This window comes from Aquarana catesbeiana, linkage group LG04, assembly GCF_042186555.1.
Source record: "Aquarana catesbeiana isolate 2022-GZ linkage group LG04, ASM4218655v1, whole genome shotgun sequence".
In the NCBI taxonomy this organism is placed as follows: domain Eukaryota; kingdom Metazoa; phylum Chordata; class Amphibia; order Anura; family Ranidae; genus Aquarana; species Aquarana catesbeiana.
In genome coordinates this window covers 671,807,801-672,096,158 of record NC_133327.1, presented here as the reverse complement: position 1 = coordinate 672,096,158, position 288,358 = coordinate 671,807,801, and the positions used below count along the sequence as shown (strand labels likewise).

Here is a 288,358-nt window from a genome sequence, read left to right as displayed (position 1 = left end):
TTATTTTTCTTTTAAAAAAAAAACGAGCCTTTACAATCACTTTAAGGTTAAACCGCTTCTCTTCCAGTCTCATCGTGTGGCCCTGTGTTCTCTTATACTCCCTGAGACTGAAAAGTTTCATACTTATGCTGGGATCACCGTTGAGATATTTGTATAACGCTATCATATCTCCTCTCAAGCGTCTCTTCTCCAGGGAGAATAACTTTAGCACTTGTAGTCGTTCCTCATAATTGAAGTGCTCCAGTCCCAATATTAAGTTAGTTGTCCTTCGGCAAGTTTATGGCAATGCTGCAATGAGTCATTTGAGGTGTTTTGAGTGGCGCCTGTCCTTCAAGAGCAGAAGAACATCACTGGAAGACAACCAGAGATCGGAAAGACCTTCATCAAGCTCAACCCCTGTGAGTTTCTCACCAGAAACAACATGATCTCACTTCCGCACCTACCCTACTCGCCAGATTTGGCTCCCGCGGACTTCGCCCTCGGGATAAAGACCCAGCTCAAAGGTCGCTGTTTTGACACCATTGCTGAGATCCAGTGTGGAGATCGCAGAAGGGGCTTGACACGCTTCGAAAACGGAAAATTGTATACTCACCTTTCCGTAATTTTCCTTTCCTGACGCATCTTCATGGCAGCACACACTGGGTTGTGACTCCGCCCCCACAACCTGACAGGATTGGTCTATCTATAAAAGTTGAAGAGAGATGACCCCCACCATTCTCTGTATATATCATTTAAAACAGGGTGGGAATCTGTGTGCTGCCATGAAGATGCGTCAGGAAAGGAAAATTACGGAAAGGTGAGTATACAATTTTCCGTTTTCCTGACGCCTTCATGGCAGCACACACTGGGAAATAACTCGCCAGTCGGGAGGGTGCAAATTAAAGTTTTATTATTCTAAAGAGCTGAGGAATTGGCTGTAATAATGGCTCTGCCAAAGTCCGCTGTAGTTAGTTGTGCAGAGTCAATTTTATAGTGAGAAGTAAACGTATGTGTTGACGACCAGGTAGCTGCCCTACAGATCGTTTCCGGTGAAACTCTGCAATATGCTGCCCATGAAGTTGCCACTGCCCTGGTTGAGTGTGCCTTGATGCCTTCTGGGATGGCTAGCTGCTGAGATGAATATGTCTTTTTAATGGTGTTGACTAGCCAGGATGCGATTGTTCGGGAAGTTGCTGGATGACCTTTCCTAGGACCGTGAGGAATTATGAGAAGAGTATCTGATTTTCTGAAAGAGGCTGTAGCTTCCAAATAGCTGGTAATGATAGTTTTAACGTCCAATGCATGAGGTTCACCTTGGTTATTAATAAAGGATGGAAGGTTGATATCTTGATTATAATGAAAAGAAGATGATACCTTGGGAGTGAAACGTTCCGAAGGCCTCAATACCACTCTATCAGGATAGAAGACTAGGTAAGGTTCTGTTATCAGAAATGCTTTAAGTTCTGAAACTCTTCTCGCAGATGTAATGGCGATAAGGAAGGTTACCTTCAGAGTCAGGTTCCAAAGTGAAATTGTTTCAGTCGGCCAAAAAGGAGGTTTGGATAATGCATCGAGTACTGTAGAGAGATTCCATGGTGGAAATGTGGGTTTCTTTGGAGGTCTGATTTTTAAGCAGGCTCTCATGAACTGAATCACTAGAGGATGTAGTGCCCATCTAATGCCTGTTTTAGCTGAAAGAGCCGAAATCTGGACTTTAAGGGTACTAGAGCTTAAGCCTTTGGTAATACCTAACTGAAGAAATTCTAGAACTTGAGGAGGTTCTGGTGATACTGGGTTCCATTTTTTTTGTCGAGCCAGCGAACAAAACCTATTCCATACTTGTGAGTAGGTCCTGTTGGTGGTGCTTCCTCTAGCTTGAAGAAGAGTAGAAATGACCTCCTGTGAGCATCCTTGCTCTAACAGCCGAGTCCTTTCAATTTCCATGCTGTCAGGTGTAACTTCTCTGGAGCTAGATGTAGAAATTGACCCTGGGACAGAAGGTCCGATGTTACTGGGAGAGAAAGCGGTTGTTGTAGGCTGAGTTGTAGTAGGGTTGTGAACCACGGCCTCCTCGGCCAGAAAGGAATTATGGCTATTACAGTTGCTGATGATTTCCGAAGCCTGGATAGGAACCTCGCAATTAAGGGTACTGGGGGAAAAATGTAACCCAGCTTGAAATTCCACGGATGGGTTAGACAATCCATCCCTTCGGCTGATGGGAAGGCTGCTCTTGACAGGAATCTCCGACATTTGGCATTCGCAGGTGTGGCTGCTAGGTCGATCTCTGGTGTTCCCCAAGTTGTTGCAAGAAGGGAAAAAACCCGTTGGCTCAATGACCACTCGTTGTTGGAGAGAAGTTCCCTGCTCAAAGTGTCGGCCAGCATGTTCTGGGCTGCTGGGACATATACTGCTTTTAGGTCTATTAGGTGTACTTGAGCCCACTCCATAATAGGGCGTACCTCCTGCATCAGAGTGTGACTCCTCGTACCCCCTTGCCTCTGGATATATGCTACAGCGACTCTGTTGTCCATCCGTATCACCACGTTCTTCCCTATCAGGTATGGAGTGAAGGCTAGAAGTGCCTGAAAGGCCGCTCTGAGCTCTAGTATGTTGGATACTATTCCCTGGGCTTGAAACTTCCATTGCCCTTGTGCTGCTAGATTTTGGTAATGAGCTCCCCATCCTAGCTGGCTGACATCTGAAGTGACCACCTCTGGCTGTGGAGAAACTAGAGATTTGTATCTCTTGAGATTCCTGGGTCGTGTCCACCACCACATCGATTGTTTCACACCCCTGTGTATGTAGATCTTCTGAAGCATTGATACTCCATTCCACTGCCTCAGAAAAGAATTCTGCAAGATTCTTGTGTGCCATTGGGACCACTGAATCATGGGCAGAGTCGCAGACATGGAGCCCAGGATGCTCATACATACTCTGGCTGGCAAGTGTGTAACCGAGATTAGCCTCTGAACTTTCTGAATCAGAGGCATGATTTTCTCCTGAGGAAGCTGTACTCTGTTCAGGATGGTATCTAGCTCCGAACCGAGAAAAATCATCTTCTGAGTGGGCTGAAGCTTGCTCTTTTGCCAGTTCACCAGCCAACCAAAGTTTTGCAGAGTTGATAATAGGATCTCTCGGTGTTGTATCAAGACCTGGCGACTTTCTGCTAGAAGAAGTATATCGTCCAGATAATGATGTACTCTCAGACCTCTTTCTCTGAGGTATGCGATGAGAGGCAGAAGAACCTTGGTGAAGGTTCTGGGAGCTGATGAGATGCCGAAGGGTAGGCACTGGAACTGGAAGTGGTGTTGATTGATTGAAAAGCGGAGAAATCTTTGAAAAGCAGGATGTATTGGGATGTGAAGATAGGCGTCTGATAAGTCTATGGACAGCATCCAATCTTCTAGATTCACTGCTAATAGTATGGACTGTAGGCTCTCCATCTTGAAGGTTTCTAACTTGATATTTTTGTTTAGTCTTTTTAAGTCCAGCACTGGCCGTAAATCCCCCGTTTTCTTTTTTACTAAAAACAGAGGGGAGTAGAAACCTCTGCCTCTTTGACATAGTGGAACCTCCAAAATTGCCTCCTTTTGTTTTAGCTCCATTATGTATTGCAGAAGGATTCTTCTCTTTTGTTGAGAAGCCGGGAGTTTTGTTGGCAAAAAATGGTCTCTGGGGATCTTGTTCAGGAATCTCCACCTGTGGCCGTACTTGATCGTAGAATTGGTCCAATGATCCCTGATGTTTTCTGACCATATTTGTGTGAATCTTTTTAGTCTGGCGCCCACCCTCGGGGGATGGGCGGGCGTACCTTCAAAAGGACTTCTGTTGTTCGGTACCAGGGGTGGCCTTGGTTTTCCGCATCCTCAGGAAAGAAGACTGTGTGTTCTTCCAGTTTCTTTTAAACTCTCTGCCTGGTCTGTATGTTTTTGCTTCTCTGTACCTTTCTGGAAGGTTACCTTTGTAAACGGGACCTCTTGGTCTCTTTGGTCTCCTGTCAGAGGGAATGAGCCCAGATTTTCCCCCTGTCACCTTGGAAATTGCCGTATCTAATTTGGAGCCGAAGAGGTTGGAACCATCGTAGGGAATTCTGCACCAATTAGTTTTTGATGCTGCGTCTGCTACCCAGGGTTTTAGCCACAGAGCTCGTCTTGCCATAACCGAGGCTAACATTGCCCGGGCCGAGCACCTAATCATGTCCACGGAGGCTTCTGCGATAAAATCGCCTGCTAATTTAAGTTCCTGTAGAGACGTAATTACTTTCTCCAAGTCTATCTCTCCCTGAAGAGATTTTTCAATATTTACAGTCCAGCCTGAAATGGCTCTACCAACTGCTGCTGTGGTGACTGCTGGTCTGCAAGCGCCCCCTGCTGTGGAATAGGCTTTTTTGAGTTCTAGGTCTATCTTCCGATCTAGGACGTCACGGAAGGAGACGGCATCTTCAATGGGTAGGGTGACATGCCTTGCCAAACGCATCAAAGAGGCATCCACAACCGGGGCATTAATTAAGGAGGAGACCTTGGGTTCTCTTAAAGGGTACATTTTTGCAAGTCTGTTGTTTAGGTTAGGTCTCTTGTCGGCTCTCTCCCATTCATCTTTGATCAAATCATTTAATTCCTCGATGAAAGGGAAGGTTTCTGGATCCCTTTTCAGGTTCGGAAAATATTTCCGCGTTTTTTGAGGTGTTTCCTTAGATTCTTCCCAACCTATGGCCTCTTTAACAGATTTTGCAAATGGTTCGACCAAGGTGAAGTCAAAACCTGTTGGCACTTCCGAGTCTTCGCTCTCTGAAGGGGATTCTGGATCTGCCCTTACTTCGATTGCTGAGCGAGGAGGAGCCATGGAGGTACCTGGTTCTGACCTGGCCGGCAGGGGTGCAGTTGACTCCATTATAGATTCTCTGACTGATTCCCGAATCAGGTCAGTTACTTCTCTGACGTCCGATTCTCTATCTTTCGTAGCTTCATTGAAGCACGAGCGACATACTAATTTATCTGGCAAAGCCGTGGCGCCACATACCCAGCAGCAATTTGCTGCGGGACGGGTGTGCTGGGTTTGCTTGCGACGTGATGAAGGCGATCTTCTATGATGAGATCGGCTACGTCGAGAACGACTGTGGCGTGAGTGACCACGACGAGAATGGCTACGGTGAGAGTGTCTGTGACGAGATGAGGAGCGTGATCGGCTTCTGCGGGATCTTCTGCTTGAGGCATGGCTTGATTTCTCCCTGCGTCTTGATTTAGACCTGGACGGACTGATAGAAGAAGTCTTGTCAGAAGATGTGCGCTCTTTTTTTCTCTCTTCAATACTTACCATATGGACAGCCCCTTACCTTACAGGACGTGGGTGGTCTGCTTGGGCAGTGGTCTCCATGAGCAGAGAAGAAGAATGTAGGCAGAAATAAAGGTCTGGAATGTGGTTAAAGAGGAAAACAAAAATATACATATATATCTATGCCAAGATAATAATAACAATAATACATTTCTTATTTCTTATTTCTTTTTTTTCTTTTTTTTTTAAATTATTATATATTTTTTTTTTTTTAAATAAAAAATACCCTTGTAACGATGAATCAGGAAGGATCAAATGACTTACCAGTTTCCAGAGGGAATTTCAGTTTCAGGATGCCAAGAAGAGTCAGCCAAAACGAGCAGAATAGCAAGCTGCTGTATTGAAAGCCAGAGCCCTTTTTTAAATAATACCGCCGCCGTCGCGCCAAAAATGACGCTTCGCGCATGCGCAGAAGCGCCGCGACGGCTCCAGCGCCATGTTGGAAGCTGGCAAACGTGAAGGCTGTCTCTATTCGATTCTCCCGCGCATGCGCAATGCGGAGCGGGACGCGCCGGCGGCCATCATCCATGCCTAGAGCGCTGAGGGACTACAGGTACCAGAGGGAGAAAGAATTAGGAAAATTGAAAAAGAAAGAAAAAGAAAAAGAAGTGGAGACCACTGCAATACTTCAGCTTCTTTAAAGCCTACTATGTGCCAGATAATCCACGATGCTGCCCCTGAGACCACCAGAGTGGGGGCTCCCTCCATAGAAGCTCCTTTAGAGACTGTACAAGAGGGACTTCCAAACAGGAGAGGCTTGAACCTGCTGGGGTGATGCGGTAAGAGGCTCTTGCGATGTCCAACCATCTTGTCAGGTGAGGATAAAAAAGAGAATGGTGGGGGTCATCTCTCTTCAACTTTTATAGATAGACCAATCCTGTCAGGTTGTGGGGGCGGAGTCACAACCCAGTGTGTGCTGCCATGAAGGCGTCAGGAAAAGAAGACTTCCAGGACACAGAAGTGGCAGGAATACAGGGAGCGCTGTACGGCTGTGCAAGGGGACTATTTTGAAAATCATAGTGGGCTTGATTTACTAAAACGAGAGAGTGCAAAGTCTGGTGCAGCTGTGCATGGCAGTCAATCAGCTTCTAATGTCAGCTTGTTCAATTAAAGGAGTTGTAAAGGCAGAAGTTTTTTTTTATCTTAATACATTCTATGTATAGCAGCCTCCCCAGCACCCCTAATTACTTACCTGAACCCCATCTCTCTCCAGTGATGCCCACGAATGTCTAAGTCACCTGGGACACTCCACCTGATTGACTGAGACACAGCAGCAGCGCCATTGGCTCCTGCTGCTGTCAATCAAAGTCAGTCAGCCAATCAGGGGAGAGAGGGGGCGGTGCCGGGTCGGGGCTCCTTGTCTGAATGGACACACAAAGCTGTGACTCGGCTCAAATGCCCCCATAGAAAGCTGCTGGCTGAAGGGGCACTCGATAGGAAGAAGGGGCCAGGAGTAGCAAAGAGGGACCGGAGAAGAGGAGGATCCGGCCTGCTCTGTGCAAAACCAACTGCACAGAGGAGGTAAGTAGAACTTGTTTATTTTTTTTATTTATTTTTTAAACGAGACTTTAGTATCATTTTAAGCTTTGACAAAAGAAAAAAGTTGATTGGTTTTCAGGCAAAGCTGCACCGGATTTTGCACTCTCCAGCTTTAGTAAATCACCCCCAGTGTGTAAACGTAGATAAATACATTTCTTGTAAACAGAGCTAATCTTAAAACTGTTTGATACCACCTCATATGGATTCAATTTGTTGAAGGAGGTGAAGGAAATCTCCCCAATGAGACAAAAAAAAACTGACATTGGTTTTACCTAAAAAAAAATGATGGCTTTAAACTTACTTTAAAAGAACAAATCATTGAACATTTGTTTTAATTTAGTTAAAAACTTGTGCAACTCAATCTCTTTTGAGAACACCAAAGGAAAATGAATTAAACTGAAACAATTAATCAAGTAATTTAAATGATTGCTGTGGGGGACAGCTCTAATTTTGATAAAGCATCATCACCCTGATCCTTATTTATCAACCTGTATCAAGCCAAAACATCTTAATTGCTCTATATCAGTAATGATTTATAATATTGCAAACTTACAGTACATAATATACTGTACGAATAGGACATTAGATTTGTATCTTTTATCTCTTTATTTCATAGCGAAAAGAGAAGTAATTCACCCAACGCAAGCGGTTAGAAAGCAGACTAATGTGGAAGAACTGGATCAAATAAACCTGAAGCCAAATAGAGCTTCTGCACATCAAACTGATTATTTGTCTTATTGAAAAGATGAAAATGATTGCTAGCCGTGGGCAATAGCTTTTGTTCCGGTGCTTTGCTTAGAATTTCTTAAATTGGCCCCCGTATCATTTTAATTTCGCTTTATTTTCTAGCAAGAAAACAGATCAAAAATGAGACAGGACCAAAATTTGAAGGTCCAACATACAGTATCTCACAAAAATGAGTACACCCCTCACATTTCTGTAAATATTTTATTCTATCTTTTCATGTGACAACACTGAAGAAATGACACTTTGCTACAATGTAAAGTAGTGAGTGTACAGCTTGTATAACAGTGTAAATTTGCTGTCCCCTCAAAATAACTCAACACACAGCCATTAATGTCTAAACCCCTGGCAACAAAAGTGAGTACACCCCTAAGTGAAAATGTCCAAATTGGGCCCAATTAGCCATTTTCCCTCCCTGATGTCATGTGACTCGTTAGTGTTACAAGGTCTCAGGTGTGAATGGGGAGCAGGTGTGTTAAATTTGGTGTTATCGCTCTCACTCTCTCATACTGGTCACTGGAAGATCAACATGGCACCTCATGCCAAAGAACTCTCTGAGGATCTGAAAAAAAAGAATTGTTGCTCTACATAAGGATGGTCTAGGCCAGTGGTGGCAAACCTTGGCACCCCAGTTGTTTTGGAACTACATTTCCCATGATGCTCAACTACACTGCAGAGTGCATGAGCATCATGGGGAATGTAGTTCCAAAACATCTGGAGTGCCAAGGTTCACCATCACTGGTCTAGGCTATAAAAAGATTGCTAAGCCCCCGAAACTGAGCTGGCCAAGACCATACAGTGGTTTAACTGGACAGGTTCCACTCATTTGGTGGAGGGGGGATTATGGTGTGAGGTTGTTTTTCAGGGTTTGGACCTGGCCCCTCAAACCAATGCTGCATCCACATAGGTAATTATGATTCCCAAAAATAAAACATTGCCATACTTCTCTTTAAAGCCCTCCAGCGTACAGACTGTACCGCCTTCTCACTTTGTTTAGAGCTTACTTATAAGGCATCAGTGGTTGCTGTGTGCATACAGATGCTATTTCCATAAAGGATTGGAGGTTATGTTGAAGTGCCAGGAATCATCTGTCTATACATTACTTATAAATTGGTTGAGCATGTTTATAGCTGCAGGTTTCTCTATTCTAACAACATAGCTACTGATCTGTGAAATCTCACATACCCAAAAATGTATAAGTGACAGTTTACCTAATTGCATGAGCCTGGACAGAATGGGTGACGAAGGGTAGACCTGTGCAGTGCTGCTAGGGATTACTCAGAGATGTCTCGGAGACATCATCAACAATAAAAATGGCCTCTAGTGTATAAATAATTTGATGAACGTATATATGTATTATGCTAGCATGTATAGCCTGTTGTGCCTGATTCACAGGCTGATAATTTAATGATTGTTAGTATTGCAGATCATACTAGAAACAAAAAGTTTACCTCTTCCTCAGTTAAAGGCGTCTCTCTGAATCTCCCTCTCTCATCGTAGTGGCGCTTTTTTATCTCTTCTGAGTCATAGAAATCTGGAAACTCGACAGACCTTTTCTTGTAATTTAGAAGCTGAGCCAATTCATCCATCCTGTCATACTCTCTTTTTTCTTCCAATTTGGGCATTTTAGCGGCGCCTCTGTTCCCACCATACCGACGTCTCAAATCTTCAAGAAATTTCTTTTTTCCCCATAAACATGTATACGTGTCAATGTCCGGGATATTCGATTCCTCTCTGTCTTCTCTGATATGGCGATTTTTACTTTCCTCATATTGTCTCAAGTCTTCTTGAGGCAGCTTTGGGTAGTATCTTTTCATCCCATCCACCATTTCTTCACCAATGTAGTACCTCTTTTCATCTTGTTTCTTTTCTTGTCTAAATGGCTCAGCCTCTTCACTCCCTTGGAGATGATTTTTTAGTTTTCTGTAGAAATTTTCTTTCTCTTGTTCATGCTCATGACGCTTATCAATACCTTCCTCGCTCTCTTCACTATCTTCATTGCTTTCTTCGTAGTTTAGTCTGGAGTTTTGTTGACTTGGCCACCTCTTTCTTTCTTCTTGTCGTCTTTTCTCTTCATGGTGGTGATCAGTCAGTTCTTTCTCATTGCTTTCTTCACTGCTATCATGGTGATCTCCCTCTTCCTCGCTGTCTTCATGGTGGTGTTTCTTCTCTCTTGCTTCTTCCAAACTTTCTTTGTCATAATGGGACCTCTTGTCAAAGTAGTTTTTAATCAAGTGGTTTTCCAAGGAGGTTTCTCCAAAGTGTGGCCTTTGTCCCCTTGGGTCTGCAAAATTGTTTCTTGGCTCTTCGTGATGACCTTGCCTTTCCTCATAACCAAAGAGCCTCTTTATAAGTTCTTCATGATTTGGTTTATAGCTTATTTTTTCTTTTTCTTCTTCCCATCCATCGTTTTCTTCTGGAACTTTACTGGAGTGAATGGAATGGAATTTCTCTGGCTGCAAAAGTTGTTCCTTCCCGTTTTTGCTTAAAGCATGCCTCTTTAGGATTTCCTCTAAATTCTTGACATCATCCTCATTTTCTTCTTCTGGTAATTCCTTTGTATGTTTATCTGTGTGATGAGCTCTTTTGTCTAAAATGTCATGGGCAGACTCTTGTGAGTCCTCATGGTATTTATTTCTTTTTTCCATGTCTTCTTTCTCATAATGTTTTTTGTGATCTCTTTCTTCATCATCATCCTCACCTTCGGCAAAGTCTCTTTCTTTAGAATGCCCTGTGCTTTCCTCTTTTTCATCAAATTGTTCTGTTTCTTTTAATTTTTCCTCCTCCTTTTCCTCTCTGCTTTCAGATTCTGCATGATGCCGCTTCTCTTCGTATTCTTCTTTTGGTAAATCTGGACTCTGTTTAGCTTCTTCCTTACTGTCATGTTGGTGATTATCTAGGCCTACAGGGTCCTTTAGAGTTCTTGTTTCATACTGTTTCAGTTCACCCTCTTCTTCATCCGGATTATGTCTATTGCCTAAAAGACATTATTACAGATCATGAAATGAGTAAGGACTCCATCCCTACATGAAATGAAGTCAAACATAACAAAGCCCACTACAGACAAGGCAATACACCAAAAACAACAAATGATGGTACAAAATAAAGAAGTACCCATTGCAGTGTGGGATGTATATTGCCTTTTCTGCACACAGTATTTTCAAAAGCCTCTCCAGACAACAAGAAAAAACATTATTTTTCTACCATTTTACAAAACTCTGGTTCAGCCATATCTTGAGTATGCCACCCAGTTCTGGATACCAGTCTTCAGGAAGGATGTGTGTCATTTAGAGCAGGGGTCTCCAAACTTTCTAAACAAAGGGCCAGTTTACTGTCCTTCAGACTTTAAGGGGGCCGTACTGTAGCCAGCCAAAGTAGAAAATGTTTTGGTGTCACTGGAAGTAAACAATGTCCCTCTTTGGCATTAGAGGGAGGAATAGTGCCCCATCGCTGGTGTCATTGGGAGGAATAGTGCCCGGTCACTGGTGTCATTGAGAGGAATAGTGCCCCATTGCTGGTGTTATTGGGAGGAATAGTGCCCCATCATTGGTGTCAGTGGGAGAAATAGTGCCTCATCATTGGTGTCAGTGGGAGGAATAGTGCCCCAATGTTGTGTCATTGAGAGGAATAGTGCCCCATCACTGGTGTCATTGAGAGGAATAGTGCCCCATCACTGGTGTCATTGGGAGGAATAGTGCCCCAATGTTGTGTTATTGGGAGAAATAGTGCCTCGTCACTGGTATCAGTGGGAGGAACAGTGCCCTGTTGTTGGTGTCAATGGCAGGAACTATGCCCCACTGTTGCTGACAGTGGGGGGAATAATGCTTTCGAGGACCAGATAAAATCAAGCAAAGGGCCACAGTTTGAAGACCACTGATCTAGAGAGTCCAGAGAAAGGCAACAAAGCTACAAATGGGCTGTAGGAACGACTACAAACATTAAAATTATTCTCCCTGGAGAAGACACTTAAGAGGGGATATGATCGTAATATACAAAATGTTTAACCACTTTTTGACTGCCTACAGTATTTTTACTGCAAGCGGGTGGCACAGGCAGGCTGTATCACGTATATGTACATGATCCAGATTGTTCTGGGTTAGGGGAATGCGCATGCTGCTTTCGTAACCGATATGTCCATCGAACACTGCGGATTGCAGGGCCCGGTACCTGCAGGCCGGTCATCATTTGATCGCTATGCGCTGTGCACATGATCACAATGTCAACAAAGCTGTTATGAATGAATTAATTCACACCAGCTGTGTTTCCTATGCTGTGATTGGCTCACAGCTATCACACTGTATCTGGGCCAATCACAGGACCCTGTACCATGTGATTAGCTGTAGCCAATCACAGATCACTGGTAATAACAGCTGTTATGAATGTAACCCATTCATGAAAGTAAAAAGCATTGTTACAATGATAATTATTCTAACAGCAATCAAAGTGTAAAAAAACAAAACAAAACCCCTGATCACCCCCCCCCATGTAAAAAAAAAATGTAAAGAAAAATTTAAAAAAAAGGGTAAAAAAGACAACAAACAATGTATAAAAAAATGTAATTTAAAAATGTATTTATTTATTTATTTTCACATACTGTCACCAATCAGTGTAACTGATCACTGCCACACCAGTTATTTGATGACGCTCTACTGCACTGGTGACATTATGTAAAAAGAAAGCGTTTGAAAAAAAAAAATGTATTCAATTTCTTAATTTTCAAAAAAATTGTGACAAAATATAACAACTTCAAAAAACTCGCCTTGCCTCTTACTGAATGCCCCAGATTGTCTACTTTACAAAAAGGGGTCATTTGGGTGGGGGTAATTAAAAGGGGTAGTTTGGGGGATATTTGTACTGTCCTGGCATTTTAAGGGCCTCAAAATATGAAACAGGCCATTGGTACATCAGGACTGATCAATTTTCTTATATATAGTTTGTAGACACTATAACTTTTATACAAACTAACTTATTGTTATTTTTTTTTATTTTGTTTTTACCAAAGACATACATTTTGGTCTAAATAACATTGATGTCCTTTTTCCCTCCACAAATAGAGCTTTCTTTTGGTGGTATTTGATCACCTTTACGGTTTTAAATTTTTGCACTATAAACAAAAAAAGAGCGTCAATTTTGAAAAAATATATATATTTTTTAATTTCTGCTATAAAACATATTCAATAATAAAAAAAAAAGTGTAAAAAAAAAAAACACATTTCTTCATCAGATTAGGCCAATATGTATTCTACTACATATCTATGGTAAAAAAACATCCAATAAGCGTATATTGATTGGTTTGCGCAAAAGTTATAGCGTCTACAAACTAGGCGATAGATTTATGGAATTTTTATTTTTAATTAGTTTTAATTTTTATTTTATTTATTTATTTTTAAAAATTTTTACCTAGTAATGGCGATCAGCTACTTTTAGTGAGACTGCAACATTGCGGCGAACAAATCTGATGCTAAGTGACACTTTTTGGAGACCAGTGACACCAATATAGTGGTCAGTGCTAAAAAAAAAAAGCGCTATCACTGTACTAATGACACTGGCAGGGAAGGGGTTAATATCAGGCAATTCGATATTCCAGTCGTACACGTTCCCGGACAAATGGCAAAAACATTAATGGGTGCTGTAACGATTACCAGTTGGGTTCTGGAAGCATCAGACAGAAGTACATCTTCGCCAGCACACCATGGATCAGCAAACAGAATTGTCCAAAAAAGGTTTTTTAATCGAAAACGGTCACATCACAAGGGAGGTGCAACGTTTTGGGGGCCGCGCAGGACCACTTCGTCAGGCAAGTGATCAGGAGCGATCAAAGGGTTAAATGTGTTCCCTGGGAATATTTTCTAACGTTACGGGGGGGGGGGTGCATTTACTTCGGGAAGACAGAGATACGTGTTCCTGCTTAGCAGAAACACATGATCTCTGTCTTCCCTTCTAAAAGAACAGCGATCTGCCTTGTTTACTGCCATCCTGCTGATCTCCGGAATTATCGGGACATTGGGTCCGCTGGACGCGCTGATTGGCTCCCCCCCCCCCCGTGTTCAATCACAGCGGGAGCCAGTCGCCGGCGGCACGTGTGCGCCCCAGACCCGGAAGTGTTAGAACACGTACTAGGTACGTGATCTGGCACAGAGCGTCCTCCATGCTGCAGTATATCCGCGTGGGGCGGTCACTATGTGGTTAAGCTGCATAGGGGTTTCTTTACTGTTAGAGCAGTAAGGATGTGGAACTCCCTTCCACAGTCAGTGGTGTCAGTGGGGAGTGTAGATAAATTTAAAAAACGTTAGATGTGTTTTTTAGCAAACGCAATATACGGGAAAAATTGTAGTGACATAAACACACACACATATACATATTTATGTATTTTTTTCAACCTTACCACTAACTGAGCTGCTGTTGCTATGCGGGAAACACTGTTACTGTGTTTAGTCAATGTGTGTACCAATTAACCAGCAGCATTTTATATAACTCTTTATGAGCTTTTGAAGCCAAATTAAGTCCAGGGCCTTGGCAAATCTTCTTGGCTGTTATATTCGGCTGGGCAACCTTTTTTTTCACTGCACTGTCAGGGCCATGTGTAATTAGAATTTAATTATTTAATTAAGTAATAAATGACCACACAGATGTGGGCTGTGGAGCAAGAATTTTCAGGAAATCAACGTAATTCATTTTAAATCAGTACAGGAAACTTTTTGCAGAGAACTTCCAAATCAGAGATTGTTTTCTTATCCTAAGGACCCCTCAAACGAACCATCTTGGTAACACTAACCATCACACTATGGGGAAGACACATATAAAGAGAGGTACTAGTGCTGCACACCCCAAATAGCACAAAATGGGAAGGCTCCCCCAAGGGGTTTTTTTTGGCAGCAAGGTAAGTAATTCAATAGAGTAATATATGTAGAAAAGATATTTTATTATACAAAAGATAATACCATGGTGGTTAAAATATGAGCTCTGGTAGGACAATAAAAACTATTCCAAATACAAAGATTGCAAACAAAGAATTATACATAACATTACATATCAGAATGTCAGTTGTATAAAAGACTGACGCGTTTTGACCCGTGTCATTGGGGTCTTCTTCAGAGGATTAGTTTGCTGTAAAAGATATTACAGGTACACATGTCAAATTTTAACAGGTAATTCATAAAGCATAATGTGTATGAGATACAAATATATCATATATTCACCTAATGAGAAGTGTATTCGGAAAAAAAAAACCTCCTACATAGAAATCCCTTAAAACCTGTCAAGAATAATCCTGCACGCTTCCCGGTCAGACGGCAACCAGGAGGGAGATAGCACCTCAGCAAACTATCCCTCTGAAGAAGACCCCAATGACACGGGTCGAAACGCGTGAGTCTTTTATACAACTGACATTCCGATATGTAATGTTATGTATAATTCTTTGTTTGCAATCTTTGTATTTGGAATAGTTTTTATCCTCCTACCAGAGCTCATATTTTAACTACCTTGGTAATATCTTTTGTATAATAAAATATCTTTTCTACATATATTACTCTATTGAGTTACTTACCTTGCTGCCAAAAAAACCCCTTTCACATTATGCAAAGAAATTGGGCTATCTTTGCTGTTTTTTTTTTTTTTTTTTTTAAAGCACGAAACTGTTTTTTTTTTTTTTTTTTTAAAGCGTTCGAAAAATTGCTGCGCAAATACCGTGCGAGAGAAAAAGTTGCAACAACTGCCATTGTATTCTCTAGGGTTTTTGCAAAAAAAAAAACATATATAATATTTGGGGGTTCTATGTAATTTTTTAGCAAAAAAAAATATGATTTTTACATGTAGGAGAGAAATGTCAGAATTGGCCTGGGTGGCAAGTGGTTAATTACATTTTTCTCTGTTTATCTCCTTATTAACCCTTAATTTACTCTAATCAGCCTTAATTAACTCCTTATTCTCCTTCTCCGTTTTATTATTGTTTTATAAACTTTTGATAATTACAATTTTTTTTTTTGGTTTGCTTTGTTCGTTATTTTTACACCTTTGACATATATTTACACATTTCACATTAAAAAGACGCAAAATTAAAAAAAAAAAAATTTATTTCATTGGTAAATAACTTTTCAATGCTTTGTACCATTGCTGACAGCTGAAGTGTAAACAAAACAGTTGAGGTAGGTATCGGTAAATGGTAACGGTGAGTACTCGGTCCGTCGGAACAGTCCAGTCGAAAAGTCCGCTTGTGTGTGTATAGATCAATATTTGGCATGTCTTTAAAACAGCATCAATTCTCCGATTTATTTTTGCATACAGATGTTACAGGCATATATATATGGTCAACTGCATGATTTAACACTTATACCAAACAGGGGCTAATCAACAAGATAACACGTGCGTTAAATTACAGACATTAAATTAAAATAAATCAACTCTGTGTGCCCACACATATAGGTATCATGCTGCCCAGTAGCTAAGCCTATAAACAGTAGTGTACATTGACCAAGGGTGTGTGAACATCAACCTAACAATCTGCCCAGGACCAGATCAGTAGGAGCCAAGCCAGGTATATCCAGTCATCCCCCAATTTAGCCGGGCATCGACTATACCAGTGGTGGAGAACCTTGGCACTCCAGATGTTTTGGAACTACATTTCCCATGATGCTCATGCACTCTGCAGTGTAGCTGAGCATCATGGGGAATGTAGTTCCAAAACATCTGGGGTGCCAAGGTTCGCCATCACTGCCCTATACTCATAAATGACCTGTTCAAATCTGAGGGTAATTCCCATATGTTCCACCCACTCTATAAGAGAAGGAGGAGAGGAGCTCTTTTAGTGTAGCAACACTACTTTGCGTGTCTGAAAACAAAGTCAAAGAGACCACTTCCCTAATAAACTGATTTGCCACCACGTCGTATACAATACCTAAAATACAACTTTTGGGGTCAGGAGTAAGAGTAGTTTGAAATGTCTGATTGATAGTGTTGATGATGGACTCCCCAATATCTATGTAGTTTTGGGCAGTGCCACAGCATATCACAGGTACAATTTTTGATTAAAACAGATGTTTTTAAGTTACCGTATGCTATCCAAACTCTTCTGCAGAAGCCCAAAGAAACAGGCATCAATGAGGACTAAAAACGCAGCGGTCAGCTAGGAATATGGCACCAGATAAAAAAGGCACAATATTCTGGCTTCTTTTTGCAATGGGAAGATGTCCGTTGGCACCTTAAACTCAGACCTAGCAGCAGGGGTGGAGTGACAACTCATGGGGCCCCCGGGCAATAGGAGATTATGGGGCCCCCAGGCAATCAGAGATTATGGGGCCACATAGTATACACACACACAGTATACACATACATGTACACACAGTATAAACAGACATGTTTATATTGGCTGTCCCTGGTCCATACTGTTTATTGGCTGTCCCTGGTCCATACTGTCCCTGGTTTTACTGAGGCTGGCAACCCTGATGGGGCCCCCTAGTGGCCCAGGGTCCTCGGGCAGTGCCCGAGTGGCTCAATGGTCAGTCCGTCCCTGTCTAGCAGTAACCAGTGGGAGCTTGGTACATCCATCTACAGTCCAGAGAAGTCTAGTCAGAAGTGGTCTTCATGGAACCAGTAAACAATGCCAAGTGACTCACCTATACAAAAAAAACACAAGAACTGGGATGCAGAAAAATGTCAGCAGGCGCTCTGGACTGATGAGTCCAAATTTCAAATATATGGCTGCAACAGAAGGCAGTTTATTCACCAAAGGCCTGGAGTGTGGTACAAGAATACGAGTAAGTGTCTGCAGGCACCAGTGAAGCATAATGGAGGTTCTGTGCAGGTCTGGCGCTGCATTTCTGCATGCGGATTTGGGGATTTAGTCAGAATTAACTTTCTCCTCAATGTTGAAAAGTACAGGCAGATACTTATCCATTATAGTCCTAAAGTCATTCTGCAGCAGGACAATGACCCCTGGAACACAGCCAAACTCATACAGCAACAAGAAGAACAAGGAGTTCTGAAAGGGATGGTATCGTTCCCTTCATCTCAGACACTTATTCATCATTCAGTACCACAAGGGAGGCATTTAATCAGTTCCAAAGTCATTATGCAAAAAAATAATGACCCTAAATGTATGTCCAACTCATAAAGAACTTTCTTCAGCAAAAAGAAGAACAAGGAGTTCTGGAAGAAATGTTATGGTTCCCAGTGAGCCTTCTTCTCAACTGACAAATACTTATCCATCATGCAGTACCACCAGAGAGGCGTTCAATTGTAGACAGGTGCTTCGCTAGAGACAGAAAACGATTAAGGCACAATGTGCTGCAGTGCTTTCTGTGTCTGCCAATAGACTTCTGCTGAATGGCTTAACACAACCTCACCTCCATTCACCAGAGGGAGCTGGCAAGCAGAAGGAACTTAAAAGACTTGATGGTTGCCAGCATTGAATCCATGGGAGAGGAGGAATTTCAGGAAAGAAACTTTACTATGGCAATTAATGGACTACTGGACAACAATTCTCAATGCGAGCCCGGGATAAAGAAAGAGAGAGCTGTATTTTCACAGGCTGAATACTGAGGGATTTTCACTTTACTGTAAGGAGACCGAGGTGTGCACATCACTGCTCCTGTTTGCATATTAACCTGCTACAAACCTGCAGCTGTGTGCTGGGGACCAGAGTTGCTCCAGACAGATCCAGAAGTAAGTTGACATCTGAAAAGCAAGACTCCTGTTGCTGTATCACTGGGACTAGTGAGAGGACACTGATGTCTTTAACCTGTTGCTGCTAGCAGACACCAAGCACATAGGGATTGGCCATCTAACTAGCAGCATTATTTACTGCATGCAGACTTTAATGGGAGTCATGTGCACCACTGTAAAGACTGGGCCCGAACGCTAGCCAGCTGAAGAACTAGGGCTAGGGCTAACGACTGCTCGATCAGATAGCTGCTTCATATGAACTTTGCCTACTCTCCATAGTATGAAGTACCTCTTTAGGGAGTCTTAAATTTCATCACTTCAATTCAAAGAGTACACTCTAAAGTGGATAAAGTCTACTGTTTACAGAGGAATTATCGCTGTATTGATTATCATTGCTGTTACTGTTTTCTAATGCCATTACTTATTGTTCATTTTGTGGATTACCAGGTGTGCTCTAATTTAGCAGCATAGAGCCCCATTCTATGCTGCTATAGTCTAGTGAACTGTGATTGATCTAATCCTTTACTTATTCATTTATGTGCATACTGCTACTTACTGCAACCCGTGACAATATATTGGGTTACCCTTAACCAGTCTGATGTTTGCTTTTTGATACTGAACCTTAGTTGTGTGCAGGGTATCTATATCTGGGCTCCCAGTAGCAGTGCAGTATCAATTTTGTCTTAACCTGGTGTGTCAGTGGGGCTGAGGTTGTTCTCACAGTTGAGGCAGAAGAACAGGGAAACCAATCTACCAAGGGGCTCCTGCAGGGGTAGCACTACATAATTGATTCCAAAGTCATTCTGCAGCAGAACAATGACTCCCAAATGTACAGCCAAACTCATAAAGAACTATCTTCAGCAAAAAGAAAGAACAAGGAGTTATGGAAGAGATGGTATGATTCCCAGTGAGCCTTCATCCCAACAGGCAGATACCTATCTTTCATGCAATACCACCAGGGAGGTGTCCGGTCAGTTCTAAAGTCATTCTGCATCAGGACAATGACCCCAAACATACAGACAAACTCATAAAGAACTATCTTCAGCAAAAAGAAGAACAAGGAGTTATGAAGGGGGTAGCATGGTTCCTACTGAGCCCTGATCTCAACATCATTGAGTCTGTCTGGGATTAAATCAAGAGATAGAAACAACTGAGCCTGTCTAAATTCACAGAAAAACTGTTGCAGTTAGTTCTCCTTTTTTTTTTTTTTTCCTTTTTTTCTTTTTTCTTGCCACATCAGCGAGAAGGTAAACCATGGGAGTAGCTTTTTCAAATTAAAATTCAAAAAATACTTCCCTTTTTTTTTTTTCGTCACATCATTATGGCTTTTGATCTATTTCATTGATTGGGATATTTCTTAACACAAAGATACGGGAGTAACACCCCCCCCCCACTATTTCCAAAATAAACCATTAATTACTTACTCCCTACCCTCCGCCCCCACCTACCTATTCCCACCCTACCCGAGACCGTACTCCCTCCCGTCTCCTGTTTCTTTTTTTTTTCCCTTCTCTTTTTTTGTTGATTTCCCCTTGCTCCCCCTAACTCAGGGTCTGCCCCCTTCGCTGCTCAAGTTAACCATATCTCAGCTGCTCTTATGGATTTTTTAAATTTCTCCCACTCTCCCCACTTTATCCTATATGCCTCCATTTTCATCCCTTCACTGAACCTTAGATACTCCAAGTCCTGTATCTCATTTATTTTATTAATCCAATCCCTCATGGTTGGCCTTTCTTTTCTATTCCAGTTTTTGGGGATTAGGCTCTTAGCTGCATCTATAAGGTGGGGCAGGAGTGTTCTGAGGTAGGCCCCAGTGGGCATCTCGCTCAAATGAAACAGAAGAGCCCTGGGATCCCTTGGCACATCATAGCTTGTAATCTCTTTAATATATTTTCTGATCTCGTCCCAGAAGATCCCTATCTCAGGACACGACCACCACACATGGGCCATCGTCCCGATTTCACCACATCCCCTCCAACATAACCGAGATTTGTCCTTATCGATTTTATGCATCTTATCCGGGGTCATGTACATTCTTGTTAAACACTTATAGTTTAACTCTAGCAGTTTATAATTAACTGACGTGGTCGAAAGACGCTTTAATATCAGATCTACTTCTGCCTCAGCCAGTGTTAAACCTAACTCCTTCTCCCATTTACTTATAAAAGCCAAGGTATCTACCCTCTTCAGCTCTACCAGTATTTTATATATTCTAGAAAAAACACTTTTTTCGTCTGATTCTATACATATTTTTTCTAGTGGGAGTAGATTTTTCATTGTTCTAATTGGTTGCGGCAAAGATTCTACAAAATGTTTTAATTGAGCGTAGCGCCATGGATTGATATTTATCTTGTCTCCTCTTTTCTTAAGCTCCTGGATTGAACATATTTTCCCCCTGTCTGTTACGTCCTTTAAATGCAAATTCTCGTCTAGGAGCCATTTCCCGAACCACTCTTCCTTCCCCGGTGGAAAATATTCTACTTCCTTCAATGACATTAGCGGTGAATTGTATTCCCAATGTTCCCTTTTATGGATCCAATCCCATATTCTAAGTGCGTGACTAGTGATTTCGTGCATTTTTATATCTTGTTTTCTTAATTTTGGTGGGCACCATATTATTTTGTGAAGTTTTAACTTACTAACATTGTTTTCAATTTCTACCCAGTTTTTACCTTTGTTTTTATCCCAATCTACTACCCTCCCCAGGGCGATGGCTTCATAATATTTACAGATGTCAGGTGCTCCCCATCCCCCTTTACTTTTAGTGTTTATAAATTGATTATATTTTATCCGTGGTGTTTTCCCTTTCCATATAAACTTTAATATCATTGAATGCAGCCTTTTGAGATAACCAGGTGGAAGAGTAACTGGGAGCATTTGCAATTTATATGTTATTTTTGGTAATAAAACCATTTTAAATATATTAATTCTTCCCGACCACGACAGTTGCCCCTGCTGTATTCTATTTAGTTCTAATTTAACCTCGTTTATAAGCGGGATGAAATTCGCCTGGTATAGATCTTCTACAGACGTTGTAATTTTAATTCCTAGATAGTTTAGAGCTTGCTTCTCCCACCTAAAAGGAAAATGTTTTTGGTAAGCGAAATCTCTTGTCTTATTTGGGTTGATATCTAGTACTTCTGACTTGGTAGTGTTTACTTTTAAATTAGACAGCTTCCCGTACTCTTCTAGTGTAGCCAGGACATTCGGAAGGGAAATTCTTGGATTTGTTATGTAGAGGAGAATATCATCCGCAAAAGCGGCGAGCTTGTACTCAATTCCCCCTATTTTAATTCCTCCAATGTCTGGATTCTGTCTTATCCTAATAAGGAGGGGTTCCAATACTATCAGGAAGAGCATTGGGGAGATTGGGCACCCCTGTCTTGTTCCGTTATACATATTGAAAGGCTCGGACAAAGTCCCGTTTATTTTAACTCTCGCTGATGGTTTTGTATAGAGCGCCCTTATCCAACTGCAAATCCTCTCCCCATAGCCCACTTCTTTGAGTGTTTCTATCATGAAGTCCCAGTCTACTCTATCAAATGCTTTTTCAGCATCTATTGATAGCAGTAGTCCTGGGACCACACTCTTTTTAATTTCCTGGGTTATCAAGAGCGTTTTAATACTGTTGTCCCTTCCTTGTCTACCTGGTATGAACCCCACTTGGTCGGGGTGGATGATATTTTTAATCGTTTGCTTTACTCTACCCGCAATAACTTTTGCGAAGATTTTTGTGTCATTATTTAAGAGGCAAATGGGCCTAAAACTAGAGCACAGTGTGTTGTCCTTTCCCTCCTTGTGAATGATTGCTATAGTAGCTGCCAATGCTCTACTCATTTCCCCTCTCTCTCCTATCTCATTCATGTAGGTACATAATTTTGGCACTAAACGCTCTTGGTATTTCTTATAGTATAGTACCGTCAGTCCATCTGGACCCGGGCTCTTTCCTGTCTGGATCTCCTTGATAGCTTTCCTTACCTCGGCCTCTGTAATGGGGACTTCTAACACAAGACTCTCCTCTTTTGATATCTTAATCATCCCAGTATCTTTTAGATAGTTTTTAATTTTTTCTCGTTTTTGCTCCCTCACTTTGTCCTTATCCTTTGTATTTATTGAGTAGAGTTCCCCATAGAATTCCTGAAAGGTTTTTGCTATGTCCTTATCCTTATATTTAAATTCTCCTGATTTCGTCTTTATCTTGTCGATGTAATTATTACTTTTCTTTTTGCTTAGTGCCCTAGCTAGGAGTCGACCCGGTTTATTGCCAGAAATATATCTTTCTTTTTTGACTAAATTATATTTTTTACGATTTTCTGCCTCTATCTGCTGTCTCAAGGCCTCTCTAGCCCCATATAGTTTTCCCAAAATCCCTCTTTCCCCCGTTTCCTTATGCTGCCTTTCTAATTTTTTAACTTCTTCCTGAAGTGTACACAAGACTTTAATTTGCCTTCTTTCTTTCTCCGCTCCCGCCTTTATTATTATCCCCCTGATATAAGCCTTGTGGGCCTCCCAAACTATTGCTTCTGATATTTCTTCAGAGGAATTGGTTCTAAAATAGAATTCCAGTTCTTCATTTATTAATTTGTCAATTTCCTTATCATGAAGGAGATCTTCTTCGTTTAGTCTCCAATTATAAAACGGGGGTGTTTGATTGTTTTGTTTTATTCGTAATGTCACCGGGGCGTGGTCCGAGAATGTTATAGATCCTATATTTGTATTTTCAACCTCTTCTAAAAACCTATGATCTACAAAAAAATAGTCAAGTCTTGAATACGTCGCGTGCACGGGGGAGTAGTAAGTGTAATCCATTATTTTTTGATGTTGCATCCTCCAAACATCGACTAGTTGAAACTGGTGCAATTTTTTTTTAAGTTTATTCAACCATACCCCTCCGGTCCCCCGAGCACGCGACGCATTGTCTCTGCCTGGCTCTAGGCATAGATTCAGGTCTCCTGCCACAATAATCCTCCCTCTCCTGAAACCCTCTAACTTTAATAGAACTCCAATTAGATATTTACTTGGATTGTTATTAGGGCAGTAGATGTTGGCTAATGTGTATTCCTCACCGTTTAGTTTTCCCCTCAGGAACAAAAATCGGCCCTCAGGGTCAGTTATTCTCTCCTCTATCTGGAAACGAGTTTCCTTAGCAAAACCAATCGCCACCCCTTTTGCTCCCCTTATCGGGGAGTCGCTAAAAAACCAAAACGGGTAGTCCCTTGACAAAATCCACTGATTTCTCCCCAGGTATAGATGTGTCTCCTGGAGGAAGACCACCTCGGCTTTATTGGATCTCAGCTCGCCCATCACGTTCGCACACTTTATGGGCGAGTTGAGCCCCCTCACATTATATGTTACCAAGTTAATTCCAACCATTTATTCTTCTTTTCAAGACCCAACCGCAACCACAACAGGAGACAATGAGGTTTGTACTGGTCTCGCCCCTCCCTTACCCCCCCACCCCCCCTCCCCTACTCCCCCCCTACTCTTGGAGGCATCAGGCCACCCCATGGCCCTATTAACCGTGGCCACACCTTCTCCACCCGGCCCTACGGTTGGCCCCTTGAGGGTTGAGCTCAGTGCGGGAACCTTGCTTCGCCCATCCCGCCCCAGGAGCTATCAGACCTCCCCCTCCCCCCCATTCCCCCATCACCCTCCCCCCCCCCCCCGGAGCACACCCCCCTCCCCCCCCAAGACTCCGGGCTCTAGGCCCCTTGTCACCCACTCCCCCCCACCCCCGCCCCCAGCCGCACAGATCTCTGACCTGCTGGTAAAGGTTTAACTACCTATTATTTCTCATCTATACTCCTCTCCTTTTATATACTGGTTTCCAAATTTGTACATCTTCAGCGATATTCTGTCCTCTCCCTCTCTCCCACCATCCCGGGATTTCTACAGGTGGAATGTCCAGCTTGCGGCAGAAGTTTTGGGTCTCCTCTGGGAACCTTAATATCGCTGAGCGCCCATCTTTTCTTCCAATCAGACATGCTGGGAAACCCCAGGAATAGTGCACCTCCCGCGCTTTGAGTTGTTCCAGTAGAGGTCTGAGGACTCTTTTTCTTGCCCGTGTCTCTTTCGCCAAGTCTGGGTAAATTTGTAGGTTGGATTCACCGTATTTCACTGATTGATTGTTTCTCAGACTCGCCCTGATTTTTTCTTTGTCTTGATAGTTATGGAACCTCACTATCACATCACGAGGAGTTTCCCTGCTAATCTCAGCTGGTTTCTTAAGTCTTATCACTCTATCCAGTTTGATTGACTTGTCATCAGGTTTGATAAGGCCTCCAAAAATTTGATCTATCTTTTCCTGCAGATTTTCACCCTCCCCTTGTGGCTCTGGGAGACCTCTGATTCTCAGATTTTTTCTTCTGCTTCGGTTTTCCTGATCTTCTAATTTATATCTTAAGTCTCTTTGTTCACGTTGCATCTCCTCTATCTGAGATCTCAGGTTTCCCATCTCCGTCCTCTGGCTTTCGGCTACCATCTCAGCCTCTTCCACTCTTCTCAGAATGTGACCCATATCCCCCCGTATAGCTTCAGTTTCAGCTCTAATAAAAGTTTCTAGCCTGGCAAACATCTCCGCTATTTCATTCTTCGTTGGCATAACTCCTTCCCTTTGGCTCTCCATAGGGGCTTCTTCTAAAGTTGCCAAAGTCGCTGAGTTTAAACCTAGGGAATCTGCTTCTGCCGCCTGCCTCCTTGTATTAACTTTGGGCGGACCGTCAAAGGTTTTACTTTTGGATCCCGGAACCTTCCCTGGGCTTATATTTGTGTTATCCTGTACCATGTACCTCCTTATTGTTCCTGGACTAGTGCTTAATCTGGCGGACATCCCTGTTGGATTAGTTGTTGCAGTTGTTCCCCCAGGGGAACACCAATAGTGTCTTCATTTGCCTTTTTAGGCTAGTCCCATCCTTTGTGTGTTTTAAAGATATTTCTCAAGTCCCAAGATAGATATCCGCAGTTCAACAAGAAAGGGGCGGTATTATTCTTACTGGCGGTACTACGTCCCTCAAAATGCTGTTATGTAGCCCTTAACATAGAACTGATCCTAGAATCCTGGGACAGCGGGTTTTTGGATTTTTGCAATTAGATTATATAGACAGGAAAACCGTTTTCACAAGTTATCCGGATGAGGATTAGATTGTTCCATATATTACTATAGCCATTAGATTCAGGAAAGTCGGACCCAACATAACCTTCACAGACAGTTCAAACTGAACCCATCTATAGTAGTACACTCACTGTATATGCCAGGTCCCCACAGAAACATCCGCTACTCAAGAAGCACACAGATAAGAGAGGGGAGACCTGATCCTGAAAACAGTCCCACACGTCTTCTCCTTTAACTGGATGATACTTTAGAATAAAGCCTTACAAACAACCTTGGGAAAGAAAATTCAAACCACTATCGACAGTTTTGTGCACTTTAAAGTATCCTTTTTGGGAGAGATCTGAATATGTTATACACATCATTGTCCATGCATAGTCTGCCTGAGTTTTACCTTTATCTCTCCAGTGACATTTCAGATTTCATGTTAATACTCCCACCGAGTTGATATGTGTAAGGCACTTACCCTCTCCCTTCCTTCAAGGTAACTTGTCACTTATCTGAGGGTTGCCTGTCTCCACTATCTCCAGCTGCTTTTGTGTCCCTTGGGAGCTGTCAGCTGCTCCGTCTGTGTCCGCACCTTCGGATCCCTCTCCCAGAGCTTCTTCACTCCATAAACTTATGCCGGTATTACCCGGCGCTGCCTCAAGGCTCCCCTTGATTGTTGTTTCCACTCCCACCTCCTCGGTTACTGCTCAGCCTGGGTACCGAGGAGAGGGGATATAACGAAGATGTGGCGGAGGGGGGGAGGAACGGGGAGGAAAGGGGGGAGGAAGGGGAGCTGCGGCCGCGATCGTACTGGGACCTAAGTCCCGCGGCGTATCCCGGAGGTAAAGGGCTAGGAGGCGGCCGCCCGCATCAGAGATACGGGAGCCGTTGTCAGCGTCCCTGCCCCGCCGCTGACCACGAGGAGGGAGGAGAGACCCGGCATCCCAGAGCGATCGATGAGGTCAGCCCGACATCCGCATCCGGCCCCTCCCCTGCAGTTAGTTCTCCTAGATGTTTGGAACAACCTACCCGCAAAGTTCTTAAAAAGGTTCTTAAGTGATAAATTTCTTAATTGATGCAATTTTTTTGAAGCATCCTCACTTTACAGCACTTTTCAATTTATTATAACATGACCTCCTCACCATCTATTTTAGCTCCATAAATGCTGAACTACTGCATCGCAAACATGTGCATGCATTTGCGGGCAGTTGCAGCGGCGCCATATTTGTCTGAATGGGCCGCATTTGTCAGACGTACTGCATGTGAACTGCCGGCTGACTTTGCAGCTTAAGGGGCTTAATGCGGCTAAACCGTGTTTTTTTTATTCCCCCCAAGCCCTTAAGAAAGCCCTTAAAGTGATCCTGGTAATATGTGGATATTACATTTGATATATTTGTGTTGCTTTGATAGTTGGGTCCTTCATTTTAAAGCAAGTATATGTATTTTTTGGGAGGTAAAAAATACATGGATTTACTAATGATTATGATTATTCTCCCCTTCAATTCTACATTCTGTTTCGTGAACTTTGGTGCTCTTTATGTTCTAGAAATAGTAGAAAATACATATATCAAATGTAACGAGCTTACATCCCTACGACTGAAACAATTTCAAACGCCAAAACGGAATAAAAAAGACATATAAACCTGAACTATCGCTAGATGTGACTATCGTTAGATGTAAAAGGGCATTTCCTGCATTTATTTTGTGTTCCACCTCACATAAACCAATGCTCAGCTGCAAGGGATTATGGGAAGTTAATAAACCATTCTGTCAATAAAATGTAATAGACTGGTGACTCAGCCCTGTTCTGCACATCTGTGATATACACATTGTGGAAAAATATCAATCCACTAGACAAAAGCACTGTCGAATGTAATGAAAAACATTATCAAATACTTCTCCCACCTCCAGTCGTAGCTCAGAAAAGACAATCTTTTGATGGGGTTTTATTATTTTGGATTGTTTTTTTTGTTTTTTTTTTACCATTTCCATTACCATTATTTGTGCTGGACAAGCTGTGATTTGGAGTTTTTGGTTTAACACGTAGTAACAACTGTTAGCATGCAATAAACCTTTGTCGTTCATTATGAGACACTGCGGTGTAGATTCAGCAACCTGCGGGTATACTACTGCCTACAGGAGGCTTGGCCACTAAGTAAAAAAGAAGGGCCGGCTCCCTCTAGTGACTATACCACCATACCTGCTGTATCAGTTAGTTTTAGCTTAGTGTCCTTTCCCACCCCTTTAGTTTTTAAGAATGCTTTAAGATTGTCCAATAGGGAGGACCATGCTGGGGGCCTCAGAGCCATCCCCATCATGCCTCTATGAGCAACTCAATTGGACTCATTGACGGCATGGCCCTGCACACAGGTAACAGTATCTATAGTTTTGTGTCACTCATTAAAAGGAGAAAGGATTTTTTTTCTGAATCATCCATTTTTTTTCCAGCTGTCGCCCCTTTTAGGTGCTCATTTTTGGTTGGCCTATTGTCACAGTTGCATGGTGGCATGTTAAGAAAGGTTTGTTACCTTCTACTTTTTTTACTGCTTTTACTACAACTGCGCTTATAAAGAAAGGATAGCTGTACAGCCTCTAGAGCAGTGGTGGTCAACTTTCTTGATATATGGGGGGGCCTCAAGTGCGGCCCCTGACATCAACAAAGGGCCAGACATAAAAATTCAGTGAATATTCAGTGTCAAAACAGCAGATACACAACAGGATATGGTCAAAGGCTAGATGCATGACACAAGAGATGGTCAAAAACTGTAGACATGCTACAGAACATGATCAGAGATTACGGGCATGCTAAAGAACATGGTCAGAGACTATGGGCATGCTACAAGACATGGTTAGAATCTACGGGCATACTACAGGACATGGCCTTGTCCACAACCGTTGCTACCTCACTGACAACAACCTTCTCAATCCCCTTCAGTCCGGCTTCTGCCCACAACATTCCACTGAATCTGCCCTACTAAAACTCACGACCTTCTAACTGCTAAAACCAATGGCCAGTACTCTATACTCATACTCTTAGACCTTTCTGCTGCCCGTGACACAGCTGACCACCCACTCCTCCTCAATAAACTCCACTCCCTTGGCCTCCGTGACTCTGCTCTTTCCTGGTTCTCCTCCTACATATCCCAGCGCACTTTCAATGTCACATACAACAACATCTCCTCCACTCCTCTTCCTCTTTCTGTTGGGGTACCCCAGGGCTCTGTCCTTGGGCCCCTCCTATTCTCTCTCTATACCTCTTCCCTGGGCCAGTTGATAAGTTCCCATGGCATATCTCTCGACTCCTCAACTCAGCACCTCAATCTTCTTACGCATCACAATCTTACTGAGCGAAATATCAGTATGGATGTCACACCACTTCCTCAAACTCAATCTTTCTAAAACTGAGCTTGTAATATTTCCTCCTCCCCGATCCCATCCCCATGACAACCATTGGTCCCTCCACACATGCCAGGGTGCTGGGTATGATCCTAGACTCTGACCTCTCCTTCAGCCCCCACATCCAATCATTGGCTAAATCTTGCCCCTTCCTAACTAACGACACCACAAAACAACGTATTCACTCCTTGGTTATTTCCCGCCTTGACTACTGCAACTCCCTCCTCACTGACCTACAAAGGCTATCCCCTCCTTCAGTCTATAATTAATTCTGCTGCCAGACTAATACACTTTACTAACCGATCCGTGACTGCTGCCCCTTTCTGCCAATCTCTCCACTGGCTTAACCTACCCCACAGTATAAAATTCAAAATACTAACCACAACTTGAAGGCCATCCACAACATCGCCCCCAGCTACATCTTCAATCTCATCTGCAGATATCGCCCAAATCGTCCTTCCCGCTCCTCCCAGGACCTCCTGCTCTTTAGCTCCCTTGTTACCTCCTCCCATGCTCGCCTACAGGACTTCTCCAGAGCCTCTGCCATCCTCTGGAACTCCCTGCCCCGGTATGTCCAGTCAGCTCCTACCTAAGAACTGTACTTGAATCCCCTCCACCAGATCATCCCCTGCAGCCATTACCGTTTGTACCACCTCCGCCTCCTTTAAATTGTAAGCTCCACGAGCAGGGCCCTCCTATGCCTTCTATATTGAACTGTATTGTAATTGTACTGTCCCCCTTTTTATTGTAAAGCTCTGTGTAAACTGTTGGCGCTATATAAATCCTGTATAAGAAATAATGCTAAAGGACATGGTCAGAGACTACGGGCATGCTACAGGACATGGTCAGAGACTACGGGCAAGCTAAAAGACATGGTCAGAGACAATGGGCATGCTACAGGATATGGCCAGAAACTACGGGCATACTACAGGACATGGCCAGAGACTACAGGCATGCTACAGGACATGGTCAGAGACTATGGGCATGCTACAAGACATGGCCAGAGACTTCAGGCTTGCTGAAGGACATGGCCAGGGACAACACAGACATGCTACAGGATATGGCCAGAGACTACGGGCATGCTACAGGACATGGCCAGAGACTACGGGCATGCTACAGGACATGGCCAGAGACTACGGGCATGCTACAGGACATGGCCAGAGACTACGGGCATGCTACAGGACATGCCCAGAGACTAAAAGTATGCTACAGGACATGGCCAGAGACTACAGGCATACTACAGGACATGGCTAGAGACTACGGGCATGCTACAGGACATGGTCACAGACTACCAGCATGCTACAGGACATGGTCAGAGGCTACCGGCATGCTACAGAAGAATGTCAGAGAGAACTACAGGAGGAGGCAGAGACAAGACCAGTCATCCTGCACAAGGAGAGAGGGAAGCAGTGACTGGTCTTTACTACAAGAAGCTCCTGCAATGTTTTAGACTGGATTACTGCACAGATCTGCAAGAAATACACAAAGCACACCAAGATTCAAGAAGAATACATATGACAAATGTATTTAGACAACATTTTCTTATCCCCGGGTTCAGCTTTAAACATCTATAAAATCAGCTTGTTAAATGGTGACACTAATTCTATAATTCCACGTTTGAAAACATTTTCCAGCTCTTTAATTATTTCAGCGTGCTTGTTTATTAAGAAGGCTGGTAATGACTTGGTTAGACTCTCTGCGCATTTAATCGCAGCTAATTATTTTAACATTTGAAAAGTCACTTGAACAAAGTTGATTATTGCACGTCAACTAAATTTCACGGTGAGGGTGCATGTTTGATTATGAAGGCAGCAACGTAACCTGGATACTGGGTAATCTTCGGCTCATCGTTTTACGGAGCTGCATAGTGGATACCATGTGGAAAATGAAAACATCTTATTATAAGTAAGGTCGATGTGGGATATTCAGCAGTATGAACTTATGCTCTATTGTGAAATGCTATGATATTGTTTTAAAGTCCAACTGAATTTTTAGTTTAAATCAGCTAAATACAATAGAGGTAAGTTCAAAGGTTTGGGGGCATATCTATTGTAGCACTGCCCCCGTAGGAGCCAAATAAGACTGGTTCCCTTATTTCCACAGCAGTGCAGAGGCAGCCATGCAAAAGGCAAAAGTCCATTCAATCCACCTCAGAAATCAGTCTAGGGGATGTCTTTCTGTAGTTTTATTGCTCAATGAACTTGGAGACGGTATGGGATGTTCTAAACATCAAGCACAACTTGTAAAGGACATTGATTCCAGGAGACACTAGCATAGTCTATTTTCACTCGGGATGGTGGACCAGGAGAATATTAGGCACAGTTCGCAGAGGCACATCGTCACTTGACAGTAGCAAGACATTGTTTTAATCCCAGTGTAGACCAGGAGAATAACAGAGCATGAGTACGACCAGTATATAGACTTGGACAGTCTAAGTTTCCTACAGCGGACAACCTCAGAATAGAGAGAGAGCAAACTTAGCTAACTGGAGCAGTCTATTATATTCAAAACTGAGGACCATGCATAAAACTGCAGCTCAGGAGAGGAAGTTCTACTCATAAATCCCAGTAGATACCAGGCCATGGGCTTGCTTCAGGGGGAGATGAGTAGTCCAGCAGCCAGTCCAAGAAAGCCTCAGGGTCTAATAACCCCTCAAAGGGCACGACCCCCCTTCCCCTTCTTCCAGGGGAAAAAACACACTTCTCTCCTTCCTCCATTCGGCCTATTTAACCCCCCCCCGCTTTCTGACCACCTATTGGGCACACCTCCCCAGGGGTTGGCCAGAGGGTAACAAATGTTCGGGTGAGAGATTTGCTTTTTCCTCCCTAAACCCTGGAAGTTTTTCAACAGAGCTGGGGAAAAATAATCAGTCTTATTACCCAGGAAACCACCAACGGACCCTGCCTAGGAGGGTGCTGCTAAAGCAGTGAACATGACATTCACCAAACATTCACTGCAAGTAAATTAATCACTGTAGTTAAAATTGGTTGTAAAGGCTCAAGGTTTTTTTTACCTTCATGCATTCTATGCATGAAGGTAAAAAACCTTCTGTGTGCAGAGCCCCCCCTCCCTGCCCCCCTAATAGTCACCTAAGCTCCCTCTTGATCCAGTGATCCAGTCATACCCAGAGCTCTGCGGTCAGCAAAGCATGAACAGGACCTCTGCAGAGGTACCACTACTCCTAGACAAGGGCAATGCTCTGCAGCAAGTAGGCAGGGGAAGGTGTCATTACTTAGGATGTGCCCATTTTCTATATAAAAAAACTGTAAGACTTTTGCTTTGATGCAAATGTATTTAGCTGATTGTGAGCATTCAGTTGGAGGGGTCAGACACACCCCCTGTTGAGTCATACCTATAGCTCTGCAATCAGCAAAGCATAAGCCGGACTTCTGCAGAAAGACCACTGCTTCCATGCAGAGATCAAGGGTCTATCTCTGTAGCAAGCTGCCAGGAGACAGTCTTTTTTACTCAGGATGTGTCTGCTTTCTATGGAAAGAACTGTAAGACTTTGCAAACCTTTTGTTCTTATGTATTTAGCTGATTTAAACTGTTTATTGGGTTTCAGTTAACCTTTAGATTATTGTATGTAAATATATTATTAAACTTCTGTTGCCTATGCCTAAATTTAGTACTTTGTAGTCCATTTAGTATTGATAAGCAGTCCACCACATGGAGATGTATATGAAAGAATTCTACATTAAGAACCTCTGTAATGCAATTGCCAGCCATCATTTGTCACGTCTGAAGCCAACCAAACATAGATCATAGAATGTGGTCCTAAATGAGATTCTTGTGTTGTCTGTGGCCTCTGGCATCAGCAAAAAGGATAATATCAATCCTTATTGTTAGTTATTGTATAATGCCAAGCTTTGATGGTTGGGAAAATATAATGCCAGGCTCTGTCATCAAAGGACACTGACTTCTTAAAGATTGCTGCAAAAACCCATGCAAATGGACTTTTCAGTTTTCATCTTTGCTAATCCTAGTTCCTCAGGCGTCCGTTCCAAGGCTACACTGATGGGCTAAAAGCTTTTGTATATCACCAACCAGTCTTGTAGCTCTTGCTAATACTTTAAAGTCTCTGAGCAACATGTGCTCACAAACAGAATATAAATTCTTTTCATGGTCCTGCTAAACTTAAAGTCTAAGGTGACTGTTTAAGTTGAGTTGCCCTTGAAGTGAACTTCAGCTATAGGTAATACGGCAACAACATGCTCCATAACAGCCATTCTCAACCAGGGTACCGTGGAACACTAGGGTTCCTCCAGAGATTGCTAGGGGTTCCTTGAGCTATGGCTTATTAACCTCCGACTTGGTGGTGCCTGCATAGTCCCAGGACCAATGTCCTTGGCAAAGGCAGCAGCAAGACACCAATTGTGTTTTTGGCTTTCTGTAATGGTGGCATTCTGGCAGGCCACTACTGCAGGCCATTTTCCCATTGCCTCCAGAAGAAGTGATTCCGTATAGGTTCCAGTTTCAGTAAGGATCTGAAAATTATTTTAGGGGTTCCTCTGGGGTAAAAAAAAGTTGAGAAATGCTGCTCTGTAATCTTGTTACCTTCAGAAAGCAGAAATAAGCAGATGCAGTTGCATCACTGACCGTCAGACAGGGATAGCATTCCCATTGCATGTTGTTCTACATATGGTCACTTGGGATCATGGCACTGCAAATGTCACCTACAAAGCAGTACTACAACAAATGGAGAAGGTGAACTCTTCTTCTCTATGGTTAAGCTGAGATGGGCATGAAAACTGAGAGTAATTTTTTAATAGTATGGTACTCCTATAATACAGCTCTTCTGTCTTCTTGAATCTCCAGTCAGCAATAGTTACAAGCAGTTAGTTAAAAAATTGGGTTGCGACTGGGTCTAGATTGTGTGTTGGAAATTGGAAGTGAAGTAAATTACATTGATCTTCATGCTAGAGACCTATTTTTATAAGATGTAGGTCATATGGGTGATGGAACCCCTTTTCCTGTCATCTACAATGCTAACATTTTTTCCAACTATCATTGAATACAAAAAGTGTTCTTACTTGGCCAGTAGTAATTGGACTTGCACCTGGGCACCTTAGTGACTCTATCCCAGTGGTTCTCAACTACTGGGCCATGGCCCAATGCCAAGCCGCAGTATTCCTCATCCAGCTGCAGATCCCCTAACCTACCATAGTGCCTCCCAGCTTCCATAGTGCCCCCAACCTCCCAATTTTGCATGCAGTGCCCCGCAACATCCCCCCACAGTGCCCCCTAGCCTGCTGCAGAGCCTCCGGACCCCTGCCTATAGTGCTCCCAACCTCCAATGGTGTCAAACAGTGTGTCCCACAGTTCCTCCTAGCTTCCACGGTTCCCTTCAGTCTCTGATAGTGCCCTTGCAAATCCCCCAGCCTCCTGGAGGAACCCCGGCCAACTTCAAAAACCTTATCTCCTACAGGGCCACCAAGTCTCTTACAGAGTATCCTAACCCACCTTCAAAACCCTCATTATCTACACAGTGATACCCATCCCATCTTGAGCCTTCCAGCATTTCAATACATGTTTTGCATTCCAATACTTTTATTGTGTGAGTATAAACCTTTTTATATGTAGTAGGGGCATGAAAGGTTTTGGAAGAATTTACTGGGCCTTGGCCTCAATAAGGTTGAGATCCACTGCTCTATCCATCAGTGATAGACAAAGTGGTAGCTTATAGGAATATAGGACCTGTGCACCCCTGCATGTAGTAACAGGCTCAGGGATAGTGCTTAGCCCCTTTTATGTTTAATTCAATAATTCAATCAAGTAAACATCATTATAGTTTTATTATTTTTGCTTTAAAATAGCCCTGAAGTGCTATTGGCTTCAGGGGAAATGGAGGCTAAGCAGGACTCGAGTTCTAGTGCGTGTTTAAATATATAAAATATTCCAATATGTACAGATTGTAATAAATCAATAGGGATGGGCCAATCACCCCCCTTTTTGGTTCGCAGCAGAACTCCCGAACACGGGAAATGTTCTAACTCGAACGGCAAACCCCATTGAAGTAAATTTTTTAATAAAGCATTTGTCAAAACTGTCTCGTGTGGTTGTTTCTTTTGTACACTATTTTTGTGAATGGGTAGGGGTACTATGTACCCGATACCCATTCACATTGGGGGGTGGGCAGGATCTGGGGGCCCCCTTGTTAAAGGGGGCTTCCAGATTCAGATAAGCCCCCACCCGCGGACACCCAACAACCACAGCCCAGGGTTGTCGGGAGGAGGCCCTTGTCCCCATCACATGTTGAGGGCATGGGGCCTGGTATGGTTCAAAAGGGGGGTACTCGTTCACCCCTCCCCTTTTCAGACCTGCCAGGCTGCATGCCCAGATAAGGGTCTGGCATGGATTTTGGGGGGGGACCCCACACTTTATTTTTCTTTATTATTTTTTTTACTGGCACTCTTTTTTTTTATTCAGCTGTCAGCAGGGAAACCCATTGACAGCTGATGATTCATTGGTTGTTAAGGACGCAACGGCTGGCTTCCCGGCCCCGCTCCTTAACAACCAGCTTACACTGCGCCCTGATTGTGCAAAGCTTTGCCCAATCAGGGCGCAGAATGCACTGTGCAGCGCTCAGTGTTTTGCAGGGTGTTCGTCTGGGTGAACACCCTGCAGATTCGGGTGTTCAGCCCAAACTCATGCTTGGTCCTAACCGTTCGCCCATCCCTATAAATCAAACATGCAAATATTATAAATTGACCTTGGTCATACGCATTATATATTTCATCTTGAACAATGGTGACCTTTAAATGCACACAGTAGTATCCAACCTGAGTTTTGGTCCTGAAGACAGCGTGTGGTAAGTAGGTCAGTACTATCTAAAATTGTCCAATTTATTTCATCAATGTCAGTTTTGATACTTACTCTTCCTAAGGATTTCCTTACATTCTTGGTCAATGGGTGGTGCATTGGGTTTAGCCAAAGCATTGGACAGAACTTCTATGATGCATCGTGTCATCTAGAGAGAAAATAACAGTTCAACAAAAATAATGAGTAGAAATCTATATTTCATAAACAAAAAATCTGCACATAATGATCTTTTTAAATGACATCTTTGCCAACGGCAAGAAAAAAAAAAACAATGGGCAAAATGCAGTAGTTCATAACAGCCAATAAAAATTCATATTCATTAGTCTACCCAATCAGAGTCTAACGTGACTAGTTAGAATGGGTGACTCCCACTGATATTTTCCCATGTATGGTTATTCACACCATATGAAGTGGGCTGCAGTGGGCAGCCTTGCCCCAACGCCATCCCAACACTTAGACAAGGCAATTTGCCTTAAAGCGGACCTGCCCCATAAGGGTAATGTTGTGCCACCCTGCCTCCTCCCCCCACCTTCTCTTACAAAAGGACATTTTTTTTTTTTTTTAGCAAAGCAACTTATTTGAGTTATATTGAGTTTTCTTGCTGAGGAAAGAAGTTCTTCTCACCCCTGTGGCACATCTGCATATGTGCTGGTTTACCCGGTTATCTGTGCACACATGGAGTTTCCCATGCACGCTAAAAGACTGTTAGCAGGGAAGGTCAAAATCATCCCTGTCTTTGTGCATGCGCTGAAAATCACCTGTGTGTGCGCAGATGTGCCAACAGGCTTTGACAGGACCCCGAAGGGTGGGGTGGAGTGGACTGAAGCATTGTGCTGCAGTATTGTGCAATGGATAACCAAGGACATGCCGGGTTATGTGACATTTCAATATAGTTGAGAAAAACATAGTAAACAGGATGGGTCATTATGCCTTTGGGGTTGGAAGGAAACCAAAGCTAGCACGGGAAGAACATGCAGGTATTGTCCTGGTAGGGATTCAAACTGTGGACCCCAGTAACCTCTTCTGCAAGGCAGAAGAGCTAACCATTAGGCTGCCCACGCCAATAAACAATCAAGCTTTCTGTGTCATATCTTATTGACTTTAGGCAATGCAAGTGCCATATTGCAATTTATATGCTACTATCTAAATGAAGTTAAAGGGGTTGTAAAGATGTTTTTTTTTTTTTTTTTAAAATAACAAACATGTTATACTTACCTTCACTGTGCAGCTCGTTCTGCACAGAGTGGCCCCGAACCTGGTCTTCTGGGGTCCCTCGGCGGCTGCTTCAGCTCCTCCCCGCAAGCATTTACCACCTTCATGCGAGCTCCCTCGCACGGTGGTGAGTGCTTGCGGGCGCGCTCCCGTGATACAGCCGGCGGCTATAGCCGCTCGCTGTATCACTCGGCCCCGCCCCCCGGCGCGCCGCGTCATCGGATGTGATTGACAGCAGCGCGAGCCAATGGCTGCGCTGCTTTCAATCCATCCACTGCAGCCAATCAGCGACCAGGCTGAGCTGCAATGAAGCTGACGAGGACGAGGAGCGAAGATTCGAGGCGTCAGGTAAGTAAAACGGGGGGGCTGGGGGCGGCGGTACTGTCAAAAGTTTTTTCACCTTAATGCATAGAATGCATTAAGGTGAAAAAATTTTTACCTTTACAACCCCTTTAAATAAGAACATAAGATGAACAGCACACTGGAGACCAATCTGTATTGTTAGCTGCAGCCTCGCAACTGTTGTTTGAAGCCCTACTCCATAAGGCCTTGGTACATTGATTATTACTATTATGTAACAGATAATACAAGCTATAAGATAAGGTCTGTACTCTTTAGCAAGTGTGAACACTCTGAGAAAAGAGGAGGCAGATCTTTGATCTGTCAGTTAGGTCATATAGGATAAGTGTAACCATGAAAGCCGGGATGTGGCAGAAATAAGCACCTCCCACTTCTCGCCCATCCATCACCCACCAACATTAAAAGGGCACCCTGTACAGCTACATAGTATGCCTGCCTCTGGATACACAGAGTGAAGGATCGGAGCGGCAAACTTCTCTCAAGAGGCGAAACAGATTCACTTGGTTTTCATTATGCAACCCCAACAACTTCCCCTTTTGTTAAGCTTATATTGCTGACTGTGCCCCTGCTGGGGGGATTCACCCTCTTATTTGTCCCTGTGTCCGTCACTGAAACAGAAACCAAGGAGAGATCCAAAAAGATGTTGTTACCCGAGAGTATAAATCTCTCTAACTGAGCCCCAGATACAGGGGTGTGCCGCCAATGAGGCAAAATGAGGCAACCGTCTTAGGCAGCATTGAGTGTTGGGTGATAATAAGGACAGAATGTCCACACCGGACACACTGTTCCCTCTGTAACTCGCACAGCCGCATGGCATCATTGGTTTTGCACACTGTCTTGACCTGGTGGATTATGAACAGAACAGGAGGGCCTTTACACACTGTGTTGGCCTGGTGGACTACAAACAGTACAGGAGGACATCTACACACTGTGTTGACTTGGCGAACTATGGACAGAACAGGAGGGCAGATACACACTGTGTGCCCCTGGTGGATTATGAACGGAACAGGAGGGCCTTTACACACTGTGTTGGCCTGGTGGACTACAAACAGTACAGGAGGACATCTACACACTGTGTTGATTGGCGAACTATGGACAGAACAGGAGGGCAGATACACACTGTGTGCCCCTGGTGGATAGAACAGGAGGGCCTTTACATAATGTGTGCCCCTGGTGATCTACAGAAAGAACAAGAGGGCCTTTACATAATGTGTGCCCCTGGTGATCTACAGAAAGAACAAGAGGGCCTTTACATCATGTGTGCCCCTGGTGATCTATGGAAAGAACAGAAGGGCATTTACATAATGTGTGCCCCTGGTGATCTATGGAAAGAACAGAAGGGCATTTACACACTCTATTGACCTGGTGGACTAGGGACAGAGTAGGAGGGCTTTTACACATTGTGTTGACCTGGTGGACAGAATGGGAGGGCAGTTCCACACCGGTATCTACAGTTTCTTTACTTTGAGCCTAACTTGCTCTTTTAGCTGGATATGCATTACACATGGGAAGATAACACAGATGCTATACTAAGTATTTGGTGTAATAATGGAGAATGCAGTTTATGTATACCACTTACATTAATTTCTCATCTCTCAGGCTCTAAAACATTATGGATTTCAATCATTTCTGTCTCAATTTTCTGCTTTTAATTAAAATACCATTTTCCGTGCTGATTTCCAGATATAAACATCTGCCATCTAGATGGGAATATACTGTACATTTGAATAAAGCAAAGACTTGTCAGTTCTATTAACCCCATGTCACTACATCACTATTGTTCGATTTGAAAGAGTAATATATGTGAGGCTCACACAGATAATTCAATAGCGTAGCAGCAGTAGCGCAATTTAAGTGTAATTTAAACCCCAGGCAACGGACAGCGGTGGCTAAAATCTATTTCAAGTAACTAGAACCTATATCAAGCTTGCTTTAGCTCTGGGGGAAATCTCCAATATCTTATAGTTTAAAAAATTGGGACCAACCAATAAAACCCTGGCCCAAATCTAACCATGTTTCCTAAACAGTGAAACCTTTAATTGGCTCAAAATTCTTACAGTTCCACCATAATGAGTTTAGTGAGTGAGAAGAGTATGTTCTAAGCCATCACTGTGAACTGGCATTGACTGGTAACACATCTATCCTATTACTATAGCTATAACCTATAGCAAGCATGCTTTAGCCCTTGGGGGGAAATCTCCAATATCTTATAGTTAAAAAAATTGGGACCAGCCAATAAAACCCTAGCCCAAATCTAACCATTTTTCCTAAACAGTGAAGCCTTAATGGCCTTACAATTCTAATGCCGCGTACAGACGATCAGAATTTCCGTCAACAAATGTTCGATGTGAGCTTGTTGTCGGAAATTCCGACCGTGTGTAGGCTCCATCGGACATTTGTTGTTGGAATTTCTGACAACAAAAATTTGAGAGCCGGTTCTCAAATCTTCCAACAACAAAATCCGTTGTCGGAAATTCCGATCGTGTGTACACAATTCAGACGCATAAAATTCCACGCATGCTCGGAATCAAGCAGAAGAGCCTCACTGGCTATAGAACTTAATTTTTCTCAGCTCGTCGTACATGTTGTACGTCACCGTGTTCTTGACATTCGGAATTTCCGACAACATTTGTGCGGCCGTGTGTATGCAAGACAAGTTTCAGCCAACATGCGTCGGAAATAAATCCATGGTTTTGTTGTCGGAAAATCCTATCGTGTGTACATAGCATTACGGTTCCACCATAATGTATTATAGTGAGAAGTGTATGTAATAAGCCATCACTGTGAACTGGCAACACATCTATCCTTATTCTCTTGCAGTATAGTCATGTTTAAGATTATTTCTTTCCCCAACTTCCATGTTTATAGATAGGATGCACCATGATCGCACCATGTCAAGCTACTATGGCGAGTGGAAAATGGAGAAGAGGAGACCTGGTAAGAGAAGAACAAGTCTCTACTCATTTTTAGCTTTGTTAGCTCTAGGAACCTTACAGTTTTCCAAATGGGAATCATTCACCTGTTTATGCACCCCAGCAATCCCTCATACTGCTATCAGGCTCGGTTCACACAGCAGGGGTCCTGTGCGTCCTGGTTCACCATTTCAGGTGCGGTTTCAGCCCGAATTTCGGGCTGAATTCGGACCAAAAGATGCACAGGGCTCCTGTACAAATTTGCACCAGAGATATGTGAACCGGCTCCATAGAGAGCCGGTTACAATCTTCTGCTATTGCGAATTGGATGAGGAAATCCCGCATCCAATTCCCTATAGTGTGAACCCGGCCTAAGAGCAGTATGGTGGCTCGTGATTAGCAATCTAGATTTAACTCATACTGATCCATTCCACCTGAAATTTCCCCTAGAACTTATGGGCATGGGTTTTTGCACTGCACTTGGGTAATATGCTGATATTATCAGAGCAGTATGGTGGCTCATGGTTAGCACCCTTGCTACCTGCACTATTATAGTCATGGTGTTTTCCATTTCTCATTGTATTCTTTTCTGTTTTTCTGCTATAACCTATTAATGTATTTATTACAGGTACTTAGCACCGTCAATTTTACACAGCGCTTTATACATATGCAGTATGTTGTAAATTCAAATCAGTCCCTGCTCTCAAGAAGCTTACAATCTAAGGTCCCTAACTCACATTCATACATACTAGGGACAATTTAGACAGGATCCAATTAACCTACCAGCATGTCTTTGGAGTGTAGGAGGAAACTGGAGGCACAGGGAGAACATGCAAACTCCAGGCAGCTAGGGCCACCGTTGGGATTCGAACCGATGACCATAGTGCTTAGGGTTGCCACATTATCCCTTTAATCCAGGATACACATTCATTACACAGGTTCTGTGACTAATTAAGGTGGTAATTAAACTCAGGATCAGAACCTGTCTAATTAATATGTGTCCTGGATTAAAGGGATGATGTGGCAACCCTAATAGAGCTGCTAGGCAGAAATGCTAACCACATAGCCACTGTGCTGATATTTCACCTAAAAGGTATGGCAGTGGGTTTATGCACTGCAATCGGGTAATATGCTAACAATATCAAAAGCACGCCTACAAATCAGGGGAGTGGATTTACATTGTTGGACAACCTGCAAAATATAAAAATGTGTTTGCTTTGCCACTTTATGCCAGTAACCAATCAGAAATAAATTGTCTTTAGTTTGCTGAAGCTGAAAAAAGTTGATTCTGGAACTTTAGTAAAAAATTGTAATCCTCTTTTCACTTTCAAATTCCCCTTACTCTGCGGTCAAGCAGACCCAATCCCAAACCCATTCACCGCAGACAAAACCTGTTACCATCTCATCATGCTTTCTAAAACCAATATTAGAATTAACTAAGCTACGCAACCACCAAATCATTGCTACAATTCTAAACAATTTCCATCTTCACAGCTGTAAAACCAATAAGTGGCCAATGACTGGCTCCAGGGCCCTGTGGTGTGATTAACTGCTGAACTGGTCATGATTTATTGCTGGAATTTAATAATGGATTCTTGTTAATGAGAAGTTATAACAGATCTTCTATTGCATTTTAGCTTTCTATTAGAAATAAAGATTTCACATTTTTACACAGTCTGTTAATATGTACCATATTGCACTGAAAAGGCAAATTACATTTTACTCAGACATGTCCCTTAATAACTTTTGTTACACACTTGTCTAAAAATCAATCTGAAATTAAGGTGAGGGTTCAATTGATTGTACTGTGTACTTGTTTCCACAGGCTGTCTATTCGTAGATGATGAGGGTCTGTTGCTAATAGAAGTCCAATTCCTTTTTGTCTTCTTCAGGGAACTTCAAGATTTGTACAGATACAATTATGTTCCTGTCAAGAGCAATTGATTTATTATTGGGTGTGTAAATCGGATAATTTGCATTGTCAAATATGCCAGCCAGCAGATGGAAGAGCATATAACGTGCCTAGTGAGAGTTTCTATTGTGACAGGTTGACCCTTTAATACCATCGTGGGACCCTTTATTACGGTTTCCGAGCAGGTCACCTTCATGCCGTCTTAGGTTCCCGCCGACGGTGGCGGAACGCCAGAGCACAGTTGCAAGTGTGACCTTTGCAACCCTGGTAGTTCCGCCACTGGTGTCAGTAGTTTATTTTTATTGTTTTTTTTTTTTGTTATTTTTTACCATTTTATTTTATTTTTTTACAATTTTATTTTTTATAATTTTTTACATATTTTTTAGGACCCCCATTGTGGTGCTTTGGTGAAATATCAGGGGTCTAGACAGTCCCCTGATGTCTCACTTTGAGTCCCACCTCCCGCCGCAGCAGCCAGTGGGAAGGGGAAACCCAGCAGCGCTGCAGAGGGGCCAGGGAGGCACACAGGGGCCCGAGACAGCAGGACAGGGATAGGGAGGCGACAGAGAGCAGCATGTGGAGGAATCAATGCCCTCCATTTCTCTCCTGCAGCCACTGCATGGAGGAATTGGTTCCTCTACATGCTGCAGGCCCCACCGCCCTCCTATGCAGGCATGCAGGGGGCCGGGTCACAATAGTGACCCCTGCAACCCCTGTACGTACGCCCCCGGTATGTATGAAGGCCGGTGTGCTGCTATGAGCATCATTGGTCTGCACAACTTAAATTTAGCTCAATAAAAATATCCATTGCAGCACATCCATTGTCCTCTATTACTGGCACACATACATTATTCCATTGAGTTTAGTAAGTTTGGTGTCATACAAAATCTTACAGCAAACCTTTGCCAGATCATTGACATTTTGACATTAAAATATTCCCAACGAGCAGTAAAAAACAATGCCCTCACTGACCTCTGAAGCTGCAGACACTGTGGAGTAATTCATCCTCAAAGTTCACAGCAGAAGTTCTGATATAGTTTCTCTTCTGCCCTTATTTTATCTTACAACAGGCAAATGGGAGCCTGCCAGCCTTCTAATTTAAACATTTAACTATTTAAAATGTTTATGCTGCTATCATTAGTAAATAGATAGGAAGGTATATTATAGTTACTTGTTTTGATTTTTTTTACAATTTTTAAAAATTTTTTCATTTGCTTCCTGGTTTCTGGCCTAGGTTAAAATTATGTCATACATCCCAGGAGTCTTCTTGGTGTAGCGTTAACTCCCGAAGGGGCCGCTGAAAATAACCCCGGTCTACCTGGCCTGTCCAGAGGCTACCAGCCCCGGCACCAGCTCCAGAGCACACAGACAAACCTCAGGCTCAGTCTAGGGGTGTCCATTTATTGCAGTACTTGAGCAAAGACAGGTAGGGGGATGAGGGTGCAGGATATCCCAAAACACAAACAGGTACAGGAATACAAATTCTCAAGAAAAGTTCCTCAATAGCAGCCTTAGGAATTGCTGGAGGTGGAGGGGGCAGCCAGCTTAGCTGAGACTCTGTAAGAGCAGCCACAGTCCGGCAACTTCTGCAGCTCTAGGCAAGGTCCTACTCCAGAGAAAGGGTCCCTTCTTCCAGCCGAGATTTTAGAGACAGCATCCTCCAGCAAGCTCTCTTTAAGTCCAAGTTCCTCCAAGGCCCTGAGTCAAGCACTTGCTGAGGCCTGATAACAACAGCTCTTCAGTAACACAGGCTGCCTCCAAGGGGTAGAGGCCCAAGGAGAGGTAGAGCTCTGAACAGACCCTCCGAAACATTTACCTTCTTCCCGGCTACACCTTCTGGGTCTACCTCCCATGGACTGGCTGAAGTCAAATAAATATTCATAAACCGGCCTTCTTGTCCAACATCAGTGCCTGACCTCTCAAATGTGCTTCTGGAAGAATGGTCAAACATTCCCATATACACACTCCTAAACCTTGTGGACAGCCTTCCCAGAAAAGTTGAAGCTGTTATAGCTGCAAAGTGTGGCCAACTCAATTTTGAACTCTATGGGCTAAGACTGGTATGCCACATTTACATTTACATTGTGCGTGTAAAGACAGGTGTCACAATACTTTTGACAATATAGTGTAGCTTCCTTAGCACAAGGTTCCCATTTTGTACGTTTTTATTTAGAAACATGAATATATGCTTTGCTTTCAAAGATTGTAATAAGTTTCAGGTCAGGGTCCTTTCCTGTCCATATCTCATATGGAGTCTCTGTTGCTTTTCCACATAAGCGGTTTTGGAGATAGCAGGCGATCACAACTGCCTCTCCCAGTATGTTGGCATCTCCACACCAGGAAACTTGTTTTTGACACTTTCATATAAAGTGTGGTTCCTTCTCTCTGCAACACCATTTTGTTCTGGATTCTATGGTACAGTAGTATGGCATATAATTCCATTCTTCCTCAGAATAGCTTGTGTTTTATCACTTGTCTACTCGTGCCATTATCTTTGCAGTGTATTTTAGGCATTTTGCCAAAACTTGTTGCTTACACGGGCAGGTATTCTTTCAGATTAAATGCAATCATTGTTGTGTAACAGCAAAGTATAACCTTGAGTATTCATCAATGAATATAAGAAAATACCTTTTTCTTTTAGGAGTCTGAGCTTCCATGGGACTAGATAGGTTTATGTGAATTAAAAGAGAAGTATGGCCAGAGTTTTTCTGACCATACATCTCTCGTGGGTCACAGGATTGCACCTAATTCTGCTCTCCTGTGACCTGGATTTTCCTTCCTTCCTTATTTCCTTCCTTCCTCCCTTCCTTCCTCCCTCCCTTCCTCTCCCTTCCTTCCTTCCTTTCCATTCCTCCCTGCCTCTCCCTCCCTCCCTTTCCATTCCTCCCTCCCTCTCCCTCCCTTCCTTTCCATTCCTCCCTCCCTCCCTCACCCTCCCTTTCTTGCCATTCCTCCCTCCTTCTCCCCCCTCTCCCTCCCTTCCTTTCCATTCCTCCCTCCCTCTCCCTCCCTTCCTTTCCATTCCTCCCCCCTCTCCCTCCCTTTCTTGCCATTCCTCCCTCCCTCTCCCTCCCTCTCCCTCCCTCTCCCTTCCTCTCCCTCCCTTTCCCTCCCTTCCTTTCCATTCCTCCCTCCCTCTCCCTCCCTTCCTTTCCATTCCTCCCTCCCTCTCCCTCCCTTCCTTTCCATTCCTCCCTCCCTCTCCCTCCCTTCCTTTCCATTCCTCCCCCCTCTCCCTCCCTTTCTTGCCATTCCTCCCTCCCTCTCCCTCCCTCTCCCTCCCTCTCCCTTCCTCTCCCTCCCTTTCCCTCCCTTCCTTTCCATTCCTCCCTCCCTCTCCCTCCCTTCCCTTCCCTTCCCTTCCCTTCCCTTCCCCTCCCTTCCTTCCTTCCTTCCTTCCTTCCTTCCTTCCTTCCTTCCTTCCTTCCTTCCTTCCTTCCTTCCTTCCTTCCTTCCTTCCTTCCTTCCTTTCTCTGGCTTTCTCTCTGTTCTCTGCTCTTTCTTTCTCCCCACCTCTCTCTCTCTCTGTCCTTCTCTCTCTATGTACCCCTCCTTTTCTCTTCCCCTTCTCCTCTCCCTCTTTTCCAGGGCTTTTTTTCACAGAGAATAGGTGCGGGTACTCCCCCATTCGGAAATTACCCCTTGTCTCCACCCCCTACCTACCTCCTTGTACCGCTCCTTTTAGAGAATACAGACCCAAGTATCTTTTTTTGGTACTAAATAATTTGTATGGAATTTGTTAACGATAACAAGAAAATCAGTATAATAGATCCCCTGCAGCTAGGTACAATAGATCCCCCCAGCTACAATAGACCCCCCACAACAAAATACCCCCATTCAACAATAGATCCACTCCAGCAAAAATATACCCCCTCCTCCCACCAGCAAGAATAGATCCTTCACTTAACAGTAGGTTAGTCCCAGCAATAACTGACTCCCCAACGATAAAAGGCCTCCCCCCATAACAATATTCCCCCCCACAGGCAACAATAGACCCCCTGCAACAATAGATCCCCACCAGCAACAACAGATTCCCCAGCAGCCAGCAACAAAATACCCCCAAGCAACAATAGATCCACTCCAGCAACAATAGACCCCCCCCCACCACCACCAGCAAGAATAGATCCTTCACTTATCAGTAGATGAGTCTCAGCAACAACTGACCCCCCAACAACATAAGGCCTCCCCTCCCCCCCAACAACAATGTACCCCCCGGCAGGCAACAATAGATCCCCACTAGCAACAATAGTTCCCCCAGCAGCCAGCATTAATAGACCCTCCAGCACACCCCAACACCCCTTGCCATTATTACATTCAGTGCCGGTGTTCTGACGAGAACTGTCCTCCTATCAGATAGTGTCCGCCCCGTACTGCGCGGGCGCAGCGCCTGCGCAGTACGGAGGAGAAGGAGATGCCGAAAGTCTCCGAAGTTGATCAGCTGACCATCAGCTGTACACGGCGCTTGGGCACTTATTAGTGATGGCTGTGTAAGAGGGCCCCTCGCGGGCTCGCTTCGCTCGCCACACTTCGCTCGCCACGCTTCGGGCACGGCCTCGCTGCGCTCGGCATCTATTTATTCTTACTCTATGTCCACTTGGATAGGGAATGAACCTGGACACAGGGTAAGAATAAAAGTGCAGGCGCTGTGTACAGCTGACGATCAGCTGTTGAACTTCGGAGACTTTCTGCTCTCGTTTGTCCTCTGTACTGCGCCTGCGCAGTACAGGGCGGACGCCATCCGATGGGGGACAGTTTTCGACAAGACACCGGAACTGCGTTCCCGCTGAAAAAATGTCCTGCTCTTTTCACCTCCCTCTTTTAATCTCTCTCTCATATTCTCTCTCTCCTTCTCTATTTCTCTCTCTCTTTTATTCTCTCTCTCCGGTGACTCATCCAGCCCCAGTGACTTCTTAACCTCTGGAAGAGAGAATACAATTATATGACAGTAATTGGTCCGTTTGTCATCAACATTTTAATTATCTCCAGCATCAGATGTGTAAAGAAAAACAGTGCACAGCACGTCACATGCAGCAACCATGCTGTCTTGTACAATTATCAGTTAGACCCCTTTTACACTGGGGCGATTTTCAGGCGCTTTGGCGCTGGAAATGGCATCTGCTAAGCACCTGAAAACCGCGTCCCATTCATTCTAGTGTGACTTTTCACACCCGGGAGTTGCGCTTGCGGGATGTTCCGAAAAGTCCTGCAAACAGCATCTTTGGGGCGGGTTGGTTGCGCTGTATTAAGCGCTCCCTAAACGCCCTGCCCATTGGAATGAATGAATGGGCAGCGCTTTCAAAGCGTCTGAAAAGCGATTTGAAAGCGCCGCAAAACGGGAGTTTTAACCCTTTTTTTGGGGTTAAAAGCGCCCCGCTGGTGGCCGAAAAGCGACGCAAAAGCACCGCTTAAACAATGCAAAGGCGCCGCTAAGGCGCTTTAGTGCTAACGGCCGGCGCTTTCAGTGTGAAAGCAGTCTTATTTTCTCAAAGATTTTATTTTCCTTTCCAGTGATACATTTTCCTACATTGATTTGAAACAAAAGACTTCTGAAACTCAACGGGAATCTCTGAGACTTTGAAAAATTCAAATGTGTGGAAAAAATTTATCTAAAATGGGGAGATAATGGTGGTGTGCAAAGTGTGGATACCTCTGGCTACCAATCACACTTCACTTTACTGAAACTTGAACAATTATTCTGATGAAGTGCTATGGGAGATGGGATATGGGGGGGTCCCTGCACTTTACACATGGCTCTTTGCTTGAATAAATAAATAAGATTCTGCTATATATCTGAATGATCCGTAGGTACAAGTGTACTCTGCTATAAATATGATGCTGAAAGCTGTGCAAATATAACTGCCCATTACTGGCTCTGTACAGATTTCTAACTTTTTTTGTTTTCTAACTTTTTGACCATAGCTGCCATCTGGAAAATTTATTAGCAGCATATAAACTATGTGAGAGTTTATGAGACAACCTTTGGACTCAAGTTACACAAAAAAAAGGACTGTTCATAAGATGGTTCATGGCCATGCCTCATCCAGGTCAGCCATAGGCGTGCGAAGGGGGTGTGCCAGGTGTCCCTAATCACTATGTGCATTGTTGAATCCCCCTACTAACCGGGCTTACCCCCTCTTGTAGGCCCCACCCCACCCTACGGTGCTGCAGGCTTCCCTCTTCTTCCCCCAACCCCCCCCCCCGGCTGCTGTTGGGGATGTTTCGGGATGGAGAGCAGGGGAAGGGGCCAGTAAATAGTTCTTTTTCTAAATGAACACAGTGAACACACACACACTGTCCATTCATAACTGAAGTATAGTAAACTGTGTTTACTATGCTTCAGTTTGTGAATGAACAGGAAGCCGCTCAGCACAGAGCACTTCCCATTTATTCGCTGTGCAGTGACCTCTGAGGTCAGCGTATTTCTGCAACGTGTACAGCTAGTTGTTTCCATTTGTCCCCTCAGCCTGATCCCATTTTTGTTCTATGACTCAGGTCTTTTACATCACAGCCCCCCCCTTTACATCACAACCATTCATACTAACATAACCCCCCCCCTCACATCACAGGCCCCCCCAAAATCATAGTCCCCCTTGGGGTCCGATCACGTCCACCTTAAAAAACGGACAGGCGGACCTGATCGATCCGCTGGAGTGAAAGGGGCCTTACAACTTGTTTTGTTTAGAAAGCACCAACGGAATGAGTAGAAAAGCTCATGGTTCCATGGTGAACTTTGGTAGGGAGACCAGTGCTTCCACAAAGGGGGCAAGGGCCCTCCTCTGCAGCATGGTAACAGGGGACTGGTTTTTCTACTCAAGCTGTCACTGCTTTCTAAAGAAAAACACAAAAAGGTTTTGCATACTTTTTGTTTTGCTGTACCTAAATTGCATAGGTACTTATACCTGAACTGCATAGGTACACATGTAAAGTTGAGTTGAATTTTCAGTGACAGGGTCAGCAGAAAATTTAAAATCAACTGATCATTGGTCTAGGGGTCTCAAACTGGTGGCCTTCCAGATGTTGGGAAACTACAAGTCCCATCATGCCTCTGCCTGTGGGAGTCATACTTGTAACCGTCAGCCTTGCAATGCCTCATGGGACTTGTAGTTTTGCAACAGCTAGAGGGCCGCCAGTTTGAGACCCCTGTAAATCTGGCATTTATTTCATGACCTCCCACAGGTTTTGTTTCTGTAAGATGCAGTCATAGCACAAACCAAAGCAAACAAGCAATAAACGGTTGCATTAGAAGTCTATTTAAGGTTCCACAAGGGAAAAGAGAATTGACAATATTTCACTCTGACATGTATTGGACCTCATTTACTAAGCTACACAGAACACTCATTCATCTGACAGCCTGAGGACCTAATTGAGGAGATGATGCAGGTAATAGCAGGCAATGTGTTGTCAGAGTGTACTCAGGAGCCAAAATATTCCCTTCCGAGGATAGCTACCAATCATATGTATTACCGAGCTGTCCAAATAATAATATCTCACAATAAGTCTGACTAGGAAATTGCTCTGACTTGGCAGATAGGGAAATATCTACTAACACAGGAGGAAATTAATATCTCTGAGTTCTCACCATCAGAGCTGTGTTTATCATAGAGCAGTCGTTGTGGGCCAGTGTCTAGACCAGTAGGGTAAAGGCAGCGGCTTCCCTTACCCTGCAACAGTTCCCTTCTTCAGTAGACTAGAGTAGCTACATTCGGCAAGAACAATGCAGAGTAGCTACATTTGGCGAGAACAATGCAGAGTAGCTACATTCGGCAAGAGGCATGCAGGCAGCAGCGTTCCCCTGCGTTCCCGTTGAAAAAAGTCCTGCTCTTTTCACCTCCCTCTTTTAATCTCTCTCTCTGTTTCTCTCTCTCTCTCCTTCTCTATTTCTCTCTCTCTTTTATTCTCTCTCTCTCCTTCTCTATTTCTCTCTCTCATATTCTCTCTCTCCTTCTCTATTTCTCTCTCTCATATTCTCTCTCTCCTTCTCTATTTCTCTCTCTCTTTTATTCTCTCTCTCCGGTGACTCATCCAGCCCCAGTGACTTCTTAACCTCTGGAAGAGAGAATACAATTATATGACAGTAATTGGTCCATTTGTCATCAACATTTTAATTATCTACAGCATCAGATGTGTAAAGAAAAACAGTGCACAGCACGTGCAGCAGCCATGCTGTCTTGTACAATTATCAGTTAGACCCCTTTTACACTGGGGCGATTTTCAGGCGCTTTGGCGCTGGAAATGGCATCTGGTAAGCACCTGAAAACTGCGTCCCATTCATTCCAGTGTGACTTTTCACACCCGGGTGATGCGCTTGCGGGACGTTCCGAAAAGTCCTGCAAACAGCTTCTTTGGGGAGGGTTAGGAGCGCTGTATTTAGCGCTCCCAAAATGCCCTGCTGATTGGAATGAATGAATGGGCAGCGCTTTCAAAGCGTCTGAAAAGCGATTTGAAAGCACCGCAAAACGGGAGTTTTAACCCTTTTTTTGGGGTTAAAAGCACCCCGCTGGCGGCCGAAAAGCGACGCAAAAGCACCGCTTAAACAATGCAAAGGCGCCGCTAAGGCGCTTTAGTGCTAACGGCCGGGGCGTTCAGTGTGAAAGCAGTCTTATTTTCTCAAAGATTTTATTTTCCTTTCCAGTGATACATTTTCCTACATTGATTTGAAACAAAAGACTTCTGAAACTCAAGGGGAATCTCTGAGACTTTGAAAAATTCAAATGTGTGGAAAAAAATTAAAAAAATTTCTAAAATAGGGAGATAATGGTGGTGTGCAAAGTGTGGATACCTCTGGCTACCAATCACACTTCACTTTACTGAAACTTGAACAATTATTCTGATGAAGTGCTATGGGAGATGGGGGGGGGGGTCCCTGCACTTTACACATGGCTCTTTGCTTGAATAAATGAATCAGATTCTGCTATACGAATGATCAGTAGGTGCAAGTGTACTCTGGTATAAATACGATACTGAAAGGTGTGCAAATATAACTGCCCATTACTGGCTCTGTACAGATTTCTAACTTTTTTTGTTTTCTTACTTTTTGGCCATAGCTGCCATTTGGAAAATGTATTAGCAGCATATAAACTATGTGAGGGGTTATGAGACAACCTTTGGACTCAAGTTACACAAAAAAAGGACTGTTTATAAGATGGCTCATGGCCATGCATCATCCAGGTCAGCCATAGGCGTGCGCAGGGGGTGTGCCAGGTGTGCCTGGGCACACCCTAATCACTATGTGCATTGCTGAATCCCCCTACTACCCGTGCTAGGCCCCGGGGATGAAGAGCCAGTAAATAGTTCCTTTTCTAAATGAACACAGTGAACACACACACACTGTCCATTCATAACCGAAGTATAGTAAACTGTTTACTATGCTTCAGTTTGTGAATGAACAGGCGGCCCTCCAGCCGGTGTGAAACTACAAGTCCCATGAGGCATTGCAAGGCTGACAGTTACAAGTATGACACCTACAGACAGAAGCATGATGGGACTTGTAGTTTCCCAACAGCTGGAAGGCCGCCAGTTTGAGACCCCTGTAATCAGTTGTTTTTACATTTTCAGAGTAGCTAAATTCAGCAATAACAATGCAGAGCAGCTACATTCGGCAAGAGGCATGCAGAGTAGCAACATTTGGCAAGAATAATGCAGAGTAGCTACATTTGGCAAGAACAATGCAGAGTAGCTACATTCGGAAAGAGGCATGCAGAGTAGCTAAATTCGGCAAGAACAATGCAGAGTAGCTAAATTCAGCAAGAGGCATGCAGAGTAGCTAAATTTGGCAAGAACAATGCAGAGTAGCTAGATTTGGCAAGACGCATGCAGAGTAGCTACATTGGCAAGAACAATGCAGAGTAGCTAAATTCAGCAAGAGGCATGCAGAGTAGCTACATTTGGCAAGAACAATGCAGAGTAGCTACATTCGGCAAGAACAATGCAGAGTAGCTAAATTCAGCAAGAGGCATGCAGAGTAGCTACATTTGGCAAGAACAATTCAGAGTAGCTACATTCGGCAAGAACAATGCAGAGTAGCTAAATTCAGCAAGAGGCATGCAGAGTAGCTACATTTGGCAAGAACAATGCAGAGTAGCTACATTCGGCAAGAGGCATGCAGAGTAGCTAATTTCGGCAAGAACAATGCAGAGTAGCTACATTCGGCAAGAGGCATGCAGTATATAAGTATATAAGGCAGTGGCGGCCCGTCCATTAGAGGTACCTGGGCACCACCCCCTCTATCACACCACCCCCTATATGAATAATGCATAGATTCATGCATAGCATGAATCTAACCATGGCTGCCGCAGCCAACCACCTATTCAGGCGTCCAGCCCCCTTCAGGATGCCAGGCGCCTGAATTACAACAGCTGGGGGTGTTTTTTGGGAGCACCTGATTAGAGCCATAGACTCTAAAAGGGTTCAAAATAGGGTGGCCCCCTGGAGCGCAGAGCATTGCGCCATGAGCCCACACAAGTGTTACATCAGCGAATGAATATTCGCCGTTGTAACACTGATCCTCAATCCGCCCAATCAGAAGCAGGTGTGAGACTTTTCTGACTGGCCGAAAAGAGAGGACCCCCGATTGGCCGCCAAGAAGGAGAGAGGAAGCAGCCGCGGAGAGCTGGGGAACGGGAGGCCGCCGCTGAGCATGGGAAACCGCGATGGTGTCCGACTGGGGGGGGGGGGTTGGGGCTCTTCGGTGGCATACTTCACGCCCCCCCGAAAAAAAAAAATTCCACCGGCCGCCACCACTCATATAAGGGGAAGGGGGTGCAAGGGAAGCTAACAGGAGTCAGAAAGATCTTTACAGTTTAAATAATTAGAAACCAGGTCTTCTTTATCTTGTAGGGGGTCTTTAAAGTGACTTTGCATATATAAGAGACCACATGTGGCCTCCAACAACACAATCCAACAGTTTTGAACTAATATAATAACATGACATCAGAAGCAGAGCTCTACAGAAGCCTCACATCATTTGGGTGTGCCTAGGGCAGCAGGTTGTCTAATTACAGTCTGATAACTCACCAAATGCATTTAAAAAGGTGTGCGTTTTTGCATTCTGTGTTGTGTTGTGTTGCCATGCATTTCAGACACTTTGGGGGTCTATTTATAGACGGCTGTCACGAACAATCCCTGTAATGTGTCTAATATGTGTATATCCTTTGATCTTCAGCGCCATCTAGCGGCCACAATGCAGTATTTTCCAGACATATCGCAATTAGGATAATATGGCCCACCAGATGGAGATGACGATCAAAGGAAATGCACATATTAGACACATTACGGGGGATTGTGTAAATGCTGGGGCATCTGCAGAGTGGGATGTTTATCAAGGCCACACTTTAAAAGTGAAACAAATCTCAGTTTAACAAAAATGCAGAATCTGAAAATTTTTTCAATTGCACCTTGACATAACATATTACTACTCCTACTACTACTGAAAGAATTAATTTTCTGTTCTACACCCACTATGCCTGCATTGGAAAATTGGCAAAATGCACAGCAGCATGTGCAGTGGGAACCCTCAGTCACAGGTCTCATATACCTATGAAAAATGTATGTTGGTTATAAATAATATCTCCAGGTGTTCCACTTTTCAGAGCGAGGCTAAGCGTCTGCTGTCAGGTGTTCAGGAGGTGATCCTGCCCGTGGGGTGCAATTTTACAGCCCATTCATTTGACTGGGCTAAAAACACACCGGAATGCAGAGAAAGTAGTGCATCCGCTATTTTTAAAAAACTCACTGTACCATGTTATTTGGTGCCCGCGAGCGCTCCGTGTTTGTAATCTGTGTTTGAGGTGCTATTAAAGAGGAAGTAAACCCTGATGGGTTTTACTTCCTCTTTTGTTCCCTGCAAAGTAAAAGTATAGTGGGCTAGCATGCATCGCATCGCATACTAGCCCATTATGTGCCACTTACCTGCGTCCATCTTCACCCCTTTTCCTTCCGGAGCCGTGGGCTCTGTGACTGGCACGTGACGTCGCTCCCGCGCATGGGAGCCGGCGGTCACGGCATGAGCCCTGTAGAAACGGCATGGGGGGCCATTTCTTCAGTGCGCATGCGCACGATAACAGCGCAAGCGTATATGGTAAATATCTCCTAAACCGTGCAGGTTTAGGAGATATTTCCAGTACCTACAGGTAAACCTTATTATAGGCTTACCTGTAGGGAAAAGTGGTCTGTAAGTGTTTACAACCACTTTAACATTACATTGGAAGATCGCCAAGGCGGTGCGTTTTGAGCAAGGAAACGCGTATGGAACGCACCTTTCTTACAACACATTTTGGTGTGAATTGTCCCTGAAAGTTTTCTAAAGGAAACCTGTAGTATGAAAAATATGGGGGGCTCCTGGGAATTCTAGTTCTATGGCTGTCCCTGACTTCAGTAGTTTGGGTAACTGAGGTGGAACAACCTCAAGTCAGAATCCTCCCGTGGTTCCTGCGCTCTTCCGCGTTTACTGGAGCCTGGGAACACAACTACTGGCTAGGGGAGGAAGATCGATGCGAGACCGAGAAAAATCCATGCCTCGACCTCACATGCAAACAATGACCCCGGAAGTGATATCACTTCCGGTTTCAGATCCACCATTTCCTTGCCAGTACAGCCAGGAGACACATCTAACCAAGCTGATCTGTGTTTGGTTAGATGGTGTGAAGAGCAGGGGAGACATTGGGGTCTATTAGACCCCTAATGTCTCCGTAAAGAGTACCTGTCACCTGCATACCTCCCAACTTTTTGAGATGGGAATGAGGGACACCTATCAGCAAAAGCATAGGACACACCCCTTGCCACGCCCCCTTAAAGGAGAATTATACAAAAAAACAAGATTCGTTAAACCCACAAGTGCTTTTTTTTTACCACTACTATTCCTTTATATTGGCTTTTGGAATTTACAAATGCAGCAATTTAGAAATCCGATGAAAGGTTTAGCTCTGGAATACACTTTTTGATAGATAAAAAGTGCATTTTATATACATCTATATAGATCAGACCAAAATGAGGAACAAATGAGGAGGAATGAGGGACAGAGGGACATTGCTCCAAATCAGGGACAGTCACTCAGTTATGCCCAATGCTATCACATTGGGGTTTATTAACCCCTTGTGATAGCAATCAAGTAAAAACAAATAAAAAAAAAATTAAGAAAAAAGTAAAAAGAAAAAAAAAATTATATAAAAATTGACGAAACCTCCTTTGCCCCGCCCATCTGTGCAAACGCAAACGTAAGCCGAGGGCGTGCACGCATATGTAAACCAAGGTCACACCACATGTGTGACATATTGCCGTGAACGTCAGAGTGAGAACAATGATTCTAGCACAAGAGCTCCAAGTTAAAGAGGAACTGCAGTCTGCTCACATAATTTGTAATAAAAACATCTTTGGAATTCTGAAGCTTCCCTCCAACCACTTTGCATATTATTTTATATATACTGTGATTCTGTACTTGCCAAATATGCTGCAGAAATCTCCCTCCACTGAGTCTGGCTGCAGCCATTTTAACTGTGGGCAGCTGAAGCTGCTGCCTGTTCACTTCCTGGATTTACACAGAGGCACAGAGGCACACCTCCAGTTGTGCAGCTGTCATTGGCCCTCTTATGACTCCCCCCTTCCTTCCTTCCTGGCAAACTCTCATGAGCTGTGCATGATGTCATAAGCCTAGGCTTTTCACCAGACAAGAAACAGGAAGTGGTGGGCTGTATAAGGTATTTACTGGCAGAAAAAAAAATGTTTTACTATCCAAAGTTAAAAAAACAACAAGGGCAGAATATTTAATAGATGGAAAGATGAAAAAATTACTGAAGTTCCGCTTTAACTCTAAACTGATGAGCTGTAAAGGCTTTTAAAGCGTCACCTATGGTGATTTTTGGGCACCATAGTTTTTGGCGATATCGCAGGCACATGCAATTTTAAGGCATGAAATGTTTGGTATCTATATAGAATGATTAAGATAAAAAATGAGGCCCCCTTGAGCCAAATGGCTCAAACCATAGGGAGCACCAGCCCAATATATAGTAGAGGAACATAAAAACATTTGTAGGTGGTGGGCCTTTAGACGGTTGTTCCCATGGGTACATTAGAGTACATCACAAAAATACATATCAGTATTAGAAAAGTTTTTTTTATTATTTGTACATATAATATATCATATCAGAACACAAGGGCAACAAAAAAAGCCCACAAAGATAAAAACATTTACATATATCAGACATAATGTAAACACATGTCATATGGAAACTGCCAACATGTTTTGCGGTGCAGACCGCTTCTTCAAGGCTTCATTATCCGTGTCTGACTCAAAGTATCTTAAAACTCTGCATTGACTGTGCGGCCGGATTAGTGGGTGCTCAGGAGACCCAGACACCACCTTTTTTTAATACTGATATGTATTTTTGTGATATACCATACCTCCCAACTTTTTGAGATGGGAATGAGGGACACCTATCAGCAAAAGTATGCAGGCACAGGACACACCCCTTGCCACGCCCCCTTAAAGGAGATTTATACAAAAAAACATGATTGGTTAAACCCACAAGTGCTTTTTTTTACCACTATTATTCCTTTATATTGGCTTTTGGAATTTACAAATGCAGCAATTTAGAAATCAGATGAAAGGTTTAACGCTGGAAAACCCTTTTTGATAGATAAAAAGTGCATTTTATATACGTTTATATAGATCGGACCAAAATGAGGGACAAATGAGGCGGAATGAGAGACATTGCTCCAAACCAGGGACAGTCCCTCGAAATCAGGGACAGTTGGGAGCTATGGATATACTCTAATGTACCCATGGGAACAACCGTCAAAAGGCCCACCACCTACAAACTTTTTTATGTTGCTCATGTTTGGTATCTATTTACTCGATGCAGCCTCATCTTTTTTTTTTTTTACTCAAAAATGGGTATTATATGGTGTGTTTTTGCACTAAAATTTATTTTATTATATTTTTTCCTGAACATTTGCATTTAATAAACAGTTGCGCAAATATCATGTGACATAAAAATCTGCAACTATCACCTTTTTTTATTCTACAGGGCCTCTGCTTTCAGAAAAAATATATAATGTTCTGGGGGATTTATACATGTATTCGACTAATAAAAAAAAAAATTGCTCTTGAGCCGAACTGAATATACATTAAAACACATTGGAATTATTGGAATCATATAAAATTATAAATGAATAAGATAAACAATGATTTAATGGTAACAGCACAGGAACCTTTACTTCCCACAACATCTCTCTTTATATCTCATATATCAGCCATGTTATCGGATCTTTCCTCTCTAATCTTTAGACGTTGCCCCCCCCCAAAGTGTAACATCACAATATCAGCAGGACATAAACCTGAAGAAGTCTGATTACATACCATTTCTTCCTGTCTGCTTCCTTTATCGAACGGGGCGGCATTAACTGAAATGAGAAAAAAAATAAATTGTTACACAGTATATATATTACAGAATACAAATGAAAAGATATCAACATGTTGGTCTACCTTGTATTTATTTATTTTTTTAATCTGATCCAGTATTCAGGCAAGAGCTGGATTTTAATAGCCAATTCATACAGTCCTGTTTATAATAACTATGGTTCATATGAATCCTGCCCAAGGCTGGAGAACAAATCGCCTTGTTCCAGTACACATCCCCCCTGCCAGCTCAAAATTCTCTCCCTCCCCCAACTCCCCCCTTCTAGCACAATTTCTCTGCCCCTCAAATCCCCTCTCACACCACTTATCCTCCCCTCCAAATTTCCCCTCCTAGCACAAATCCCTTTGATCATCCCTTCTAGCACAAATCCCCCCTTCCTAACAAAAATCAACTCTCTTGGTACAAATCCCTCCCTCCAAATCACCCATTCTAGCACAGCCCTCCAAAATCCCCACTGCGCCCAGGGCAGCCGCCCCTCCTGCCCACCCCTTGTCCCGGGCCCTGGACCCCATAACCACATCTTAGATCTAAAACTAAAAAACAGGCAACCATCCTATATTGCTACTGCAATTTGAGACTTGTTTGCCAAGATATAGGCTGTACAATGTAGTAAGAAAATTGACACTTCCTGGAGTGTCAGATTTGGAGACTTCGAGGCTGCCTGCAATGACCCAGCCCCTGCATCATCAGTGTGTTTCTGCTGGAAGTACAAGAGGTAATCTACAGAAGAATAGATTTTCTTGCTCAATTTTTGGCCGAGGTCTAACATTGCTGCAACAGACAAGGTTTTTTGTAAATATACCTAATACAGATTACGTGTGAGTTTTGAGTTGTTATTATAGGATGTTGCTGTAGGGTCGCTTTAAGGAGACCATAGACATTAGATAACTGGCTCCTGATCTAGATAGTTTTGGCCACAAAGTCCATAAGCTGCTCACCAATATTACCAGGCAAGGCTTCCTTGGGGTATAATGATTGGACGGGATTGAAAATGTTTTGGATTATGTAACTCAAGTGCTGGATTTGAATCATGGGTGGATCATAGTTTGAGGAGGTCAAACAAATTCCCATGAGGCACAATGACTACAGTGAGGCTGCTCTCAAAACACAAAACAGGGTGCCCCTTACACTGGGAAACCCTAACTTTGGAAACCATGTGTACAAAGCCCAGAGAGAACGCCAGACCAATAAAATGAGAGTCCAAACACTTTTAATGTTGGTGTTTGATTAGTCGGTCAATACAAAACATCCAAACGCCTTTCAGAGACCCCCTTCTTCAGAGCTCCAATATTACATAACTTGAGAGAACTCAAGAATCACCACAATTAATTGGTTTTAAAAATGACACAAAACAGTGCCCAGGAGCAAAACGGCAGCAGCACTCTTTAGGGTAGCATTTCTCAACCTTTTTACTCCAGAGGAACCCTTTAAATCATTTCCAGGTCTCTGGGAACCCCTGCTAAAACCAATTCAATGAGGGTCAGTGGGGGGGGGGGGGGGGGGTGTTCATTGCATTGGTGGCCAGTGGGAAGAATGCATGTATTGCAGAGAGCAAACAAATATCATTAGTATAATGCTGCACGCTCTGCCAAATGACTATGGCCCCAGAACTATACAGGTACCATCAAATGGGAGGTCAATCAGCCACAATTCAAGGACCCCCTAGCAAACTCTGGAGGAACCCTGGTTGAGAACGACTCCTCTAAGGCCTAGGAAAAGGTATCTCCCTATCCCTGAATGCTTCCATAGGCCTAACACAAATGGTGACATCATTTGGATCATGTCTCCACATTTATCATTCTCTAGTTGTAGGTTTAAGCCACTTAACATTTGTAAAGAATTTGTTGAAATGAAGACAATTTAAATCTCTTGTGGAGATTGTGAGTAATATCAGCCAACTCTATTCTAGACACATGGTCATACCAGTCAATTTTATGGGCCAAGGGCCATGTGTGGGCAGTACCACACTGACACGTCACTGCTTAGCAAAATACTGTTCAGTGCTTTACAGATACAGGTGTCTGCATCTGAAGGCATATTGAAGGGGATGGAGCAAAGCATTTCTAAAGTCACAAAATAAATTACACTTTCGACTTTCCCCACTCAAGACAAGGAAACAAGGTCATTTATTTTTCCACCTCCCAGCAGAACTTTTCCCTCCTTCCTCTGCTATTCTGTTTGGCTGTTGAGAGCAGTAAAAAGAAATCCTGGTGTCAGAGCTTACACAGGGCTCACCCCAGGGTCACCCCAGTGCTGACGGAGAGGGGCAGGGAGGGGCAATCAAGGATGATCTTGTTAGGGCGCTTTCAGCTAGAAGGTTTTAATGGTGCACAATGAAAACCTGTGGCTTTGTGTAACTAAAAGGCTTCATCCTCCCAACGGCTTGTATACAGTTTATGGGCAATTTTTAGGCATTTTGCCAAGGCGCCCCTGAAGAAACCTGAAGGCACCCTGGTTGAACCCTGTGAGACATGTCCCTCTGCACCACCATGTTTTCATGCTACATTTGTATCATACAGCTTATCTCCTCCTGATGAAGCTGATCCACGAACCGGTGAAATGTGTTGAGGATTATGTACCCCAAACTTTTTTAATATGTGTCTCTTTGTGCTGTAAGATTATCATTGTATGAATTAAACTGGTGTAATATTTTATGAGATACACTATATTAACAAAAGTATTGGGACACCTGCCTTTACATGGACATGAACTTTAATGGCATCCCAGTATTAGTCTGAAGGGTTCAATACTGAGTTGGCCCACCCTTTGCAGCTATAACAGCTTCAACTCTTATTGGAAGACTGTCCACAGGGTTTAGGAGTGTGTCTATGGGAATGTTTGACCATTCTTCCAGAAGCGCATTTGTGAGGTCAGGCACTGATGTTGGACGAAAAAAACCTGGCTCGCAGTCTCTAATTCATCCCAAAGGTGTTCCATCAGGTTGGGGCAGGCCAGTTAAGTTCCTCCACCCTAAACTCGCTCATCCATGTCTTTATGGACCTTGCTTTGTGCACTGGTGCACAGTCATGTTGGAACAGGAAGGGGCCATCACCAAACTGTTCCCACAAAGTTGGGAGCATGAAATTGTCCAAAATGTCTTGGTATGCTTGACGCCTTTAGAATTCCCTTCACTGGAACTGAGGGGCCAAGCCCAACCCCTGAAATACAACCCCACACCATAATGATTTGGACCAGTGCACAAAGCAAGGTCCATAAAAGACATGGGGTGGAGGAACTTGACTGGCCTGCAGAGAGTCCTGGCCTCAACCCGGTAGAACACCTTTGGGAAAAATTAGAGCGGAGACTGCAAACCAGGGCCTGAAAAGTCCCCATTAGTTTTAAATTTACTTCTGTTAGGGAGACTGAAACAGAGCAAAAGAGTAGAAGGGATAAACCAAAATAGGAAGTGTAGACTGCCCACTTGGCCAACTGTTTCTAAGCTGTTGGCACATAACATGCACTGAGGAATGCACCAAGTTACATAAATTCTATCAAACCTAATGATGCTTAAGCTCATCTACAAGACACAGATCCTCTTTAATATGAGTTCTGTTTCAAATTAAAATAAAATAAAAGAAATAAAAAAAAAAAAAGTAACTGCATAAAAACAAGTTATTCTTAATATCTCAGAAAAGCAGTACTGCTTTGATGTCTTAGTAATATAAATGTTGTGCCGTGTAGAGGATGTAATCATTGCAGTATAAGGATATGAACGATCCCCTACGGTTTACTTAATCTGCTCATGTGTACACACAGCAACTGGCCGGCCAGCAATTATTTACAGCCCATCAAACAACATCTGTACATGTTCCAGGGAGTAGTTATTTAATTATAATAAGCAGAAAGGCAGCCATGTATTATACGCACCTTAGATCTGACTGATGTGAGGTTATATAAACCCCCCCGTACGTTACTGAGTCATGGTGGCTTAAAGTAACAGATGATCTATCACTGAAAATCACACTTCACAGCAATCAAGAGGCATGTATCTGCATGATCAAATCACATAGTTAAATCTAAAAGCAAAAAACTTATTTTTTTCAGTTTTGAAAAGGATAGGAATGAGTTAAAACCTTGTTAAAGTTTTTTTTTTTTTTCCCTTTTTTTTTTGTCTGTACTGGGTATAATGTCCTGCACTTATGCAAGCCATACACTGGTTAAATTCCAAACGATTTGTCGATTCAAAATCAGAAATTTTGTGTGTTTTGTGATCCGATAGCACCACCATTGATTTTTAAATTTGACAAAGCCTTTCATTTCACCTCACGTTCCAACAGAAAATAAATTTTGTGTCCGGGAATCTTTTCTTTCCCGATCACAGCTTATGCGCAGTTATTTTCGATTATATTTCTCCCATCATTGATGAAAAAATTGTTAATTTTTCCAAAAAATTTCCAACATGCCCGGTCACTCAAATTCAAAGGCGGCATGAAAATTGACTGTTGATACAGCCAATAATTTGAACGAAAATTCATAATTCAGATTTTCGAAAGAAAAAATTTGTTCCCAATTTGACCCATGTATGGGCCGGCTTTAGGTCTGATTCACACCTATGGGTTTTTTAGTGCTTTTTGCAGAAAAGCACTACAGTTCATTTAACATGGTTTCCTATGGGACATGTTCACATCTATGCTTTTTTTTTCAGCCACTGCATTTTTGGAAAGGGACAGGGACTTTATTAAACGCAAAGCGTTTTTGGTTCAATAGCCTTTAATGGAGACGCTGCAGAAAAGCACGTAGTGCATTTTTGATGTGTTTTTGACATGTCTTGCATTTTTTAATCTGCCCAACAAATGGCCAAAAAAAAAAGCATAAAGAATGCAAAACACGTGCAAAAACACAAAACGCACCGCAAAAAGAACTGCAGAAATGGAAACTGCATAGGTGTGGACAAGACCTTACCCTAGATTCACATCTCTGCGTGTTTGTGAGCTGCGTTTGCACGAGCATGGCAGCCCATTTATTTCAATGGGCCTGCCGTGCTTGCGTTTCCTAAAAAAAAAAAAAAAAAAAAGGTGCATGCACCTTTTCAAAAAACGCAGCCGCAGGGAAATCGCATGGTCTTTTTGACCATGCGATTTCCCTGCGGTTCCCGCACAAGCAGTGCGATTTTACATGCGTGGGGCTGCCAATGAATGAATGAATTACAGCCCCGCGAGTTTCTGCAGAGCAGTACGTTTTCACTGCGGGTGGGGGAATCACTGCGATTCCCGCAGCCACACGCAGAAGTGTGTACCTAGAGTTAGGGCTCTATCACAGGCAGCTGAGCTGCAGTTTTATCACCCCCTCCCCAGCACCCTACCTCCAAATGCTAACATTACAGCCTGACAGGGATGTACACATGCTGTGGCCGTGGCATTTTTATCTCGGGCTGCAGAGTTTGACAGGCGCCACCCCCTGTCAAGCTCGCCCTTTGAGTTCAATGGGAGCATACCACAACCATGAGCTAAATGTTCAGCCTGTGGTTACAGTATGATTTCTTTAAATCCCCCTTGGAAAAAAAAACATGACCTCCTGTACACCACTATTTTACTGGCCGTGGATCATTTTTTAGAGGGCAGTAAGCATTGCCACCTGTCTGAAAGAAGCCTTCCTATCTTAACCCCTTCCTTCCCAGCCTCAGCCTCAGTGTGCCTTTAACTGGACTCTTATGTCCAGGGGGTAGGAAGGCCTGCCTAATCTCGTGACCGCTGTGGTTGGCTCTCATAGTGGTCACATGATTGGGAGTCGGTCTCGCTGTTTCCGGTTCAACTAAAGATTGGGGGCTTTCTTTGAAAGTGCACCCTGAGCAAAGAAATGCATGGGCACATATATGCAGAGTATGCATGTTAAAGCTGGTATGCACAGCATGGCATATGAAGATAAGCCAAGCATGACCAGGAATCAGGGTCTGCATACAGAAGAAAAAGAAGCAGCAAGAATTGCACAGATAGTGCTGGGCTTTCTCCTTAAAGATTAACAAAAGCATGTAGACGTTTATTTTAAGAATAAAGGTTTCACATAGTAAAAAAAAATAAAAAATATCAATTTTGCAAAAATTCTTCTGCTTGCAAAGAGAGGACCACCTTGATCTTCAGTCTGCAGAGGCAACAAGTACAAAGGTGGTGCTGGTCTTTCTCTTTAGAAAGCCATGTATGCTTTTCAAGCTGAATCTCACAAAAGCATCTACATTTTTATTTCTAAATTGAAAATTTGACACAGGGATGAAAAATAAAAGTTACATTTTCTAGACTTTTAACCCCCTCCCTGTCTCCTGCTGCAGAGAGAGAGAGGACCATCTTGATCTTTAGTCGACAGAAGCAACGAGAAATGCACATGTGGTACCCTGTTCTCTCTTTAGAGCCAAATCTCACAAAAATATTTACATGTTTTTTTGTAAAATAAAACTTTGATATTGTCATGAAGAATAAAACATTTGTTTTGTGAACTTTTACATACCAACTTTTGGTAGACTTTGGAAGACTTCTCGGCTTATCAATCTGCAATAACAGTTAACAGGGGTGCAGGTAGTGCTGGGCTTTCTCTTTAAAAAACCAAGCATACTTTGCAAGCCAAATCTCACATAAGCATTTGCATATATAATAACAGAGAATAAAACACAAAAATTGACCAGATACCATCATGCTTTCTCTTTAAAAGAAAGCCGACCAAGTATTAAACCTGTGGCTGCATGAGCACAAAAATTTGATCTGTTGGCGGCCACTGAGATGCAGAGCAAGAGATACCCTGCTTTAACATTCTGAGATTCCTCATTATGGAATATATCTTTTTAGTGGTTCTGATGTGGTTATTTCATCTGGATTAAAAATAAATGAGCATTCTATTCTGAGGCTGAGCTCTCCGATAATGATTCCAGTTTCTAGAACATACAATTAATGCGTGGTGTAGGATCTAGCAGAAACACATTAAATTATCCGCTACTTTTTAACTTTGATATAAGGAACGCTGAAAACCACCATTACAGATTCAGAAACTCATTATAAAACATTTTTTACATCAAACTGCATTATATCTATGAAGTCTAAGAAAGCATTGAAACCATTGTGTACACCCACACAAATATAATGCAAAATCTGCTTTTGGGATTAAACCATGCCAGAAGTAATGAGGATGTGCAAATAGCAGTAACCTCTAGGCACCAATGAGTTTTATTTATTACAGGTATTTATATAGTACTGACAGTTTATGCAGCTCTTTACATACTCGGGACCATAGATATTGTTTTCCTGAGAGAGGGGGCGCTCAACCTGGAGTACCTAGATAAAAAAACAACTGTCTCTAAGTCAAATATCCCCATGATTCCTTTCCCCCAGTACAGATCTCCATCTTCCACTAAAAATGATTGCCTTCCCCCAGTACAGATCTCCCCCTTCCACTAATAAAGATTCCCTTCCCCCAGTACAGATCTCCCCCTTCCACTAATAATGATTGCCTTCCCCCAGTACAGATCTCCCCCTTCCACTAATAAAGATTCCCTTCCCCCAGTACAGATCTCCTCCTTCCACTAATAATGATTCCCTTCCCCAAGTACAGATTTCCCCCTTCCACTAATAACGATTCCCTTCCCGCAGTACAGATCTCCCCCTTCCACTAACAACGATTCATTTCCCCCAGTACAGATCTCCCCCTTCCACTAATAATGATTCCTTTCCCCCAGTACAGATCTCACCCTTCCACTAATAATGATTCCCTTTCCCCAGTACAGATCTCCCCCTTCCACTAATAATGATTCCCTTCCCCAAGTACACATCTCCCCCTTCCACTAATAATGATTCCTTTCCCCAAGTACACATCTCCCACTTCCACTAATAATGATTCTCTTCTCCCAGTACAGATCTCCTACTTCCACTAATAATGATTCTCTTCCCCCAGTACAGATCTCCCCCTTCCACTAATAATGATTTCCTTACCCCAGTACAGATCTCCCCCTTCCACTAATAATGATTCCCTTTCCCCAGTAGAGATCTTCAACTTCCACTAATAATGATTTCCTTACCCCAGTACAGATCTCCCACTTCCAGTAATAATGATTCCCTTCCCCCATTACAGATCTCCCCCTTCCACTAATAATGATTTCCTTACCCCAGTACAGATCTCCCCCTTCCACTAATAATGATTCCCTTTCCCCAGTACAGATCTCCCCCTTTCACTAATAATGATTCCTTTCCCCCAGTACAGATCTCCCACTTCCACTAATAATGATTCCCTTCCCCCAGTACAGATCTCCCCCTTCCACTAATAATGATTTTCTTACCCCAGTACAGATCTCCCCCTTCCACTAATAACGATTCCCTTCCCCCAGTACAGATCTCTCTTTGCAGTACAGATCCTCCCCACAGTACAGATCTCCCCCTGTATAGAGCCCTAGACCGATGCTGCATCCACCTAGGTAAGTATGATTCTTACCAAAAAATCCCAAACTTCTCTTTTAAGTGTTAGTTCACCTTTACAGAAAATCTGTAAAGCTGACCTAACACCAGACCCCTCCTCACCCCCCCCCCCGGTCCCCACTGTACTTACCTCCCACAATCCTGAGCGGTCAAGGCTTCCACAGGCTGCTCCACTGGTCCAAGGATTTGATATCCCAGCTGTTTTCTCTCCTTTCTGTCCAACGCTGCCAGTATAGACCAGATAGATTCTGATTGGTCAGCTCTGTCCATGAGTGCTGCCTGTCTGCTGGCTATCTCTTTGCACAACTTCCTGGATTCCCAGCATGCTTTGCAGCTTCTCCTCCATTTCTAAGGACTACATATCCCATGGTACCTTGCTGCCTGCAAGCAGCGATTCCTGTACTGACTCCACCTCCTGTAACTCCCCCTCTCAGCACCTCTGCAGTTCAGAAGGCAGGCTCTCGGAAATGTGTGACACAGCAGTGCCTACACACAGGACATAGTGATTTCGTGTCACAGGGATCAAGGAGGTAAATATATGAGGATCTTCACAAAGTCACAAAGTAAGTTTAAAAATTTCAAGATTGTTCAGAATGATAGCTGCAGGCTAGAAATAATTGAAATACAATGTGGAAATCAATAAAAACATTTGGAACAAAAATATAAATAATTACACGGCAGATTTTTTTAAATTTTATTTTTATTTATTATTATTTAAAAAAAATTTTTTTTGTTATCATTTTAAATTAAATATATATATAAATATATATATATATTTTTTTAAGTATAGCAATGTTATGTTATAGTTTAAGACTAGGGATGAGCTTCGTGTTCGAGTCGAACCCATGTTCGACTCGAACATCGGCTGTTCGATCGTTCGCCGAATTGCGAACGTTATGGGCCGTTCGCGCTAAATTCGTGTGGCGCGTCACGGCCCATAATTCACTGCGGCATCGCAGTGCATTGCTGGCTGATGATTGGCCAAGCATGCACTATGACCCGCATGCTTGGCCAATCACAGCGCCGTCAGTAGAGAGAGCTGTAATTGGCCAAAGCCAGGGTGGCTTTGGCCAATTATGGCTCAGGGGATTTAGTACACACCCCACACTATATAAGGCCGCCTGCACGGCGGCCCTGTGTAGTGTGTGTTCCGGTGTGCTGAGAGATAGAGAGAGAGAGAGAGAGTGTCATTTGATTTGAGTTAGATAGATTAGGCAGAACAGTCAGTCAGTTAGCTGCACTTACAGTGTATTGTGTATATATATGCATCCCAGGTGTTGCATATATATATATACACTGTATTCAGTTTAGCTAGATCCGTTCCTGTTATCTTCTATCTAGACTATTTACATTTAATGCAGTGCGTCCTGCTCACAGTGTTCAGCTAGATCCGTTCCTGCTATTTACATTTAGTGCAGTGCGTCCTGCTCACAGTGTTCAGCTAGATCCGTTCCTGTTATCTTCTAGACTATTTACATTTAGTGCAGTGCGTCCTGCTCACAGTGTTCAGCTAGATCCGTTCCTGCAATTTACATTTAGTGCAGTGCGTCCTGCTCACAGTGTTCAGCTAGATCCGTTCCTGCTATTTACATTTAGTGCAGTGCGTCCTGCTCACAGTGTTCAGCTAGATCCGTTCCTGCTATTTACATTTAGTGCAGTGCGTCCTGCTCACAGTGTTCAGCTAGATCCGTTCCTGCTATTTACATTTAGTGCAGTGCGTCCTGCTCACAGTGTTCAGCTAGATCCGTTCCTGTTATCTTCTAGACTATTTACATTTAGTGCAGTGCGTCCTGCTCACAGTGTTCAGCTAGATCCGTTCCTGCAATTTACATTTAGTGCAGTGCGTCCTGCTCACAGTGTTCAGCTAGATCCGTTCCTGCTATTTACATTTAGTGCAGTGCGTCCTGCTCACAGTGTTCAGCTAGATCCGTTCCTGCTATTTACATTTAGTGCAGTGCGTCCTGCTCACAGTGTTCAGCTAGATCCGTTCCTGCTATTTACATTTAGTGCAGTGCGTCCTGCTCACAGTGTTCAGCTAGATCCGTTCCTGCTATTTACATTTAGTGCAGTGCGTCCTGCGCACAGTGTTCAGCTAGAGCCGTTCCTGCTATTTACATTTAGTGCAGTGCGTCCTGCTCACAGTGTTCAGCTAGATCCGTTCCTGTTATCTTCTAGACTATTTACATTTAGTGCAGTGCGTCCTGCTCACAGTGTTCAGCTAGATCCGTTCCTGCTATTTACATTTAGTGCAGTGCGTCCTGCTCACAGTGTTCAGCTAGATCCGTTCCTGTTATCTTCTAGACTATTTACATTTAGTGCAGTGCGTCCTGCTCACAGTGTTCAGCTAGATCCGTTCCTGTTATCTTCTAGACTATTTACATTTAGTGCAGTGCGTCCTGCTCACAGTGTTCAGCTAGATCCGTTCCTGCTATTTACATTTAGTGCAGTGCGTCCTGCTCACAGTGTTCAGCTAGATCCGTTCCTGTTAAATTCCTACTGACCGGCAGGCTTGTCTGGTTACAGTATATAAAGCTACCTGAAGAAAATTACAGGTGTTCTATTTGATCCTATTAGTACCACGGTCAGGCAGCTAGACTATTTACATTTAGTACAGTGCGTCCTGCTCACAGTGTTCAGCTAGATCCGTTCCTGTTATCTTCCTACTGACAGGCAGGCTTGTCTGGTTACAGTATATAAAGCTACTTGAAGAAAATTACAGGTGTTCTATCCCAGCTTAGTGCAGCTACAGGCCATTAGTATGTCTGGAAGGCCAAGAAGGAGAGGCAGACAGTCACAAGCCAATAAGAGAGGGCAAGCAGGCTCTGTGTCTAGTGCTGGTCGTGGAGACGGTGCATCCTCATCAGCACGTGGCCATGGGACACGCTTGGCCTTTTTTTCGGCAGCTGGCCATGTTGAGCCGCAACATGCGGAAGACTTGGTCGAGTGGATGACCAAGCCGTCCTCATCCTCCTCATCCTCTCTCACCCATGCCCAGGGTGCTTTGTCTGGCAAAGCAGCGGCCTCTTCCCTCAGCTCAATGTCATCAGTGACTCCTTCCCTAGCTCCACCATGTCCTCATGAGGATTCCCTCGAACTGTTTGACCACAGTGTTGGGTACATGCTCCAGGAGGATGCCCAGCGTTTGGAAGGCTCTGATGACGATACTGAGCTCGATGAAGGCAGTAACATGAGCGCGGACAGAGGGGGTGCCCAAGAAGGACAGCAATCTGGCAGTCATGCTCCCCCTGCTGCAGCATACTGCCAGGTTTGCTCCAGTGATGAGGAGGGAGGGGATGATGAGGTCACTGACTCAACGTGGGTGCCTGATAGGAGAGAGGAGGAGGAGGAGGAGGAGGAGGAGGAGGAGGAGGCGGCAGCACATCACCAACGAGGCAGGATGCCCTCCAGGGGCCAGCCTAAGGGCAGCACATTGACTGCATCACACCCCAAAGCTCCACATGTGCAGGGCGCTGCAGTCTCTGCGCGTTATTCAAAAAGTTCTTTGGTGTGGGCCTTTTTTGAGACGAGTGCATCAGATCGCACCGCTGCTATTTGCAACATATGTCTCAAGCGTATCTCGCGTGGCCAAAATATCTCCCGCTTGGGTACCACATGCTTGACCAGACATATGTTGACCTGCCATGCAGTTCGTGGGCAAGCGTATCTAAAAGACCCACACCAAAGAACAAAGAGGATCTCTCCTTGCTCCTCATCAGCTGAGATTTCCAACCCCACTAGACCTTCAGTCCTCTCTGAGACCTGCAGTGAGAGGAATGAAGGTGTAAAATTAGGTGTGTCACAGCCAAGTACTTGTGGGCAATCTGCTTTTGGTACACCGACGTCAGATTGTACCAGGCAAATTTCCCTGCCCCAGCTGCTGCACCGCCGAAAGAAGTTTGCTCCCAGCCATCCACATGCCCAGCGGTTGAATGCTAGCTTGGCAAAATTGCTAGCACTTCAACTGCTGCCTTTTCAGTTGGTAGACTCTGCCCCCTTCCGTGAGTTTGTGGAATGTGCGGTTCCTCAGTGGCAGGTACCCAAACGCCACTTTTTCTCACGGAAGGCGATTCCGGCTCTCTACCGGCATGTGGAAGGCAATGTCCATGCCTCGCTGGACAGGGCGGTCAGCGGTAAGGTGCATATTACCGCTGACTCATGGTCCAGCAGGCATGGACAGGGACGTTACCTAAGCTTCACGGCGCATTGGGTGACTCTGCTGGCAGCTGGGAAGGATGCAGGACAAGGTGCAGTAGTGTTGGAGGTTGTTCCGCCACCACGCCTCCAAAATGCTGATTGTGACACACCTCTCTCCTCCACCCCCTCCTCTTCTTCTTCCTCCATGGCCTCTTCCTCGGAACCAGCGGTGCTCCGTAGGCGTTCAAGGGGCTACGCAAGTACGCAGGCCAAAAGATGCCATGCGGTGCTTGAGCTGGTGTGCTTGGGGGACAGGAGCCACACTGGGGCAGAGGTTCTGTCAGCTCTGCAGGGGCAGGTTCAGAGGTGGTTGACGCCACGCCAACTTAAGGCAGGAATGGTGGTTTGCGACAATGGCACCAACCTCCTCTCTGCCCTCCGACAGGGACAAATGACCCATGTGCCCTGTTTGGCTCACGTCCTTAACTTGGTGGTGCAGCGGTTCTTGGGCAGGTACCCGGGCTTACAGGATGTCCTGAGGCAGGCCAGGAAAAACTGTGTGCATTTCCGCCGGTCATATAATGCCAGTGCTCGGCTGACGGACCTCCAAAAGGAGTTTAACCTGCCCAAGAACCGCCTAATCTGTGACATGCCCACCAGGTGGAACTCAACGTTGGCCATGCTGCAGCGGCTGCACACGCAGCAGAGGGCCATCAATGAGTACCTGTGCGACTATGGCACCAGGACAGGGTCAGGGGAGCTTGGTTTTTTTTCCCCACGCCAGTGGGCCATGATCAGGGATGCATGCACTGTCCTGTCACCATTCGAGGAGGCCACGAGGATGGTGAGTAGTGACAGTGCATGCATCAGTGACACTGTCCCCCTTGTCCACCTGTTGGAGCACACGCTGCGTGGAATAATGGACAGGGCACTTGAGGCAGAACAGAGGCAGGAAGAGGAGGACTTCCTTAGCTCTCAAGGCCCCCTTTATCCAGACAGTGTTCCTGCGTGCCCGCCGATCACACAGGAAGAGGACGAGGAGGAAGAGGAGGAGGAGGAAGATTGTGTCAGTATGGAGGTGGAGCCTGGCACTCAGCATCAGCAGCAGTCTTTAAGGGATCAGTCCCAAGAAACACATGGACTTGTACGTGGCTGGGAGGAGGTGGCTGCGGACCATGTCGTTCTTAGTGACCCAGAGGACTCCGGACCGAATGCCTCAGCAAACCTACGCTGCATGGCCTCCCTGATCCTGCAAAGCCTGCGTAAGGATCTTCGTATTCGTGGTATCAAGGAGAAGGACCAATACTGGCTGGCAACCCTCCTTGATCCACGTTACAAGGGTAAGGTTGCGGACCTTATCTTGCCATCGCAGAGGGAGCAGAGGATGAAACATCTTCGGGAGGCCTTGCAGAAAGGTCTGTGCAACGCGTTCCCAGAGACTGGGAGGTTACAAACTCCTGTTTCTGGACAACGTGTTGCTGAGGCTTCGGTCAGTCAAAGAAGGAGCGGTGGAGAAGGTGGCCGTCTGACCGATGCGTTCAGACAATTTTTTGGTCCGCAGCCCCAAGGTATGATCGGTTCCAGCAACCATCGCCAGCGTCTGTTTTACATGGTGCAGGAATACCTAGGGGCAAGATCAGACTTGGACACCTTTCCCACCGAAAATCCTCTGGGTTACTGGGTCTTGAGGATGGATCACTGGCCAGAGCTTGCACAGTATGCAATTGAGCTACTGGCCTGTCCTGCATCCAGCGTTCTTTCGGAACGCACATTCAGTGCTGCTGGAGGCGTGGTAACCGATCACAGGGTGCGTCTGTCCACCGACTCGGTCGATCGGCTGACCTTCATAAAAATGAATGAGTCTTGGATCACCACCAGCTACCAAGCACCTGATGCTGATGTAACCGAATAATTTTTTTTGAAATCTCAGATCCCTTCAAAGACTGCCTATGCTGATGCTGAGTGACTATCCCTGAGTAATTATCCTCTTCCTCCTCAATCATCACGCTGATAGCTTGTAAGAACATTTTTGGTTCTGGGCGCCACCACCAGTGCCTAAGGCACAATTTTTCAGCCCCTGTTTAACAGGGGCGTGTAATTACAATTTTTGATGTAATACTTTGCAGCAGGGCTCGTTCCTGCATTCCAACTAGAGTGTCTGTGAGGGGTTGCAGTGTTGTGGCACCAGCACCAGTGCCTAGGGCCCAATTTTTCTGCCCCTGTCTAACAGGGGCGTGTAATTACAATTTTTGATGCAATACTTTGCAGCAGGGCTCGTTCCTGCGTTCCAACTAGAGTGTCTGTGAGGGGTTGCAGTGTTGTGGCACCAGCACCAGTGCCTAAGGCCCAATTTTTCTGCCCCTGTCTAACAGGGGCGTGTAATTACAATTTTTGATGCAATACTTTGCAGCAGGGCTCGTTCCTGCATTCCAACTAGAGTGTCTGTGAGGGGTTGCAGTGTTGTGGCACCAGCACCAGTGCCTAAGGCCCAATTTTTCTGCCCCTGTCTAACAGGGGCGTGTAATTACAATTTTTGAAGCAATAATTTGCAGCAGGGCTCGTTCCTGCGTTCCAACTAGAGTGTCTGTGAGGGGTTGCAGTGTTGTGGCACCAGCACCAGTGCCTAAGGCCTAATTTTTCAGCTCCTGTTCAACAGGGGCATGTAATTACAATTCTTGATCTAATATTTCACAGCAGGGCCCTGTGAGGGCTTACAGTGTTGTGGCCACAGCAACACCTAAGGCCCAAATTTCTGCTGAGTATATAGGGCAGGACCCTACTTTCAAACATCTAACTTACAAACGACTCCTACTTGCAAACGGAAGGAGACAACAGGAAGTGAGATGAAATCTACCCCTAGGAAGGGAAATTCTCTCCTGTAAGAGTTAATATGGGAAAACAATTTCTCCTTTCCACTGATGCTTTCCAATCCTTGTTCCACAAAAAAACCCAAATTTTCAAAAAACATTTTTCATTGGGACAAAAAAGTGAGGTGAAATCTTCTGAAGAGGAGGAAAGACAGCAAAACAAATGTCACAGGGGTGATAACCCTTCCCTATGTTTTCCAAAAAGCTTAGAAAAGATTTTTTGGCTGGAGCTAAACACGTTAAAAATGTTCAAAATTACAAACAGATTCTACTTAACAACAAACCTACAGTCCCTGTCTTGTTTGCACCGCCTGTATACTGCTGTTCAGAGTATATAGGGCCTGGTGGCCCCACACCTTTCCTTATTTTAATTTGGGTGCGGGGTTCCCCTTAATATCCATACAAGACCCAAAGGGCCTGGTAATGGACTGGGGGGTACCCATGCCGTTTGTCTCACTGATTTTCATCCATATTGCCATGACCCGACATGACATTAAACCCGCAAGCAGTTTTAAATGAGATTTTTTCCTTTAAAAATGACATTTGGTGCAGGGACTGTTCTAAACATGGGAAACACGCGTCACTTTACAGGCATACTATAGACACCCCCCAGGTACGATATTTAAAGGAATATTTCACTTTTTTTTTTTTACTTTAAGCATCATTAAAATCACTGCTCCCGAAAAAACGGCCGTTTTTAAAAGTTTTTTTTGCATTGATACATGTCCCCTGGGGTAGGACCCGGGTCCCCAAACCCTTTTTAGGACAATACCATGCAAATTAGCCTTTAAAATGAGCACTTTTGATTTCGAACGTTCGAGTCCCATAGACGTCAATGGGGTTCTAACGTTCGTGCGAACTTTCGGTCCGTTCGCGGGTTCTGGTGCGAACCGAACCGGGGGGTGTTCGGCTCATCCCTATTTAAGACAATGGCTGAGTTGTTCTTTATCTCATCAGAGAAGAGAATGCACAGCTAGACCATAATGCTGCTAGAATTTGTACATTTAATTGGAGGAATTGTGTTTTGCAGAAAGAGATGAGTATAGAAAACACAATGTATCTCTGTACAGAGGAGATGACGGCTTTTGGACAGCGGCCAACATAGTAATAGCGGTGGTGATGGAATGTGGACACACATGGAAACATATGTGAACAATGATGGAGGGCTAGGTATGCCAGGGGTAATGTGCAGTTTCTAACCACCTCCTACATGAAAGATGGCACAGAGTGAATTCTATTAATCGTGAGCCACCTACCTACCTAAAGTGCATGTCAGGGCAAAATTTTATTTTTTTAAATGTATATATATATATATATATATATAAACAGTATCTCACAAAAGTGAGTGCACCCCTCACATTATTGTAAATATTTATTATATCTTTTCATGTGACAACACTGAAGAAATGACACTTTGCTACAATGTAAAGTAGTGAGTGTACAGCTTGTATAACAGTGTAAATTTGCTGTCCCCTCAAAATAACTCAACACACAGCCATTAATGTCTAAACCGCTGGCAACAAAAGTGAGTACACCCCTAAGTGAAAATGTCCAAATTGTGCCCACTTAGCCATTTTCCCTCACCGGTGTCATGTGACTCGTTAGTGTTACAAGGTCTCAGGTGTGAATGGGGAGCAGGTGTGTTAAATTTGGTGTTATCGCTCTCACTCTCTCATACTGGTCACTGGAAGTTCAACATGGCACCTCATGTCAAAGAACTCAGAGGATCTAAAAAAAATAATTGTTGCTCTACATAAAGATGACCTAGGCTATAAGAAGATTTAGGACATGGATTACTGGAACCATGTCCTGTGGTCTGATGAGACCAAGATAAACTTATTTGGTTCAGATGGTGTCAAGCGTGTGTGGCGGCAACCAGATGAGGAGTGCAAAGACAAGTGAGTCTTGCCTACAGTCAAGCATGGTGGTGGGAGTCTCATGGTCTGGGGCTAGATGAGTGCTGCCGGCACTGGGGAGCTACAGTTCATTGAGGGAACCATGAATGCCAACCTGTACTGTGACATACTAAAGCACAGCATGATCCCTTCTCTTCAGAGACTGGGCCGCAGGGCAGTATTCCAACATGATAAGGACCCCAAACACACCTCCGAGATGACCACTGAATTGCTAAAGAAGCTGAGGGTAAAGGTGATGGACTGACCAAGCATGTCTCCAAACCTAAACCCTGTTGAGCATCTGTGGGGCATCCTCAAACGGAAGGTGGAGGAGCGCAAGTTCTCTGAAATCCACCTTCTCTGTTATGTCATCATGGAGGAGTGGAAGAGGATTCCAGTGGCAACCTATGAAGCTCTGGTGAACTAAATGCCCAAGAGGATTAAGGCAGTGGGGGAAAATAATGGTGGCCACACAAAATATTGACACTTTGGGCCCAATTTGGAGATTTTCAAATCATCACTGACTGTAGAAAATTTTGCATTTCATTTGGAAATCAAGGTCCCAGAGTCTGGAGGAGGAGTGGAGAGGCACAGAATCCAAGTTGCCTGAGGTCTAGTGTGAAGTTTCCACAGTCAGTGATGATTTGGGGAGCCCTGTCATCTGCTGGTGTTAGTTCACTGTGTTTTATCAAGTCCAAAGTCAGCACAGCCCTCTACCAGGAGATTCTAGAGCACTTCATGCTTCTTCTGACCAGCTTTATGGAGATGCTGATTTCATTTTCCAGCAGGACTTGGCACCTGTCCTGCCCACACTGCCAAAAAGTACCAATACCTGGTTTAATGATCATGGTACCACTGTGCTTGATTGGCCAGCAAACTCGCCTGACCTAAACCCCATAGAGAATCTGTGGGAAATATACAAGCTGTCATTTCTGATGGATATTCTTTTGAAAGCACCAATTATCCTTCTCCCATCCTGATCCATTGGCATACATGTCATCTGAGCCACTGATCTACAGAAAATATACGGTACAGGAGTGCAGAAGACCTTGACGCACATTCTGTGCAACTGAGGAATATTATTATGTAGATAAACAAAAAAAAGAACCGCTCTAATGCTCCTATCACTGATATCAGCCAACATGACATGTAATGAACGGGTGCAGATCATATAAAACAGCTTGTCGGGCGACAATATGCTACAGAAAAATGGCAACCGATCGCGCACAGGGCGCCGACTCACTGTGACCAAAACTAAACCAGGTAGTGCAAAATTTAGCACTGCTCTCCACCTGCAGGAGAGGCCCCTCGGACGTGTTTCACCCCCCAGTGGGATTAATCGATCAATGAATAAGACCACTAGGGGGCAATTTGTATTAAATTTTTGTATTTTTTTCAATACAAAAAGGAGAATAACAAGTACTGGAAATCTTACAAGCAGTGGTGGCCCGTCCATATGGGGCGCAGGGGCTTCCCCCCTCCAATCCATGCGCCCGGCCCCTAATCTACATGCAGGGGGCCGGATGCATGGTTTCCAATGGGTTTTTTTTTTTCAGAAGCATGTGATTAGAGCCAGAGGCTTTCATTGGCTTCAAAAAAGGGTGGGCTCATAACCTTATTGAGACCAGGGCCGGGTAAGTTCTTCCAAAATCCTCCATGCCCCAATAGTAAAAAAAAGTTTATTCTCACACAATAAAAGTATGGGGGGGGGGGGGGCGGGGAATGTGGGTTCTTCAAGGGGATTAGGAGACTCTGTAGCAGAGTTGCTGGCCCTGTATAGGATGAGGTCTCTGGAGGGGGCTAGGGGCTTTGTAGGGGTACTGTGTTAGACTGAAGGGTACTGCAGGGGCTGGGTGGGGATGGCGGGCACTGTGAGAGGTTGGGAGGCAGTGTGGAACACTGTTGAGGTTGGGTGCACTATGGAGAAGCTGGATGGCTCTGCAGTAGGCTGGGTGGCACTGTGGGAGGTTGGAGAGCACTGTGGGGGCTTAAGGGCACTGCCATCCATTATAGAAGTTTGGGGGACACCGTGGGAGGTGATACTGTGGCAGTTTGAACAGTACGGTGGAGGAGGAGGGGTACTGCTGTCCACTATGGAAGGTTGGGGGACACTGTGGAAGGCTTGGTGGCACTGTGGGAGGTTGGAGAGCACTGTGTGGTCCCTACAGGGGGCTAGGGACTTTAAAGGGGCACTGTGTTAGACAGGAGGGTAATGCAGGGGCTGGGGGGGGGGGTGCATTTTGGGAGGTTGAGGCAATGTAGGATAAGTGGACGTTGAAGGCATTATGGGTGGCTGGAGGCTCTGCAGTAGGCTGGGTAGCACTGGGGGAGGTTGGAGAGCACTGTGGGGGCTTAAGGGCACCGTGGTCCATTATAGACATTTTAGGGACACTGTGGGAGGCTGAGCTGCACTGTAGCAGGTTGATCAACACTGTGGAGGCTGAGGTCCACCATGGAAGGTTGGAGGGGCACTATGGGAGGTTGGGGGGCAGTGTAGAATACTGTTTAGGTTGGGGGTGCTATGGGTGACTGGAGGCTCTGCAGTAGGTTGGAGGACACTGTGGGAAGTTGGGGAGCACTGTGGGGGCTGAAGGGCACTGTGGTCCACTATGGAAGCTTGGGGGACACTGTGGGAGGCTGAGTAGCACGGTGGCAGGTTGGAGAGCACTCTGGGAGCTGAGGGGCACTGCGGTCCACTATGGAAGATTGGGGGACACTGTGGGAGGCTGGGTGGCCCTGTGGGAGGGTGGAGAGCATTGTGGGGGCTGAGAGGCATTGTGGTCCACTATCGAAGGTTGGGGGCCACTATGGGAGGCTCAGTGGTACTGTGGGAGGTTGGAGAGCACTGTCGGGGCTGATGGGGCACTGTGGTCCACTATGGAAGGTTGGGGCTGGGGCACTGTGGGATGCTGAGTGGCACTGTGGGAGGTTGGAGAGTACACAGTGGGGGCTGAGGGGCACTGTGGTTTACTATGGAAGGTTGGGGGACACTGTGGTGGGAGACTGAGTTGCACTGTGGGAGGTTGGAGAACACTGTGGGGGCTGAGGGGCACTGTGGTCCACTATGGAAGGTTGGGGGACACTGTGGGAGGCTGGGTGGCACTGTGGGAGGGTGGAGAGCATTGTGGGGGCTGAGAGGCACTGTGGTTCACTATAGAAGGTTGGGGGGCACCATGGGAGGCTCAGTGGTACTGTGGGAGGTTGGAGAGCACTGTCGGAGCTGATGGGGCACTGTGGTCCACTATGGAAGGTTGGGGCACTCTGGGATGCTGAGTGGCACTGTGGGAGGTTGGAGTGTACACAGTGGGGGCTGAGGGGCACTGTGGTCCACTATGGAAGGTTGGGGGACACTGGCTGGGGGCCTGGTGGGAGGCAGCCTGCAGCCCATCTCTAGGCGCTCATTTTTTTTATTTGCTTTTTTTTTCAGTTTTAATGAAGCCCCCGGGGGTCACACTGGAATTCTCCAACAAATTGGAAAATCTTCTGTGATCAATAGCAAGCGGTTATGATGGTAGAAGCGCTCTTTATCATTCCTTAGGGAACCCCTACACAGCCCCATCCATGCAGACTGTAAAGCTTACTAACGAAGGTCATGTCACCAGGCCATGGATGGGCATCCAAGCTGCGGGAAGGTGCTGTCTTCTTTTAATTTTTTTGCTGTATCATTAAATAAACTAAAATGAACATGAGATGAAATAAAATATATAGGATATGTTGAAATTAGGACTACTACTACTTTTTTTCCTAAGACCTAAATAAAACTGTCCAATGCTCGCACTGACAATGAAGCGAATGAAGCTACGCATTATATTATGCCTTTGGCGACAAATTTATTTTTTCTTTCATTTTTTTTTTTTTAAACATAGCGATGCTTAGCTAATGGTTATCTCGGCTACACCAACAGTCCTGCTTCACAATGTACAAAATAGCTGCCACAAACCAAAAGACGATAATGCGCTTATTTCAGTCGGATTAAAAAATAAATGAGAATTCCATTGCGACATTGAATACTCTGGTAATAATGGCTTCTGTTTCCGACCAGCAAACGCAATTAAAGAACGGTCTGGGGTTTAGCGACATTATATTGAATCATTCGCCGGCTTTGATAGAAAAATGCTGTAGAATTGCAATTACAGATTCAGGGGCTACCTATATAATAATAATTACATTGTATCAAGCTGTATTATATACACATTATATGTAAAAAAGAATAGAATAGAATACAGTCATTATGTAATAGCAGCATAATCATATAATTATATTAAAATACATACTGTAGCAGTCATACAGTAGCACTGCCAGTGTGTAGAAAATGGAAAATGAACTATTATTAATAAAAAAAAAACTAGCTCCACTTTTTTGCCAAACTATAAAAAATGCACCCATATGATCTAATATAATATTGGGCATTTATTATTCTCTGTATTTAAAGTGTTTTTGAACCCAAAACCAAGTATTGAATATATTGCACCTTACCAATCATTAGATGTGGTGGCTGCATTAGTGTTCTTTTTTAACCGCTTGCCGACCAGCCGCTGTCATTATACAGCTCCTTTAAGCGGGATAGCACGTGCACGCGCCTGCTGCACTCGGGGGGGTGCTGATGCTCGTGGCCAACGGTCGCGATGACCGCCGGCCACAAGCGATCGCGGGCACGAGAGGCAGAACAGGGACGCATGTGTGTAAAAACACAAATCCCTGTTCTGTACTGTGAGGAGAGACAGATTGTGAGTTCCTAATAGCTAGGAATCACGATCTGTCATTTCCTCTAGGTCAGTCCCCTCCCCCTATAGTTAGAACACACAGTCAGGGAACACAATTAACCCCTTGATCGCCCCCTAGTGTTAACCCCTTCCCTGCCAGTGACATTTTTATAGTAATCAGTGCTTTTTTTTATAGCACTGATCGCTGTATAAATGTCAATGGTCTAAAAAATGTGTCACGTGTCCGATGTGTCCGCCATAATGTCGCAGTCCCAATAAAAATTGCAGATCACCAACATTACTAGTAAAAAAAAAAAAATAATAATAAAAATGCTATAAATCTATCCCCTATTTTGTAGATGCTATAACTTTTGCGCAAACCAATCAATATAAGCTGATTGCGATTTTTTTTTTTAACCAAAAATAAGTAGAAGAATACATATCGGCCTAAACTGAGAAAAAAATAGCTTTTTTTAAAAAAAAAGGGGATATTTATTATAGCAAATATATTGTGTTTTTTTCAAAATTGTCGCTCTTTTTTTGTTTATAGCGCAAAAAATAAAAACCGCAGAGATGATCAAATACCACCAAAAGAAAGCTCTGTTTGTGGGAAAAAAAGGACGTCAATTTCGCTTGGGTACAACGTCGCATGACCACGCAATTGCCAGTTAAAGCGACGCAGTGCCGAATCTCAAAAAAATGGCCTGGTCATTGAGCAGCCAAATCTTCTGGGGCTGAAGTGGTTGAAGGCAACTCGCTCCCGCTGTGATTGGGCACAGTGGGAGCCAATGAGTGGGTCCAGCGGACCCCATGTTCGCGGCACCCCACGATTATTCTCAGGAGAGGCAGAAGGGCGGTCTGCCTATGTAAAACAAGCCAGACCACCGTTCTGTGAGAGGGGAAGATGGAGATCTTGTGTTTCTGCTAAGCAGGAACACAGATCTCTGTCCTCACCCCAGTCAAAGCAACCCCTCCCCCTCCCCACAAAGTTAGAAAGCACCCCCTAGGATCACTTTTAACCCTTTCATTGCCCCTGATGTTAACCCCTTCCCTGCCAGTGTCATTAGTACAGTAACATTGCATCTTTTTTGCACTGACCACTGTATTGGTGTGACTGGTTCCCCCCCCAAAAAAAAATCCATAAAAATATCCCATGGTTTGTAGATGCAATAACTTTTGCGCAAACCAATCAATATACACTTGTTGTTTTTGTTTTTTTTTTACCATAAACATGTAGCAGAATACATCATATAGGCCTAAACTGATGAAGAAATTGGATTTTTAAAAAAAAAATTTATTTGATGTTTTATAGCAGAAAGTAAACTTTTTTTTTTTTTTTTTTAATTGTCTGTCTTCTTTTTGTTTATAGCGCAAAAAAGAAAACCCACAGAGGTGATCAAACACCACCAAAAGAAAGCTCTATTTGTGGGAAAAAAAGGACATCAATTTTATTTGTGTACAACGTCACACGACCGCGCAATTGTCAGTGAAAGTAACGCAGTGCGCAATGGCCTGGTCATTAAGGAGGGGGGTAAACCTTCTGGGGCTGAAGAGGTTAAGCACCTCTGTCAGTGTTAAATGTTTTTTTCTAATCTCTGTAACTGCAAGAGAGCTGAAAAACAGCAGACGTACTGGCTGTATCACCAGAACATGGAAGAAAGAAAGTCTAAAAATGAAAACGAATGCAGCCGTCACATCTAAGAAATTGTAAGCTGCAATATAATAAATGTTTGCTTTTGGGTTTAATACCACTTTAAGAACGCAAAGCATTGCAACTGTGATCAGTGGATGGCGGGGGGTGCAATGCTCAGGCTCCTGTAGACTATTCCTCCAGCTGTATATCTGTACTGCAGAGCAGACCTTCAGTTACAGAGCTGCTCTGTTGAGAATTGAAACGCGGCGGCGGATGGGACTTGTAGTTTTCACATTCATAGATTCCTGTGAATAAATAACCAGAGACGCGGCACATTCAAATGATGAAGGGAGCCAGAGGGGAGAAGAACCCCCAGATTCTGGAAGTAGGGGGAGGTGGCCGTTTTAGGGTGGGGGGAGCTGTGACCATGTTTCATGTTACACCCTAAATTTGGTCATAAAGATGGACTTAGCTTTTAACCACTTGACGACCGCCCACAGCACATTTACGCCATTACTTTGACGTTCAATACCATTTTTATCGAAGCAGCTAGCTGCCATAACCCCAGTATCCTTTTCTACTGTGGGCGATTCTCTTTCAGATAAATGTGGTCTCAGCGGCGGATTCACCATGAGATAACTTTTAGAGGCGGCGGGAGGGGTCCCCCCTCCGCCGCTTCCTTGGTCATCTCTAAGCTTACCGGATCCGTCGGTAAGCCCGGAGCTCATTCAATCCATCAGATGCCTGGGCAGGAAGCCAAGTGAAGGCAAGATGGCCCCCTCCACTCGACTCTATGCCCTTGAAGGACCCGGAGTGACGTCTGACATCACCTCTGCCTCTTGGCCTTAAAGGCATGATTTTTTTTTGTCCCTTAACCACTTCCGGACCGTCCCACGCAGACATACTGCGGTGGGGCGGCCTGGCTGTGCGAAATCACGTATCTGTACATGATTTCGTGCAGAAGGCCTGGGGAGCGAGCACGCACTGCCCGGTGACCCGCTCCCGCCGATCGTTCACAGGAAAGGTGGAACAGCGGTCTGCCTATGTAAACAAAGCAGATCACCATTCTGTGAGAGGGAAAGAGAGAGATCTTGTGTTTCACGGATCTCTTTCTTTCCCCAGTCAAAGCACCCCCCCCCCCCACAGTTAGAAAGCATCCCTTATGGACACACTTAACCCTTTGATCGCCCCTGATGTTAACCCCTTCCCTGCAAGTGTCAATAGTACAGTGACAGTCCTTTTTTTTTTTAGCACTGATCACTGTATTAGTGTCACTGGTGCCCAAAAAGTATCAGTTAGGTGTCCGATTTGTCCTCCGCAATGTCGCAGTCCTGCAAAAAATCGCTGATCGCTGCCATTACTAGTAAAAAAAATTAAAAAAACCAAAAATAATTCCATAAAAATATCCCAATGTTTGTAGACGCTATAACTTTTGCACAAAGTGTGCCCCTAGCAAGAACCCCCTAGGGACACACTTAACCCTTTGATCTCCCCTGATGTTAACCCCCATCCAATTCGGAAATTGGAAAATGCGAAATTTCGGAAATTCAGAAATTCCACAATTTGGAAATTCGAAATTCGGAAATCCAAAAATAAGAATGAAAATCCGAAAATTCAAAAGACCAAAAACCTGAAAAACAGAAAACAAAAACCAGAAAATTCAAAAAACCAAAAATTCAAAAATCTGAAATAATAACTAACTAATAATAACTTAACCATTACTAACTATTAAATTATGGGTATTGGAATACGAATGTATCCGAAGTTACGAATTATCTGTAATAACGAATGCCATATCTAAACGAATGAAACATAACGAATTATTAATAATGAACAACAATAGTAATAATAATAATAACGTATTATTATTATTATTATTTCATTCTGTTCGAATTGTTTAGATGCAGGATTCGTTATTTCGCTTAATTCGTAACTTTAAATAAATTTGTATTAGTTACATTCACCAACAGCCAAATTTGAAAGGGAATTCCAATACCTATAATTTAATAGTTAGTTAGTTATTATTTCAAATTTTTGGATTTTCGTTCTTTTGAATTTTCGGATTTTCCTTTCTTATTTTCGGATTTTTGAATTTCTGAATTCTCAAATTTCAGAATTTTTAAATTTCAGAATTTCCGCAAAAAAACGAATGAAATGAAAAAAAACAAATTTTTCGACAGTGCACATGTCTAGTAATTTCCATCTTCCAGGGGGATCGCACAGATATGACACATACATATGTACATTGATCCAAGCTGGACCAATGTAACAATGTAACAATGTAAAAATATCCATAGCTGGAATCCTTCTTTACATTGCTACATGTATGGTGAGCATTATCCTCCCTCTACCTCCCCACTCTTTTGTTCTCTTCTCTCCACCCACAGATCCAACCCCTCTAATGCAGGCCATATACGTAATGAGAAACTAAAAAAATCGATCCCAAATTTGATTGTTTCAAGCGGTCTTTTGCTCAAGGCAAATGTTCGCTACAACAAAGAAAAAGATCAATTTGGTTGTATTGGAGAGGATTTACTGAGTATAAAGCTTCTTTTTCTAAATAAATCACATATTCAGGAAGTACAGGAAATACCTTTTGATTTTCCTAGAATGTCAGTGTCCTTGTCATCCCTCTACACATAATACAATGTTATCTTTCCTCTTTAAACCATTAATCTCCCCATCTCTGTGTAAAAGAGATGAACCGAAACAGACATATACTATATTACCAAAAGTATTGGGACACCCGCCTTTATACACACACATAAACTTTATTGGCATCCCAGTCTTAGTCCGTAGGGTTCAATATTGAGTTGGCCCACCCTTTGCAGCTATAACAGGTTCAATTCTTCTGGGAAGGCCGTCCACAAGGTTTAGGAGTGTGTCTATGGGAATGTTTGACCATTCTTCCAGAAGAGCATTTGTGAGGTCAGGCACTGATGTTGGATGAGAAGGCCTGGCTCGCAGTCTCCACTCTAATTCATCCCAAAGGTGTTCTATCGGGTTGAGGTCAGGACTCTGTGCAGGCCAGTGAAGTTCCTCCACCCCAAACTTGCTCATCCATGTCTTTATGGACCTTGCTTTGTGCACTGGTGTGCAGTCATGTTGGAACAGGAAGGGGCCATCCCCAAACTGTTCCCACAAAGTTGGGGGTATGAAATTGTCCAAAATGTCTTGGTATGGTGACGCCTTAAGAGTTCCCTTCACTGGAACTAAGGGGCCAAGCCCAACCCCTGAAAAACAACCCCCACACCATAATCCCCCCTCCACCAAATGATTTGGACCAGTGCACAAAGCAAGGTCCATAAAGACATGGATGAGCGAGTTTGGGGTGGAGGAACTTGACTGGCCTGCACAGAGTCCTGACCTCAACCCAATAGAACACCTTTGGGATGAAATAGAGTGGAGACTGCGAGCCAGGCCTTCTCATCCAACATCAGTGCCTGACCTCACAAATGCCCTTCTAGAAGAGCGGTCAAACATTCCCATAGACACACTCCTATACCTTGTGGACAGTCTTCCCAGAAGAGTTGAAGCTGTTATAGCTGCAAAGGGTGGGCCAACTCAATATTGAACCCTACGGACTAAGACTGGGATATCATTAAAGTTCATGCGTATGTAAAGGCAGGTGTCCCAATACTTTTGGTCATGTAGTGTATTTGAGTGACAACAGTAGCTCCCTGCATAGATACAGTGGATGAGTGAGCCTAGCTACTCAGGGACAAGAAGTGTGTTATATGGAGGATTAGACCTCATGCACACTGGGTGTTTAGCTCCAGTATTTCGGTGTGTGTGGAAGGTACAGCCTTGCGGCAGGCAGTCTGGCAAACTCCGTGATAGGCTGTGGTTGGGCGGGGGAGTAAAAATTAATTGTGTTTAATGCAGTATGCACCCAGGGACAAATGCCTGGAATGCAAGCAGTCTGGTGAAAAAAATAAATAAAACGAATGCATCCACCACATATTAGAATGGTACTTTAAGCTGCAATTTGGTTTTGGTTTAGATATGTCTTATTATCACTCTAACAATACAATTAGGGTAAATAGTATAATTCATTTGGGTGTGTAAATGGTTGCTATTTTATTAGTCAATCCAGATGACTAAATATTCACTGAATATATTTGCTTTATTAGCTTATTCTATGACCTGACATTCTTGTGTAAAAGAAAAAAACTGAGATAAAACGAACAGGCAAGTAAACTTTTCTTATAGTTAAAGCATATTATAACTCAAAAACAAAAATGCTACCTATTGTGACCTATCAGCTTATAGATGTAGTGGCTGCATTTGTTTTCTTTTTTGTTTTTCATTATTTTCACCTTGTGATACTGTCAGTACCACACTTCCTGTCCCAGGGTGACAACACTCATTCTCCATACTGTGTCAGCAATGGCATCCCTAGGGGGGGGGGGGGCAGAGGGGACCCTAACCCCCCCAACATTATGCTGTGGCCCACAATGTGCCCCCCCCCCCCATTAAATTTTTTTTTTTTCTTAAATAAAAAGGCAATGTCTTTTTGTTTGCATCCGTAGCGGATGCGCCACGTCTTACTCGGGCTGCCGCTGGAGTAACACAGTCTCTTTTGAGAGGGAGAGCGTCCCCAGTCAGCTGGGCAGTGCACATATCTAGTAATTTTGATCTTCCAGGGGGATCGCACAGATATGACACATACAGACAGGTCTACAAAATTCCGCTTCTCTCCAACTGGACATAATCACCAATGTAAGGAGTATTCTTCCCACTGATCACCAATGTAAGGAACATTCTTCTCACTGATCACCAATGTAAGGAAAATTCTTCCCACTGATCACCAATGTAAGGAACATTCTTCTCACTGATCACCAATGTAAGGAAAATTCTTCCCACTGATCACCAATGTAAGGAACATTCTTCTCACTGATCACCAATGTAGGGAACATTCTTCTCACTGATCACCAATGTAGGGAACATTCTTCTCACTGACCACCAATGTAAGGAACATTCTTCTCACTGACCACCAATGTAAGGAACATTCTTCTCACTGATCACCAATGTAAGGAACATTCTTCCCACTGACCACCAATGTAAGGACGGTCTGCCTATGTAAACAAGGCAGATCGCTGTTCTGTCACAGAGGGAGAGAGAGATCTGTGATTCCCGCTAATCAGGAACACAGATGTCTCTCTTTCTCCAGTCAGTCCACCCCCCAGACAGTAAGAAAGCACACCCAGGGAACACACTTAACCCTTTGATCGCCCCCTAGTGTTAACACCTTCCCTACCAGCGTCATTTATACAGTGATCAGTGCATTTTTATAGCACTGATCACTGTATTGGTGCCACTGGTCCCCAAAAAGTGTCACTTAGTGTCAGATTTGTCCGCCACAATGTCGCAGTCCTGTTAAAAATCACAGATCGCCACCGTTACTAGTAAAAACAATTAAAAAAATAAAAAGTCCCTAAATATATCTCATGGTTTGTAGATGCTATAACTTTTGCGCAAATCAATCAATATACGCTTTTTGGGATTTTTTTTTTTACCAAAGATATACAGTATCACAGAATACAAATTGACCTAAATTGATGAAGAAATTTTCTTATTTTTTTTTTTTTTTCAAAATTGTCGCTCTTTTTTGTTTATAGCGCAAAAAAAAAACAAAAACACAGAAGTGATCAAATACCACCAAAAGAAAACTCTATTTGAGGGGAAAAAGGGACGTCAATTTTATTTGGGTACAGCATCGTACAGCCGTGCAATGCAGTGCCGTATCGCAAAAAATGGCCTGGTCAGGAAGGGGGTAAAACCTTCCAGAGCTGAAGTGGTTAACAGATCAAAGGGACTTTTTAAAAAAATTTTATATAGGGATGTAGTAATTGACAGCAGCCACTAGATGTCACTCATGTTAACTTTAACCTTCATCTATGTAGCCCTTTACACTCCCCTTGCCTGAAAGCATATTTCCACTTATGCGGTCCAATTTGAGATGAACACTAATAGACACATTAAAAAAAAAAAAAGAAATAAGCAAAAAAGCAAAAAAAAAAAATTAAAAAAAAGTTTAATTTTCATCTGAAATACTTTAGAAAAATCACCTGTTTGCCAGGGTAGCCTTATTTCTAACAGCCTACACACAAGGGCTAACACAAAGTGAATAATGTATGTTATGAAGATAGGGTCATCTTAGGGAATACACCAAAAAAAGACAAAACAGTACCCTGCATGCATTAATTGCTACCGTTATGATTCAAATATGTTCTGCATAACCCCAATACACTTCATCAATGTTCCATAGTTACATAGTTAGTCAGGTTGAAAAAAGACACAAATCCATCTAGTTCAACCAATAAAAATAAATTAATTAAAAAATAAAAAATAATATCATACAATCCCATTTATTCAATCCTATACCCACAGTTGATCCAGAGGAAGGCAAAAAACCCCAGAAAAGCATGACCCTATTTGCTCCAGCAGGGGAAAAAATTCCTTCCTGATTCCAGAGAGGCAATCAGATTTTCCCTGGATCAACTTTATCTATAAATGTCAGTACCCAATTATATTCTGTACATTTAGGAAATAATCCAGACCTTTCTTAAAGCAATCTACAGAGCTGACCAGAACCACCTCTGGAGGGAGTCTATTCCACATTTTCACAGCTCTTACTGTGAAGAAACCTTTCCGTGTTTGGAGGTGACATCTTTTTTTCCTCTAGACGTAAAGAGTGCCCCCTTGTCCTCTGTGATGACCTTAAAGTGAATAACTTAACACCAAGTTCACTATATGGACCCCTTATATATTTGTACACGTTGATCATATCCCCCCTTAATCTCCTCTTCTCAAGAGAGAATAAATTCAGTTCCTCTAATCTTTCCTCATAGCTGAGCTCCTCCATGCCTCTTATCAGTTTGGTTGCTCTTCTCTGCACTTTCTCCAGTTCCCTGATATCCTTTTTATGAACTGGTGCCCAAAACTGAACTGCATATTCCAGATGAGGTCTTACTAATGATTTGTACAGGGGGGGGGCAAGATGATATCTCTCTCTCTGGAGTCCATACCTCTCCTAATACAAGAAAGGACTTTACTCTCTTTGGAAACTGCAGCTTTGGCATTGCATGTTATTATTGAGCTTATGATCTACCAAAACCCTCAGATCCTTCTCCACTACGGATTCCCGAGCTCATGCATTTTAATAATAGATCTGATGTGGGATAAGGCCAATATGTCAGCCTTTATGGTCTGCAACTAGGACAGCCAGTCATTTCCATGTCCCAATGATCAGCAACAGTTTTCTCTCTCTTCTGAGCTCCGCACAAAACACTCTGCAAAAGTGTCAGAAAATTGCCTCTCGTTGAATATTTTATGACTTTTTTTTTCGCAGCAACACAGCCGTGAAAAACCCCTCAGACTGGAATACAACAAGCAGTGCGGTCAGGAATGTTACTTAAAGCACTATACAGGGTTGTGCCACATCTATTATATCTGTCCCTGAACTATGAGACTTCAGATCCTCACCATTCAGAATGGTGCTATGTAACAAATCAGTGAGTCACACTTACAGCTATGAGTAAAGAAAACCTTTACTGGCAGAATCATGTAGGTTGTTTTTGCCCACATGCTTTTGAGGATGTGCGTTGCCTTTACTTTTTTTTTTTTCTGGCTTTCGTGCTTTCTGGTCAGGTCAGTGACCTTCAAAAAGCATCCAGCATACTTACAAGGCATACAGGACTGCACCGTGGCTTAGTGGTTAACACTTATGCCTTGCACCACTGGGGTCCTCAGTTTAAATCCCAGTGACCAGGGGCGGACTGACCATTCGACCACTCGGGCACTGCCCGAGGGCCCCGGGCCACTAGGGGGCCCCATCAGGGTTGCCAGCCTCAGTAAAACCAGGGACAGTATGTAGAAATCTGTATTTTTTTTACATCTGTCTCTGAAATGTCGCTTACCGACATCCATTTGGTCTAAAAATCCCGAGATTATAGCTGCCCCACTTCTCCAGTACCTTCTCAGCCAATAGAAACATGTCTGTGTATACTGTGTGTACATGTATGTGTATACTGTGCGATTGTATACTGTGTGTGTATACTGTGTGGCCCCATAATCTCTGATTACCTGGGGGCCCCATAATCTCCTATTGCCCGGGGGCCCCATGAGTTGTCAGTCCGCCCCTGCCAGTGACACTATCTGCATGGAGTTTCTATGTCCTCCCTCTGCATGTGTGAGCTTCCTCTCACATTGGTCCAAGTACGTGAGATAGGGACCTTATGCCGTGTAAATAAAAGCGGGCGGACTTTTCGGCATCAAAGGTCCGATGGTCTTTCCGACAGACTTTCGACTGACTTTTGACGGACTTCCGACAGACTGTCGAAAGAACAGACTTGCCTACACACAATCACACCAAAGTCCGACGGATTCGTACGTTATGACGTATGACTAAAATAAGGGAGTTGATAGCCAGTAGCCAATAGCTGCCCTTGCGTCAGTTTTTGTCCGACGGACTAGCATACAGACGACCGTTTTTTTCGACCGGACTCGAGTCCATCGGAAAGATTTGAAACATGTTCCAAATCTAAGGTCCGTCTGATTTTTGACCGAAAAAGTCCACTGCAGGTCCGATGAAGCCCACACACGGTCGGATTGTCCGATGGATTCGTCCCGTCGGACCAGTCCGGTCGAAAAGTCCGCCCGTGTGTACACGGCATTAGATTGTAAGCTCCTGGAGGACAGGTACTTAGGTGAATATAAAAATAGAGAGAGAGAAATGGGGTGGGATTATAAAGGTGCCAACAGATAACAATGGAAACCAAAATGATTTAAAAAATAAGCCATAGCAGTCAATAAGGGTATGCCTATATAGCAAGAATAATGTACAAGTGAATGTGAGAGATGACATCACTGAGGGAGCTAGGGAGGAGGTGGAATCCTTATGGGTAGAGCTCCAAAGGGATGAAGCTAAGGGGAAAATAATACTGGGAGTATGCTATAGGCTCCCTAACCTGAGGGAGGAGGGGGGGGCAGACGGATCTCCTATCACAAGTTGCATTAGCAGCAAGGATGGGAAGTGTTATCATAATGGGGGATTTTAATTATCCAGACATAGACTGGGCGGAGGGAACAGCGCATTCATCTAAGGCTTGCCAGTTCCTAAATGTCTTGCAGGACAATTTCATGGTTCAGACGGTAGATACACCAACTAGAAATAAAGCGTTACTGGATCTACTGATTACCAACAATACAGATCTGATCACGGATGTGGAAATACGGAGCAATTTAGGTAACAGCGATCACAGGTCAATTGGCTACAGTATAAATTACACAAAAAGGAAACATAAGGGGAATACAAAGACACTGATTTTCAAAAGAGCCAACTTCCCTAAACTACAAACCTTGCTAGAAGGCGTAAATTGGGATAAAATCTTAGGAACAAAGAATACGGAGGAGAGATGGGTTTGCTTTAAGAGCATATTAAATAAGGGCATTAGCCAATGGGTAATAAATTTAAAAGAGCAAACAAAAGTCCTGGATGGCTTAACTCCAATGTAAAAATGCATATAAAAGCAAAGGAGAAGGCCTTCAAAAAATACAAGGTTGAGGGATCATCATCATCAGCATTCAGACTTTATAAAGAAATGTATGGGTGCAATAAGAATGGCTAAGATAGGACAAGAAAGACACATAGCGGAGGAGAGCAAAAAAATCCCAAGAAAATCTTTAAGTATGTAAACAGTAAAAAAGGGAGGACAGACCATATTGGCCCCATAAAGAATGAGGAAGGACATCTGGTTACAAAGGATGGGGAGATGGCGAAGGTATTGACTTTATTCTTCTCTTCAGTCTTCATGAGGGAATCGGGGGGCTTCAGTAACCAAAACTGCAGTGTTTATCCTCATGACACAACACAAGAAGCACCTCCATGGTTAACAGAGGACAGAATTAAAATTAGACTTGGGAAACTTAACATTAATAAATCACCGGGACCAGATGGCTTGCACCCAAGGGTACTTAGGGAACTCAGTCAAGTGATTGCCAGACCATTGTTCCTAATTTTTACTGACAGTCTACTGACTGGAATGATACCAGGTGATTGGAGAAAAGCCAATGTAGCACCAATATTTAAAAAGGACCCAAAATACATTCCTGGGAATTACAGACCAGTTAGCCTAACATCAATAGTATGCAAGCTCTTGGAGGGGATGATAAGGGACTATATACAAGATTTTAGTAATGAGAACGGTATCATTAGCAGTAATCAGCATGGATTCATGAAGAATTTTTCTTGCCAAACAATCTATTAACCTTCCATGCAATCTAGATAAAGGAAGGCCCGTAGACGTGGTGTATCTGGATTTTGCAAAAACATTTGACACAGTTCCCCACAAACGTTTACTGTACAAAATAAGGTTGGTTGGCATGGACCATTGGGTGAATACATGGATTGAAACCTGGCTACAAGGGCGAGTTTAGAGGGTGGTGATAAATGGGAAGTACTCAGAATGGTCAGGGGTGGGTAGTGGGGTCCCCCAGGGTTCTGTGATGGGACCAATCCTATTGATTTTGTTCATAAACGACCTGGAGGATGGGATAAACAGTTCAATCTCTGTATTTGCGGACGATACTAAGCTAAGCAGGGCAATAACTTCTCCGCAGGATGTGGAAACCTTGCAAGAAGATCTGAACAAATTAATGGGGTGGGAGACTACATGGCAAATGAGGTTTAACGTAGAAAAATGTAAAATAATGCATTTAGGTGGCAAAAATATGAATGCAATCTATACACTGGGGGGAGAACCTCTGGGGGAATCTAGGATGGAAAAGGACCTGGGGGTCCTAGTAGATGATAGGCTCAGCAATGGCATGCAATGCCAAGCTGCTGCTAACAAAGCAAACAGAATATTGGCATTAAAAGGGGATCAACTCCAGAGATAAAATGATAATTCTCCCGCTCTACAAGACTCTGGTCTGGCCGCACCTGGAGTATGCTGTCCAGTTCTGGGCACCAGTCCTCAGGAAGGATGTACTGGAAATGGAGCGAGTACAAAGAAGGGCAACAAAGCTAATAAAGGGTCTGGAGGATCTTAGTTATGAGGAAAGGTTGTGAGCACTGAACTTATTCTCTCTGGAGAAGAGACGCTTGAGAGGGGATATGATTTCAATTTATAAATATCGTACTGGTGACGGAAGGGAGTTTAAAAAGACTCATGGCCACTCATTAAAATTAGAAGAAAAGAGGTTTAACCTTAAACTACATAGAGGGTTCTTTACTGTAAGAGCAGCAAAGATGTGGAATTCCCTTCCACAGGTGGTGGTCTCAGCGGGGAGCATCGATAGTTTCAAAAAACTAAGCACCTGAATGACCACAACATACAGAGATATACAATGTAATACTGACATATAATCACACACATAGGTTGGACTTGATAGACTTGTGTCTTTTTTCAACCTCACCTACTATGTAAATTTGTACATCCTTCATGTACTTCAAGACACTGATACTGAGAGGTGCTACTTCTTATTTTGCAACATCATTGACATTTGTGCTTGTTTAATGAATGTAAGTAGACAACCCAGATACCATTATGGTTTAAAACTATACTGACACACATTACATGATCCCTCCCTGGTTCCTTGCCTATGGGATCTATGGGATCTATATCATTATAAACCCACAATCATAGCACTATCTTACCAGCTGATGTATACTGGAGGTGGACTATGGCAGGTGTCACCCAACACAAATGTTTCATATGTAAAGGTTTTATATGTAAAGGTGATACTTATAGGCATCAGCTCACATATAACTCATACTTCCTTCTCTGTACTTGATATAAATCAGCCCAGTTTGTCTCCTGACAGACCTGTTCAGGGAAACTTTCCCAGGTGAGAGCAGAAGCTAATGTCCATGGTACTAAAGTGGCTGCTGTCCATGGTACTGAATGTAGCTGTGGCACTGATATCTCTGACCATGGTACTGAATGTAGCTGTGGCACTGACATCTCTGACCATGGTACTGAATGTAGCTGTGGCACTGACATCTCTGACCATGGTGCTGAATGTAGCTGTGGCACTGACATCTCTGACCATGGTGCTGAATGTAGCTGTGGCACTGACATCTCTGACCATGGTGCTGAATGTAGCTGTGGCACTGACATCTCTGACCATGGTGCTGAATGTAGCTGTGGCACTGACATCTCTGACCATGGTGCTGAATGTAGCTGTGGCACTGACATCTCTGACCATGGTGCTGAATGTAGCTGTGGCACTGACATCTCTGACCATGGTGCTGAATGTAGCTGTGGCACTGACATCTCTGACCATAGTGCTGAATGTAGCTGTGGCACTGACATCTCTGGCCATGGTGCTGAATGTAGCTGTAGTACTGACATCTCTGACCATGGTGTTGAATGTAGCTGTAGCACTGACATCTCTGACCATGGTACTGAATGTAGCTGTAGCACTGACATCCCTGACCATGGTACTGAATGTAGCTGTGGCACTGATATCTTTGACCATGGTACTGAATGTAGCTGTGGAACTGACATCTCTGACCATGGTACTGAATGCATCTATAGCACAGTTGTGTTAGTGCTACAGCATTATTTTAGCACCATAAACAGAGCTGTAAGTGCTACAGTATCATATCAGTACATGATGCTGAATGCTGCTGTAGCACTGACAGCACTGCTCATGATGCTATAGCCCTGACAGCTTAGTCTATGGTGTTACATTCATGATGTAGTACTGAAAATGCTGTCCATGATGCTGTAGCACTGACAGCACTGTCTATAGTGCTAAAACAACAAATGGTGCTGTAGCACTGACAGTGCTGTCCATGGTGCTGTTGCTTGTGATAGTGCTGACCATGAAGTTTCATGGTGCTATAGTACAGACTATTGTGACTGTTGTACTGAAATGATGCTTTAGCGCTGACAGTACTGTCCATGGTGCTGAATGGTGCTTTACCACTGCCGATGCTGTCCATGTTGCTAGAATAATGCTGTAGTACTGACAGTTCTGTCCATGGCACTAAATGCATATGTAGGACTGACAGTTTGTTCTGTCCATGGCACTGAATGCATATATAGCACTGACAGTTCTGTCCATGGCACTGAATGCATATGTAGAACTGACAGTTTTATCCATGGGACTGAATGCATATGTAGTACTGACAGTTCTGTCCATGGGACTGAATGCATATGTAGTACTGACAGTTCTGTCCATGGCACTGGATGCATATGTAGCACTGACAGTTCTGTCCATGGCACTGAATGCATATATAGCACTGACAGTTCTATCCATGACACTGAATGCATATGTAGCACTGACAGTTCTGTCAATGGGACCGAATGCATATGTAGCACTGACAGTTAAGTCCATGGAAACTAATGTATATGTAGCACTGACAGTTCTGTCTATGGGACTGAATGCATATGTAGCACTGACAGTTCTGTCCATGGAAATGCATATGTAGCACTGACAGTTCTGTCCAGGGAAATGCATATGTAGCACTGACAGTTCTGTCCATGGAAATGCATATGTAGCACTGACAGTTCTGTCCATGGAAATGCATATGTAGCACTGACAGTTCTGTCCAGGGAAATGCATATGTAGCCCTGACAGTTCTGTCCATGGAAATGCATATGTAGCACTGACAGTTCTGTCCAGGGAAATGCATATGTAGCACTGACAGTTCTGTCCATGGAAATGTATATGTAGCACTGACAGTTCTGTCCATGGAAATGCATATGTAGCACTGACAGTTCTGTCCAGGGAAATGCATATGTAGCACTGACAGTTCTGTCCAGGGAAATGCATATGTAGCACTGACAGTTCTGTCCATGGAAATGCATATGTAGCACTGACAGTTCTGTCCATGGAAATGTATATGTAGCACTGACAGTTCTGTCCATGGAAATGCATATGTAGCACTGACAGTTCTGTCCATGGAAATGCATATGTAGCACTGACAGTTCTGTCCATGGAAATGTATATGTAGCACTGACAGTTCTGTCCATGGAAATGCATATGTAGCACTGACAGTTCTGTCCATGGAAATGCATATGTAGCACTGACAGTTCTGTCCATGGTGCTGAATGTCTCCGCTCTGTGCGGTCCCATTCCCGACCCACCATCCGCTGCCACTTACCTTCCACAGAGCCCATCAACAGGCTCATCAGCAGCAATACCGGCAGCATCCTTCCCCCGACAATTTCCCGACACTCCTCGTCTGTCTTCAGCAACAATACTGAGGATTTCTCCCTCAATCCCAACCCCCCGGTGACTTCTCCTTCCCCGCTCCCGATGTGTACAGATCCGCCCTGTCGGTGCTGACTGCTGGAGATCCTCAGGAAGATCGGAGTGTGTGTGCTGCAGCCGCTGAGCCCGGCTCTATATAAAGACAAGGTGCGGGCGTGGGAGGCTGGGCTCCTCTCCATCCAGGAACGTGCGTCACCAGATCCCCCCAAACACTTCTCTCCAATCTTCACAGCCATCAATTATTCATCCCAGGGATGTCTGACAATTCACATCAAAAACATATTCATAGTAGAAAAACAAACACTGTCTACTCTCAGTGCAGATATATTGATTTATATACTAAATATAGTTTATTTGAGATAAATATATAAATATAAATATATATATATATATATATATATATATATATATATATATATATATATATATATATATATATATATATATATATATACACACACATATATATATACATACATATATATATATATATATATATATATATATATATATATATATACACATATATATATATATACACACACACACATATATATATATATATATATATATATATATATATATATATATATATATATATACACACACATATATATATATATATATATATATACATATATACATACACATATACATATATATATATTTACTGTATATGTATGTGTGTGTATATTTATATATATATATATATATATATATATATATATATATATATTAAAGCTGCATGATTCTGGATAAAATGAGAATCGCAATTTTTTTGTTTAGAATAAAAAACAGGATTCTCTCAAGATTCTCAGTGTAACATCTTCATTTACATTATACAATAAAATTGAGCTAACTTTACTGTTTAGTTTTCTTTTTTATTTTATTGAAGTGTAAAATTGCATTTAAAAGACCACTGCACAAATAGAGTGTGACATAAAATATTGCAACGACCGCCATTTTATTCTCTAGGGTCTCTGCAATAAATAAATAAATTATATATATATATATATATATATATATATATATATATATATATATATATATATATATAATGTTTTGGAGTTCTAAGTAATTTTCTATCAAAATTACTGGTTTTAACTTGTAAGCAACATGTGTCAGAAAAAGGCTTATGGCTTGTACACACGATCCGAATATCGCACAACCTTTTTCGCTTAATAGTCGCAAGTAGAAATTGAATAGGTAAATAAAGTCACAAAAATTCTCGTACGACAGAAAAAAAAAAAAATCAGAAATCAGAAGTGATGTCATGTGTTGTAATGTATTTGTATTGTATTTTCTGACGACAACTATGCTGACTAAACGAAAATCGCACGATCTGGTATCGTACGAGGAAAATTTTCGTGCATGTGCGTTCGAATAATATTGGATGAACTGTGGTGATCGGCTCTCGAAAATAGTGTACACACGATTCGAAAATCGTACGATTCTTCCTCGGACAACAGTTTTGGTACAATATTCGGATCCTGAGTACGGGCCATTAGTCTTTAAAGTGGTTGTACAGTCAGAAGGTTTTTTTATCTTAATGCATTTAGATAAAAAGCCTTCTGTGTGCAGCAGCCCTCCTCGGTCTAATACTTACCTGAGCCCCAATCTCTGTCCTGCGATGTCCACGAGTGTCTGGGCTGTCCGAGACTTTACCTCCTGATTGGCTGAGACACATCAGTGGCGCCAATGGCTCCCGCTGCTCTCAATCAAAGTCAGTCAGCCAATCAGAAGAGAGAGTGGCCTGGCCACGGCTCCGTGTCTGAATGGACACATGGAAATGTGACTCGGCTTGGGTGCCCCCATAGCAAGCTGCTTGCTGTGCGGACACTCGACAGGAGGGAGGGGCCAGGAGCACTAAAGAGGAACCTGAGAAGAGGAGGATTGGGGCTGCTCTGTGCAAAACCATTACACAGAGCAGGTAGGTATAACATGTTTGTTACTTTTATGGAAAAAAAACAAGACTTTACAATCAGGTGGTTAAACTGACCTCATTTGCAGACCGAAGTTCATCCCTTTGATCTGATAAATGATTAGGAAGATACAATGTTTCTTTTTATCTCTCTTTCAGCCCTGGCTCACATTGATGCTACTTTAAAAACGTGCTACTTTACTTGATGTAGCGCAATTTCAGGTGCTACATTTTTGTAAATATTTTATTATGTCTTTTCATGTGACAACACTGAAGAAATGACACTTTGCTACAATGTAAAGTAGTGAGTGCACAGCTTGTATAACAGTGTAAATTTGCTGTCCCCTCAAAATAACTCAACACACAGCCATTAATGTCTAAACCACTGGCAACAAAAGTGAGTACACCCCTAAGTGAAAATGTCCAAATTGGGCCCAATTAGCCATTTTCTCTCCCCGGTGTCAAGTGAGTCATTAGTGTTACAAGGTCTCAGGTGTGAATGGGGAGCAGGTGTGTTAAATTTGGTGTTATCGCTCTCACTCTCTCATACTAGTCACTGGAAGTTCAACATGGCACCTCATGGCAAAGAACTCTCCGAGGATCTGAAAAAAAGAATTGTTGCTCTACATAAAGATGACCTAGGCTATAAGAAGATTGCCAAGACCCTGAAACTGAGCTGCAGCATGGTGGCTAAGAACATACAGCGGTTTAACAGGACAGGTTCCACTCAGAACAGGCCTCGCCATGGTCTACCAAAGAAGTTGAGTGCACGTGCCCAGGGTCATATCCAGAGGTTGTCTTTGGGAAATAGAAGTATGAGTGCTGCCAGCATTGCTGCAGAGGTTGAAGGGGTGGGGGGTCAGCCTGTCAGTGCTCAGACCATACGCCACACACTGCATCAAATTGGTCTGCATGGCTGTCATCCCAGAAGGAAGCCTCTTCTAAAGATGATGCATAATGCCCCGTACACACGAGCGGAATTTCCGTCGGAAAAACCTTGGATGATTTTTCTGACGGAATTCCGCTCAAGCTTGGCTTGCATACACACAGTCACACAAAAGTTCTCTGAACTTTCGATCGTCAAGAACGCGGTGACGTACAACACTACAACGAGCCGAGAATATGAAGTTCAATGCTTCTGAGCATGCGTCGAATTGTTTCCGAGCATGCTTGATTTTTGGCGCGTCCAAATTGCATACAGACGATCGCATTTTCGGATAGGAACTTTTCCCGAGCGAAAAATAGAGAACATGCTTCCAAACTTTTGCTGGAATTCTGCAAAAGTCCGATGGAGCATACACACGGTCGTGTTTTCCGATCAAAAGCTCTCATCGTAGTTTTGCTGGCGGCATTTCCGATCATGTGTACGCGGCATTAGAAAGTCTGCAAACAGTTTGCTGAAGACAAGCAGACTAAGGACATGGATTACTGGAACCATGTCCTGTGGTCTGATGAGACCAAGATAAACTTATTTGGTTCAGATGGTGTCAAGCGTGTGTGGGGGCAACCAGGTGAGGAGTACAAAGACAAGTGTGTCTTGCCTACATCAAGCATGGTGGTGGGAGTGTCATGGTCTGGGGCTGCATGAGTGCTGCCGGCACTGGGGAGCTACAGTTCATTGAGGGAACCATGAATGCCAACATGTACTGTGACATACTGAAGCAGAGCATGATCCCCTCCCTTCGGAGACTGGTGCCGCAGGGCAGTATTCCAACATGATAACGACCCCAAACACACCTCCAAGATGACCACTGCCTAGTTAAAGAAGCTGAGGGTAAAGGTGATGGGCTGGCCAAGCATGTCTCCAGACCTAAACCCTATTGAGCATCTGTGGGACATCCTCAAACAGAAGGTGGAGGAGCGCAAGGTCTCTAACATCCACCAGCTCCGTAATGTTGTCATGGTGGGGTGTTAGAGGACTGCAGTGGCAACATGTGAAGCTCTGGTGAACTCCATGCCCAAGAGGGTTAAGGCAGTGCTGGAAAATAATGGTGGCCACACAAAATATTGACACTTTGGGCCCAATTTGGACATTTTCACTTAGGGGTGTACTCACTTTTGTTGCCAGCGGTTTAGACATTAATGGCTGTGTGTTATGTTATTTTGAGGGGACAGCAAATTTACACTGTTATACAAGCTGTACACTCACTACTTTACATTGTAGCAAAGTGTCATTTCTTCAGTGTTGTCACATGAAAAGATAGAATAAAATATTTACAAAAATGGAAGGGGTGTATTCACCTTTGTGAGATACTGTATATATATATTACTAAAAGTACTGGGACACCTGCCTTTACACACACATGAGTCAAGTTCCTCCACCCCAAACTCGCTCATCCATGTCTTTATGGGCCTTGCTTTGTGCACTGGAGGAACTTGACTGGTCTGCACCGAGTCCTGCCCTTAACCCAATAGAATACCTTTGGGATGAATTAGAGCGGAGACTGCGAGCCAGGCCTTCTCGTCCAACATCAGTGCCTGACCTCACAAATGCTCTTCTGGAAGAATGGTCAAACAGTCCCATAGACACACTCCTAAATCTTGTGGACGGCCTTCCCAGAAGAGTTGAAGCTGTTATAGCTCCAAAGGGTGGGCTAACTCAATATTGAACCCTACAGACTAATGCCCCGTACACACGGTCGGACATTGATCGGACATTCCGACAACAAAATCCTCGGATTTTTTCCTACGGATGTTGGCTCAAACTTGTTTTGCCTACACACGGTCGCACAAAGTTGTCGGAATTTCCGATCGCCAAGAACGCGGTGACGTCAAGCACGTATAACGAGACTAGAAAAGGCCAGTTCAGAACCAAGCGCGGCACCCTTTGGGCTCCTTTTGCTAATCTCGTGTTAGTAAAAGTTTGGTGAGAGACGATTCGCGCTTTTTCAGACTCGTGGCTTTCAGATCGTTTTCTGCCTTTCAGTTTGTGCTTGTGGGTTTGTATCTGCTCTTCAGTGCGTGCAGTCAGTTCGTATCGGAGTTTTCTGTGCGATCTTGTCCGCTCGTTGCTGTTTTTCAGGTCGCTCTTCACAGGCCTTGCTGTTCTTCAGTGCGTTCTGTTACTTCGTTCTGAGCAGCCGACCGTTTTCTAGCCATGTTTCGTATGCGTACTCCTCGTACAGTTCGTGCTGTGCGGGGGCTTGGTGTTGGGGTCCTGACCTTGACACAAGTCCAGTCCATGAACAGGGTGGGGAGGAGTTCATGGACCAAGAATTGGTTGCTTCAGCGTGACCAGTTCTGTCATATGCCTTTGCTCCATGAGATCCGTGAGAAGAATCCTGAGGATTTCAGGAACTTTCTCAGGATGACGGACCCCGTATTTCACCGTTTGTTGGCTTCGCTGACCCCTTATATCAGCAGGCAGGATACCTGCATGAGGCAAGCCATCACTGCGGAGCAGAGGCTGGTCGCTACCCTGCGGTATTTGGCAACAGGGAGAAGCCTGCAGGACCTCAAGTTCTCGACAGGCATCTCCCCCCAGGCTCTTCTTTGTGGACATTTACTGCTTGTGTTTGTTTTAGCTGACCCTGACAGAAATGTGTGGAGTCCAGAAAATGGCGTGATTGTGTAACCTTATACAAAGCACTGTTGGCTGTTATTTACTAAATGCAAAGACACTTTTCACTACAAGTGCACTTGCAACTGCACTGAAACTGCACTTGTAGTGCAAAGTGGATTTGCCCTTAGGAAATTACCCCCATTTTCTCATCAAACAACAATTACATCACCCCAAAAGTGTTGTAGCGTTGAGACAATAATCCACACATTCTTGATGAACAATCTTTTTAATACCTGCACAATCACATGTGCATTTACCAAAGGTTTTTCTGACAAACCAACATGTTTATTGTATAACATATTTTGTGGTGTCATTATCCAAAATCAAAATGTCCATTTTATAGAAAACAGGCCTGTGTAAAACCCACAAGAAAGACACAAATCTTGATCTTACAAAGTTCACATTTGGTAGAACTGGAAGGCAATATCAGACATGAGTATTTAGGAACTGTGTTTGATATTGCGTTCAGATGGGGGGAAATCACCCCTGGAAAAGCCAAATTTGGAAGATGCACACAAATTTCCCAATGTCAACATGTGCTAGCTGCCATCACGGGGGATGAAGGGACGTGTTTTGGGGGAGAAAGCCCTTCCTCACCGCTACTTTATTATTGAGGAAGGGGTTGCACCCCCAAAACGCGTCCATTGATCTCCCGTGATGGCAGATAGCACATGTTGACACACTGTGTGCATCCTCCAAATTTGGCTTTGGGAAAAATCACAAAAACATTTCGCACATTGTAGCAGACAAAAGAAGAAAGTGATTTGGAGGGGTTTTAAACTCGCCCCAAAACATCAATGATGTTTTTATATTTTGGAATAACATCATTGATGTTTTGCTTGATGTTTTCCAATTGTAAATTACACCCCATGATCTTCCCGATCAGGATCTGGGCACTTTCGGATGTGAAAGGATCTTCATCCACAACCTCACGATCACCTAAAAAGAAAGGAAACCCAAAATAAATTAGGTCAAAAAAAAATGCCGCAATCCATCTCTTATCTGAGCCTGTGGTTGCAGACACTCACCTGTTGTGGTGACTAGTTCCACCACGTCTTCATCCTCCTGCTCAGCTTGTGTTGGGGGGATTTCCCCTTCTTCCAGAGGGGGGGGGGGGCTCTGGTCTCCTCGGATGAGGGGTGTCCTCCGAGTCTTTTCTCCCCTATGTAAAACAAAAATGGTATAATTATCACACAGATATTTGATGGCAGAACTCTAAAGATGAAACATTGCTTGGAAGTGGGGTACAATTATCTATTTTAGCAGAGTTCCAAGATGTTGCTTTTTTAGTGTCCTTTGTCAAGCTGCAATACTTTACCTGTTTTGTACAAGCTTCACAGATGGAGACCCCCCTATAGTATACACTGGAGCACCTGTGTGGCCCCCCTAATAAAAATGGTGTTCTGGGGTCCCACACTAGTGCTCCAGTGTTCAGATGTGAAAACAGCTGCTCAGTGTCCTCTCCTTACACACAATCTAGTTTGCATTTCATTCTAGTAACAAAGCCATCTCCACAACCCAATTCTTTGAAGACAAGTATAGGGCCTCAAAATGGTGGCCAAATGCATATGGGCTAAACAATGGTATTTTATAGTCCGAAAAAAAAATGTGTGATCCGAACGAATAATGTGCCCATGAACATGAAAGTTGCCATTTTAAACTGTACAACAGTTCCTAAAAGCACATGGAGCAGCACGAACGTAATAAACACAAGAACAATAGGAACACAGCACAACTACTTACTTTTTTGCAGCACTCTCCGGATCTTTCTGTACTGCTCATGTTCTCGTAATTTCAGGTCCGACCACCGGTTCCTGAGCTGATCTTTCGATCGTCGTACCCCGAATTTCCGGTGCAGACTCCTGACCACTTTCGCTATGATCTTGGCCTTTCGGACATTGGGGTTGGGGTAAGGCCCATACTTTCCATCATAGTCGGCCTTCTTCAGGATGTCCACCATTTCCAACATCTCCCCAAAGGACATATTTGAGTCCTTTAATCTCCTTCTGGATCGGGACGTTTCAGGCTCCAGCCTTTCCTCCTCCTCCTCCTCCTCGTTGCTGTAAATAGCACGATCCTGCTGTCTCTCCGCCATGTGCTCTTCCTCCACTGCGCCAAACAAAAAGGGGCGGGGAATAGAATAGAAAGAACGTCAGGGGCGGGCGGAGTTATACCCATGCGCAGTGTGTATAAATCGTAACGCACGCGTCTTACGTACGATCTGTGAGCGGAGGAAGGAGCATCGGAGACGCCGATCGTGCTAACGAAGGTAGGATCTAAACTTGGGCCTATACTGCTTCGAAATGGAAGCCTATATTGTAACAAGATTAGGGGAGATTGGCCTGACATTAGGGTTTGTCTTGTGTTGTGTCTTACAGAGAAAATGGATGGGTTCAACGACCACAATTTCCTGCCCCTGTTCATAGACAAGTACAGGGAGCTGCCCTGTCTGTGGCAAGTGAGACACCCCCACTATAATCACAAACAGAAGAGGCAGGCAGCGCTGGAGAAACTGCTGGAGTTGGTGAAGCCGGTGGTCCCCACAGCAACCATCCCTTATTTAAAAGCTAAAATTGGTGGCCTGAGGAGCACTTATCTTAGGGAGCGCAAGAAGGTCACAGATTCCCAGAGGTCCGGAGCTGCAGCAGATGATGTTTATGTCCCCAGGCTCTGGTACTATGAGAGACTGCGATTTCTGTCAGACCACACTGAAGTCAGGGAATCCCTCTCCACTCTTCCTTCCACTCTTCCTTCCACCCCAGCTGAGGCTTCCGATGTCCAACCTGGGCCTTCCAGCCAGGAAGAAGTGGAGGAGCCCAGCTGGAGTCAGGTATAGCATTCTTCTACAGATTTCTGGTCAATAAAGAAATTATGTTTACTAGATGTTATTATTGATCACTAATTGCTGCTTGAAAGTGTTTTACATATCAATAGACAGTAGTGGGCACCCAAAATTGGGACAAGAATGAAAAATGCTGGGCTCAGAAGGATAGTCTGTTATATTTGTTAACATTTAATTTGCAGCAGTCAGGAGGTGAAAATTGTGTGTGATTGATGAAAACAATACTAAAACTATGTCCCTTTTTCATACACAGGAAGACCTCAGCCAGGAGGAGGCTGTGGAATGTGGCAGTCAGGAGGAGGCGGGGATTAGTGGCAGCCAGGAGGAGGCGGGGATTAGTGGCAGCCAGGAGGAGGCGGGGCTAAGTGTCAGCCAAGAGAAGCCAGGGACAAGTCGCAGCCTGACTGAGTCTCAGGTCCCTCCCCTCCGCCTGCCATATAAAAGGGCCAGGAAGGCCACTCCCAGTCCTGTGCAGGATTCAGCGTACAGGCTGATCCAGGAGGCTTCTGCGTCCCTCAGAGCCTTCCCCAGTCCTGAAGAGGCCTTTGCCTGCATGGCTGCCACAAAATTGCAGGGCATGCAGGAGGGCCAACGCAAGATCTCTGAGGACCTGATTTATAAAGTCCTTCGTAAGGGGTTGAGTGGGGAACTGACACACAAGACGGATGTCATGGAGAGGGACGATCCTCCTCCTCCTCCTCCTCCTCCTCCTCCTGCTGCCACAACTCCACCACCACAGCCAAAGGCTGGAAGGAAGCGTGGAAGGAAGACCTGAGAGTGATTGCCCTGGGTTCAGTCTGGTCTGACAAAAGCTGCAGTCTCTTGTATGACCACAGCCTGGGGACACAGATGTCATCTGCTGCTTTCCGGATCTCTGGGACTTCTGGACCAGACTGCCCTCCATTAGATATGGACTCCTCAGGCCACCAATTTTGCTTTTAAATAATTGATGTGTGCCCTGGGGGTCCAAGGCTTCGCCCACTTCTGCAGTTTCTCCAGCGTTGCCTCCCTCTTTGTTTATAGTTGTGACCCCTTAATAAAATATTTTTAGGTAAATTCTACTCTCCTGTGTGTGTTTTCATCCAAAAAGGACAGTTTGTTGGTGACGATTCAGGTACATTTCTAAAGTACAATGTAAAGTACAACACCAAACAATCTCCTCCTACAGATTAAATAGAACAACATATTAATGGTGTTGTGGGAACTTGTCACAAAAAACACACAAACATTTTCGGGAGTACAAATCAAAATCACCAACAAAAAAAAATAAATAAAAAGAGAAACACAAAAAAAGATTCTACATTAAAGTAAAAAAAAAAAAAAAAAATAAAAAATATGTTGTCAGATGTGAGAAATCAAAATATATTGAGGGAATCCCGATAAATAGTAACGAAAAAAGTTTGTGAGAAGTGTGTGTGAATATGAGCATCAAAACGACTTAATTCTTGTCACATTATAAAGAAGAAGAGAGTGCGCTGTATTAAACCATCTTTTACATTGCAGCGTGACGAAAGTGCTTTATCCATTACGAACGCTAAGTTTACCAGAACGAGCTGTCCCGTGTCGGAATTTCTTCTGAGCATGCGTGGCACTTTGTGCGTCGGAACAGGCCACACACGGTCGGAATTGACGCGATCGGATTTTGTTGTTGGAAAATTTTATCTCCTGCTGTCCAACTTTGTGTGTCGGAAAATCCGATGGAAAATGTCCGATGGAGCCCACACACGGTCGGAATTTCCGACAACACGCTCCGATCGGACATTTTCCATCGGAAAATCCGACCGTGTGTACCGGGCATAAGACTGGGATGTTGAAAGAGAGTGCCAGCTTTAAAAACACATGGAAATGGTACATACGTCCTATCAAATGGAAGGGAGAGTAAGACTGGGATACCATTAAAGTTCATGTGTGTGTAAAGGCAGGCGTCACAATACTTTTGGTAATATAGCGTATCTTTGGGTGTTTACTTTCCAAAAAGGGGTCATTTGGGGGGTATTTGTACTGTTGTGGCATTTTATGGCCTCAAGAAATTAGATAGGCCGTCAGTACATCAGGATTGATCAACTTTCAAATAGCTATACCATAGTTTGTGGACTCTATAACTTTCACACAGACACTGATTTGGGTCATTTTTACCAAAGATATGTAGCAGAATACATTTTGGTCTAAATTTATGGGAAAAAAAGATTATTTGTTTGAAAAATGTTATAACTGAAGATAAGAAAAACGTTTTATTTTTTTAATTTTTTTAATTTCCAGTATTTTTTCTTTTATATAGCAAAAAAAAAAAAAAAAAAAACAGTGGTGATTAAATACCACCAAAAGAAAGCTCTATCTGTCTAAAAAAAAATGTAAAAAAGTAAGAATTTCATTTGGGTACAGTATTTTCTGACTAAGTAATTGTCATTCAAAGTGTGACAGCGCTGAAATCTGACAATACAAATAAATATATAATAATGTATAATAATAATAATATATACAGTAACTGCAATCAGTCTATTCCAAAACGCCTAAAGCATTCAAGCGTCGTACAGAGCGAGGGAAGAAGTTATTCCACAACCTTGAGGTATGGGAACAAATACTTCAATACCATCCACCAGAAGGTAGCAATGTATACAGATCATTACCAGAATGCAAAATATCTTCTGAGGGCAACCCCCCCCCCCCCCCAGTTTATCAATTCTCAGTGAGTCACCGGTAATTCTCACAAAAATATTGCTTTAAGGAGTGGAAAACTGTAATATATTAAATTTTTATGTTTGGGGTTCCATACACTTTAAATCTCAGACACATTTGTGCAAATCTTCATAGAAGCTCCATGAGGTCAGAACGCTCAATACTACTGAAATGTAGCCAAGATGATCACACCCAAGTCATTTAAGTATCCATTAACATTAACCAGACATTGGCAGACTCAAGAAATATACTTTGTCTACTTCTTGAGCTGCTGTATATCAAAGTACTCTTTACTGATATTACATATACCCAGGGAAGCAACTGACCAAGGTTTACACAACCAAAAATAATAAACTGGCCCAGCAGCACTGGGGTCTTCGGTTCAAATCCCAAACACGGCACTGTGTGTTTCTGTGTCAGCAGTGGGGTCCTCCTGGGTCTCCTACCAAGGACTCCCTGTACATTCTCATGGCAATGTATAGTGCGAGCTGACACAGTCTTACCCTGTGCCAGAAGGTCAACTTAAATTTGTCTGGAACTTGATCATGGTTCTTTATCCACCATTCGAACAATCCTTTGTTGCAATCTTTCAATTAATTTATATCTTTCGTCCACGTCCAGGGAGATTAGCTACAGTGCCATGGACTGTAAACTTCTTGACAATGTTGCGCACAGTGGACACGGAAACATTAAGATCTCTGGAGATGGACTTGTAACCTTGAGATTGACCATGCTTTTCTGCAATTTTTTTCTCAAATCCTCAGACAAATCTTTGCTGCTCTTTCTCTTCTCCATGCTCCGTGTGGCACACAAAGACACACAACTGAAAGGTTAAATCAATTTTTTCCACCATTTTAACTGGTTGCCAGCGTGATTTCTATATTGTCAGCACTTGTTAATTAATACAGGTCAGTATAATTACAAATTACAGGAGCATCACAAACTTGGAATGCAATTACTTCCTACAATTTTGAGAAGGTGCCAATAATTTTGTCCAGTCCATTAATTGGAGTTGGGTGTGCAGTGTAATATAACTGGGTACTGACCTTTATAGGTAAAGCTGATCCAGGGAAAATCCGATTGCCTCTCGGGGGATCAGGAGGGAATTTTTTCCCCTGCTGTAGCAATTTGGATCATACTTTGCTGGGGGGTTTCGCCTTCTCCTGGGTCAACTGTGGGTGAAGGATTGTGTGTATGGGATTGTATTTTTTTTTTTTTTTAACTAGATGGACTTGTGTCTTTTTTCAACCTGACTAGTTATGTAACTTTGTAACTATGTGTCAGATTTGGCTTTTTTTTCTCCACTGTGGGTGAAGGATTGTGTGTATGGGATTGTATTTTTTTTTTTTTTAACTAGATGGACTTGTGTCTTTTTTCAACCTGACTAGTTATGTAACTTTGTAACTATGTGTCAGATTTGGCTTTTTTTTTTCTCCACTTTTTTGTGTCATATCAATACAAACAAAAGAAATAAACATGCAAATGCCTAAACATTTGTAATTGCAACAATTTTACTGGGAGAAGTGGTGCATTATCTGACAGAAATGCAGGGGTGACAATATTTTTGGCCATAACTGTATATGTACAGCATAAATTGATAGCACTACATAAGTACCTGTAATAATAATAATAATCATAATAATAATAATAATCATGACTTGGAAATTTTATAGATAGGCAACTCCTATTTGTATTCTATTTTGTATGTATTGTGCACTGCACTAATAATGTTTTCAATACATGTTTGCATTCTTTCGAGTCCTGATTAGAATTAACCTGCCTATGTTACGCCCCTTGTTACAATAAGGGTACAATTGTAATATTATTGTGAATGTGATGCCTACGTAATCTTGTGTATAAAAACCTTCAATTGTGTCAAATAAAACCGGACAGTTATTTTGGAAAGATGCGGAGTGTATCCTTTTGTGTCTGTTCTCTGCCGCAGTAGTTATTATTAATTTGGAACCGCTAATCAATATGAGGATAGGAGTTGCCTATCTCTAAAATTTTGAGAACAAGTAATAATAAACAGAACAGAGGAACCTGACCGGCTTTAATATTTCCTATAGGCGCTTTCATTAATCAGTACAGCGGTGTCACATTTGCATTTACCGACAATTGTACCATAAAATGATACCTTAAAAAGATTAAACCAGAGGCTTGTGAATTATTAGAAAATGCAAATATGATTATTTTCCTGCAATTTTTGAAACTTTTGAGAAGCTCAGCAAGGGGAACACGACATTTACATAATCAATTCCTCAAAGGACGTCTCGCTGTGTACAATCTACAACATTAAAGGAACAGAGAGAGGAAACCGCTCATTTTAAATCGAATTCTTGTTTGAATTCTCAATTCAGAATGCTTACGTTGTTGAACAAAATAATTTATCACGGATGAACAAAAGCTTTACTTCTTCTTTTATAGTTTGAATTATGATTTCATTATATTACTACACATGTATGATGAACCTTATTGGCACCTGTGATTTAGTGGTATACCATTCAAGGCTAGAATAAACATAAATTTAAGCTTACGCAAAACTACTTGCAGTGAACCAACGCCCACACACACACACACACACTACAAGGGTTAAATGCTCATTAGGTTTTTGGGTTAGAGCAGTGGTCTCCCAACTGCGGCCCAGGGGCCACATGCAGCCCTTTGATTGCTTTTATATGGCACTTGGGGCATTATTCCCTCCACTGTCAGCAACAGTAGGTCATAGTTTCTGCCACCGACATTGGGGCACTATTCCTCCCATCGAAACCAAAGATGGGCACTATTCCTCACACTGATACCAATGATGGGGCACTATTCCTCTCACTGATACCAATGATGGGGCACTATTCCTCCCACTGATACCAATGATGGCGCACTATTCCTGGCACTCCATTCTGCATTGTTATGTTTTAACCACTTGACCTCCGGAAGGTTTTACCCCCTTCATGACCAGAGCATTTTTTTTAGCTATTCAGCACTGCACTACTTTAACTGCCAACTGCATGGTCAGGCAATACATTACACAAACAAAATTTATATAGCAAATGGAGCTTTCTTTTGGTGGTATTTGATTACTACTGTGATTTTTTTTATTTTTTGCGATATAAATGAAAGAAAATGAAAATTTTGAAAAACAAAAAAAAAAAACACTATTTTTTACTTTCTGTTATAAAATTTATCCCCAAAAAAATAATTGAATTTCTTCATAAATTTAGTCCAAAATATATTTTGCTACAAGTCTTTGGTAAAAAAAAAAAAAAATCCCAATAAGTGTATATTAATTGGTTTGTGCAAATATAGTATATATACTGGAATTTATGCAGCTATAGACGCTATATTGTAATGGTGATGATCAGAGACTTATAGTGTGACTGTAATAGGGTGGCGGGAAATATGGCACTAACTGACACTGACATCGCTAGTGACACTAATACAGTGATCAGTGATAATACTGACACTGGCTGGGAAGGGCTTAACATCTAGGAGCAATTAAGGGGTTAACTGTGTGCCTAACAATGTGTAATGTGTGATGCTTTTACTTTACTATCTAGCTGTTTTTTCTCCCAGCCTTGCAGGGAGAAGAAACAGCCAGATCGCTGTTCACAGTACACTCTGGGTGTAATTGGTCACATCCGGTCAGCTGACTTCAGCCAAAATCATTGGCTATAATCAGCTGCCAAACTCGTGCTGTGTCCAATCACAGCACGGGTCAGCAGGGAGCACGCACGTGCGCGCTCCAAACCCAGAAGCCAGCTGGTGACTACAGATACATTGTCCAGCCTGCCTGTGCCACTCGTCTGCAATATAACTATACTGTAGGTAGATAAGCTACTGTTGGGTGCCCATTAAACGAAGCGTAGCTGAGTGGAAGCCGCCTCACCAGAGATATTGAGCTTGTTTGAAGTTTTCCTTCATCTGACTGGGGGAGCCCCACTAGAATTCCCAGAATTCGGCTTTAATATTTGCTATGTACAGTATATAAAATGTTTTAATGACATCCATATGTAAGTACATCCGGGGAGGAGTGATGGCATGTATAGACAGACCTGCAGACCTGTGACAACTATTAGATATGTGCAATTCGTTTAGTCCCGAATTAGTTTTTTAACAAATTTTGACAAATTAGTTAATTCCGAAATTTCCGATTTCCGAATTTTTCAATTTCCGAAATTTACGATTTTCCAAAATTTCGGAATTTCCAAAAACTCTAAATTTCGGAAATTCAGAATTTCGGAAATTCGGAAGTTCAGAAATTCAAAATTTCAGAAATTTGGAATTTCCGAATTTCTGGATTTTAGAATTTCCGAATTTTGCAATTTCTGAAAAAAGCAAAAAAACAAATGAAACAAAAACTAACACATTTTTTGTCAGTGCACATGTCTAACAACTACAGCACAAGTAATAAAGTATTGTGTTCTGTGGGTGATGGCTTTAGGTTGGGTTGATGAATCCTCTGATTTGTATGCTTAGGCCAGCAGGAGTAGGCCGAGGCAGCTGCTGACCAGCAAAGACCAGTGACCCCTGCACTGTACACAAACTCAGTGTGTGCTGAGGAGATAACTGTAGAGGGAAGCTTTTATAAAAAAGAAGGTCCACCTAAACTTGGATAGGAGAAATATCTAGTCTTGTCTTTTACTTATTAGGATGGAAATTGAATGGTGGATGGTGATAGGGTTGTGTGAAAGAGAACGAGCAAAGACAGATAGATGTGGTTTGAAGTAATAAGTACCACTTTGTCTGTAAAGGTTCTCATAGATCAATGTACCCTATAGTACCAAAAGTATTGGGACACCTGCCTTTACACGCACATTAACTTTAATGGCAGCCCAGTCTTAGTCCGTAGGGTTCAATATTGAGTTGGCCCATCCTTTGCAGCTATAACAGCTTCAACTCTTCTGGGAAGGCTGTCCACAAGGTTTAGGAGTGTGTCTATGGGAATGTTTGGCCATTCTTCCAGGAACGCACTTGTGAGGTCAGGCACTGATGTTGGACAAGAAGGTCTGGCTCACAGTCTCTGCTCGAATTCATCCCAAAGGTGTTCTATTGGGTTGAGGTCAGGACTGCAGGACAGTCAAGTTTCTCCACCCCAAACTCACTCATCGATGTCTATATGGACCTTGCTTTGTGCACTGGTGAGCAGTCATGTTGGAACAGGAAGGGGCCATCCCCAAACTGTTCCCACAAGGTTGGGAGCATGAAATTGTCCAAAATGTCTTGGTATGCTGAAACCTTAAGAGTAACCTTCACTGGAACTAAGAGGCCAAGCCTAACCCCTGAAACAAAAGCCCCACACCATAATCCCCCCTCCACCAAATGATTTGGACCAGTGCACAAAGCAAGGTCCATAAAGACATGGATGAGCGAGTTTGGGGTGGAGGAACTTGACTGGCCTGCACCTTAACCCGATAGAACACCTTTGGGATAAATTAGAGTGGAGACTGTGAGCCAGGTCTTCTTATCCAACATCAGTGCCTGACCTCACAAGTGCGCCCCTGGAAGAATGATCAAACATTCCCATAGACACACTCCTAAACCTTGTGGACATCCTTCCCAGAAGAGCTCAAGCTGTTATAGCTGCAAAGCGTGGGCCAACCTAATATTGAAACCTACGGACTAAGACTGGGATGCCATTAAAGTCAGGTCTTCTCGTCCAACATCAGTGCCTGACCTCACAAATGCGCTTCTGTAAGAATGGTCAAACATTAATTTTGTTTGGGTACAACGTCACACGACCGCACAATTGTCAGTTAAAGCGACGCAGTGCCTTATTGCAAAAAATGGCCTTATCAGGAAGTGGGTAAAACCTTCTGAAGAAGTGAGCTGAAGTGGTTAAAGGAACAGTCCACCAATAGTGATGATTCCGTTCTGGTGGTGTGAGTTACCCGCCATCATATTTTTCATCATCTCAGCTTACAAGGTGCTTGCCTTCTCAGGTCAGCTTTCGCTCTCATTGCCAGATTCTTCTAGAAAATACAGCATGAAAGTTGTCCGAAATCAATAAACTGAAACTGTATTCTAAAAACGTACATTTAGCCACTAGTATCGGATCTTACCCTGTTTCCCTGAAAATAAGACCTAACGTGATTGTCGGTGATGGCTGCAATATAAATCCTACCCCCTAAATAAGCCCTAGTTAAAGTCCTTGTAGGTCTTATTTTCAGGGAAGGGCTTATTTTCGGGGAAACAGGGTAGGGCTTATTTGGGGGGTAGGGCTTATATTGCAGCCATCACCGGCAATCACGCTAGGTCTTATTTTCGGGGAAACAGGGTAGCAGAACTTTGCACTGAATTTGGCTAAAACAACAAAATAGCCTGTAAAGTATTTTTTGTAAGGAAGATTTCCAGTCTATATGTTCTGTGATGCATTTGGTGTGATTAAATTATTTAATTTTTTTTTTGCTTTTCTAATCTTTGACTTCCTGCTGTTAAGAAAAATATTATCTGTAATACAGAACTGAGCCAATGCTAAGATAAGGAATTAATTTGCAAAAAAGTCAAAGCACAGAAATCAAAAGCAGAAGAGGAAATGTTGCTGGGAGCATCTAATTCGATTCCCATTACCATGTCCTGAAGAAAATGAAAGAGGAACGCCAACTGGTTGGGGCTATTTTTTCACATTTTATTAAATATTACATTCTTATAGAAAAACGGTAAAAGAATTCTGGGCCCTCCGATGCCAATTTACTTGCTAATGCAAAGCTATTAGTCGTTTAGGGGGTTTATTGATCAGCTATTTATCCTGCAAAACTGAACGTACATATACAGTATTCTGTGCGAATGAGACAAAATGGAATGTTACCACATATTATTCTCTCCAGGTTGGATGATCTTTTGTTCATAAATAGTGTATCAGGAAAATATCACACTGTGGCCACTTGGTGGAGGTGATGATCTTACGAAATAAATACTTATTTACTATGATTATCAACTCCATCCAGTGGCTATAATGCAGCATTTTTCTGATGCACGCTATTATGAATAAAGAACATTTGGCCTGGAGAAAAAATAGTCTGGTAACATTGCATTCTGCCTCATTCACACAGAATGTACTGTATGTACTTGCAGTTTCGCGGATGGAGGATGGGATAAACAGTTCAATCTCTGTATTTGCAGACAATACTAAGCTAAGAAGGGCAATAACTTCTCCGCAGGATGTGGAAACCTTGCAAGAAGATCTGAACAAATTAATGGGGTGGGCGACTACATGGCAAATGAGGTTCAATGTAGAAAAATGTAAAATAATGCATTTGGGTGGCAAAAATATGAATGCAATCTATACACTGGGGGGAGAACCTCTGGGGGGATCTAGGATGGAAAAAGACCTGGGGGCCCTAGTGGATGATAGGCTCAGCAATGGCATGCAATGCCAAGCTACTGCTAACAAAGCAAACAGAATATTGGCATTAAAAACGGGATCAACTCCAGAGATAAAACAATAATTCTCCCGCTCTACAAGACTCTGGTCTGTCTGCACCTGGAGTATGATGTCCAGTTCTGGGCACCAGTCCTCAGGAAGGATGTACTGGAAATGGAGCGAGTACAAAGAAGGGCAACAAAGCTAATAAAGGGTCTGGAGGATATTAGTTATGAGGAAAGGTTGTGAGCACTGAACTTATTCTCTCTGGAGAAGAGACGCTTGAGAGGGGATATGATTTCAATATACAAATACCATACTGGTGACCCCACAATAGGGATAAAACTTTTTTGCAGAAGGGAGTTTAACAAGACACATGGCCACTTATTAAAATTTGAAGAAAAGAGGTTTAACCTTAAACTACGTAGAGGGTTCTTTACTGTAAGAGCGGCAAGGATGTGGAATTCCCTTCCACAGGCGGTGGTCTCAGCGGGGAGCATCGATAGTTTCAAGAACCTGAACGACCACAACATACAGGGATATACAATGTAATACTGACATATAATAGGTTGGACTTGATGGACTTGTGTCTTTTTTCGACCTCAACTACTATGTATGTATAGGATGAATAGCTCTGCATCTGTTTTTAAATGAACCCCCATAGTGTCCACATTTCCTAGGGTAGGGTAGTTATCATCCCAGAAATATGCATAGGACCTTTGGGATTTCCGGTATCGCACATAGATATGAAATATTTCTTCATTGTTAATCTGATTTTAATTATCAATAGAAAGAGAGAAAAAATGAAGAGTTGGGGGGTAGTGGTGTAGAACAGTGGTCTCCAAACTGCGGCCCAGGGTCCAGATGTGGCCCTTTGCTTGCTTTTATCCCAGCCTTTGGGGCACTATTTTATCCACTGATACCTAAAATGGGTCATAATTCTCCCCATTGACACCAAAGAAGGGGCTCTGTTCCTCCCAGTGACACTAATGATCGGGCACAATTTCTCCCAATGACACCAACAATAGGGCTCAATTACACCAACGATGGGGCACGATTTCTTCTAATGACACCAACAATGACACCCAATGATGGGGCACAATTTCTCCCAATGACACTAACAATGGCGCCCAATAACACCAATTATGGGGCACAATTCCTGCCAGTGACACCAACGATGGGGCACAATTATTCCCCCTGAAACAAATGATAGGGAAATATTTTTTCCCACTGATTTTGGGACTTTTTCTACTCCCAACGGCCACAGTCCTGTCCCCTTAAAGTCGGAAGAACAGTAAACGGGCCCTTCTTTAAACAGTTTGGAGACCCCTGGTGTAGAGTAAGGATGTTGGCGGGACCTTGAACTGGGAGTGTAGTGAGTGAACCACTGTTAAATGGAAACACTTAAGGAGTCAAAGGCATGAGACACCCCAGCACAGCCCTAAAGACTTTGCCATGCATTAAAAAGGGAACGCTATCCATCTAATGCCTGTTATGTTGCCATGTGATTGCTGGAACCAAATGTTTGGAAATAAGTTGTACAATCACGCCATTTATTCAGTAAATGGAATTGTTGGTTATTTATTCAGTAAATGGAATTGTTGGTTAGGTGAATCGTCTGATCTGATTCATGGGAATGTAAAGTGAGTGAAATCCTATAGTGTATGGGAATGAGGAACAAAGTGAAACCTCCATGTTAATCTTCTGGGTAATGGAGAGTAACAAATATTCAAAGAAGGAGAAGCAGCCAGTTGGAGAAATGAAACAAGGGTGGCCAGGGATGGAGGTTCTCCTGGAGGGATTGTTTAGATGGCTGTATGATCTACCCATCTAATGGCAGGGACCCTCAAGTTGGGGCCCACTGCGTAGTAGAGCTCTCCTGGACTATGTGTGTGCTAGGCCTCATAAAGTATACAGCAGATTCCCTCAATGCTTTCGGGTTGAAGTAAAGCGTATCCGGTTAAAGAACTGGTGGAGGAAAATCAGTGTTTCACGCTATTTCTCTCAAAATAGCTTTGTAGTCAGTCGTGGGACAGGTGTCACTGGTGGGAGAAAAGACGCTATCCCTCTGGTGTGAAGCCGAGTATAACAGATTGACCCATGGCCATTTGGGTTCCTAATTCACACATAAAAGTAACGTGTTCATGCAGACACTAAATGTGAAACTAAAGTCATGAAACTTACCTCCTTTCGAACGGCCTGGGTCCCTTGCCAGCGATAGCATCTACTCCCCTGTTGCAGGTTTTCTGGCATCTCATTTGGCCAGCTCGGGATGATGCAACTCCTGGGCATGTGCAGGAGCCAGTCATCCCAGCACACAGGGACAGGGGGGGCGGCAATGTAAGCCAAGCTGCATATGCGCATCTCAGTTTACATGTCATACAACACTGCGAGCAGGCAGGTATGGATTTTTTTTATCCCAAAAGAGACATTGCATGTCTATCCTATGATAATAGCCTGCCTGCTTGCTGTCTACTAGTAGAAGACATCAGACCTGCTTTAAATTCAAAGCGGTTCTAAAGGCTCAATTTTTATACGCATGAAGGTAAAAAACCTTCTCTGTGCAGAAGCCCCCCCAATACTTGCCTAAGCCCCATCGCGATCCAGTGGTGTGCACGAGAGCCTCGTCTCTCCAGGGACTCTCCCTCCTCATTGGCTGAGACAGCAGCAGGAGGTATTGGCTCTCGCTGCTGTCAATCACAGCCAGTGAGCCAATGAGGAGAGAGAGGGGGGCAGGGCCGAGCTACGGCTCTGTGTATGAACGGACACCCAGAGCAGCGGCTCGGAAAGGGGCCAGGAGCGCCAGCGGGGGGATCCGAGAAGAAGTGGATTGGGGCTGCTCTGTGCAAAACCGTTGCACATAGCAGGTAAGTATAACATGTAAGTATAACATGTTGGTTATTTTTTTTTTTATTATTGCCTTTAATATCACTTTAATAATTAAATAAATTGTTCCCCATGCGGACCAACAACTAGAGCAGACAGTCCAGAGGGGAAGCCCACTTTCAGTTGTGTCATGTGACTGGAGCTGAGGAGGAGCTCAGAACCCTCCTCAATCTGAACTGCCGCTTCCTGTCACTGAAGTCTGACAGGCAGCAGGAATGCGGTTGCAATGCTACAGTGCTAGCTGCGGTGCTGCAGACATTCCGGTTGAGGGTTTGGACCCCCCTATCCCCCCCATTATCTATGCCCCTGCATCAACTGTACACATCTTATGATTTAGAAAACACTGATATAAGGTTAAATAAAAGCCATAGGGTTGGGAAAGATTAGCATGTTGTATGTTCATTGCACATTCAGGGCAAGCTCTGCAGGACACAGTGAGATCCCTATCATAGGTTTCTAATGTCTGTTTGGTGCAGGCTGAAAAACAATTATATTTAACTGAATTACAGCTACCTGTTAGTAACAAAAACTGGGATTGTTGCAGGCAGCTGGTGCCCATATTTTGTGCCCTAAAGGAAACATGTTGATTCGTAACTAAGTTTCTTCGGCAATCCACCAGAACATTTAAGTACTCAGGATCAATTAGAGCCATACAGACTTACTGCAGGGAGAATGTACGTGGTTCTATTGCAACATAAATCCCACAATTTCCTCTTTGAAGACTAAAACAAAACGAGCCGCTGTAATTGAGATCAGCAGATGACATCCACCTCTGGGCTACCTTTGCTATCTGTATATATAAGTGTACACCTGCTGATCAGATGAGATTGTACTAAACCTGCATTCAAAACAAAATGTTCCAGATGTAGATTAAAGGCAATTATTTTAATCGATCAGCATATTCTAAAACTATGCTTTACGACCATGATCCTTTTGGAAGAGACAAATACAGGTCAGATAAGACTATATAAATCCGTTGTAGTAGAAAGCAAGATTTACAGAAATACGTATAGATTTTTGTTGTATGAAATGTTTCTTGTCAACGATGGAATCGATAACCTGCGTTTAAAGGCCGATGCAAACTTCTAATAATAATTTCTTTTTAATTATCCCCAAAATAATCTTTTTTTAATTCTTTATTTTGATTTGAAAAAATTACAGGATACACAGAGAAAAGAAATACAATTATTACAGAGATCCAGTTGGTTAAAAAGGAACGTTAGTCCGCTTGAGTTTCACACCTTCTCCTTCCGCCATTTTTTTTTAAAGAATAGATTTAAAGTGGTTGTAAACCTCAGACATGAAATATGAACAAATCATATCCCTCTATAGTGTGTACTTGTCTCACTTGGGAGAACACCAGTGGGGAAAATAACTATTGGATCCCCTGCAAATTTCGTAAGTTTGCCCATTTACGAAGAAATGAAGGGTCTATCATTTTTATCATAGGTGTATTTTAAATGATAGAGACAGAATATCAACCATAAATCCATAAAAAATCCATAAAAAACACGATACAAATGTTATAAATAGAGTTACAGTTCAGCGACTAAAAAAGTATTTGATCGCCAAGCAAAACATGACTTAGTACTTGGCGGAGAAACTCTTGCTGACAAGCACAGAGGTAAGACGTTTCCTATAGTTAGTGACCAGGTTTGCACACATCTCAGGAGGGATTTTGGTCCACTCTTTTGTACAGATCTTCTCTAAATCCTTAAGCTTTCTTGGAGGTCGATTGGCAATTCAAAGTTTCAGATCCCTTCATAAATTTTCTAGAGGACTAAGGTCTGAAGACTGGCTAGGCCACTCCATAACCTTAATGTGCTTCTTTTTGAGCCACTCCTTTGTTGCCTTGGCAGTATGTTTTGGGTCATTGTCATGCTGAAAGACCCATCCATGACCCATCATCAGTGTTCTGGCTGAGGGACGAAGGTTCTCATCCAAGATTTTACAATACATAGCCCCATCCATTGGACCCTCTAAGTAGGAAAGTTGGTCTGTACCTTTAGCAGAGAAACAGCCCCAAAGCATAATGTTTCCACCTCCGTGCTTGACTGTAGGGATGGTGTTCTTAGGTCATAGTCAACAGTTTTCTACCTCCAAACACGGCGAATCTTCCTCCTCAAGAAGGCACATGTACAGTCAAGCCAATGAACATTTAAATTATTCAAAAAAGGATTGGGAGAAAGTGCCGTGGTCCAAAAATTAAGCTTTTTGGCATTAACTAAACTCGCCATGTTTGGAGGAAGAAAAATGCTGACTATGACCCTAAGAACACCATCACTACAGTCAAGCACAGAGGTGGAAACATTATGCTTTAGGACTGTTTCTTGGCAAAAGTCTAGGCCGACTTTGCCGCATTGAGGGATCAACGGACGGTGGGCTACTATTGTAAAATCTTGGATGAGAACCTTCTTCCCTAAGCCAAAACACTGAAGATGGGTCATGGATGGGTCTTCTAGCATGACAATGACTCAAAACATACCGCCAAGGCAACTAAGGAGTGGCTCAAGAAGAAGCCCATTAAGGTCATGGAGTGGCCTAGTCAGTCTCCATATTTTAATCCTATGTATGAAGGGAGCTGAAACTTCGAGTTGCCAGGCGACAGCCAAGAAACCTTAAGGATTTAGAGAAGATCTGTAAAGAAGAGTGGACCAAAATCCCTTCTGATATGTGTGCAAACCTGGTCACCAACTTCAGGAAACGTCTTACCTCTGTGCTTGCCAACAAGGGTTTCTCCACCAAGTACTTAATCATGTTTTGCTTAGGGATCAAATACTTATTTTACTCACTGAACTTCAACTTAATTTATAACACTTGTTTTATGTATTTTTTTCTGGGTTTTTGGTTGATATTCTGTCTCTATCATTTAAAATACATGATAAAAATTATAGACCCTTCATTTCTTTCTAAGTGGGCAAACTTACAAAATCTGCAAGGGGTTAAATAATTATTTCCCCCGCTGTAAGTGTCATTTCTGTCTGCTGCTCTGTTCCTTTGCTATCAGCATGAGTTACTTCTGACAAATTTTCCCGACACCAAGAGAAAAAATGATGACCCATCAGAGCTCTACACACTGCAGTGTGTAATTTCAGCTCTCTGCCCCCTTTTTTCTGAACTCAAAGTGCTGTATAAATTCAGCACTTTGAACGGGTATAGAGAAGAGAAGACTGCAGATAGACAGGTACAAATTACGTAGGAGGATTTGTTTCATCTCATCATTGTGTATCACTTGAGGCCAGTCACTTCACTGGGTACTGTATATGTGAAGGTTTACAACCACTTTAAGTTTTCAAACATAGAAAGACATCCAGTAAAGAAAAGTTAACAAACATTGTATGGTTAGGAAGGTACATCGACAGTGGCGTCTCCAGCTTTCATATTTAGGGGGGGCACATGGGGGGGACAGGGACAAAAGTAGGGGGGGCCAACTATAATGCCCCGTACACACGATTAGAAATTCCGCCAGCAAAAGTCAGATATGAGCTTTTGGTCAGAAATTCTGACCGTGTGTGTGCTCCATCGGACTTTTGCTGGCAGAATAACAGCCAGCAATAGATTGAGAGCAGGTTCTCTATTTTTCGGTCGAAAAAAGTTCCTATCCGAAAATGCGATAGTCTGTATGCAATTCGGACGCGCAAAAAATCATGCATGCTCGGAAACAATTCGACGCATGCTCGCAAGCATTGAACTTCATTTTCTGGGCTCGTCGTAGTGTTGTATGCCACCGCGTTCTTGATGGTCGAAAGTTCAGAGAACTTTTGTGTGACCGTGTGTATACAAGGCAACCTTGAGCGGAATTCCGTCGGAAAGACCATCCAAGATTTTCCTGACGGAATTTCTGATCGTGTGTATGGGGCATTAAACGCACCCAGACGCCTGGGTGCAGAAAAAGGTTCTGGCGCCCCCACATGGGTGTGGTCATCTTACTAACTCCTTCCCTTTACAAATGCTTTGCCACTGTACATCGAGACAAGCATACATCTCAACATAACAAATCATATAGAACAAAATGCTGAATGTTGTCCTCCTACTTTGTTCAGTGGCCAAGTCCCCATTTTTTTTTCTCCACCCTCTTTTTCTTTTCTCTCTCTCTCTCTCTCTCTCTCTCTCTCTCTCTCTCCCTCTCTTCTTTCGATACTCTTTTCTTTTTTGGGTTGTCCCCTTTTTTGGGTTCATCACTCAATTATAGCATCCTAGACGTAGAGGTGGTTCTCCGAATCGACATCCACATACTGTATGTAGAGGTTATCTCCTCTATATTATTATTGGGAACCCTATTTTTTTTTTGTGTGTTTGGCTTATGTTACCATACCTAGTATGTATTTAGTTAGATTCTGCTATGAAGATGTTTGTCCTTCCGCTTTCTTTGGTATAATATGATCAAATTGTTATGGTTTCTACTGATCTCACTGTAAAGCACTTATACAGTGCCTTGAAAAAGTATTCATACCCCTTGACATTTTTCACATTTTGTCATGTTACAACCAAAAACATAAATGTATTTTATTGGGGTTTTATGTGATAGACCAACACAAAGTTGCAAATAATTGTGAAGTGGAAGGAAAATGATAAATGATTTTCAAAATGTTTTACAAATAAATATGTGCATTTGTATTCAGTCAGTCAATACTTTGTAGAACCACCTTTCGCTGCAAGTCTTTTTGGGGATGTCTCTACCAGCTTTGCAAATCTAGAGAGAGAAATTTTTGCCCATTCTTCTTTGCAAAATAGCTCAAGCTCTGTCATATTGGATGCAGTGTCTCTGTGAACAGCAATTTTCAAGTCTTGCCACAGATTCTCAATAGGATTTAGGTCTGGACTTTGACTGGGTCATTCTAACACATGAATATGCTTTGATCTAAATCATTCAATTGTAGCTCTCACTGTATGTTTAGGGTCGTTGTCCTGCTGGAAGGTGAACCTCCGGCCCAGTCTCAAGTCTTTTGCAGACTCTAACAGGTTTTCCTCTAAGATTGCCCTGTATTTGGCTCCATCCATCTTCCCATCAACTCTGACCAGCTTCCCTGTCCCTGCTGAAGAAAAGCATCCCCACAAGATGATGCTGCCACCACCATGTTTTACGGTGGGGATGGTGTGTTCAGGTATGTACAGGTATGTCTATGTTTTCCTATTATGGATAGGTTTGTACCTTTCTGGTCCATCATGGACATTTGTCTTTTGTACTTTAGCTGCAAAAATTAACAACATAGAGATCAAACTAAAATCCTGTTATGTACGAATAAAACTTGAAGGACACTTGAAGCCGCCATGATGCCAAGGAGGAGGAGACGCAGGGGAAGCAGCTGCCCGCCACCCTAAGAAAGCTTTGCCCGTGACATAGATGGGGTAAGTGCAGGGCTGGTGAGCAACCGACCGACCAGGGGGTGGGGAGCATTGTTTGCCACCCCCCCAAAAATGTAATCACCAGCCGCCACTACTGGCAGATGACAGGTTGTTCATGCTGAGCAAGCTGGCGGAGATCAGGTAGATAGTACACCAGTTGGGAAGCACTTGGCAGACAGGACAAGGCAGGATGCTTAGTCAGGCACACCGAACAGAACAGAAGTTCGATCAAGCATATGCGGCAGTGATAAGAGTAACCAAGACAAAGGCCGAGGTCAGCAGTGGTGGAGCAAAATCAGGTAAGGCAGGAGGTGAAGGGAGATTCCAGCCAGCTTAGGCTCCGAGGAAAGAGGTTCTCCCCAGAAACGCATCAGACATTGCTCTATCTACTTGACATCAGGTGCTGACCTGTTGATGTTCAGAACTGCGAACCTGTAACATTGCTAATGCCTGTTATTAATGCTCGTTTGTGAGTATACACTTTGCTGTTTTATGCTTTAATAAAGCTTTACCAGTTGTAATGCACTAGGTCTGTGCGCCTTCCTTTTTTCTTTAACAGGTTATGTGAGAACACTGTAGATCAGATAGTAATGAGCCAGTGCAGCAATCCCATTTAAATAGTACATTTAGTGCCAGTGTTAGTGACAGATGCAGGCACATATCTGTACTAGTACTTGCTGGTGGCGCTGGCGCACACGTATGCCACGCATCATCATACAAAGGCAAGCCTTCCCTGAAATAGGCATAGAAGAGTGCACTAGCCCCCCTCCTCCTGATTGCTACTTTGCTCTCAGATATCCAACATCCAGGATAGTAAATCTTCAGTACATCTACACAATAATGGTTTGTGATCGTCATGGGGCAATGGGTCAACATGATGCAGACATAGGGTGCTGCTCAGCATCCAGCAAGGAATTCAGCCTGATCATGAAAATGATTGTGGGACAGGCTCATTTCAGAAAGTAACTGACCCCAAACTCTTCCACAGCTGAGTTTTCCTATATTTAGAAAACAGAAGTTCTAATCATTAAGAAAGAACGTAATATCACTCTTCCAAAATATCCTAATAAGCCAATTGGATTAAAAAGCAAGGGCAATGGTCTGGAATAGCTGGCATCCTCTTACACTGGTTTGCTTCATTTTAGGCTAGAGACACACTTTAGAATTAATTAGATACTTTCAGCATCCCAATATTTAAAAATAAAATAATATAAAAAAATATATAAAAATACAATATAAAACTCTCATTATGTTGTAATCAATGTACTACAAGCAAGAGTTTGTTTAAAAAATTGTCTTTATTGTAACTTGTTTTCAAAGATAAAATATCAATAAAATCAGAATCAACAAAATACAATCAACAATAGAGATATTTAGTATCAAATAGAATGCAAAGTGTTATATCAGCAACCAGGCCTATTATACGTCCTTTATGGTGCCGGGTCTATAGCAGAGCCGTTGCTGGTTACAATGGTAATTCAGAGTCATATCTGAAACTAGACATGTGCAATTTGGTTTGTAATGATTAGATTTTAGTGCAAATTTGTTAGTATTTGTACATTCGGATCAATTCAAACATCCGAATAGCTGAAACAACCAAAATACGAAAATTCAGAATAAGCAAAATAACGAACACACGAAAATACGACCTTACGAACGGACAAACTTACAAAAATATGAAACTCCGAAACAGTAAAAGAAAGAAGATGACATCTATAACGAATGATTTACATTTCGTATTTTAAATCCTTTGTGTGTTCATAATTTCGTATGTTCGTATTTTCATTTGTGTGTTTGTAATTTAGTTTCTTCCTCTGTTCGTAATTTCGTTTGTTTGTGTTCTCAAATCATTCTTTTGAATGAACAGTGTGTGTCATAATATGTATGTTCGTAATTTCGTAATTTCCTGTTCTCGAATTGTTCTTTCCAATGGGCAGTGTATTAGTGAGTGATGTATCAAACTTAATATCTTACCCAATCAGGTTATCCCTTTTGTGTCAGAGTCACACGGCATTCCTGAATCTTTTTACGTTCAGTTGAGGAGACTGAGTCCGGTCTGGTGAGGGAGTAGACTGGAGGAAGTACAGGACTTATTAGAAAAGCAAGCATAGGATTATCATTCTTTATTTCCTATGAAAGTACAAATCAACAAAAAAGGCAAATCTCACAAAAGTAACAAATACTAAATTACGAGTAGTGTACCGAATAAACGAAAATTATCTAACAAAATTACGAATTTCGAATCAAAGAAAATTAGACTAATGGAATTACGAATCATTATGTACCAACGAAAAAATATCTGTTATGTAAATACGAACGAGTCCGAATATGAAAACTCGCGTCTTACGAAATTACGAATCGTTACGAATCAACGGAAACGTAAAGAAACTAAACAAATTTTTTTGTTGTGTACATGTCTGAAACCATTGCTAGTGCGGATATGTAGAGCAGTGCTTCACAACCTCTTTTTAGTCATGGCACCCTTTGAAAGTAGGCAAAATCTGGAGGCACCCCAATCTAAAATGGGGTCCCCGTCACATCAGAATCACCTCTTTCACATCAGAGTCCTCATTTTCTTTCACCTCCCCCATCTCTTTACCTAATTTCCCCCCTCCTCTTTTACATTGAATTCCCAAATAGCCCACCCCTTTCATATCAGAGTCCTTAGTCCCCCCTTATAAAAATCCTTTACAGCCCCCACTTTCATATTAGAGTCCTCAATTTCCCAGCCCCTTCACATCAGAGTCCTCATTTCCATTCACCTCCTGGTATCTCTGTAGATAAGGGAAGGTTGGAGAGAGCGCCCTTTCCCTGGGGGAATCCCATTATGCGCACGTGACCAATCTTGGATGGAGGGTCGCAATATTTGGTAAGCCTTAGTTGTGACCAATGACACCTGGGAGACCTTACAAGTGTTTGATAGTGACGGCTTGAGGAGCTCATTCTATTTTCCCATCACTACTTGTGGGACTTTTTTCATTCTGTCCTAAGTGTCTTTTCCAGTGTATATGCCTCTACATGAATACATGAATTCCTGGATTTACGGTAAGCATTTTGCTGATTTATGTTTTTGTATATTATCACAATATCAAGGTATATATAATGCATTTAGATTACACACCATTGCTATTAACAATAGGCATTGGGGTAAGATTTTGGTGATTCATAGAATTTTTAAATTTATTTTCATTATTTTAGTTTTGGGTTTTTAGGCGCTGCACTTGTTATCCATTTGCTGACTGCATAACTTAGTTATATGGAGGCAGAGTGGCTCTCCTGCGCTGGATCACATACCTAGTACGTGTAGCGCTGGTAGATTTTGCAATCTACCGCTTATATGTAAATTTAGTGGGTCATCTGTTTTGTATATAGTTCAGATTCAATCTATTGTTAATTTAGCCTCTGTTCCAGTTTGGCTGTGTTGCGTGCAGTAACATAATTTTGCCTGTGGGTGTCGTTGTCACCATAGGTCGGTGTTGGAAAGCAACAAGCTGAAGTATATGAGTGCTCTTCTTTCCCGGAGACGAATTGGTGGAGGTGGTCCTCTGTGTTGCATTCTGGGAGAGAGTATTTATGGGACAGACGCCATGTTTCTAGAGAGTCTTTGCCTCGTGGCCCTCCTGGCCTAAAGGTATGGGCTAGTCAGTCCTACCTCGTAGCCCTCCAGGCTGGAGGGCTGCGTTGCTGCAGCCGTGCAGGTAGGCCCAGAAGCCTGTCTGGGGCCTGCTACTGGTGGGATGGGTCTGTGCTGTCTGTCCTGTGGGAAGAAGCCGGACAATTGAGAAGAATCCAGGGGAGGACCCGTCTTGGAAGGGACCATGCGGAGCGCTGGTCTGGAGAAGGGCCTGGTGACTCAATTGGAGGATGCATCTTAATCTAATCTACCGCATAAGTACTGCCGGGTTGGCTTAAAGGTTCTGGTACTGTGTTTGCTGTTCATCTAAAACTACTACGTCCTGTGGCAGAGGATCGTACAGTTTGTTCTACTCAAGTCTGTGGCAGAGACTTTTTGTCCGTGTTGCGCTCGGGTTACTAGATTAGTGAGAGAGACCTATCCGGGCGGGCAAAGATTTAATCCTGAACGGAGGATACATTCATCCCTGAGATTTCAATTCCTTAGTGCTACACCGAGAAAAGGTATTTGAACTTCCCTGCAACTCTTCTTCTACCTCTTTCCTGCTACTTCTTCCAGTTATCTCCCATTAAAGCACTGGAAAAGTACTAAAGTGACTGGTGCCTACATTGTCAGATAATATGTTCAATGTGGACTCTGAGTCTGGTATTGGTGAAACTACAGGTAAAAAGGTGACGGTAACAACCCGCTTTAAATCAGCAGCTCCACTGTGAGTTAGTGCTACATACGTGATCTGGCACTTCCAGGTAGGGGGGCGCGCTTGCCATTTCTGCTGTAATTAAACACAGCAGAAGCTGATCAGTGGGTGCCGGCTAATGGATGTCCGCTGGCACCCACTGGTTGACAAGGAGAATGGTAGAACAGAGCCCAGCCTATGTAAACGATGCAGAGCTTTGTCCTGTTAGCGAGGTTGTGCTTGATTTTGTTTCCCCCCCAAAAAAATCCAGCACATCCCTTAGTAAAAGCACCACATAGTAAACACAAAAACACTGGTTAGGCACACATTTAACCCTTTGATCGCCCCAATGGTAACCCCGGTGTATATTTTTAGCACTGATCACTGTATTAGTGTCACAGGTTCAAAAGTGTCAGATTGTCTGCTGCAATATCGCAGTCCCGCTAAAGGTTGCTGATCACCTCCATTATTAGTAAAAAATAAATAAATAAAAAATTCCAGTATACAGTATATACCATGAATATACGCTTATTGGAATTTTTTTACCAAAAATATGTAGCAGAATACATATTGGCCTAAAGTTATGAAGAAATTTGATTTTTAAAATTTTTTTTATTGGATATGTTTTTTAGCAGAAAGTAAAAAATATTGTTTTTTTTTTTTTCAAAATTGTCGCTCTTTTTTTTGTTTATAGCGCAAAAACGAAAAACCGCAGAGGTGATCAAATACCACCGAAAGAAAGCTCTATTTGTGGGGAAAAAAAGAAAAGAAATTTTATTGCATGACCGTGCAATTGTCAGTTAAAGTAGCGCATGCCATATAGCAAAAAATGGGCTGGTCATGAAGGGGGGTAAATCTTCTGGATGTCAAGTGGTTATATACATGTAACATGTTTATTATTTTAAGAAAATAAAAATCTATCCTTTATGTTGAAAAAAAATGCTAACGCTCCTAAAAACTACTAAAATGCTACTAAAAAAAACCCTATTAAAAGCATTTTTTTAGCTTATAGTGTGCATGGAGCCTTACAATCACTTTACATACAGTAGTTGTTTTTTGTCCTGCTGGCTATGCAGAGGAGTGGCTGAACAGAATTACAATAGAAGTATTTTTACAGGGGTATTAGCTGCTTGCTTGGAGTTTAATGTTTGATGAGTTGGTGGTGATGTCATATCCGTCATTTAGATAGAACAATTCTATGGCTACCAAAGAGAAGTTAAATGACTATTCAGCTGCTTGGTATTTACCTTTTCTTTTATGCTCTCTCTCACGCAAGTAGTTTGTTTTGTATTGTACACAGACTTTATTTCCAGTACAATTACATTGAGCTCCTTGTGACATTCCATGCAAAACGGCAACAATAGACCGATCCATGTCCATGAAAATGAGATGGAGGAATAATTGATCCACTTAGAGATGACGGGTACCCTACATGACTCAGCTGACTGACAACAGATGGAACAACACAGGTTTCCCTAAATGATTCATGGAACTGCTCCGGTTACAAAAAGCAAGTTTTTTTTTTTTTAAATTAAAATAATTTTCATCTGCCAAAGATTAAAAAAAAAACAAGTTACGTAATCCTTCCATGGATGTGCCCAGTTTAGATTTAAAAATAGTAAAAACATAAACCTTCAGCCGAATAATTTTAATGCAACAACATAGAAATTAAGTAATGCAGTGGCTGAACAATCTGATACATAATAGTGTTGGCAGTCCGCCCAGGTGTCTTATTTGTGTGCAGTTTTAAATGACCTGCCATTCTGTCTTCCAGCCAAATCCTCCGAGATATTTTATTAATCTATTATCTTAAAAAGCAATGATGGTAAAAGTAGCATAACTCAGATTCTGTGCATGTGTATAATATATATACACTATATTGTCAAAACTTTAGAGATCCACCTCCGTAGCTTTCATCATAGGCCTTATTGACTAAATTTTAGTCTCATCACTCCAAATGACTTTGTGCCAGAAGGTTTGAGGCTTGTCTCCGTGCTGTTTGGCATATTGTAAGCGGGGTACTTGGTGGCATTTGCGTAGTAATGGCTTTCTTTTGGCGACTCGACCATGCAGCCCATCTTTCTTCAAGTGCCTCTTTATTGAAACAGCCACACCACATGTTTTCAGAGAGTTCTGTTTTTCACCTGAAGTTATTTGTGGGTTTTTCTTTGCATCCCGAACAATTTTCCTGGCATTTGTGGCTGAAATTTTAGTTGGTCTACCTGACCATGGTTTGGTTTCAACAGAACCCTTCATTTTCCACTTCTTGATTAGAGTTTGAACACTGCTGATTGGCATTCTCAATTCCTTGGATATCTTTTTATATCCCTTTCCTGTTTTATACAGTTCAACTACCTTTTCCCGCAGATCCTTTGACAATTCTTTTGCTTTCCCCATGACTCAGATTCCAGAAACATCAGTGCAGAACTGGATGAAAGATGCAAGGGTCTGCCAGGAGTCCAGAAACTCATTGACCTTTTATACACACACACACTAATTACAAGCAAACAGATCACAGGTGAGGATGGTTACCTTTAATAGCCATTCGAACCCCTTTGTGTCAACTAGTGTGCATGTTATCCGGCCAAAATCACCAGGGTATGTAAACTTTTGATCAGGGTAATTTGCATAGTCTCTGTTGTCATTATTTATTTATTTTTATTTATTTCAGGTACTTATATAGCGCCGTCAATTTACGCAGCGCTTTACATATACATTATACATTCACATCAGTCCCTACACCCTCAAGGAGCTTACAATCTAGGGTCCCTAACTCACATTCATACATGCTAGGGCCAATTTAGAGAGGATCCAATTAACCTACCAGCATGTCTTTGGAGTGTGGGAGGAAACCGGAGTACCCGGAGGAAACTAACGCAGACACAGGGAGAACATGCAAACTCCAGGCAGGTAGTGTCATGGTCGGGATATTATGATTTAAAAAGAGTACACAGAGTTGATTGATAATAAATGGCTTCAGCCAAACACTATAAGTGACAGAAATGTTTTTGTGTTATCATTCATTCTCTGAAAAATGGCCAAGAAATCTAAAATTCTGCCAGGGTAAATTTATGAGCACAACTGTATTACCTGTTTACTGTAGCTATAGAGACAATAGACTGCTGAAACCGTCAACTGAAATGCGCAACATGTAGAGCAAATTTTCTCTTTTTTTGAACATCTACTTACCGCTTCCCTGTTATTCAACCATACTCCTGGATTCGTACCATTTGGAAAGACCTTTATTCATTTACTAGTCTCCTTATAGTTACATTATGGTTCTATACAGTAGCGGTATTGTATCAATTATGTGCTGATAGATCAATGTGGGTTTTTTAGACATCATGTAATTATTTTTTTTTTATATGTTTCTAATAAAAATATATTTTTGTATAATCGTTTGGTTGTGCTTAAAAAGTCTAAGGCCCATTTCTTTTGATATTCCAGTCAACTGAAATGCAACAATAGTATCTATGTTCCCATTGTTTGAGGGCAGTCTGTGTACTTGTTACTAAGGCATTAATTTGAGAAGAATCCACAAACAAACCTGATCTCTGTTAAAACTTGTCTGATGGAGAAAGTCTTTCGTTTTAAAATAATATATATATATATAATCTATGTACATTTATATCCAACTCAACACATTCCGCCCTTGATTTTTTTCATCTCAGAACACACAGAAATTCTCTTCATTACTAACAACTCACTCTAAACATTAATTTGCCTTGAATGCAACCCCTCCCATATTTCTGTTACTGAGAAGGTGTTTCAGTCTTTGGCTAAAAGTTCATTAGACGCCCGTCTGTCATGCTCACAGACCTGATCCTATATGGTACCCTAATGTCGTTATATGACATCCTGGCCTCCCCATGACCCCTGATGTAATGTGCTGTTTACACATATCTACATAGAATTTTATACCCTTCTGCTCCTATGTTATTTTTGTAATGCTTTTGATGCATATCATTGTCATTTTTTCCCATAACATGTTCTCTTCCTTTTACCCCCGCCCACCCTCCTGCCCTGTGGAGCCCGGGTCCTCGGGACCTCTCCATGCCCTCCTTGGACCCCCCCCCAGGTATACTCGGTGCCAATCCCAGGCACTGTCCCTAAACTAGAAATGTCTTTTGCAAAAAAAGTTATGTCTTCTTATTTATGATTCTATGGTGCCATCTAGTGGCCTATTCTTGTAATCCCTCCTTCCCTCTCTGGTCTCTACCCCCAGCAGTCAGGTGCTCCTTGTTCTTTCCTGTTATAGCAACTCTGACGCTGGGACCTGAGACGCTGTCCTTTTTCCTACATCTGCACACTTCCTTTTTCTTCCTCCATCCCCCCTCTTTACTCTTTTTCCTTTGCGTCCCACATCCCTCCCTGCTCCTTCTGCTGGGAGATAATGGTTTAGAGTTGACCTATAGTAGATGTATGGCTCATTAACTATCCCACAGAGAAGGACTACATCTACTTCTTTGCAGCCCACAACTCATACAGCAGACTAGATTACTTCCTGATCTCTCACCCCATTAAGAGCCTCTTTGTGAAATACCCTCTGGTCTGTCCACTCCCCTATCTACTTGTCTTTCGCTCGCCCACCGCCATCCCACAGAGGTGCATCCTGGCACCTCAATGACAATCTTCTAAGGGACTCAGTGTGTGTGGCTGACGTTACCAAAGCAATTCGTAACTTTATATCTGATCATGCCTCAGACACTACGACCCCTCTTACCCAATGGAAGGCTCTGAAATGTGTGATCAGGGGAGTCCCTATACAAAATGGATCTCGCTTGAAAAAAGATTAGAACTGACGACATACGTCGCTTTCTGACCACCATCTCGGACCTTGAAGCCCTCCATAAGACGCACGCTAGAACCCTCCACCTTTGTCACCCTATCCAATGCTCGCCGTGATCTCCAATTGTTAGACTCCCATTCCTTGATAGCCCATGATAGGGCCCGTAATTACCACTATTCTGTGGCCAACAAATGCGGTCAACATCTAGCACGCATTATCCATCCTAGGACCCCCGCCACTCTATCCCATTCATTACAATGCCTGGCCAGGCCAAGGTCTTTAACACGAATGGTATCTCCTCTTCTTTCAGACAATTCTATTCCCAGTTATATAACCTAACGGCTAATAAACCTGCACCCCCCTCACTGGACTCCATGCAGGCCTACATTAAAGAAACTGACCCCCAAGATTCCACCGAACTAGACAAACCCCTGGCGGTGTCTGAATTCATGGACACTATCAAGGGCTTGAAACTCGGTAAATGCACAGGACCAGATTGGTACACCCCTCAATTCTACAAAAATTTTGGACCTTATTGACGCCACTCCTGACTCGGGCCTTCGATGCAATTGACAACTTCACTCTCCCTTCCCATGACCTCCTAACAGCAAACGTTTCTATCCTTCTGAAACCCGGCAAAGACCCTTCCCAATGCAGTAGTTACTGCCCAATCTCCCTATTAAATATAGATCTAAAACTATTCACGACGGTCCTTGCGACTTGCCTATCACCACTACTCCTGGGGATCAACCATAGAGACCAGAGTTGGATTTGTCCCTGGCCGAGAGGCCTGGGACAACACAACCAAGACGATACACCTCATCTCCTATGTCCAACGCCATCGCTTACAGGCCTGCCTTTTGTTGATTTATGCCGAAAAGGCATTTAACTGGCGATTTCTGCGCCTCTCCCTGGAACAATTAGGCCTGGGCTCCCCTTTCATATTCAAAATCATGTCCCTCTACTCCCATCCCTCCGCCTCTGTCTTGGTGAATGATACCTCTTCAGAGGCATTCGACATCTCGAATGGCACGCGCCAGGTTTGCCCCCTTTCCCCGCTACTATTTGTCATAGTGCTTGAACACTTGGCGTGTGCCATTTGCCAGAACGCCTCCATACAAGGAGTCCAGACCCCCTCGGCCCACCATAGATTGTCTCTTTATGTGGACGATCTGTTGATTCATGCCCAAACAACCCCATAGGACCCTGCCATCACTTTTCTCTGAGTTCTGGCTCCTTAAGCAACTTCAAGCTCAATATCTCCATGACAGAGGCCCTCAATGTCGCCCCATCATCCCCCACAATGGCGTCCCTTCGCTCCAACTATTCCTTCCAATGGCAGACCAAGGGTATCTCCTACTTGGGCGTCACAATACCAGTCAACCTCTCCAACCTATTCTCACTAAATTACGCCCCCCTTCTCACCCGTCTACGGAAGGACATGGCAGAATGGGGGGGCTCTGGACACCCTCCCCAAGCTGCTATATCTCTTCCAAACCATATCCGTACTGATCCCCAAAGCCTTCTTTGCTACCCTACGTTCACTTTCCATTTGTTTTATCTGGAACCAGGGCCTATCTAGAGTCAAACATAAGCTACTCACTCGTCCATAGCTTCAAGGTGGTGCAGGACTACCAGACTTTGAACTATATTACAAAGCTACTGTTATGGCACGCGCTCTTGAATGGTTCCCACGTCCCTTTCAAAAAGCCTCTGTCATGATCGAGCAGGATTTTGCCCCTGTAGACCTACGTGCCCTTCTATGGGGACACAAATGTATTTATTTTGGAGGTATTTTCACTATTAAAGAGTGAACCGTAAAGATTCCTAATACTACTACTTGTTGACAAGGACTGTGAGTTTCAATGAGTTGCCTATTGAGAGCAGTTCAAGGCACATTCCAGGCCAGACTGTACTTCCTACCTGCAGTGTTATCTACAGGGAGGCCCATAAGCTGACTATGCTGTCTGGCTGTTCATGCATATATCAAAAAATTGGCTGCACAGAATTACAAATTATTTGTCATGCAGCATGATTCTTATATACTGCATGTATTTTGCCTAGAGTAAGCTTAAATTAGAATTCCACGTATGGATATTTTTTTATATAGTTACATTGGCTCAGCATGGACCAGTGTAATTATGTATATACCATACCTGACTGAAGTCCCTGGAAGCTGGAAATCACTACTTCAGTGACCTCTACTTTCTTTTGAGTCCAGTGCCAGTGACCCACCAATCAGAGAATTTCTTTTCATTTTCTCAAGGCAAATCACTCTCTGATCGGTCGAGGCGAGGCGGTGACCGCTCCACGTTCTGTGCTCTAATTCATCCCAAAGGTGTTCTATCGGGTTGAGGTCAGAACTCTGTGCAGGCCAGTCAAGTTCCTCCACCCCAAACTCGCTCATCCATGTCTTTATGGACCTTGCTTTGCGCACTGGTGCACAGTCATGTTTAAACATGTACAAAGTAAGGTCCATAAAGACATGGATGAGTCCTGATCCCAACCTGATAGAACACCTTTGGGATGAATTAGAGTGGTACCAAGCCTTCTCGTCCAACATCATTACCTGACCTCACAAATGCGCTTCTGGAAGAATGGTCCAACATTCCCATAGACACACTCCTAAACCTTGTGGACAGCCTTTCCAGAAGAGTTGAAGCTGTTATAGCTGCAAAGGGTGGGCCAACTCAATATTGAACCCTACAGACTAATGCCCCGTACACACGATCGGACTTTCTGACAACAAAACCGTGAAATTTTGTTCGAAGGTTGTTGGCTCCAACTTTTCTTGCATACACACGGTCACACAAATGTTGGCCAACAATTACAAACGTGGGAACGTGGTGACGTACAAGACGTACGACAAGCCGAGAAAAGGGAAGTTCAATAGCCAGTGCGGCTCCTTCTGCTTGATTCCGAGCATTCCGAGCAACTTCTGTGCGTCAGTTTTGTTAGCGGAAAATTTGAGAACCTGCTAGCCAACATTTGTTGGCGGAAAGTCCGACAACAAATGTTCGATGGAGCGTGCACACAGTCGTACTTTCAGCCAACAAGCTCACATCCAACATTTGCTGTTGGAAAATCCGATCGTGTGTACGGGGCATTAGACTGGGATGCCATTAAAGGGGTTGTAAAGGTAAAAATTTTTTCACCTTAATGCATTCTATGCATTAAGGTGAAAAAACTTCTGACAGAACCGCCGCCCCCAGCCCCCCCGTTTTACTTACCTGACGCCTCGAAAGTCAGCTTCGCGTTCCCGACATCTGTTCCTCCGCTCACCCTGGCCGCTGATTGGCTGCAGTGGATGGATTGAAAGCAGCGCAGCCATTGGCTCGCGCTGCTGTCAATCACATCCGATGACGCGGCGCGCCGGGGGGCGGGGCCGAGTGATACAGTGAGCGGCTATAGCCGCCGGCTGTATCACGGGAGCGCGCCCGCAAGCACTCACCACCGTGCGAGGGAGCTCGCATTAAGGTGGTGAATGCTTGCGGGGAGGAGCTGAAACAGCCGCCGAGGGACCCCAGAAGACGAGGTTCGGGGCCACTCTGTGCAGAACGAGCTGCACAGTGAAGGTAAGTATAACATGTTTGTTATTTTAAAAAAAAAAAAAAAAACACCTTTACAAACGCTTTAAAGTGTGTGCATCAAGGCAAGCGTCACAATACTTTTGGCAATATAGTGTGTCATAGTTTGTAGACTCTTTTCAACCTCACCAACTATGTAACTATAACTTTCTAACTATAACTTTCGCACAAACCTCAATTAATATACACTTATTGGGATTTTTTTTTTTTTGACCAAAGACATGAAGCAGAATACATTTTTGGCCTAAATTTATGAAGAAATTCGATTTTTTGATTGTTTTTATTGGATATGTTTTATAACAGAAAGTACAAAATATTTTCTTTTTTATTTATTTTTTTTAAATTTCAGTCTGTTTATATTGAAAAAAAAAAACCCTAAATGGTGATCAAATACTATCACAAGAATGCTCTATTTATGTGAAAAAAAATGATATAAATCCAATTTGCATGCAGTTTTGCATAACCGCACAATTACCAGTTAAAGTAGCACAGTGCTGGATAGCAAAAAAATGCCCTGGTCATGAAGGGGGTAAAACCTTCCGGAAGTCAAGTGGCTAAGGTCCCTTTTTTGTGGAATTCCTATCCTTTAGAAACCTGATGACATCATCGGAAAGCCCTGCCACTGGTTTTATATTCAGGGTCTCTCCAGTGGAAGAAAAGACATTATCAGAGCTCTGTAAAACGTTTGTTCCTTCCTGACGTAAAATAATCTTTCCCATCTGGAAGCTACGTAGAGCATATAGATGGTTCTTCTGCTTTAATTCCAATATTTTCTCGGTAAGCTGGTGTGAAAACTCGTCATCTCCAGGCAGGGAGCTTAGTTCATAAAATGCATCTAAATTTGCCCGAAGTTGGGCCTCATCGATGTCTTCATTGGTTTCTTGTCTGGATGAAGAGGTGATGGTGGAGCTCCTTTGTTCTCTCACAATGTAAGAACTGCTGCTGGGTGACAATGCAGACAATCTTTCATCATCTTCTGGTCTCATTTTTTCACTGTCTTCACAATCGCTTGTTCTGTAACCTAAAGAAAAATGTAAAATAATTAATGGGGGGGAAGTAATTTATCATCATTCAGAAATATCCACTTACATTATAAAAGTGCGTGTAACGCTTTGCACATCCATGAGCATCGCAATATGGCTGATATTAATAGAATATTGAGTCAAGCCCCAGGGAACTCAATAGACTTTTCACCCTTCCGAGCGGCTTGCAGGATGCCGGCAGACCTTGCAGCGTGCCTTTGTGTAGCATGCGTGATGACGTCACATCCCACCTTATGTGTTTCAACGTCACCATCAGAAATAATTAAGCACAAGCAGACTACAGGCAAATTCTACTGCACAGTCCTGCAACCAATATCTTACACACCAAAGCAGTTAGAATAATTCTAAGGCCACAATAGGGAAAGGAAGTGGTCGGGCAGGGGTCTCCAAACTTTCTAAACAAAGGGCCAGCTTACTGTCCTTCATTCTTTAGGGGACTGTGACTAGTGGGAGTAGAAAATGTACTGGTGTCAGTGGGAGTAAACAATGCCCCATCATTGGTATTATGGGGAGGAATAGTGCAACATAATTGGTATCAATGGGAGGAATCACTGGTATCAGGGGGAGAAATAGTGCCCCATCATTGGTTTCAGTGGAAGGAATAGTTCCCCATCATTGGTATTAGTGGAAGGAATAGTGCCCCGTCATTTGGTAGCAATGGGAGGAATAATGCCCCATCATTGGTAGCAATGGGATGAATAGTGCCCCATCATTGGTGTCAGTGGTAGGAATATTGCCCCATCATTCGCATTAGTGGGAGGAATATTGCCTCATCATTGGTAATAGTGAAAGAAATCAATTGTATCAATGGGAGGAATAGTGCCCGATCATTCGTGTCAGTGGGAGGAATAGTGCCCCATCATTGGTAGCAATGGGAGGAATAGTGCCCCATCATTGGTAGCAATGGGATGAATAGTGCCCCATCATTGGTGTCAGTGTGAGGAATAGTGCCCCATCATTGGTGTCAGTGGTAGGAATATTGCCCCATCATTGGCATTATTGGGAGGAATATTGCCTCATCATTGGTAATAGTGAAAGAAATCAATTGTATCAATGGGAGGAATAGTGCCCAATCATTCGTGTTAGTGGGAGGAATAGTGCCCCATTATTGGCATTAGTGGGAGGAATAGTGCCCCATCATTGGCATTAGTGGGAGGAATATTGCCTCATCATTGGTAATAGTGAAATAAATCAGTGGTATCAATGGGAGGGATAGTGCCCCATCGTTGGTATCAGTGGCGGGAACTATGTCCCAATGTTGCTGCCATTGGGGGGAATAATGCCCAAGGGCTGGATAAAAGTATGCAAGGGCCACATCTGGTCACCGGGCCGCGGTTTGGAGACCACCGTGGTGGGCATAGATATGAAAAATAGAGAGCAGAGGACATATTGAAATCTCCACCTTGAGTGCCAAAGTACTATGTATGTGCAGTGGGGAGATAGGCTTATGAGAAATACAAGTATTCCAAGAGGAAACGGATTCTAGGATGTATCACTAGAGGGATCACCAGCAGGAGGAAGGAAGTTCCGATTCCCCAATATAGATCTTTAGTGAGACCACATTTAGAATACTGTGTCCAATTCGAGACCTCACCTACAGAAGGATATTGATAAAATAGAACGAGTCCAGAGACGGGTAACAAAAATGGTGAAACATCTGGGGGATAAAATTAATAGAGAGCGACCTGAGGAACTTAATATGTACAGTCTGGTGGAAAGAAGGGAAAGGGGAGACATGATTGAAACCTTTAAATACATCAAGGGGGTGAATAAGGTTCAGGAAGGCGGTCTTTTCAATATGAAACCAAAATCAACACGGGGACATGACCTCAAACTAACTGGGAGGAAATTTCAAAACGAATCTTAGAAAGTATTATTTTACTGAAAGGGTAGTTGATGATTGGAATAAAACTACCAACAGAGGTAGTGAGACAGTCAACAGTAAATGGCTTCAAACATGCATAGGATAAACATATATCTAATCTATAAAAGGTTAATGAAACCCCCCCCCCCCCCCAAAAAAAAAAAAAAAAAAAAGGGCTGACTCGATGTTTGATGGATTACTTTTTCTGCCGTGCCTTTGCATAGTGGGTAAAATATAGAAAATTTGGGGGTTTACAAAAACTGGAGTCCGCAAAATCTGGTGCAGCTGTCCATGGTAGCCAATCAGCTTCTGACTTCAGCTTGTTCAATTAACCACTTCCCGACCGGCGCATGCCGATGTACGTCGGCAGAATGGCATGGACAGGCAAATGGGCGTACAGGTACGTCCCTTTAAATTTGCCGCTGTGCCATCGTGTGCGCGCCGGCCAGGACCTCTGTGAGTGTGATCGCGGGTCCCGCGGACTCCATCGCCGTGGGGATACCCGCGATCGTCTCACAGGGAGGAAGAACGGGGAGATGCTAATGTAAAAAAGCATCTCCCCGTTCTGCCTAGTGACAGTGTCACTGATCTCTGCTCCCTGTGATCGGAGGAGAAATCAGTGATGTGTCACACACAGCCCAGCCCCCCCACAGTTAGAAACACGCCCCCAGGACACACTTAACCCCTACACTGCCACCTGGTGGTTAATCCCTTCACTGCCAGTGTCATTTACACAGGAATCAGTGCATTTGTATAGCACTGATTGCTGTATAAATGACAATGGTCCCAAAAATGTGTCAAAATTGTTCGATATAATGTCGCAGTCACGATAAAAATCGCTGATCGCCGCCATTACTAGTAAAAAAAATAAATTATTAATAAAAATGCCATAAAACGATCCCCTATTTTGTAAACACTATAACTTTTGCGCAAACCAATCAATAATCGCTTATTGCGATTTTTTTACCAAAAATATGTATCGGCCTAAACTGAGGAAAAAAATGTTTTTTTATATATTTTTGGGGGATATTTATTATAGCAAAATGTAAAAAATAATGCGTTTTTTTCAAAATTGTTGCTCTATTTTTGTTTATAGCGCAAAAAATAAAAACCGCAGAGGTGATCAAATACCACCAAAAGAAAGCTCTATTTGTGGGAAAAAAAGGACGTCAATTTTGTTTGGGAGCCACGTTGCACGACCGCGCAATTGTCAGTTAAAGCGACGCAGTGCCGAATTCCAAAAAGTGCTCTGGTCATTGGCCAGCAAAATGGTCCGGGGCTTAAGTGGTTAAGCTTTGACAATAAAACCTGGAAGCTGATTGGCTACCATGCACAGCTGCACCAGATTTCGCACTCTCCAGTTTTAGTAAATCAACCCCTTGGCATCAAGAGCAATCTGCCTACTAGCAACAATGAACCCTAGGTGGCAAAAGCCACTTGTATTCTAGGCGTCAAGAGCTACCTGCATCCTAACAACGAAAAACCCTAAGAGCCCTTGCACACTGGGGCGGTTTGCAGGCGCTATTGCGCTAATAATAGTGCCTGCAAACCGCCCCGAAAGTGCCGCTGCTTTCATTCCAGTGTGAAAGCCCCGAGGGCTTGCACACTGGAGCGATGCGCTGGCAGGACGGTAAAAAAAGTCCTGCTAGCAGCATCTTCGGAGCGGTGAAGGAGCGGTGTGTATACCGCTCCCTTACCGCTTCTGCCCATTGAAATCAATGGGACGGCGCGGTTATACCGCCGGCAAAGCGCCTCTGCAGAGGAGCTTTGCGGTGGTATTTAACCCTTTCTCGGCCGCTAGCGGGGGGTAAAACCGCCCCGCTAGCGGCCGCATACCGACGGTAAAACGCCGCTAATAATAGCAGCGTTTTACCGCCGACGCCGCCCCCCGCCCCAGTGTGCAAGGGCTCTTAGATGGAAGAAACACTGGCGTCCTAGCAATGAAGGCCCCTAGGTGACAGGAGCCTCCTGCATCCTAGAAATGAGTGATGCTAGGCAGCAAGAACCACCTGCATCCTAGCAATAATCGACACTAGGCAACAAGAACCACTTGTGTCCTAGCAACAAGTCCACACTAATGAAGTGTGTCCTTTGTGTCTAGGCTGCAGCATTATGTACAACCTCGACTTTTACTCACTCTTGTACAGTGCAGTCAATGACGAACATCCAGTGCTGAGAGTTACTGGTGGGGTACCCAGATCACAGTAGGTCACTTCAGCTCCTCCATTCAGTAAATGCCTTGCATTCTTTTCAGTGAATGCATGCATTGATTGGAGGCGGGGAGTGAAAGGAAATAGATGGTATTCTTGATGACCACCCGTCTATCAGGTACACCAACAGGGCCATCAGATATCTGGAGATACCGAATGAAACGAGAGGCAGGTTCTGCATTCGTAAAATGTCTGCCTTTATTAGGTGTGTTACAGCTTATATATGGTTCAACATACCAATAGAAAGAGGGGGGGTTAGTAAATGATGTATTGGTATAAAATATATGGTTATACAAGTCAATGACTCCTAAAATACATTTATCATGAGGTTACAAGAGACAACAGGCCACCTGGTTATGAGTCATAAGTCATGCATCCTGTCCCATGGCCTACAGAACAGAGAACAGGAAAGGAAAACCAACCCACAATGATTACACATATCTATCTATATATATATATATATATATATATATATAAATAGATAGAGAGATAGAGAGATAGATAGATAGAGAGATAGATAGATAGATAGATAGATAGATAGATAGATAGATAGATAGATAGATAGATAGATAGATAGATAGATAGATAGATAAAGAAAGTGCTTGTGCAAGCATTTTTCTAAGCATTCTTTCATAATTGAACTGGCAAAGCATATCAAAATGGAGTCACAATGGTTTGGGCATATTATTACAGGGAGATTGTGGCATTCATCCACACCTCCTCCAATCGCAGAGTGTCTTGCATTTGATGAAAAGTATGCAAGACATTTAATGAATAAAGGTGTTGATCTAAATACTCCAGCCAGAACTCTAATGCTCTGTACACACGGGCGGACTTTTCGACCGGACTGGTCCGACGGACCGAATCCGGCGGACAATCCGACCTTGTGTGGGCTTCATCGGACTTTCAGCGGACTGTTTCTGTCGAAAATCTGACGGACTTTAGATTTGGAACATGTTTCAAATCTTTCCGCCGGAACTCTGCCGGACCCAGTTCCTATCGAGAAATCCGCTCGTCTGTATGCTAGTCCGATGGACAAAAACTGACGCTAGGGCAGCTTTTGGCTACTGGCTACGAACTTCCTTATTTCAGTCCGGTCGTACGTCATCACGTACGAATCCGTCGGACTTTGGTGTGATCGTGTGTAGGCAAGTCCGTTCCTTCGAAAGTCCGTCGGAAGTCCGTCGGAAAGACTGTCGGACCTTTGATGCCGAAAAGTCCTCCCATGTGTACAGGGCATTACTCTCAGCACCAGAAGTTGGCTGAATGCACTGTACAGGATTGACATAATGCTGCAGCTTAGACACATGGAACATAACTCATTGGGGTGGGTTTATGTTTATATTGCATATGTCCAAAAAGAAAAGGCTTTGTTTAGAGTTTAGCTTTAACCCCTTAACATCACCTCCTGGTGGCCCTTTAAATGGGCTTTAGTGCCGGTGCCGAGAAAGTTCCCCTCGGCGGATAAGGACCCCCCTGTACTGTGCAGGCGCAGCGCTTGCGCAGTACGAGCCGCCGGAAATATCCGAAGCTGAATAGCTGTAAGTCAGCTGTACACGGCGCCTGTAACAGGGCCCCTCGCGGGCTCGCTTCGCTCACCACGCTTTGGGCACGGACTTGCTTTTCTCGGCACTTTTTTATTCTACCTCTATGTCCACTTGGATGGTGGGGCTTGAACCTGGACTCAGAGCGCAGGCACAGTGTACAGCTGACTCAAGGTTTTCAGCTTCGGCTATTTTCGGCGGCTCCGTAGTCCTTCGTACTGCGCAAGTGATGCGCCTGCGCAGTACAGGGGGGTCCTTATCCGCTGGGGGAACTTTCTCGGCAAGACACCGGGAAGTGGTGCGGGTTCTGTATCATGTGACTGCTGTTATTGGCTCTTACAGTGGAAACATGATAGGGAGCCCACCCCGCTGTCTCATGGTCAGAAGCCTTGATCAGATGTCATTGACAGCTCAGTCAGTGTGCTGGGAGCCACCTGTATCCCCAAGACCCTGCACCCACCATTCCAAATGCATCTTTATATCTTTCAAAACTTGTTTTGGCAAAGTCTTATTATTTAGAGTGCTGAATAAATTGGCAAAACAAAATAGCTGCATAGCTGTTAAAGGATCAGAACGACCTTGGACTAATGATTTGATGATGAGAAGAAATGTCCTTTGTACGAGAACTCACATTTGCCGTCACTGAAGCAAAACAAAAGCGGGTGCGCTCCGTAATTTCATCTCATTTTGCAGAAATTGTCAGAACATGAAAAAGGATTCAAGAGCACTACAGGGCATTTCAAAGTGAATTTGCTTCCTGCGATATTTGATAGAAAGTGAACATACATATGCAAAGGCCATTTTGCTTTTTATATGTAAATAAGAAACATGCAAACATAAGATATCTTCAGAAGATAACATTTTCCCCATCTGCCTCCGACTTCTTGCACTTGTTGTGGTCATCGAGTTGGATGTTTTAATCTTTGTTCACATGGGCCTCAGCTTGTAAAAGAGCTTTGGGAACTTTTACAAAGACTAAACCCCGGACCCGGCATTCACTATATCTGGTCTCCCAGAGTACACAGAAATGCAATTATTTTAGTAAATCTAAACTGTTAAAAATCCTTTTCTCATCAGCAGTATATAGCAGTCTTATGACTTCTATCAGTTTCCGAAAACTGAGCATGTGCAGAGTGCCCCCATGGCTCTGTACTATCAGGAGATAGATCGGGGACAGTAAAAGAAGGGGAGGATCAGATGTTTACACAATGTGGAGGATTAACCCCTTAGGTTCCCAACTGAGTATAACAGGCATGCTTTACTGTATATACAGACTGATTTTACTCCTGTGGTTTTAGAAACACTTTAAATATGGCAAAGGTGCAAGGTGACAAAACAAGGTGAAGATACAGTGCAACAAGACAGACATCCCAACCTGCCAAAACCCAATTCAGGGAGGTGGTGCTGCGTGGCGTTTTGCGCTACCCCCCCCCTCCCCCCCCCCCCCCCCCCATGAGGAGATGATCAGAGACTGCAGACATAATACAGGAGATTAGACCCGTTTCACACTGGATGCATTTTTCAGGCACATTAGCGTTAAAAATAGCACCTGAAAAAAGCCTCATCTGCAAGCCCAGTGTGAGAGCCCGAATGCTTTCACACTGGAGCGGTGCTCCATTCTATTAAAGTCATCATTTTAATACTACACTCAGGTCGGCGCCTCCCCCTCCCTGTTTTTTTTTTTTCCCTTACATGTCTTGCAGAGTTCTGGACACACTCTGAAGAATGGCTGCCTTCCTTTTTAAACCCCTAATACCCCTTTCTTTTCCAACCACCCAACCTATGGATACATCACCATCCAGCTATTACAGCCACAGACTATACCCCTAAGGATTACTCCATTTGGAGCACCATATAACACTGACTATACTGCTAGATGGTAGGATGCAGGTGGCCAGCTAGGGGCCTTTGTTGCTAGGAAGCAGGTGGCTCCTGCCATCTATGGTCCTTCATTGCTAGATCATAGGTGGCTCTTAGCGCTTAGTGTCATTTATTGGTAGGACACAGGCAGCTCCTGCCAGCTAGGGGCCTTTGTTGCTAGGATGCAGGTGGCTCCTTCCACCTAGGGGCCTTTGTTGCTAGGATGCAGGTGGCTCCTTCCACCTAGAGGCCTTTGTTGCTAGGATGCAGGTGGCTCCTTCCACCTAGGGGCCTTTGTTGCTAGGATGCAGGTGGCTCCTTCCACCTAGGGGCCTTTGTTGCTAGGATGCAGGTGGCTCCTGCCGTCTATGGTACTTCTTTGCTAGGACATAGGTAGTGTCATTCATTGCTAGGATGCAGAAGCCTCCTGCCAGCTAGGGTTCTTTGATGCTAGAATGCAGGTGGCTCCCACCACTTAGGGGCCTTCGTTGTTAGAGAGCTCTTGATGCCTAACATCATTTATTGGTAGGATGCAAGCGGCCATTAAGAACCAACATGTCAACTCAAAAGTGTTTAATCATGCAGATTACAAATTATTAAAATTTACATGTTAGCCCCAAGCAGGCCAAAAGAGTATATTTGCACTGTGTGCGTGGGAACCCTTAGAGCCAGTCCCATGAGACACTGCAAGACTCTAATAATCACAGGAATGACTCCTGGAGGCAGAGGCATGATGGGATTTGTAGTTTCACCTCAGATGGAGGGCCAAGGTTGCCTACCCCTGCCTTTAAGAGCTCATGCAGCTCCAAAACAAAAAAAAACCAAAAGCTGCTTTTACAGGCATTTGAGCTTTTATTTCACTTGAAGAAGCTTGTGCTTTTTTTGTGCTCTTGTACATGTTTTTATTGAGCTTCTTCAAGCTCCTTTAAGCTTTTTTGAGCATAAGCGTTTTTTTTTTCCCCCCACAAAGCCTCCTAGATAGTATTTTCTCAACCACTTTTACTGTGTAAACAAAACAGAAAGCTGGAACAAACGTTTTTTTGTACGTTTTCGAGCTTCTTTGAGCTTTTTTAGCTCTTTGGGGCATCAGCTTCTCTCAAAAACGCGAGTCTAGTGTTTTTTTTTTTTTCTCTTCTGCCTGTAGAAGCATACGCCTGAATAAGCCATAGTGTGCATTGGACACGTTGGCTAACATGGAGGGGAGTTTCTAGGCAGGAAAAAATGAGAGCTGAAAAGCCTGTAGAAGCCGCTTCTTTGAGCTCCTTTGAGCTGCAGTGTGCATGAGCCCTTATTTGTGTACAGTGTAATACACAGTCCATACACAGGATCACAGAGGTTTCCATTTTGAGTTTATGGAAATGAACGCAGTGCAAGTTTACAAATCTTTACACAACTTTGTGCACAGGGCCATAGAAAATAATAATTGTAAAACAAAAAAAAGATGAACTCCTGCGCTCATGGGGGCGTTGTTGGTATGGGTACGTAGTGCTGTTATGATGGCCAAACTGGAGAAAGTGGTCATGTATGTCCCGCTGCCTGGACTGACCCGGGGTGGTCTGAAGAAGATAGCGTGGGAAGGATGGACGGAAGGCGCGTGATCAGACACTTCATACAGTTTATTCATAAGCAATCTATACACAGGGGGGAGAACCTCTGGGGGAATCTAGGATGGAAAAGGACCTGGGGGTCCTAGTAGATGATCGGCTCAGCAATGGCATGCAATGCCAAGCTGCTGCTAACAAAGCAAACAGAATATTGGCATGCATTAAAAGGGGGATCAACTCCAGAGATAAAACGATAATTCTCCCGCTCTACAAGACTCTGGTCCGGCCGCACCTGGAGTATGCGGTCCAGTTCTGGGCACCAGTCCTCAGGAAGGATGTACTGGAAATGGAGCGAGTACAAAGAAGGGCAACAAAGCTAATAAAGGGTCTGGAGGATCTTAGTTATGAGGAAAGGTTGCAAGCACTGAACTTATTCTCTCTGGAGAAGAGACGCTTGAGAGGGGATATGATTTCAATTTACAAATACCGGACTGGTGACCCCACAATAGGGATAAAACTTTTTCACAGAAGAGAGTTTAATAAGACTCGTGGCCACTCATTAAAATTAGAAGAAAAGAGGTTTAACCTTAAACTACGTAGAGGGTTCTTTACTGTAAGAGCGGCAAGGATGTGGAATTCCCTTCCACAGGCGGTGGTCTCAGCGGGGAGCATTGATAGCTTCAAGAAACTATTAGATAAGCACCTGAATGACCGCAACATACAGGGATATACAATGTAATACTGACACATAATCACACACATAGGTTGGACTTGATGGACTTGTGTCTTTTTTCAACCTCACCTACTATGTAACTATGTAAATACATTCATGTAAGAAATATAAACATACTACGTTTTGTGAAGGGGGGGGGGGGGGTTACAAAATGTACATTAGTAGTGTTACAAGTGAGACACGCCCAAACAGGGGCAAGTGCTAAAAGAATGGCTGACGCGTTTCGAGGATAACCTCTTCATCAGAGCTTTAAAAGGTGAAACAGTCTGTACAAACACATATGCACATGGAAAGCGGTGGCTAGTGGAGAGACATATCATGTGAAGGATAGTTGGTTCTCCTTAGCTCCAATGTAGGCCCACATTAGAGCGTTCTATAGCGGCAGAAATGATAAGTGTGCAAGGTGATCCTTCTTGTGGGGGTGGTACTGTCTGGTGAACCTGTTTCAGGAGCTTGTAAGAAAACTGCAGCCTGCGTGCGTCCTTTGGGGGGGCTCTGATGAAGAGGTTATCCTCGAAACGCGTCACGTAGTATGTTTATATTTCTTACATGTATGTATTTTATTGCTTATGAATAAACTGTATGATATAATGCCAGTGTCTGATCACGCGCCTTCCATCCATCCCTCCCATAGAAAACAATACGTCTTGAGATCCATAAACAAGCGCCCTATGGAGCTTATGTGGATGAGTCTTTATTTCCTTTCACAGAAACTGCTATAACTTTTCTGAAATTTCCCTGGGCTCCCGGCAATGGTCAGGGCTGTCTTTAACACAGGGCAAAAGGGGCAGCTGCTCTGGGCCCAGTCATTCTTGTGGGGCCCAAAGCAGCTGCCCCTTGAGCCCACAAATATTTGATAAGTGGATTCGGGAGGGCCTAGGAAAATGTTTGCTCAAGGTCCAATCAATATTAAAGATGGCCCTGTTGATGGTACATTGCGGATTTCACCTTTACAAGTCATGGCGGGGTTATCCGGCATTCTGCCGATTACCGCTTTGTTAAACAGGAATCGTGTTAACATTTTACAACACACACAATGCTAATGTGTCAGCGACTGCTATACAATTAGGAACATTACCATTCTCCCACACCTTCCTGAAAAGTGCAACAGGCAGCATTTAATTAAAGCGTGTGTGTTTATTTTCCAGCGGATGATCTATGAGTATAATGAAGATGATGATGGAGCGGACGTGCAGAAGACGAGAATCCATCCATTGCACACACAGTACAATCAGGCTGCGTCCTAAGAGGCAGCACAGCGCACAGCTTTTTTATGAAAGCGATAATAACCTTTCTTCCTCTATGATGATTTCTTCTGGAATGGAGAGGTCATATGAAAGAAGGAAATCCTTAACTCGCCGCGTGAGCCTGCTGGAGGTGATCCATTGATTGACGCACTTAAAATTAATAATCCAATTCCAATTCCCACACGTCTGGCAAGCCGTAGACATTGACCCTGCCAGGTTTAGAGCTGAGCTGCAGCGCGCTCGATAATGTCATATTTCTATTTATGACCAATTATGATGTGAAATTTATTTGTTAGAAGTGAACTCTGAGGCATTGCATTAGATATCCTCTTGCAGATTCCCCCATTGGCAGCCCACGTGGGGAGCAAAGGTACCATCCATGACCAGCTCTTGTGAGACCGAGCAGCAGGGTGGATAAAAAATGCCGATTTAAAAAAAAAAAAAAAAAAAATCAGATTTTTTTTTTTTTTTTATTTAAATCATTTTTTTTATTTTTTATCAAATTTATTTTAGTAAGATGCTTTTGGAGTAAAAATGTATCTAAAAATAGTTTTCTATGTAATCACTTCAATACCGGGCACCCCCCCCCCCCCTTCTGCCCAGGACAATTTTCAGCTTTCAGCGCTGTCACACTTTGAATGACAATTGCGCGGTCATACAACACTGTGATCAAACAAAATTTTTATCATTTTCTTCCCACAAATAGAGCTTTCTTTTGGTGGTATTTGATCACCCCTGGGGTTTCTATTTTTTGCTAAACAAAATAAAAAAGACTGGAATTTAAAAAACAAAACAAAAAACAAAACAAAAACAGTTTTTCTTTGTTTATGTTTTAACCCTTTCATGACTAAGCCTATTTTTGAAATTTGGTGTTTACAAGTTAAAATCCATATTTTTTGCTAGAAAATTACTTAGAACCCCCAAACATTATATATATTTTTTTAGCAGAGAATCTAGAGAATAAAATGGAGATTGTTGCAATATTTTTTATCACACGGTATTTGTGCAGCGGTGTTTTAAACGCAAATTTTTGGAAAAGTGACACTTTCATGAATTTTAAAAAATCCAAACAGTAAAGTTACCCCAATTTTTTTGTATAATGTGAAAGATGATGTTACGCCGAGTAAATAGATACCAAACATGTCACCCTTTATAATTGCACGCACTCGTGGAATGGCGACGAACTACGGTACCTTTGAATTTCCATAGGCGACGCTTTAAAAAATTTTTACGGTTACCAGGTTTGAGCTACAGAGGAGGTCTAGGGCTAGAATTATTGCTCTCGCTCTGACAATCGCGGCGATACCTCACATGTGTGGTTTGAACACCGTTTACATATGCGGGCGCGACTTCCGTATGCGTTTTCTTCGCTGCGCGAGCTCGCGGGGACAGGGGCACTTTAAAAAAAATTTTTTTTTTTTTTAATTTATTTTTGTACTTTATAAATTGTGTTTAAAATTTTATTTTATTTTTTTTTTACTTTTATTGCTGTCACAAGCAATGTAAACATCCCTTGTGACAGTAATAGGTGGTGACAGGTACTCTTTATGGAGGGATGGGGGGTCTAAAAGACCCCCCATCCCTCCTTTACACTTCAAAGTATTGTACTGTGTACTTTTTTAAATTCGGCGCCATTGGCAGCCGAGTAAACGGGAAGTGACGTCATGACGTCGCTTCCGCGTTTACAGCAAGAAGGCTGGAACGAAGCCGCTCGCAGCTTCCTTCCAGTCCGCCCCCAGCCGCCGAAGGCAGCGGAACGGACACCGGGCCTCCCGATCGCACGGGAGGCCCGGTAACAGCGGCGGGAGGCGGCGGGAGGGGGGGGATGTCCCCTCCCGCTCCTCCGGTATAACAACCGAGCGGCTTTTAGCCGCATCGGTTGTTATACACGGGTAACCGATCGCCCGCTGAAAACAACGGTACCGGGATGATGCCTGCAGCTGCGGGCATCATCCCGGTATAACCCCGGAAAGCCGAGTACGCATATATGCGTTCGGTCGGCGGGAAGGGGTTAACATTTAGTTTTCTCCTTCACTGACGGGCACTGATTAGGAGGCACTAATATGTACAATTGATGGGCACTGATAAGGAGGCACTAATATGTAGAACTGATGGGCACTGATATGCTGGACTGGTATGCGGCCCCGATGGGCAATGATAGGTGGCACTGATGGGCACTGACAAGCAGGACTGAAGGGCACTAATGCTGTAGATGGCACTGATGATGATAGGCATTACCGATGAGCACTGATTGGCATTTGACATGGGCACTGATTGGTACTTTGATGGGCACTGACTGGCAGCTGATGAGTACTGATTGGCAGATGTGGTGGGCACCTCTGATGGGTGCTGCACTGATTATCAGTGCAGACCCCCCTCTAACAGGAGGGCTCTCCCTGTCGGCGCGAACCGAGGAAAGCCGCTTACCGGCACTTCCTGGTTCACGATGTGATCAGCTGTGATTGGTCACAGCTGATCGAGTGGTAAAGAGCCCACGTCATAGGCTCGTTACCCTGATCGGAGTTGCGGTGTGTCAGAGTTGCACACCACCGATCGTGTCCCCCGTGGATGTCATATGACGTCCAGTCAGGATAACGCAACCACCGCCCGCCCGTCATTCTGCTATAGGCCGGGCGGGAAGCGGTTAAGATACATTAAGAATTTTGTTTATTCAGCATGGAATGGAGCTTAGTTGTGTAGCATGAGGCTGTATATTCTGCAATATTTAAATTTTTGGTAAACTCATTCAATGAATCCAAGCTCTGCAAGCTGAGAGAACATGCACTGCATTGATGCATTCACACAATTTCACAGTACCAGCAAGAATGAGTCCTTACATTTTAAAGAGCACCGGTCATTTCAGATCGATCATGGCAGCGCCCGTTAGCGGGCATCCACTCACCTGCTGCTGCCACGTCCCTCACCTTGTTGTGTCACTGCCGCATCACCAGACGTCCCATTAAAGTGAATGGAATTGTCGGTGAGTCAACAGCGGGTCAGAGGAGGAGCCCCTGCGGGACAGAGATGACAGTTGCTCTTTAAAAATTATCATTTAAATCAAACACACCCTGCAAAGCAGTGCAGCCATCTACATGCCCCCCCCCCCCCCCCCCCAGTTCTAATAATCATCGTTGTAGACCCTTCCATATACCCAGTGAAGTGACTGGCCTCAGGTGGTACACAGATATGAAATAAATCCTCCTACATAAGTTGTACCTGTTTATCTGCAGCAGTGGCGGCCCATCCATTAGGGGTGCAGGAGCTCCGCCTCCCCTAATCCATGCCATGGGCTCCTTATACACATGCAGGGCGCCAGACGCATGGATTCCAACGGGTTTTTTAAGTACATGATCAGCGGCTCTAATTGGCTAATTGTTTGCCGCCCCTCCAAAAAAAATAGGCAGCACCAGCCGCCACTGCAGCCCTCTCTCCTCTACATCCATTCAAAGGTCAGAATTTGTGACCTTCAGAATTCCCGCCAGCAAAAGATTGAGAGCATGTTCTCTATTTTTCGGTCGGAAAAAGTTCCTATCCGAAAATGCGTTAGTCTGTATGCAATTCCGACGCGCAAAAAAACACGCATGCTCGGAAGCATTGAACTTCATTTTCTCGGCTCGTCGTAGTGTTGTACGTCACCGCGTTCTTGGCGGTCGAAAGTTCAGAGAACTTTTGTGTGACCCGTGTGTATGCAAGCCAAGCTTGAGCGGAATTCTGTCGGAAAAAAAATCCAAGATTTTGGAAATTTCGGAAAATTTCGGAAATTTCACTCGTGTGTACGGGGCATAAGTGCTCTGGATTGAGACAAGTACACACTATAGAGGGATAGGCTTTGTTCATATTTCATGTCTGAGGTTTACAACCACTGTAGGGGTAGGGAGGAAGGAAGGCAGTGTAGCACACATTTCAGGGGCAGAACAGTAATAAAACGGGGCTCTATTTTGGCTCTGGGCCCTGACGCATGCCTTAATTGTTTCCACATAAAAATAAAATAAAAATAGAAAAAACAAAAAAAATTGAATAGTTACTTTTCAAAGAATAATCCTATAGTATAAAAGGTAAGCAGCTGCATGTTTAAAAAAAAAAAAAAAAAAAAAAAAAAGATTTAAAATGCGCACAGACGACACTAACAGCGATTCCACACATCTAAGAATACGCTGAATCTTCATGAGAATAATTTATCACTATAACACCGCCGCGTTTGTCTCTCTGGCACAAGAAAAAAACAAAATTCACTCCGAAAAAATGTAATTATAATGTCATCCCAGCTGTGTATTATTATCAGAGATTTAACCCATAAAGCCTTCTGTAAGGAAGGATTGTTTCACCTTCCTGTATATATCATTTCTATTATTTTCTCTGCAAATAATTGTCACATTATTCCAAAGATCTTACTTTAATTATTCATAACAAATGTGGGATTTATCTTCCTGTAAATCATATTCATAACCTGCCTTCCTCCTCGTCTCTATTGCTGTAATCACACAAAAAAGGGAGAATTTCTCTTTGCTTATTAAAGAGGAACTGCAGTCTGCTCACATAATTTGTAATTAAAAACATCTTTGCCATTCTGAAGCTTCCCTCCAACCACTTTGCATATTATTATATATATATATATATACTGTGATTATGTACTTGCCAAATACGCTACAGAAATCTCCCTCCACTGAGTCTGTCACTCTCGTGAGAGTTTGCCTGGAAGGGAGGGGGGGATGAGTCATAAGAGGGCCAATCAGAGCTGCAGAGCTGGAGGTGTGCCGCTGTGTAAATCCAGGAAGTGAACAGGCAGCAGCTTCAGCTGCCCACAGTTAAAATGGCTGCAGCCAGACTCAGTGGAGGGAGATTTCTACAGCCTATTTGGCAAATACGGAATCACAGTATATATAAAATAATATGCAAAGTGGTTGGAGGGAAGCTTCAGAATGGCAAAGATATTTTTATTACAAATTATGTGAGCAGACTGCAGTTCCTCTTTAAAGTGATACTAAGCCCTGGTTCGCAGCTGAACTCGCACCATTTAATTCCCGCATGTCAGTCCCGATTTCGGCGGCGATTTCAGAGACATCTGTGCGGGTTTCTGCAGAGATGTCAATGGAAATCGCACCCCGAAATCGCAAAAAGTAGTACAGAAAGCACTTTTTGAAATCGGTGCGGCGCCGCAAATTAGGACGGTGCCATTGCCGGCAATTGCCACCGATATGACATGTCAAATCACACCAATGTGATCCAGGGCTAAAAGGTGGTTTCTTTTTTGTTGTTTTTTTTGTGAAAAAAAAAAAAAGAAGAAGAAGTGGTAATACCTGCTCTGTGCAATAATATTGCACAGAGAGGTCTCTTACCTTCTCTTCTGGCAGTTCTCTGCTAGTGCTGCATTCTTCTCCCTCCTCCAGTCGCCTCCTTAGCAAGCCAAGTGCTAAAGGTCAGTGTCTCCTGTCTAGCCTGCCACAGTGCCCTGCAGGGCACACCCACCACCGCCCCCCCCCATCCCTGTCACAGATGGGGGTGGGGGGTGGCGACACCATAGTGGTCGGATATCACTACTTACTACTTGATGGTGTCACTCGTCACTCCTCTGGCGGGTGTCACCTGGGTGCAATCTGCACCCCCATAGTGACTCCATTGGTAAGGATGTACCCATGTGCGCTCTTGAGCCAGGTTGTGTGTGTCCATATAAACACGCAGCGCTGGTAAGCCACGCCCCTGCTCCCTCCTCACAAAAGTTTGACTGACAGCATATGGCTCCTGCTGTCCTTAGGGCTAGTTTACACTTGCTTCAAAACAAGGCTTCGGACAGGCTTTCTTAAAGCTCTCTGAATGCCAGTCAAAGCTCCTATCACTAAATAAAATGGTTAACTTACAGTCCTGTTTACACCTGCTATTGCTTTGGCTTTGCTTCAAAAATAATACCCCATGCAGCTTTAGTGGTGCTTCAAAGTGTCTTCAAAGCCTCCATAGAAGTCTATAGCAAAGCTCGCTTGAAGCCCCACTGAAGCTCCACCGAAGCCTCACCAAAGCCCCACCAAAGGCTCACCGAAGCCTCACCAAAGGCTCCCCGAAGGCTCACCGAAGCCTCATCGAAGCACCAAGTAAAAGCAAGGTGTAATCAGGACTGTAAGTTAACCATTTTATTTAGTGACAGGAGCTTTGACTGGCGTTCAGAGAGCTTTAACAAAGCCTGTCCGAAGCCTTGTTCTGGAGCAAGCGTAAACTAGCCCTTACAGTCCTGTTTACACCTTAGCGTTAGCTTGGTGCTTCAGTGGGGCTTCGATGAGGCTTTGGTGGAGCTTCAAGCAAGCTTTGCCATAGACTTCTATGGAGGCTTTGAAGACGCTTTGAAGCACCACTAAACTGTCTTGGGGTATAATTTTTGAAGCAAAGCAATGCAAAAAGCAAGGTGTAAACAGGACTATAAGCTAACCACTTTATTTATTGACAGGAGGTTTGACTGGTGTTCAGAGAGCTTTAACAAAGCCTGTCCGAAGCCTTGTTCTGGAGCAAGCGTAAACTAGCCCTTACAGTCCTGTTTACACCTTAGCGTTAGCTTGGTGCTTCAGTGGGGCTTCGATGAGGCTTTGGTGGAGCTTCAAGCAAGCTTTGCCATAGACTTCTATGGAGGCTTTGAAGACGCTTTGAAGCACCACTAAACTGTCTTGGGGTATAATTTTTGAAGCAAAGCAATGCAAAAAGCAAGGTGTAAACAGGACTATAAGCTAACCACTTTATTTATTGACAGGAGGTTTGACTGGTGTTCAGAGAGCTTTAACAAAGCGTGTCCAAAGCCTTGTTTTGAAGCAAGTGTAAACTAGCCGTTATTGTGTGTTGAAGCCGAAGCAAGTGTAAATGAGCCCTTAGTGTCTCCTGTGAAAACAGAAAGTGAGGAGAGTATTGCTGCAGCTGAAACAGAGCTGGATGAATGACAGGAACTGGGTAAGTCTTTATGGATGAGATTGGGTAGAAAAAGTAGTGTTTTTTTTACCTTAAAAGAGAAGTTAGGGTTTTTTTTTTTTTTAAAAAAAGGTAATTCATACATACCTAGGTGAATGCAGCATCGGTCCCACGCCGGCTCTAAAGGCCCGTACACACGATCGGACTTTCCGATGGGAAATGTTCGATGACAGGCTGTTGGCGGAAAAATCCGACCGTGTGTACACTCCATCGGACAATTGTTTTCGGACTTTCCGACAACAAATGTTTGTTGTCGGATTTTCCAATCGTGTGTACACAAGTCTGTCGGACAAAAGTCCAAAGTACGAACACGCATGCTCAGAAGCAAGGACGAGCCAGAAGCGGTCGGTCGGTCTTGTAAACTCGCGTTCGTAATGGAGAATTAACATTCGTGACGCGGCAAATTATGAAATCTGGAAATGCAGCGCACAATTCTCTTCTTCTTTAATGGGATAATAATGAAGCTGCTTTGCTGGTGATACTGATGGAGTTATTGCAAACGAATTTTCAAAGGCTTTTTTTTTTTTCCTAGTGATATAAAGAATAATATTATGTTTGTTTTTTTTTTATTTGGGCAAGTTACCACAACACCATTATCCTATCCTGTAGTTTTTAAGATCAAAGATACAACTATGTTGGTGTCCCTTGTTAATTTTACATTGTATTTTTTTAAATGTAACTGCCGACTCCCAAACTGTCATTTGAAGTAAAACACATAGCCAAGTATTATTCTACACAATTGTTTTATTGTGCAAAAATAATAATAATAAAATAAAATTAGACATGCTACCTGCCAATAGAACTTAACCAAAAAGTGCATTCTATCCATCCAAAAATATAGAAAATTTACCAAATCAAAATTCAACCAAAAAAATAATGTCAAAGCAATAACTCCAAGGCCAATAATAAATAACACGTTATCTCCTCCGATTCCGCAACGTGGCTGGTTGACGAACGGCCGTTTTGAAACAAACTGAAAAGCACAAAATGAAAAGCGCGAGTCAACACTCACCAAACTTCTACTAACACGAAATTAGCAGAGGGAGCCCAAAGGGTGGTGCTAAAGAGCTGAAAAACCACATAGTACGTCACTACGTTCGTAATTGTTGGCCAACATTTGTGTGGCCGTGTATATGCAAGACAAGTTTGAGCCAACACCCTTTGGACAAAATTCCACGGTTTTGTTGGCCAACAATCCGATCGCGTGTACGAGGCATAAGACTGAGAACACCGCTGATCGCTCGGTTGTCAGTACTCCGTGAAAAGAGAGCTGGTGACTGTCAGTGTCGGTGCTGCCAATCAAAACTGGGGGGGGGGGGGGGGGGGGCAGGTCTGAGTCCCGCTGTCCGTGTCAATGGATGCAGCAGTGGTTTCCCGTGGGGTACTGAACAGAGAGTGCTGGTGGGGGACCAGAGAAGAGGAGGTTTAGGGTCGCTCTGTGCAATTCCATTGCACAGAGCAGGTAAGTATAGAGACGTTTGCTATTTTGTTTTCCTTTACAATCGCTTTATTGTTGATTAAGAGAGATTAGTTCCACTATAAACTCAAGTACATCCGAACAGCTATATTCCAATGTATTCCCTATTTGATTGCCTTTGATAAAATATCATTGTTAGTTCCAGATATTTCCAGACAAGACTGACAGAGTAACACCTGGGGGGGGGGGGGGGGGAATACATGCTTGGTATAATTAACCTGAGAAAATGGTAAGCTTGTTAATGCATGTCACTATATACTTTTACACGCTCGTTATCACATTTCCTCTCGGACCGCGCTCTTGTGTTTGAATGCCAATAGAATATCATACAATAAAATATTGCCGTCACGTCTATTCTATCTTTAGACAGTGTGCAGCTGCATTTCTGTTAAATAATGAGTGAAAACAAACACGGGAGGCATGACAGTTAGATAAAAATAGACCAGCGCTGTTTCTTGTTTTCTTATTTGATTTCAATGTGACGTGAGCGACGCGGAATTAGAATGAAGACGTCGGTACACAGGCTCATTGGACAAGGCTATTAATAAATCACTGCACTGTCTATGGGAGGAAAATGTCACCACAATCCATCAATACCTAATGACTGCCTATTGAAAGGCTAGGCCGGCTCACGTCGCAGGTGATTTGATAGGCTATGAAGGGTATTTAATGAAGGCCCATGAGGACAGCCAAACCCCAGATCCTTGGCATGCCATAAAGCCATTCAGAAAAGTTTAGAATGGCTGACAATCTGCACAAGGCCAAATCAGGAATGGGCATTTGTAAGAATCCCAAATCTCCACTCTTGAAGACCTGTACTGTGGTAGCTATGCCTCAATGCGCATTTGACCTTCCATAATAGAGGGTCCACCCATTGCGGTAAGAGCACATCCTGACTTCAATGTTGGTGACGTCACATGGTGGAGGATTGCTTTAGATTTGCTTCCCAAAGCACTTTATTTTGATGTCCGTATTCATTATTTATTTTTATTCAATCCATATTTATTATTTGGACTGATCACAATTTTGGACTTTTATGTTATTTAATCCATATTCATCCATCTATATATTTTTTGAATTTTTTGTTGTTTATATCTCACATTTAGTGTTGCTGCTATTTATGATACTTTACTATACAAGCGCCGTATTGTTTGTTGTTTTTTTCCTTATGCCTCAAAAAGGCAAGCAGAGAGCAAAAAACTACTCACCAGAAATGTCTGTAGGTTCCTTGCAACTGATTTTTTTTCCAGAAGACTTCAACAAAATGGTGGACATCTGCATGAGGACACCAACTCCCTGGTGCATAAATGTGCATGAGATGGGTAAAAGGTAGCTTCAGCTCCTGTTCTCCAACTGTAGAGAACTCCTCTCCACCTGTAGAGAACTTAGGAGACTCTAAAGGTGGAAAACAGTAGATGAAGCCATCTTTTACCCAACTCATTACATTTATGCAACAGGTAGTCGGTGTCTGCGTGCACAGGTCACCATTTTGTTGAATTCTACTGGAGCCTGACAAGCCTATTCTGTCGGTCTTGCACCAGTCTCTTTACATGCTGATCCAACTGACACAGGTTTGCAGGAGCATTCGAGCGGTACTATTTTTATTGATTTTTTTTCCAGGTTATTGAGTTACCATACGATGAGGCACTGCGTCATTTTAACTAACAATTGCGCGGTCGTGTGACGTTGTACCTAAATAAAATTGATGTCCTTTTTTTCCCCACAAATAGAGCTTTCTTTTTGTGGTATTTGATTACCTCTGCGATTTTTATTTTTTGCGCTATAAACAAAAAAAGTGCAACAATTTTGAGGAAAAAAAAAAACAATTTTTTTACTTTCTGCTATCATACATATCCAAAAAAATATATATAAAAAAACAAATTTATTCATCAGTTCAGGCCAATATGTATTCTGCTACATATTTTTGGTAAAAAAAAAAAATAAAAAATTGCAATAGGTGTATATTGATTGGTTTGCGCAAAAGTTATAGCATCTACAAAATAGGGGAAAGATTTAGGGACTTTTTATTTCTTTTATTGTTTTTACTGGTAATGGCGGCGTACAGCGACATTACGGAAGACAAATCTGACCCCAAGTGACACTTTTTGGTGACCAGTGACGCCAATACAGTGATCAGTGCTATAAAAATGCACTGATCACTGTATAAATGGCACAGGCAGGGAAGGGGTTAACACTAGGGGGCTATCAAGGGGTTAACTGTGTTCCCTGGGAGGTGTTTCTAACTGTCAGGGGGACAGACTGACTGGGAGAGGAGAGAGATCGCTGTTCCTGATAACTAGGAACAGCTGATCTCTCTCTCCTCCCCTGTCAGAATGGGGGATCTGTTTGATTACATTGACAGATCTCTGTTCTGCCTCGGGTGGCCGGCGGTCATCACACGCCCGCAGAACCACATGCACAGACCGACATACGATGGGTACGTCGGTTTGCGCAGCTGAGCCGCGTTGCCGCAGTATACGGAAGGAAGGCGGTCGGCATGTGGTTAAGCTCCCTGAGAATTAATAATTTCCTCCCTATGCTAGAATCACCATTGAGATATTTGTATAAATCGCTATCACATCTACTCTTAAGCGTATCTTCTTGAGGGAGAATAAGTTTAATGCTTGTAGCAGTTCCTCATAACTAAGGTCATCCAGCCCCCTTATTAGCTTTGTTGCACTTCTCTGGACTCTCTCCTGTTTCAGCACATTCCTGAGGACTGGAGACCAGAACTGGATAGCATAGTCAAGAAGTGACAGAATTATAGTCTCTATAGCAGCCTTTCTCAACCTTTTTACCTCAAAGGAACCCTTGCAATCATTTTCAGGTCTCAGGGAAACCCTGCTTAAAGTAGTCCATTAGTGGTCTTTAGGAAATCGCCCCTTCCATTGGTGGTGGACAGTGGGAAGAATGTTCCCTTTACAGACATAGTTCTGGCTCTGCCAAGTGGTGTTGAACCTGGAACTAAGGAGGCATCATCACATGGGAGGTCAGTTAACCACAGCTCAAGGAACCCGTAGCCACCTCTGGAGGAATCCTAGGGTTCCATGGAACCCTGGTTGAAAATGGCCGCTCTATAGTAAATACCCCTTTAAATGCGGGCTAATAGTCTGCTGTTTTTTCTTGCTGCAGTTTAACATTGCATGCCAGTATTGAGCCTGTGATCAACTAGGACCGCCAGATCTTTTTCCATCCTGGACCCCCACAAAGGTTTCCCCCAAGCAAGTAATTTGCGTTCATATTTTTAGCCCATAAGAAGAAAAAAAAAAGGAACCTAATGGCCTGAATTTGGTAGCTCTCCACAAAAAAGGGGGAACCCCCCCCACCCAAAATAAAAGGGTCACCCAAATTGAGAATTTGTCATATAAGTCAACCAAAAAAAGAGCACCAAACAATTGTCTGGAGAGTCCAAAAATCCTTTATTCTTGTCGCAAATAGCAAAAGCAAAAGGAGTTCTGAAGGTATGTTGGGGTACCAATGAAGGGAACCACAGCAATAACAGCTGAATGGGCCCTAATAGTTTGTCTCAACTGTCAGGAGCTCAATCCTTGCCTGTCCTAGCAACTACTGCATGACTTCCTATAAGCATGACAAGCACGACAAGAAGCAGAAGTTTCCTAATCTGTATTTTCAAGAAACGGACTAACAATATCAAAATGCTTATCAGGAGCACTTTAGGAGTACTATTTATATTCATAGACCTGAGCTTAACCTATTAGGAGCAATGGAGATGTGGAAAGCAAGATAATCTGTTGCAAACAGATTTTAATATATTGCTAAACGCTGGGCCTATGGGGAAAAAATAAGAGCTCAACCAGAGTCCAGATCTTGCAAGTGAAATCATATGATAGCTAGTTTGGCCTTTCAGGGGTCCCATTTACCCCACCAGAATCCAGGAGTTTCCATAATGTAAATTATGCTGGGGCAGAATGAAAAAAAACCCCAAAGAGCTAGGGAGGAGATCCTGTACTATCACTGTTCAATATTAGTACAGCAATCTTCCCGACTGAGCTATTGTGTTCTGACAGGGGGATGCCCCCCGCTAGAAAACACCGGTCATCGCTCTCAGTCATTGGCCAAGAGCGCTGATCGGATGCCGATCGGCAGACCATTTTCAGTCATGCCCCTTAAACAGAAGTTGGACATTCGGCTGACTTCTGGAGGACCGGCTGCCGCACACATGGGCCAAATGTCAGCCGGATTTTTTGAACCGCCTGATATTCGGCCCGTGTGTATGGCCCTTTAATCTCCTTTTCAGGGTTTACAGATTTTCCACTTGCTATTTACAGGACTCAAAGGGAGGAATAAGGGAGCCTTATCAGAGGCTCAGTCCAAAGTTTAAAATCATATAAGTTGTGCCTTCAAGTAGAAAGCATGCTGTCATTTTAGCTAACCAGTGGCGCTCTGGGAATCCTTTGTCATGCTGTAAATCAAAGACTGTATACACATAGGTAAAGTGGAACTTCACGCTCCCAATCAACATTGATTATTTTTAATCTCCATGCTGCTAGAATTAGTAAATAGATAAAAAAGTAAATATGATATACTTTCCTATTTTGTTGTGATGTCATATGTCCCAGGAGTCTTCAGGAGGAGAGGAGAGCATGCATGCTTGAGTTAAGGGCAGATGGAGTCCAGGAAGTAAATGCTACATTAAAGGGTAACTCCACTTTCGTGGAGAAAAAAAACTAGCAAACAAAGAAAAATAATATAGCACATATAATTGGGACACTAACCATATTGTAATTGAATGTTATTAAAAATTACTGTATTTATTGGCGTATAACACACACTTTTTCACCCTGAAAATCAGGTGCAAATAGCGTGTGCGTGTTATATGCCGATACTTCAATTTTAGCTGCCTCGGAGTTGACAGGGAGGGGGGTGGGACGAGCGCCGTCAGATTACATACAGTGAGAATCTCCTTCAATGAGGGATAAATGGTTAGTGAGAATCTCCTGTTTACTTGGCGGCCTCTGTATTAGGAAGTCCCGTCTCCTGGGTCGCCATTGGACCACTGTTCTGTCTATCATAGGAGATTCTCACAATCTGTCAGCGCTGGTCCCCCTCCCTGTCCCCTCTAGGCTGCAGATGGGCATTGATCAGACTGCACTGATGGCAATGGTGAGGCTGCTGCATTGATGGCAATGGTGAGGCTGCTGCACTGAGGCAATGGTGAGGCTGCTGCACTGATGGCAATGTTGAGGCTGCTGCACTGATGGCAATGTTGAGGCTGCTGCACTGATGGCAATGTTGAGGCTGCTGCATTGAAGGCAATGGTGAGGCTGCTGCATTGGAGGCACTTGTGAGGCTGCATTGATGTGGACTGATGAGGCTGCATTGATGGCACTTGTGAGGCTGCAGATGGGCACTGACCCTTATTTTGCTTCAAAGTTCCTTATTTAAAGTTTAAGTTTTTTTCCTGAAACTTCCCTTAAAATGAATGAATGTAATATGCCGATAAATACGGTACCTTTCCTTTTCAATCTGCAGCCACTGTAATTTTCTGAGAATGCATTGCAATATGGCTACATGGAGGTGTTCTGTATACAGAGTGTGTACTGACCACTCCCCAGAAACATAATTTCCTGCTTGTGTGATTGGCTCACCAATTTTCCCAGAAGTCTGCCTAAGATACAAGTTAGATTTCAGGCATCCCCTGCAAAAAAAAAGTCATTTTTGGAGAGATACTTTCAATATGAAATCACGTCTAAAGGGATGCAGGCCCAGCAGATTTCCTCATTAGTGCTCTGCAGCTGCCCCAGCTGACAGTTAATTATGAGACCACTCCCATTAGACCCACTCAGAACAGAGGCACAGACAAACGCATATGGATTTCTTCAGAATAACAAAAGAGTAGGAATCTGCCACAAAGGTTGTTATAATCCTTGCAATGTACATAGATCACCCAGAGGGGAATGTTTTTTTCTCAACAAAAGAGGAGTTATGCTTTAATCATTTGCCCTTACTCAAGATGGCCACGGCCAGAAATGCTAGGGGCTCGTTTTTCAAATTGATTTCTCCACAAAATAAAGCCGGGAGACATGGATGAATGGCGGAGTTTTCTTTGAATATTAAAAATTTATATAACTAGTGTTTTTGGTTTGTGGTGCTCTGTGTTCCGGGCTCTGCTCCTTACGAGCGCCACATGGGGGCGGAGCTCAGCAGCAAATTCAAAAGTACAAAAAACACATACAGTACAGTGTAATCTTACAGATTACATTACTGTATCAAATCATTTCACCTCCCTTTTGTCCCCAGTGCTTTGTCTAGTGTCCTGCGTGCACTTTTATATTATATATACTGTTCTTTCTGCCTGGAAATTTGAGATAGTCTATGGCAACCAAAAAGTGGTTTTAGACCAGTTAGAAAACAGCGATAGTAAATTAGAACACTTGCAGAATTGAGCGATAGCGGTTCGTGGGGAAATTCATTTTTTTATTATTATATTATTATTTTTTATAGTTATTGATTATATTATAATTTATGATTTTGTGTTTCAAACGTTATCATACCCGGGATGTCTACTAGACTCTTGTTGGACAGATTTAAGTGTGTTATTACTAAGAATTACAGGCCTACAATATAAAACGCCAAATTTCTATGCAAAACAGTGTACCGCTTTGAGATTCAAAAATCTGACATAATCATACCGCCAGGGGGGTTAAAGTGACAAGCTCACATTTGTTATAAAATATATTAAATGCAATATGTTTAAAAAGAAGTAGAGTGTACCTTCTCTCTCTTCCTTTATTTCATCTCTCAAATGCAAGCTTTTTCTGCCATTCTCAGATTTTCTGTTCTATGGTGGCTACATTTGTTCTCCATGCAAAGCTTGTGTATGTGAACATAGCCACCCTTTCCCATTTGTTCCCAAGATGGACTACACATCTATGTGCAGACACATTCAGCTCTATGGGAACTGTAGTACTCATAGAGAGGAGCATTTGACCAGAAATAATAGCACTGCTGCTCTACACTACTACTAGTAGCTGTAAAGTACATCAGTGGAGGATAGGGAGCGTGCATAGGACAAAAAGCCTACAAAAATGTTAAGAGACTTAAAAAAAATTAAAAAAAATAAACCACAGAGCCATGGTGTTCGGATCTTGATATTTTAGAAAGATTGATGTAAAAAAATGTTTTGAGTTTAGGGTCACTTTAAGAAAAATGGTTATGAAACTGAAAAGTATGGAAGCTGTGTCCAAAATGGCAAACAGAGGACAAAGGATGGGTCATCAGTACTGTGTATAGGTTTCCTGCAACTGATCTTTTCCTCATTACTGACTGACCATGTCTTGTTCTGCACTGTGTCTATGTGTTGAGGAAGCTATCTTGGTAGAGGCAGGGTTTTGCTTCCTCATGTCACATCCAGGACCCTGATGACTGGTGATCTGATGTCCGATTGAGGAATAATCAAGCAGAAACAGGAGGAGGAGGAGGAAGCATTAATCCATAGAATGAAGGAAGTAGAAACATGGAGATGCATGCAGTGCAGGTCCTTAAGTACAGATTTCTCTCCAGCAAGCAGCACAATAGTGGCATCACCAAATCTGGGGAGACTAGCATTCACAGGCTTAGAGGTGCTCACACTGTAGATAAAGAGTTGCAACAAGGTCTCCGGCCTCCTTCAGCCTAATGAGAACCTCCAGAGACAGATTACATCCTTCTACATGTGGTGGGTTGTGAGGCATAGTGGGTGCAAGGTGGATAAAGTTATTGGGCACCAGACACTTCTTGAATGCAAAAGAGATGTTTATTTTTCTTACAAACTTTTTTGGGGGAAAGAGGGTTAGTGCCAGGATACCCTTGTGTAGTTGTAAGTTCAATTAGTAGACTTCGAGACTTCAATAAGGAGGACAGCCGTGTAGGGAAAGGCCTCCAGCAAGGAGCCACATCTGCATGTGCAGGAATGCTGTCTCCTATGGTAGTAGTCCTTAACAGTTCCTAACATAAAGCGTAACAGTTCTTTCACCTTCACTACAACTTGTAGTTCTTCAACACACTGAGCTCCCGGTCTCTCACTAGACCCTCTGATTCACTGGCACTGAATCCCTTGAGCTCCTCCAATCTTCACAGTGGTATCTTCCTCAAGCGTCACCCCCGCCTCTCTGCTGGGTTCCTAGCTTGGCACTCCCGATACTTCTCAAGCTTCACCCAACTGGCCTGCTAAGTCCCTGGCTTGACACACAAGGCTGCTCTGCAAGCGTCACTTTCGCTGGCTGGGTCCCTGACTTTATCACCGCCTGAAGAAGTTTCCCGATTCTCCGCCGTGCCCGTTCGGTAAGAATACTGCTCCGGTACTTGCTTCAGTTACTCCCTGTGGTCCCTGGTAATAAGGTGATTGGCTCCTTAGTGGCGACAGCTTCCCTTTTACCTGCAACCACTGACAAGCTCTCCGGCCGGCAGAACCATCACTTCTGGTTGGACTGCAAACCACAGTCCCAACCCTGCGCTGCTCTCTTGTTTCTGGATAGGCCCTCAGACAGCCTAGCAGCCAGACACCCCCGGGATAGGCCCAACCTCTGGCCTAGCAGCCCCGGGCACACGACACACGTCTACCCAGACAGCCGTCCAGGTGGCACAAAACACAGATCACATGACTCCACCCGAATATATAGGCTCTCCCAGCAGGCCAAGGGATTCAAGAAAACCCCTGCTGAGATACACCATATACCCATAACCTGACCCTGGGTTGCCCTTCTCATATCTAGTACCACCAAGTATCCGGCTACCTAGTGGTAGAAGAGAAAAGTGCAACAAGGCCAAACTTAGGGAGAAATCAATGGATCTCTAACAATCAACCAGGATAACTACTCTTGGCAAGTAAATTTGTGAGGAGCATCCCTGCCTAAACTCCAGGGTGCTACAGAGTTATGAGACTGTAGGCACAAGAGCGCCTAGGCACACTCCCATGTGATCATGCACACTGCTATTTGTCAGGAGGAATTTAAGACAAAAATGTTGATTATTCAGGGTACTGATAAGGCACATTTCTTGATGTTCCCTATAACAGCCTTTTTCAACCAGGGTGCTCAGGCAACCCTGGGCTGCTTTGAGGTTTCTTCAGGGGTACCTTGGCAAAATGCCTAAAAATTGTATACAGGCCGGTGTATGGATGAAGCCTGCCTTTTAGTTACACAAAGCCACAGGTTTTCATTGTGAAACACTGCCTGGCGTTCTAACGACCAATGGCATGATCATCCTTGTTTGACCATCCCCTGCATCTCGCCATCAGCAATGGGGTCACATTAGCTGAGTGCTGGAGAAAAACTGTGGGAGAAGAGAAACACGGGAATACTAGTCAGCACCAGTTTGCAAAAGTGTATTTGCTTTGGAAGAATAAATCACCTCTAATGTTGGGTGTCCTACCTGTATGGATGTTGCTGCATTATGTAAAGCTATTAGAATAGTTAAAATGGGGTGCGTCGAGACTGTCCTTAATTTTTATGGGGTGCCTCGAGACTGTCCATAATTTTTATAGGGTGCCTCAAGACGGTCCATAATTTTTAAAGGGTGCCTTGACTGAAAAAAGGTTGAGAAACACTGCCCTATAAAACAGAAAATCTTCACTTTTTGAGTTCAGGCCAACTAAAAAATAAAATAAAATACTCAAATCGATTACAGTTTGCCTTTAAAGGGCTGCCTGCCTTGGATTTGTAGGATGTGTATTTGGAGCATGGCTCGATTAATATATTTGAATAGCAGTAGCTCAGAATTGCAGAGGTTTCTATGGTATCAGAGCTGGAAGTAAAGAGCAGCATTTAGCTACTAGTAATGGAAGATCTCCCATTTTAATGTTAGCTTGTAGGGTCAGGGCAAGTAACAAGTTTACTTAAACTATTAAACATTTATACAGAACTCAGTTGCCCTATACAAGTTTGCTCTGTCTATAAAAAGGTCAGTAAAAACAGCAGTATAGATTGAGCAGCCTTTAGCACAGAAAGCAGTTCATGTTGACGTGCCCTCATCATACTAAGTGTAATCCAATTTGCTTTTACACAAGAATCTAAATTTCCTTCTAGAAAATGTAATTTGCTATTTATTCTCTAGGTACAGTCAGTACTCACTGAGGAACTCTGTCACCGTCTTACCCATCCCATGGAGACTCAAAGGCCAAGTGTACAAATAAGATGTCCACCTGGACATTTTTGTAACACTGTAAATCCCAGCCAACAACCGGATTGATGGTTATTTTATTAATATTCTCCCTACCAAAAAAGGGAGGGGGGTAGGCTTCCCAGACCCAACTAAGTATCATGAGGCAATCCACCTGACCAGATGGCTTGATTGGTGCACCCAAGCCAACTATAAACTATGGGTTTATTGGGCGTACTCTGATTGACTATCCTCTATCCGGACTCCCGTGGCTTTCTAACGCTTTGGATCCCTTGATAACTAACACACACTCACTTGTTGCGGCAACTATACAGCCAATTCGCAATAAGTTGCGTAATACATCTCTTTCACCATTGCCTAGCCACATGGTCCCTTATCCTGGAAACTAGAGAATTGGGACATTGATCTGACCCTCAATTTACTGCTCTTGTTCAATGGGGGATTTTTCACCTGTTTTCATTTCTCTGCAGGCTATTGCCACCTGAGAGGTAAAGATTTAGAGACCACCTTTGCGTCTCAATTGGACTTTTTACATACAGTTGTTACCATCACGACTTCCTGTAGGTCTACAAACATATACGCAACCCCAAAAACTCTGTCTGGACAGGGTTCTCATAAGATATTCTTTGTCACTTTTCTATAATGCCTTGACTGACACTGAAAACCCTCATGATTTACCTTTCCTGAAACACTGGGAGAAAGGGGTTAAATTCTTTGACACTCAAAGAGATCGAATACTACTTTTCGCACAGAAAGCATCCATTGCCTGTAAATACCAGGAAAGCAGATACCAGATACCATTCCAAAATCCTTCATCATATGTTCCTGCAGGGCTCCAATTGCTGTTGGAGATGTCTGGACGCTGAAGGACCTCTTCTATGTATTTTTTGGGAGTGCCCTAGGCAGCAGCAATTTTGGAAGTCTGTAGAACAATCAATAAAGACTGTTACAGGTAGGTCTCTAAATAGGAATCCTGCCACATACCTATTACATGATACCTCGCTTCCACTCAAAAAGTACATAAATTACTCAAATACCTCCTTAACGTTGCTAAAGCTTGCATCTAAACGATGTGGAAACAAACTACACCACCTACTATTTCAAAATGGTCTACTAGGATCTCAGAGATTCAACAGTTGGAGCAACTTCAGAAAATGCAAAGCATTCTGGGAATTGTGTCCTTGCCGAGCTGCTGACCCATGTTCAGGATGCAGCGGGGCAGCCACTCAGCACGGGACACGGAAGCAAGCAGAGATCATCATAGTAGCCATGTCTGCTTCAGAGATTTCCAGCTTCCAGGGGCATCAGACACGTAGAATATATGCATACATTGGTCCATACTTGGAATTCTTTTTTTAAGAGCACCAAGTGATTTTCGACTTAAAGCAAACCTTAAGGTTAAAGTGGTTCTAAAGACCTAAGGTTTTTCCCCTTAATGCATTATGCATTAAGGGGAAAAACCTTCTCTACTGCAGCTCCCCCCCTGACTTAAGGCTGGGTGATTTAAGGAAAAAAAAAAAAAAAAACTCAATTCACAGTTCGAATTGAGTTTTTTTTTTTTTTTTGGACACCGCGCCGGTCCTGAGGAGTTGCGAGTAAGCACTTAGCATAAGTGCAAAACGCGTTAGCTGATTGCCTGTACCCCCTGCCACAGTGTCTTGTACGCCATATGCTTTTAAAATTTACAATAAATGGTCTTTGAATTATATCTTCCTGGAGTGCGGCTGCCTGGATTTTCTCATCTACTTTCAACCTGAGGAGCTGCGGGCAGGAGTTTTTAGGCGAGGCCGCGGCTTCGGCCTAGTCCGCGGCGTCCGGCCTTGCGGACTAGGCCGAAGCCATGGCCTCGCCTAAAAACTCCTTCCCTGCAGCTCCTCAGGACCGGCGTGGTGAAAAAAAAAAAAATCTAAAAAAAATCGATTTGCTTAAATTTTGAATCGATTTGACCTCTCAACTCGATTCAAGATTTAAATCGATTTTTTTCCCCAGCCCTACCCTGACTCCCCCTTTTCCTTACCTGAGCCCATCCGACCTAGCGATGTCCACGAGCTCAGCGGCTCCAACCACTGTCGCTCCCCTCATTGGACAGACTGATAGCAGCGGGAGTGATTGGCTTCCACTGCTGTCAATCAAATCCGGTGACACGAGAGTGGGGGACGGGACCGAGTACCACTTTCTGTGTCAATGGTCGCAGCAGCGGGACTCAGGAGCGAGCATGCACGGGTGCCACCAGGGAAAGCGGCTTTCCCTGGGGATACCTGGTGAAGATGAGGGGCCTGGAGCGCCATTGGGGGACCCCAGAAGAAGAGGCTGCCCTGTGCAAAACCATTACACACTGCAGGTAAGTATAGGTATGATTGTTATTTAAAAGAAACCCTGAAGCTTTACAACCACATTAAGTTCACCCTTTTCAGAAAATAGCCTATAGAATCAAGGGGCCCCAGTAGCTATTAGCAACTCTATGATCAAGCAATCTGCAGCAATAGAGCGACCAGATAAAAATAAAATCAGTCATAACTGGAAACCTTATGATGACATTACAATGTGTGTTGCCACACGATTTTGCTCTAGCTGCAGAGGCCTGTCTTGTCTGGCCAAAATCCCTCTTGGGACACATTTATTCTTTGACAACCATCAGCATGGCTCCGCTAAACTCTCCCTGGATCTGTTTTATGAATGGTTGTCAGGCACAAAATGATAAAGCAATGAAAAGGAGATGAGTTCTCATATCCATTGCTCAGTCTAGGAGATAGCTGTAAGTGTCCAAATTTCAGGAGGAGGCTAATAAATCCTTCGAGTCACATCAGAGCTGAAAATTCTTACTGTAATGCCATTAAAGGTTTTCGGCTGTCCTACATTTGCCGACACTTATGCCCTCCTCAGCATAAAGAGGTTATTGTGCCTATATTGAAGCTGTTGTGCCCATATAGATGCACAATAGCAGCCATATGGGCAAAACAGCAGCTAGATGGGCACAACAGCAGCTAGATGGGCACAACAGCAGCTAGATGGGCACAACAGCAGCTAGATGGGCACAACAGCAGCTAGATGGGCACAACAGCAGCTAGATGGACACAACCGCAGCTAGATGGACACAACCGCAGCTAGATGGACACAACCGCAGCTAGATGGGCACAACAGCAGCTAGATGGGCCCAACAGCAGCTAGATGGGCACAACCGCAGCTAGATGGGCACAATAGCAGCAATATGGGTACAATGTCATAAAGATGCTATTGTGCCCATGTAGATGCTAGTGTGCCCATATAACTGCTAGTGTGCCCATATAGATGCTCTTGTGCCCTTATAGATGCACAACAGCAGCTATATGGGCATAACAGCATCTATATGAGCACAATAGCACCTATAACAGGGGGTTAGCTGCTCTTTAGCAATAGACTATTATATCCTGCGGGTTTGGTGAGCTCTCTGAAAGCACGCCAAAACTCCTGAACACCTTGCTAGGTTATGTCGCTAACAACAGGACCCTGTGCCCGGTAATCTTTGATTTCTCCCATGTTGTACAGGTAGATCTCCACCTCTTGAAGGTCGCTTACCCCTGATCTAATGCTAGGTATACACAGGGAGGTTTTTTTTGTTCAACCCAGCGGGCTGAATGAAAAAAAACCTTGAGGTCGCCGTACTAAGTAATGTTAATGCGGTCATCTCCCCCACTGAGCTATTGTGATATGACCCCCCCCCACTCAAAAACATACTGTTCAGTGCTCACAGCCATTGGCTGCAAGTGGTGATTGGATGCTGGTTTTCCAGCATTAAACTGGCAACCACCCCAATCTATACCTGGCCCATGCAGCAAGGTACACATTGAGGGAAATGCACATCGCAAAGATTTCCCAGGACACTTACCAGCCAGCCTGCAAAACAACCACATTATAGGTTGGGGTGGTCGCCATTTTTTTGTGCAATTGGATGAATTGGGTGCAGGGGTGCACTGGATGCCTTCGCTGGCACTGTGCTCTTTGCTGGGCGTCACGTGAGCCCCTGTGCCTTTATGGAGTGGTGGGCTCCCTCCATGAAAACTTGCCCTTAATCTATACATTTTTATATGGGCTCCTACTATGGAGGTTCTGGAAATGTAGAGTTAAGACCACAGTATATACAGAGGTCCCTTAGTGTGGGCACTGTAGTTTACGCACATATTTGCAAATGTGTGCAAACAAAATCCTCTGTTTTTAACGTAAACTTTTAGATGGACATCTTGATTGTTTTGCAGGCTGGCTGGTAAGTGTGCTGGGAAATATTTTTTTTGTGATGGTTTTCCCAGCATGCATATTCAATAAAAGCCTGTCTTTAGACCGGCTTCTTTGCGGACAGGCTGCTGTACACACAGGCTGAATGTTGGCCAGTTTCTGTTGAACCGGCCGATATCTGGCTCATGTGTACCAGCCTTCAAAGGTGTACCAATCTTGATTTTCATTATCATTATACAGGATTCATTTATTGCCAACATTTTGAGCAGCGTTTTACAATATCAAGGCAAACAGTACAGTCACAATACAATTCAAAACAAGAGGCTTAGGAGGCCCTACTGGTGGGAGTTTACAATCTAATGCAGGCATGCTCAACCCATGACCCGCAACCTATGGCAACCTGCACAGTCTCCTTCGGGGTCCTCCATAATCCCAGCGGCTGTCATACACAAGCCGCTATTGTGGCCGGCTACCTGCTCTTCCCTTTCCTTCCTAACACACAGACACGGGGAGAGGAGCCTTTAGCAGAGTGGGTTACATCTAGTGGCATCCATACAAGGGTTCTGAAGGTGGGTTCTCACAGTTGTGTGATGAACTTGGTGTCATTCCAGGAGCATGTGAGTGCATTATGTGTTATTTTATCTTTGCTTAATAAAGAAGTTGATTAAACTACCTGGGCATGCACTTCTTTGGTCTGTTTTTTTACTTGGATTGCCCATAGTCCTCAGCTTTAAGGTTAAATCTTCTGATTGCTGCATTACAAAAATAGTGAACAAATACGAGTGCTACCAAAGCAAAAAGTAATTGAATTTTTTTTTTTTTACAAATCTAACAATATTTTTCTAGTCTAGATCGATAAAACCTAAAATACTGTAAATACGATCTAAAAAAAAAAAAAAAAAAAAAAAAGTCTGTGCTTTAAAGTGGAACCAACTCACCTCCACAAAGAAACAACAACTCTCAGTTCTCCTCCATTGTGATATTCCCACCAATTTATATGCTACACTCAACACCACTGGTGACTCCTTGACCTGTATGACAAGACACTCAACAAAAAGAGACAAACCCTGAGATTATGAAAGGTAATTTGCACTCTTTGCTGGAAATAGCTTGGAAGCTGTCTTGTGTTCATGGATAATGCTTCTAATGTGACATAAGATGTGACCCAATGTACTATTCGGTATAGATCAATATCATGTCTTGTGTATGGAGAATGCCTGCAGTATTACACAGGATTTAAACCAATGTAGTGCAACAAAACAAGAACTATGGTTCACATTGCGTAGGAGGAAGATTTTGTTTTGTTGCATTATATTGGGTTATGTCCTGTGTAATACTGGAGGCATTATCCAAAGTCAAGACATTAAATTGGGCAACACCACATAGTAGACTGGGTTACATCCTGTATGATACTGGAAGCCTTATCCACTGACCCATGGCAGTTTCAAGAAATTCGGAGCAAAGTGTGCAGATGACCTTTTACCATTTTAAGGTCTCTCCCTTTTATTGAGTGTCCTTTCATACGAGTAATGGAATCACAAGTGGTATCGAGTGGAGCTAGAGTTGGCTGGAGCATTATAGTGAAAGAGAATTTTTGATGCGAACAAGAGAGGGCTTCACTTTTAAACATGGATTTTCATTTGAAATTGTATTTATTTTTGGCGTTATTGGTCAAGAGACATATTGTTATACTCTATTTTATTTTTATTATTGATGTTTCCAGCAATGTATACACTAAAGCAGTGTTCTCCAATGTGCAGCCCAGGGGCCCTTTGCTTGCCTTCATCTGGCCCTTGGAGCATATTCCTCCCACTGACACCAATGATAGAGCACTATTCCTCCCACTGACACCAATAAGGGGGTACTATTCCTCCTTCTGACACCAATGATGGGGCACTATTCCTCCCACTGACATCAATGATGGGGCACTATTTCTCCCACTGACACCAAAGATGGAGCACTATTCCTCCCACTGACACCAATGATGGGGCACTATACCTCCCACCGACACCAATGATGGAGCACTATTCCTCCCACCGACACCAATGATGGGGCACTATTCCTCTCACTGACACCAATGATGGGGCACTATTCCTCCCACCGACACCAATGATGGGGCACTATTCCTCCCACTGACACCAATGGTGGGGCACTATTCCTCCCACTGACACCAATAGTGGGGCACTATTCCTTCCACTGACACCAATGATGGGGCATAATTCCTCCCACTTACTCAAATGATGGGGCATAATTCCTCACATTGACACCAATGATGGGGCATAATTCCTCCCACTGACACCAATGATGGGGCATAATTCCTTCCACGGATACCAATGATGAGGCACTATTCCTTCCAGTGATACAAAAAATGGGGCACTATTCCTCCCATTGACCCCAGGGCATTTTCTACTCACACTAGCCACACTCTGGCCCCCCTCAAAGTCTGAACTGGCTCTTTGTTTAGAAAGTTCGGAGACCCCTGCACTACAGTCAACAATTATGGGGGGGGGGGGGGCTGTATGTATGCTGTCATGCAAGTTGCTGACTTTGTTTTTGGAACAGGCTCCTGGATTTTGAGATTAAATGTTGAGGTCTGGTATAATCTTTTTATAGCTATATCTTTCTTTAAAAAGCCCTTTACCTTCACCATTTGAAAAACTGCTGCCAGATCAGTTTACCTGTACACATATATATAGTGGAAAAATGATTCCACCATCTACCACATTGACCTGATTCTACCACCTTCATTTCCTATGATTGGGGGAATTCTATGGCGCTGGCTAATTTCTCTTGCAGAATTATTATACTTTTGAGTATATTTTTTGGGGAAACTAGTGGCCATTTCTATATACATTACTGTATATTACCAAAAGTATTGGGACACCTGCCTTTACACGCACATGAATTTTAATGGCATCCCAGTCTTATGCCGCGTACACACAATTGGACTTTCCGACGGGAAATGTTCGATGTGAGTTTGTTGTCGGAAAGTCCGACCGTGTGTATGCTCCATTGAACATTTGCTGTCGGAAATTTCCGCACATAAATGTTTGAGCGCAGGCAAGCTGTCCCCTTTCCCTGGGGACACCTACCTCTAAGGTTTAGAGGCCCCTAGTGGTGATAAAAAAAGAGGTAAAAAGTTTTTCTATTTAAATTTGATAAAGTCAAATCAAGAAGCCATCAAATTTACACGGAAGAGAGCGAAATACTTTCCCTTACCTCTTTTTTATCACCACTAGGGGCCGCTAAACCTTAGAGGTAGGTGTCCCCAGGGAAAGGATTCAGTTCTCTTCCGTGTAAATTTGATAGCTTCTTGATTTAATTTTAAAAAAAAGTTTTTTAGATACATATAGAAAAGCTTTTTAGATCCACTTGCCTTAGGTGGTAAGGTTACGTTCTTAGAGATAAATTATCTCAATCCAAACGGAAATTATGATTAGAACATCTTAATCTTTAGGATTATGTCAGAGATGTTTGGGAAATTATGTTACCAGCATGTTTATATGTTTTCATGCAATCTTTATACATATATTCTGGCAAATCTCTAAACCAAGTCTTATAACAAGGCTATTCCGTGGATTGTGGGCATTTGCCCTCTTTTAAGATGGTGGATTCAGAAAAATGTAATTCAAAGCTCACAGCGAGGGGTGGCTTTTTAGATTGATGGATGAATAAAAAGCGGTGAGTCAGCACGCCACCTGTGCCCCAGGACGACGTCAATTGTGACAAAACGCGTAGGGAGGAGCGACGCGCTGACGTCACCGCGTTCACGCAAGTCCCGGAATAACGGGCTGCAATCGAGAGCCGGCCGGCTCAGAGTTTTACTGCATGAATTTGTTTGTCTAAATGTAAGTGCAATACTTTTTATACTTAATAAAGTCACCTAAGGACTTTATACTATGAAATCTTTTATTTTCTCATGGGGATTATCTGGCAACGTTTACCCGTGAATGATAAACATCTTGGAAGACGCTGTGACCTTTGCTGCATATTTAAAAGTCCTGGGCTGGGCATTAAGCCAGAAGCGAATGTGATCTCCTGTAATAGGAGATTAATAGGAGTCGGTAAGCGGCAGTGTGTGTGGAGGTGGAAGTCACATCTTTTCTCATCACTATTCCTGGGTATATTGCGTGCCGATTTAACATTGGAGATCTACCACCAATTGAATGGACTGTTTATAGTGTGCTGATTGATCAATTTTTATTCATGATATTCACTTCATAAGGGTTGAATAAGATTAATTCATATTGCACAGATTCACTTTTTATGGAAAATATAGCGCAACTTGATATTGGAAATTGTTGATTAATGTGTGTATCTCACAGGAAGTTGCAGCTGCTTTTCCATACGTATTCCAATTGCACTCTAATGATCCGGCGCAAAGGTGCCGCCCTGTAGCAGTAAAAGTGCTATGGGTGGACCTGAAGTGGATAATGCAATTACCGACGCTTATCTTTTTGAAACAAGAGGAGCTGCAATGGAGTCATCATAGCAAATCTTGTGTTACAATGGTTTCAAACCCTTACATAAACCCCATTGTACTGACTGGCCTCAGGTGATACACAGAGATTAAACAAATCCTCCTACATAAGTTGAACCTTTTCTGCAGCCCTCTCTTCTCTACATTCATTCGAAATTCCAAAATGTATACAGCATTTCTGAACCTCAGGGGGCAGGGGACAGGAATGCGATGTCGCATACTGCACAGTGTAGAGCAGAGAGCTGAGTGTAATCTGAGACCTGAGTGGAGGGAATGGGAACCCCCTCTACACATAAGAAAGCATGGACAGCTGAGGTTGTCAATCATTCGCTGTGTGCTGAAAGGAGTCATGACCATCTCCCAAGATCTGGTGTCAACACAGACTGTCAGAAGTGATTCATGCGGATAACAGAGGAATGAAAGAGGAGACAGAAATCACACTCGGTGCTTTGGATAGAGGCAAGTGCCCACTATAGAAGGATATGCTTTGTTCATTTAAAATTTCAGAAATTTACAACCACTTAAAGAACAAATGTTCATTCCTAGTATACAGAACAATAAAAGTGCTACTGGGCACCTGGTCCCTTTATTTCATACATAAATAAAATGGACAGATGCTGTAAATGATATTCAGCCTTCAAAACAATTAAAGATCTTACTCCGCAGCAACCATATGAAATAAATGATAACAGATGCTGAGAATTACACTCAGCACAGGAGTGATACTGAGTAGAGGCTGCTAAAAAAAAAAAAAAGAAGAAAGAAAGAAATAGATGCTAAGAATTTTACGGATTGTATAGAATAATAAAGATGCCACCGACAAGACAAGTACTACTGTGCAGTGTCCATACAGAACAATAAACCAAGAATAACACCAAACATACAGACCAAGTAAAGTGTTCCTGTGCAGGAACATGCAAACAAGAACAATAGCAGATACAGAGAATTACTGTATGGTGGCAGGTGACAGGGGCTCACCTGAGGAATGGGTCTATGTGACAGATGGTCTTCAAGAGAGCTCCTGAAGGTTGTGATAAGCTGGAGACTCATGGTTAGGTGTAGTCCTGGTTTGCTTTTCTGCAACTCTCACCAGGTTGCTGCCCCCAGGATTGCCTCCATCAAGGGTTAGTAGGTACATGGACAGCTAAGGTGTGGAAATTGCATTAAAGGACAGTAAGCAGAGGAGTAGTCATGTCCAGGCAGGGGTCTTGGCAAGCAGCAGGCTGAAAATAGTTGGGGTTAATCTGGGCCAGTGATGGTCAGTAATCTTGCAGGTAACGATTATAGCTCTTACAACATGGGGTAGCTGGCGAGAAGACTCAGCACCAGCCACTTCAGATGTTGAAGGTTAAATACCTTTTTGGTTAGAGTGCACATCCAACATTGTTTCAGGAATCTTTGGAAGTCCTGGCAGGGATTTTGTGAGTACCATTGGAAGTGCTGGTGGGGATTCCAGAAGTCTCGGCATGGATACTTTGGGTATCATTGGAAGGCATGGATCCTGCGAGTGCCATTAGAAGACCTGGCAAGGGATCGTAGAAGTGCCAACAGGGACTCTACAAGTACTACTTGAAATGCTTACAGGAATTCTGAGAGTGCCATTGGAAGTGCTGGCAGGGATTCTAGAAATCTCAGCTGGGATTCTACGAGTACCATTGGAAGTCCTGGCAAGGATTCTGCAAGTATCATTGGAAGTCCTGGCATGGATCTTGTGAGTGCCATTGGAAGACCTGGCAAAGGGATTGTGGAAGTGCCAACAGGGACTCTACAAGTGACACTGGAAATCCTTACAGGGATTCTTTGAGTGCCATTGGAAGTGTTGGCAGGGATTCTGGAAATCCCAGTTGGGATTGTGTGAGTACCATTGGAAGTCCTGACAGAGATTGTGCGAGTACGATTGGAAGTGCTGGCAGGGATCCTGGAAGTCCTGGCTGGAATTGTGTGTGAGTACCACTGGAAGCCTTGGCAAGGATTCTGCATGTACCATTGGAAGTGCTGGCATGGATTTTGTGAGTGCCATTGGAAGAACTGGCAGGGATTCTGGAAGTCCCACTGGAAATCTTTACAGGGATTCTTTGAGTGCCATTGGAAGTGCTGGCAGGGATTCTGGAAGTCGCAGCAGTGATTCTGTGATGCCACGTACACACGACCGGTTTAGCCGTCGGAATAAACTCCGAAGGTTACTCCGATGGAATTCCATTCAAGCGGTCTTGCCTACACGCAGGCAATGCAAAGTCCGACCGTCCAGAACGCGGTGACTTACAGCACGTATGATGGGACTAGAAAAAGGAAGTTCAATAGCCAGTAGCCAATAGCTTCCGTCTCGTACTTGCTTCAGAGCATGCGTCGTTTTTGGTCCGTCGGAACAGCATACAGGCAAGCGGTTTTCCTGATAGGAATTGGTTCCGTCGGAAATATTTATGTTCTATTTCTAGGTCCGTCAGGATTTTCGAAAAAAGAAGTCCGATGAGGCATACACACGATCAGAATATACAAATAAATATGTGAAAAGTGTGGGTGGCATTTGTATGGCGCCCCCCTGAGTCAATACTTTGTAGAACCCCCTTTCTCTGCAATTACGGCTGCAAGTCTTTTTTTGGGGATGTCTCTACCAGCTTTGCACATCTAAAAGAGAGAAATTTTTGCCCAATCTTCTTTGCAAAATAGCTCAAGCTCTGTCAGATTGGATGGAGAGCGTCTGTTAACAGCAATTTTCAAGTCTTGCCACAGATTCTCAACTGGATTTAGGTCTGGACTATGACTGGGCCATTCTAACACATGATAAAGAAGAAGGCCAAATTTAACAACATTTAAATGGGGTACCTGCGTCCTATCAGATTAGAAAGAAGAATGGAAAGGAGGCTATTGTGGACTTTCATGGTACAGTACAAAAGGCTTAACATACACAAAATAGATAAAATATCAATTTTATTACAGCACTGTATTAAAACATTTCAAAATAGGCACATTATCTTGTGTCCTAAATATTCTGCTCTAAAAGACCACAGATGGAGTGACCTCTGGACATAAACCATTGTCAACTTTAACAAATACCATCTGTGTGTATTGAACTCTCAACATGTTTTGCGGGGAGGACCACTGCTTCTTCAGGAGCTTGTTATATGGAATTATAGAGCAGTCATCACATTCAATACTATAACAGAGTGTGGAGAGAGAGAGTAATTAGTTATATCAACATTTAGATACAGATTTATGATATACTATGCATATACAGCGAGATCCCATGCATGCCGTCTTACCCAGGATATAGTCAAAAGGCACAGACCCAAGATTAGGTCTGCACCGGCGAATGCGGGAGCCCCACATACACAGGGAAAGCCCCTATCTCCATCTGGCAAAAAATATATAGTATAAATAAAATAATTTTCTCAGATAACATGCGCACCGGTGAAACACACAGTGTTCACAGAGATGTACATTCTTGATAACGCACCTAATGACAGGTGCAGTAAGTCTAGGTCAGAGCCTCTCAAAATTAACACTGGATCATGGCAGGGAGGCTCTCTTTTAAAACCGATAAACCACTGCAAGAAACAACAAAGAGAGGGACATGCTAATCAGCAATCCACACCCCTAGAGCACAAAACCCCGGATGACAGAAGGGTGCTGTGGATCTCTGCAGCTCCTCCAGAGTTACCATGGGCCTCTTGGCTGCTTCTCTGATTAATGCTCTCCTAGACTGGCCAAAAAGTTCAATTTTGGTCTCATCTGACCAGAGAACCTTCTTGTTTCTGTGTCCCCCAGATGGCTTCTCGAAATGGGACTTCTAACGGCTTTCTTTCAACAATGGCTTTCTTCTTGTCACTCTTCCATAAAGACCAGATTTATGGAGAGCACTAATAATAGTTGTCCTGTGGACAGATTCTCCCTCCTGAGCTGTGGATCTCTGCAGCTCCTCCAGAGTTACCATGGGCCTCTTGGCTGCTTCTCTGATGAATTCTCTTCTAGCCCGGCCTATCAGTTTAGGTGGACGGCCATGTCTTGGTGGGTTCGCAGTTGTGGCATATTCTTTCCATTTTCGGATGATGGGTGAAGAGTGCTCCATGAGATATTCAAAGCTTGGGATTTTTTTTTAGAACCTATCTCCACTTTAAACTTCTCCACAACTTTATCCTTGACCTGTCTGGTGTGTTCCTAAGGTTCTCTAACAAACCTCTGAGGGCTTCAGAGAACAGCTGTATTTATACTGAGTTTAAATTACACACAGGTGGACTCTATTTACTAATTAGGTGACTTCTGAAGACAATTGGTTCCACTAGATTTTAATTAGGGGCATCAGAGTAAAGGAGGCTGAATACAAATGCACCCCACACTTTTCACATATTTATTTTTTAAAGCAATTTGAAAACCATTTATCATTTTCTATCCACTTCACAATTATGTGCCACTTTGTGTTGGTCCATCACATAAAATCCCAATAAAATACATTTATATAAGATTTAATTGTATACTGGCAGCCATATGTACGATATGAAACAGCCCAAATAGAATAAGTAAGCTTGGCAGTATAATCGGTTTATTTTTAGACTATTTATTACTCATATACTTGCTAAATCAATCTATTTTCCAAAATCCCTCTCCTCTTTGTTTTATGATTTCCCGATGTTATTGAGCTCTTCAACTGTCAATTTGCTTGACAAGTAGTGAGATCTTTGGAGATTTGGGATTAGTGCCTGGAATAAAAAGAGAGAGAGAGAGAGCTGCCTCTTGTTTGCGATCTTGTCGTTGTCTGATGAGCTCTCGTACAGGCAGTCGAGCATGATCCAATATTCTATTTTGATTGACAGACTGTAGCACAGGGGGTGTCGTCTTATAATAAAAAGTGTCAGGAGTTTCTGCATCTCTTGAGCGCTGAACCATTACAACAAAAGACAAGATCAACTCTAAAATCCCTTATACTCTATGTACAGTGTAATTGGGATCATATACTTAAAGCAAGACTATACTATCTCAAGCATGGGAACATCAAACTGATCTCACGCTTTAACCAATTTATACCAGGCACTTTCGCACCTTTCTGCCCAGGCCAATTTTCAGCTTTCAGCGCTGTCACTTTTTAAATGACAATTGCGCGGTCATGCTACACTGTATCCAAACTATATTTTTATCGTTTTATCTCCCACAAATAGAGCTTTCTTTTGGTGGGATTTGATCACCTCTGCGGTTTTTATTTCTTGCTAAACGAATAAAAAAAAAGACCGAAAATTTTGAAAAAAAAAAAAGTTTTTCTTTGTTTTTGTTATACAATTTTGTAAATAAGTTTTCTCCTTCACTGATGGGCACCGATAAGGTGGCACCAATGAGATGGCACCGATAGGCAGCACTGATAGGTGGCACTGATAGGCTGCACTGGTGGGTACTTATGGGTGGCACTAATAGGCGGCACTGATGGGCATCAATGGGCACTGATGGCTGGCACTGATATATTTCACTGATAGGCATCACTGGTAGGCATTTTTCATTGGCACCGATTGGCAGCTGCCTGGTGGTCTAGGGTGGCATACCTGGTGGTGCAGTGTGGTGGCCATCCCTGGTGGTCATGGTGGCATCCTCGTGATCCTGGGCAGGCATCTGAGGGGGGGGCTGCACTGATAAGCATGATGTCACACATCCCAGGAATCTTCATGGCATTTTTTTTCTTTCATCTGAAGGAGGGGAGGAGAGGCTTTCTCAGCTAAGCAAACCCTCCTGCCTGCATGCCTGGGTTAGGGTTGCCACCTTTTCTTCAAGTCAAACCCGAACACCTTAGCGGCACAGGGCCACATTTGTTTTTCGTAGTATACACTATAGGATTATAAAAGACCTATAACACCTTTGGGTGCCCCAAAGAGAGCAGTAATGTGGCGTGCTGCGTTGAACAGTGGGTGTGGTTAAACTGCTTTTGCTGACATTATCCCCCCCCATCCCCCCCCCCCCAATGATGCCAAACCTGCCCCCAGACAGCCACCCGCAGCTCCTGGACGGCAACAGATTTGTGTGCGACCATCTCGGTTACTTGGGGAGCCACAGCCTGGTCTGAATAATGTGTTTGGTTTTCAGGCAGACTGAAACCCGGACACATGATTCCAAAACCGGGACTGTCCGGGTAAATTCTGGACAGGTGGCAACCCTAGGTGGATTCCAGGAAGTAAATGCTATATAAATCATCTGCCCTTACTCAAGATGTCTGCAACTATAAATGCTGGGGGGGGGGGGTTTCAAAGTGATTTGGGTGGATGGGTGAGTTTACTTTGAGCACTAAAAATGAAATAGCGTTTTAAGTTTGTGGCGCTCAGATACGGTTTAGTTCTGCTCTAAACCCACAGTGATATTCTACTTTACATTACAATCCACTCAAATAGTAGATACATTTTTGTTTTTTCTTTCTTCTGTCCAAATTTTTTTTTTTTTTTTTGCTGTTACAGTTTTCCCCTTCCTGTGTGCCTCTGCTCAGTGCTTCCCTGAACTTCTGGTCAGGAGCATGCCCTGAGCACATTAGAACATGTTCCATGAATTCACTGCCTGACACATTCGCAGTATAGGCTGCTAGCTCTCTAGAGCGGTGTTTGTCATACACATGCATCCACCCCAGTGGTGGCTGGTGCTCATTTGTTTTTTTTGGGGGGGGGGCAGCAAACAAACCTGGCCCCCTCACTACCCCCACCCACATCAATCAATCGATCGCCCGCCAGCCATGCACCTACCTCATCCAGGTCGCTGCTTTCACCCCTGCATCTCCTTCTGAGTCCCGGCGGTCGCTTCTCCTCCCGGCCAATCGAGTCTCAGGACCCGCTTTCTGATTGGCTGGGAGGAGAAGCAGGAAGACATTAGCGAATATTCATTTGCTAATGTCACACAAATGACACCCTTCTTGAAGCCAATTAGAGTCTCAGGCTCTAATCATGTGCTTAAAAAAAACAAAAAAAAAAAAACAAAAGCACAACAGCCCATTGAAATCCATGCATCCGGCACCCTGTATGGAGATTAGGGGCCAGGCGCATGGATTAGGGGGATGGCGCCCCTTATGAGTGGCCACCACTGATCCCTTCCTCAGCAGCGTGTGTATTTTCAGTGGCATGTGTAGCAAGGGTCGACGACCATACTGTGCTTTGGCGCCGGGTCCAGGTGAAGCCATGTGCAGTGGCCCCTATTGCCCACGCATCAGTCAAACACAGCCCATACAACACACGCACCCAATCCCCAGTGGTGTGTGCATATTCAGCACTAAGAGCTGACATCCTTACATCAGGGTGGCTCGAGGGACCCTGCAAGGCAAAGATTCCACCCTGTGGATGGAAGCTCCACGCTCAAAGACTGTTTATGCGCTACCCTTCCCTGTGACAGCGGGCAAGGTTTCTTCTACCCACACCCACTGTCACTTTTTGAAAACAACGCACCTGTTGTAGTTGTTGTAGAATGCTAACATGAACTGTGACATACTGAAGCAGAGCATGATCCCCTCCCTTCGGAGACTGGGCCGCCGGGAAGTATTCCAACATGGTAATGACCCCAAATACACCTCCAAGATGACCACTGCCTTGCTAAAGAAGCTGAGGGTAAAGGTGATGGACTGGTCAATCATGTCTCCAGACCTAAACCCTATTGAGCATCTGTGGGGCATCCTCAAACGGAAGGTGGAGAAACGCAAGGTCTCTAACATCCACCAGCTCCGTGATGTTGTCATGGAGAAGTGGAAGAGGACTCCAGTGGCAACCTGTGAAGCTCTGGTGAACTCCATGCTCAAAAGGGTTAAGGCAGTGCTGGAAAATAATGGTGGCCACACAAAATATTGACACTTTGGGCCCAATTTGGACATTTACACTTAGGGGTGTACTCACTTTTGTTGCCAGCGGTTTAGACATTAATGGCTATGTGTTGAGTTATTTTGAGGGGACAGCAAATTTATACTGTTATACAAGCTGTACACTCACTACTTTACATTGTAGCAAAGTGTCATTTCTTCAGTGTTGTCACATGAAAAGATAGAAGAAAATATTTACAAAAATGTGAGGGGTGTACTCATGAACTTTAATGGCATCCCAGTATTAGTCCATAGGGTTCCATTGGCCCACCCTTTGCAGCAATAACCGCTTCCAACTCTTCTGGGAAGGCTGTCCACAAGGATTAGAAGTGTGCGTCTATAGGAATGTTTGACCATTCTTCCAGAAGCGAATTTGTGAGGGGAGGTATTGATGTTGGAGAGAAGGCCTGGCTCGCAGTCTCTACTCTAATTCATCCCAAAGGTGTTCAGTCAGGTTTAGGTCAAGTTCCTCCACCCCAAACTCACTAATCCATGTCTTTATGGACCTTGCTTTGTGCACTGGTGCACAGTCATGTGGAAACAGGAAGGGACCATCCCCAAATTGTCCAAAATGTCTTATGCCGCGTACACACGGTCGGACTTTTCGTCTACAAAAGTCCAACGGACGCCGACGGACTAAAGCTGGCTGGTAATCCGTTCGTGTGTGGGCTTCTCCGGACTTTCAGCAGACTTTTTCAGCCTCAAATCCGACGGACTTTAGATTTGAAACATGCTTCAAATCTTTACGTCGTAACTACGACGGACCCGAAATCCGCTCGTCTGTGTGCTAGTCCGACGGACAAAAACCCATGCTAGGGCAGCTATTGGCTACTGGCTATGAACTTCCTTATTTTAGTCCGGTGTACGTCATCACGTACGAATCCGTCGGACTTTTGTGTGGTCGTGTGTAGGCAAGTCCGTTCGTTAGAAAGTCTGCTGCAAGTCCGCCGAAAGTCCGCCGGAAGTCTGTCGGACAGGCTGTCGGACTTTTGTAGACGAAAAGTCAGACCGTGTGTACGCGGCATAAGTATGCTGATGTCCTAAGAGTTCCCTCTTAAGGCATCAGCATACAAGACATTTTGGACAACCGGGGGCCAACTAAGGGGCCAAGCCCAAGCCCAACCCCTGAAAAATAACCCCACACCATGATCCCTCTTCCACCAAATGATTTGAACCAGTGCACAAAGCAAGGTCCATAAAGACATGGATTAGTGAGTTTGGGGTGGAGGCACTTAACTGGCCTGACCTCAACCTAACAGAATACCTTTGGGATGGATTAGAGTGGAGACTGCGAGCCAGGCTTTCTTGTCCACATCAGTGCCTGACCCCACAAATAAGCTTCTGGAAGAATTGTCAAACATTCCCATAGACACACTCCTAAACCTTGTGGACAGCCTTCCCAGAAGAGTTGCTGTTATAGCTGCAAAGGGTTGGCCAACTCAATATTTAACCCTATGGACTAAGACTGTATATATATATATGCACTGGATGTCAGTGTTGTGGAAGCTTTTGCAAAGTGGGCTTTTGTGTGTTTTGCACTAAAGAGAGGCTTTAGTCTAGGCATTCTGCCATAAAGCCCAGATCGGTGGAGGGCTGCAGTGATGGTTGACCTTCTGGAACATTGTCCCATCTCTACACATGATCTCTGGAGCTCAGTTACAGTGATCATCGGGTTCTTGGCCACCTCTTGTACTAAGGCCCTTCACCCCTGATTGCTCAGTTTGGTTGGGCGACCAGCCCTTGGAGGAGTCCTGGTTGTGACAAACTTCTTCATATTGATAATTATGGAGGCCACTGTGCACTTGGGAACCTTCAGTGCAACAGAATTTTTTTGTAGCTTTCCCCAGATCTATTCTTTGCAATAATCCTGTCTCTGAGCTCTGCGAGCAGTTCGTTTGGCCCCACGGTTTTTGCTCTGACACAGTATGCATTGTCGGCTGTGAGACCTTATAGAGCAGGGATATGCAATTAGCGGACCTCCAGATGTTGCAAAACTACAAGTCCCATCATGCCTCTGCCTCTAGGTGTCATGCTTGTGGCTCTCAGATTCTTGCTATGCCTCATGGGACTTGTAGTTCTGCAACAGCTGGAGGACCGCTAATTGCATATCCCTGTTATAGAGAGAGTTATATGGGTGTAGCATAATGAGAAAAAAAATGAATTTAAACAACTGTAGTATCAGGTTGCAACATAACAAAAGTGAAGGGTTCTGAATACTTTATGAATGTTCTCTATGTTACCTAGGTTTCTCACCTCCCCATGGTGAGGATCTCCAAGGTCGATAAATGATATGGAGAAAACAATCTTGCAGTATGTCAGACACACAATGAGTAAATCATTATTAAAAAAAGTAACATCCTACGCTGGTACTAGGTAACACTACCTTCAATGCAAATAAAGAATATACAATATGCAAAGTAAGCATACTTTGCAAACATGCTCTGCTATCGAATGAAAAAGACACCTCGACAGGAAATTACCCTGTGCTTATCAGGGTTATAAGGAAAAGAGAGCGTCCAAAAAAAATGATGTTTTCTCAAGCCCCCTCTGCTTCAAAAGGTATCCAGATGCCAATAAAGACCTGAAAGTAGATCAATTCCAAGACACAACATTTGAATTGTATTTACACTTATATATCCATCTTGGGTGCAGTTACTTTTTTTTTTTTTGGGTGGTTGCCTCAACCCCAGCCCCCGACAGACTTGCACTCACCTGTGTGGATCCTTTGAGATATTGGCTGTGTGGTTTCACAGACGATTTCTAGATTGTGCCCATGAATGCGTTCTGCCATTTTATTCAATCCTATGGAGAGATAGTCCAAAGTAGGAGCTTGTACTCCAAGGTTATCCATAGAAGCTCCTTCCATCTCCACCATCAGGAGCTCTGGTGAATACCACATACACTCCCCAGCTACTTTATTAGGTACACCTTGCTAGTATCGGGTTGGACCCGCTTTTGCCTTAAGAACTGCCTTAAATCCTTGTGGCATAGATTCAACAAGGTGTTGGAAACGTTCCTCAGAGACTTTGGTTTTTATTGACATGATAGCATCACGCAGTGGCTGCAGATTTGTCAGCTGCACATCCATGATGCCAATCTCGGGTTCCACCACATCAAAAAGGTGCTCTACTGGATGAAGATGTGGTGAGTGTGGAGGCCATTGGAGTACAGTGACCTCATTGTCCAGTGGTGAGATGATTGGAGCTTTGTGACATCATCATATCATCCTGCTGGAAGGAGCCATCAGAAGATGGGGACACTGTAGTCATAAAGGGATGGACATGGTCACCAACGATACTCAGGTAGGTCGTGGCATTTAAATGATGCTCAATTGGTACTAAGGGGCCCAAAGTGTGCCAAAAAAATATCCCCTCACACCATTACACCATCACCACCAGCCTGAACCGGTGATACAAGGCAGGATCGATCCATACTTTCATGCTGTTTACACCAAATTCTGATCCAACTATCTGAATGTCGCAGCTGAAATGTGTGCGAATCGTAGCCTCAGTTTCCTGTTCTTAGATGACAGGAGTGGCACCCGGTGTGGTCTTCTGCTGTTGTAGCCCTTATGCATCAAGGTTCGATGTGTTGTGCGTTCAGAGATGGCAGTCTGCATATCTTGGTTATAACGAGTGGTTATTACTGTTGCCTTTCTATCATCTCAAACCAGTCTGCCCATTCACCTCTGACATCAACAAGCATTTTTTGTCCACGCAACTTCCGCTCACTGGATATTTTCTCTTTTTACGGATCATTCTCTGTAAACCCGATTTGTTACAATCCTCGCAATGTACAAAGATCACCCGGAGGGGAATGTTTTTTTTCTTGACAAAATTGGAGTTACGCTTTAAATCCCCTTTCTTCCCCATTCTGATGCTTGGTTTGAATTTCAGCAAGTCATCCTCACCAAGTCTAGATGCATAAATGCATTGAGTTGCTGCCATGTGATTGGCTGATTAGCAATTTGTGTTACCAAGCAATTGAACAGTTGTAACTAATAAAGATGTCGGTAAGTGTATTTTTTAAAAAAAGGCCAAAGTTTTACTTTAACCACTTACCGACCGGCTCACGCCGATATATGTCGGCAGAATGGCACCACTATGCGAACCACCGTACCCGTACGGCGGCTCCTTTAGGAGCCGTTGCAGGCACGTGCCCGCTGCACAGTGGGGGACTCGCTGCTCGTGGCCGGCGAGCGTGATCACCTACAGCCACCTGTGATCGCGGGCACGAGAGCCAGAACCGGTTCTGACAGGGGAGGAGAGACAGATCGTCTGTTCCTACTAAGTAGGAACAACGATCTGGCTTCTCCTCTAGTCAGTCCTATCCCCTCACAGTTAGAAGCACACACAGGGGACACAGTTATACCCTTGATCGCCCCCTAGTGTTAACCCCTTACCTACCAGTGACATTTATACAGTAAATAAGTACAGTAGGGCATTTTTTTATTTTTATCTCTCTGTATAAATGTCAATGGTTCCAAAAAAGTGTCAAAAGAGTCCGATCTGTCTGCCGCAATGTCGCAGTCCCGATAAAAGAAAAAAGAAAAAAAAAAGATCGCTGCCATTACTAGTAAAAAAAAAAAAAAAAAAAAAATGCCATAAATCTATTCCCCATTTTGTAGACGCTATAACTTTTGTGCAAACCAATCAATATTCGCTTATTGCAATTTTTTTTAACCAAAAATATGTAGACGAATACATATTGGCCTAAACTGATGAAGAAATGTAAAAAAAATATATATATATTTATTATAGCAAAAAGTAAAAAATATTGTTATAAAATTATATAAAAATTATATTTATTATAGCAAAAAGTAAAAAATATTGTTTTTTTTTCCTAAATTGTCTGTCTTTTTTTGTTTCTAGCGCAAAAAATAAAAACCGCAGAGGTGATCAAATACCACCAAAAGAAAGCTCTATTTGTGGGAAAAAAAAGGACGTCAATTTTATTTGGTTACAGCGTCGCATGACCGCGTAATTGTCATTTAAAGCGACGTAGTGCCGTATTTGGTTTGCACAAAAAAGGCCTGGTCATTAAGGGGGTAAATCCTTCGGGGGCTAAAGTGGTTAAGGGGCCATAATTTGTGTTTTGTGTCTCAGATTTTTAACCATTTGGATTATTTATCTTTAAATTGAACCAAGGGAAGCATGCGAACTACAAAAAAAAAGAATACCTGACTAAACATAAAATAGATATGATTGGCTGCTCAGTAGCACATCACCACGCCAAGGAAAAAAAAGTTATTAATAGTCTTAGGTTGGATACACAAAGCGACATCCTATAATAAACAGTTATCATATTAAAAATCTCAGTATATTAGTGGATAATATCAACAGTTCCCCTGCAGTAACAACATTGGGTTTTAATCCAACTCTTCCTTGTATTTTATTTTATTTTTTTTTTAAATTGATTTTACACCTATCTCCCTCATCTTTTAATATTTAGCACAAAACTTACCAAAGGAAATTAAAGCCTGCATGTGACTGCGGGGAGATCCAGTGACATATGCTAGTCCCGGGAACAACAGGATATTGATATATGAAAAAAAAGGTAATTAGATTCTGCTTTTCCCCCTGGTTGAACAGGCCGTGTCTGAAGACCTAGACCTGACAGCAAACGTGTACAGATGGTCTTTCTAAAACGTGGAAAGATAAAATCTGGAGTTCTGTCTCTGAGCCGTATTGCTGCTGCTCCTACATCTGCTGCAAGCTAATTGCCTTTTTTTTTTTTTGTTTTTTTTTTTTTCCTATCCCACCTTTTTTCCTGCAAAGCCTCAATGTTTTCTCTTTTCTATAATTGTACAAGTGGGTGATTAAACGCTGACTCTAATGTGATTTACTGTGATGTTTATTGTAGCCAAAAGTCCTTTTAAACAGCTTGCATTTGTAATAAATTGTATCACAGGTTACTTCAATCCAGAACCAGGAGCTTTACCCAACGCCGATGGGGGGCGGGGGGGGGTACCAACCAATACGAGAAATTAAATCTGTGGATTAAAGGGGTATTCCAGCATTTATTAGATGTCCATAAAATACAACTAACTCTTCTTTTTCTTTTACAAAGGTTTATTAGCATACAAACCAACATTTCAGGTCTACAATAAGATGGTTACAGTATATGGTAGACATACCGAAGCAAAAAAAAAAAAACAAAGACCTATAACAATATAAAGGAGACAGGAGCAGTAAAATTGTACAGGATTCGAACGGGAAGGTCCAATGAGCCAGATAGTTAAATGGAAGTCCAGAAATAGGTGTTCTAGAGGTCATTAGGATGTTTGCAATGTCCTCGTAACACACTTGACATTTCCAGATGAAAGTTTGTGATCAAAACAAATCTCCTTATTGAGGTGGATGCTATTTTTTAAAATGAACTAAATAAGGCACTATAGTAAGCATAGTATTTGAAGTATAAGTATAACCATTCCAACCAGGGTAGTGCCTGGTGTCCTTCTAAACCTGTGGAATGAGTGCAACCTGTGGTTGGTCAGAGACTCTATTTGCATGTAACTGCTCAGATGGTGTCAGTGGGAGGAACAGTGCCCTATGGTTGGTGTCAGTGGGAGGAATAGTTCCCTATGGTTGGGGTCAGTGGGAGGAATAGTTCCCTATGGTTGGGGTCAGTGGGAGGAATAGTTCCCTATGGTTGGTGTCAATGGGAGGAATAGTTCCCTATGGTTGGGGTCAGTGGGCGAAATAGTTCCCTATGGTTGGGGTCAGTGGGAGGAATAGTTCCCTATGGTTGGGGTCAGTGGGAGGAATAGTTCCCTATGGTTGGGGTCAGTGGGAGGAATAGTTCCCTATGGTTGGGGTCAGTAGGAGGAATAGTTCCCTATGGTTGGGGTCAGTGGGAGGAATAGTGCTCTATGGTTGGTGTCAGTGGGAGGAATAGTTCCCTATGGTTGGTGTCAGTGGGAGGAATAGTTCCCTATGGTTGGGGTCAGTGGGCGAAATAGTTCCCTATGGTTGGGGTCAGTGGGAGGAATAGTTCCCTATGGTTGGGGTCAGTGGGAGAAATAGTTCCCTATGGTTGGGGTCAGTGGGAGGAATAGTTCCCTATGGTTGGGGTCAGTGGGAGGAATAGTTCCCTATGGTTGGGGTCAGTGGGAGGAATAGTTCCCTATGGTTGGGGTCAGTGGGAGGAATAGTGCTCTATGGTTGGTGTCAGTGGGAGGAATAGTTCCCTATGGTTGGGGTCAGTGGGAGGAATAGTTCCCTATGGTTGGGATCTGTGGGAGGAATAGTACCCCATGGTTGGGGTCAGTGGGAGGAATAGTTCCCTATGGTTGGTGTGTGTGGGAGGAATAGTGCCCCATGGTTGGTGTCAGTGGGAGGAATAGTTCCCTATGGTTGGGGTCAGTGGGAGGAATAGTTCCCTATGGTTGGTGTCAGTGGCAGGAATAGTTCCCTATGGTTGGGGTTAGTGGGAGGAATAGTTCCCTATGGTTGGGGTTAGTGGGAGGAATAGTTCCCTATGGTTGGGGTTAGTGGGAGGAATAGTTCCCTATGTTTGGGATCTGTGGGAGGAATAGTGCCCCATGGTTGGGGTCAGTGGGAGGAATAGTTCCCTATGGTTGGTGTGTGTGGGAGGAATAGTGCCCCATGGTTGGTGTCAGTGGGAGGAATAGTTCCCTATGGTTGGGGTCAGTGGGAGGAATAGTTCCCTATGGTTGGTGTCAGTGGCAGGAATAGTTCCCCATGGTTGGGGTTAGTGGGAGGAATAGTTCCCTATGGTTGGGGTTAGTGGGAGGAATAGTTCCCTATGGTTGGGGTTAGTGGGAGGAATAGTTCCCTATGGTGGTGTCAGTGCCAACAAAGCCTTAAAAAAAAAAAAAAAAAAAAAAATTCTAGTCCCAAAAACAAGGGAAGAGAAATCTGCCGGCCAAGTGTGATTATCCTTCATCTTGTTCGGTGACATTGAGACAGGTACACTACTCTTATCAAAGGACCATCTTGAGTTTTAAGCTGGGGCTGGGAGCAATTTGGGAGAAGAGGAAAACGATCCTTTGATGCCTGTTGACTGTGCGCACCCTGGGAACACAGTGTCCCACCGCTGGGCAGAGAAACACAGCGAATATGTAAATTCACACAACATCAAACACTTGTTAGGATGGTTGCGCTCCCAGTGCACAGAGGAAAATATGCCGTCATTGCAGCTTTCATCTAGACTGCTTTTATTATCATCGTGATTATGATCTAACTTATCTCATATACGTATTTGTTTTATTACTCTAGCCATTTCCCATTACTGTCTGACTTTAAACAGAAAAAGGTACAAGCAAAAGTGTTTTCAGTAGTTAAGAAAAGTCAGAGTCTAAAATATCGAATCTTCTTCTTTTCTAAGTAGTGGAACCATTTATCCCTCTTAAAACTTTTGTCTCCTATTTTTCACCATTAGCCCAATTTAAAGTGGTTGTAAACCCTCCCATGTACCCAGTGAAGGGACTGTCCTCGGGTGATACACAGAGATGAAACAAATCCTCCTTCATAAGTTGTACCTGTTTATCTGCAGTCTTCCCCTCATCCATTCAAATTCCAGAATTTATGCAACTTGTCTGGGCTTTCAGAAAGCAGGGGGCAGGGAGCTGCAGTTAGAGCTGATTGGAGGGAAGTGACACACCCCTCTTTACACAGGAACAGAGCTGATGCTGTCAATCACAGGGTGTGTGCTGGAGCTCGTCCCATATCATCTTTTTATCTACATAGAAAGGGGATGGCAGAAAAAGACCAAGTGGTCTATCGAATCTTTTTTACTATTTTTAATTATTATTTCTACTTATACATAGTTTTGTATTTTTTTGTTAACTTTTAGTATAGATCTAGGGTATGTTTGTCCCAAGCATGTTTGAATCCACTTACTGTTGACCGACTCACTACCTATTCTGGAATCCTATTCCAAGCTTCAACTACCCTTTTCAGTAAAAAAAAAAAAACATACTTCCTAAGATTAGTTTTAAACTTTCCTCAAGTTAGTTTGAGGTCATGTCCCCGTGTTCTTGATTTTGGTTTCATATTGAAAAAACTGCCCTCCTGAATCTTATTTACCCCCTTGATGTATTTAAAGGTTTCAATCATATCTTCCCTGACCCTTCTTTCCTCCAGAGACAGTACATAGTAGAGTGTTACGCATGCTTGTTATACTCACTTTGGAACCTAAGAGGTTAATCCTCTGCATTGTGTAAAAACGCTGTTTGATCCTGTCTTCTCTGATCCCCCCCTCTTCCACAGTCCCCAATCCATTTTCTGATAAAACAGAGCCTTGTGGACAGGCTGCACATGCTCAGTTTGGTGTGTATTGCTACAGAGTTTTGTTTTTTTCTTGGGAGGGTGCACGTGATCAGCACAGGGCCAATCAGCACTGTCCAGACAGAGGGTCAGGGGTCCTGCAGTCTCAGGCCGGGTTCACACCTATGCGAATTAGATGCGGGTTCCCCCGCATCCAATTCGCATAGCAGGAGATTGTGACTGGCTCCCTGTGGAGCCAGTTCACATATCTCTGTTGCGGCTGCGGAGCGCACTGCACAGAAATGCTGTGCGTCTTTGGCTCCGTTTCAGGGCCGAATTCAGGCATAGATTCGGCCCGGATTCATCCCTGAAATGGGGAACAGGGACGCACAGCGCTCCTGTGCGATCTGCAGCCGGTTCCAGTGTGAACCTGGCCTTAGTCAGAGGAGATTGAAAGCTCCTCCCACAAGCTTTAACCAGACACTGATAGAAGTCATAAGACTGCTATGTACTGCTGATGAGAAAAGGTATTTAGCAGTTTATATTTACTAAAATATAATTGCATTTTCATGTTCTGTGTACTGTGGGAGACCAGATATTTTCTCTATAAGTCTCTTGATATGTTTTCACTATTTTTGTTACCCGTCTTTGGATTTGCCCTATCTTATCAATATCTTTTTGTAAGTGGGGTCTCCAGAACTGGACACAATGTGGTTAATTTACTAAAACTGAAAAGTGAAAAATCTGGCGTAGCTGTGCATGGTAGCCAATCAGCTTCTGAATTCAGTTTGTTCAATTAGAGTGTTACTAAACCCAGGACTCTGCATTCACTATATCTGGTCTCCCACAGTACACAGAACATGGAAATGCAAGATTTTGCACTCTCCAGTTTTAGTAAATCAACACCTGTATTCTAAATGAGATCTCACTAAAAATCTATATAGGGGAATCAGGACCTCCTTCCTCCCGTTGGTGATCCTGTGAAGGAATGTGATGTAAATAATAATAATAATCTGAAAATGTCTATTTTCTTATGTGTATACATATTTTTCTCCTTACTCATTATATAAGTATACAGATTTGCTCTGTTCCTATATTTTCTCAAAATGGCGGGTACCCCCTACATCCCACACATCAGAAGAACGCGGAACTGAAGATAAAACCAAGGACAGCCAAATCTCGTTATGAAGATTCTCCATCTTCTTTTCTATCCTAACCAATGAGATGTACCTATTAGACTAACATATCAATGACGTATTTGTGTGTATAAAACATTAGCACCGCCTTGAATAAATTAGAAGTGTAAGAAGTAACGGAGCTGAGCGTGTCTCAGAGTGTTTACTTTTATATGCATGCATATCCACACTTTTAAATTAGAGACAGCAGCAGATAACCTTGGGCTTGATTGGAGCTCTTAATCATTTCCACAACAGATTGTGCCGAAACCCGGGACCTCAGGCTACAGTCGAAGTCATACCGCGATAAGCATTCGGGCGTTAATTGATTGATAAGATGGGGGATTGCGCAGCCCTAACAGTACCGGTAAGTCTTATTTATATTCTTACCACTTTCTTATCTTTCGGTTAACGGCTGGATTCTGTCGGTATGCTGAGACTGTCTTAGAGGCAGGTATTTCCTCGCCTGAGGTTGTTTTAACGAACCTGTCAATGGGTTTCTGCTGACTGTATTTGTTCACTGTCTGCCATTCTTTGGGCTACGAAACTCAGCAGTCTAAAAGTGCTACATGTGTGTTCTCATCTCCAGATGAGCTGTCGGCCTCTGGAGTGAGATGGGTTATTGTAGTAGTCTGTTATAGGACGGTTTACTCTGGGTTTTAACGAATCTTTGAGGGTTATCTCAGCTGCTGGTGTTGCAGTCTGAAAGCATTACAGATGTATCACCCCCAGATGAGCTGTCGGCCTCTGGGAGTAACTGTAATGACGGCCTTTAACTGGGTTTAAGGGGAGTTGTCTGCCCCTGGGGTTATCTTAGCCTGCTGAAATTTTGCAGTTTGAAGAGTGGCAGGTGTAATGTCCTGTCGTGAGTGTATTTGTGGTTTACTGTTTGCTATACACGAGAGGGGTTGGGGACTGGTTAAGGTCGGAGGGGGGGCTGCCCGGGGGATCTGTTGGGTTGCGGGCCGTTGCTCCTCACTACCCCTGACGTGTTTGTTCTTGTTCTGAGATTAACCGTACATTACAGGGTTATAGAAGACAGTAGAAGCTAGGAGCGCAGTCTCATGTGCTCCCACCCAAGGAATTTGTTGATAAGAACACTGAGAAAGAATATTAACCCCTTGGTTGTATGTATTCTCCTCTCAAGCCGTTAGCCAAGAAACAGAGAGAGAAAAGAATGTGATAGTGAAGAGGAGATAAGATGTTGAAATAGTTAACAAAGTTGAAAGAAGTGGCAAAAGTTATGTTGCTGAAGAAACAGGGAGAAAAATCCTGTGTGATAAAGAAAATTGGATAAAGGAAGTTAAGAAAGATGGCGATTGTATTATGTATGTGTATCACAGAGCTGATGATATGTTGGAACTTGAAACAAAGGAGGGGAGGGACAGCACTGCCCTCCGTCTAACAACCACTCCTTTCTCACCACCCAAGCACAACCCACTGTGACAACTCAGTCCGGCGGCCATCTTAGTGCACCCATGCCTTCACTTTCTACCCAGTCCAGTGCACTTCCTGCCGGCGGCCATCTTGGTACACCCAGTAAGCTTAAACAGCCTGTACCCAGCCCTCCCTGATGGTTCATACCACACACCTGTCTTCCCCAATACGGGAGCATCACATTCCCAGGCCGGATATGTTAATGATGAAGAAGCATCTGAGTGGGAAGCCCAACAGCAGGCAGCAAAGCCACCCACTGATTTAACCCCCAATCCGGCTCCAGACTCTCAGTTCCGAGAGGATCTCAAACACATGCTGGCAACCGTAAGGAACAGTGCCTCTTGCCAGCCCCCGCCCCAACAACAGTCTCGGTTACCAGAAGGGGCACCAGTGATGTATGTCGCTTTTACTCTATCACAAGCAGCGGCCTTAGTGACAAGTCTGCCTGACCCAGAGAAGCAGCCAATTCCCTTCTACCACATAATAGTGCAGGTACAAGAAACTTACTCAGCTGCATGGAGAGACTTGATCAGCCTATGCCGAATCAAAGCAGGACATGTCTTTTGGCCAGTCATGCAGACGGCCTTCAATGATGCCAGCCTGACAAGTGCCACTTCCTACACCTCAGGCGTGGAGTACTGTACTCAACTCCACGACTGGGCAAAGGAGAAGTTGACGGATCAGAAGACCAAAATCCAAGATATTACCCAAGATAAAGGGGAGTCTGAAGAAGTATCATACTAAACTCGTACAGGCCTTTGATGATCTGAGTTTCTCCCACTATGAAAAGAGACACACACGTTTCCTGCGTGGGAGTGGATGGGGTGCTCCGCTCCAGTCCATTTGTAGAGCCACTCCAAGTGGGGACATTTCCTGATTTGCTTGCCAGATTTGTGGTGTCCTCTACATGTCCCTTGAATCTACTAGGAGCTGATGTGTTGTCCGGACTACAGGCCTCAATCAGGACACGCCTGAAGGGGGGATGAAGTTACATACTCCCCTATCTTTAGAAGACTAATCTGCTTTGTGTTCTCTGCCTCTCCTGATGACACTTAATGAAGCAAAAACTTCAAGTTCAATACTGCAGGAAGTACTTGACAGAATCCCTGCGTGCCTATGGTCCACAGGACCGGAAGACAACGGTCACTTAAAGGTGCCACCAGTTTCAGTCAAGCTAAAAGAGGGCGCTTCATTGCCCCGGAAACCACAATAAACCCCAAGAAGAGAACCCCTAAAGAAGAACCAGGTACCTGCTGTGGATGCCTTTGACTGCAAAATACCTCACAGAGGTGGACCTTACAAACGTTTTCTTCAGTGTCCACCCTCACCCCTCCTGCTGGTACCTTTTCGCATTCATCCACGGAAAGAAACGGCAACATACCTAAACAGTTGTGCCACAAGGGGCACAGAACTTTCCAAGCCAGTTTGCAAAAGCTATGGCTATCATCCTTGACACATGACAAGAGGAACACCCGGAAGTGATTCTCTTCCAACATGTTGATGACCTTCTCCTTTGTGCAGCTGACTTACCCCCTGTTGAAGTCACCTCAGAAAGCCTGTTGTGCTATCTTGCCAACCAGGGTTGCAGAGCCTCAAAGCCCAAATTGCAGTGGTGCTCAACACCTGTCATTTTCCTTGGACTAATTTCCTAGTGCAGAGCATGGATTCCAGAAGCCTTCCTACTGATGCTCTGCAATCAGACCCTTCCAGATGTCTCCTGAAGAAATATCTAAGTTTGAGGCCCTCAAGTGTGCCATCTCAGGCGCTAGGGCTCCCAGACTACGACAAAACGCTCAAGCTCTTTGTATCCGAACGTCTGGGACATGCTGCAGGTGTACTCACCCAATCACACGGCATCAGCCTACGCCCCGTAGGATATTATTCCTGTCGGCTGGATGCGGTAGCAAGAGGAGGCCTATTGTGTCTGCGAGCTGGCTTTGCTATACAAGCCTTGCTTGACAAAACTTTGAACTTGGTCCTTGGACACTGCCTCGTTCTGCTTGCTCCCCATGACGTTGTTGCCATATTCAACCAAGATCCAGCCGAAACACTAGTCCACTACCAGACACTTGAGACTCCTGTGTTCCCTCCTACTGGACAGCATTACTCTATTAAGTTGTCAAACAGTGAACCCTACCACCCTTCTTCCACTTCTCGAGGGGGGAAAGGAGGAGGAGCCAACAGTCATATGGACTCAAGATATGCTTTCAGCATTGCCCATGATTATGGTGTTATCTAGGACAGAGGATTCCTGACGGCTGCAGGAACACCTGCGAAAAATTGATGCCTTGCTTCTCCCAACCCAAGTGACTATTCTGAGTAAAGCAAGCGACAAAATGAACTCAAAGGAAGCTTGAGGCAATCATCTAACCAATTCAGCTGCCAGACAACTGGTGGGCCACGGGAAGTGGACAGCAGGGTGGTAGAAGAAGACCACCCCGTGCTTACCTTACAGACTCTCCCAGTGGACAGAGTTTATCTAAAAGAACTACAGGAAACAACAAGTCCGGATAAGAAGGAAAGCTGGAAACGGAGAGGAGCAACTCTCAGAAATGGACTATTCGAGTGCAACAAGAAGCCTTGTCTACCCAGGAGTATGTACCCAGCTGTGGTGCAATGGGCACATGGAGCTGCCCACTTGACAAAGACTTTTATGAACTCTCTTATCAACAAGTGTTGCACCAAGAGTTACTCCACTGATCGACAACTTCTGCAGATCATGCATTATCTGCACCAAATGTAACCCAGGATGCACAGAAGAAGCACAGAAGAAGCAAAGAAGAAGCACCTGGCAAAAGCCCTATACCCCATTCCAGAGGATGCAAATTGATCATTCTTAAGTGCCAAGAAGTGGCAGATTCGAAAACGCCCTAGTGGAAGTGGTCATGACTGCCAGGACCACAGCTAAGAAACTACTGAGTGAGATAGTATGTAGATTTGGGGTCCCAGAGGTGATATTGAGAGATCAGGGACCAGCCTTAACAGCAACCCTTACTAAAGAGATTTGGGCAGCACTGGGGGTTCAGTTGGCACTACACATCCCATACCACCCTCAAAGTAGCGGGAAGGTAGAAAGGATGAATGGGACACTAAAAACAGGATGTTAAAGATGGCCCAAGAGACTAACATGAGTTGGCCAGACAGTTAGCCCATAGCCCTGTTCAGTGTCAGACACACCCCCGGGGGAAACATGCCCTATCCCCTTATGAAATTTTGTTTGGTTCAGTTCCCAGACTTGGTTGTTACTTTCCACAACAGTTACAGTTGCAGTCTGATGTGTTGACTAATTATGTAACCACATTATCACGAGAATTAACCTGAATGCATGTCCAGGTGTTTTCTTCCATTCCAGATCCTGAATTAGATACAGGAACACACCAACTACTGTCTGGAGATCCCTGAGCCAAGATATGATGGTCCATTCCAAGTTTTGCTGACCACAGCCACCTGAGTCAAGTTGACCAGGAAGAACACCTGAATGCACGCTTATCACTGCAGGAGAGCGTGTTTTCGGGTGCTGCATATCCTTTTTCTGTTTGATCTAGGGGGGAGGGGCCCAGGAGGTGGCCATCACAAAAATGATAACATAATTACGTTTTGGTGTAACTCTTCAGGTACACATGTGACCACCTTTACCTTAGATTACTGTGACATAGTACCTTGTCCGTTTGACTCTTCATGGAGATGCCATTGGTACAGTGATATCCCTGACGGTAAGGACATATATGTATGCCACACAGACAGTTACTGGGGACAGAGTTGTGGTTTCTGTGGGGGCCAGTGGGTTGGAACACAGGGCCAGACTAGGCGACCACAGAGTGCATTAGACAAAAAAGATGAAAATAGAAAGCCCCCATATCCTAACTGAAGATACCCCTGATACATACACTGACCCAGCACACAGTCGGAGGAGGAAGCGAGCAGCTCTCTCCGGAAGCTTTGACCCTCATGTATACATAGATGTCATAAGGGTTACAAGGGGGGTCCCTGATGAATTTAAAGCCAGGGGCCAGGTAAAAGCTGGTTTTGAGTCTTTGATCCCCATAACAACTGTCAGCAAGAATGTAGATTGGATTAACTACATGTCATGGTTATGCAATAGAGTTTGTCGATCAGCATACCTGTCTCCATGTGTTCATCTCTAGAGACCAGCTGACCCTCACCTGACTGCTTTTGTAACCTCTCCTCTAAGCATGGCCCCACCCCAGGCCCTATCAGGGAACCCTATATTAACCTGTGCACCGCAAGCCAACAGTGCTGATCAACCATTGTGTGTTAGCCTCTGTGTGTACTTGCTGTGTTTCATACATCTGATTCCTGTTACCGACTTTCGCGTGTTCCCGACCATCCCCATTTGCCTGTGACCCTGATGTTCCAGCCTGCTGCCTCCTTCCTCTTCTCCTGTAGTCTACGGTGAGCGTGAGCTGTGAGACCCTGGGGGCCGCGACCTGGAGCCAGACTGCAGCGCAGTCCATCCTCACCACTAGAGGCTCTGGTGAACACCTGCTGGCTCTTAGACCCCGCGCCCTGGGGAATCTATGCTCTAGCTCCCAGTGGGATCTGTGTCAGTGATCCAGTAGACCTGCTTCCTGAACCTCCCAGGGTACAATCTGCAGCAGTCAGCCATATGGTCCACTACCTTGCGGTGCACTCCTGATCCCAACGGTGTGCATCTGTCACCCAGCCTCTAGGTGACCTGACACTACACATATTATAACCAACAGAGATTTGTAAATTACTCTAAAGATGCCCTCCAGCGAATTGCTGACCAGTTAGCCCCCACTTCCTACATGACATTCCAGGACCGGATGGCCTTAGACATGGTGCTAGCTGGGAAAGGAGGTGTTTTGTAAAATCATAGGAAAAAACGGGAACCTGTTGTACATACATTCCTGATAATACTGGCCCAAATGGTAAGGTTACTTTAGCTATAAAGAAATTAGAAGATCTCTCACTGGAGTTGAAGAAGAACTCAGGTATCACAGACCCATGGGATCAATACTTTAGCTGGATGAATGGGTGGCAGAAGGTGCTCGCCCAGATACGGGTAACGGTATGAATAATCCTGATTCTTTTAGCCCTGATTGTATGCTGTATTCTACCTTTCGTAAAAAGTTAATGAGCAAGGCTGTAGACAATAGCACACCTACATTTCTCCACCAAGAAGAAGAGGACCCCCTTATGATGGAAGATGACAAACCCTTCACTCCTCTACAGTCACTCCCTGTCCATAATCTCACAATCCTATAGGGTTATAGGGATAGATAGCACCTGACTGCACCTCTCCAGCTGTATTGAGGAGGGTAGTGAACAGTTGCTGCCCAATTCTATATACAGCCTAAAAGAGTTGCTGAGGAGAAGGGCCAGGCCAAAGTGGGACCTTTAGTATTAGGGACAGAAAAGAGAAAATAGTCATTTTAGGGGGGATTGTGAAGGAATGTGATGTAAATAATAATAATAATCTGAAAATGTCTATTTTCTTATGTGTATACATATTTTTCTCCTTACTCATTATATAAGTATACAGATTTGCTCTGTTCCTATATTTTCTCAAAATGGCGGGTACCCCCTACATCCCACACATCAGAAGAACGCGGAACTGAAGATAAAACCAAGGACAGCCAAATCTCGTTATGAAGATTCTCCATCTTCTTTTCTATCCTAACCAATGAGATGTACCTATTAGACTAACATATCAATGACGTATTTGTGTGTATAAAACATTAGCACCGCCTTGAATAAATTAGAAGTGTAAGAAGTAACGGAGCTGAGCGTGTCTCAGAGTGTTTACTTTTATATGCATGCATATCCACACTTTTAAATTAGAGACAGCAGCAGATAACCTTGGGCTCGATTGGAGCACTTAATCATTTCCACAACAATCCCTCTAGTGATATAAAGATCTATATAGAGGAATCAGGACCTCCTTCCTCCTGCTGGTGATCCCTCTAGTGATATAAAGATCTATATAGGAGGAATCAGGACCTCCTTCTTCCTCCTGGAGATCCCTCTAGTGATGCCTCCTAGAATTACATTCATTTTTCCCACTGCCTGGTCACACTCTTTGCTCATTTTGCAATCATCTGAAATGAGTACCGCTAAATCTTTTTTCCTCTGTAATGCTGGCCAACACTGTACCCCCAACGGTTTACTCTGTCAGGGGATTCTTTTTCCCTAGGTGCATTATTTTACATTTAGAAACACTAAAATATCTCTTGGGTGTCAGGAAATCTTGTCAGAAGTGACTTATGTAGATGGCAGAGGAAGGAGACAGCAGACAGAAATGACACTTAGTGGTCTGGATCAAGACACACTGTAGAGGAGGGTTCACTAAATGGCAGACCACGGTCCAGACCGGACTGAACAACAGTCCTGTCCACACCGCAGCTGTGCCACTTATCAGCCTGGGGATTCTCTCTCTTGGGTCTCCCACCCGGCTCTAACTATCATACTCACAGCAGGCGGGGGCGGGAGGTGGTTCAGAGAGCGGGGGTCTTTTCATATTCACAAGCCGGTAATCACCCTCTTGTTAACATAATAAGTTGGGCAGCTCCCTCTGTCCTGCTGTATGATAGCTGCAGCCGGGAGACCCGAGAGAGAACATCCAGATGCTATGGTGATGTGCAAAGGGGGCCTGGGGATATGTAAAGTGGGTACTGTGATGTATAAAGAGGGCACAGTGATGTAAAAAGGAGGTACTGTGATGTGTAAAGGGGGCACGGTGACGTGTAAAGGGGGCACGGTGACGTGTAAAGGGGGCACGGTGACGTGTAAAGGGGGCACGGTGACGTGTAAAGGGGGCACGGTGACGTGTAAAGGGGGCACGGTGACGTCTAAAGGGGGCACGGTGACGTCTAAAGGGGGCACGGTGACGTCTAAAGGGGGCACGGTGACGTCTAAAGGGGGCACGGTGACGTCTAAAGGGGGCACGGTGACGTGTACAGAGGGCACGGTGACGTGTACAGAGGGCACGGTGACGTGTACAGAGGGCACGGTGACGTGTACAGGGGGCACGGTGACGTCTAAAGGGGGCGCGGTGACGTCTAAAGGGGGCACAGTGATGTATAAAGGGGGCACAGTGATGTATAAAGGGGGCACAGTGATGTATAAAGGGGGCATGTTGATGTATAAAGGGGGCAAGTTGATGTATAAAGAGGGCACAGTGATGTAAAAAGGAGGTACTGTGACGTGTAAAGAGGGCACGGTGACGTGTAAAGAGGGCACGGTGACGTGTAAAGAGGGCACAGTGATGTGTAAAGAGGACACGGTGACGTGTAAAGAGGACACGGTGACGTGTAAAGAGGACACGGTGACGTGTAAAGAGGACACGGTGACGTCTAAAGGGGGCACAGTGATGTATAAAGGGGGCACAGTGATGTATAAAGGGGGCACAGTGATGTATAAAGGGGGCACAGTGATGTATAAAGGGGGCACAGTGGGGGGCAAGTTGATGTATAAAGGGGGCACAGAGGACACTGTTTGACTGCTTTAAAAGGGTGACTGTGATGTAAAGAGAGTCTGTGATGTAAAGGGGGGGCTGAGGACAGTGATGTAATAAGGGGGCACTATGATGTGAAGGGTACGCCGAAGACATTGAAGTACGACTAACGACACCACAAAACAACTTAATTACCTCTTGGTTATTACCCGCCTTGCATACTGCATCTCTCTCCTCACTGACCTACCTTTACACAGGGTATCCCCCCTATCAGTCTATTATGAATGCTGCTGCTAGACTAATACACCTCACTAACTGATCCGTGATTGCTGCCCCTCTCTGCCAATCCCTTCACTGGCTTCCCCTACCCCACCGTATAAAATTCAAAAGATAGGTGCACCCCCCCCCCACCCCCCCGCAGTCTACACTGATATATGGAATCGGGGTACTGAACCACTACCTGACTCATTTATTTGGACACAAATCTATCTTTTCACCTATGCTTTGTGTATAAATATGGACATATTGGAACATCGCCTGGATATACATACCGCACAGATCTGCACTAAGGCCGTTTATCTCGGATGGACATTTACACTAATCTACCATCAGTGAGTAATCCTGGCTTCTTTGCATATACCCTTTTCTGCATTTATGCTTGCTATAATAGGAGGACATACAGCTATCAGTTGTTCATTGGATTTGTGTCCTCATTTAGCATCCATTCAACCATGAGGACATACTGTCTTATTATAGACTCCTTGGCATATGGGTATAGTGCATAACTATTTACTCACATGTCCCCATTTATGTGGTTACACATCGTTTTCATATCTAGTGGCTAACACTATGTTGGACATTTGTTATATTCTGGTCGAAAATAATACAGAAAGAGAACTTTGGATTGATCTACATCCCAGGATATCAACTCCTACCAGGCGGAATCAGACCCCCACTGTTTTCTCCTATATTACGGCATTTGACCATATATAATTTTTGTCCTTCCATTGTGTATATATATATATATATATATTTTTTTTTTTTTGTCCAATTTGTCCCTATTTTTTACCATCCATTTTTTCTTTTGACTGACTGACTGACGGACTGCAGGTACCTTGGCTAGCTATTGAGCTGTTCGTGTTTGGGAACAGCGTTCACATTTCGTGCATTTGCTGTCCCCTCAGGAATTGTATGGTTTAGCCTGTAATCTCAGGTAGTAGGGGGTTTTCATAGGTGATATAGGGGTGTGCTATTTATTGGGGTAGGGAGGAACCTCCCCACTTGCAGGCTTCCTCGCTTTTATGAGGGATCATATACTGTTTACAGGGAGGGTATAGATTCATTGGTGGGATTCCCTTTACCGGTACTGCGATCATTTTTGTCTTTTAAGGGGTGGTTGTGTACACATTTTTCTGTGTTCAGCTTTGTATAGGTAATAAATCTTTTTTGTTGTTTACTCTGTTTGGTGTGCCTTGGTCATTCAGTTTTTTTATTTTATAATTTTTTCAAGGAGGAGAAGACACAAGAGCCGCTACCCCATGCCCGCCGCAGCCTGATGTCTGCCACCTAGATGGGGTAAGTGGACCGAGCGGCAGACAGTGAGCAAAGGGGGGGGGGAGTAGGGGCCTTTGAGGTGCTGCGGGGGGGGGGGGTTGCTTGCCGCCCCCCCAAACAAAAAAAACATGAGCCACCACTGGCCACAATGGTAAGTGGGACTTGCAGTGTTACCATTCACTTATCTTCCTGTGAATGAATGACGTGGATTTGCAGGAAAAGCTGATTTCAGAGCTGAAGGATGCTGCTGGATCCTGTAAAAGGAGTACGGGGTGGTTTGGGGGGTGAAGGGGCTGTGCATGCTGACCATGGTCTATATTAAACCCTAAATATGAGTCAGAAAGATGGAGTTATCCTTTAAGAGACACAGGAAGCTTTTTGTGGCAATCTGAAAAGCGACACTCTTGAATGACATGTGTAGGTGTGTACACGTGAACTAGGCCTTGTACACACTGGCACACCAAAACATACATCCACGCTCAATTGCCCACATGGGTTGCAAAGCTGTTCCTTGCACCCATGTGCAGACAGTCCCATTTCTGTAAATTGGGACACAGCGGCTGCACATCGGCATCAATTTGACATCTGTGTGGACACCGAACGGAGACTGCGCGAGTTCGGGAACATGCACCCGCATCTGCATGCATGTCGAATTGGGAGCAGTGGCTGTGCTTATGCAGCCACTGCATCCCACTTGACATGAATAGGACTGCCTGCACACAAATGCGTGGAACACCTGTGCATGCAAACACGGCTCTCATACGAATGTACACTTAAAGTGGAGCTCCACCCAAAAGGGGAAGCTCCACTTTTTTGCACCTTCCCCCCCTCCACTGCCACATGGGCACTTTTTTGGGGGGGAGCGGGTACCTGGTTTTGACAGGTACCCACTTCCGGCTTGCCGAACAATGATTTACAACATTTCCGGCCTCTTCTCCTTCCCTCCGCTGCCTTCTCCGGACACACACATGTCCCAGAAGCTGGCGAGACCATTCAGAAAGTGCAGCGCGACTTGCACATGCGCAGTAGGAAACCGGCCGTGAAGCCTGAAGGATTCATTGCCAGTTTTCCTTACTTGTAATGTAAGCCAAATGAAGAATCAGCTTGGGGTGCCGACATTGCGGGATCCTTGGACAGGTAAGTGTCCTTATATTAAAAGTCACCAGCTACAGTATTTGTAGCTGCTGACTTTTATTTTTTTCTTTACATAGTGGAGATCCTCTTTAAGTATACCCATGTGATGAGCCCTTACAGTGCAACCAAGGCGGACCTGATCAGGATGGCACAGTGGCACTTCTTCCATCTGCCATATTTTGTATAAGCCAGTTGGATCCATTATCAGCACCATATGCAAAGTGTCTTTTTATTTGCCTACACTGTGCTGACCTAGACATTGCTCCAAATTTATCCTGCCATTTATCTCCAGGCCAACGCTTTTATCTTTTTAACCTAAATTTATATGCATAACTTAAGTACCGTTAGGCCAAACAGCAGTTAATTAAACAAGAATCATTCATTTGCATTTGTTGTCTGGAAACCTGGCCTGCGGTTCTCAGAAAACTGCCGGCTCACAGCCTTTGGCTATACTTTATACAGCTTTCCCTAATCTATAAATGAGGTTACCGGCAGGATGGGAAAACCTGCTTGTATCTGTAGAATACAGAAAATACTGGGAAGATGTTGAGTGTTTATTTTAACCCAATTCTACAGAGCTATACTGGCTCAAAAAGGAACTTATAATCTCTATGCTTGCCATAGCCTTTTCTATCCAATGACCCTTAGGCAGGGTCGATTCGGGTGGAGGCCAATTGAACTCCCATTAAAATGCCACTAAACTCAGTTTAAAAAAAAAAAATCTATTTTGTTGAAGTATTGTGATAGTCTGGGGCCCTGCCACTGTGAAAATTTAGGAGAAAATGACTTAAGATTTGCATTAAGGGTTAATGCGAGGTTGCAGACTATCATTTCTGAGTGGAGAAAGCTGTGTTTTTGGTTTTCTCCAGATTCTGTAAATCTGGATCGGGGCCCCGAAGCTTGAAGGCTCCAAAGTGTCTTGGGTGAGACGGAACTTTCAATCCTGTGTCCGGATTATACTGGGTGCCAGCCGCTTGTATGAGTACACAGGTGTGCACGGTCGTTCTATACTCAAGCCTGAGGATAGCACAGAGCTCACCGTTTCGAGACAGCTCCCATATTGGAGACAGGAGGTCTCACCCAGGGGTCAGAGGTGTACCAGCCAGGACTCAAGAGACAGGGGGGCCCAACCAAGGGTCAGAGGTGCACCAGCTAGGGGTAAAAAGACAGGGGGGCCCCAAGCAGGAGTCAGAGGTGCACCAGCCAGGAGTATAGAGACAGGGGGCCCAATCAGGGGTCAGAGGTGTACCAGCCAGGAGTCAAGAAACAGGAGGGCTCAACCAGGGGTCAGAGGTGCGCCAGCCAGGAGTCAAGAGACAGGGGGCCCAACCAGAGATCGGAGGTGCACCAGCTAGGGGTAAAAAGATAGGGGGGCCCCAAGCAGGGGTCAGAGGTGCACCAGCCAGGAGTATAGAGACAGGGGGCCCAACCAGGGGTCAGAGGTGCACCAGCCAGGAGACAAGAGACAGGGGGGCCCAACCAGGGGTTTGAGGTGCACCAGGCAGGAGTCAAGAGACAGGGGGGCCCAACCAGGGGTTTGAGGTGCACCAGCCAGGAGTAAAGAGACAGGAGGGCACAACCAGGGGTCAGAGGTGCGCCAGCCAGGAGTCAAGAGATAGGAGGGCTCAAAGGGGTTGTAAACCCTCGTGTTTTTTCACCTATGCATTAAGATGAAAAAACTTCTGTCACTGACCAGCCCCCCAGTTTTACTCACCTGAGCCCGTTCACTCCCACGGCGGAGACGCACTCTACCTCTCTGCCCGTTGTCTTGGCTCTTGAATGGATAGATTGATAGCAGCGCTGCCATTGGCTCCCGCTGCTGTCAATAAAGTCCAATGACCCGGGCGCAAGGGGGGGCGGGGTCGTGTCCGGTATTCTGTGTCTATGGACGCAAATGCTGGACTCGGGAGCGTGCCTGCACGATAACCCCCAGGAAGAGCGCTTCTCCTAGGGGTTTCCTGATGCGGGGAGGAGCCACAAGCGCTGTTGGGGGACCTCAAAAGATGAGGATGGGGGTCACTCTGTGCAAAACGAACTGCACAATGGAGGTAAGTATGATATGTTTGTTATTTAAAAGAAAAAAAAAACACAAGGGTTTACAACCCCTTCAAGCAGTTGTCAGAGGTGCGCCAGCAAGGATATAGGACTGTGGTTCTCAACTCCTGTCCTCAGGACCCACTTAGGCCTGATTCACACCTATGCATTTTTAGTGCTTTTTGCAGATTTGCACTACCGCCCATTTTACATGGTTTCCTATGGAACACATTCTGTAGAGCAAGTCTGCAAAATGCAAAAAGCACTAAAAATGCATAGGTGTGAATCAAGCCGAAGACCTCATTTCACTGCCACTCTGCTCTATCTTCCCATCAGAATGCCCCTTAATAATCATAATTAGTTATCTAAGTAATAAAATACAGAGCTGCATTTACTTGTGCCTTTTATGTATGCCTCGAGTTCAGCTTTAACATCTAGTAACTGCCAGCTTTTTGTAGTGCAGCTAATCACAGATTCAGCATGGAAAAAGTTTAAGTCCAAAGCCAAATCATCACCACAACCTCCAGACCATGAAGAATTATCATACATACAATTGTTGTTTAAAACCACAAGTGGTTTTTTTTTCACCTCTGCTTTTCTTTATGCTTTTTTTTTTCAGAAAAACCAAGATAATAATTTGAAGGGTTGGATGAAACATTTTGGGGTCTATTAAACATTTGTTGGACGAATGTCACAAGCATTTGTGCCCAGTTTTGTGTCTCCTCCGAAGCCCTGGGGGTTATGTGTCCCCTCCTGAGCCCTGGGGGTTATGTGTCCCCTCCCGAGCCCTGGGGGTTATGTGTCCCCTCCCGAGCCCTGGGGGTTATGTGTCCCCTCCCGAGCCCTGGGGGTTATGTGTCCCCTCCCGAGCCCTGGGGGTTATGTGTCCCCTCCCGAGCCCTGGGGGTTATGTGTCCCCTCCCGAGCCCTGGGGGTTATGTGTCCCCTCCCGAGCCCTGGGGGTTATGTGTCCCCTCCCGAGCCCTGGGGGTTATGTGTCCCCTCCCGAGCCCTGGGGGTTATGTGTCCCCTCCCGAGCCCTGGGGATTATGTGTCCCCTCCCGAGCCCTGGGGATTATGTGTCCCCTCCCGAGCCCTGGGGGTTATGTGGAGGTTATGTGTCCCCTCCAGAGCCCTGGGGGCTATGTGTCCCTTCCCGAGCCCTGGGGGGCTAGGTGTCCCTTCCCGAGCCCTGGGGGGCTATATGTCCCTTCCCGAGCCCTGGGGGGCTATGTGTCCCTTCCCGAGCCCTGGGAGGGATATGTGTCCCTTCTCGAGCCCTGAGGGTGGTATGTGTCCCTTCCCGAGCCCTGGGGGGGCTATGTGTCCCTTCTCTAACCCTGGGGGGACTATGTGTCCCTTCTCGAGCCCTGGGGGGGGATATGTGTTCTTTCTCGAGCCCTTGGGGCTATGTGTCCCTTCTCGAGCCCTGGGGATGCTATGTGTCCCTTCCCGAGCCCTGGGGGGCTATGTGTCCCTTCCAGAGCTCTGCGATCTTTGGTTCCCCTCCTGAGCCCTGGGGGCTAGGTGTCCCCTCCCGAGCCCTGTGGGCTAGGTGTCCCCTCCCGAGCCCTGGGGGCTAGGTGTCCCCTCCCGAGCCCTGGGGGCTAGGTGTCCCCTCCCGAGCCCTGGGGGCTAGGTGTCACTCCTGTCACACATTTCACAGAGCCTGCCTTCTGAACTAGAGAGGTGCTGGGAGTTTTAGGGGGCGGGGTCAGTATAGGAATCACTGCTTGCATGCAGCAATGTACGATGGGATATGTAGTCCTTAGAAATGGAGACACTGCAAAGCATGCAGGGAATCCAGGAAGTTGTGGAATGAGACGGCCAGCAGACAGGCAGCACTCACAACATGAAAGGAGATTTTTCAAGTAAGCTTATATTGGATTGTTCAAAATAACTACTGTTTGTATTGGTATTACAATGTTGATATAAAGTAAAAGGGTAGGCCATGACTATACAATTCCTTTAATTCTTCTTTCTTCTCCAGAGTATAAAAGCGATAGTTTCACTTTAATCACAATGTAAACCCAAACTCACATGCCGTACTGCTTCACGGCAAGCATTCTGCCTATTACCGTTAAAGCAAAATAACCAAAGACAGGCAGGAAAGCAAGATAAGCTGCAGAGCTCAGCTGCCTTTGATCATCCACGGCTACTAAAAGGGAAACAAATTGTGTATAGAGAATATGGTGCATCATGTATCAAAGCCTTATGAGCACAGTGCTGGAACACCCTCTCGATTTTTCACATAATGTACAGGAGATGGAGACCAGGTTCTCAATTAAATAATTTAAAGCTGCAGGCAAAGCAAGAAAAGATAAAGCAGAATGAAAATAAAACAGTCCAATCTTGCCTTCACTCACATGTACTCTGATCTTATGCGAGAGACAAGTTATTTTTCAGCACCATCAGCCCGGCTCAGCAGTGTGTGGCTTTTGGTGCTGAAAACAAGCAACAATAAAGCATTTGCCCTTATGCTGACTGAACACATCATTCAATGACTGTTTCTTGTTTTCAATAGAAACAGTTGATGGTAGATTGCCCATCCATACAATTACTTGTGCAGCCAAAAGTTGCTTGTACTTGCTGTAGATATGGCCAGAAGAAGCATAATTTTTGACCAATCCCTAAATGTCAAAGTGGTTGTAAACCTCTGAAATAAACAATGAACAAAGCATATCCCTCTATAGCAGGAGTGTCCTACTCTATTTCATTGTGGGCATTATGGTTGCCCTCAAAGGGCCGGTTGTATCTGTAAGGCTATGTATCTACTCAGAAACTGTATATAGGAGTATTTAGAAGTACGTGGCGTACAGAATGCAGAGTTCAGGCGTGTGCTGTGTACAGACTGCAGAGCTCAGGAGTGTGTTACATACAAAGTGCAGAGTTCAGGAGTACATGGAGTGCAGAGATCAGGAACGTAACGTGCAGAGTTTAGGAATGTGTTATGTACAGAGTGCAGAGCTCAGTAGTGTGTTATGTGCAGACTTCAGGAGTTTGTTACGTACAGGGTGCGGGGTTCAGAAGTGTGTTACATACAGAGTGCAGAGTTTAGGAGTGTGTTACGTACAGAGTGCAGAGTTCAGGAGTGTGTTACGTACAGAGTGCAGAGTTCAGGAGTGTGTTATGTACAGAGTGCAGAGTTCAGGAGTGTGTTACGTACAGAGTGCAGAGTTCAGGAGTGCGTTACGTACAGGTGCAGAGTTCAGGAGTGTGTTACGTATAGGGTGTGGAGTTTAAGAGTGTGTTACATACAGAGTGCAGAGCTCAGGAGTGTGTGTAGAGTTCAGGGGTACATGGCATACAGAGCGCAGAGTTCAGGAATGTTACATACAGAGTGCAGCGTTCAGCGGTGTGTTACAGAGTGCAGAGCTCAGGAGTAAGCATTGTATAGAGTGCAGAGTTCAGGAATATTTTACGTACAGAGTGCAGAGTTCAGTAGTGTGTTACATACAGAGTGCAGAGTTCTTTAAATGCAGGGGGTGGATTTTTACTAATTACTAGAGCTGAGATTTAACCTAACTCTTTTAGTTTACCCCAACACTTACAGATAACTCAGGGTTTGCTAAGGAAAAAAATATATAATATATATTTAAAAGAGAAGTGTGGGATTTCTAAATCATACTCACCTTGGTGCATGCAGCATCGGTCTGATGTCAGCCACTGGCTCTCTGCTTTGCAGCTCCAGCTGTGGAGGGGAAGGAGCCGCTAGCTCAGGCTCTCAGCAGCATGCCGAGAGGCTGAGCCAGCTGCTAGTCCAGGCATCTGAGTGGATCTTGACATTAAATTCAGGATCCCTCCAGTCTGCATCAGCTGAGTGACAACAGCAGGCTTTAGCCCGCTGTCAGCTGAATCTGGGTCACATGAGTGCAGAACTAAATGCACTCCTGTCACTCACTGGAAAAGTAGAGCTAAAAGAGATTTGGCCCTACTTCTCCTTAAAATCCATGGACGTCCTCCCAAGCTTGCGCGCCCCCTGCGGGGTGCTCTGTAATCGCGAATCCTTGGGACTCGGCTGATCAGAGTAAAAGGCCGATCACGGCCCTTTACCACGTGATCAGCTGATCACATGATGTAAACAGAAGCCAGGTATTGGCTTTTTTTTCCCCCATGCTAACAGCAGATTACCAGCTTCTGTAAAAGGGACATCTGTCCCACACAGTGCCCACCAGTGCTGCTAATTGGTGCCCACCAGTGCCACCAATCAGTACCTATCAGTGCCCATCAGTGCTGCTAATCAGTACCCACCAGTGCCACCTATCAGTGCCCATCAGTGCCTCATCATCAGTGTTACCTATCAGTGCTGCCTATCAGTGCCACCTCTCAGTGCCCATCTGTGTCACTTATCAGTGCAGCCTGATCAGTGCCCAGCTGTGCAGCCTCATCAGTGCCCATATCAGTGATGCCTATCCGTGCCCATCAATGCAGCCTCATCCGCACACATTTCAAGCGAACATTGCAAAATTTTATAACAGACTATGAAAACTGGGGCTGGGGGGTTTTGAAAATTTTCGGTCTTTTTTCTATTGTTTAGCAAAAAATAAAAAACCCCAGTGGTGATTAAATACCACCATAAGAAAGTTGTATTTGTAAGAAAAAAAATTATAAAAATGTCATCTGGGTACAGTGTAGCATGACCGCGCAATTGTCATTCAAAGTGTGACAGCGCTGAAAGCTGAAAATTAGCCTGGTCAGGAAGGGGGTATATGTGCCCAGTAAGGATGAGCTCAGGCGTGTCTGCAAACAGCACGTGCAGAGCCCACCAGGAAGTTGGCACTGCGGAGCGCCAATCACAGGCAGTGAGACATTGTCCCGATGTGCGGCTGCACAGATCGGGAAATGTCTCACTGCTTGTGATTAGCGCTCCGCAGTGCCGACTTTCTGGCGGGCTCTGCACGCGCTGTTTGCGAACACACCCGATCTCATCCTTAGTGCCCAGTAAGCAAGCGGTTAATATAGAAACAGTTTTTATAATCTCATGTTATTAAAGTGAACTCCAGGCAGATTTAAAAAAAAACAAAAAAAAAAAAACACACAAATTAATGCAGCTCTGTGCGCGCTAATACATACTAAATATATTTGCTAAATTGATTTTTAATAACAATTTGTAATTTCAGAAATACAATCAGCTGAAACTTCAGGAGAATCTCAACTTTTTCATTAAAACCTGAGTATTCTCTAACCCTCCCTTTTCCACATTTACAAAAAAAAAAAATAATACAGTAATGGAGATGGGAAGAAAGGAGGAATTGCATTCATTGTGTTTGCAAGAAAGTTTGAGATTTCCCATATAACTTTGAGCGGTAAATTAAACCAAAAATGTAATATCTTGCAGGTTACCAATCATTGGATGTGGTGGCTGCATTCATATTCTTTTCTTAGGCTTTTCCCCCTCTGTTTTCACCTGGTGATCCGGCCAGTAACACACCTCCTGTATTAGAGCGCCCCACTCTGGATGAAGGCGCACAGGGCGCACATTTGGGCAACAGCATTTCAGTCTGGGGGAGGGGAGTGTTGAATGTTTGAACTGAAATACACTAATTGAAGCCAAACTCAAGCTAATACTTTATAATCAGTTACAGCAAACTGTTCTTTCCTTTTGGGATAAAGGTTTTGCATGAATACATAAAAGCATTGTAAGCACCCACTCCAGGTTTAAATGGTTTGTCTCATTACTGTAACCGACATACACTATATTACCCAAAAGTATTGGGACACCTGCCTTTACACGCACAGGAACTTTAATAGCATCCCAGTCTTATGCCCCATACACAAGGTCGGACTTTGTTCGGACATTCCGACAACAAAATCCATGGATTTTTTCCGACGGATGTTGGCTCAAACTTGTCTTGCATACACACGGTCACACAAAGTTGTCGGAAAATCCGATTGTTCTGAACGCGGTGACGTAAAACACGTACGTCGGGACTATAAACAGGGCAGTGGCCAATAGCCTTCATCTCTTTATTTATTCTGAGCATGCGTGGCACTTCGTGCGTCGGATTTGCGTACACACGATCGGAATTTCCGACAACGGATTTTGTTGTCGGAAAATTTTATAGCCTGCTCTCAAACTTTGTGTGTCGGAAAATCCGATGGAAAATGTGTGATGGAGCCTACACACCATCGGAATTTCCGACAACAAGGTCCTATCACACATTTTCCGTCGGAAAATCCGACCGTGTGTACGGGGCATTAGTCCGTAGGGTTTAGTATTGAGTTGGCCCACCCTTTTGCAGCTATAACAGCTTCAACTCTTCTTGGAAGGCTGCCCACAAGGTTTAGGAGTGTGTCTATGGGAATGTTTGACCATTCTTCCAGAAGCACATTTGTGAGGTCAGGCATTGATGTTGGACGAGAAGGCCTGGCTCGCAGCCTCTGCTCTAATTCATCCCAAAGGTGTTCTATCGGGTTGGGGTCAGGACTCTGTGCAAAAAAAATTGGACTGTGTAATATTTATTAATAATTCTTATTAAGAAAAATGTTTTCACCTTTGGACTCTCAAGTATATTTGGATTGTTTTTTATTCTTTGTTCACATGTAATGATCACATATGTGTTGGCGCCTTGCTTTTCATTGGTTTGCTGTTTAGAGTAAAGCAGGGGTCAGCAACCTTTTTCCACTTAAGGGCCGAAATCAATGTATGTAAATGCATGGAGGGCCACATTCACCTTCTAATAAAATGAAGATAATAATAATCCCAACATAGTAATAATAACAGTACAGGTTTACCTCACTTTAAGGTGCTTCACTAATACAAAGCCAGTTCACCCTGAGAGAGCTTGTGGCTTGGGATTCAGATTTTACTGCCCCCTCCTGGCACCCAAGGGTGGCTGACGCCAGCCCTGCCAGCCAGCATGGTCTGGAGATGGGGTTCCTGTCCCTAGGGGTGATGGGGTCCCTGTCCCCAGGCGTGATGGGGTCCCTAATAGGGTCAGCCCCTATTGCAGTGTTTTCTGTACCCCATAGCAGTGTCCTCTGTCCCCCTTCACATCACTCCCATAGTGTTCTTTGCCCCCCCAGGTGGTGTCCTATGTCCCCACCATAGTGTCCTCTGTACCCCCCATTACAGGGCTGGATGGGGGCGGGAACTTCTGGTTAACTTTTTACATTAACAGTTTGGTGATTGGTTGCTAGGATTGCCCGGCAACCAATCACCTGCTGAGTAATGTAAAAATTTAACTCCAGTGGTTCCCACCCCCATCCAGCCCTGTGATACCGCCGCTCGCTGCTGTCCAATGAAGAGGATAGCAGGGAAAATGTTTGCGGGCCAGGTGCCTGTGAATTAATCATGGGCACTGATGGGCTGGACATCTAGCGTTGGTGAGCCGGGTGCAGCTTGTGGGTTGCCGACCCCTGCTTTAAGGTGCTTCACTAATACAAAGCCAGTTCACCCTGAGGGAGCATGTGGATGGGGATTCGGATTTTTACTGCCCGCTCCCCCATCTTGGCACCCAAGGGTGGCTGATGCCAGCCCTGCCAGCAGCATGGTCTGGAGATGGAGTTTCTGTCCCTACAGGCGATGGGGTCCCTGTTCCTATGGGTGATGGGGTCCCTGTCCCCAGGCGTGATGGCGTCCCTGTCCCCAGGGGTGATGGGGTCCCTAATAGGGTCCCTCCCCCTATTGCAGTGTTTTCTGTACCACATAGCAATGTCCTCTGTCCCCCTTCACATCACTCCCATAGTGCCCCCCTCCCCCATAGCAAGTTTCCTGTGCCCCCAAAGCAGTGTCCTCTGTCTTCTGCAACCCCCCCCCCCCCGGTGGTGTCCTCTGTACCCCCCCATAGTGTCGTCTGCACCCCTCCACCCCTCACACACACTGTGTAGGTAGACCTCTCCTACCTTACACAGGTGTACAGCAAGCACAGCAGAGATCGATGTCACAGGCCTGAATGGAGGCGGGAACTGTTGGTTAACTTTTCCCATTAACAGGCTGGTGATTGGTTGCTAGGATCGCCCGGCAACCAATCACCTGCTGTGTAATGTAAAAAGTTAACTCCAGCAGTTCCCGTCCCCATCCAGCACTGTGATACCGCCACAAAGGTCTGTGAGCTTGGTGAATTAATCATGGGCACTGATGGGCCGAAGATCTAGCGGTGGCAGGCCTGGTGCAGCCTGTGGGCTGCGTACCCCTAGAGTAAAGCCTAGCACACACGGGCCAAATGTCGGGCGACATCGGCCAGTTCAATAAAAACCGGCCAACATTCAGCCCGTGTGTATGGCAGCCGTTCGGCCGACTTCTGTCGGTCAGCTGCTGGAAAACCAGCAGTTGACCGCCTCCTGATCACTGGAGTGTTCTGGTGGGTGGGCCACCCTCCTGTCAGGACACAATAGCACAGCAGGGGAGATCGCTGTACTAACGTCATTGTTAGTACAGTGACTCTTACCTGAGCGGTCAGTTTGTTTTTTTGTTTAGCCTGCTGGGTTGGATGATAAAAAAAACGAATGGTGTGTACTAGGCTGTACAGAGGAGGTCTAGTACTAGAAATATTGCTCTTACGTTTGCGGTGATACCTCACGTGTGGTGGAAACACTGTTTACATATGTGTGCGCGACTTATATATAGGTTCGCTTCTGCGCACAAGCATGGAGTAATGGGGGGGGGGGGGGGCGCTTTACATTTTTTTTACACTGCCCCTTTAATATTTTTAGCACTTTTATTCCTATTACAGGGAATGTAGACATCTCTTGTAAGAGAAATAAGTATGACAGGTCCCCTTTATGGGGAGATCTGGAGTCAAAAGACCCCAAATCTCTTCTTTACCTTTAAAAGCAAAAGATCTAAATAAATAGTTTACATCTGCCCTAGCCTGGAAGTGACGTCATGATGTCGTACCGGTCATCCAAGACCATAAAGGTGATCAGAGACAATCTGGTCTCTGGTAGCCTCTGTGACCAGCCAGCCGCACCATCAGATCATTTCCCGGGTGTGCAGGTAAAAACTGTAAGCATGAGAAACACCGGCGAGCTACCAGGGTTATGGCTGGCAGCTTCAGGCATAACCCCGATAAACCACTTGCAAACCACAACATACTGTATGATATGTATACATATATATATTTATATGTATATGTACTGCGGTTGGCAAGTGGATATGGACCGTATATTGTGGGTGCTATGTAAATACCCTTAATAAATTATGAGTAATGTCATACTTTTTTTTACTTCTCTGGATAATATTGGCCAATGTGCCTGAAAATTTTAAATCTTGTGCATTTGGTCTAGTGTTGGACTTGCTCTTTGTTTGGAATGAGTCACACATGAATGTCAGTGCTCTCACACAGTAATATTTGTGTAGCTATTATATACTATTGGCATAATATGTCACACAATTCTCGATGGTTGCCATCCTAAGAGAAGCCCTGACCCCCACTGGCCACCTGAGCTCCTCCCTAGAAGGACCAGATCCTGATCAGGAGACTTTGATGAGCCTTCTGCGTTGGTTAGGTCATATAAGGTTAGGAGAACATAGCACTGGAGGATAGTTTTCCTCACATTTATAATATTTTTCCTCACCTTTCCTATTACAGTAGCCAGCTCATCCTTCTCTATACGCTCTTCATGAGTCTAGCACAGTGAGAGCAGCACATAAACATCTCAGAAGGCATAACCCCATCCACCTGCCCACTGAAGCGTAAGAAAAGTGGATTCATTAGTTTGGTTCTCCCACACACTGTGCCGAGGAACAGAACATACCTGAAGACAGCTCTTTCCGTTTCGGATGAGCTTATCTGCAAAACGAAGCCAAGCTTAAACAGCAGAAGCCAAATTGTAGTAAAGTCATTAGTGAAGACTGTGGAGCAAATGAAGACCCCCAAGGTTACTTGTACTGAATTTCCTGACAGCTGTAACACTCCATAATATTTAGAAATATAGCTGTGGAGTCATGTGTAGGTCCACTGAGAATTGTCACAATTCAGCTTTAAAAGGGACCTGGATAGATAATTTCTATTGGTTCTTAGCTGCAATTCAACATGGACATCTCACACACTATTAGTGTGCCTATGCAATCCAATTCAATTATTTTTTATACATGCCCATGGCCAATCTTACATTCCCCATGGCTGGAGAGCCAAGTGTGTGCCCCCCCACCCCCCCCCACCCCGCTAATATCCTCTGGTATGCCTCTTTATTACTGGAGCACCCTCCCCCTCAGAAATCGATTGGGGTCCTCAAAGCATCATCCCAGTGGTGACAAGCCCCTTGCTTCTCTGTACTACTTCTGCCCATGGTGTGATTGTTTAGGCTCCTGTGTCAGCCAGTGGCTGCTGCAGGGGAGAGGACCAAGCACCAACAATGGATGGGCCATAGGAGCCTATAGTCCAATCCGGTCACGTGATTCGGCTCCCCTGTTAGCCAGCACCTGCTGCAGCGGGAGAGAAGGGAGGGCCAATAATGGATGGGCCATAGGAGCCTACAGTCCAATCCGGTCACATGATCTGGCTCCTCTGTGTTAGACAGCAGCTGTTGCAGGGGAAAGGTGGGAGTGCCAACAATGGATAGGCCATAGGAGCCTGTGGTCCAATCCAGTCAGGTGATCCGGCTCCCCTGTGTTAGCCAGCAGCTGCTGCAGGGGAAAAGTGGGAGCAACAACAATGGATGGGCCCTATGAGCCTATGGTCCAATCCAGTCATGTGATCTGGTTCCCCTGTGTTAGCCAGCGGCTTCTGCAGGGGAGAGGACGGGTCACCAACAATGGATGGGCCCTGGGAGCCTATGGGTCCAATCCATTCATGTGATCTGGCTCCCCTGTGTTAGCCAGCAGCTGCTGCAGGGGAAAGGTGGGAGCACCAACAATGGATGGGCCCTAGGAGCCTATGGGTGGCGTCACTGCTCCCAGGCATCCCAGCTGTTGTCACTCTCTCCTCTCCCCTGCAGCTGTCATTGGCTGACACTACTTTAAAGTTATTATAAAGGGCATTATCTTTAATGACAAACACGTTATACTTTCCTGCTCTGTGTAATGGTTTTGCACAGAGCAGCCCCAGTCCTCCTCTTCTCGGGTCCCCCGCTGACACTCCAGGCTTCTCCTTTTTATCATTGTGCCACCATAGGAAGCCGCTTCCTTTGGTGGCACACCTGCGGGCTCAATCCAGAGCTACGCTGCCTGTGTCCATAGACACAGACAGTGCAGCTTCGCCCCACCAGCCATCACAGAATTTGATTGACAGCAGCAGGAGCCGATGGCTCCCACTGATATTAATCTGCCCTGTGAGGAGGGAGAGATACCGCTCTGGGGCACAGCGCTGGATTGAGAACAGGCAATCAGGTAATTATAAGGTGGAGGGGGGGGGGGGTGCTGGGGGAGAGCTGCACAGTTGCCTTAATGAACACTGTACGCAGACCCTCAAGCATGTAATTTTATTTTCTTAGAGTCATTTTAAATTATATCAGGCCATGTTCACATAGCAAAACTGCCAAACCTATAACTTTTCTTAGAAATATTGTCCAGCAAATTAAGGTTTGAGGATATACAAGATATATTACACACAAAAGAACTCATTTAATTTCTGTAGCCTTGAAGCCATTCACTCTTTCTTTGAAGGAGAAGTGGATGTTCTTAAACTGCAAAAGTCATTTTGGACAGCAATTACTGCTACTGAGTAAAATATAAAAACAATGATATCATGATCTTCAAGGAATTTCTGTAATGATATAAATGGAACCCAACACAGAAAAATGGGAGCTGCTAATGCTAACGGCTTTGTTTTAAGAGCACAAAGCTATTAAAAAAAGTTCTTGTACTGGTCTTTCCTGCAGGCTTTTAATTTTGTCATCAAAGTTCAATTTTGGTCTCATCTGACCAGAGCACCTTCTTCTACATGTTTTCTGTGTCCCCCACATGGTTTCTCGCAAACTACAAACAGGACTTCTTATGACTTTCCTTCAACAATGTCTTTCTTCTTGCCACTCTTCCATAAAGACCAGATTTGTGGAGAGCATGACTAATAGTTGTCCTGTGGACAGATTCTCCCACCTGAGCTGTGGATCTCTGCAGCTCCTCCAGAGTTACCATGGGCCTCTTGGCTGCTTCTCTGATGAATGCTCTCCTTGCCCGGCCTGTCAGTTTAGGTGGACGGCCATATCTTGGTAGGTTTGCAGTTGTGCCATACTCTTTCCATTTTCGGGTGATGGATTGAACAGTGCTCCGTGAGATGTTCAAAGCTTGGGATCATTTTTTTTTTTTTTATAACCCAACCCTGCTTTAAACGTTTTCACAACTTTAGCCCTGACCTGTCTGGTGTGTTCCTTGGCCTTCATGCTGCTGTTTGTTCACTGAGGTTCTCTGACAAACCTCCGAGGGCTTCACAGAACAGCTGTATTTATACTGAGATTACATTACACACAGGTGGACTCCATTTACTAATTAGGTGACTTCTGAAGGCAATTGGTTCCACTAGATTTTAGTTAGGGGTATCAGAGTAAAGGGGGCTGAATACAAATGCACACCACACTTTTCACATATTTAATTGTAAAACATTTTGAAAGCCATTTATCATTTTCCTTCCACTTCACAATTATGTGCCACTTTGTGTTGGTCTATCACATAAAATCCCAATAAAATACATTTACGGTACCCTTTTGGTTGTAACATGACAAAATGTGGATAATTTCAAGGGCTATGAATACTTTTTCAAGGCACTGTATCAGGAATATGAAATGTAGGGGTCACAAACTCTTTAATAGACTGACGTATCCTCCTCCAGCAGTGCTGGATTAGATGGGAGACAGAAATAGGGAAATAAAAGTGACTAATACCAGGATGTGCTATTATCCATGACCAGGGCTTCACTGCCGAGTTAGTCACTAACCTGAAAAGGTATGTAGAATAGGAGATCTGACTTTTCACACTTTGCTTGCTGCATGTTTGCAGTCATTGGATTTACCCAGCAGGGAACGTATGACCCGGATGACTACCAGCCCTGGAGCCTGCAGTTTGTACAAGAGAGCCGGTAAGGCTGTCGCCATATTTCTATTCCCACTGGTTCCCTTTTATAATAAAAGGGAAGCAGCTCTACTTGAAACCTGACCATCATTATTCACAAAGATTATGAATATAGGGAGGAGAGTTTACAGAAGAACTCTGGAGTTATTTTTTTTCTCCTGTCCTCCAAAGAACAATACGCACAGAACACTTGCCCCAGACAGGTGAGGGCAAGAGGAAAGCAGGGGGCGGGGGTTTCAAGCGGCCATCTCCTTGCCAGCTATGTTGTCAGATGACTACAAAGATATGGAAAAGGTCCCCTGTCCAACCTCATAACTAGGCCTACAAAGCACACATAGCACTTTGTCCCATGTTCCCATGTGCTTCGAGCATAGGGTAGACAGGACGCTCCCTCAATCCCCTGTAGCCAGGGCCGGACTTACCATTAGGCTTGACTGGGCTCAAGTCCATGGGCCCCGGCCAATAGGGGGCCCCGCCTATTTAGAAAGCCACAGAGAGCCGCGTGTCAGTGGGAGAAATGGTGTTCCATTGTCAGTGTCAGATGGCAGAATAGGGTCTCGTATCGATGGGAGGGATAGTGCCACAAGGGCCGGATAAAGGCAAGAAAAGGGCAGCATCTGGCCCTCGGGCATGTCAGAAACCATGAAATCAGACCGAGACAGAAGTACAGTTAAATCACATTTGTTTAATAGTAAAAGTAAATAGAACAAACGTAGTCAAAACATAGCCAAAGTTCAGGAACTGGAACAGATAGTCAGAAAAGCCAAACGTCAGGGAGCTGGAGATGAGCGTAGTAAAACAGCAAGCAGGATCTGGAGCCAGAAGGGATGTCAGCCAAGCAATTCTTTTAACAGGAATGCAGGAGATAGTCTCTGTGATGTTGACCAATGCGAAGGCAGAGATCATTTGGGCTGGACGGCTTAAGTAGGCTGCACTGATGAGCAGGATATCATCAACAGCTGAGTAACTGTGGAGAGATAGGAGCTGGCAATTAACCGACAGCTGAGCGGCCAGATCAGAGAAGGAAGGGCTGAGCCCAGCCCTGACAGGGCCGCAGTTTGGAGACCACTGGCTTAGAGCATAGGTAGACAGGGTGCTTCCCAACCCCCTGCGGCCGCCTAGCGAGGAGATGACTGATTGATAAGTGGCGCTTCCGAGCACTTGCTCCAGCCAGACAAGTGATGGCAAGAAGAATGCAGGGGGAGGATCGAGCAGCCATCTCTCCAGCTACATTGCCAAACTACTGCAAAGGGAAGGCTCAGTTTACTGCACCAGTGAAAACAGCAAGCAGGCAGGTAGGGATAAGTATATTTTATGTCTCTTCTGCAATAAAATCCTGCCTGCTCACTGTTTGTATTTTATGTTTTATGTCTCTTCTGCAATAAAATCCTGCCTGCTCGCTGTTTGTGACGGGGAAACTTCAGTTGCTCTTTAAGTGCTGGAGCGCGTTTTTGTTTTTTAAACCTAAGACCATAATTCCACTTTAATTACAGTAAGCCATAGCAAAAGACTTAAACATCCTCAATAATACGCCACCTTTCTTTCTTCTAATTATCAAAAGGATCACAAAGGATAAATACTTCAACAGGTAAAGTGGAAATCCCATTAAATTGAAATAAATTGTAACTGACAACAACTGAATGTTGTACAATGTCTTATGTTCTTCTCTTCTTTTTAAACAAAGCAAATGCACGATTCAGATCTGCAGTAAGCAGTCAACATCTATCTCTCTTGTATTGAGCGAATGTCTAATTTGTTAGAACGCTGTTTGCCTTGTCACTGTGAAGATAGGCGGTTGATGCATTTGTTCGTTAAGTTGCTTCATCAATCTGTCCATCACAGTTCCAAATAAACTTCAATTACAAAACCAATATGTTAGCATGGCGGCGCTGACAAGATTCTGCAAAGTATCTGTTACCTCTGGATCGGGGACTTTGTCTCTGATCCTTAAATACTCTCTTCTCTGTAAAATAAATGATATAGCAGGGATTCTTTTCTCAGAGAATAGGTGCAGGTACTCAACCATACCACCCCCAGCCAAACCGCATCAAAAGTTGGGTGTGGCAAAATTGCACTAACAATGGGAGGATCTTAAAAAGGAAAATAAATACAAGGAGTTCAGGGGTGCGCTACGTACATAGTGCAAAGTTCAGAGATGCTCTATGTACAGAGTGCAGAGTTCAGGGGTGTGCTGTGAACAGAGTTCAGAGTTCAGAGATGTGCTATGCACAGAGTGCAGAGTTCAGGGGGTGCTACGTAAAGAGTGCAGAGTTCAGGGGTGCGCTACGTACAGAGTGCAGAGTTCAGGGGTGCGCTACGTACAGAGTGCAGAGTTCAGGGGTGCGCTACGTGCAGAGTTCAGGGGTGCGCTACGTGCAGAGTTCAGGGGTGCGCTACGTGCAGAGTTCAGGGGTGCGCTACGTACAGAGTTCAGGGGTGCGCTACGTACAGAGTTCAGGGGTGCGCTACGTACAGAGTTCAGGGGTGCGCTACGTACAGAGTTCAGGGGTGCGCTACGTGCAGAGTGCAGAGTTCAGGGGTGCGCTACGTGCAGAGTGCAGAGTTCAGGGGTGCGCTACGTGCAGAGTGCAGAGTTCAGGGGTGCGCTACGTGCAGAGTTCAGGGGTGCGCTACGTGCAGAGTTCAGGGGTGCGCTACGTGCAGAGTTCAGGGGTGCGCTACGTGCAGAGTTCAGGGGTGCGCTACGTGCAGAGTTCAGGGGTGCGCTACGTGCAGAGTTCAGGGGTGCGCTACGTGCAGAGTTCAGGGGTGCGCTACGTGCAGAGTTCAGGGGTGCGCTACGTGCAGAGTTCAGGGGTGCGCTACGTGCAGAGTTCAGGGGTGCGCTACGTGCAGAGTTCAGGGGTGCGCTACGTGCAGAGTGCAGAGTTCAGGGGTGCGCTACGTGCAGAGTGCAGAGTTCAGGGGTGCGCTACGTGCAGAGTGCAGAGTTCAGGGGTGCGCTACGTGCAGAGTGCAGAGTTCAGGGGTGCGCTACGTGCAGAGTGCAGAGTTCAGGGGTGCGCTACGTGCAGAGTGCAGAGTTCAGGGGTGCGCTACGTGCAGAGTGCAGAGTTCAGGGGTGCGCTACGTGCAGAGTGCAGAGTTCAGGGGTGCGCTACGTGCAGAGTGCAGAGTTCAGGGGTGCGCTACGTGCAGAGTTCAGGGGTGCGCTACGTGCAGAGTTCAGGGGTGCGCTACGTGCAGAGTGCAGAGTTCAGGGGTGCGCTACGTGCAGAGTGCAGAGTTCAGGGGTGCGCTACGTGCAGAGTGCAGAGTTCAGCGGTGCGCTACGTGCAGAGTGCAGAGTTCAGCGGTGCGCTACGTGCAGAGTGCAGAGTTCAGCGGTGCGCTACGTGCAGAGTGCAGAGTTCAGCGGTGCGCTACGTGCAGAGTGCAGAGTTCAGCGGTGCGCTACGTGCAGAGTGCAGAGTTCAGCGGTGCGCTACGTGCAGAGTGCAGAGTTCAGCGGTGCGCTACGTGCAGAGTGCAGAGTTCAGCGGTGCGCTACGTGCAGAGTGCAGAGTTCAGCGGTGCGCTACGTGCAGAGTGCAGAGTTCAGCGGTGCGCTACGTGCAGAGTGCAGAGTTCAGCGGTGCGCTACGTGCAGAGTGCAGAGTTCAGCGGTGCGCTACGTGCAGAGTGCAGAGTTCAGCGGTGCGCTACGTGCAGAGTGCAGAGTTCAGCGGTGCGCTACGTGCAGAGTGCAGAGTTCAGCGGTGCGCTACGTGCAGAGTGCAGAGTTCAGCGGTGCGCTACGTGCAGAGTGCAGAGTTCAGCGGTGCGCTACGTGCAGAGTGCAGAGTTCAGCGGTGCGCTACGTGCAGAGTGCAGAGTTCAGCTGTGCGCTACGTGCAGAGTGCAGAGTTCAGCGGTGCGCTACGTGCAGAGTGCAGAGTTCAGCGGTGCGCTACGTGCAGAGTGCAGAGTTCAGCGGTGCGCTACGTGCAGAGTGCAGAGTTCAGCGGTGCGCTACGTGCAGAGTGCAGAGTTCAGCGGTGCGCTACGTGCAGAGTGCAGAGTTCAGGGGTGCGCTACGTGCAGAGTGCAGAGTTCAGGGGTGCGCTACGTGCACAGTGCAGAGTTCAGGGGTGCGCTACGTGCACAGTGCAGAGTTCAGGGGTGCGCTACGTACACAGTGCAGAGTTCAGGGGTGCGCTACGTACACAGTGCAGAGTTCAGGGGTGCGCTACGTACACAGTGCAGAGTTCAGGGGTGCGCTACGTACACAGTGCAGAGTTCAGGGGTGCGCTACGTACACAGTGCAGAGTTCAGGGGTGCGCTACGTACACAGTGCAGAGTTCAGGGGTGCGCTACGTACACAGTGCAGAGTTCAGGGGTGCGCTACGTACACAGTGCAGAGTTCAGGGGTGCGCTACGTACACAGTGCAGAGTTCAGGGGTGCGCTACGTACACAGTGCAGAGTTCAGGGATGCGCTACATACACAGTGCAGAGTTCAGGGGTGCGCTACGTACAGAGTGCAGAGTTCAGGGGTGCACTACGTACTGAGTGCAGAGTTCAGGGGTGCGCTACGTACAGAGTGCAGAGTTCAGGGGTGCGCTACGTACAGAGTGCAGAGTTCAGGGGTGCGCTACGTACAGAGTGCAGAGTTCAGGGGTGCGCTGCGTGCAGAGTTCAGGGAGCACTACTTACAGAGTGCAGAGTTCAGGGGGCGCTACGGACAGAGTGCAGGGTTCAGGGGGCGCTACGTACAGAGTGCAGAGTTCAGGGGGCACTACGTACAGAGTGCAGAGTTCAGGGAGCGCTACGTACAAAGTGCAGGGTTTAGGGGGCGCTACGTACAGAGTGCAGGGTTCAGGGGTGCGCTACGTACAGAGTGCAGGGTTCAGGGGTGCGCTACGTACAGAGTGCAGGGTTTCAGGGGTGCGCTACGTACAGAGTACAGGGGTGCGCTACGTACAGAGTTCAGGGGTGCGCTACGTACAGAGTTCAGGGGTGCGCTACGTACAGAGTTCAGGGGTGCGCTACGTACAGAGTTCAGGGGTGCGCTACGTACAGAGTTCAGGGGTGCGCTACGTACAGAGTTCAGGGGGCGCTATGTACACAGTGCAGAATTCAGGGGTGCGCTACGTACAGAGTACAGAGTTCAGGGGTGCGCTACGTACAGAGTTCAGGGATGCGCTATGTACAGAGTACAGAGTTCAGGGGGCGCTACGTACAGAGTACAGAATTCAGGGGTGCGCTACGTACAGAGTTCAGGGATGCGCTACGTACAGAGTACAGAATTCAGGGGTGCGCTACGTACAGAGTTCAGGGATGCGCTACGTACAGAGTACAGAATTCAGGGGTGCGCTATGTACAGAGTTCAGGGATGCGCTACGTACAGAGTACAGAGTTCAGGGGTGCGCTACATACAGAGTACAGAATTCAGGGGTGCGCTACGTACAGAGTTCAGGGGTGCGCTACGTACAGAGTTCAGGGGGTGCTATGTACAGAGTACAGAGCTCAGGGGTGCGCTGTATATAGAGGGCAATGTTGAGGCGTGCGCTACATACAAAGTGCAGGGTTTAGGGGTGTGCTATGCAAAACGTGCAGGGTTCAGCCCTCTTTTACAGGCTGTACACATCTCACTATCACCCTTTCCACTGGGCTTTGTGTTTGACACTTGAGTTTTAAAAGGGACATATAGCCGAGACCCCTGCTAGTTTCATTTTTCCAAGGCAAAGCCAAGGGGGGAAAGACACATTCAGCTACTGAAAGGAAAACAATTCTATTTAAAAGAAACCTGTGCAGATTTAAAGTGGTTGTAAACCTCAGACATGAAATATTAACAAAGCATATCCCTCTATAGTGTGTACTTGCCTCAATCCAGAGCACTAAGTGTCATTTCTGCCAGCTGCCTCTTTCCTCTGCTGTCTGCATGAGTCACTTCTGACAAGTTTTCCTGACACCAAGAGAAAAAAAAGTGACAAAGGAGGGATCTCCGGCACACAGCCTGTGATTGACAGCTTCGGCTCTGTTCCTGTGTGAAGGAGAGCGTGTCCCTTCCATCCAATCAGTTCTCACTGAGCTCTGCAAAGTGTAACTTCGGGTCTACGCCCCCTGCTTTCTGAAAGCTCTGACAAGCTTCATAAATTCTGGATTTTGAACAGCTGTAGTGGAGAGAAGACTGCAGATAAACATGTACAACACCTAGGAGGACTTGTTTCATCTCTGTGTATCACCTGAGACCAGTCACTTCATTGGGTATATGTAGGGGTTTACAGCTACTTTAAAGTAATATTAATCCCTCAGTGTTTTTAGCTTAAAACGTTGAGCACCATGAAATAAACAGTCCCCAGTAAAAAGGAAGTTTCACTTTATGTCCTCCTCCCCCCTCCACTGGCAGTTTTGGAACTTTTTTTTTGGGGGGGGGGGGGGGGGGATACCTAGTTTTCTCAGGTACCTGCCCCCAGCTCTGGTGGAATCACCCAAATGACTAGCCTGATACATAGAGATGAAACAAATCCTCCTATACAAGTTGTACTTGTTCATCTGCAGTGCTCACTTCTCTACAGCCTCCTAAAACACACATTGTACACAGCTTTCCTTAGCTCTAGAAGGCTGGGAGTGGGGATCTGATGTCACACACTGCACAGCATAAAGCAAGGAGCTGAGTGTAATCTGAGACCTGAGTAGAGGGAATGGACACCTCTCCCTCTACTATACAGTCTCATAGGGAAACAGGAAACATTCACAGGGGGGGCTGCTATGGGGGGGGGGGGGGGGGCAGAGGACACTACAGTGGGGAGGAGGGGGGGGTTGTTATGTGAAGGGTGGCAGAGGACACTGCTACGGAGGGGAAGACAACAATAATGTAGGGGAAGAGGACACTACTGTGGGGGGTGATGTGAAGAGGGCAGAGACACTACTGTGACACACTAGATGTTCCTTATGCCATCTTTTTATTGGGAGCTTGATAGTTATTAACCACTTCAATACCGGGCACTTATACACCTTCCCGCCCAAGCAAATGTTCAGCTTTCAGCGCTGTCGCAATTTGAATGACAATTGCGCGGTCATGCTACGCTGTACCCAAACAAATTTTTTTATCATTTTGTTCCCACAAATAGAGCTTTCTTTTGGTGGTATTTGATCACCTCTGCGATTTTTATTTTTTGCGCAACAAATAAAAAAATACCGAAAATTTGGAAAAAAAAGTTTTTGTTTCTCTTTTTTGTAAATAAGTACGTTTCCTTCTTCAATGACGGGCACTGATAAGGAGGCACCGATGGGCACTGATAAGGTGGCACTGATGGACACTCGTAGGCGGCACTGATGGGCACTCATAGGCGGCACTGATGGGCACTCATAGGCGGCACTGATGGGCACTCATAGGCGGCACTGATGGGCACTCATAGGCGGCACTGATGGGCACTCATAGGCGGCACTGATGGGCACTCATAGGCGGCACTGATGGGCACTCATAGGCGGCACTGATGGGCACTCATAGGCGGCACTGATGGGCACTCATAGGCGGCACTGATGGGCACTCATAGGCGGCACTGATGGGCACTCATAGGCGGCACTGATGGGCACACATAGGCGGCACTGATGGGCACTCATAGGCGGCACTGATGGGCACTCATAGGCGGCACTGATGGGCACTCATAGGCGGCACTGATGGGCACTCATAGGCGGCACTGATGGACACTGATGGGTGGCACTGATTACACTGGTGGGTGGCATTGCTGGGCATCACTTATTTTTTATTTCTGTAATGGTGCCAGTCAGTGCCCATTTGTGGGCTCTGATTGGCATGTATTGGGCATTTTTTTTATATGTGGATGGCCATGGGGTACATACCTGGCCATCCACATGCTGGGGGCTTCCCTGGTGGTCCAGTGTGGGCATCTGAGGGGGGGCTGGGCTGGTAAAAATCAGCGCAGACCCCCCCTGTCAGGAGAGCCGCCAAGCGTCTGTCAGACGCGAGTGAGGAACAGCCGATCAATGGCTTTTCTTGTTTACATCGTGATCAGCCGTGATTGGACACGGCTGATCACGTGGTAAAGAGCCTCCGTAAGGGGATCAAATACTTATTTCACTCATTCAGGCTCGGCTCACACTGGTGGCTATGCGAGATCGCATGTGATTCATGCATATCACATGCGATGTCCATGCAATGTGATTTCAGCCATACAGATAGTACGGCTGAATTTGCATCGCATTCGGACCAAACTCGCACAGGACCTTTTTTTTTGGTCTGCACCAGAATTGGATCATACCCATGCGATCCGATTCATGCCCGAACTGTCGGTTCGCAGTGCGATATGTGAACTGAAATGGGGCGGTCATTAACATTGTATTGACACTCCCAGCAGTTCTCATATGGCAGTGTGAGCTGTCTTGCGAGTCGGGTGCACTGCAGGAACCGGCAGTGGATTCGCAGGGTTTCCGCATCGCACAAGTGTGAACCGGGACTAAAATGCAAATCAATTTATAACTTTTTTGAAATGCGTTTTTCTGTTTTTTTTTGTTGTTATTCTGTCTCTCACTGTTAAAATAAACCGACCATTAAAATGATAGACTGATAATTTCTTCATCAGGGAGCAAACTTACAAAATCAGCAGGGGATCAAATACTTTTTCCCCCTTCACTGTAACTGCTAAAACCCATGGCCACTACTCCATACTCATACTACTAGACCTCTCTGCAGCTTTTGATACTGTTGACCACCCGTTCCATTCCTGCTCAAAAAAAAACTCCACTCTCTTGGCCTTCAAGACTCTCCTGGTTCTCCTCCAACCCATCACAGCGCTCCTTCAGTGTTACCTACAACTCTGTTTCCTCCTCTTCACTTCCTCTTTCTGTAGGGGTACCTCAAGGCTCAGTCCTCGGATCCCTCCTCTTCTCCATTAACACCTCCTCCCTTGGTCAAATAATAAACTCCCATGGCTTCCAGTGCCATCTCTATGCTGACCAGTTGCGGCCCATGCATTGTGGGCACATGGGCGCCACCCCCCCCCCCCCCCCCCGACACCTCCGCCGCCCTCCCTTTCAGGACGCCGGACACATGAAATAGTATGGCAGGGATGTGTATTTTGATGCACGTGATTAGAGCCACAGGCTCTATTAGGCTTCAAAATAGGGTGGGCTCGGGGCGCAGAGCGCTGCGTCCTGATCCTACCCTGTTGTGTGGCATAGTAAATTAATTTTCGCTATTTTCACACTAACGTTCCTCCCTGCCAATCAGCAGGCAGGTCAGTGGGACCTGTCTCCCAATTGGCCAAAGCATTAGGCGATCCTATTGGATGCCTAACACTTTGGCGGAAGAGGAGACACGGCAGAGGAAGCCTTGGGAGCCGAGTGGACACAGGAGCTGCAGCCGCCGCTTCCCGCCAAGGAGGAGAGTCCCATCACTCCAGGAGAGCAGCAGAGCCCCGTCACACGAGCGGTAAGTGCTGCCGGACCGGCCGCAGGGGGGGTTAGTGAAGTGACAGCCAAGCCAGAGGATGCGCCTGGCTGCATATGGTGGGCACAAGTGGCTGAATATGACGGGCACACGTGGCTGCACATGACGGGCACACGTGGCTGCACATGACGGGCACACGTGGCTGCACATGACGGGCACACGTGGCTGCACATGACGGGCACACGTGGCTGCACATGACGGGCACACGTGGCTGCACATGACGGGCACACGTGGCTGCACATGACGGGCACACGTGGCTGCACATGACGGGCACACGTGGCTGCACATGACGGGCACACGTGGCTGCACATGACGGGCACACGTGGCTGCACATGACGGGCACACGTGGCTGCATTGGATGGGGGGTTCAGTATTTTTCAGTTTGTCTGCGCCCCCAAAAAAAATTTTGAGCACCAGCCTCCACTGATGCTGACGAGGAGCATTTTTTCTCTTTTTCTCTGGCCCGTGCCTCCATCAAGATCAATAATACTACTAGGTGTAATCCTAGACTCTAAACTGTCCTTTCAGCCCTAAATCCAATCGCTGTCGAAACCTTGCAGATTTCACCTCCATAACATCTCCAAAATACGCCCCTTTCGAACCGACGAAACCACTAAGCAACTTATTCACTCCCTTGTTATCTCTCACCTTGACTATGGTAACTCCCTCGTCATTGGCCTATTTCTCCCCAAGCTATCCCCTCTTCAGTCTATCATGAATGCCTCTGCCAGACTCATCCACCTTACCAACCGTTCAGTGTCCGCCACTCCTCTCTGCCAATCCCTACACTGGCTTCCCATTGTCCAGCTAATAAAATTCAAAAACACTAACAATAACATACAAAGCCCTCCACAACTCTGCCCTGAGCTACATCACCAATCTTATCTCCAAATATCACCAAAACCGTCCTCTCCGCTCCTCCCAAGACCTCCTGCTCTCTAGCTCCCTTGTCTCCTCCTTCCATTCTCGTGTCCAGGACTTCTCCAGAGCCTCTCCCATCCTCTGGAACTCACTACCTCAATCTGTCCGGTTATCTCCTAATCTGTCCACATTTAGGCGATCCCTGAAAATTCATCTCTTCAGGGAGGCCTATCCTGCCTTCAGCCAACAACCAAATCTTCTACTTCCCTCATCAGTTCATCCCTCACCGTTACTACCTTTTGTTTCTCAAGCCCCTCTCTATTAGTCTATTAGACTGTAAGCACACTCTAACCCTCTTGCATTGAATTGTATTGTTGTTGTATTATCTCCCATAAGGGCTCGTGCACACAGGACGTTTTTACAGATGCTGTTAGGGGCGCCTGACGTTTTTTTTTATAACTGCCTCTAAATTCTCCTCCATGTTAGCCTATGTGTCCATGCACACATAAACTGTCAGAGGCGTTTGGAGGCATAAGCGTTTAGGGGCAGTAGGAAAAAAAAAAAAATGACAACCTGTGCTTCCAGGAGCAGTAAAAACGAGCTGCAAAAACGAAAAAACACCCAAAAATGCCTCTAAACACTGTAACAAGCTGTTAGCCGCATTTGGCGTTTTTAGGCGTTTTTTTAAATGAAAAAAACGCCAAAAAACGTGGGGAGAAAGGGCAAAAATGTGGGAAAACACTCAATAACGGTAATGTAAAAAACGCAGCTAAACGCAAAAAAAACAAAACAAAAAAAACAATAATAACAATCAATAATGTCAAATCCTCAAACTCATTGAGCGTGGCTCCAAATGTAGGTGGGGGATGGTTGCTCAGCACCATTAAAGGGTCAAAAGCTCATCACATATGAAATGGATTTATCAAATCCTCAAACCCATAGAACGTAGCTCCACCAATAGTGGGAGGGGGTTGGTTGTCCAGCAACAAATGTATGGTTTCAAATATGACATGTGAGGTATGATGGAGTCCACATCTATTTCATGTGCGATGATTATTTAACCCTTCAGTGGTTAGCACTGTGTCCCACGGTCTGGTAACTCTCCCACGGGCCGGCAGAGCCCCTATCTACACCGTTTTCTATCCTTGTTTTATTTGGTTTATTTTGGATAGCCAAGCTATATGCCATTAGGTCAAAAGAAATGACATTAATGTTCATCTGTACCTGTATGCCAGATAGGAGGTCCTGAGGAAGCGGATGTCTCAGCGAAACGCGTCATCCTAAGTCCTTGATCTCGGCAAAGGCTATCATGCTATGCATTTGTCATCCCTCTAGTGCAGGGGTCTCCAAACTTTCTAAATAAAGGGCCAGGTTACTGTCCTTCATACTTTAGGGGGGCCGGACTGTGGCTAATGAGAGTAGGAAAGTTCCCCCACATCAGTGAGAATAAACAATCCCACCTTTGGTGTCAGTGGAAAGAATTGTGCATCATTGTTGGTGTCATTGGAAGAACTTATGCTCCATTGATAGTTAGATATGTGCAGAACGAAAAAAAAGATGAGTTTCGTTTCGTTTAGATTCGTTATTTCCATAAATTCGTTTAGTTTCATTTATTTTCGGAAATTGTTTTGTTTATTCGAATTCGAATTTCCTGAATTCGGACGGCTTGAACTCAACTCGACCGAATTCATTAAGTTTGAATTCGAATTCTGGAAGACGGTTATAGTCTTTCTATTCCATTCTATTCTATTGTTTCTCTATTCTATTCAATTCTATTTCATTATATTCAATCATTTTCCATACTATTCGAAATATGGAAAATGGTTATATTCTATTATATTCTATTGTTTTTTTTCTATTTTATTCTATTCTTTTCTTTTCTATTGTATTTTTTTCTTTTCTATTCCAAATTCAAATTTATTCTATTCAAAATTCAAATTTTGAAGATGGGTATATTCTATTCTCTATTCTATTTTTTTCTTTTCTATTCAAATTTATTCTATTTGAAATTCAAATTTTAAAAGATGGTTATATTCTTTCTATTCTATTGTTTTTTTCTATTCTAGTCTTTTCTATTCTATTCTTTTTTTTCTATTTCTTTTTCTACTCTATTCTTTTCTATGCTATTCGGATTTATTCTATTTGAAATTTGAATTTCAGAAGAAGGTTAAATTCTATTTTGTTCTATTTTTTTTATTCTATTCTTTTCCATTCTATTCCTTTATTTTCTATATTTCCTATTCTATTCTACTCAATTTTTTTCTATTCTGTTTTGCTTTACTCTATTATATTCTATTCTTTTATTTTCTATTCTATTCTTTTATTTTCTATTCTTTTCTAGTCTATTACAATTATTTTCTAGTCTATTCCTTTATTTTCTATTCTATTTTCTTCTCTTCAGAAATTTGAATTCAAATTTAATTTGAAAACTATTTGAATTCAAATTTTGTCCAAATTTTTATTTTATTATTTCAGATTAGTTAAATCTGTTACTAGGGTATTGTAATTTGGAAATTCGGATACATACGAATTTCTGAATAACGAATAAATTCATGCAAATTTTGATTTGGAACTAAATGAACCGCACATGTCTATTGATAATATCAGTGGATTAAATAGTGCCCCAAGGGCCGGATAAAATCAAGCAAAGGGTCGCATTTGGCCCCCTCCGGCCGCAATTTGGAGATCCCTGCTCTAACGGATGGTGATTGGTAGTACTAAAGGGTTACTAAACCCTTGTTTTTTTTTTCAAATAACAAACATGTCATACTTACCTCCTCTATGCAGTTGGTTTTGCACAGAGGGATCCTGATCGTCTTCTTCTGGGGTCCTTCAGCAGCACTGGTGGCTCCTCCTCTTCGAGTGCCCCGTCGGAGAAACGATTTTCTTCGGGACACCCGTGCGGGCGCGCACCCGAGTCCTGCTGCTGCGTCTATTGACACAGACAGGACTTGGCCCCTCCCCCCGTCATTGGATTTGATTGACAGCAGAGAGAGCCAATGGCTGTGCTGCTATCAATCTATCCAATCAGGACATGAGACACCGGCTGAAGCTGGTGTGCTCATTCCCTCTACGGGAATTTACGGGGTTCAGGTAAGTAAAAGGGGGGCTCTGGGGGGGGCTGCTGCATCACGGGAGATATTTCACCTTAATGCATAGAATGCATTAAGGTGAAAAACCTTGAGGGTTTACAACCCCTTTAACCACTTGGCGACCGCTGCACGTCGATATACGTCGGCACAATGGCAGCGGTGGGCAAATGGGTGTACCTGTACGTCCCCTTTAATTGGAGGGGCTAGTGGGCGCGTGGCCGCCGCGTACAGCGTGACCGTGCCCGCGTATCCCGATGTCCACCGGTGTCCCGCGATCGTGTCACGGAGCGGCAGAACGGGGAGATGTCTATGTAAACAAGGCATTTCCCTGTTCTGCTTTGTGACAAGACAGGGATCTACTGCTTTCTGTCATCGGGAGCAGTGATCGCTGTCATCTCAGTGGTATCCCCTCCCCCCTACAGTTAGAATCACTCCCTAGGACACACTTAACCCCTTGATCGCCCCCTAGAGTTTAACCCCTTCCCTGCTATTGTCATTTACACAGTAATCAGTGCATTTTTATAGCATTGATCGCTGTAAAAAGGACAATGTTCCCAAAATAGTGTCAAAAGTGTCCGATGTGTCCGCCATAATGTCGCAGTCACAATAAAAATCGCAGATCGATGCCATTACTAATAAAAAAAAATAATAATAATAATAATAATAAAAATGCCATAAATCTATACCCTATTTTGTAGACACTACAACTTAGCGCAAACCAAATCAATATACGCTTATTTTTTTTTACCAAAAATATGTAGAAGAATACATAACATACTAAATTGAGGAAAAAAAATTTGTCTTTTTATATATTTTGGGGGGATATTTATTATAGCAAAAAAGTAAAAAATATATATTTTATTTTTTTCAAAATTGTCGCTTTTTTTTTTTTTTTGTTTATAGCGCAAAAAATAAAAACCACAGAGGTGATCAAATACTACCAAAAGAAAGCTCTATTTGTGGGGGAAAAAAAAAAAAAAAAAAAGGACGTCAATTTTGTTTGGGTGCAACGTCGCACGAATGTGCAATTGTCAGTTAAAGCGACGCAGTGCCGAATCGCCAAAAAGTGCTCTGGTCAGGAAGGGGGGTAAATTCTTCCGGGGCTGAAGCGTTTACTGTCCACGCATGTATGGTATATATTTTTTATGGAATATTTTTTTTTTACTGGATGAAATAAAATGTTGTATTGAATTTTTAACATATAATCTCATGTATCTGCATAGGCGTGCGCAGCCTATTGCATTAGGGTGTGCACCCGAAAGCTCAAGCACACATACGTGTGTGTGTATATGTATGTATATTCAAAAGTATTGGGACGCCTGCCTTTACACACACATGAACTTTAATGGCATCCCAGTCTTAGTCCGTAGGGTTCAATATTGAGTTGGCCCACCATTTGCATATATAACAGCTTCAACTCTTCTGGGAAGGCTGTCCACAAGGTTTAGGAGTGTGTCTATGGGAATGTTTGACCATTCTTCCAGAAGGGCATTTGTGAGGTCAGGCACTGATGTTGGATGAGAAGGCCTGGGTCACAGTCCTCACTTGAATTCATCCCAAAGGTGTTCTATCGGGTTGAGGTCAGGACTCTGTGCAGGTCAGTCAAGTTCCTCCACCCCAAACTCACTCATCCATGTCTTTATGGACCTTTCTTTGTGCACTGGTCCAAATCATTTGGTGGAGGGGGGATTATGGTGTGGGGTTGTTTTTCAGGGGTTGGGCTTGGCCCCTTAGTTCCAGTGAAGGTAATTCTTAAGACGTCAGCATACCAAGACATTTTGGACAATTTCATGCTCCTAACTTTGTGGGAACAGTTTGAGGATGGCCCCTTCCTGTTCCAACATGACTGCACACCAGTGCACAAAGCAAGGTCCATAAAGACATTTACTTAGCAGGGCTGGTGGGAAATAACTTCAAGTGCAATGATTCACATTATAACCGTAACTAAAACATATACAATTAAGTGTAATACTCTAAAAAATAAAAATTCCAAAGTGTGAACCTCCCAACTAAAAAGTTGTTGCACTTGAAGTTAATTTGTATTACAATTATCTGTAGAGGGGTTTCCACCATCCCTGCTAAGGCAGCACTGATGAGCACTAATAGGCTGCACTGATTGGCAGCACTGATTGTCAGCGTTGATGGGCACTAATTGGTAGCACTGATGTGCACTGATTGTCAGCACTGATTGGGACTGATAGGCGGCACTGATGGGCACTGATATGCATCATTGAAGGGCTCTGATTGGTAGCACTTATGGGCACTGATAGGCTCTGATTCGCATCACTGATTGGCAGTACTGATGGACACTGATTGGCACTGATAGGCAGCACTGTTGGACACTGATGGGCACTGATAGGCTGCACTGATGGGCACTAATTGTCAACACTGGCACTGATAGGCAGAATTGATGGGCACTGATATGCAGCACTGATGGGCACTGTTTGGCAGCACTAATGGGCAGCACTTATGGGCACTGATTGGCACTGATAGGCAGCACTGATGGGCACTGATATGCAGCACTGATAGGCAGCATTGGTTGGCACTGATAGGCAGCATTGGTTGGCACTGATTGACAGCATTGGTTGGCACTGATTTACAGCATTGGTTGGCACTGATAGGCAGCACTGACTGGCACTGGTTGGCATTGATAGGCAGCATTGGTTGGCACTGATAGGCAGCACTGGTTTGCACTGATAGGCAGCACTGATTGGCAGCATTGATTGCACTGAAAAGCAGCACTGGCACTGATTGGCAGCATTGGTTGGTACTGATAGGCAGCATTAGTTGGCACTGATAGGCAGCACTGGTCTGCACTGATAGGCAGCACTGGTTTGCACTGGTTGGCACTGATAGGCAGAATTGGTTGGCACTGATAAGCAGCACTGGTACGGATAGGCAGTACTGGTTGGCACTGATTGGCAGCATTGGTTGTCGGGTGTGGGCGGGACCAAGTGCTATAAACACCAGCCAATGTTTGAGCTGCTTCAGAGAGGGGTGGGGCCACATAAATGTAGCCGCCCGCCCAGACCCCATCCCATTGGCTGGTGTTTAATGGCCGTTCGGTCCCGCCCACCCCGACATTTTGACAGCTGGTGTCTCTCCCTGCTTGCAGTGTCATTAGCTGACAGTTTCATACACTGGACAGCTCTGGCAATTCTCACGATCTGCTGCCTGTGAAACTGTTTCACAGGCAGCACGGGCCACACACTCACTTGGATGCAGCATTTTGGGGCAAATCTCTGGAGACAGCACGGGGTGATTAGGGTGTGCCCAGGCACACCCGGCACACCCCGTGCGCACGCCTATGTGTATCTGTGTCCACTGGAGGGGTTTTGAAAAATCCCGTTTTGTATCTGTAAACTGGGAAATTCGTTTAGGGATGAGACCCTCCAATTGGAACCCTCACCACACACACATGATGTAGAGTCATTTAAAGTGCAGATATTTTTTGTTTCAACTTCATAATGAAGATGATCCCGGAGATGTATGGACTCTCCCCAGATTTAATAATGCAGCTGAACGATTCTTCTCTATCTGGAAATTCATTTCCGCTGCTCTTCCTTCACATATTTTGCAAGTCCACAGAAAAGCTCAAAGGATTCCTCCTCTCAGCACTAGCAAGCTGTAGGAATGTATATTTAATGTGGCTGGTGGGTAATCGCTTAAGATGTTCATCAGAGTTTCTCTTTGAAGCCGTGTGGGTCTTTAAACAATGGAGGAAGTTGAGGAAGTTACTACAGGCATCATGGGAAGATTAAATAACAAGGTGTTAGAATCAAAGAGGAAAAGAGACGTGTTCTTTTTATAGCTAGATCAGTGTATTTAACTTATTAACCGCTTCAGCCCCAGAAGATTTTACCCCCCCCCCCCCCCTTCCTGACCAGAGCGCTTTTTGCGATTCGGCACTGCGTCGTTCTAACTGATAATTGCGCGGTCATGCAATGTTGCACCCAAAACAAATTTGATATCCTTTTTTTCCCACAAATAGAGCTTTCTTTTGGTGGTATTTGATCACCTCTGCGGTTTTTTATTTTTTGTGCTATAAACAAAAAAAAAAAAAAAAGAGCGACAATTTTGAAAAAAAAAAAAAAAAAAAAAAGCAAAATTTTGTACTTTTTGCTATAATAAATATCCCCCAAAAATATATAAAAAAATATTTTTTTTTTCTCAGTTTAGGCCGATATGTATTCTTCTACATATTTTTGGTAAAAAATAAAAATCGCAATAAGCGTATATTGATTGGTTTGCGCAAAAGTTATAGCGTCTACAAAATAGGGGATAATTTTATGGCATTTTTATTATTATTTTTTTTACTAGTAATGGCGGTGATCTGCAATTTTTATCATGACTGACTGCGACATTATGGCGGACACATCGGACACGTTTGACACTATTTTGGGACCATTGTCATTTATACAGCGATCAGTGCTATAAAAATGCACTGATTACTGTACAAATGACACTGGCAGGGAAGGGGTTAAACATTAGGGGGCGATGAAGGGGTTAAGTGTGTCCTAGGGAGTGATTCTAACTGTGGGGGGGGGGGGGTGGGCTACTACTCACATGACAGCGATCACTGCTCCCGATGACAGGGAGCGGTGATCTCTGTCATATCACTAGGGAGAACGGGAAAACGACTTGTTTACATAGACATCTCCCAGTTCTGCCTCTCCGTGACACGATCACCAGGAGACCGGCGGACATCGAGTCACAGCAGCCCTTTACCATGTGATCAGCGGAAGCAAACACAAGCCGGTTATCCGCTTTTTTTCCCCATGCTGACAGCTGAGGGTGGAAGAAGAGAGACGATAACTGTCTTGTGTTAAAGGGACATCGGCACTGATAATCAGGGCACGGATTATCAGTGCAGTCCCAACAGTGCCCACTAGTGCTGCCAATCAGTGCCACCTATCAGTGAAGGAAAAATATTGCCTGTTTGCCAAATTTTTTATAACTATGAAAAATTCTAATTCAGCAGTGCCTAAAAATGGAGAGCAACTGAGCATGTGCAGAGCAGGGTGAGACAGTGTATTACTGGGTTATAAACAGTATAGGCACTTATTTGTAATGTATTGTATAGCTATGCCTGCATAACCTCTTCCTACCTTGTCTGTTGGGTTGAGCTGTACAACGTATTAGTCCTTATGCATGCTGGACACTGATAACAACGGCCTTGCTAGGATGCAGGTGACCCCTCCCGCAACAGCAGATCCCCCCCCAGCAAAAATTGACCCCAGAAATATAAGACCTTGCAGCAAAAATAGATCCACCACAGCAACAATAAATCCCCCTCACTACAAAATACCCCCCCCCCAGCAACAATGGACCCCTGTCAGCGACAATAGACCCCCTCCTGCAACAGTAGATCGCTCCCAGCAACAATTGACCCCCTAGTAATAAAGGACCCCCCAGTAGAGCTGCACGATTCTGGCTAAAAATGAGAATCATAATTTTTTTGCTTAGAATAAAAAGATCACGATTCTCGCAGCGTAAAATCTTTCACATTATACAAAAAAAATTGAGCTAACTTTACTGGTTAGTTTTTTTTTTTTTTAATTCATTAAAGTGTAATTTTTTCCCAAAAAAATTGCATTTGAACGACTGCTGTGCAAATACAGTGTGACATAAAATATTGAAACAACCACCATTTTATTCTCTAGGGTCTCTTCTAAAAATATATATATATATAATGTTTGGGGGTTCTAAGTAATTTTCTAGCAAAAAAAAAAAAGATTTTAACTTGAAACCAACAAATGTCAGAAAAAGGTTTAGTGTTTAAACCTCCCTTTATTTTCACACCAAAGTGTATTCCTTGGATCTAAAGGACAAATCGTTACAATGTTTATACTTAAGTTCCACTGCTAAAGAATGTTGTGATTCTTGGCAGACTGCCCGTTTTTTTTTTTCCTTTCTTTTGACGGCTGTCTGCTTCAGCAGAGCAGAGAGAATTCTCTGCATAGAAAGAATCGGGAAAAACTTTGTCAAGATCGCAACGGGAAAAGAAAATTGCGATAATGATTCTTAACGATTAATCGTGCAGCTCTACCCCCAGTAACAATAGATCCACCACCAGGAACAAAAGACCCAAGCAAAAATAAACTCCCCTCACTACAAAATACCCTCCCAGCAATATTAGACGCACTTCAGCAACAATAAGGCTGGGTTCACACCCAATACCGATGTGGCTCACAGCCGGGGTCCTGTGTGTCCCCGTTCAACGTTTCAGGTCCGATTTCAGCCCAAATTTTTGGCTGAATTCGGGCCTGAAACGGACCAAGAGATGCACAGGGCTCCTGCGCAAATTCGCACTGGAGCCACAGTGGAGATAAGTGAGCAGGCTCCATAGAGATCCAGTCAAAATCCCCTGCTATTGCGAACTGGATGCGAGGGAACCCACATCCAATTTGCAATGGTGTGAACCCAGCCTAAGGCTGCCCATACACCTATAGATTATCTGCAGATTTTCTATGGTTAGATGGAAAAAGTGGGAGATTCCTCCATCCACACAGTTTAGCGAACATGGAGAGATCTGTTGCACATTTTCTATCTAACCATAGAAAATCTGCAGATAATCTATAGGTGTATGGCCAGCTTTAATCTCCCAGCAGCCAGCAACAATAGACCCCTACTTCAGCAGTAGATTCCTCCCAGCAACAACTGACCTCCTTAGCAATACAAGACCCCCCCCAGCAACAACAGACCCCTCACCAGGAACATTGGACCCCAAGCAACAATAAATCCCCCTCACAACAAAATACCCTCCCAGCAACAGTAGACCTCCATCAGCAACAATAGACCCCATCCTGCAACAGTAGATCCCTCCCAGAAACATAAGAAGCCCCAGCAACAATAGACCCCATCCTGCAACAGTAGATCCCTCCCAGCAAAAATAGATCACCCGCCAGCAACAGCAGACCCTCCAGAACACCCCAGCCCCCTCTGCCATTACGCGCACTCAGTGATGAGGGTCCAGGAACTGCGTTTGCATGCTTTCCCGCTGAAAAAAAGCCCTGCTTTTGTATAATGTTAATCTAGTAACCGATTATCATTATAGTTTGCATAGTACATCTTCCCTTTACTGAAAATCCAAAACATCCAAATAGGAAGAGTAACCCCTACCAGTGAAGTTTAGTGAAGATGCTGGTGAAGCCGAGGTTAAGGCACAGCTGGAGTCCTCCTCCAATGTTCCAGTTGCGGGTTCCGGCTGAAGAAGACTCTTTGATACGTCATATGTACAGGAAAGGTCCAGCACACCGCTACATTGAGATGACTGGCTGGCTGCTGCTCCCGATGGCTCCATTCTCCTGCCATGACAAACAACGTAATGAGAAATCTTAGAATGGAAGAAGTACATTGTCCTGCAGACAAGCATTACCAGTGAGCCTGACCGTATCAGAAAACACATACAGTGCCTTGAAAAAGTATTCATACCCCTTGGAATTTTCCACATTTTGTCATGTTACAACCAAAAAACGTAAATATATTTTAATGGGATTTTATGTGATAGACCAACACAAAGTGGAAGGAAACTGATAAATGGTTTTCAAAATGTTTTCCAAATAAATGTGTGAAGAGTGTGGCGTCCATTTGTATTCAGCCCCCTAGAGACTCGGTTCACACTGCAGCAATGCGGGAACCCTGCGAATCGACTGCGTGTGGCAGGGACATGGCCGCCGCAGGACTGGCAATGTCGCCCAAATCCAACATGGACGTTCACAAAGAGTTCAGGTGCATGCAGGTACGCGCACCGTGCATCAGCGCACGTGCAATACAACGCATGCTCAGCGGCGCGCAAATGGCGTGACAGACGCTGGCACCAACTGCCCTATTTAAGCCAGCCAATAAAGACAGAACATTGCTGGATTATCTCAGCTTCTCTGTGTTCCTGGTGATTCTGTATCCTGATCTGTGGACTACCTGTTATTGACACGGCTTGCCTTGACCTCGCTCCCTGATATCCCAGTTTGACCTCTGGCTTGCATCTGGACTTTGCTTCTGTTCCTGTCTCCTGTGTATGACTTTTGGCTTGCTCCTGTTTATGCTCCGGACTGATTTATCCTGTATGACCTCTGGCCTGGCTCCCGGTTTCTCCTCTTACCAAGCACCGCAAGTACAGCTATGGCTACCAGCCTGCTACAGTCATCCCTCGGTGACCAGCTCATCCGACTACGAGCAAGCACCTGGCAAACCGTGCTTCTTTGAGCACCGCGCTCCCTGTCCAAGCACACTTTTCACATATTTATTTGTAAAAAATGTTGAAAATCATTTATCACTTTCCTTCCACTTCACAATTATGTGCCACTTTGTGTTGGTCTATCACATAAAATCCCAATAAAATACATTTACGTTTTTGGTTGTAACGTGGAAAATTTCTAGGGGTATGAATACTTTTTCAAGGCTCTGTATCTAGATCACTTTTTTTTTTTTACATTTTAAATATTAAATACAAAGCCCAAACCAAAACATAACAAATTATCCAAACTGACATGATTGTGCAATACTGTCACACACAGAGGTAATTTAAAATAACCCATTTCACCAGGTCTAAAGGTGGCGATACACTATTAGATTGTATTCATTCAGCCTGAGGGGTGGATGAAAAAGATCTAACAGATTCCTCCATCCACAGATAGACAAATCCATCCCCCTCCTTTTCTGCCAACTGTCAGAATACCAGAACAGGGTTGCATCTGATTGGATGCAGACACTGTTTGGCAGACAGTTTTCTGCCGGGCACCTTCACTTTTTCAATCACAGGATGTTGGGTGGGATGCAGCCGTCGGGACCACCCACTGAGTGATTGTTTGAATTTTAAATAGTGTATAGGGGGTTGAAGTGTTACTAAACCCAGGACCCTGCATTCACTATATCTGGTCTCCCACAGTACACAGAACATGGAAACGCAATTATTTTAATAAATATAAACTGCCAAATACCTTTTCTCATCAGCAGTATATATAGCAGTCTTGTGACTTCTATCAGTGTTTGGTTAAAGCTTGTAGGAGGAGTTTTCATTCTCCTCTGATTGTCCTATGAGACTGCAGGACCCCTGACCCTCTGTCTGGACAGTGCTGATTGGCCCTGTGCTGATCACATGCACCCTTCCAAAGAAAAAAAAAAACACACCTCTAGCAGTACACACCAAACTGAGCATGTGCAGGGTGCCTCCTAGGGCTCTGTACTATCAGCAGATGGATTGGGGACAGTGGAAGAAGGGGAGGATCAGTGAAGACAAGATCAATTTTTTTTTTACACAATGCAGAGGATTAACCCCTTAGGCTCCACAGGGCATATTACAAGCATGCTTTACTACATATACACACTGATGATTGTACCGTTGTGGGTTTAGTGATGCAAATCAGGGTGCAGTGCCAGGTAATGCCATGCTTTGGTGTCTATGCAGGGATCCATACAGCTATAGTGGCACATCATTTAACCAAATAACATATTTCAAAGGTTAAAAGCAAAATCTTTTGGCAGCTGGAATGTTTCTACCAATCACCATCTAGTGTCCATCTATTGCCTGTCACCGTATCTTCTACAAGAACATAAAACGATAATGGCATGGCACAACAGGGGCACATTACCTATGGCAGATAAAGGGACACAGACATACAGAGAATGGTTTTCCTGAATAAGGAATATAATAAATATAATTAATTGTTCAACTTTTTTTTTTATTTTATTTTATTTTTTTTTTAGCTTTTCAGTCATTCACATAGGTGATGATTTCTGTTGCTGGCAGTAAAAATAATAAAAACAAATAAAATAAAATAAAATAAAAACAGCCAAGTAGGCAGACAGCATCTTCATTATAGGAGGACAGGACTGTTGGCATCTGCTTTTCTATCAGAACATCTGTTATCAACAGCTGGATTTACCTTCAACTTTACCCATTACCTTCACAGACCACTAGAGGGCAGAATAACCCTCTACAACAGCCGGCCTACATCCAACACAGCAAGTGCTAAGGTGCAACATGGTCATTTCTTGGTCAGATCTGAGACCATAAACCACAAGCTGCAAACTCAACCAAGGCCGTCTATTTTTCTACTATCACTTCTATTAAAAATCGCAAAGAAGACCCCTCTAGTCTCAACAGTTTCCTTTTCTTTTAACCACTTCAGCCCCGGAAGGATTTTCCCCCCTTAGGCCATTTTTTTGGCGACACAGCACTGCGTCTCTTTTAACCGACAATTGCGCGGTCGTGTGACTCTGCACCCAAACAAAACCAATGTCCTTTTTTTTTTCCCCCCCACAAATAGAGCTTTCTTTTGGTGGTATTTGATCTCCTCTGCTGTTTTTATTTATTAACAAAGAAAGAGCAACAATTTAAAAAAACAAAACAAAAAAACAATATTTTTATCCAGTTTATTCCAGTATATATCCCATAGTTTGTAGACGCGATAAATTTCACACAAACCAATCAATATACTCTTATTGGGATTTTTTGTTACCAAAGACATGTAGCAGAATACATTTTGGCCAAAAAGCATTAAGAGATTTATTTTAATTTTTTATTGGATATGTTTTATAGCAGAAAGTAAAAAATATTGTGTTGGGTTTTTTTTTTTTTTTTTTTTCAAAATTGTCGCTCTTTTTTTCATTTATACAATAAAAAATAAAAAAAGCGCAGAGGTGATCAAATACCACCAACAGAAAGCTCTATTTGTGGGAAAAAAAGAATATCAATTTTGTTTGTGTGCAACGTTTCATAAAAGCGCAATTGTCAGTTAATGTAGCGCAGTGCCGCATAGAAAAAAAATGGCCTGGTCATAAAGTGGGGTAAAACCTTCTGGAGCTGAAATGGCTAGAACGCAGTGCACGTTTCCCGCGTCACATTCAAAATGCATTGCCCTTGCAATGTGCAGTGGGTGTCAGTGCAATGTTAAAGCGATTGTAATGGAAAAAATAAATAAATCAATAAAATAACAAACCTCTCTATACTTACCTGCTCTGTGCAGGTCCCACGCCGGCCCTCCTGGCTCCTCTTCTCTGTGCAGTGCCCCCTGTGAGGGTCGCTTCCCATGGGGGCACTCATACATGCTCGCTCCCGAGCCCCACTGCTGCGCCCATTGATACGGACAGCAGTACTCAGCCCCGCCCCCTGACACTGGCTTTGATTGACAGCGCTGGAAGCCAATGGCTCCTGGTGCCCCAGTGAGACCCAAAAGTGAGGGGAAAGAAGAGCTGCAGGTGTGCACAGCACTGGATCAAATGAAGGCTCGGGTAAGTAAGGGGGGTGAGGGGCCCAATTCAATGCCTAAACATCGCTTACCTTAAAGTGTTACTAAACCCAGGACCCTGCATTCACTATATCTGGTCTCCCACAGTACACAGAACATGGAAATGCAATTATTTTAATAAATATAAACGGCTAAATACCTTTTCTCATCAGCAGTATATAGCAGTCTTGTGACTTCTATCAGTGTCTGGTAAAGCCTGTAGGAGGAGTTTTCATACTGCACTGAGCTGTCCTATCAGGATGAGGGACCCCTGACCCTCTGTCTGGACAATGCTGATTGGCCCTGTGCTGATCACATGCACCCTCCCAAGAAAAAACAACTCTCTAGCAGTACACACCAAACTGAGCATGTGCAGCCCGTCCCCTGGCTCTGTACAATCCGGACCTGTTCTGGAGTCAGTGGAAGAAGGGGAGGATCAGAGAAGACAAGATCAAACAGCCTTTTTACACATTGCGGAGGATTAACCCCTTAGGTTCCACAGTGAGTATAACAAGCATGCTTTACTGCATATACAGCCTGATTTTACTGTTGTGGGTTAGGAACACTTTAATGCAAGGAATGCAATAAGGTAAAAAAATGTTTAAGCTGTAGAACCACTTTAAAAGCGGAGTTCCACCCACTTTTGAGAGGCGGTCTTAAACGAAAGTCCACCCCTCGTTTTTGGATATTTAAAAACATTTTTTTTTTTTTTTTTATTTTTAGCACCTTTTTGGAAGTATTAAGTGTACTTCCGATCCAGCCGTGCCGCGGCCCAGAACATCACGTCCTCTTCTGCGGCAAGCCCCCCCGCGCCGTCTTCTGGGACCTGTGTGTGTCCTAGAAGACAAGCCGGCCATTCACAAAGCGCCGCACAACTCGCACATGTGCAGTCAGAAACCGGCAGTGAAGCCGCAAGGCACCACTGCCGGTTTCCCTTAGTTGGAATGGCGGCTGGAACATCGCTTTAATGACACCCCAAAAGCGTTTGCCTGCACTGGATCGAATGCAACAAAACTACCACGCAATCCGGTCGCACTGCGTTTCCAGAAGTAGTACATGCTCTGCTTTGGTTAGATGCGGTGCGATTTGAGCTCCAATTGCTCCACACCGAATCGATTGCGATTGGGATTCGTAGTGTGAACCCAGCCCAAGTGCGATTTTTAGTGTGATTTTCAAAGTGAAGTTGCGACTTGATGTGATTTGGATACAGCTGCGATTTCTGTGATGGGGAAGCGAACCTGCTGGAATCATATGACAAGAGGGCAGATAACCTTTTCCTTTGAAGCCTATGGACTACGGAATCGCACCAAAGAAGCACACGACCCTTTGTCAAAGTCGGATCGCATTGATGTGAACAGGCTCCATAGGAACCAATGTTATTTCCCTTGTCGTGCGATCCAATTCACATCTGAAATTGCATCAGTGTGTACCAGAGTTCAGTGATTACACACGCATGCGCGTACAGTGGTAGTGTGTTTGGACAGAACCACTGCACGCACTGGGGGGGTTGCGCCTCAGCGCTCAGCCGCTACAGTTACCATCTACACAAAGCACAATGATAGATCCCCCCATGGCAGAAATGATGATTTGCAGCAATCCCCCCATGTTCCTGGGTGCAGGGGATGGTCAGCACACATATAATGCTCTGCTAAATGCAGCAGGAAAAGGAAGAGGAGCTGCTGGGAGTTGTAGTTCCTGTACAGCAGAATCTTTTACCTTCAAATCTCGCTCATTTCATTGTGTCTGTCAGCTTACCTTAGGAAAACATTCAAGGCACGGAATAAACTTGCAAAAGGAAACTGATACCGACTAAAAGCGAAGTGAACGTTGCCCACATCAAAGATGGCCGCCGCTGGCATCTCCTATGTGGGTTACTAGCCTAACCAAACATGGCGGCTGCAGCTTGCACTACGGTGTCTTGGCTGAGGCAAATTTTGTAAAAGGGCAAAATGTTATGTGATAGTATTCAGTGTGGATTTGAGCCGGATAATTACATCCAGTGATTGTTATGTAATAAAGCACTAATAATACACTACTAGTCTGAGGCCATTTCATATGCTGGAGCTGTATCCAGCTAACAAATCTGTCTGACAGGCTCATAAGAAACCATTACTAAACTCCCTCTCAGCTTCATTTATTTTTTTACTTATCAGGGTTTGTTTACACATGCGGCAAGGACTGTCTCTCCTCTAAAGAGCGATCCCCACTTGAATAACTTTTCAGAGGCATTGAAAAAGCAGTGAATAGACACTATGTTGCCTCCTCACCGCCTGATTTAACCCCACAAATGCCGCACCACCGCACATTGCACACAATTGCGGGGCAGTTGCAGCCCAGCCCTATTCACTTGAATGGGTGGTATTTGGCTGAGGGGTTTACTTCCTGTCACAACCATGAAGCATAGCGCCATACCCACATACGACACGTGTACACCACCGCCCACTGTCTTTGCAGCTTAAAGAGGAGGTCCAGCCTCATAGCTCCCAACTGTCCCTGATTTGGAGCAATGTCCCTCTGTCCCTCTTTGCCCCTCATTTGTCCCTCATTTTGGTCTGATCCATATAGTTGCATCTCAAATGCACCTTTAATACTTCAAAATTGTTTCCCAATGCTAAACCTTTCATCCAATTTCTAAATTGCTGCATTTGTAAATTTAAATGCCAATATAAAGGAATAGAAGTGGTAAAAAAAAGTCCTTGTGGATTTAATTAACCTTTTTTTGGTTAATTCTCCTTTAAGGGGGTGTGTCAGAGGGGCGTGTCCTATGCCTACATACGCTTGCAAGTAGGTGTCCCTCATTCCCATCTCAAAATGTTGGGAGGTGTGCAGCCTGGGTGAAAAAAAAATGTAAAAGTCAGCAGCTACAAATACCATAGCTGCAAAATTTTAATATTGGAACACTTACCTGTCCAGGGAGCCCGCGATGTTGGCACCCCAGCGGATCTTCGGATCGACTCTGGGGTACTGCCACCGCCTTTCCTGGTAAGGGAACCCGGTAGTGAAGCCTTTCGGCTTCACAGTGGGTTCCCTACTGCGCATGCGTGAAGCGTGCGGCGCTTTCTAATTGGCCCGTCGGCGGGGGAAGGAGGAGGGGGGCCGAACTTCCGGGAGATCGAGCCACTGCACATCTCCGGAAGTGGGGAAGGAGACCTGCCAGAAACAGGTCCCCCGTTCCCCCCTCCTCCCTAAATAAAACGTGGCATATGTGGCACCGGAGGGGGAGGAGGAAGCGTATAAGCGAGAGTTCCACTTTTGGGTGGAACTCCGCTTTAAGTACTCATTCAGACGGGCATAAAAAAAACACTACGTTTAGCTGTGTACAGCAGATAGCTTGGTGCGGATCTAAACCCAGCACTATAGTAATCAATGAACCCATATACACCGTTGTACCTACATACAAAAATAAGCGCTAAATTTCAATTTTTATTGTGTCCCTTCCTCGGCTGGCCAAATCCACACTGCACCTCCCAATACAGTTGGGGGGATTGGTCCTACCAAACTTCCAGGTGTATTACTGGGCGATGCTAGAGACAACGTACTGGTGGTTCGAGGGCTCACACCCTAATACTGCGGTATGTGTGCAGGCTGCCTATTTGCGCTCTTTGCTGGATCTACAAAATCTAGTCTACAGGGGACGGAGGGCGTATGAGGCAATTCTGAGTCCGACTAGGGCAACGATGAGGATATGGATGATGGCTAGGTGTCATTTTGTCCAAGAGCTGCGTTGGTCTCCAGTCCAACCGCTCTGGGGAAATCCAGACTAGCACACTTTAGGTCAATCCCTGATCCCCAAGTATGGGCAAGATTTGGTGTTAAGACTCTAAGGGACATTATGCCTGAGGGAATACTACTGACCCTCACCCAGCTTTCCCGATTGTTCCAGCTGCTGGGTTGGATGTTTTTCCCGCCAGGCTCACCTTCGTCATGCAGCCAGGGCCCAGTTCCCCACTCCTCCGCTTATTCAATTAGACCCAGTTGAGGAAATGCTATTTCAGAGGGATCTTGGGAAGCCTCTTTCTGGTCTCTACTAGACTTTACTTGCTACCGCCTCCCCTTAGGATAGACAAACTGTGGGATCTTTGGAAGTATATTCCTTCCCTAGATAGAGAGAATTGGGAGGACTGTCTTGAACAATACCCCAAGCTGGTAGTCTCCTCTACAAGTCAAATTAATACAAGCAAAATGCTTACATCGTGTTTATTACACCCCGGTAGGACTACACAGAATATATCCAGAAAAGGACCTTAGTTGTCTCCGCTGCCACACCCAGCTAGGTTCATACTTTCATTTGTTCAGGGAATACCCCAAGATCTATGCTTTCTGGGTTGAAGTCTTTGATTTGCTGAATCTCAGACTTAAGCTCTCGGTCCCTATGTCCCCGGAGCTGGCCCTGTAATGGAATTCATGAAGATGATCAAAGGTCTCACCATAGTAAGTTATTGATCTTGTATCTGCTGTTTTATGCTAAAAAAGCAATTCTTTGCAGATGGATCTCTTCTTCCCCTCCTAATATGTCATCCTGGGAGGCCAGGATTGATGCTGCGTTACCGCTTTACAAGATGACGTACATTAGTCGAGGCCACCCCTGGAAATACATCAAGGTTTGGTTGCCCTTCGCTTCTCAGTAAGGCCACTTTCACACTGAGGCGCTTTACAGGCGTTTTAGCGCAAAAAATAGCGCCTGCAAAGCGCCTGTAAAGCGCCTCTCCAGTCACTCCAGTGTGAAAGCCCGAGTGCGTTCACACTGAAGCGGTGTGTTTGTAGAACATTAATAAAAGTCCTGCAAGCAGCATCTTTGGGGCGGTTCAGGAGAGATGAATACACCGCTCCTAAATCACCCCTGCCTATTGAAATAAATGGGTAGCACTGCCGAAGAACCTGAAAAGCGATTCGGCAACGGCGCTCCACGGGCGGTATTAATCCCTTCTTCGGCCGCTAGCGGGGGTTAAAAGTGTCCCGCTAGCAACTGAAAAGAACTGCTAAACCGACGCCCTCACCGCCCCAGTGTACTCCAGTGTGTCTCCTTCACTTCTTACAGAAGAGACAAAGAAGTAACAAAAACTTAGAGGTACATCTAGTATCTCAGTTGTAGAACAGTATTAAACACAGCATATATCAAATTCCCCCCCACCCCCCCAAAAAAAAAAAAATGAAAGTAAGACATATCTGACATGTAATAAAAGATAACATTCAGGATGATGAAGATGGTTCCCTTAATAAAATCAACTCAGTAAAGACATATGCGCTGAGATCATAGGATTACGCTGCCTCTTGAGCACAGACTTGCCTGCGCACATTTCTGTTTTTCCTTATGATAGAGCAGTAAAACAACCAAAAAGAGAGGAAAAAAAAGGGGGGGGGGGGGGAGATTGGGGGTAGCGAAAGAAAAGGCAGTAACAAAAATGAAATATAAATCAACAGCTGAGGCCCCCTACGACAAGCCACCACTCTGCGGCCCACATATTCCACTTTAACTCCCCCGAACTAACCCACACAAGCTAAGATAGTGTAGAGGACCCATAGGCGTTGTAGTCACTGGAATATTGGAAATCGTGCCAGTAGTACCATGTTTTCCGGTATTGCTCCTCTTTCCATATCATAGCCGCTGGCAAACGCTCCATTTCAGTCATTTCAAAAAGCGCTACATTTAGTAATGCACAAAAAAATACTTTAGGCACAAATTTTAGGATCTTCTAGCTCTGGCAGCAAGAACCTTTCTTTCATGCAGAAAATACACATATGCCTGTGTGAATGAGCCCTACATGTGGAAATATGCGCTTCTTTTTAGCACAAAAAGTAGGACATAGCTGTGTCCAGATCATCAGATTTTACGCACTAACATCTAACCGCACCTAAACGTACATATTTAGGTACATACTTTATGCAGGATCTTCTGCTAGCTCTGCCAACCTGCGCTCCGTGCAGAAAATACACATGTCCGTGTGAATGTTTCCCAAGAGGGCGTAGTTGGGGGGCAGTGAAAACGCGGTTCAGCTGCATGTTTTTACTGCCCCCCAACTGCAAGTGTAAATGGGCCCTAATGGTACATGTCCCTTCTGCCCACCCCTTGTCCTGGCCCTGACTGTATGTCCCATCTCCATGGGCTGAATTTTTAAAATTTTTTGGGGGAGTAAACTTAGGCTTTACTTGCCTGTGTGTGTGTCAAATGTGTACAAGGTCTTGTTTGCTGTTGTATGCTGCTGTGCCATGTTTATAAAACCTAATAAAGAATGTCACGGATTTCTGCTGTGCTGTCATTCATTAATTGAATGTATACAAGTTGCCTGTGACTGAGCACCCTGTTCTTTGCAGGCAAGTGTGGATTGACCTGGAGCAGTACTTTTTGTAGTTCATATTGTAGGAGAGCAGGACCAGGACAAGGGGTGGGCAGGAGGGATGGCTGCCCTGGGCACTGTGAGGTGGGGGTGGGGGGGCAAAACAAGGAGATTGGGGTAGAGGGGATTTGTGTTGGAAGGGGGACTTTGGGGGGCAACAGAGGGTAAGTTTTGTTAGGAGGGTCAATTGGGGGGGGGGTTCTAAGAGTGGTGATTTAGAAAGATTTGTGTCAGGAAGGGGGTATGGGGAAGGAGATTTGTGCTAGGAGGGGGAAATGGGGGGGGGGGTTGTTATGGGAGGGGGTGATTTGGAGTTTGGGGGGAGAGATGTGTACTAGGAGGGGAAATGTTAGAGGTAGAGGCTTTGTGCTAGGAGGGGTGATTTTTTTGGGGGGGCAAAGAGTTGTGCTGGGAGGGGAGATTTTAGCGAGGGGGTGGATTTGTACTGGGAGGAGGGGGAATTTATGCTTAGGGGAAACCATGCAGATTATTGCTCATTTTTTTGGGGCTGGTGATGGGGGGGGGGACTTCTGCTCACACATAATGCTCATACATCTTGGGGGGGGGGGCGCAGTTTGACATGTTCACCCCGGGCTCTAGATGCCCTTGTCCCAGCACTGTAGGATGGACTACAGAAAAGCTCCCATACTGTCCCTTATTTGGAGGGACTGTCCCTCATTTGACACCAAACCCTTCTGTCCCTTGTGCAGCCTCAGTTGTTCGTCTTTTTGGTCTGATGTGTAAATCTCTATACAAAATGTACTATTTTACTGCCAAAAGTGCTGCACTTATAGGTGTGCGCAGCCTATTGCAAAGCTCAAACACGCATGCCTTTCTCTGCAGCCTCAGCTGTACTGGACAGTATATGAATGGGAAGTGCTCTGTGCTGAGCAACTTCCTGTTCATTCACAAACCGAAGCATAGTAAACACCGTACTATGCTTCAGTTATGAATGAACACAGTAAGTGAGTGTGTTTACTGTGTTTATTTAGAAAAAGGAAGGGGTCGGTAAATTACATACTTACTAGCCTCTTCCCCTGTTCTACGTCCAGAAAAATTCCTCTGGGGGGAATCGGCACCACAAGTAGTAATTGGGCACACCCCCTGTGCACACCTATGGCTGCACTAAACTTTTTATCCAACCTATATATCAGGGATATGCAATTAGCGGACCTCCAGGTGTTGCAAAACTACAAGTCCCATCATGCCTCTGCCTCTGGGTGTCAGGCTTGTGGCTGTCAGAGTCTTGCTATGCCTCATGGGAGTTGTAGCTCTGCAACAGCTGGAGGTCCGCTAATTGCATATCCCTGCTCTATATTATTGCATTTGTTATGTTGAAAAGCTAAAATAAAGGAATAATAGGTGGTTTAGGTATTAATTAGATCTTTGTGGTTGATGTAACTGGAGCAGTGGCAGGGATATGTCCTTTGCCCGCCCCTCATCATCATTTCAGAAAAGTTGGAAGGCATGCTGCAGTACAGAAGTCAGTGGCGTGGTGATCTATAGAGATGTGCCCGTCTATACATTTGTTGTGCCAAATCATATGGATATTCGCTGTTGTAACACTGATCCTCCTCCCGGCCAATCAGGAAGCAGGGTTTGACACCTGACTGGCTGAAAGGACAGGCAATCCTATTGGATGCCTAGGAGGGGAGGAGCTGGAAGCCACCATGGAGAAGAGGACATGGAGCCGCTGCACCCTGCTGCCTGCCACCCGCCACGAGGGGGTAAGTACCGGACTGACTGGCAAACAGTGGGGGGGGGGGGGTTGTTTGCCGCCCCCCCCCCCCCCCCCTAAAAAAAAAAAAAAAACAGCCGCCACTAGATGTGCACAACGGAAAACTTTGATTAGAATGATTTGATTTCGGAATTCTTTTTGTATTCGGATTTGTTTCATACATTTGTTGTGCCAAATCATTTTTTATTTTCAGAAGTTACTTCGGAAGATTGGCTATATTCATTTTACCTGTTAATCCGGAAGTAACAAATGGAACTAAATAAATTCCGGATTCATTTGTTATGTTATGGTTCTGAGATTCTGATAGATTCTGAGATTCCACCCAACCCAAACACAATAAGTAGGAATCATCTTTTATTTATTATTATTATTATTATTATTATACAGTATTTATATAGCGCCAACAGTTTACGTAGCGCTTTACAACTTGAGGGTAGACAGTACAAGTACAATACAATTTGATACAGTAGGAATCATTTATCTATTACAGGTGTCAATTTACGCAGCACTTCACATATACTGTATATATTGTACATTCACATCAGTCCCTGCCCTCAAGGAGCTTACAATCTAAGGTCCCCAACTCACATTCGTACATACACATACTAGGACCAATTTAGACAGGATCCAATTACCCTAACAGCATGTCTTTGGACTGTGGGAGGAAACCAGAGTACCCGGAGAAAACTCACATGCAAACTCCAGGCAGGTAGTGTCGTGGATGAGATTCTTGTTTCACTTTTATACGTTCTTGTATTTATTGCAATATGTTTCCATTTCATATGTTTTGCATTTCTTATAATAATGTTAATGCAAAAAGAATCGGCTGGTTATCCAAGAGTCAAATACTACCACGCCGCTCTCATCCAAATAAAAGGAATGAATTTGAATCAATTTGCATCACTTGTTTTGCTGTTAGGTTATTTCAGATGCAATAAATGTGGAACCTAAAAATTGGTTCCTATACCCGTGTAATAAGTGACTTCAACCAAATGCGAAAAAAACTTAATAAGCTAGTGCTGTATCCAAAAAATAAAATAAAATTAAAAATTGTGCAATAAATAATGAATGTAAAATTAATTTACGGAGCTGCCCGTTAAAAGGTGTAATGCCCCGTACACACGGTCGGATTTTCCGCTGGAAAATGTCCGATCGGAGCGTGTTGTCGGAAATTCCGACCGTGTGTGGGCTCCATCGGATATTTTCCCCCGGATTTTCCGACACACAAAGTTGGAGAGCAGGAGATAAAATTTTCCGACAGCAAAATCCGTTGTCGGAAATTCCGATCGTGTGTACACAAATCCGATGGACAAAGTGCCACGCATGCTCAGAATAAATAAAGAGATGAAAGCTATTGGCCACTGCCCCGTTTATAGTCCCGACGTACGTGTTTTACGTCACCGCATTTAGAACGATCGGATTTTCCGACAACTTTGTGTGACCGTGTGTATGCAAGACAAGTTTGAGCCAACATCCGTTGGAAAAAATCCTAGGATTTTGTTGTCGGAATGTCCGAACAAAGTCCCACCGTGTGTACGCCCTATAACAACTACCTAGAAAATTGAAAATAGTAATAATAGTAACCGCGCTCCCATTTAAAATATGACAATCAAATATATAGTCACAATGCTTTTAAGTGATTGAAAATGCCACCGAGGTGATGTGATTGATGTTAATGACATTAATGTGAAAAATAGGCCATAAAAATAAAGATAGAAAAGTTAAATTAAGATCCAATTAAAGTGAAATATTCATTAACCGAAAGTGAAGACAGAAGTGATGTCCTTTCCACCAACATATAGATGCACAGCACACTCACCAGACTGTATTGGCCCCTATTACAGAGAGTCAAGGACGGCAAGGGGGTAATACACAACCTGGTCACCACACACCCGAATCCAGATTGCTGCTAGCATCCAAGGGGATGGGAGAAGACGTATGGAGGACACCGCTTGCCGCCGTCACCCACTGCCCCATCCAGACAGGGTAAGTGTCGGGCAGACAGCGAGTGGGCAGGGGGGGTCAGAGTGGCGGCATTCGATAGCACAGTGGCAGCATTCGATGGGCACAGTGGGAGCATTTGATGGGCACAGTCAGCATTTGATAGGAAAGTGGCAGCATTTGATGGGCACAGTGGGAGCATTTGATGGTCACAGTGGCTGCGTTTGATGGGCACAGTGTCAGCATTTGAAATGCACAGTGGCTGCGTTTGATGGGCACAATGGCTGCGTTTGATGGGCACAGTGGCTGCTTTGATGGGCACTGTGGCGGCATTTGAAGGGCACAGTGGCTGCAATTGATGGGCACAGTGGCTGCGTTTGATGGGCACAGTGAGGCTGCAATTGATGTTTTTTTTTTCAGAATTTTTCAGTTTGTTTGCTGCCCCCCAAAAAGTTTGAGCACCAGCCACCACTGTAAATCAGCATAGGTTTGCAGATGAGAAGAGCGAGAGAAAAGAGCTCTCATAGTGTAGTATTATAGACTCTTTATTATAACACCAACAATTATGCACTTACAATTAGGTAGATAAAATCTAGCATTTAAAACATTGGGAACGCCGGTTTGCGTTCCACCTGCGCTCCAATAACCATAAATGACGTATCCCAGAAGGCTCCACCCTACGCGTTTCTTTGGCAATGTGTGACATCATTAGGGGTCCGTTATTTCAGATGCTTCAAACATTAACAAAGTGCCCAAACTATCACATCATGTCATCCGAATGAAATGAATGAATGAATACAAATGGATTTGTTGTTTTCATCATAATTTACTTCTGATTAATTGAAAGTAGTTACTATTGTGATTCTGAGATTTTGGCTAAATTTTGATTGACGACGAAACAAATCACACATGTTTAGTAGGGATGCACCGAAATTTCGGCCGCCGAAAAAAAATATCGTCCGAAAATGGCCTTTTCGGCAAAATGTCGAAAAGGAAATCATGCCAATAACGCCGTCAAAAATGGGGCGGGGGGTGCCGCCCATTATGGGGGTGTCGTTCTGGAGCGTCCCCGTCCCCGTACAGCCCCAGTCCAGTCCTCTCCTCCCTCTCTCTCCTTGACGAGGCGGCTGAAAGCCAAGAACTATCTATCTATGGAGGAAAGCTGTCAGCACACAGCATTAAGGAGCAGCTTGTCGGTATGTTCAGCAGGAGGAGCATTAATAGTGTACAGCACCGCGGGGGTTAAGAGTGCAGGACTTGTTTGACATGCTGTTAGAAACAGTGAGCCCGTTCGCTTCACCCAGCGGGCTCACTGTTTCTAACAGCATGTCAAACAACAAGTCCTGCACTCTTAACCCCCGTGGTGCTGCACACTGATCATAATACCGACAAGCTGCTCCTTAATGCAGTGTGCTGACAGCTTTCCTCAATAGATAGAGCACTGTTCTTGGCTGTGCCTTGCTAACACTGCCCTGTCCTGATCCTGTCTGACATACTAAGGCAGGCTGCATGATGGGCACTGGCGAGGCACAGGCAGGCTGCAAATTATGGACACTGGTAGGATGCATTTAAAGGAACCTGGCTACATTGATCTCCTGTACCACGTCTGCAGTCTCTGACTATCTCCTGTACCACGTCTGCAGTCTCTGACTATCTCCTGTACCACGTCTGCAGTCTCTGACCATCTCCTGTACCACGTCTGCAGTCTCTAACCATGTCCTGTACCACGTCTGCAGTCTCTGACCATCTCCTGTACCACGTCTGCAGTCTCTGACTATCTCCTGTACCACGTCTGCAGTCTCTGACCATCTCCTGTACCACGTCTGCAGTCTCTAACCATGTCCTGTACCACGTCTGCAGTCTCTGACCATCTCCTGTACCACGTCTGCAGTCTCTGACTATCTCCTGTACCACGTCTGCAGTCTCTGACTATCTCCTGTACAACGTCTGCAGTCTCTGACCATCTCCTGTACCACGTCTGCAGTCTCTAACCATGTCCTGTACCACGTCTGCAGTCTCTGACCATCTCCTGTACCACGTCTGCAGTCTCTGACCATCTCCTGTACTATGTCTGCAGTCTCTGACCATCTCCTGTACCACGTCTGCAGTCTCTGACCATGTCCTGTACCACGTCTGCAGTCTCTGACCATCTCCTGTACTATGTCTGCAGTCTCTGACCATGTCCTGTACCACGTCTGCAGTCTCTGACCATCTCCTGTACTATGTCTGCAGTCTCTGACCATCTCCTGTTGTATGTCTGCAGTCTCTGACCATCTCCTGTACTATGTCTGCAGTCTCTCACCATCTCCTGTTGTATGTCTGCAGTCTCTGACCATCTCCTGTTGTAAGTCTGCAGTCTCTGACCATCTCCTGTACTATGTCTGCAGTCTCTGACCATCTCCTGTTGTATGTCTGCAGTCTCTGACCATCTCCTGTACTATGTCTGCAGTCTCTGACCATCTCCTGTTGTATGTCTGCAGTCTCTGACCATCTCCTGTTGTAAGTCTGCAGTCTCTGACCATTTCCTGTACTATGTCTGCAGTCTCTGACCATTTCCTGGACTATGTCTGCGGTCTCTGACCATCTCCTGTACCATGTCTGCAGTCTCTGACCATCTCCTGTACCATGTCTGCAGTCTCTGACCATTTCCTGGACTATGTCTGCGGTCTCTGACCATTTCCTGGACTATGTCTGCGGTCTCTGACCATCTCCTGTACTATGTCTGCAGTCTCTGACCATCTCCTGTACCATGTCTGCAGTCTCTGACCATCTCCTGTACCATGTCTGCAGTCTCTGACCATCTCCTGTACCATGTCTGCGGTCTCTGACCATCTCCTGTACCATGTCTGCAGTCTCTGACCATCTCCTGTACTATGTCTGCAGTCTCTGACCATCTCCTGTACCATGTCTGCAGTCTCTGACCATCTCCTGTACCATGTCTGCAGTCTCTGACCATTTCCTGGACTATGTCTGCGGTCTCTGACCATCTCCTGTACTATGTCTGCAGTCTCTGACCATCTCCTGTACCATGTCTGCAGTCTCTGACCATCTCCTGTTGTATGTCTGCAGTCTCTGACCATCTCCTGTACCATGTCTGCAGTCTCTGACCATCTCCTGTATAAAAATATTTTTTTAAAACAGTCATTTTCAGTAACGGTTTCGGTTTTCGGCCTAGTGTATTTTTCATTTTCGGTATCGGTTTTGGCACCAAAAAACCCATTCAGTGCACCCCTAATGTTTAGTGATCTGTTTTCCTTCCCTAATCAGGGTTTGCCAGACTGGGAGATTGATTGCTCCTGCCTGTTCTTGAAAGGAAACCTTCTAAAGGGTGAAAATATAAAATAAAGGTAAAACAATAAGGCACTGTGCTATGGTTTTTTTTTTTTTCACTTCTTTCCACGTACTGTAAGACCTTTGATTTGGTAGACCATCTTCCTTCATTAGCCGGGTTTGTGTAGGCTGATTCCTGTTGTGTAAGTATTCGCTGACGCACATTTATCTCCTCTTGTTCCATCATTATTTCTAAGAATAACTCTGTTAATTGTGCATGGACTTTTACCTTTTTGTTTTCCTAAGACAGGTGTGTACCTTGATACAATTGTCTAATCAATACAGAAATTTGACTGTGGGAAAAAAAGGCTGTGGGGTAAAGAGAAAGACTAAGTTAAACGTGTGGTTAGGGGGGCCATAAATATGCACAGTTGAGCCCCCCAACCTCATACCCTTAAACTACAATGTCAGAGGATGGAAGTGTTCACATTCCATTGCCACAATGCTTTGATTTGCAGCAGTGGCAAAAACTATCCAACATTTCACAATCATGGGTGGCAATCCTGCCAAATGCGACCCAGTCAAGTGAATGGGGAAGCACAGCCAATGCCCACAAACACACGTAATGCATGGGGTCTAAATGCAGCCTATGAAATAGTCATAGAAGTTCGAAGTTATCACCTGATCTGGTTGATTTCAGCTTGGTTGGGAGAAAACCCTTTGTCAGGAAAAGCAAGCCAGAAACCAAGATGGCAGCCGCAGAAAGATTCCTGTTCTCCACATTCCATTGAAGAAAGCCACACGGCATGTGCGGGCATGCACGTTGTGACGGTTCTTGGTGCCAAATGGGCTACTTAAACAAGACAAATGCCCAGGATCAATGCTGTCTGATCTACAGTGATCCCTGCCTCCCTGTTACTCTGTACCCGTTCCAGTTGTTTGAATTGGCTCGTTCCTGACTACTCCTGCCATCCGCCTGCACCGGCCCCCGGCTTGTCTCTAACTCTGCACCTGACTACTAATCTGGTTCCCACGCTGCCCACCTGCTACCGACCCAGACTGTACTTCGACCTTGCTCCAGCCTCCGAATCTGTGCCTGACTTGTCTGCTTGTATGACCCAGCCTGCCTGCACCTGCCTGTGTTCCTATTCCCTCCGAACCCTTACTCCGCTAGCTGCTGTGTCCATCTCCTGAGCTGTGGCATCAAGTGTCGGCCTGTTCCAGTCTTCAGCCTGCCTGCTGTTCCTGGCCTTCCCACCATGCTGGTGATCTTCCACGGTTCCATCGGGAGTTCCGGTCCTGCTCTGCTGCTAGCGATCCTGCCAGGCACTCGTGCCACCTGTCTGCTCTATCAGGGGCCTCGAGTAGGGTTGCCACATCATCCTTTTAATCCAGGACACATATTAAAAAGGGAGTCCACCTAAACCGCCTAAAAAAAAAAATATTAAAAGCCAGCAGCTACAAATACTGCAGCTGCTGACTTTTAATAAATGGCCACTTACCTGTCCCAGGGTCCAGCAATGTCGGCAGCCGACGCCGAGAACCCGCTCGGTTCTCGGCAGCTGCCGCCGCCATCCTAGGTGAGGGAATCAGGAAGTGAAGCGTTGCGGCTTCACTTCCCGGTTCCCTACTGCGCATGCGCGAGTCGTGCTGCGCATCGTAACTGGTCCCCGCTATCTCCTGGGAGCTGGGGGTTTCCCAGGAGACAGCGCGGAGGGACAGGAAGAGGCATAGACTCCCATGGGAGTCTATGCCGGAAGTGGGTGCAAATACCTGTCTTAGACAGGTATCTGCACCCCCCTCCCCCCTGAAATGTGCCAAATGTGACACCGGAGGGGGGGAGGGTTCCGAAAAGCGGAAGTTCCATTTTTGTGTGGAACTCCGCTTTAATTACACAGGTTCTGTGGCTGATTTAATGCAGATAAGGCACCAAGTGAGTTTAATTACCACCTTAATCAGCCACAGAACCTGTGTAATTAATATGTGTCCTGGATTAAAGGGATGATGTGGCAACCCTAGCCTCCAGTCGGGGGTGGAAGAGAGGCCTTCCTCTGCATATTAGGCTCATCTACCAGGTACGTGACACCATTATTCCTGTGACCACCTTTAGGACTCGTTTAAATTTGCAGTTGGGGGTCAGTAAAACCAGGCAGTTGAGCTGTGTTTTTACTGCCTCCACTTAAGCTGCAAAGGCATTTGGATGGGGTTGTACACAGTACCTCCACTAAATGCAACTCATTCAAGCAAATGGGGCTGCTCCACCACCTTCCTACAACGTGCAATGCACGTGGTTTTGGCACAGTGGTGCTGCATTTAAAGGGTTAAATTAGGAGGTGAGGAGGTGGCATATTGCCTCCTCAATGCCCGTCAAATAGTTAAAAAAACACAATCCAGCCACACATCTAAACACAGCCCTAGTTACAGTATATCGTACAGAAATTAAGCACACCCACTACAATTTAGAGCGGCCTTTCTCAATCTTTTCAATGCAGAAAATACTCATAAAAGTAGCTTGCGCATTAAAGCGTCAATAGGAATACTAGTTAAGGTAAGATAAGTAGGAAAAATAATAATATAAAAACTTACATCATGACTCTATTAGGAAATAAAGGGCAGTATTTTACAGTTGCACGGGTCACATAAGGGCGTGATTAATTGCAGTGTAAATAATACTGAAAACAGAAATAGGATGCATTAAAGCATCACTTTAGGAAAAAGGAGAAAATATACTTGGTGGAGAGGAACGGCCGTGGTGAATTCATGAATGGGTTGTTATAACGGTAGTTGTTAGCTCTACGCGTTTCGGGACCTTAAAGCTACTTTTATGAGTATTTTCTACAATACAATTAATCATGTTATTACATGACCTGTGTACTTGTAAAATACTGTTTTAAACTCTGGTTGGACAATGTATTTATGTGTAATGACTTATCTTGAAGTAATGACATACAATATGTAATGAACTGTATACTCCCAACTTATGTTCTAGGAATTGACTCAATATAATAAACCATTCTCTAATCTACTTCTTTACTGCATCCGTGTGCTTCACTCAAAGTCCCGCCCCTAAACTCCTCTTTATAACTAAATGGGATGGAGGATGGGATCTGTACGGCCCCCCATCCTCATACAAAGTCCCACCTTTTCTATTCCTTTGTATATCCTCTAATAAGAAGTGAGCTAACCTCAAGCTCATGCACCCCTGTCCACAGTTAACCCCACAATAACCAAACATTAACCCATAGAGTACTTGTAGGACCTGCCTAGAAGTATACAAATTTTTCTTTGTACAAAGACATACACATGGGCGTCTTCACCATAGGGCAAGGGGGGTCAATTGCCCCCCCCCCCCTGGAATCGTAAGAGTGTTGAAGTCAGAGTGAAGACACTTGCTCCCTGTGTTGCAATGGCTACCGCAGCCGCCTCCGCGGCAGCCGTGGACTTTTTTTCAAAGTCTGCTGCTGGCCTGGGGGCTGGGGCTGCTCTCAGTCTTTTCCGACTACACATCCGTCCCTCCCTCCTCACCCCCAGCCCGAGCATCGGATTGGATCTGCCACTCGGGCCTCTGCTTAACATCACCGTGACCCAGCTGTTTCATGATTGGCTGCTGCCTCAGCCTGGGCTCCTCCCACAGGCCACAGGTGCGTGGCGTGCAGTGGCCGAGACAACAGAGAATACACTGCCTGGCTGCCAGTGCCTGTTCTGGGCCTATCGCTGAAGAACCACAGGTAACAGCAGTGCCTGTGCCACAACACCACTGTGTACATCTTTTTGTATTGCAAATTGCAATACATGACCTTAAAATGATGCCCCCCCCCCCCCCCTGAAAAAAGTTCAGCGGACGCCCATAGATTACAGTATTGCCTGTCCAGAATGCACCAGCTATAAACCAACAAGCTTCAATGGTATAGCTGAAAGCTGAGGCTGATTAACGATAAATTCCAATATCTCCTAAGGATTACGGCATGTCATAGATGAACAATGTTGTTGCAGGACGGACCTCAAAGAGCTGAGAAAACTCAAGAAGGGATCAAGCCCATATGCCTTTCCCCATTTTAGGTGAAACACCAAATATGTGTCACAACCAATGCAATCATATCTAATTAGTTTGGGATCCATAAAATTGATTGTGGCTCTTTATTTAAAAATGAAATCCAGAGATATGAAAGGTTAACATGAGCTTTATTTTTAGATGACGTGTCACACTGACGATCGCATTCTAATCAGCTGATATTTCAAAGAATCTTATAAGAGGTTTAAAATAATCATAAAATTATTTCAAGCTTGAAGTAGAGGAGCTCATTTCAAACACTGCAGGATGGCACTTTAAAAAAAAAAAATTAATCCTGTGTTTTTTGGCAAGGGAACAAATGCAAAAATAAGACTTAGGTCTCTTTCACACGAACGATCCGTTCAGGTCCGCCCGTCAGTTTTTTAGGCAGACCTGAAAGGACGCTCCATAGACCTCTATGGAGCGTCGGATGTCAGTGGTGACATGTCCGCTGACATCCGACCCGCTCCGATCCAAAAAAATGTAACGGAGGAAAAACCTACTTTTCCATCCGTCATCGGATCGGATCGGGTGACGACGAGGAGAGCGGCAGCGACTGCAGCGACTGACCTGTCATTTGCCTGCTCAGTGGGGATCGATGGAGCGATCCCCTGCTGAGCAGAGCGGGCTCCGTACACAGACACGTCCGTGTGAAAGAGCCCTTATGCTCACTGTTACTGAAACCAAAAAAGGTTGTTGTTGCCCAAGGTGTGGTATATATGGTACTTCTGTTAGAGGTTAGGATAAGGGTTCGGTTGAGGGTCATAGTTAGGGGTCACTCCAGCCAAACTAGATCAATTTTTTTAGCCTTGGGTGCAGTGGGGAAAAGTTACCATTTCTCTTAGGTTTTTATTTCAGTCAGTTACACTATTGCAGATATTTTTCCTCAATTTACACCCATGTGACACCCATACAAAGGGGGGGGGGTGCAGATGTCACTAGGACAGAAAGACATAAAGGAGGCAGATGAGGAAGATCCGGGGTGGGGCTGCTGCTCCTTGCTCCGGGGCCGTTGCTTCTCCTCCCAGCTGAACAAGAAGTGGGTCCTGAAACCTGATTGGCCTGGGAGTCTTAAGACCAGGGCTATTTCCTCTTTTGCAGTATGTATTTTGGGATGGAGTTGTATCATAGTAAGAGGCAGTAACCAGACGGCCCCCTCTCCCGGGCCAATTGGGTCTCAGGACCCGCTTCCTGATTAGTCAGGAGGAGAATCAAGAAGACAAAAGCGAATATTAATTTGTTATTGTAACACAACTGGGTGGGCTTAGGGCGCAGTGCTCTGCGCCCCGAGCCCACCCTTTTCTTTAAGCCAATTAGAGCCTCAGGCTCCATACATGTGCCTAAAAAAAATCAAAAAACATTGAAATCCATGCATCCGGCGCCCTGAATGTAGATTAAGGGCCGGGCGCATGGATTGGGGGGGCGGCGCCCCCAACAATGTAAAAAAAATCTCTCTCTGAGGTTCTAACTCTTCCATGCTGTATTAAAAACATGTTCTTGTGTATATTACCATTGGAGAGATTTCCAATCACTTTCTATCCCAAAAAGAAATGAAAGAAAATCTCCAAAAAAGAGACATGCACAGTATAATGAAGTATATAAATAAAAATACTGCGCTGTGATAAATTAAAAAACTAATTACAAATACCGAAAAAGCTGCTGCTAAAAGTGAGATACACACAACAATATATAAACCAAGGAGTAGCAGCGCTAAACCCACCAAAATTAAGATATACAGTACAAACCAATATGATGGTGAAATAGTGTGTGAAAAAGTAATATTGATTTTGATTTAAACTAAAAAGTCCATCTTCATAAATCAACAGTGCTCAAACAGTTGGACCAAACTTGTAGTGTGATCTGAAAGTTCAATTTTATCCTCCACCACACCACCAGTGCTAAACACACAGATTGCTCGCTTACCAGACGGCAAGCTATGAGAGCTTGCGACCTATACCCGGCCAGGGCCTTTATCCGGTCAGGAGCCAAACAGATGGATACCAGGAAGAACCCTCAGGCTGATCTGTGTACCAGGCAGGGACCGCCAAATGAAGATACACTACAGATTCCTTTTAAGAAATCAGAAGTAATGGAACATGTGTCCCTTGGAGAAGAACGCAGTTTTTTCAGATAGTAAATGATTCTCTCTATTGACTCTTGATAGGTAATTGCCACACCATGTCCAATTCCTCGTTCCCACTGTCCGAATTTCCTTGCAGCAGTTCTGTACAACTTGTCTTCTCTATTCTCTGGAAAGAAATTGTTCCACATGCAATTCTAGGTATGACTGGTGGTCTCTGCAATATTCCAATTGATGGTAGACAAGGATCCAAGTATCATGCCCCGAGCTCTGCAGAGGAGCCGCATCCGCTGCCACCACCAGCTCTCCCTCAGCTCAATCTCTTCCCGTCCGTCTCCTGTGGAGGGGATCGCCGCCTTCCTGTCCATCTCCCGTGGGGAGGAGGGGGATGGGGGGGCGTTGGTTTGCCCCCCCCCCCCAAAAAAAATATTGAGCACCAGCCGTCACTGATATCAACCTAACTTTAAAAAAAATACATATCAACGAGTAAAAAAAAAAATGGATTAATTAAAAATAAATTAACAAAAAGGCTAATTTAATGTCTTATATTACCTTAATCTCCTATACAGAATTAGTTAGCTATCAATCGTTTGTTAAGGATTGATTTTGAACCTTAAAGCGGTAATAAACCGCACTTTTTTTTTAAACCCTGGAAGAAAACGGTATAATGTGCTAGTATGCATCACATACTAGCACATTATGAACTACTTACCTTAGAACGAAGCCCTCCAGCGGTGCGCTGTCACCGCTGACAGGGCTTCCATCTTCACCCGGTCTTCCGCAATAACGTTACGCCCACACATGCACACTGGAGTTGCGGACCGCAGCATGGAGCTCTAAAGGGACGGTATGGTATGCCGTCCCTTCAGAGTGCATGCACCGGTGACGTCACTGGCAGCATCCCATGTGAATATCTCCTAAAAACTGCAAGTTTAAGAGATATTCACTGTACCTACAGGTAAGCCTTATTATAGGCTTACCTGTAGGTACAAGTAAAAAAAAAAGGGGTTACTTCCACTTTAAAAGGATTTTTGGTGTACATATTTGTGTGCACTCATAGAGCACATAAGAAAATGTACCATAGCACAGCAATTCATAGAACTCAAGCATAGATTATTAAAATAAATGCAAACCCAACCACTACAATTGCATATAAGCTTTGACAAGATTTTATCACATGGAAAAAGGCCTGTTAAAAAATAAATGCAGCTGGTAACACTTAGGAAATTGTCTTGTGAAAAAAAAAAAACACATGCATCCTGTTATCACTGTAGTACATTTTGTACAGGGTCTGGCTTTGAAAAAAAAAAATTACGGGTTTTTTTCCTCGCCTTTCCCGATTTTCCGAGGTACAAGTCAGGCCTGTCCACTGTCCCCAGCTCTTTTTATCCTTGCGCTGGAGCCGCTAGCCATGGCCCTCCGTGACAACCCTGACATTTCCGGCGTTCCTTATGCAGGCAACCATTATAAGGCAAATTTGTATGCGGACGATGTTCTCCTGGTCCTCACCAATCCAATTATCTCTCTTCTCAACCTCCAGGTTGGATCATTTTGGATCCATTTTGGAACGTTGGATCATTTTTTGGCCATCTCAGGCCTCCATATAAATCTTGCCAAAACTACGGCGCTGAACATTACTCTTCCTGATGCCTTGGTCATGCATCTACAGGCACAATTCCCCTATTGCTGGGCACCCCACTCTATAGATTACCTGGGGATTAAACTTACTTCCTCTTACTCCACCTTGTTCTCGGCCAACTACTACCCCCTGCTGCGTTCCTTGACCACGCTTCTCAGTTCCTGGCAATTCCCTTCTCTTTCCTGAATAGGCCGGATCCATGCTGTCAAAATGACAATCCTGCCTAAAGTCCTCTATTTCTTTTGGACCCTGCCCATACACGTTCCTTCTTTTTTTCTATGCCTATTACAGAACAGAATCCTTCAGTTTACCTGGGCTCATAAGAGTCCCCAGATCGACCCTTTACACCCATAGATTGCAGGGTGGCCTGGGAGCTCCCAACTTGGTCAGGTACTATTGAGCAGCTCAAATCTCTCAACTAACCATGTTACATGCCACCTCTGACATCCCATTGTGGGTGCTTTTGGAACTACCTAATTGTGCCCCGATTTCTTTACAAAGGTTGCTCTGGCTTCCTCATAAACTACGCCCCTTAACGCTAAGCCCTTTAATTCTGCACAGCCTGAAGCTGTGGGATTCAGTTCGATATTCCAGAAACTTGATGTCCCCTTTCTTACCTCTTTTACCAATCACTAATAATCTCCTTTTTCTGCCAGGACTGGCACAATCTCATTCGTTCTCCTAGTGGGTCTCCCACGGATTTACAGGGGTACATCACTTCTTAACTGCGTGCTCGTTTCCGACGTGGGAGTCCCTTTAGGAGACATGCTAGATCCCCAGGCAGGAGTACTTTAATTATCTGCAATTACGAAATTGGATTACGTCTCTTTGTCGGAATTCCACCTTTCCTTTTCACAAGACTTTTTTGAGCATACTTGTCTACACTCCCTGGGGTCCCCTGGTCTCATCTCATCGCTTTACGCCTCTCTTAATGGTAGATCGTCTTTATCAACCCTTTCCTATGTGACACAATGGGAGCGAGATCTTGGCTCGAGTATTGAAAGGGAGGACTGGAGTAAAGCCTGGACAACAATAGCAAAATGTTCATTTAACACTGCCACCCTCGAGGCCAGGCATGGACTGGCCATCGGGACTACCGGGAGTTTCCCGGTGGGCCGAATGGCTCAGTGGGCCAGTCAGGCGCAGTCCTGGAGCCGCTCCTCACTGACAGTGAGTGATCGCGATTTCACTCCTGTCAGGAGGAGCTGCTTCCGTCACTTGCTGGAGAAAGCATTAGGCGTTATGTTCCCTCCAGCTTGCAGGGGAAGATAGACAGCCAGCCGACTTTTCTTCCTCTCTCCCTTATCACTTGTTATCACATGACTGGAGAGAGGAACGAGAAGCTGCCTTGAAAACTGTGAGTACATGTGGGAGGGGGAGGAGAGGGAGGACTCTCTGATGTGAAGGGGGCTGCTGGTGGGGACACTGATGTGAAGGGGACTGCTGATGGGGACTCTGATGTGAAGGGGTCTCTCTGATGGGGACTCTCTGATGTGAAGGGGGCTGCTGGTGGGGACTCTGATGTGAAGGGGGCTGCTGGTGGGCACTTTGATGTGAAGGGGGCTGCTGGTGGGGACTCTGATGTGAAGGGGGCTGCTGGTGGGCACTCTGATGTGAAGGGGGCTTCTGATGGGGACTGCTGATGGGGACTCTCTGATGGGGACACACTGATGTGATGGGGACTCTGATGTGAAGGGGACTGCTGATGGGGACTCTCTGATGGGGACACACTGATGTGATGGGGACTCTGATGTGAAGGGGACTGCTGATGGGGACTCTCTGATGGGGACACACTGATGTGAAGGGGACTGCTGATGGGGACTCTCTGATGTGAAGGGGGCTGCTGATGGGGACTCTGATGTAAAGGGGCTGCTAATCGGGACTCTCTGATGTGAAGGGCGCTGCTGATTGGGACACATTGATGTAAGGGGGACGCTGTTGGGGACACACTGATGTAAGGGTGGACGCTGTTGGGGACACTCATAATTAAAGTGGGCCGGTCATGATGAAGTCCAGGGCCACATTTTTGTCCCAGTCCAGCCCTGCTCGAGGCTGCTTATAAAGTGCTCCTGCAGTGGTACTGGGTCCCGGCTAGGCTTGCCCACGCTTATCCTGGAAGCAGCGATGGAATTGTGGTCAGCGGGGGGGGGGGGGTGTCCTACATATATGGTTGTCCTGCCCATGTTTGAACAGCTTCTGGTCCAGAGTCTTTGGCCTATTGCAGACTTTATTCCATGTTACAGTCCGAAAGGATACCCAGTTGGTTCTCTTGCATTGCCCTATACTGGGCCTCTTTGCACCCCAGCAAAAATTGGCCTCATACCTTTTTATTTCTGTCAAGCGGACCATCGCCCATGCCTGGAAGACGACAGCTGTTACCTTCCAGGGGGTGAAAATCAGAATGACCGCTTTGATGATTAATGAGCAGATGTCCAGTATATTGAGGGACTTGCATGCAAAATTCTTGAAAATCTAGGAACCGTGGATTAGTTATTCTTTCCTGTCCATGCCCCCGACTAGCTATGGTCGACTTTAAAGCTTGCTTGCATGGGTCCGCGTCCGTGGTCCTCGCCCTCTCCTGTGGCCGCTCTCCTTTTCTCTTTTCTTTCTCTTTCCTTTCTTCTTTTTCTCTGTTTCCTCCTTTTCTACCTTCATTCTTGATATGAAGGCTATCAATACAGATTGCTGTTCTCCAAGGAGTAGAGTATTATAGCCTGTAATATCTACCCAATACCTAACTTGGTCCTGGTAACAGTTCTTTTGTTATGTTATGCATTACATGTTTATACGTTGTTTCTTCACATGCTTGTCTGAAGATGCCCCTGCGTGGGCAAACCATGGCATCTTATGATCCTTGAAATTTTAATAATATTGAAACAGAAAAAAAAAATTCAGCCATCAAAAATTGGGAAATGTGTTCTGTGAAATAACACATGCAGCTCATTATTCCCGTAGTGCATGTACACACGCTCACACCTTGAAAAAAAATCAATTACAGCCAGCAAAAATTAGGAAATATGCCCTAAGAAAATGACATGCAGCCTGTTATCGGTGTAGTGCATGTAGACAGGGACAGGCTGCAAAAAGAAGAAAAAATGTCCTGTAACAAACACTTGCAGCCTGTTATGACTGTAGTGCATTTGGACAGTGACTGTTGAAAGAGAATGTGATGATTAGTGTTGGGAAAACCTGCTTGGGTTCGATCTGGAGGCCTGTTTGATGAAAATTGATGGATCAGCGTGATTGAGAATGAATTTACACCATGGGATTTCTTTTTTCTTTAATGAAGGACTTTATCAAATGTGCAGCATGTTTATTTACTACCTAGTTTTCCATGAATAATTAACCAGCGGTAATATGTACCCCTTACTCATTCACAAGGGGGGGGGGGGGGGGGCAGATGTTTGGGGGGCCCCCTTACTTTAAAAGGGGATTCCATATTCCAATTAGGCACCCCCCTTCCAGGACCTCACAACCACTGAGCCATGAGTGTGGGGAAGAGGACCCTGTCCTTATCAATATGGGAGCAGTAGCAATGTGCTTTGTGGGGGGGGAGGGGGGCTCCCTGTGGCCAAGAGTGGCCAGTAGAATGCATGCTTAGTTCCCCAGGTTGTATAGCAGAGAGTGCAGGTGCATTGGCTGATGGGGAATGTTGACGATTAAAGTGGTTGAAAAACCTTACATATACCCAGCGAAGTGACTGGGTGATACACATAGATGAAAAAAATCCTTCTACATAATTTGTACCTGTTTGTCTGCAGTCTTCTCTTCTATACAGCTATACTAAATCCAGAATTTATAAAGTTTGTCTGAGAAATTAGAAACAGGGTTTGAGGAGCTAAAATTACGCTCTGCAGCTCTTAGTGAGGAGAGCTCTGAGAGCTGATTGGTGGGAAGGGACACACACCCCTTCACACAGCACACAGGAACAGAGTTTAGTCTGTCAATTACAGGCTGTGAGCTAATGATTCCTCCCCTGTCACCTTTTTTTTTTTCTTGGTGTCAGGAAAACGTGTCAGAAGTGACTTATGCTGATAGAAATAACACTTATGCCGCGTACACACGGTCGGACTTTTCGTCTACAAAAGTCCAACGGACGCTGACGGACTAAAGCTGGCTGGTAATCCGATCGTGTGTGGGCTTCTCCGGACTTTCAACGGACTTTTTTAGCCTCAAATCCGACGGACTTTAGATTTGAAGCATGCTTCAAATCTTTACGTCGTAACTACGACGGACCCCGAAGTCCGCTCGTCTGTATGCTAGTCCGACGGACAAAAAAACGACGCATGCTCATAAGCAAAAACTAAACGGAAGCACTCGGTCTAGTAAAACTAGTGTTCGTATTGTAGGTAGCACATTCATCACGCTGCAAAATCTGTGATCTTTGAATGCAGCGCATTTTATTTCTTCTTTACGAATGCTCTAAAGAACGAAGGTGTTTTGCTGTTCATAATCAGAGTTCTCCCAAACTGATTTCTGGATTCTTTTTCTCTTTGATCTCATGAATGATATAGTATGCATTTTAAAAACAATGTTTCCATACTAATAATACTTTTTCCCCTTTTTTTTTTTTAGGTTTGTAAAGTTAACACAAAGAACCCATTATTATTTTTTTTTTTTATAGTGATTATTTTTTAGTTTTTAGATAAAGTTAACCCAAAGCACCGTTTTTGGTTACGTAAATTTTTTGATTTTCAAGACTTACCACTTGAACATTATTAACATTAGTAATGTATTTTTGGTGTGTTTTTTTTTCAAACTCAATGAGATTGTTGTCCCTTGTTAATTTAACATTGTGTGTAAAATCAATGATTTCAAAGAAAAAACATAAAGTCTTTTGCTAAACTCAAAAAGATCCATTTATTCATGGTCAAAATAAAATAAAGAGGAAGTCAACGCTGGAAAAAGTCGGTGTACCAGAAAATTGGGATCTTGCGGAGTCCATATAAGAGGGAGCACAATCTGGTCCAAGAATCCCAGAGATCAACAGCACCAGCAGATGATCTAGATGTCCCCAGACTGTGGTCCTACAACAGCCTGCGTCTTCTGTCAGACCAGACTGAACCCAGGTCATCATTTTCTTCTCTTCCCTGCAGCCTTTCCTCCACGCTGCCCTGCAGCCTTCCCTGTAGCCTTCTTTTGAGGCTGTGGCTCTGGTGTTTCAGTTGTGGCAGGAGGAGGAGGAGGAGGAGGAGGAGGGGGGGCTGCCTCATGTAGTTGGGTGTTTTGTGTTAGCGTGCCCTGCAGCCCCTTATGGATTGTTTCCCCAAATAGGCGCTCACAAATGAGGCGCTGCTCCCTATTCATCTGAAGAAGCCTGCTGGCTAAGTAGCAGCCATAGGATTCTTCCGCTTCGGGGGGGCTCCTTAAAAAACGGGTGGCCTCTTGCATGAGGCGCAGGGATGCGTCCTGTGTGACCATCCCCTTCCTGGCCCTTTTTTTGGGAAGGTGGAGGGGAGGCACTTGGGATTCGGTCAGGCTCCTACTGGGCCCAGCCACCTCACTTGGCCCAGCCACCTCACTTGGCCCAGCCACCTCACTGGGAGCAGCCACCTCACTGGGAGCAGCCACCTCCTGCCTGACACTGGGCCCAGCCTCCTCCAGGATGATGGTGAATCCGGCCTCCTCCAGGCTGTCCATGGGCCTGGTCTCCTCCTGCCTGCCACTTTCCCCCCATTCCTCCTGGATGGACTCATCCTGTGTATAAAAAAAGGACAATAGTTTGAGTATATTTTTTTGGGTTCATCAATGACACACAGTTTGCTTCTCATGAATAGCAAATTCAATGTGAATACTTCTCTTTAATAAAAGAGTCTAATCAGACACCATAATTATTTCAAGCAGGTGCCAAACATATTTAGCCACTACTGTCAATTGATATGTATACACAATTTTGAGTGCCAAATTATTTTAGACAATTATAACATCCAGTTAACATCATTAATATTAGTACAGTAAATATTTGTTAAAATAATTTACCTGACTCCAGATGGTCATATCTGGTTCATCCAGGATGGAAGACCCAGCTTGCTCCTCATCAGCCTCTGCTGGGGTGGAGGGAAGGGTGGAGGGAAGGGTGGAGGGAAGGGTTGAAAGTGATGGCCTGGCTTCATTCTGGTCATCCAGAAAACGGAGTTGATTATAGTACCACAGCCTGGGTACATAAACATCATCTGCTGATGCTCCTGATCTCCTTGATTCCTGGATCTTCTTATGCTCCCTCTTATACATGTTCCTCAAGACCCCAATTTTCTTGAGCAATGTCTCCATTGTTGCTTCCGGGATGGTCGCCTGGACAAAGGCCAGAAGTCTCTCCAGCGTTGACTTCCTCACATGCTTAGCATAATACTGAGGGTGTTTCACCTCCCACAAATTCCTCATCTCTCGATATTTGGAAATAAAAGATGTAAGGAACTCTGGATCCTTAAATAGGGGATTCATTATATCTGGAAAAGATGAAGTCACAAGACAAAAAACACTTTTATTATAGGTTTCGGCTAACCCCTCATCATCTTCTCCCTATGTAGGCCTCATCAATCTATCAAGCCATATAGGCCGCTTGCTACAAAGTCATGACCATAAAAACCAAAAAAAAAAAAATATATATCTAAAATTACCTTCGTTTTGTAACGTCCAGGTCCACTATCACCTACCACAGAACGTACGTACGACACGTGCGCAAGGCTCTTTATACACTACGCATGTGTGAAACTCCGCCTGCGTCACCCGCCCCTGACGTTCGAAATTAACTCATGTTCTCCGCCCCCTAATTCGACGCACAGAACGTACGTACGACACGTGCGCAAGGCTCTTTATACACTACGCATGTGTGAAACTCCGCCTGCGTCGCCCACCCCTGACGTTCGATTTTAACTCATGTTCTCCGCCCATTTTTTGTTACGGCGCGTAGTGGAGTTAAAGAATGGCGGAGACACCTGAAATGTTGACGACCTCAGGTAGTGGAGACAGCCCGGAGGCTGGAACGTCAGCGAAATCTATGAGGCCTAGATTTAAGGCCTCTAATATGAGTTTTAAAGAGATGGTGGAGATGGTGGCCATTCTTCACAAAGACGACTATGATGGCAATTATGGGCCGTACGCACGGCCAAATTTGCGCAAGGCCAAAATAATGGCGAAGGTCGTGGAGACTTTGCAGGCATCTTTTGGGGTCCAGCGCTCCAAAGATCAACTGCGAAAAAGATGGTCTGACCTGAAACTCAGGGAGCCGGATCAATACCGACGTATCCGGAAAGTTCTTAAAAAAAGTAAGTACTTGTCGTGTTTTTCTCTTGTGTTTATTACCTTGTATACTGCTCCATGTGCTTTTCCTTCCTATCCGATTTTTTGTTCATCGTTTTAAACGATCTTTTAATAAACCTCGTTACATATCTATAGATAGATCGATATATATATCTAGAGATATATCTCTAGATATATATATATATATATATATATATATATATATATATATATATATATATATATATATATATATATATATATATATATATATATATATATATCTAGAGATATATATATATATATATATATATATATATATATCTAGAGATATATATATATATATATATATATATATATATATATATATATATATATATATATATATATAACTATAGAGAGAGAGAGATATATATATAGATATAGATATATATTGAGAGATATATATAGATATAGATATAGATATAGAGATAGAGAGAGAGAGAGAGAGAGAGAGAAATATATAGAGAGAGAGAAATATAGAGATAGGTAGATAGATAGATATAGAAATGTAAAACATTCTTTTTGAAGATTTGAAGTTATCTTAATTTTTTGGCTTTACATTTAGTTAGATATTTAGAGATTTTGTTCCAGATATAGAGAGAGATCAAAAGATTATTAACTATATTTTGAGATATTGATATCTATCTATCCGATATGTCTTTCTAATTTTAAATATTGAGGTAAAATAGGAACTCTACACAAACCACTTCATTACAAATGTTGGAAAATTACTATGTACTAAAATATCTGTGTGCTAATTAGATTAATAATTTTTTGTTTCACATAGGGGAAAAATCACTCAGCCAACAACCAGAAGACAGTCCACCCCAAGCAAAACATGATTGGGAAATAAGCCCAAGTCCCATTGAGGATGTGGAGGAAGGAGAGGTGGGCGACATGGGCACCCCACCAGGTGAGTGTCTGACACACCAGCTTACGTTAATCTATGCATGGCTGCCTTTTGTTTAATGTAATTTGTCTACTCTATTTTAGGGGATCTGGTTGTGCTTCATTCAAGCAATAGTGCCACCCCCGAGGATGTGGAGGAATTAGGCTACATGGGCACCCCACCAGGTCAGTGTCTGAGACAACAGCTTGATTTATGGTAAGGTAAACTATGTATGTGTGCATATTTCTAAAGACATTTTTTGGTTTCATTCCACTTTAGGTACAACAACAAGAAGTGACTATTTCACCTCTGAAAGTGCCCAACGGCTAATTGGTCAAATAATGGCCTGGAATAAAGACATCGATGAAATGCGGAATCGGCTGGATCGTATGCAGCAGGAAATGAAGGACATGATTGATGTTTTGGGTCGAATCTAAATGCCCTTTTTTAAACCCCAAAACATCAATCATGTCCTTCATTTCCTGTTTTGCTGACCCCATTCTGGGCCTTCTCTTTTTTTTTTTTGGCAGAACATAAATGGCTGTTTAACCTAATGTAAAAAAGGAGGGCTGTTTCTCGTAAATACCTCAAAAATCCACAAAAAAATAAAACTTGATTTTCAAAAAAACACAACAAAAAAAAAAAAACTTGATTTTAAAAAACCAAAAAAATCAAAAACTTGATTTTAAAAAACCAAAAAAATTAAAAAACTTGATTTAAAAAACCAAAAAAAAATCAAAAACTTGATGTTAAAAAACCAAAAAAATTAAAAAACTTGATTTTAAAAAACCAAAAAAATCAAAAACTTGATTTTAAAAAACCAAAAAAATTAAAAAACTTGATTTTAAAAAACCAAAAAAAACAAAAACTTGATTTTAAAAAACCAAAAAAATTAAAAAACTTGATTTTAAAAAACCAAAAAAAAATAAAAAACTTGATGTTAAAAAAACCAAAAAAATTAAAAAACTTGATTTTAAAAAACCAAAAAAAAAAAAAAAACTTGATGTTAAAAAACCAAAAAAAATTAAAAAACTTGATTTTAAAAAACCAAAAAAATTTAAAAACTTGATTTTAAAAAACCAAAAAAAATAATATACAAACTTTATTAAAAAAAAATAATAAAAACAAAAATAACTTGATAAAAAAAAAACATAAACAAAAAAATTGCTTTAAAAAAAAAAAAAACAAAACAAAACTTGATTTTACCAAAACAAAAAAATAAGCCTGTTTGTGAAAATCAAAAAGCCAAAAATATTTTTTTGTGGATTAGGTATAAATATTTAGATATAATTATATTTTGCTACATTATTAAGATATCATTCTATTTTTGTCTATGAACATTTTATACTAAATGCAGAACTGAATGCATAACAACCATTAATAAAAACATCTCCTTATAGGAATTAAATAAATGTGTGGTTTGTTATTTCAAGGCTCAGTATCATTTTAGTTATAATTGTAAAAAAGTTGTTTACAGTGGCAATGGAGCTTATTTAGACATTTAAAATTACAATACAGTTGGCACTACAACTGCTCGACCATAACCTAGGAGACAGCCCAAAAGAAAGGCAAGCAATAAATATAATGCAAGATTTCATCAATAATTTTTTTATTGTCAAAAATTATATATCCTGGCCCATTGCAATGGCCCCCCTACCCATAAAATAATTCACATATTGCTGTCTAACTTGACGGGCACTTTGGGGGGCCAAGCCAGTACGGACAGTATCCAGGCCTGTAAGGTTGGCTTCTATTTGTCCGGCCTCAGGCCCAACTGTGCCTATATAATTTGGAGAATGCTTATTTAAAAAGTTGTGCAGAATGCAGCACGATAAAATGATAAAATTAAGTTTGTATTCCGCCAAATTAATGGCTGTTTGAAACAGGCGGAACCGGCTGGCCAGAATTCCAAACGCATTCTCAACCACTCTTCTAGCTCTGGCCAGCCGGTAATTAAAAACCCTCCTCTCCGGGGTGAGGGTTCTTTGGGGGAATGGCCTCATGAGGTGCTTGCTGAGAGCAAAGGCTTCATCGGCAATGAAGACAAAGGGGAGTCCTTCCACGTTATCCTCATCAGGTGGCAATCCCAGGCCACCACTCTGGAGACGCTGGCAGAACTCCGTCTGGGCAAATACTCCTCCATCCGACATCCGGCCATTCTTCCCCACGTCCACATATAAAAAATCATAGTGTGCCGACACCACCGCCATTAAAACAATACTGTGGAACCCCTTATAATTAAAATAATATGACCCCGAATGGGGTGGTGGCACAATGTGGACATGTTTCCCATCTATAGCCCCTCCACAATTGGGAAAGTCCCAACGGCTGGCAAAATGGGATGCCACAGTCTGCCATTCCTGTGGCGTTGAAGGAAACTGGGAAATCAAACAAGAAAACCAAAATCAATTAATTTGGAAGCTAACATTGCAAGAAAATTAGACAATTAAAAACATTATTCCCCAGCATCAGTATAACATTCAATAATTTAATTGTTCTGGAATAACTAATATGGAAAGGCACGCTTATCAGATTGCTCACCCCCTCTGATGGAACATTGATTACATTTTAGAGGGTTGTGAAATCCCTAAAAAAAATTACTTTTAGGACACGCAGGAATTTAGGGACTAAAAAGGCTACAAGACTGCAGTTGTCGCACTCTGCAGGTGCAGTTGCTAACCAGCTTACAGTAAATGAGGTAATGTAAAAAGGCATTCATGTTGCAAGGAGTACACAATCACATGCAAGGGCAATTAATGAAAACACTTTGAGGCTTGCATATGATTTGATGATGGAAATCAGCAGAGCTTCTGCTCATTTACTAAAGCACTGGAACAAATGCACTTGTAGAGTGCACATGCATTTTGCAAAGTGCAACATATATTTGCTTTAGACAAATCAACACCACAGAACATTCCAGCAAATTTTAACGAGGGTGGGGGTGGGGGGGTTGTGAAATCTAGATAATTGCTCATTAGCAGCACACTATTTGGAGTGAGTTTAGGTGGGGGGGGGGGTGGGGGGGTTGTGAAATCTAGATAATTGCTCATTAGCAGCACACTATTTGGAGTGAGTTTAGGTGGGGGGGGGTTGTGAAATCTAGATAATTGCTCATTAGCAGCACACTATTTGGAGTGAGTTTAGGTGGGGGGGGGGGGGGGTGGGGGGGTTGTGAAATCTAGATAATTGCTCATTAGCAGCACACTATTTGGAGTGAGTTTAGGTGGGGGGGGGTGGGGGGGTTGTGAAATCTAGATAATTGCTCATTAGCAGCACACTATTTGGAGTGAGTTTAGGTGGGGGGGGGGGTTGTGAAATCTAGATAATTGCTCATTAGCAGCACACTAAATACACTCAAACAAAATACATTCCAAATGAGTAGACTAGGTGGATATGTTCCCATCACTTCATGCTGGGAAGGTTATTGAAGGAAAATATACATGCATGACAAAAAATAACAGGAAAAAATTCCAGCATGTGTGAGGATAAAAAGGGGACATTCACACTATATTGCAATGATGGTAAGTAGTGTTTGAAGCAAGAAATACATCACATTATCAAAGATTACATAAAAGAACATGTGATGAACATGTGATGCTAATAAAAGAAAAATATCTTACCTTAATATAGTCCTTCTGCAGGACCTGTATGATGGCAGAACAGGTCTCTGGGATAATGATCCCCAGAGCCTGGGGGGAGATGCCTGTCGAGAACTTAAGGTCCTGCAGGCTTCTCCCTGTGGCCAAATACCGCAAGGTAGCGACCAGCCTCTGCTCCGGAGTGATGGCTTGCCTCATGCAGGTATCCTGCCTGCTGATATAGGGGGTCAGCAAAGCCAACAAACGGTCAAAAACGGGGTCCGTCATCCGGAGAAAGTTCCTGAAATCCTCAGGATTATTCTCACGGATCTCACGGAGCAAAGGCATGTGACAGAACTGGTCACGCTGAAGCAACCAATTCTTGGTCCATGAACTCCTCCTCGCCCTGTTCATGGACTGGACTTGGGCTGAAGAATAAACTACAGCACCAAGCACATACAATGCAGGAGCTCTACGACGAGTACGTACAGGTAACATGGCTTCAAAACGGTCGGCTGGTCAGAACGCACTAAACAGAACGCACTGAAGAACAGCAAGGCCTGTGAAGAACGACCTGAAAATCAGGAACGAGCGGCCAATAAAACAAAGATTTCTCAATGCCAACTGACCAAACGCACTGAAAAGCAGATACAAACCTCACAAGCACAGACTGAACAACAGTTAAAACGAACTGAAAAATACGAGTCTCACAAGCGCGAATCGTCTCTCACCAAACTTCTACTAACACGAGATAAACACGAGATTAGCAGAAGGAGCCCAAAGGGTGTCGTACGGGCTATTGAACTTCCGTTTTATAGTCTCTTGGTGTACGTCACCGCGTACTAGGCTGTCGTACTTTTGTGTGGTCGTGTGTGTGTAAGTCCGTTCGTAAGAAAGTCTGCCGCAAGTCCGCCGAAGGTACGTCGGAAGTATGTCGGACAGGCTGTCGGACTTTTGTAGACGAAAAGTCCGACCGTGTGTACGCGGCATTAGTGCTCTGGATGGAGACATGTACACACTATAGAGGGATATGCTTTGTTCATATTTCATGTCTGAGGTTTACAACTACTTTAAAGCGTAAGTTCACCTTTACAGAAAAATCTGTAAGATGAACTTACACAGGACGCATGGCGGCGATCACCCATTCTGAGCCCAGGTACAGCCACCTCACGGCTCCGGCGCTTAGAAATCCTCTCAGCTTTCTCTCTTCTTCTTCCCCGCTGAGAGGACAGGCTACACAGGTTCTGATTGGTCGGCACCGACCAATTAGAATGCTTCTAAACGTCCCTCCTGATGGGGGGCGTTTAGGAGATTAAGCTCTGGGGATTTCTAAGCCCTGGAGCCGTGAGGCGGCTATACTGGGGTTTAGAAAGGGCGATCAATGCCATGCAGGTCAGCGGGATGTGGGGGGAGGGCGAGGTGAGGGTCCTGAGTATGTTCACCTAACAGATTTTTCTGTAAAAATTAACTTACCCTTTAAAGTGTTACTAAACCCAGAACAGTAAAATGAGTCTGTATATGCAGTAAAGCGTGCTTTCTATACTCTCTGTAGAACCTAATCCTCCGCTTGTGTAAAAAGGCTGTTTGATCCTGTATGCATAGATCCTCCCCTCCTTCCACTGTCCCCTGATAATTTCCTGAGCCTATGGAATCAGGCTGCATGTGCTCAGTTTGGTGTGTATTGCTAGAGATGTTTTTTTTTTTCTTGGGAAGGTGCATGTGATTAGCACAAGGCCAATCAGCACTGTCCAGACAGAGGGTCAGGGGTCCTGCAGTCAGACAGGACAGTCAGAAAACTCTTCCTACAAGCTTTAACCAGTGCTTGGCTGAACACTGCTAGAAGTCACAAGACTGCTCTAACTGCTGATGAGAAAATCTAGCAGTTTATATTTACTAAAATGATTGCATTTCCATGTTCTATGTACTGTGGGAGACCAGATATAGTGAATGCAGGGTCCGGGGTTTAGTAACACTTTAAGTGATCCTATACTGGTGAAGACCAAGAGAGACTGTGGATTTGATTTAGGGCCCTTTCACACTGGGGCGGTTTGCAGGCGCTATTGCGCTAATAATTGCGCCTGCAAACCGACCCGAAAGTGCCACTGCTTTGTCTCCAGTGTGAAAGCCCCGAGGGCTTTCACACTGGAGTGGTGCGCTGCCAGCAGCATCTTTGCAGCGGGGAAGGAGCGGTGTATTGCGGCAGGGAAAGATGGGACAGCGCGGCTATACCGCCAGCAAAGCGCCTCTGCGGAGGCGCTTTGCTGTGGTTTTTAAACCTTTCTCGGCAGCTAGCGGGGGGTAAAACCGCCCGCTAGCGGCCGAATACCGACAGTAAAGCGCCGCTAACAATAGCAGCGCTTTACCGCCGCCGCCGCCCCCGCCCCAGTGTGAAAGGGGCCTTACTAAAACTGGAGAGTGCACAATCTGGTGCAGCTGTGCATGGTAGCCAATCAGCTTCCAGGTTTTATTGTCAAAGCTTAAAGGGGTTGTAAAGGTAAAAATGTTTTCACCTTAATGCATTATATGCATTAAGGTGAAAAAACTTTTGACAATACCGCCGCCCCCAGCCCCCCCGTTTTACTTACCTGACGCCTCGAATCTCCGCTGCTCGTTCTCGTCATCTTCATTGCAGCTCAGCCTGGTCGCTGATTGGCTGCAGTGGATGGATTGAAAGCAGCGCAGCCATTGGCTCGCGCTGCTGTCAATCACATCCGATGACGCGGCGCGCCGGGGGCGGGGCCGAGTGATACAGCGAGCGGCTATAGCCGCCGGCTGTATCACGGGAGCGCGCCCGCAAGCACTCACCACCATGCGAGGGAGCTCGCATTAAGGTGGTAAATGCTTGCGGGGAGGAGCTGAAACAGCCGCCGAGGGACCCCAGAAGACCAGGTTCGGGGCCACTCTGTGCAGAACGAGCTGCACAGTGAAGGTAAGTATAACATGTTTGTTATTTAAAAAAAAAAATAAAATTACCTTTACAACCCCTTTTAATTGAACAAGCTGAAGTTAGAAGCTGATTGGCTACCATGCACAGCTGCACCAGATTTTGCACTCTCTAAGTTTTAGTAAATCAATCTCTGTATCTTGGTTTTAAACAATATTACACTACCCCACTTTTTGCTGTTATTGAGTGTAAAACCGATAATACGTGGAGATGGAGGAGGCTGTGAAAAACTGAGTTCCCATACAAAGTAATAATTGTCCGGATGCTGAAGGGAAGATCAATAAAGAGGTGGAGGAGCCTATGATCAGCAGAGTTTCTATGTAATAAGTGCTTTCAGACCTTTTTATTACCTAAAGGTCAAACTGTTCTTGTGAACTGTTCTGTACTCACTGAGAGAAAGGATATGGTACAATTTTTTCAATTAAGAGCTCTGATAGGAAGACTTAGAGCTCGCCGTGCTTTGCTGGAACTGTTATTGTTCACCTATAAAATGTTTTCCGGCCTTTTGTTTTATGTGCCTTTGAAGACTATTACAAAGAAAACTTTGAAGATTCATTTCAGAGCTTTCTGTTACTTTTGCCACTTTCGACTCAGAAGTATATCACACACTAGAACACTTTGTTTCACTATGTATTTTATTTAATTGGTTGTCTTTTATGGAGGTTTGCATTTGGGGTTTGAAAATAACTCACCTAAAGTGATTGTAAAGGATCGTTTTTTATTTTTTTTAAATAACAAACATGTCATACTTACCTCCACTGTGCAGCTCATTTTGCACAGAGTGGCCCCGAACCTCGTCTTCTGGGGTCCCCCGGCGGTTCTCACGGCTCCTCCTCCCCACATCAGGTAACCCCTAGAAGAAGTGCTCTCCTGAGGGTGTTACCTTGCGGGCGCGCTCCCGATAGAGTTGCCACCTCATCCCTTTAAAACCGAACACCTTTGAATTTCACGGGTTCTGAGGCTAATTAAATGCAGATAAGGCACCAAGTAAGTTTAATTACCACCTTAATCAGACACAGAACCTGTGTAATTAATATGTGTTCGGGTTTAAAGGGATGAGGTGGCAACCATAGCTCCCGAGTCCAGCATTTGCGTCCACAGACACGAATGCCGGACTCGGCCCCGCCCTGCCACATCATCCCTTTAATCCAGGACACACATTAATTACACAGGTTCTGTGGCTGATTAAGGTGGTAATTAAACTCACCTGGTGCCTTATCTGCATTAAATCAGCCTCAGAACCTGTGTAATTAATATGTGTTCTGGATCAAAGGGATTATGTGGCTACCCTATACCCCCGGCGCCCACGTCATTAGATTTAATTGACAGCAGTGGGAGCCAATGGCTGCGCTGCTATCAATCTATCCAATCAAGAGCCGGGACCTCGTGGAGAGAGGGACAGCGCGTCCCCGCAGAGGAGATGAGGGGGCTCAGGTAAGTAAAATGGGGGGGCTGGGGGGCCGGTGACTGCCAGGTGTTTTATCACCTTAATGCATAGGATGCATTAAGGTGAAAAAACACAATGGTTTACAACCATATGACGTTGTCGACTTTGAGTAGGGATAAATAAAACGCGTTTGAAAAATGACTGCACAAATACCGTGCAAGATAAAAAGTTGCAACGACCACCATTTCATTCCCTAAGGTCTCTGCTAAAAAAAAAAACATATATAATGTTTGGGGGTTCTGAGTAATTTTCTAGCAAAAAAATGATGATTATGATTTTTACACGTAGGAGCGAAGTGTCAGAAATGGCCTGGGTAGCAAGTGGTTAATGATCTAAGCTAGCTGCTTACTTGCAAGGATGGGTTTGGCGTTCAGGTCAGATGTGGGTTCAAGGTGATCCCAACCAATAATCACAGCCAATAATTATATCAATCACATTCATCACAACCCTCTTTAGGAGGGTTTCTCAACCAGGGTTCCTCAAGAGCAATGTTTCTCAACTCCAGTCCTCACTGTGCCCCAACAGGTCATTTTTATTTTTTGCACTATAAACAAAAAAAGACCGACAATTTTGAAAGATAAAACAATATTTTTTACTTTATGCTATAAAGCATAGAAAATAAAAAAAATGTAAAAAAAAATCGAATTTATTATTCAGTTTAGGCCAATATGTATTCTGCTACATATTTTTGGTAAAAAAAAAAATCCCAATAAGCGGATATTGATTGGTTTGCGCAAAATTTATAGCATCTACAAACTATGGGATATATGTATGGAATTTTCTTTTTTTTAATTGTTTTTACTAGTATCGGTGGCGATCAGCAATTTTTAGCGGGACTTCAACATTGCGGCAGACAAATCTGACACTAAGTGACACTTTTTTGGAGACCAGTGACACTAATACAGTTATCAGTGCTAAAAAAAATGCACTGTCACTGTACCAATGACACTGGCAGGGAAGGGGTTAACAACAGGGACGATCAAAGGGTTAAATGTGTTCCCTGAAAGTGCTTTCTAACTGTGTGTGTGGGTGCTTAGCAGAAACACAAGATCTCCATCTTCCCTTCTCACAGAACGGCGGTCTGCCTTGTTTACATAGGCAGACAACCGTTCTGACTCTCCTGAGAACGATCGCGAGGTGACGGCGAACATCCGGTCCGCTGGCTCCCGCTGTGTCCTCCGCGCGCTTCCCAGACCAAGTGCACAAAATTATGTACAGGTGTGTGATTTCGCACAGGAGGGCCGCCTTGCCGCAGTGTATCTGCGTGGGGCGGTCCAGAAGGGGTTAAACTGTGGCCCTTTTCTGGCCTTTATCTGGCCCCTGGGGCACTACTCCTTCCACTGACACTAGAGCTGCACGATTAATTGTTAAGAATCGATATCGCAATTTTTTCCCGTTGCGATCTTGACAAAGTATTTCACGATTCTTTCTATGCAGAGAATTCTCTCCCCTCTGCTAAAGCCCTCAAAAGAAAGGAAAAAAAAAAAATGGGCAGTCTGCCAAGAATCACAACATTCTTTAACAGTGGAGCTTAAATATAAACATTGTAACGATTTGTCCTTTAGTTTAAAGGAATACACTTTGGTGTGTAAATTAGGGAAGTTTAACCACTTAAACATTAAACCTTTTTCTGACATTATTTTGCACAGGTGATTTATGGGTTTAGATGGGTCTAGATGGGTTTGTAACTAGAATGAAATGCAAACTAGATTCTGTGTAAGGAGAGGACACTCAGCAGCTGTTTACACATCTGAACGCTGGAGCACTAGTGTGTGACACAAGAAAACCCTTTTTATTAGGGGGCCCACACAGGTGCTTCAGTGTATACTATAGGGGTGTCTCCATCTGTGAAGCTTGTACAGAACAGGTAAGTATTCAAGCTTGACAAAGGACAAAAATATTTCTTCATCTTGCAACTCTGCCAAAAGAGACAATTTCCACTTTCCCACTTTCCAAGCAATGTTTCATATTCCTATTTCTGCCATCAAATATCTGTTACCTATTTTTTTTAATATAGAGGAGAAAAGACTCGGGGGACACCGCTCATCAGAGGAGACCACAGACCCCCCCCCCCACCTCAGGAAGAAGGGGAAATCCCCCAGGCCCAACCAGTAGAGGAGGAGGGAGAAATTGTGGAAATTGTCACCACAACAGGTGAGTGTCTGCGACCACAGGCTCAGGTGAGAGATGGATGCTGGCATATTTATAATACGTGGTGTTTTTTTTTTTTTTATATTTTAGGTGATCGTGATGTTGTGGAAGAGGAATGTCACTTCACCAGTGAAAGTGCCCAGATCCTCATCGGGGAGATAATGGGGTGTAATAGGGATTTGGAAAACATCAAGCAAAACATCATTGATGTTCAAAACAAAATGAAGAACATCATTGATGTTTTAGGGAGAATTTAAAACACCCAGAAATCCCTAAATTATTGCAGCTTTATTATTGTTATATTTATGACAATTTTTTTGACATATTATAGAAAAGCCAAATTTTGAAGATGCACACAGTGTGTCAACATGTGCTATCTGCCATCACGGGAGATCAATGTACGCGTTTTGTGGGTGCAACCCCTTCCGCAATAATAAAAGTAGGTGAGAGAAAGGGGTTGCACCCACAAAACACGTCCCTTGATACCCCATGATGGCAGCTAGCACATGTTGACATTAGGCAATTTGTGTGCATCTTCAAAATTTGGCTTTTCCAGGGGTGACTTCACCCCATCTGCTGAACGCAATATCAAACACAGTTTATAAATACTCATGTCTGATATTGCCTTCACTTTCTATAAAAGTTGAACTTTGTAAGTTCCAGAGTTGTGTATTTTTTTATGGTTTTAAACATGCCTGTTTTACCTTAAAAGGCAATTTCTAAATATTTTAATGTGACCAAAAAAATTATTATACAACAAACATGTTGTTTTGTTCAAAAAACCTTTTAGAAATGCACATGTGATTGTGCTTTGATTAAAAAGATTGATAATCAACAATGTGTGGCTTCTTCTTTCAATGCTCAAAAGCATTTTTTGGAGTAAAGTTGGTGTTTTCAGTGACAATGGGGGTTATTTACTAAAGGCAACTCCACTTTGCACTTTCAGTGCAGTCTCAAGTGCACTTGTAGTGCAAAGTGTATTTTCCTTTAGTAAATAAAACACCCAACAGTGCTTTCTAATTTTACACAATCACACCATTTTCAGGACTCCACAAAATTTTGGGTATGGTGTTGAAAATTATTATTATTTTTGTCAGTAATGCATTACAAACATTCACAAAAAAACAAGGTGTGTGTGTGCAGCAGACACACAACAAAATAATTAATAGTTAGCCGAAGAAGAGATTGTCACCTCATGTGTCAATGAAATGTCGTTTGCACTGTTGAAGAAAAATTAAGACCATTAATAAAAGTTAACCAAGGAGACAGCTAAAAGAAAGCCAAGCAGGAAATCAAAGCAAATATTTGTTCAGTTTAAAATATATTTTTATTTAAAAAATGTCTCAGACATTGTCTGGCATATCGATGGCCCCCCTACCCGCAAAGTATTCCATGTATCTTATACGGACCTCGCGGGCACTCGGGGGGGCAAGCCAGGACGGCCAGCTTCAAGCGCCGTCAGGTTTGGTTCATTAATATTAATTCCGGTCTCAGGCCCAACTGAGCCAGCATAGTTCCATGAATTTTTCCTTAATAAGTTGTAGAGAACACAGCAAGTCAGGATGATGTGATTGAGTTTATATTACGCCATGTGTATCGGTGTAAGAAATAGGTGGAACTGGCTGGCCATTATTCCAAACGTGTTCTCCACCACTCTTCTGGCTCTGGCCAGCCGGTAATTAAAAACCCTCTGGTCCGGGGTGAGGGTCCTCATAGGGAATGGCCGCATAAGATGGTCCCCAGTGCAAATGCTTCATCTGCAACGAAGACAAATGGGAGTCCTTCCGCATTGTCTTCTGGAGGTGGCAAGCCCAAGCAGCCATTCTGGAGACGCTTGTAGAACTCTGTGTGGGCGATGACTCCACCATCTGACATTCGGCCATTCTTCCCCATGTCCACATACAGGAACTCGTAAGTAGCCGACACCACCGCCAACATCACAATACTATTGAACCCCTTGTAGTTGTAATAGTATGACTCCGAGTTGGGTGGTTGGACTTTGTGGACGTGTTTCCCATCAATTGCCCCTACGCAGTTAGGAAAGTCCCACTGCTGGGCAAAGTGGGAGGCCACAGTCTGCCATTCCTGTGCCGTGTAAGGAAACTGTGGAGTCAAACAAGAACCAAAAATTAATCATTTTGCGCATTAACATTGAAAGCAGATTAGACACAAACATTCTTGGCCAACATCAGTATAACATTTATTTTAGGGAGTATTTAAAGACAAAGGTATAAGGTCCACCTATCAGATCCCCCCCCCCCATGGGCCATTTTAAAAAATTTAGGAGGGGGATGTTTTGGACAGGTAACCCTCTCCACCTTATTGAGCGATGAAAGTCTAAATAATGTGTGTTACTTTGGCCAGCCCCTCCTTACTTTACACTATTGGCAGCCCACTGGACAGGTAAGAAGTATCATAATACAAAGATATAAATACACACTGTACACATTTGAGCACATTTTTACATTATGCTATTACCTATCGAGATAATAATAGGATACAAAAACTTTAAACAGTACCATTTGAAAGTATTCAGGCAGGCCCTTGCACTACGTGCTTTGGCGAATTCATCCATAAATCTGACCACAAAAGAGGTAGGTATAGTGTGTATGGGTTTGGCAAAGTCAGCAGATAGAGGATTGGTATCAGCTGAGTTAGCAGTTGGGGGGGAGGGAGGGTTCCAAATGATTTTGGGACCCAAAAAAAAGCCTCTGGCACTCTGCCTGAATTTAAAGCACAAATAACATTTATACACATTTTAGGGGGTGTTTGGGGTAAAGCACTACTATGGAGCTGACAAAATACATTGGTAAGTGACTATGCGAGGTGGATATAGGCCCAGGAGAGCATGCTGGGGAGGTACGTGAAGGCAAATATGTATGAAGGACAAAAAATTAAAAATAAAACATTCCAGCATGAATGAGGACAAAGGGGACAATAACAGCATATTACAATCATGGTAATTAGGGAATGAGGAAAGAAATACAATATATTATCAAACATTAAATACAATAAAATGTGATGTTAAAGGATAAAAATCTTACCTTAATATAGTCCTTCTGCAGGACCTGGATGATGGCATAACAGGTCTCCAGGATAATGACCCCCGAGAGCCTGGGGGGAGATGCCTGTCAAGAACTTGAGGTCCTGCAGGCTTCTCCCCGTCGCCAAGTACCGCAGGGTGGCAACTAGCCTCTGCACCGGAGTAATGGCTTGCCTCATGCAGGTATCCTGCCTGCTGATATAAGGGGTCAGCAAAGCCAACAAACGGTGAAATACGGGGTCCGTCATCCGGAGAAAGTTCCTGAAATCGTCAGGATTATTCTCACGGATCTCACAGAGCAAAGGCATGTGACAGAATTGGTCACGCTGGAGAAACCAATTCTTGGTCCATGAACTCCTCCCCACCCTGTTCATGGACTGGGCTTGTGTCAAAGTAAGATCCCCAACACCAAGCCCCCGCACAGCACAAACTCTACGATGAGTACGTACACGCAACATGGCTAGAAAACATGGCTGGTCAGAACGAAGTAACAGAATGCACTGAAGAAGGCCTGTGAAGAGCGACCTGAAAATCAGTAACGAACGGACAAGAACACAATGACAAATCAATGGTACACGCTGCATGCACTGAAGACCAGATACAAACCCACAAGCACACACTGAACAGCAGAAAACGATCTGAAAGGCACGAGTCTGAAAAAGCGCGAATCGTCTCTCACCAAACTTTTACTAACATGAGATTAGCAAAAGGAGCCCAAAGGGTGCCGCGCTTGGTATTGAACTGCCCTTTTATAGTCTCGTCGCACGTGGTGTACGTCACCGCGTTCTTGGCGATCGGAAATTCCGACAACTTTGTGTGACCGTGTGTATGCAAGACAAGTTTGAGCCAACATCCGTCGGAATAAATCCATGGATTTTGTTGTTGGAATGTCCGATCAATGTCCGATCGTGTGTACAGGGCATTACCAGACTGAAATGACCCCACTACAGAGTCTGATTCGCCTGTTATAAACACACGGTCTTCACACCCATTGGTTCCAATATGTCAGGTTGGCTCTCCTTCCAAAATTAGTAGAGATAATTGTGACTATATATATATATATATATATATATATATATATATATATATATATATATATTGCCACGTAGTGTAAAATCTTTAAAGTAAACAAATGATACACATTCTACTCACATGTAAATAAGCGGGTTAGTGCATAAAAAGTCATCATCTGGCCCCCTGGGGCGCGCATCTGGATCGCGCATCCAATTCGCTGTAAAGGGCCAATCACAGTGTGCCTTTACCATGCGATTAGCTGTGTCCAATAACAGCTGATCACAATGTAAACAGACTTGCCGGCAATCCTTTCCTCATGTGCTGTCACAACGTAAGCGGCAAGTGTGACAGGGGACATCTGCACATCTGCCGCCCCTATCAGTGCCAATCAGTGCCCATCAATGCAGCCTATCAGTGCCCATCAGTGTTGCCCTTCAGTGCTGCCTATCAGTGCCCATTAGTGCCACAGATCAGTGCAGCCTCATCAGTGCCTCCTCACCCTTGCCCTTCAGTGCAGCCTATTAGTGCCACCTATCAGTTTCCATCAGTGCCTCCTCATCATTGCCTATCAGTGTAGTTTATCCGTGCCCATCAGTGTTGCTTATCAGTGCCCATTAGTGACACGTACCAGTGCAGCCTAATCATTGCCCATAAGTGCCACCTATCAGTTCAAATCAGTGCTGCATATCAGTGCAGCCTCATCAGTGCCTCCTCATCAGCGCCCATCAGTGTAGTTTATCAGTGTCTCCTTTCATTACTCATCAGTGCTGCATATCCGTGCAGCCTCATCAGTGCCCATCAGCGCAGTTTATCAGTGTCTATCAGTGCCATCTATCAGTGCCCATCAATGCTGCATATCCGTGCAGCCTCATCAGTGCCCATCAGTGCAGTTTATCAGTACCTATCAGTGCCGCCTATCAGTGCCCATCAGTGCTGCATATCCGTGCAGTCTCATCAGTGCCTATCAGTGAAGTAGAAAAATTACTTATTTGCCAAATTTTATAACCAAAACAAAAAAAAAGTTTTTTCTTTCCAAATTTTTCAGTGTTTAGCAAAAAAAAAAAAAAAAAGAAAAACCCCAGTGGTAATTAAATATCACCATAAAAAAGCTCTATCTGTCCCCCAAAAAATGATACAAATGTCATATGGGTACAGTGTAACATGACCGCGCAATTGTCATTCAAAGTGTGACAGCGCTGAAGGCTGAAAATTGGCCTGGGCAGGAAGGGGGTGAAAGTGCCCGGTATTGAAGAGGTTATTCTACCATAGAGGCTGAAGGAGGTTGTACACATGCCAGGGCGGCATGATGCTTTGCTTCATATCCATGTCAAAAATGATACCCCTCTGTCGCACGTCGGTCGGCAGTACCGCTGCCAAATGCAGCCAATTCAACTGAAAGGGGTCACACCGCAATTGTCCTGCAACCACGTGAAATGCATGAAGCTGCTGTGTGGTTGTGCCGGCTTTTTGGGGTTGAAGCAATTGGTGAGGAAGTGACATATCAAATCATAGCTGCCTGTCAACTGCCTTCTAAAAAGCGTTCCACCCCAGGTTGTTTTTCAGAGGGGCAGCAAGGGATGTTGTTATGTAAACAAGCCCTAAATGTTTTCAATTCTTTTAAAAGAATGCATGGCTTTCTCTGAATGGAGGAGGTGCAGATAAATGTCACAATCTCCTGTGAGGGGCTGAAAGATGTGACTTAAAGTGGTGTTCCACCCTAAAAAAAAAAAATCATGACTGTGCCTAAAAAAAAAAATAAAAAAAAAAATTTGGAAATTGTTTTTTTTTTTTTTTACTTACCTCTAAATGCCTGTTGCTAGGGGGTCCCTCGTAGTCT

The 288,358-nt window shown here is 44.2% G+C and overlaps 2 protein-coding genes across 2 annotated transcripts in view; both read right to left on the bottom strand.

Moving 5' to 3' along the window:
• The window catches only part of CHGB (chromogranin B), a 103,507-nt gene extending 8,122 nt beyond the window's left edge, over positions 1 to 95,385 (bottom strand). The window contains exons 1-4 of the mRNA XM_073628614.1: positions 95,117 to 95,385; positions 57,315 to 57,358; positions 35,621 to 35,714; positions 9,045 to 10,570 (exon numbers count right to left, since the gene is read on the bottom strand). Of these exons, the coding sequence (XP_073484715.1) occupies positions 9,045 to 10,570; positions 35,621 to 35,714; positions 57,315 to 57,358; positions 95,117 to 95,165 (1,713 nt within the window). The 5' untranslated portion in view covers positions 95,166 to 95,385. The remainder of the gene's footprint in view (positions 1 to 9,044; positions 10,571 to 35,620; positions 35,715 to 57,314; positions 57,359 to 95,116) is intronic.
• Positions 95,386 to 134,636: 39,251 nt separating this feature from the next.
• Positions 134,637 to 244,982, bottom strand: SHLD1 (shieldin complex subunit 1). The gene is made up of 3 exons (XM_073628613.1): positions 244,876 to 244,982; positions 239,015 to 239,199; positions 134,637 to 135,523 (listed from the first exon to the last, which is right to left on the bottom strand). Exons 1-3 carry the CDS (start codon positions 244,977 to 244,979, stop codon positions 135,057 to 135,059), a joined length of 756 nt encoding a protein of 251 aa, XP_073484714.1. The 5' UTR covers positions 244,980 to 244,982; the 3' UTR covers positions 134,637 to 135,056.
• Between the last annotated feature and the right edge of the window lie 43,376 nt (positions 244,983 to 288,358).

Excerpts from the sequence above, each read along its gene's own strand:
- SHLD1 (XM_073628613.1), bottom strand. The coding sequence starts at position 244,979 with ATGCCAGCGGCGGCCATCTTTGATGTGGGCAACGTTCACTTCGCTTTT. Across the intron at positions 239,200-244,875 it reads GCCTTGAATGTTTTCCTAAG|GAGAATGGAGCCATCGGGAG; the intron begins GTAAGCTGACAG and ends TTGTCATGGCAG. Across the intron at positions 135,524-239,014 it reads ATCTTCACTAAACTTCACTG|GTTACAGAACAAGCGATTGT; the intron begins GTAGGGGTTACT and ends ATTTTTCTTTAG.